The sequence below is a fragment of the Uloborus diversus genome, chromosome 3 (assembly GCF_026930045.1).
Source record: "Uloborus diversus isolate 005 chromosome 3, Udiv.v.3.1, whole genome shotgun sequence".
Taxonomy (NCBI): domain Eukaryota; kingdom Metazoa; phylum Arthropoda; class Arachnida; order Araneae; family Uloboridae; genus Uloborus; species Uloborus diversus.
The window spans coordinates 169,058,802-169,333,186 of record NC_072733.1 but is presented as its reverse complement, the minus strand read 5'-3'; the positions used below and the strand labels follow the sequence as shown (position 1 = coordinate 169,333,186).

At 33.6% G+C, this 274,385-nt stretch overlaps 1 protein-coding gene across 1 annotated transcript; it reads right to left on the bottom strand.

The window, feature by feature from the left end:
* Positions 1-80,418: 80,418 nt before the first annotated feature.
* Positions 80,419-256,003, bottom strand: LOC129219046 (uncharacterized). Its single transcript, XM_054853366.1, has 18 exons — positions 255,939-256,003; positions 233,891-240,633; positions 224,992-225,109; positions 210,241-210,368; positions 202,904-202,962; positions 198,883-199,383; positions 191,187-191,339; positions 185,024-185,201; positions 177,699-177,804; positions 174,291-174,450; positions 147,114-147,227; positions 123,226-123,345; positions 117,508-117,848; positions 112,562-112,700; positions 103,644-103,733; positions 91,230-91,425; positions 82,250-82,331; positions 80,419-82,156 (listed from the first exon to the last, which is right to left on the bottom strand). Exons 1-18 carry the CDS (start codon positions 256,001-256,003, stop codon positions 80,419-80,421), a joined length of 11,031 nt encoding a protein of 3,676 aa, XP_054709341.1.
* Positions 256,004-274,385: the final 18,382 nt, after the last annotated feature.

Genomic DNA, 274,385 nt, shown 5'->3' with positions numbered 1-274,385 from the left:
CATATCATTTCGGATTCACGTAAGATCACGGAAGTTGAAGTTACTCTTCGGCGACTGGAAATGCCCTGCCGTCGGTTCCCATAGCTTATTTTTGGTTACTGAAAGAATCTTACGAAAATATGAAGATATTGCTTCATGAAATAGACTACTCACATCATAATTGGAGCATATGTACAGTTTTTAAAGTAATTGCCATTCTCTGTGGTCTGCAACTCGGTTAGACAAAATACTGTTATTTTCTGTGCAAGTGGGACAGCAGGGCGAAATATGAGCATTACATCAAAAAGAAATGACCAGAGCGCAAATAATATATTGCACGCGAAAACAAAAATCCCTCCAATTGATTTAAAAAGAAAAAAAAAATTCTCCCATCTTCACTCATGAAGTTGGGATTAATGAAGAATTTTGTTAAAGTAATGTATAAAAAGGGTGAAGATTTTAATATTCCTAGAAACAATTCCCATCACTCACTTAAGCATGAATTAAGGAGGTTGTTTTCATTGACCCTCAAATAAGAAAGCTTACGAAGGACCAAAATTTTGAAGCTAGTTTAAGTGAAGTAGGAAAAATAGCAAGGTTTGATTTTTAAAAATGTTGTGACACAATTCTTAGAAAATAGTAGAAGTCCTAAATATGAAAAAGAAATTAAAGACTTGTTAATAAATTACAAAAAATTAGGATATGCAATGTTATTGAATTTTTTTTTTGGGGGGGGGGGAGCATCTCACTTAAATTTTTACCGGGAGCTGTGAGCGACGAGCATGGAATAGCGCTTTCACCAGGATATTTATGCAATTGCAGCGCGATATCAAGGATATTTCAATCCTATTATGCTCAGGATTACTGTTGGAATCTTATAAGAGAAGTTTCTTTTTGGTCCTTTAAGGGGGAAAGAATCTGCAAGTAAGGTATTTACAGCTATATAAAGTATGAAATTTAAGAATTTTTTACAGGTATCATTATTTTTTCTTAAACAATCTCTTGTTCTTCTACAACTTTTTAAACAATGTATTTTTTTGTGTTTTATATCAGTTTTAAGCTTTGTAATTACTTATATATAATGAGCAATGACAAAAATACTGTACATGTGTTGAATAAATGTCATTAAACTGAGATTTTAAAGATTCTGTATTTTTCAAAAATCTGTGGGTGATGGAATATTTTTATTGCCATATTTTTTTTCAACACCCTTTAAAATATAAAAGTCACCACTTACTTATTGAGGAACAGAAACCTTGTTTACCGGTGTTATTTGAAAAATACTCATCAATTAGTTTTTTGAATGAGTTTCGATTAAACTTAACAAACGCATAGTTAAAAAAATTAACTTTAAAAAAATCAAGCATTTAATATGTTAAAAATAATGCACTTAATATAATTTTATCCTCAGTCGATCATTATCAACCACATATTTATAACTTTTGCGTTGGATGATAATGACATGGAAAGTAATGACATTTTAGTGTACGTCACTTAAAAAGACATAAAATAAAGCTACCTTTGTTAAAATTTTACATTATTTGAACAATGTTTCACTTAATATAAGCGTAAAAAGAATAAACCGACAGAATAATGTTAAGAGTAACTCATTAGCAATAAGGATGGTAATAAAAATGTAAATTTTTTTTCTATTTACTTTGATATTAAATACGTCTAATCAAGAAACAGAAATCTCTATACACTAAATTCAAAGTTATGATATCGATTAATAAAACTCGTATTTATACATCCGATGCACCAAGTGGTTATGAAAGCCCGTAAAAAATGGTGCATGATAATGAGGCAAAATGCTGGGGACAAGTTTTACCTATGCAAGAAACATATTTATGTATGCAATCAAGCAAAGAAGAAACTTGATTTAAAATTAGGACACTCAAGACATTTTCAATATCTGTTTTAAAGATACACTTTATTTTATATTTTTTTTTCTTTTTTTTTTTGTCTTGGCATACCATTCAAAACAGAAATTTTGATTACGGACAGTGGATGGTAATGACATTTTAGTATTAGATGAAAATGTGTGAAAATGGGCTCTCTCTCCCCTCTCTAGTGGCTGAAGGGGGCACTGGAAAATGGCGGTAAGGACTGAATATGGTGCCATTTACTAATATAAGATAGCAGAGAGCAGTTGGAAACATTCTTTCAAACAGTGTGAATGCAGCTTGAGTTATTGAGCAAATTGGTGACTTTTAGACTGCAAACTTTTTAGAGGTATGTGAAATCGTTTTCTTCTAATGTTCTTACGTTTAGTTAAAAACAATTTCACAGTGACATCCGGAAACGGAAATCTTAAGCTAATTTTTGAAGCACATATTTAGTCAAACACGCTTTTACGTTACATGTGAGGGTGGCCATCTTTCTTAGGCTTAGTTAGTGTAAATATGGGCTCGCATTTAAAGAGTGCCCATAACTGTATCACATCTTTTTTTTTAAAACAACAAACATTATTTCTCAAGAGATACAACTTGCATCTTTCGAGATGGAAAGTTCCATGAAGTCACCCGGGAAGAGGTGTGAGAGAAATGTGTGCCCTACATTCGGCACAATCTAATTCTGCCAAATGTGGGCACACTTAGATTGTGTGGGGCTGAGAGCGCCAGTTATGTTTGCAATTTCTGTAAATATTTTATTTTCATGTAATAAATAAGTTATCTACCATTTTGTATACTGTTATCCTTAAACTACTTTTTGTGACTTTTTTGAAGGGTACTCATATTTACACTTATTTTTTTCTGGTGCAGTTTTAAAGCTTTTTGTAAATCACCTTTTTAAAAATAAATCTTTGGTATTAATTGTTGTTCTGCCTTTTCGCATACAAGACACTTTCCGTAGTTGTTAATGAAAAACAAAAATTTAGAAATTTTCGAATTAAAAGTAACTTTAAATCAAAAACTGTTAAATGCCTCGTTTTTTATTCTTTAGAAGGTAACAAATAAATAATAATAATAAAGGAAACAGAAAATTCTTCTCTAAGGTTGCTATGAGCCTGGAACAAGAAAGTGTAAGTGCATCTTTCTAGAGAATTGAATATATAATTATAAATATGTATATATCAGTGGCGTCACTACGGGGATGAAGAGGGGGCAGTTCGCATCGGGTTTTACCCGTGACGGGGGTGACACCCAAAGTAGCATTGCAAGTTTTTGAAAAATTAAATACTCATTTAGAAAATGTCTCCCAATATTTTAATTATATTTACTTTATCAAACGCGTTTGCATCATCACGGGGTGGGGTTGGGGGGATTGCTTTCGTTAACATTTTCCAGACTAGAGATAGTCTAGAATGCCTTTTAAAAAATATAAATTCGGAAAATTTGAGAAATTTCCGGGTTACTTCCCCCGAATCTCTACGCTTTTTACTAACATACGTGAATTTGCGTTTTCAATATTTAAATTTCAAAAATAAACATGGGAGCTCTCCCGAACCTCACCCTCCCTTAACTTGATCAAAGCTCATCTAAAAATGCATTTTTAAGACTACATATTTGAACATTTTCGTTAAGGGGGGCGGCACATAAGGTAGTAAATATTATACTCAGATTAGGTTCATATTGTCAATACTTAGACCTTGTAGTGACTACCTCTTAAACCAAAAAACTGAGCCCCATTATTTTCCCCCGTATTTGAGATACGTCTGAAATAATTAAGGGCCTTTCTACCTCATACACTCTCTTACGTTCTTGACCTCGCGACTGTCCTGCACACTGCACATATGCATCTAAAGCAACTTGTATGAAAAAATAAAAAACGTTCATAGTTTTTATTTTTCTTTTGTACATTAACCAACAAAAATTTTGTCAGAAACAACTACATGTTTGTGTTATAACAATTTAAAACATTTTATGTTTTCGTGTTTACTTAATTTTTTTTTTTTTTTTTTTGTAGGGGGAAGGGAGGTGTGACAACACAAATTACCACACCCGGTGTCACCCATGCTAGGTACGCCACTGTATGTATATATATATATATATATATATATATATATATATATATATATATATATATATATATATATATATATATATATATATATACACATACATACAGGGTGTTCCGTTTTAACCTGCAAGATTTTCGCAACCGGTCCTAGATGCATACTTCCAATTGTAAAAATGCTCAAAATCAGACGCAGAGTTAAGATACTGAAAATTTGAAGTAAAAATAAAAATGAGTAAAAAAATACAAAATTAAACTTTTAATACTGAACCCAAGTCCCCTAACTTATGCTTAGGGAAATAATCACTGTTGAAAAACAATTCCAGCACAAAAAGTTAGTATGACCAATATTCACCGAGATACGAAACGCGGCGTTTTTGTGACTTACACCACTTTACTCTTCACACCAATAACACCTTTGGGGGGCGGAGTATAGCAGTTAACAAGTGTTTAAAATTATGTGTGTGCATAGAGCGTGGTTTTTCAAATTGTTCGACGTTTTGCAGGTTTTTTTTTTTTTTTTTTTTTTTTTTTTTTTTTTTTTTTTTTTTTTTTTTTTTTTTTTTTGCGCATCACGGCATAACATTTGCGTGAATTTTTGAATAGCTATAAAAATCATAAATACCTTTTTTTTTTACTTTGACAACCTGTCATTCTTCTGAAAGGGCTTTAAGTTTCAATCGTACCTAATCGTATGGTCCCTTAAAACTTTGAAGTGGAATATCTCCTTGAGTTTTGGTCGCACAAATGTCAAGTTTTTTGTGTCAGTAATCGTTTTCACTGAAGATTATTTCTCTAAATATAAGTTAGGAAACCTAGGGCTCGTATAAAAAGTTTAATTTTGTATTTTTTTACTCATTTTTATTTTCACATAAAATTTTCAATATCTTAACTCTGCGTCTGATTTTGAACATTTTTGCAATTGGAAGTATGCAACTAGGACTAACGGTGGCGAAAATAGAGGTCTTGCAGGTTAAAACGGAACACCCTGTATATCAGTGGCGTACCTAGCCAACACCACCGAGATTCCCTCATGGCCAAATAGCGGGAGGAATGAGTCATCCCAAATCGGCCTGTGTGGCTGGGTCTAAGGATGCAAATACAGAAGATTTCACAAAATTTTCTTTTTTAATCCATATCTGAAAAGTAATTTTTTTAAAGCAAAATGCTTACTTTAATACCCGTGATGCGCATTTCTTTTCGGCGACAAACAAAAATTCTATTGAAACTATTACATGAATATGAATACATTCATTAAAAATGAAATGTAAACATTTCTGTTTTTTCTCAGCTTTCAGTATGCTTTAATCTACAACAACAATACTACTGCGTGAAATATATTAATAGTCGTGTATCCTGTGCATAAAAAAGCAAAATCCATGTCACGGAACACATTTCTTCCCTTTTAACATATCAAAATAGAACTAAAATAAAATCCATTTGAATTTTCAGATTCCCTATTCAAATAATTTATTACAAGAAAAATAAAAGCGCACAATTTTAACTTACTTAGAAAAATGATCATGAATGCATACTAGAATTTTTATAAAAGCCAAAAATTTTCAAAATACTATAACAATTTATATGAAAAATTATTATATAAGCTTTGTGCTACAATATGATTAAAGTGAAAAACAACGTAAATAAAGCACAAATATTGGAGCTGATACAGCATATAGCCATTTCAAGGCTGAAATGGAGCCTCTTCATCAGTGCAAAAAGCTCACCAACACAACCAAAAGTTGCGAGAGAACTGACAAGAACCAAGTGGACACCGGTATTTATACCAAAGAGGGCCAACCAATAAGGATACAGGAACAAGACATCAAACAACCAATCAGCGAACAGCATGTACACTCCGGGCTCAAAGCAGGGGGAGAGACAAACAATCAGAAGCCAGGAGACAAAAAGAGTGCGAGACACCGAAGAAACAGGAAAGGCAATTATAGAAATTGCTTCCAAATATCATGAAAAAATGGAGTGCTGGAAAAATCATTGACAAGAGAATGAGAATTTTTCCAAATATACTAAGTTGCCCAGAAATCAAGGTCATAAACCGAAGAACATTTACAAATAATCTTTGCAGATGAAAAATCAAAACAGTGACCAGAAGTCCAACAATGCTGAGCGATGGAAGAACGAGCAAGTTCTTTATGTTTAACATAGTTTTCGTGCTCTTTCAGACGGTGCTTGAGAGCACGTTTAGTCTGTCCAACATAACCAAGTCCACACTTGCAGGAGATGCTATAAATACCCCAGTTGCTATGGCAATCAATGGGGTCCTTTAAGTTTGTAAATTTTATCTTATTAACTGGAGAAAAAGCTGTATCAAAACCAAATTTCTTCAAAATCTTTGCAACTTGATGACTAACTTTCGAATAATAAGGCAAAACAATCGTATACGAAGCATTGGAAGCAGAAACCTTTTCAGAATGAGAGGGCTTAATTAACTTATTGTAAATTGAATCAATGATGCTAGGAGAATAACCACGATCGAAAGCCACTGCTGTAAGTAAAGAAAGCTCAGCATTTAAAGAATTGGAGGAAGAACAAATGTTCAAGGCACGAAACACAAAAGGCTTGAATGAGGCCAACTTTTGGTTTGGAGGATGAGAAGAACATTTGTGAGGAGGTAGTGTAACAGCAAAAGGCTTACGAAACACCGAAGTCATAAATTCATCATTACTTTTAGTAATAAAGACGTCCAAAAATGAAAGAGAACTATCAGTTTCCATTTCAATAGTGAATTGGATGCAAGGATCGATAGAATTTAGAGTAGAAAGTAAAAGTTCATTATCAACCTGGTTTTGGCCAAGCAAAACAAAGCAATCGTCAACGTAACGAACATAGAACGGAAATGTTATGGTTTCAAAAAGTTTAGTCTCAAAATAGTGCATATAAATGTCACTTAAAATAGGACTCAAAGGATTACCCATTGCTAAACCTCCAGACATGCGAAAGTAAGTACCATTGAACCCAAAAGTATTCTGCTCAAGTGAAACACGAGTAAGTGAAACAAGTTCATCAATCTCAAAACTAGAAAAATGATGCTCTTGGAGTCTCAGTTTAAGACAATCCAATGCCCCAATAACCGGTACATTAGTGAAAAGTGATTTCACGTCAAAAGAAGCCATCGTTAAACCATGAGACTTAAAATAACGTATTTTCTGAACAAAATGAACTGAATTTCTGACAGTAAAAGAGTTGCTAACCAAAAGAGAAGAGAAGATAGAAACTAAATACTTAGCTAGTTTATATGAAGCAGTACCAATGTTTGAAACAATAGGCCTAAGAGGAATGTCGGGTTTATGAACCTTTGGTAGACCATAAAACCTGGCACAGTGTGCAACAGAAGGAGTTAAAGACCTTTTTGAAGACTCACTGATGACAGGAGAATACTTCACAACATTTTTTAATAAGGTTAAACTCATTAATACTAGGGTCTTTGTGAACTGTCATATAAGGACCAACCTCAATTAGCTCATTACATTTATCTAAATATGAACTTTTGTCAAGAATAACAATTTGGCCACCTTTGTCAGCCTTAGTAACAACTAGATCAGGATCAGAACACAAACCTTTAATGGAAGAATTAGCATGCTTGCTAAAAGTATTTGAAGTCAATTTGGAATAAAATTCCACAGTACTGGCAATGATATGCCTAATAGAGTCCTTTTGAGAAGCAGTGAGAGCACTAAATCTAAAGGTTTTCTCAATTGGAGCAACCAACTTAGGAAAGAAAGGTTTTGAACCAGAAGCAAAATTGTTATTGAGTTTGAGAGCATTAAGCTGATCTGAAGTCAAAATACTTGGGTGCACTTATTACCAGTAAGAATGAGTTTAATGTTGAAATCGGAAATCGAATTTTGATGGCAAATAGATGCTACTTTGGCTTAAAGAGCCAATTAAAATCTAAGCTCCTTTCCATTAATACAAAAATAAACCTATACAAAACCCTCATAAGACCGATCATTTTATACGGTAGTGAGACATGGGCAATTAATAAAACAGAGGAAAATAGACTTTTTGAAAGAAAGATCCTTCGGGCAATTTTTGGAGCAGTAAAAGAAAATGACACTTGGAGAAGTTTATATAACTTTGAAGTATACCGTAAATACCGACAACCCAACATCTTAAGAGTAATTAAAGCCAATAGAATCAGGTGGCTGGGGCATGTATTTAGGCGTGCAGATCTGGACCCGGTTAAAAAGCTAACTTTTTCAAGGATTGAGGGTACAAGGAGAAGGGGAAGACCAGCAACAAGGTGGCAGGATAGTGTTGAGAAGGACCTTAAAATTTTGGGAGTGAACAGGTGGAGAAACCTGGCAACGTGTCGTACCGCCTGGAGGAAGTAGACGGAGAAAGCCTTGGCCTGCACCAGGCTGTTGTGCTGATGAAGAAGAAGAAGAATTAAGCCCTCTCATTCTGAAAAGGTTTCTGCTTCCAATGCTTCGTATACTATTGTTTTGCCTTATTATCCGAAAGTTAGTCATCAAGTTGCAAAGATTTTGAAGAAATTTGGTTTTGATACAGCTTTTTCTCCAGTTAATAAGATAAAATTTACAAACTTAAAGGACCTCATTGATTGCCATAGCAACTGGGGTATTTATAGCATCTCCTGCAAGTGTGGACTTGGTTATGTTGGACAGACTAAACGTGCTCTCAAGCACCGTCTGAAAGAGCACGAAAACTATGTTAAACATAAAGAACTTGCTCGTTCTTCCATCGCTCAGCATTGTTGGACTTCTGGTCACTGTTTTGATTTTTCATCTGCAAAGATTATTTGTAAATGTTCTTCGGTTTATGACCTCGATTTCTGGGCAGCTTACTATATTTGGAAAAATTCTCATTCTCTTGTCAATGATTTTTCCAGCACTCCATTTTTTCATGATATTTGGAAGCAATTTCTATAATTGCCTTTCCTGTTTCTTCGGTGTCTCGCACTCTTTTTGTCTCCTGGCTTCTGATTGGTTGTCTCTCCCCCTGCTTTGAGCCCGGAGTGTACATGCTGCTCGCTGATTGGTTGTTTGATGTCTTGTTCCTGTATCCTTATTGTTTGACCCTCTTTGGTATAAATACCGGTGTCCACTTGGTTCTTGTCAGTTCTCTTGCAACTTTTGGTTGTGTTGGTGAGCTTTTTGCACTGATGAAGAGGCTCCATTGCAGCCTTGAAATGGCTATATGTTGTATCTACTCTAATGTTTGTGCTTTATTTACGTTGTTTTTCACTTTAATCACTATAACAATTTATATTTTATAAAAATTTGCCTTCGTATACCAACAAAACATTTTTTGGGGAAGTTTCTGTACATACACTCCTGTTTGTGAAAGTTGCAACACCACGAACGACTTCCGCGAGTGAGCTGAAGATTGCAGGAAATGTAAAGTAGGGCATGATATTGAAATTATTAGAATTGCAGACATGCGTATGCTGAGCAGTGCCCTCTGAACGGCGGATCGAACCGAATATAAATAGACGGCTGTAGCGAGGCGTGTATGATTATCGGTGGTTATATGCTAGAGTAAACGTTAACTGAATCTTTGCTATGCCTCTTCGATGAAAGAAAGCGGAATTTGAGCAAATTTTGGAGTTTGAACGGGGCAGAATTGTTGGCCTTCGTAAAGCTGGATTGTCTTATCGTGCAGTAGCCGCTCGTATGCAGCGTAATAGCAGCACAATGATGCGTGTTTGGAAGCAGTGGACGGACGAGGGTCGGACAGCTCGGAAATCCGGGAATGGACCCCGAAATGTGACGTCAGCTCGCGATGACAGACACCTGGTGCGTATGGCGCTGACGGACCGCACAGCATCTTCTAGACAATTGGCAGCACAGCGGTCAACAGTTACAGGTGTTTCATTGTGTGCTTCATCAATTCGGAGACGTGGGCTGCGCGTAAGGATTTCTTTATACAGGATTCCTCTCACGCAAGACTATCGCCGCCTGCGGCTACAATGGGCCAATGTGCATAGGAGCTGGCGTGCTGATTGGCAGCAAGTCGTCTTTTTTGACGAATCCCGCTTCAATTTGTGGCACCATGATGGCCGAATTCATGTCAGGCGCTATACCGGTGAACGCCACGTTACGGAGTACATTATTGAACGCCACAGTAGACGAACACCCGGAGTTATGATCTGAGGTGCCATAGCACATCACGGACGATCACAATTGCTACGAATTGTGGGCAATTTGAACAGTACCCGATACAGAAACGAAGTTTTACAGCCCTAAGCTATTCCTTTCCTGCAAGGATTGCCAGGGGCTGTATTCCAGCAGGATAATGCCAGTCCACATGTCGCCAGGACTGTCAAATCCTGCCTTGATTCGCAGCAGGTACAGCTTCTTCCTTGGCCTGCATATTCCCCGGATATGTCACCGATTGAACATGTGTGGGATTTCATTGGGCGGCGTCTTGCTCGTGATCCTCGTCCTGTTCCTTCGACAGACGAACTTTGGTTGGGCATATGGCATACAAACAATATGGAATACTCTTCCGAGGGCAGATATTCAAACTTTGTTTCACTCCATGCCGAGTCGTGTAGCAGCTCTTATTGCGGCGCGTGGTGGCCACACAAAATACTAATTTCTATCTCTTTTTATTGTTTGTTTGGTTTGAAAATGTAATCATTAAATTGTACCATTACCACTCAACTGCGTTTTAAATTTCATTCAACTATGATGCTTCCTTCATGGTGTTGCAATTTTCACAAACAGGAGTGTACATTTTATAGAAATTTGCTTTTCGTACATCTCTGCAACTGAATTTATAATATTACAGCATAAAGGAACATTTGATTTAACTTGCATTTTAATAAGATTTTTAATAAGATTGATGGACAAAGACAGCAATAGAAAAATCTAGAGACTTCTAGAGTTGATACTTAAATGAATCTAAATAGTGAATTCAAGTAACATTTTCTCCCACATTGTAGCAACATTTTATATATGAATGAAAAAGCAAAATTTTAAGTATAACTTACACTAAATGCAAATACAGTAGACCCTTGTTTTACGCGGGTTTATTTTACGCGGTTTCGATTATACGCGGTTTAAGATTTGACAACTTTATTTTATTTTACGCGGATGAGTTTCGGTTTTACGGGGATGCGACAAGGCAAACAGATAAATTTCCCTCTTTCAAAATCCAAAATCCTAAAGATTACACGTAATAAACTGCATTTTGGGGTGCTAATAATCGAGCTGGGGCCACTGGAGACATTATGCGATTGGTTTCAGAGCTCTTTCCAGAAGTAAAGTTATTAGACTCACACAGTTCAGAACTCACTGGAAGAAGAGCTTTTAGGAGTGACGAAGGAGGACAAAAGCAATGAGGATACCGACATTGATGACACAGAACCAAAAACGTTAACATTGAAAATTTTGAGCCATTCCTTGACAATAGAAATGATCTTTCTTATTTTTTAGTGATGGAAGATTCTATGATGAAAAGAAAATTATATCAGGGAAGGTTCCCTCATGGAAATGATCATGGATGCCTTAATGCTCTGCAAAGAACTACAGAGAAAAATTCTTCACTGCCAAAAGACTTTACATAGACACTAAATTAATTGGTGTTTTCGTTATGCATGTTGCGCATAAAAATAGATATAAGTACACATTAAACTTATTACTCAATTAGTCATCAATAGAATGAAGTATTTTTTTTATCTGCGGAACCTAACCCCTATTTTAGCACTAATATTAAGTCTTAATTTAAGCGGTTTTAATTTACGCGGCATTTCCGAGGAACGTGACTCCCGCGTAAAACGAGGGTCTACTGTATATCAAAATTTTAAATGTAACTAAATATTACTAAATGCATGCAATACAAATTGAGAAGTGAACTTCTTTTTTGAGTATCTACAGTTGTTTTATATATTTACATTTTATAAAGTTTTGCCTTTAGTCACAGCATAATATCATTTGATATTGCATGCATTTTAACCAGACAGATAAACACACTAGTAGGAAAACCAAGACTTATAGAGTACTTAAATTAATCAAAAGGGTGAATTGAAGGGATATTTTCTCCTACATTCTCAGAGTATTAAGTGTGTGAATGAAAGCACAAACTTTTAGCTACAACGTTATGACACTAAATATACGTAGGCTGTTCAATAAGTAATAAGACTAATTTTACTGCCGCGAAACCACTGATCGGAATGTTAATTTCTGGTGCATGAAAAATGTATGTTGTTTGTATTAACAAAAGCTACCGATAGTAGGCGCTAGGGACAAACTTGTGCAAAACTATTTTGCAAATGAAATTCCCTTTTTGTTGCTTAGGAGTCTGAAAAGTGCGTGAAGGTTGTAGGTCTTTTTGTTCTCCTACGTTTAATATACCGTACTGTCGCGTAACGTCAGAGGCGTCAGATGGTCATGTGTTTAGTTGCGAAGGGAGACGGAATAGGTGGGGTCCGATTACTATCAGAATCCTCCTCCTGATTCTGGGCCCTAGGACATGTGCTTTACAGCCCTATTGTCCATGTCGCTGTCTTCTTGTCAATAGGGAAGTTTTCGATTTTTCAATTTTATTTTTATATGATAGAGTAACATGTATGAACATCATAGGTGAAAAAATTTTTGCGATACGATAAGTAGTTTTTTTTAAATTAATTTTTAAAGTTCAAGCTTTTGTGACGTCAAATGGCATAGGAAGTGACGTCATGCCCTCTTCCGATAGGGGAGAAGCCGAAGGTCACGCATTCGACTTCGAAGACGAAACGTAAAAGGCTTATCTCCTCGCATTTAACTGATCGCGTTTCTGGAACATTAACCTCTCATCCTCTCAGAAATATTCGAATAAAATGATTGATGTTACACGAGGAAGATTATTTAGATTGTGCTTTAACGAATCCGGTCTCCATAGTGTGTTCAAAAGGATTATTGAATTTCTAAAAAATAAAAATATCAGCGCGCTCACAATGTTCCTAGCGAAAACAAAGGATCTTCGGCGGACGTTTCAGAAGCGCGCACTTTTGCGCGTGGATTTTTAAAAATTCATTAAAAATCAACCACGGTGTTTTAAAATTCGGCGATGGTGAATTTTTTAGTTTTGAAGGTCAATTAACAATATCCAATAGCCACAATATGAACATTTAATAGGTTGCAAATTCCCTATTGTTTCAACAAGCGGAGCGGAAAGCTTTTATGAGCAATCTTTTGGCGTTGTTTTGGAAGGTTTTTATTTCTCTTTCCTACCGGTAAAAAAGAAAAAATGAAACGTGCACATTGACACCACCAACCACCATCCCTTCCCAGGTCCCTTCCATAAAATGATGTTTCCCCTTTGAGTTGAGTGTGTTCCCCGACAAATTTACCACACACACGAGCAGTGAATTTTCAAGCAATTAAGTGATTTTTGAAAGTCCGCTCTATCTGAATATCATTGGGGACTCACTGCAATTTAGCTCAAATATCGTTGCCATCTGCGCTATTAAGCAAAGTAAAAAATTAAAGAATATAAATATTTCACAGGAAAGGAATCTTTCTGAAGTAACTTTTATGCTTTTTAATAGTTATTCGTTTCTTCTTTCTTGTGTTGCATTCATAAGGTTAAATATTATTATAATTTGAAAAAAAAAAATCTTTTACACTGCTTGACAATTGCTAAGGAACAATTACGTTTTTTGGAATAGTTAAGAATAGATAATGATTAACGAAACAGAACGAAGTATATAGTTAGTAGGAAGGATGTACCTTTATTATAAGTACAAAATTATACAAATATTACTGCATTAATGAAATAAAAACTTAAAAATAAAAAATAATCCTACTTACATGTTTTTCAAACAACCACAAAAAATGATCTAGGTCAGAATGATAGAGACATGAGTACCTTAATATGATGTATGATTATTGTGCGTTCATGAGGAGAAGAGACTTCGGAACACCTTCCCGAAAGCAAAGCTAAGTTTAGCGCGGGGGTGATCGCTACCGCTTTCAATTGAGACAACCCTAAATTTGGCGGGCATTTAAATTTGCAAAAATGTCTTTGTGTTCTTTCCTTTCGTTTCTAGCTTCGCGTAATTGTCGTCTACGGGGAATCTATACTTTTTAAACTGAAAATTTCAGAACAAAAATATTGTATTTACAAAAAAAAGTAAGGTATTTTGTTTTCCGAATGAAACATTTCTATTAAGGATAGGCTTTCTGAACTTTGAACGATATCCTTTTAAACACTCGTCCTATATTCGAAATTGCAAGTGCGCTGATGAAAAAAAAAGGGGGGGGGGGGACAGGAAAACTTCATTGCCACACAGACTGTGGCATTGAAATGCTTAAGGGTTGCGTTCGTTTTGAAGACTTAATATCTCTCTCCATCTCCCTCTCCCTTTTCTTGAGGGGGGGGGGTGACTCAGTAGCTCTTACGGGTTGGGTCTTTTTGATGCATCTGTATGGATTGTACAAAATTTCAGATCATATAGAGCGGATATACAGTCAGTAGATCTACTTTAGCAGTTATTTTTGAAAAATGATGAAAACATTATTCGAAAAAAAGTTGCCCCCCCCCCTCTCCCCCCCCCCCAAAAAAAACAAAGGCGGGGACTGGGCAATTGTTCCAGAAAGGATTTACATGTGAGAAATAAAAGTAAATGAGAAAACAATAAAAAATCAATCTGAAATATTTAAAGCAATTGACTATTAAAATCAAGGCTATTTCTCTAGGTATTGCATGAATATTAATGTTTAGAAATATGTAATAATTTGCGATGTGTTATAAAAAGTGTCTTTGGTTTGAATACTGTTTTAAAATTATAGGTTCATCGGTTGGGCCGGCTTAAGAGATGACGACTACCCCCAGCGCGAATATTTTCAAGGGGGGGGGGAGGTAACCAACTTCGTTTCTGGGGGGGGGGAGAAACGAAGTTAGTTATAACACTTCAGTACACAGTAGCCTAACGTAAACACGGATTGTCCATAAAGGACGTTGCACTTCACCTTAGCCTCTCCCCTCGTCACATCTCACGCAATGTTCGATGAACATATTGCTATAACGAACGCTTTTATTTGGACCAAAATATGTGAAGTCATATTTCTTATAATCCCCTCCTTCCCCCTTGAGACTAACTGTCCGAAGTTCATGAACCCCGAACCCTCTCTCTCTACCCCTTTCAAGCTTGACATCATTTGTGAACGACTCCTTAGGTTTGCTCTAAGTCACCAAGATCGCAGTAACAATTGTTTTAAGGAAAAAGACCGGCTCCCCCCCCCCCCCTCCTTCCTGGATAGCTCTAGTCACAATTTGTTTATGATCATGTATGTTTTTAATAAAGAATCATATCGCACTCCGGCAAGGAAAGTGACACAATTCAAAATCTGGGAAAACCGTACCGGCTATTGATTTAAAATCTAAATTATGTGCTTTTTCTCGACCCAAAAACCACAAAGTTAGCTCACCTAAATGGTGCGGGGGGGGGGGGGGCGTAGAAACGATTTCATCAATAATGACACATCATTAAAATTTCATAATTTGGAAGAATATTTTTCGAGCTTAAAATATGCATTATGTATCTATACTTCAAAAACTAATTAATAAACATCACATAATAAGTTGACTGCGCATATTGTAATGTTTGAGACTAAATCACTTAAAATTACTATTGCGTCAAACCTTAATTTTCTCCATTGCTGTTTTTTTTTTCTTGTATTTGAGTCAGTTTCCTTGCCAGTGTGGGATATGTTGAACAACTGAATAGGTTGACTATAGCAACGTTTCTTGATAAAAATAACGCATTTTACATTCAGAGCCAAGGACGGATCCAGAAACTATTCAAGGAGGGGGCGATTGATTTCACACCCTTACCCTTTTATAAATTCGCAAACCTCCGCCCCCCCCCCCCTTTTCCAAACACCATGAAAGATCGTCTCATTTCAGTTATTCTGGGAAGGGGAGGGACTTCCTTTTCTACAAAATTGTGGAGGAGTGTACCAAACCCCATCCCTTACCTTAACGCCATCAAAGGTGTCCCATTAAAGTTCCTCTTTTTTGGGGGGGGAGGGGGGACTTCAATTTTCGAAACTTTCCTGAGAAGAGCCCTTGAACCCTATAACCCTAATTAATATCATCTAAAATCTTCTAAAATTGAATTTTTGGAACTTTGAAATACTTCCTATATACAAAGTTCAGATCTCTATCAGTAATGTGTTAAGAATAAGATATGTACTACACTTTCATTTTCCAGAGAGCAAGAGCTTCGTCAAACTATTGAAGATAGGCTAAAACAATTTTCAACTTCAGTATCAAAGACACGCCGTGGAAGAGTTCTGCATCTCGACTCAAGGAAGGGGCGGTCGCCCCATCGCCCCTCCCTTGTGTCCGTCCTTGTTTGGATCTGTATTAGAATACGGGCAACAAACTTTTGCCTACTTTATGATCCCCACACGTAACGCTGTTCCGCAAAAGTACTGGAAGAACTGAATTACTTTTAGAGTAATCGAAAAAACTTGAATAAAAAAAGCATGTATATTTTTTCGTATTTACAAAATTAAATAGGTTAAAACAGCAACATAAAACGTTGTTTCAGGCACTTATTCAATTATTCTGTAGATAACCATATTGGCATGTGAAAAGCTTTAATTTTTGTTTTGTTCCTTTTTTCATTTCTGAAGAATAAAAGCCATATTGGAAAAAAAAAATAGTACTAAAGTATTGAAATGTGTCACACAGAGTCAACTTACCTACTGAGGCTTCCAAAATTGTTCGTAGGCTTTAAATGTGTATGGTTAAAAATGAAGTGCCTAGGAATCGAAATAGTAGTTCAATACTTTTTCATACTGTTTCTACATGATTACATCAATTCAACATTTTTTTTTACAAAATATTGACTGTTTGAAATGGGCCAAAAATGAGGTGACACAGAAATATTTTCAGAAAAATTCGAAATTAAAGTTATCGTCTGTCGTTTTCTTTCTTTCTTTCTATTTTTTTTGGTTATTTTTTCAATGCGGTGATAGTTAAAAAATCTTTTGGCATTAATTTTTGCTTGTTCACGTTACAAATCTACGTATTATTTTAAAAATGACTCGTATTCGCAAAGTAACAACAAACACAATTCGAAAATGCATTAATTCTTCATTATATTCGAAGTAAAACAGTTCGAAATATTGCGAAAGTAGTTCATTTATCCCTAAGCACTGTGTAATATTTAATAAACGCTTTAAAGAAGAAAATCGGATCGAAAATAAGGTGAGAAATGGTTGACCAGCAAAGTTAACAATATGCGATTAGAGATTTATAATTAGAATACCTATGAAAAACCCACGTTTGAGAGCTGTGAAAGTTTCAGCAGAATAGAAGAAAAATTTTTCCTTCCAATTTCACCTGCAACTGTTCACCGTGTTTTCAGAAAATGTTTACTTAGCGTGAAAGACAGAAAGTTTAGGATTTTCTTCGAAAAATCAATGATAAATTAACCCAAAACGTATAGAAATACACTGCAAATCTTAAAATACTTTTAAGTCGAACCAATTGTCTTAGTAGCACACCTTTTTTTCGGGAAAGAAGGTGGGAGGTAATTTCTTAGAAAATTATAGAACACTGGTCTTCTTACAGCGCGATAACGATGGCCAATTGCAACCTTTCTCGGTGTTGGTCTGAAGCCTCATCCCCAAAAGACGCATATAGAATCTTCCGATACCACGTGTTGGGGGCGTGGCCAAGTCTCAACTAGTGAAAAACGGACAATACCAGGGACACTAATACACACTTTTTACATCTGTTTTCCATACTCCCCACTAATTATTGAGGAGTGCTTGGGGGATGTTTTCCCACTCCTCTCTCAAGGTGGATTTGAGTTCTTGTACTGTTTTGGGAGGGACGGTTCTTTACGCAACAAGTCTGCCAAGAGCCTCCCAGGCAAGTTCAATTGGATTTAAGACTGGAAAGTAAGCAGCAGAGCATTTTTTAAGGAATTTTTACTAGGCGACACAAGTTTATCATAAAGGATTAATAAATCTTCCCAATAATTTTTACTCTTTTCTTAACAAACTTGTGCATGTATCGTCGCTTTAAAGTATTATTTCTGTAAGTACTGTTGATTTTGAGGAGACTGAAGAGGACTTCTGGTTTAAGAGGAAGCCGATATGAACCTAACCGTAAGTGTGATATTAACTCTGAAGTAAAGGGGGTCCGAGGGTTTCTCCCCTGGAAAATTTTTGAATTTGTAGTCTTAAAAACGCATTTTAGAAGATCTTTGGTAATGTTAGGGGAGAATAGGTTCAGTGACGCTCACCTGTCTATTTTTCAAAACTGTAGCTCTAAGAATGCAGTTTTAGACGAACTTTTTGATGATGTTAGAGGGAGAAGAGATTTGAGGGCCCATATCCCAGGAAATTTTTCTGCTTTGTAATCTTAGAAATGCATTTTAATTATCTTTCGTAATATTATGCGCTCGAGTGCGATCCCCTCCCTTCGCCCATTTTTCGATATTGAAACCTTAAAAACGCAAACATTATGCCCAGTAATGATCAGAAGAGAGAGGTTCAAGGGTTTTCCTGCGGATTTTTTTTTGCAATTGTAGTGCTAAAAACGGAGTTTAATACGATCTTTTCGTGATGTGACGTGGAGGAGAGATTCAAGAACCCGCAACAAGAAATATTTCTAATTTGCAGTCTTAAAAAATGCATTCTAATTATCTTTGATAATGGTAGGGGAGAAGAGGTATGGAGCGCTCCCTCAGAAATAGTAGCTCTAAAAAGGCTGTTTTAGACGATTTTTGGTGATGTTAAGTAGAGGAGAGGTTAAAAGGCTCATCCCAGGAAATTTTTCTAATTTATAGACTTAAAAACGCATTCTAAGACTATTTTTGGTAAGGTTAGCGGTTGAAGAGAAGTTGAGGTTCACTCACAAAATTTGTTTCAAATTGCAAATGTAGGCAATCCATGATTCATGAGTAACTTTTAGAGGACCAGCAATTTTTCGAAATTGAAACTCCAAAAACGTAGTTCTAGAAGACTTTCAATGACGCTCGGGAGAGAGGAATTTTAACCCGGAAACATTTTAAAAAGCAAACGCTTAAAACAAAATTTAGATTAGGCCGATCTTGAATAATGTTGGCAAAAAGGAACCCTCCCTTAAAAATTTTTACAAGTTTTTTTTTTTTTTTTTTTTTTTTTTTTAAACACAGTTTGTAGATGATTTTTGGTAATATCAACAAGAAGAGTTGTTTGGAAGGTCCCACATTAAAAAGGGAATGAAAAATAATTATATAGAACAGCATATAAAGGCAGTTTTGTTATTATTTCTAAAACATATGATCAGGGCTGGGTTTTGACTTAACGGGGCCCTAAGCTACTTCAGGTATGGGGCCCCTTTTGTAATCTGGGACACTTTTCTGTCGGTGGCGAAAGAGGAAATGCTTAAATGTTTTTTTATTAATGATTATTATTATTATTTTATTTTTATTTATCTATATATTTTATTTTATTTTTTTGCTCTATATTTGTCTTTTTCCCTTTGACACATAAAGTTCTGCTCTTTTTTCTTCCCTTCTTTCCTTTTGGCTTTTTTAATGTGTGTTTGCCTGCCTTTTTGGACTTCCCTTAAGAAGGGAAATAGCATCGAGAGAATGATACAGGGCTCCCCAAATTAGGGGTTCCGGGGGCTCCCGGAGAAAATTTTGAAAAAAAAAAAAAAGTTAAATCCTGCATTTTGAAGCCATATAAAGGAAGATTGGAATAAAAAATATCCGGGTAAAAAATAGGCAAACAAAACTTTTTTAAACTTATGTACTCTTGCAAGTTAAGATAATACACAGTAAAATTTTTTTAGGTGTCGACGCATAGATGAAGCAGTCGACAGAGAGATAGAGCAAGGGAGGAGAAAGAATACTGCATTGTTACTTGCTCACATGGGCTTTCGCGATACAGTTAGTTTTTAATCACCTCTCCAACCCATCGACAAAGTGCTTTAAAAGAAATGGGGTACAGATTTAAAAAATACGTAGCAAGAGAGTAACATACTGCCCATTTCAACAATTCATAATTTATACGCTTAGAAAGAAATAAAATTGAAGCATACTTTAATGAACATACATTGAAGCACACACTGAATGTAACATATTTTGGCACTCCTCCTCCCTATCAACTCCAATTTGTTAGAAGTTTTAAAATTCAAGGCTTGCCGAGTGCAAGGTGGTCCGGTCGTGGCTTTCGAAAGGGTCACGGTCCGGTTCACGGGTAGGGCCTTTCCACAAGGGAACAAAATGAATCTTTCGGCAAGTATGAGTCGAAGACGAGGGGCTTCCTAAAGAATTACAAAGATTTGAAATCCCTTGACAAGATAAACAATTTAAAAGATCTATCCATATTTCTGCGGAGTTGAAGGTGGGAGGAGGTTCTAATGGAAGTAGCTGTGATGAAAGAGAAGAGGGAGGATGATAGTTTGGCAGGTACTTGGCGGGCAAACTAGATATCATAACTTTTTAAGGCTGAGAGTTTTTGGGTTTAGGATGCAGGTTTTCTTTTTTTGTGCAGAAAATTTAAAGGTTTTCTTGGCGGGAGAAATTTTTACAATAGGGTTGTTTTTGATGGGATATCACATCTTTTTGCATTGATATTATTACTTTGTCTGTATTTTTAGAATTGAGAACTGAAGAAAGAAAGAACTGAGAAGAACTGAATTAAGTCAGAAAATTTTCAATTGAAACATGCTGTTTTGTGTTTTTAGGGAACAATAATGGCTAGCCTAATTTTACGTCAAGTTATTTTCTGACTATTAAGATTCTATGTTCGTTTTGCGAGAATTGGGCGGTTTAAATTTTATTGCAATTCTTGTATCCTCTCTGTTGCAAAGAAAACTTCTTGGATAATAAAATACTATATTTTAAATTATATTGTTTTCGAGTATTTTACAACTTCGCAATAAATTGTATTACAGTTTCTTTATTTGACAGATTATTCAACATTTTTATGAAGGTTTCTTTAAATGTTTTACAGCTTGAGGGCTATTTTAATCTAGCTTTTCACTTTTTGTTTAATTACATTTTTTCTTAAATCGTGGATTAGTTTACCTTTTATGGGATAATTTTAATTGTTTGGTGATTTATCTTTTTCTTGATAGAAGTCTTAGTCTTGTTTAATACCTAGTTTTGTCTAAAAGTTCATTAAAAAAACGAAATAACGCTTGTTATCATCAAGCAAAAAAAAAAAAAAACTAAGCCATTAAATATTTTAAATTTGAATGTGTCAGAAGATCTATACAACTGTACTCGACGTCAAATCGCGGATATCCCAAATTTCCCATAGCGAATGCGCATGATGCGCACGGACTTAAGCTCATTAAACGTCTTGCTTAAATTAATTGCAAAAACTTTTTCAGCTAAAAATTACTGCAAAGCACGGATATCCACACACGTATTTCATATATTTTCAATTCATTATGTGTTCAGTAAGTTACCGCCCTGTAGCCAGGGCTAAGGCAGAAATACGTGAAATACACCGCCAGCTCAGTCATTTCCAGCCGCGGACTGCAGTTTCGTGTTTATTAGCACTCATCAGCCCGGCATAGGAAAGTGACTGAGCTGGAGATCGAAAACCTCTTAAGGAAGCCAAGAATGCCAAACAAATTGGTAGCTAATACAGAATTAGCACTGACCAAACGAGTGTATTAGCTACTAGTTTGTTTGGCATTCTTGGCTTCCTTAAGAGGTTTTCCATCTCCAGCTCAGTCACTTTCCTATGCCGGGCTGATGAGTGCTAATAAGCACGAAACTGCAGTCCTCGGCTGGAAATGACTGAGTTGGCGGTGTATTTCACGTATTTCTGCCTTAGCCCTGGCTATAGGGCGGTAACTTACTGAATATACCTGCCTTGCCTTCAAAATTCGAGTTGAACAGAACCATTGCTTCGGTCACTCGTCTGCACTGTTAAAACTACAGGATGCAATCGGCACCTTTCAGGGGAGAAACGCTTGTTCACCAGCGGCACCCAATACGGAGCCGAATTGGCACTAGTGATGTGCCGGATCGTTAAAAAAGTAGATCCGGGGATTCGGATCCGGATCATTAATGTCAAGATCCGCGGATACGGATACGGATCATTAATGTCAAGATCCGCGGATACGGATACGGATCTCAATTTTTTTTTACCCAAATCAACTACCCAAGTGTAAAAATTGCTAGGGAAGGTATTCCCGTCAGGGTAAGGGCACTGTTTCTTCAAAAAATGTCATTTACGGCGAAAATATAATCAAGACTATGATTTACTCTTTAAAGAAATCTCCGTTAAAACTGAAGGAGAGTTGGAAGGAATGGGTCAGCTTTGCATTAATGCTTACGTAGAATATGAAAAATTATTTTTAGCTTGCTCGTTAGATGTAGGATACAGGAGCAATAGTGTAAAGCTGCTTCTGGACATGCTAGAAATATTTTTTTGCATTTTATTTCAGCATAAATGCAGCGCTGACCCATTCCAACTAACTTACCCCAACCGACGAAATATCGGAACCGGGAACACCTTTACTATCACTAAATAGAGAATTTAGTATCACTTTTTTTTGTAGGATGCCGAGAAAAATCAATTGAATAACACAAATCACCAAATACTTAACAAAAACCAATATTAAATAAATAATTTAAAAAAAAACACGTCCCTGAGGACCGACCTCATACGGAGATGAATTTTGCGGATCAGAACACACATCGTTAACAAATATGAACTTACACTAGATAGAAATTTTAAATTATTGAGCTTTTTCGTCTTGTTTTCCGACTATGAAATCTCTACCAATCACGCGTATAAAGGCTTAGAATTGCATTCAGAATTTACTTAACAAGATTACAGCTCCTACTATATATCACTTGGAAGTTCCAAATAAATATAAAAAGCAGAAAACTTCGTTCTTTCAATTAGCTCCAACGGTTTATCTGTTTAGGAGCTACGATGCCACAAATAGGCACACAGATACACATTTTTAAAACTTATTATCCCTTCCTTTTTGCGACGGAGGGTACAAATTGGCCTCGGAAATGATACCTTATAATTTAAATAGAGAAGAAAACCTAATTGAAACGGAATTTAATAGTCTTTTATTCAAATATTTAATATATTTAAGAATTTTTAAAATAGAAAAGATCCGTTTAAGATCCGTCAAAAAAGTAACGGATACGGATACAGATCTTTATTTTCCCTCGGATATCTACGGATACGGATATCCGGAACATCACTAATTGGCACCTCTAAATAGGGTGAAAAACAGGCACATTTTAAAAAATAGGCAGCCGGGGTGAAAATGAAGGAACCTTCAGAGAGAGAAATGGCACCCTAACTGTAGATCCTCCTCCCCCTTCCCCGTATTGTGTCCGTTTTTGAATACAGTTGTGTATTTTTTTTTTAATAGTTTTCTTTTGATTCATGATATTCTACGTTTTGGACATTTTCACATTGAACTCAGTACTGGAAATGATTAAAACTTGTAATTACAGCATTTGATCATGTTTCAGAGTTTTCAACATAGTTAAGAAGTGCTCATTGCTTTAATTTATCTGATAGTGCTCTAACTCAGTGTTTCTAGTGTGGGTCTCTTTTGAATCACGGGCCGGTAAAAGCAAATGAAAAACTTTTCGGACCAATGAAATCTTAATCGTTTTCTTAAAAATTCATAAAATAAATAATAATAATAACTCGGGAGCCGTTAAAAACGTGTGAAAAAATTCGGCGTTCTGAGGAGTTTTTTTTTTACAAAAAGTAATGTTAAGAATTAATAAAACAATAAATATCTACCCATTTACTTGATATCAAAGATCTGTCACAAATCGTTATAATTTAAAGACGACTAATTATTTAAATAATGTGAGAAATTATACATTTACTAAAACATGATGCATTCCGAAAATGAAGCATAGCTGTACCTATGAATTATTTACATGAAGAGTCAAAAATATTCAGGGATATTACAGTTACGGAAAAATAAAATCGTTTCATAAACGTCAATCAAGAGTAACAAAATAAAATGCACGTGAAGTTTTTCGACAGTTAAAAAACCGAAAGAAATTTCTAACGCTATTGAGACATTAACCGCTAACAGGAAAAGATTCTAACACTTGAATGAAAAAGCAAAAAAAAAGAGCTAGACTGAGAGAGTTTTTTTTTTTCGCTAGCTTTCTGTTATAATCTATCAAGCACAAGAATCATTTTTACTAAGGTTTTCACTTGTTGGTTATTGATTCAAACACTTGAATGGAAAGGGGGGGGAAAAGAAAAGCCAGGCGGAGAAAGATTTTTTTTTGCTGTTTACGTTTTCGCATGCTAAGTCTGTTATATCCTAGGCACAAGAATCATTTTTGTTCTGTTCCTCACTTGTTGATTATTGATAATTTTAGCTGGTTATTTTGGTGATTAAATGCTGCTTATCGAGTACTCAAGAAAATAATAATAGATATTTTTGGTAGCGTTTTGAATAATGGAAATTTCACGACAGTAACAATAAACTGAACCTAAACGACAGTAATGGTAACTGAAAAGCAGTAAATGCACTTTTAAATACTTTTAACTATATTTGAAAGCCCTAAAAGCTACAAAGTGATCAAAAGCTGTACTTACTTGTTATTTCGGATAATTAATCCTACAAAAGTTGTGTTTTAATCCAATAGTGTACTTCATTCAATGTGAAAGACACATAGATGCAACCACCATTTGTCCGCCATATTGAAGTGGTTGAATGCATGTCTAAGACAAAAGCGCATGCGCAGCAAGTCTTTCTGTGATTGCATGTTCTTTTGGCTCCTCTGCTCTATTTCCTGGTCAGTATTGCACCTTATGGTACCATGCTTTCACCTTAGAGGGAATATATTCACTCGTCTGGAACCCCTGGTTATAACAGTGTGGTCAGTACTAATTCTGTATTAGCTACCAGTTTGTTTGGCATTCTTGGCTTCTTTAAGAGGTTTTCGATCTCCAGCTCAGTCACTTTCCAATGCCTGGCTGATGAGTGCTAATAAGCACGAAACTGCAGTCCTCGGCTGGAAATGACTGAGCTGGCGGTGTATTTCACGTATTTCTGCCTTAGCCCTGGCTATAGGGTGGTAATTTACTGAATATACCTGCCTTGCCTTCAAAATTCGAGTAGAACCGAACCATTGCTTCGGTCACTCGTCTGGTCAGTGCTAATTCTGTATTAGCTACCAGTTTGTTTGGCATTCTTGGCTTCCTTAAGAGGTTTTCCATCTCCAACTCAGTCACTTTTCTATGCCGGGCTGATGAGTGCTAATAAGCACGAAACTGCAGTCCTCGGCTGGAAATGACTGAGCTGGCGGTGTATTTCACGCATTATGTGTTGTTTGCGAAAAATCCATTAATTTAGAAAATAAGCAAACCAATAAAAAAAAGTGCTATTTTTCACTTTCAATTAAAAAGTTATTTGTGCCGTATTCATATGCGTACAGTTTCACATACAGTGGCTCCCAAAAGTGTTCGTACACCTACGACTTTAAATGAAATAGGTCCCTATGCATTGGTTAGAATTAATATTTCGGAATAGGTATTTAATTATAAGATCTATGATCAATGTTTAACAAAACTACATGAATTTTTTAAAAAATATATTACAACTTAATTTTTTTAAAAACAAAAACCAAAAAGTGCCGGAAATTTTATCTCACAAAAGACTTCGTACACATTGAAAAATGTCTATATATTATTGAATAATCTAAATTTTCATTAGGTTATGAATAAGTAGAATGTCATGCAGTATCAACAACATCTTTTCAACGTCTGGGAATTGATTTGATTCTTTTTTCTTTCTTTTTTTGCGTAATTTCTAAGTAAATGGTCAACCACACTTCGAGTCTTACTGTTTCTACCTCTATTTTCGTTTCAAAGCCGTTTTTTCGTAGTCTATAGCCTCCAGATATCTCCAAATATGTTGTATTAAGTACAAAGCTGGGAGTTTGAGGGGGGAGTTTTAGAAACTTTAGGGCAATTTCTGAGGACCTAGACGCAAACGTTGAACACCGTGTGCTTCTTATCGTTATCTTGATAAAAAGCAAAATTATTTCTGATAACCAAATTTTTGGCTAAGAGTTTAAAATTTGGTTTTTAAAATAATTAAAGGAACAGCATGATTCATTATTTCATCAAAAAATTCCAAACTACCAAGTCCTGATGCTGATATGCACCCTCACACAACAACACCTTCACCATCCTGATTAACTGATCCAACTACGTTCTTAAGATTAAATTCCTAATTTTTTCTTCTATTTACAATTGCACAACAATTTAACCAAAAATGTTGAATTCATATTTATCTCTAAGTAAGACCAAATTCCAAAACGTTTTGAGCTTATTTATCATTGATTTTGCGACGAAAAGCGTTAAGCTCTCTGTTTTTAGCGCGACCAAGAAAATTTCTGCGGGAAGAGATCCCATTTAATCCAGCTAACCAGAGAACTTGGCGAACAATTTTAGGTGAAAATTAAATGTAAAATGTTTCATTTAACTCTGTAGAAACTTTTACATCACTCAAATGTGTATTTTTTATATTTTTTTTTACTTTAAATCTCCGACCACGCTTTGTCAACTTTGCCGGTTGATCTTTTATTGTCTTGTTTTCGGTCCGATTCTTTTCTTTAAAGCATTTAATCAAGCACTTTACTATAGAATGGAATAAATTATCTAACTTAGAGACATTTCAAACCAATTTACCGCTACTGTGAGGAAAAAATTCAAATTTCGAATGGTGTTTGTTGTTTTTTACGAATACCAACCATTTCAAAGTAATAAGCACAATATTAAGGAATAAATAAACAAAAAAATAAAGCCAAATGACTTTTAAGGGTCAACAAAATGCAAAAATAATCAAAAAAATAACCTATGATGATTTTAATCATGAATTTATTCGAAAATATTTGAGTGTACGATGATTTTTATGGCGTGTTATTTCTCCGTCTTTTCGTTTTTCGACCCATTTCAAAAAGAAGATCCATCAGTATTTTGAAAAAACTACTGGGTTGTATTTAGAATGACATAGGAATGATGTGAAAAAATATTGGACTTCATATTCGAATTCAGTTTCGCGTTATTTTGGTTTTACTAAAAAATTTCAAAGTGTTCGTACACTTTGAAATTTTTACGAACACTTTACGAACACTTTTGGGAGCCACTGTATAGTTTGTCACGCAAAATATTCTAATGGTTGCAACTGTCGGATATGTTTTAGTCTTGATTGAATTTCATTTCCTAAGACAACTTTGGAATATCTGTTAGATCTGTTCTAACCTTGCAATTGCAGTCCGAGATAAACAAACCCTATGAGCTGAGAGTAAGTACATAATAATTTAGGTAAAATTAGTGATTTTCAAACTTTAATTACTCCGGCCCATGATATCCCTGGGGGTTGAATTTTTGTATATGTACTCAATGGCCCCCCAAGAATATGTATACAAAAAATCATTACCGTAGACCCCCGGGGGGGCTGTGATAGAACCCCGGGAAGGTACAATTTGGGGGGTAAAACGAGGGGGGAGGGGGTCAAATAGCACAAAAGGCACATCAGTAGGGCATAAAGAATGTGTGTGCGAAATTTCAGCTTGATTCCTTTTTTCGTCTGGGCGCCCTGTCAAAGAAAGCGAAAACTTTTTTGAACAGCGATTTTATAACTTAAATTCCTCCTCCCCCTGATGGTCCAGGGGATTGTATTTTGGTTTACGTCGTCAGGGGCCACCAGAGATTGAGTATACCAAAAATCAACTCCGGGGGTCTTTATGGGGCTGAGACACAGAGGGGTGAAAAACCTAGAAAACCTCAACTTGTTCTGTTGTGTAAACTTGTTCTTGGTCGCTTTTATTTTCTTTCGTCCCTGAAGTTCCAAAAACTCAATTTTAGACGATTTTAGATGATATTAAATAGGGTTATAGGGTTCAAGGGCTCTTCTCAGGAAAATTTTGAAAATTGAAGTCCGCGCCCCCCCCCCCCCCCCCAAAAAAAGAGAAACTATTCTGGGACACCTTTGATGGCGTTAAAGTCCCCCCCCCCCTCCCAAAATAACTGAAATGAGACGATCTTTCATGGTGTTTGGAAGGGAAGGGGGCGGAGGTTTGCGAATTTATAAAAAAGGGTAAGGGTGGGTAATCAATTGCCCTCTCCTTTAATAGTTTCTGGATCCGTCCTTGGCTCTGAATGTAAAATGCGTATTTTTTAGCAAGAAACGTTGCTGTAGTCAACCTATTCAGTTGTTCAACATATTGCACATTGGCAAGGAAACTGATTGAACCAAGAAAAAAAGAGGAATAGGGAAAATTTAGGTTTGACGCAATAGTAATTTTAAGCGATTTAGTGTCAAATATTACAATATGCGCAATCAACTTATTACATGATATTTATTAATTAGTTTTTGAAGTATAGGTACATAATGCATACTTTAAGTTTAAAAATTATTCTTCCAAATTATGAAATTTTAATGATGTGTCATTATTGATGACATCGTTTCTTCGCCCCCCCCCCCCCCCACACCATTTAGGTGAGCAAGCTTAGCGGTTTTTGTGTCGAGAAAGAGCATTCAATTTAAATTTTAAATCAATAGCCGGTATGGTTTTCCCAGATTTTGAATCGTGTCCAGTGGCGTATACATGTTTTTATTTTGGAAGGGGCTCATACAGCCAAGATTAGCTACTCCCCCCCCCCCCCCACTTTTTTTGTAATTTCAATTTTTTTGAAGGGGGGGGGCGGACCAACATTGCCCTGATCTTCTTTTTTTTGAGGTGAGGCAAGGACTTCATATACTCTCACCCATTGGCGCAACCAAAAAATAGTGTTAGGAGGGAACTCTTAAAAAATTCTCGCTTTCGGCGGGAGGGGTGGAGAGAGGTCCGGGGGTTCTCCCCCGGAAATGTTTTTAAAATTATAGTCCTAAGAAAAAAAATTTTAGACGGTTTCTGGTAATGATACGGGGAGGAAAAAATCGGGGGGAGAGCAGCCTTCTGCGGAAATTTTTAGATATTGAAATCTTTAAAACGCCATTATAGGCTATATTTTTTGACGTTAGTGTGATGAAAGGAATGGGGCTTTTTGAAGTTGCCCTCGATTGATTTCTTTTTTAAAAATAGAGCGAAATCCATCACCCCCCCCCCCCCCGCTCAACTTTTCGAAATTGAAGTTCTAAAAACGCAGTTTCGGAATACTTCATTGATGTTACGGACAGGGCGGTTCTGGGACTCTCCCCAAAACTATTTTGAAATTTAGGTCCTAAAAAACAAATTTTTATAGAGATATTCAGTCATACGAGATGGAATGATTTGAACGCTCTCCACCTTAAGGCTGTTGTCCCAAGAGATTGGCGCCAAGGGAAAATCAATCTACTCCCGTAATCAAAATCAACAGCAAATAGCCTCCCGATCTTTGTTGCATACGACATGATTTTCAGTCTAGAATAGATTGAGATAATATTGTAGAAAAATTTTGCGTTTTTATAATTTAAATTAATTTTAAATGAAAATCTCATTTGGCGACGGTTTCAGAATAGCAACCATACACGCACTAAAAACTGAGCAACTTTGCTTCCTACTACAAATCCTGTAATACTATTAGGAAAAAAAACAGTTATCGATGATTCATAAGACTTTGAGGGTCTTAATGATAATTTTTAAAGTTCATTTTAATCAATTTTTATATTTTAAAGTGTGGATGTTTTAAAAACTTGTTCAATCTACGGACATTTAGTTCCAACTTCCTCATGCAGATGTCGCTGAAGTAAGAAATCTGAAAAATACCACTGTCTGGCACTTTTCCTAATTAACTCAACCATAAATCACTTTAGCTTTCTCCCCTTTTTCCCAACGCGAGCCACTTGCGAGTTCCTCCTTTCTTCAAAGTCTGATAACGATGTTTCCCGAGGGCCCAGGGAATCGACCCCCCCATCGAGAAGTGGTTGAATGCGTTCCTTTTGCTAATTTCAGCTTTTCACTGAGGCATTTCGCAATTTTGTAATTTTGTCGGTCTGTATTTTGTTGTTGTGAATGCCATTCTCTAATAAAATGAAAAAAATAATAATAATAAAAGCGATTTTTTGGCTATTTTGAAACGAAAAACATTTATATATGTTTTTTTATTTTTATTTATGAGATAAATGAAAAATCATAGTGTATTCGACTATGTGTGAGCAAAAATTTTTAATTTACCTAAATCTGTCACGTTTGCTGTAATTGTATAGTTTGGTTTGAAGTTACCGGTTTATTAACGACACCTTCGGTTTAGTCACTTAATAAGGAGGATTTCTTCTCTGGAAAAAGCAGGCTCCATCAAATATCTGTTGTTCGATCGACACTCAGAATAATTTCTGAAATTTCAACTTTTCATCATAGTTTTCCTAAACATTCTTGACTTAATATCTCAATAAGAAATAGTATATGATTTACACAAACACAAACATCGTATATGGGCGATAAAAGAGAAAAACGAAAGGTGAAAAAATGTGCAGACCAAATCCCTTTCCTGTTTTGAAAGTTTTAGGGTTGTGACTATTTTTCAAGGAAATGAGTAATCTCCTTTCAATAATGGTTTGGAAAAGGATTTGATACTGTTAAATTTAATCTTGTCCCCCTTTTCTTTTTCTTTTTGATTTTTCCTCATGCAAATTGATCACTAACTTAATTTCTTCTAAATATTTAACATTTATGACTCCTTTTTGTTCAGTATTTCCGTAATAAGTACCTACTCAGCACATAACTGTAAATTTTAGTTTTTACATTTCAAATCCAGTGCAGATTTTCGTGGATGGTATTCTTATTCATTTACTATATCTACATGACAGTGGCGCCTACTCCCTGGAACCTGAGGGGGCCCGAGCCCCCCTCCCAATAAATTAAGAAAATTATTAGTTACATTATGTTTTCAAAACTCATAAATTTATCTTTTATTTTTCTTGTTTGAAGATAGTTTACCTTGTAAAATACAGTCAGTAATGAGTTAAAACAAATAATTATTACGGTTGTGTAAGCAGGTTAACTGAAAACGAGTGGTGTGAATAATAATAGTGTTACAGTTCTGCGAGCACTGTAAACATTTGTCCCAGTGCGCGAACTTACGGGTCAAGTCTGTTGCCGGTGGGCAGCGCTGCGGCACACTCACCTAAGTGTTGCTGATCTGGGAAACAATAGATGAGAGTTTGATATATTATATGGGAGGCGTGATAGTTTTGAACACTTTTGGGAATTGTGTTTAAAAGAAAACCTTCACAAAATGATGATCCTTCCCTTCCTCGGAATCGACGTATACCAAAGAAACATGAAAACAACGAAGGCAGCTCACCGCACACTTTCAAAATCCCAAAGGAATACAGTTGACTCCCGCTACTTACGCGATATGGCTATAACGTGATTTTTTCTCCTGTATTCAGACCTAACGCGAATTCCTCACCCGCAACACGAAAATTCTCGGAAGGGAATCGTGGTGTTTTCGTATCGGCTTTATTATTGGTTACTAAAGAAATGTTTTTTCCATGAATGGATCTTCATCCTTTCAGCATCGCTGAGAGTGGAATTTTTCTTTTCATTTTAAATGCGAGAGTTAATGAAATATAATGACACCTAAGAGCGCTGTTTCATCTAAAGTTTATGAAGATAAAAAGAGAAAGTTTCTGGCAATTAAAGAAAAGTTAGAGCTTCTTGAAAAGCTGAAGCTCAACTAAAAAATGCGTTGAAGGTAGCACGAGAATTAGGTATGAGTGAATCTTCCATACATACAATTACAAGTTAAGAAAAGGAAATCCGTAAAAATTCACCGAGTAGTGTCTTAGTAAAATGAAAAAAAATTATGAAAATGGAAACTGCTCGTGTATTGTGCACAAATGTCAATAATGGATCGACTGTATAGTACAACTAAAGATGCATTTGCTTTTCTTATTATATACTGTGCCTAACGTATACCGGTTTATTTTTTCTTTCTTTCCCATTGAGCATTGATTTTATACATCGTAGCAGTGTTTTATGTTGAATAAAACATTTTTTTTTTGTTTTAAATACAAGTAAACATTCAGTTCCTTATGTAAGAAACAGTAATGTACAGTTAGTTAAGAAATGATTTTTAACAGTTTAAGGGGGTGTTTACAAATGTCTAAAATAATTAGGTACGTTTATAAAAAAATTTACACATACCCTTTTCCACAACGCGAAATTTCAACTTACGCGAGGGGTCTTGGAATGCATCCCTCGCGTAAGTCGGAACTCGACTGTACTACAAGGCAATATATATTGAGGTTTGTAAAATGGTGCAATTTTGCATTATTGGGCGATTTACATCAACTGGACGCACACAGGTCATTGCAGTTGAACAAGAGTGCTTGCTTTTATTAAGCAGAGGTGAAAGAGAGGAGAACATTTTGAAAAATCAACTAAGTTTTTCAAAAATGATCTAGACATTGATTGACTGCGTTTACACTTAAATACGTTAGCCGATATCATTAATGAAAAAACAACTGGCCTTAAAAAGCATGCGTAAATTAAATTACCTTTTTGCAAAAATACTGTGTGTATTTGTGTTTATTTTTTCCTTTTTTCAAAGCCAAAAAATATGTGTCGGGCTTGTCGAGTTTTCGTGGTTCTAATGTTGATTATATGACTTTAAAATGCTTTAAATAAAACTTAAAAACTCACTATTTTTCATCTCAAATTTAGAAAATTTCCTGCGGCATGCCCCCCCCCCCTCTCCCGACATTTTTTAAGTCGGCGTCTCTGGGAGTGCCTTCAATGCAAGTCAAGCGCCCTACCTTTTCCATGTCCAGCTACGGCACTGCATGACTCCCCATAAAATAGAACAAAAAAATGTCTCTTACTAAGACAAGTGACATGATCTAGTTGAACCAGAAAAATTTGTATACCAACTTTTGGATTGTTTTACTATGAAAATGCCATGTCACATACTGTTTGTTTTTTTAAATTATACACATCAGAAAATATGTAAATTGGCATTTTCAAGGCACAAAAATCGACCTTTATTTGGGAGGGGGGCACCTCCGTGGAATTACATACCCCCTAAACCCCCGGTGATGATTGGCACAGCCCCCCCCCCCCCCAATAATTTTTGCAAGTCAGCGCCCATGCTACATGGGCATTGCGGAGTTAGGGGTGGGGCAAAGGGCTAAAACCTTCTATCTCCTCACACATACACCAGATCTGAACATACACCAGGTAATGTATAATAGTTTATAAATATGGTAGGGTGGGAGGAGGGGTTCTCCTATGTAGTCAAAACTTACAAAAGAGTAAACAGTCATCTGCAATGGTACGGAAAGGCTTGGAGGAAGTAAGGTGGAGGTATTTTTATCTGAAGTTATTACCTTCAAATTAAATCAATCAAATATAGATTACTTTGTTCCCAGGATGAGGGGGTTGTATCCCCACGCCCCTCCCGCCGCCATTTAAGAGGTCAGCCGCCGTTTAACTTACAAAAGATTAGACCGAAATTCCGGAGATTCTAATTACTGCAATACTTTTCGAATTTAAGTCGGTACTCAGAGAGAAATATATAAATATATATGCTATGTTTAGCGACATATTAATGTTGGAGGGATGGGGGTTAGAGGGATGTAGCTCCTTCTCCAACTTGATAAAATTTAAAACAGATTCAGTCGTGATTTGCAATGACACGGAAAGGATGAGTTTACACTTTTATCGCCTGACTTTTCATCTTAAAGCTCACACAGTCAAACTAGAAATGGGATTCCTTCGAACCATGCACTACGTAAGTTAGTTCTGTTTAGAACTACCTCTAAGGGATTGTACACAATGCAATGTGTAGTTTATGCAGTAAATATGCATTACACCTGTCAAGATAAATATATACATATCATACAAAGGGGAAAATGTTGCATTTAACCAGAAAATAAAACAAAATAATAAGACGGTTCATACTTCAATAAAAAGACGGTTCGTCGGATACAAAGTAAGTAGAAAAATATCATAATTATGAAATGGACTTACTTAATATTGACAATTGTTTCACATAAAATTTGAAGTGCTGAAAATGTTTCACTAAACTGGAATTGATAATTAAATGCTGCTCGAAATTCATTCACTTCAATATAAAAACGGTTCATTGGATATAAAATAAATATAAAATCAGAAACATAACTAACTTATTATTGACAATTTTTTACATGCAATTTGTTAAGTAATGATAATGAAAAATGTAGCGATCACTATAAATAAACATTCATACACGAAATAAACGGCTACATTTTGTTGATGAGTGCCTCAAAGGGATTGTACACAAGGGACTCTGCAGTTTATGCAGTCAATATGCATCACAACTTACAAGATGAATATATATATCATACAAAGCGGAAATATAAAATAAAATCAGAACAAATATAAAATCAGAAACATAATTAACTTAATATTTACATTTTTTTTACATTCAATTTGATGACTAATGATAATGAAAAATGTTACGGTGACCTAGATAAACATTCGTACACGAAATAAATACAGATACACTTTGCTGAGGAGCGCCTCAAAAGGATTGTATACGAAGAATTCTTCAGTTTATGCAATTCGTATGAAAACAAACACCTTTTGCGCATCGTTTTGCGCGCAATCTAAGAGTTCTACAGTTTTTTTCTGTTATTTAGCAGAGCACTATTAAACTGTAGGAAAAAACAGTATATTACTATAAAAACAACAACTATTTTTTTGCATTGTACATATCATACAAAGCGGGAAATGTTTCACTCAACTGGAATTGAAAATTAAATAATACTCGTAATCATTCATTCTCTTCAATAAAGAACGGTTCATCGAATATAAAGTAAACATAAAATCAGAAACATAACTTAATTTTGACATTTTTTTTACCTGCAATTTGATGACTACTGATAATGAAAAATGTTGCAGTGACTATAAATAGACATTCATACTCGAAATAAACGGCTACATTTTGTTGATGAGGGCCTGAGAGGGATTGTACGCGAGGAACTCTGCAGTTTATGCAGTCAATATCACAGGTCACAAGCTGAATATATACATATCATACAAGGAGGAAAATGTTTCACTCAACTGGAATTGATAATTAAATAATACTCGAAATGCATTCTCTTAGAAACGGTTCATCGGATATAAAGTAAATATAAAATCATCAGGTACTGAATTTTAGCGATAAAAGTTCCTAGATTTGCAAGATATGTAATTGGCAGAAATTGGGCACATCAGCTGCCCATTATTTTCCTAGAACGTTTCTGAACCGTTTTTACAGTGTATAGGTGTGCAATTGTGAAATTTACTAGTGTATTTTTTTTAAAAACCTTGATAATCTCGACTTTTTTTTTTTTTTTTTCAATCTTTCCAAGAGATTCGCAGTTGCACTCAGGGCCGCCGAGAGCTGAGGCGTGCCTCAAACCAATTTGGTCGCCGGGCCCGACTCCAGCCCTAAAACTGGCCAAATTTATACTACTCCGATTCCGAGCCGGGCCCCCTCAAGGGACGGATCCCTAGTTTCAGATTAGGCTGGCATGGCCTCTCGTCGTTAGACGTATAAGGGAAAATATTATAAAAAATGGGGAGATAAAGAGCAACTGAGATTTTTCTTGAATGCTAAGCATGTTAGTATGTTTCACATAAGAAAGCACCTTTATTTTCAGAAAAAGAAAAAAAAACTAACTTCTTTGTTGTTTCATTGTTTGCTCAAAAAAACATTTTGAATTTAGAAGAAAAAAAAGAAAAAAAAAACACGATTACATTCCGAATGAATTTTGTTACTTTTTGTAAAAAAGTTACGTTTACGTGCTCTTTTGATCAAAACTGTTTTGAAATCAAACCTAGCTTAATTATTTAATATCTATATCTCTGAATCTTTGATGATAACTGAACTTTAATGTCTTGTGTGTTAACCATTTTATCAGTTATCTTTATTTATAGCAGGATCTTTATTCTATTTTTTTTTTCATCTACGAATCAACGATTTGAATAATTTACTCTGCTATTACGTTCACTCTTGTGGTCTTACCACTCCTCACTGTTCAATGGTATTTCATTAGTAAATTGTAACTGGGATTACTTTGCAAAAGTTTCCGCTTTCGAAAACTGCCCATTTGAAAAAAAAAAGCATATCATGTTGAAAAAAATTTTAATGACTCTTTTTTGTTCTTTGGTTTTTAATTTAGCATGTTTCCTTTATTTAAAAGCAGTCAGCCTTTTTCGCTCGTCATTCATTTTTATTTGTCTCCGAGACTTAATATTAACAGAAAAAGTTTTTTTTAATATTAATAATGTAAAAAAAAATAAACGTCAATCACTCAAGAAACCAGGCCTGAATAAACTTAAGTATAGCACTAAAATTCTTAGTCAAACTCCAATCTCTTTGCGACTTCTGGATAAACGCAACGACACTTTCTGAAATTGACACCCTCTTTTCGTCTTCCCTTACTATTTTATGCTGATCAATTACCATGATTGAAAAACATTTGATTTTCATAGATGTGTGAAAGTAATCATCAAGGCCGTATCCAGAACTTTTTTTCGGGAGGGGCACGGATTAGCACATTGCCCAACACACACACACACACACCATATAGTATTATATATAGACACACCAAACGCATAAAAATGTTAACATAGAAGAATTTTGTCTCGATTTTTAACGATTCCACTGTTTGGACTGTTGTTATTTTGTTTTAATTTCTTATTATTTTTTTTATTCACCTTGTAGTGGTAAGGATAACACGAGGGTGTCCCTTTAAGTCGGAGGTAGAACATCCATAATTTCAGGGGGTCCGGGGGTTTCTCCCCCCGAGAAATTTTTGAAAAAAAAAATCTGTATTTTGAGGCCTTATATTAGGTAATTGAAACAACGAAAATATAAAAAAAAAATAGGCAAACAAAGTTTTTTAAAAGTTATACATTCTTTTTCCAATCAAGATCAAACAAAATAAAAATTGATTGCTCGACAAATCATGGAAATTAATGGACAGAGAGGAAAAACGAGAGAGGAGAAAAGAGAAGCACCCCGTCATCTGCTCATATCGACTTTTAGTGAAGTTTGTTTTTGATCACTCCCCCAACCTCCACTTTTTTTCATTAACTGCCCTACAGTATGAAAATTGTACAAAATAGTTTAAAAGAAATAGTGTAGACATGCAGAAAATAAGAACGGAAGGGTAATATTCTGGTCATTTGGACAATTCATACTTTATTTTCTTGATGAGATACAAAATTGAAGAACTTTTCAAGTAATTTCAAAAACTTAAATAATTTTCAAAGACTCTCGAACAGTTGAAATTATTTGAAGCTCTTATAACTTTGTAAGACACACCCGTTTTAAGTTAATAAATGCAACGAAATATTTCTCGAAACAAACTTTTTTTTTTCAATCACAAGTAGTGCAGAAAATGAAAAAGAGTATAGAGTAAGTGTTTTTTTTTTCCTTATATTTAAGGTATTAACAGTATGCCGTAGAAGTAAGAAAAAAAAATAAGAAAAAACAAGCAATAACAAAAGAACTTCCATGATACTGAATTCGGCATTAAATAAATGCAAGACATGAAACATATCAGTCACAAAAATGATCTTGAAAATTATGCTACAAAAACGCGAGAATCGTGATTTTTGCATTTTTTACGCAGGACGTATCAAGGAGCTGAATTTGGCACATCTTGATAACAAGATACTCGCCTAATTGGAAACTAGGGGTCCAGCCTTTGGGGAGTCCCCGGCTCGAAATCAGTACAGTGTAAGTTTTATAAGAGTTTTAGGGGGGGGGAGGGCAGGGTCGTGTACAGAGGGGAGAAGGGACACCTGTTAGTCCGGGCCCGAGCTTAAATGGGGCCCAATATCTTTAAACCTAGGGTTCAAAATATAGGTAAACAATATGGAGGGGGCCCAAAAAAGGTTTTTGTAACAGCCCCAAAATTTCTGTGCACGCCCCTGGAGGAGGAAGTGCACAGAAGTCAGTTCGGCAGACTTGAAAAGTCTGCCGAACCAGACTTTACCAAAACTGACAAAGGGCCTGCCTTGACCCTGGACTGCCCTGAATTGAATTGGGAAAGAGAGCAGGAAGTCCTAATTAAAGGTCTAAATTTCAAGTGTGCCTTGCGGCTAATGAGAAATAGAGTTGCTTTTTCTGTATTTCTTCAAAATGTTATAAATCTTGAATAGTAGCAAAATTAAGAATAAAAAAAACTTCGTTATTCTCCTTTTCTGACATTAGGAATTAAAAAAAAAACCTTCTTCTGTTTTACGGTACAAAACATTTTGGGTTTCGGGGGGGGGGGAGCCGGGCCCGTCAGGCCCCCCCTCTGGATACGGCCCTGGTAATCATTATTAGATGACAAGAAAAAATTGTAACTGTGAAAAATGAAAAAATGTTAATATTTTACTTTTAAGAATAAAATAAGAATTTAAAGAAATGTGTGGTTAAAGCAAAATTTGCCGCCAAGAAAATTTTGACTGTCAATCTTTCAGAAAAACTAATTCCCATAGTTGCATCACAAAAATCTCTCAGAAGCTAAGTTTTGACAATTTGCTCCTCAACTACATCCTGAGAAATATTGAGAGAGCAAACCGGTCTTCGTCTTTGCATTTGCCTGAAGGGAGAGGGGTTCGGTTCTCGTGACAGCTATCAACGCCTAATTACTCCCCTCTGTGTGAAGCTGTTTAGAGAGGGACCTTTATTCCTCCCCCCCCCCCTTTAAACCGAGTGAAATTCTGCGCCATCTACATTTGAAAGTTGGCAAATGAAGGTAGGAAAAACGAGCCTTAAATTTTTCGAAACTAGTTTTTCTCACTTTCAGATATCATACTGGAGCAGTCGGACCCTCCGTCCGAAATTTTTTCGTAATTGAAGTCTTAAAACCGCGACTGGGGACCATATTTGGTAACGTTATAGGGGGTTCGGCCATTTTTCGAAATTGAAGCTCCATAAAAGCTATCTTAAACGACTTTCGATGCTTTCAGAAGGCAAGGCGTTTGGCATTGTCCCCTGAAAAAATTTTGACACTAAAGCCCTGAAAACGAGGTTTGAGAAGTTCTTTAATGGTTTTAGTGGATGGAGGGGGCTCGCAAAGTTTAGCAATTTGAATACGTTCCTATTTTTAGACCGACTAGGAAGAAGTAAAAATAAATAAAAATGGGGCGAAGGGGAGGGGGGTGAAAGCAATATTAGGTTTCGGACGAAATAACCTGATAAATAGTCAGTAACTTTTAATTATTTAATTTTAAGGTTCTTTTCAAAAGCGATTCAAACTTTTTCCCCTAACATTAGACACATTTGAAAAGGAAGAATTCGAGAATCCTTCTCTGAAAGGTGAAACGCAATTTCAAGTCATCTTTGGAGACGTTTAGACGAAAGGAAAGGTTTTCAAAATTGAAATCTTAAAGGCACAATTTCAGATAATTTTTGTAGTAACGTAAGTGAAGGGGTGTTGGTTCGGGGACCCTCTTCCGGAAATGTTTTGAAATTGATGTCTGAAAAACGCCTAAATAAATGCGTCTTTAGGATGTCAATTTCTATCATTACTCCAACTGAACAACTGAAAACTATTTTAAATGCCTGGTAGGGGACGCGAGTTAAGGAGAGAAACAGTTCCTACAGACAGTTAAGGAGGGTACAGAGTTAAGGAGAGAGACCCTTCTTTTCAGACAGACTAGGAAGGGAAAAAAAGAGGGAGGGGCGAAAGAGAGGGGAACTGAATTTGCTATGCAATAAGCTGCATCTGTTTTAAAAAATTAAATTTAAATATTTCTTTTTGGAAGAACTGAGATCTTTTTCCCAACATAATTTGCTTTTCTTTTTGTTGAAATAACCTCGCTTTCCCAAGACAAGTTCTTTTCTTGAGTAAGGGGTACAGATCCCCTGACCCATTTTGAACACCATTGCCTAGTACCAACCCAGCTAACGCAAGGTTCCCAAATTTTAATGATTCGAACGGCACCCTTTGAAGAATTAGAATTTTCTCATAGCATCCTATAGTCCGGTTTTATGTATATATTATTGTTACTATGGGTTTTCGCGGCACCCCTCACCTCCCCCTGCAGTACCCAGTTCGGAAATCTCTGATCTAATTTTTTATAATTTTTACTCTCAATATCTTTTTTTTTTCCTTGTTGCTAAAAGTTTGGAAATTCTTTGTGAGCAACTAACACCAAAAATAACTAACTACCTTAAGCAAAAAAATTCCAGATTTTGAAGGGGGCCCATGCCCCCTCATCCCCTCCCTTATATACGCCCTTGATTGTGTCACTTTCCTTGCCGGGGTGCGATATGATTCTTTGTTAAAAACATACATGATCATAAAAAAATTGTGACTAGCGCTATCCAGGGGGAGGGGGGGGAGCCAGTCTTTTCCCTTAAAACAATTGTTAGTGCAATTTTGGTGACTTAGAGCAAACCTAAGGAGCCTTTCCCAAATGATGTCACGCTTGAAAGGGGTAGGGAGGGAGGGAGGGAGGGTTCGGGGTTCATGATATTCTGACAGTTAGTCTCAAGGGGGGAAGGAGGGGATTACAAGAAATGTGACTTCACATATTTTGGTCTAAATAAAACATTTCGTAAAACAATATGTTCATCGAACATTGCGTGAGATGTGACGAGGGGAGAGGGTAAGGTGAAGTGTAACATCCTTTATGGACGTTAAGCTACTGTGTACTGAAGTGTTATAACTGGACTTCGTTTCTGCCCGCCCCCCCCCCCCCTTCTGCGCTGGAAAATACTCGTCCTGGGGGTAGTCGTCAACTCTTAAGACGGCCCTACCGATGAACATATAATTTTAAAACAGTATTCTAACCAAAGTCACTTTTTATAACGCACTGAAAATTATTGCATATTTCTAAACATTAACATTCATGTAATACTTAGAGAAATAACCTTGATTTTAATAGTTAATTGCATTAATATATTTCAGATTGATTTTTTATTGTTTTCTCATTTACTTTTATTTCTCACATGTAAATCGTTTCTGGAACAATTGGCCAGTCCCCGCCTTTGGTTCAACCAGGGTTTTTTTTGGGGGGGGGGGGGGGGAAACTTTTGTTCGAATAATGTTTTCAGCATTTTTTAAAAATAACTGCTACTGTAGATCTACTAACTGTATATCCACTCTATATCATCTGAAATTTTGTACAATCCATACAGATGCATCAAAGACCCAACCCCAAAGAGCTGCTGAGTCACTTCCCCCCCCCCCCCCTCAAGAAAAGAGAGAGGGAGACGAAGAGAGATACTAAGTCTTCAAAAAGAACGCAACCCTTAAGCATTTCAATGCCAGTCTGTGTGGCAATGAAATTTTCCTGCCCCACCTCCCTTTTTTTTCATCAGCGCACTTGCAATTTTGAATGTAGGACGCTAGTGTTTAAAAGGATATCGTTCAAAATTCAGAAAGCCCATCCTCAACAGAAATGTTTCATTCGGAAAACAAAATACCTTCCTTTTTTTTTTGTAAATACAATATTTATAGTTCTGAAATTTTCAGTTTAAAAAGTATAGATTCCGCGTAGACGACAATTACGCGAAGCTAGAAACGAAAGGAAAGAACACAAAGACATTTTCGCAAATTTAAATGCCCGCCGAAGTTAGGGCTGTCTCAATTGAAAGCGGTAGCGATCACCCTCGCTCTAAAATTAGCTCTGCTTTCGGGAAGGCGTTCCGAAGTGTCTTCTCCTCATGAATGCACAATACAGCCGATGCACCGTGCTCGCATCCATGTGGGGGTATCAACTGCGATTTGACGTACGGACCAACCACCTCCCCTTCTCAGTCCGATCACCATACCCCTCGTAAAATCGTCTATCTGCTGGAAGTGCCTTCGTTGATGTCTTAGAGCAGGAATAAATGGAGGGAGCAAGTCCATTCATTGGCTTAGCAAAAGCTGATCCAAAGACCCCAAGTCACGTGACTCATACACGACGAATGGTTGCCGCGCTGCCTGAAACAAGCCAAAGAAACCTTATTTCTTCCAATGCTTTGCTTTAAAATCTGTCACGTGACTTGGGGTCTTGATTTCACGAATGAAAGTCTTCACTCCCTCCATTATATCTCTTCTCAATGGTTGACGTCGGCTTGGCATTATTTCGTGTTACACGTATCCTCCAAGACAAAAACAAAATTTCTTCAATAATTCTCCAGTCAGAAATAACGACACGAATGTTGCCCATTCTGCAAGTTCCTTCCTTTATATTTTACTTCACGTGCGTCGGAGAGCTGCGCATTTCACATCATTTACATACATAATGTACGTCTACTCTAAAATTTGCATAAATTTCTGACACTCCTTCTTGGTGTTGCATTTTCAATGTCTAGCAGTGTATTGATTCACAATAAGCTTCAAAACGTTTAACACAAAATTTACTCTACTCGGTAGAAAACAGATTTTTCTATCCGCATGCTAAACCGAAGATCGACTGATACTCATAAACTTGTGAGAATAACTCTTAGGGAGTAGTATCAACCTGGTATGACTGTTGGCTCTCCATTTATAACTCGTTTTGAAAAAAGGGCTCTGCGTAAACGTACCCAATGCGTAAATGTGCCCCGGTCTACGCTATATATCTGTGTGTGTATCTGTGTGTGCGTGTATGAGTAGACATTGTGTATGTATATTTTTCATAATAACTCAAGGAGCTTGAGTAATTTTATTCTTAAGGGTAAAACACAATAATTGTAAAAATGAAAAAAAAAAGTCACTACAATATTAAACATGCATTTCGACACTTTGAAAAGTCTTGCGTCTTAGAAGTGGCGAAAGCAGGATTTGATTTGCTGTTTCGAGGAACTGAGGTCATGAAAATCTTATATAGTCTCAGTTTGCCAACTTTCATTGAAGAAAATGAAGGTATATTCTTTTAACAAGGCCGTCGCGAGGTCAAAAACTTGCGAGGAGCGCGTAAGATAGTCATCGATGTTTTTCAAATTTATGTATAGCAAGAGAATGAGAAAGGGAGTCCAGAATTTTGCTTGCAGGGGTGTGGGTCATTACTGGCATATGAACAATCAAGTTAAGAAAATTGGGTTATAAAAGGAAGAAATAGAGTTAACAATAAGAACTTATAGTCGTAAATGTAACATACGCGAAGGTCCTAACTCGGAAAATGTTCGAAATTGAAGTTCTAAAATTGCAGTTTATACGAAATCAGGTGAGGTTAGGAGGAAAAGGAGAGGTTCAGAAATTTTTATGAACGTTTCAAACTCGAAGATTCTGCCTCTGAAATTTCTTGAAATTGAAGTCCTAAAGATGAAGTTTTATACAATTTTTCACTATACGGGAGGAGGAAGGAGAATTCTCTAATTTTTCAAAAATAAAAATGAAATGCCCTGAAAAAGCGTAGTCGTAGACCATCTTTGTTGAAGTAGAGAGAAGGAAAGGCGTTTGGCCCACCTTCCCCGGAAATTTTTTGAATTTTCGGTCCTAGAAACGCAATTACAGGCCATCTTCGCAAACATTAGGAAGAAGGTTTGGATTTGGAGACTCGCCTTCGGACTTCTTTTGGAATTGAAGATCCAAAACCGAAATTTTAGAAGAGTTTTAATGACATGGAGCGAGAAAGGATTCGGGGAACTCCCGCGGAAATATTTCGAAATTAAAGTCCAACAAACTGAATATAAGATTAATTTTGAAAAAAAAATGTTCAGAGACCCTCAAAGGGATTTTTTTTTTAATTTAAGGCTTTAAAGGGAAAATTTATCCAATGTTTAATGATGTGAAGGGGGACAGTAGGCACTCCCATGAAATTGTTTTCAAAATCAAAATCCTAAGAACCTATTTCTTGGATATTTTTGATGAAGTTAGGGGACGGGATGGGGTTTGGAGTTTTTCCCCGGAATATTTCCAAAATTAAGTCTTAAAAACGCAATTCTAGGAAATTTTTTAGGAAAAGGGTTGAGGTAAAGAAAATCTCTCGAAGAAACTATTTGGAATTGGAGTTCTAGTAAAATATTTTCAAATCATAAAAAAAAACGACTTCAAAAAACAAAGAGGAACTAAAAATTAAAAAATAATTGGTCAAACTTACAGAGGATTTCCAACCCAAACGTATAAATCAAATTTATTTTACCATTCCAGTACAAAAATCAACTAAACTAAACACCCAAATATAAAATAAACACAGATTTTAATTACTATACGATGAATTATTTTAATACCTAACTAATTATATACGATCTCTTAATTTTTAATAACCATTTGAAATCGGAGCATCCTATAAACTACTGCCTAACGTAACTGAGTAGGTTTAGTTTTAAAGACTTGCGCGTTTTGTTAAATTAGTGTTTAACTCAGGTTTTGGTGGGTTGTCAGTTACGCTAAGTAGTAGTTTGTAGGAGGCCCCGACTTCAAATGGTTATTAAAAATTAAGAGATCATATCTAATTAGTTAGGTATTAAAATAATTCATCGTATAGTAATTAAAATCAGTGTTTATTTTATATTTGGGTGTTCAGTTTAGTTGATTTTTGTACTGGAATGGTAAAATAAATTTGATTTATACGTTTGGGTAGGAAATCCTATGTAAGTATGACCAATTATTTTTTACCTTCTAGTTCCTATTTGTTTTTTGAAGTCGGTTCTTTTTTTATTCGAAATTAATTTACTTTTTGCTTTTTAGTGGTGTAAATGAAAAATACTTACGGAGGGTAGAGTATGTGGTACACTCCTTACGTACATCTCGAGTGAGAAAGCGTCGAGCACAGGAGTCTGAAAACAGCTTAGATGAGCAAAATAGAGAAAGAAATAGAGCACAGCGTCTCAGAGACTTCCGAAGACTGTGAAGAAAGGCGTTTCAAGTGCGCAATTATTTACAAAGAAAATTGTCTTCATCATCAGTTTGACTTTATTAAAGTATGCTTTCCGAAAAAAATTCACGAGTCACTAAAAAGCGACAGAAATCGCTTTAACTTTGAACATAGAATTTGAAAAGTTTTCTTGATTGTTTAAGAATCCCATCTTCAGATATGACCTGATGACCATGGGATCACCTGGGAAGTATATACCTTTTCAAATGAGAAAAAAAAATCCCAAATTCGTCTATGCGTGTTTGAGTTTACAGGGGACATATATAAAAAGATTCCGACGAGTTGAAAACGTCTTTTTTGAAGTCGGTTAAAAAAAGAAAAAATCTTGGAACATAAACTTGGAACTAAACTATAAAATATATAATCATAATAGATGGAACATAACATTTTATACGATTGGCACTAAAAACTGATCTTTGTTTCTCTCCAGGATTTATTTGTGCGCTAATATAGTTAGAACCATTTAAATGTCAATGGTTTTCCTAACTATTTTATATTTCACAATAATACGTGTCAAGTAACTCGTGAAAAAAGTCTTTATTCTCTTTACTTTTTATTTCTCTTTACCCGTCAAGATCAACTCTTACTCCCGTCATAGATCAACACCACACTAGAAACAGCGTATCTACTGTGATGTTGTATATTTGAAGATCAAAATACTACTAGAGCTATGATATTAAATGAATTTCCTGTTTGCTTCAGAGGAGTCTTTATTCAAAATTTGCGATATGACTACTAATGATTAATACAGGGGAAATATTTAAGTGAGGATTACTCCCCCAAAGCAAGAGCCCCCATAAAGAGGAAAAATACCCCTCATAACAACCCCCCCCCCACCAAGGGGCACCCCTGATTAATATTAATGTTTTATGGTACTTTCTTTAACGCTGAATAAAGAAAGTACCTTTGTTTTCTGGCAATTTTTTAACAATGGATTTTATATTTAATCGTTTAATATTGAACTTAAATGAAGTTTATTGTTTTTGCTCATAACTTTTTTCGAAAGAACAAATATGGTGAACAAAGATTGGGATCTCAATTAGATTACTCCTATCCATTAAACAAAAAAACCATAAAAATCGTTTCACTAAGTAAGACGCTATGAATTCACAAACAACAAAGCGCGAGTAAGAAATTTGAAGAGTTGCTTCGATTTCTCCAGGATCCCTCATACCCGGACTTGAAGACCATTAGACGACCGGGAGAAGTATAACGTCCTTAACAGAAAAAGAATTTTCCTAATCGGTCCAGGCGTCTTCTAATAATCGGGGAGCATAATACATAAAAAAAATTCCAACGAAGTCTGTTAATTAGTGTTGCCATAACTGTAAATTAAACTGACGGCGTCATGAAATATTATATCTAGAACACTTGTCAAACTTTAGAAATCGGACACAAGTTACGATAAATTTATTAAGGAATATAAATTTAATCGTAGGCGGGGGGGGGGGGGATTTTTGTCTTTAATTCCCCTTGAATTGAACACTAAATATATTTCAAAACTGAAATATGAAAAAATAATAATAATAATAATAAAATGACTAAATGAAGTTATTTATTAACATTTTTTTATATTAAATGAATTAATTCAACTATTTTCGAAGCAAAATACATTTAATTTACTGATTTGCTACATGAGTAATAAATACATTAGAAAGACTATAATTAAAATTAACAGGCAGCCCCGTGAAAGTCAAACACCGCGATGCGTGAGAATTAAACATCGTTCAAACAAGATTCCTCCGTCAAACAAATGCACCGGTCACGTCAAAACCACGTGACCTGTGACGTGCGCGCAAGTGACGAAAGCTGGTCTACGTAGTCACAACGCGTATGAAATTTCAAGTTTCTTAGGTTTCTCCGCGACCCCTCATCAGATCCAGACAAAATTTACATGGGACCATCTAGAAAGTATACCCTTTCAAACAAAAAAAGAATTTTTCAAATCGGTCCGGTATTCTTGGAGAAATATGAAAACATACATAAAAAGCCGCAATACGAAATCATAACCTCCTTTCTTGAAGTCGGTTAAAAACGAAATTTTAGACTAATTTAGATGATGTAAGAGGAAGAAAAATTCGGTACTCTTTCGCGGAAGTTTTGCAGCTCTAGTACGGGGGGGGGGGGGGGTGATACAGCCTCACAGTTCCTCTCCTAGATTCGCCACTGCGCTCAAGTATTGATGCTACTCCAAAATGATGCTATTTTTTTCTATGTATTTTAATTTTTAAACTATGCAATGATATATTTTTTAACCGTTTAACCGCCGAACTATTGACGGATGATCAAATTTGAGTAATTTTTTGAAATTATGTCTATTTATGTCTAGTAAATACAGAAATAAAATAAAATTTCCAGAAAAAAAATTTTTACTATGATTTTCAGTGTGTTCCATTTTTGGAACATTGGCGTTTTGCATGAAGTTTTTTTTTCTTCAGAAAATTTTTTTAAACTAAGAGGTTTTGAATGCGGTTTTTATCTTAGCATACTTTATTGCGGAAAAAATAATATTTTAAATTGCATTTGTGTACATATCAGAATTCAGAAAATCCAATACTGAAATATCTAATGCCCATCATATGAAAGGAAGCGTTGCTGGTGAAGTCGTTTGTCGCAATGGAAACATTTCTTAGTCGTATTTTTTTTGCACACCGCGCAACGTCCTTGGGATGCAGATACAATATAATGTCCGTCAGACATTCTTGACCGTTTATGTAAATGACAACGAGGCCCTGGAGGACTTTCCACTCGTACTTTTCTTCTTAGGAGGTGAGTTGTTATTTCTCTTCGGAACTCTAAATGCTTCATCTTGACTTCGTGTAAATCACAATGAAGTAACCAACTAGCTACAACTGAAATATTCAGCGCATTACTAAAAAGATTCCACCACCATTTTTTACTCCTCAAATGAGGTCTGTAGCTCCCTAAAAGTTTATCCAAGACGTCCACACCCCCCATTCCTTCATTGTATCTCTTGATAAGATGAGGTTGTGGCACATCTATCTTGCATTTCTGCGCATTTGAGTAACATTTTACAGATGCAAGTGTCTCATGTGTATAACAATTAGATGCTACTGTAACCACTGCATTATCTTTCCAGCTGCACATGTACACTGATCCATCAGATCGATAGTCAAAATTTCTGCGATCTTCTTTAGAAAGGGCTTTTTTGGATTTCCGTGGACAATGGCCAGTTCGGTTTTCACGAATTGTTCCTGTTGCTCGTACACTTTTTTTTGATAGCTGAGAAATTAAGTCATATGATGTAAAAAAGTTATCAAAGTATACTTCATGCTTAGACGTGTCAGTCAAAACTGATAATAGATCATTTACAACTCTGGATCCTAATTGCAGATCAGGGGATCCTTCTTTTTTGCCTGAATAAATCTCCATGGAATATGGGTATCCACTTCAAGAGCACAGCATCCAAATTTTGAAGCCGAATCTTATTGGTTTTCATCTAATAAACATTTTACATGAATGCCGACCGTAGTAGGGAACCATAGATTCATCTATGCTTAATTTTTCATGAAATACACCAAATTGTTGAGGGTTTTTACACAATTCTTCGTAAAAAAGGAAAACTTTTCTTAGTTTGTCATTTTGTTTTAATTCATGGTTGTCCATCAAATGAAAGTTGTTTTTTATTTTTCGAAAACGATTTTGAGGCATAACTGTTAGTACAATTGGCACAGATGTATCTTCTGCACTGCTCCAATACATATCTTCAGAAGGAACAGAATGGTACCCACTCAATAGCAACAAACCAAAAAATTGTAGGATTTCATCTCTGTCAACATCTATTCTTCCTCAGTGATATTGCCTAGTTCATCAGGGGGTAATTGGCATATATCTACATCTGACAAATCCGAATCTGACAATGTCTCTAAATAAGCCACAGCTTGTTCTACAGTAAGAAATCTTGTAGACATTTTTTAACATTTATGAACAGTTGGTATACGTCAAACAGAATTTTGTTTCGCCCGAAAACAAAGCTAGCGAATTATTGAACTGCATTTAAAATATGAAGAATAAAACTCTCACTAATATTATTTTTTATTATTACGTGACAATGCAGCTGTCCGAGCAGGTGTGGATTCGGAGCCATATAGTCCGTCAAACAGAAGACTGTTATTATTTTCTTTGCTAACGAAACATCATATCCTTTCAAAATATAAACTTACTTGGTTTTGCCAACATCTACATCAGAGTACATTCAAAATGAGAAAAAAAAAAAGAAACATATATTACGAAAAATGAAATTTCCCCTTGGAAGTCGAACGATTTACTTCTTGGAAATTTGACTCCCTAAAAGCGCCAATGTTCCAAAATTGGAACATGCTATTTTGAAGGGGTACACCTTTCGGAAATATCATTGTACATTTCTTCAAGCATTTTAAAATCATACATTGAAGTATTTTTCACAACTATAATAAATATCATCACATTTTCTGAAAAAAACAATTTTTGGTAAATTTTATAAGAAAAAGTTGCAAAAAGCTAAAAAAACACTCATCTTTGAAAAATCGCAATAAATAATTGAAAACATATAAACAATCAAGCAGGAAATCAAAAAATACTTTGAAATAAGACTAAACTGAGTTAAAAAAAACTTGTTTATTTTAACGTCATTTCTTGGGAAAATTTTCACTTAAATATGATGTTCCATTTTTGGAACATTGGCGGGTAAACGGTTAATTTAGGGATAATGTCGCGACCCCCTAAGAAATGCTTCGCGACCCCCTTTGGGGTCGAGACTCAGAGGTTGGGAATCCCTGCTTTAGGCCAGTCCGCTCCTGGACACAGCGACCATTTTGGCGTGTTGAGTAAAAGTTCCTTTTCTAACGTTACTTCTTTTAAAGAAAATGTTTAAATTTCGTGCCTTAACTTTTTTCGACAAAAAGAGTCTTATTGCTTCTAATTTTGACTTTAGTTTGGAATTCCCGAAAACAGGTTTTGCAATTTCAGTCGGTCGTTGCGTTTAAAACATAAGTTCTAATACTCAACTTGTCACTACCAAATGATCATTTACCGTTTTTCTTATCAAATCATTAGAAAGACTATAATTAAAATTAAATGTTATATAAATTAACAACATCTTATGTTGTTGATAAAACAAATGATTTGATTTTAATTGGTATTCATTCGGCAATAATTAAAGATTCCAAATGTAAGGAATTAAAATGAAATACAGTGGTGGTCAAAATTATAAGGACAAAAAAAGAAAAAAATCCCCAGATCTTGCCTGAATTTGATTAGAAAGTTATGAAAATTTGATGACTAGAAAGTAATGCTAAAAGACACATTTTTTAGTACTTTTATTGGAAATACATAGAAATTTCGTATTCATATAATGAAGTTTGAATTTATACATCCCTGTTATTTGGACAAAATTGTAAGTACATTTAGATTTGTGTGTTCTAAAAAGGAAAATTTGCTTATTTTTTGTTCTTCACACTGCAAAATGCTCAGTAACAGTAAACGATTGGGGGCGTCACATTTTATTTTTACAGTCATGCCGTTAGTAGGGCTCGACCGATGGCATTTTTTGGCCGATGGGCCGATTGTTCAAAAATGGCCGATTGTTTTTCTCCAAATGGCCGATTGCCGATGGCCGATGTCGATGGCCGATGGCAAAAAAAAAAATATATATATATATAATAATAATCAAACGAAAATAAATTGCTAAGATTGTCAGGGATTTGAAGGATTCTTCCCCTCCCTTTCTAAATCTTGCTGCCATTTTCCTGATGTTAAAAAAGGAAGTATTTGTTTTATTAGGAGGTTTTCAAGAAACTCTCTTAGAATCAAGTGTTAACTTTTTCTAAAAACGAAATTTAGGAGAACTTCATTGCTTTCTTCCTCCTCGAGTTAACCTCTACAGTAGAAAAAACATTGGATCCATGATTTTCCTCAGCCATCCTCTCACTGAGAAACAAGGAATTGTACTGCTATGCTATCAAGAAAAGCTCTTGTTTGGTATCTAAGTAATTTTATTCTGGCAGTGATACGAGAGACTTACATTTCTAAGAGATTTTCTTTTTGCTTGCAAGTATAGATTAAAAATATACTATCCTTTTTGGGAAAATACGTTTGTTTTTCCAAAATATTGAGGGTAAATTTGCCGCCCCTAAAAAAATGCCGCCCGGGGCGAACCACCCCCCTCCGCCCCACCCTAGCTACGCCACTGGTCTCACGCAGGGTTCGTACGCTATTTCAAAACTCCTCCAATACTACTTCATTTAGGAAATGTCTTTGAAGGGCCCTTCAAACTCCATTTTGGTTTTAACTCCTTCAAAACTTCTTCTTTTTTAGTTCAAGACTTCATAATCTTCCTCTATGACAGTAACTTATAATATTTTGATCGACAACTAACTTTGTCACAAGGGCGATTTTAATATAGTAATTTCGTGCATTTATTTTTTCCATAAAGATGTGATTTACAAATTGATCATTGTTAAGTCATAAAAGTTGAACGTGAAAATTTTATTAAAAGACTAAAACATTTCTTAAGTGAAGTAAAACATGCTTAAATGGTGCTAGGCTATTTTTTCAAGTTTTATGGTTATTGTGTTTTCTTCCACCACGCTCTCAGCAGCAAAAGTCAGGTTGTGTAATTATGATTTAGATATTTAAAACTACATAAGTAGATGTACTACATTAAGTGATTGTGTTGAAAAAAACAATTGTTTAGTAAATCGAAGTTATGATATAGTAAAAATGGTCATCCACAAGTGATGTCATGCCTTGAGGAGGAGACGGGCTCATGAAATTGTGACAGGGGGAAGAGAAAGGTTGACAGAAAGTGACACAAACATTTATTGTAACAATATGTTTATAAAAAACATGACATGGGACAAGAGGAGGAGTTAGGTGAAGTGTGACAAGGGGGAAGGGAGTCAAATATGTTGGAAAAAAAATGCGACATCATTTAATGACAGCCCATTAGTACTCTTTAAAAACCTCATTTTACTCTTTCAAAACGCCTTCATTTTATTTTTGAAAGTGAGTACCAACCCTGTCATGTATCCCCCCCCCCCCCTCTCTATCACCTCAACTATATTTGGTCAATACAAGTATAGTGCAATGGAAAACCGGGATTTGAAACTGGAGCAGGCTTTTAAGTGAAAGTAAAGCAAGTTCGTACGCAAAATGTATATATATTACTACTATACATATAACTGGATTTTGAGCGTGTCATTATTAGAACTCATGAAATCAAAGAAGCAAAGAACTAATATACATGAATTTGAGGAAATCTATGATCCAAGTGAGATTGGCATGTAAGACTAGCTACGTTGGTGGGAGGGCTGCCATTGTTAGTGAATAATAAATTTCTGAATGTTAGGTTGTATTTAACGCAGTGCATCAGAATACTTTCAATATCTTCTTCGATGCTTTGACTTTGTATGTGGTGCTAATGCTGAAAATTCAGATTAACTCATATGTGGATGAAAACTACACCAACAACCTGAATAAGGCAATACTGTCGAAAATATTCACATGTGACTACAAAATTGAGCAAATTATAGTTAGTTTACTTTTTCATTTTATTTTTTCTAAACATGCACGCCTCCCAGGACACTTTTCTTCGCCCACTAGGGAGGTGTGCACCTTCCCCGCCTCAGTTTGAGAACCCTTGATTTAGAACGAGCAGAAAAACCCTTTTAAAACATTCACCCCAGCAGTTTGTTTTGACGTGAAGTGGCGGATTTAAAAGATCGCAAATGTGGAAATAGCGCGAGAGGCCCCATGACCATAAGGGGCTCCGTAGGAGTTACAAAAATGCGTATGGTTGAATCCATTTCAATTCAACAAGGTGCATAACTTTATGGTCTCGGATTTTTTTGAATTCAAAATATGTAAAAATTCAAAAAAAAAATAAGAAATGTGTGTTTTTTTTTTTTTTTTTTTTTTTTTTTTTTTTTTTTTTTTTTTTTTTTTTTTTTCCCCGAAAAATTTCGGGGCCGAAATGCAGGCCGCCAAAGCTGGCGTTCCTGTCATGATTTCTCACTTGGTATTATCGTCAAAATCTTTAAAGTACATTATCTCAGGAACGGTAAAACATATTTTGTTGCGGTTTGTTTAACTTGAAAGGATATTTTTTCTTGTTTAAAAAAAAAAAAAATATTTTTTAAAAATTTTCCTTGAAAATGGCAATTTAAATTTTTTATTTTTTTTTACAGTTTATTAGTATTACTGAGCACTACGTTCCCTGAAAAGGAGAGCTTTTACTTTTTGTTTAAGATATTTTAGAGACATTTGAAGAAATGGGGGCTTTTAAGGAACTCTTTACGTAATGACAGACCTGAAAATTAAAAAAAAAAATCGCAACAAGTGGCCAGAAAACACTTTTAAGTTAAGTTATATAGCGAAATTATCATTTTTAGTCTCCACGTTATCCAGGAGTTTTATTTTTTATGAAAACAATAACGCAGTTTCCATCCGATTCGCTGCATTTCCCCACGCAACCTTTCAGCGTAGCAAAAAGAATCGTTAAGCGCGCAATGCCATCTTGTTTTCACTAAATTGAATATCCTGAATCAAATGGTGACTTGTTGAAAATTTCGCTATAGACTGAATTAAAAGTGTTTTCTGGCCACTTGCTGCGAAAAAAAAATTGAATTTTCAAGTTTGCCTTTACGTAAAAATTCATTAAAAACCCTCATTTTTTCAAATGCCTCTAAAATCTGTTACACGAAAAAGTAGAAGCTCTCCTTTTCAGGGAACGTAGTGCTCAGTGGTACTAATAAATAGTAAAAAAATGAAAATGTTCGAAATTAGCATTTTCGAGATAAGTTAAAATAAATAAATAAATAAATAAACTTTTTTTTAAAAAGACTGTGGGATTTTTTTTTTTTTTTTTTTCAAAATTTAATATATTTTTTTAAACAAAAAAATCTATTAAATAAAACGAACAGCAACAAAATATGTTATCTTTCCCGAGATAATGTACTTTAAAAAATTTTAAGAAAGTCCCAAGTGAGAAATCATGACAGGGCCGCCATCTTTGGCGGCCTGTATCTCGGCCCAGGAATTTTTTTGGGCAAAACGAAAAAAAAAAAAAAAAAATCTTAATTTTTTTTAAAATTAATTTTAACATACGTTAAACTCAAAAAAATCCGAGACCATCAAGTTACTCGCCTTGTTGGATTAACATGGATTCTACCTTATGATAAATATTTTACAAGTTCCGTGATAGAGAAAGAGGGCCCCAAAATGTATTTCAACGGGTCCCCAACTTTTAACTGCGCCGAAGCGATACAAAAAACTGCATTACTGTGATTCATATTACAAATATCGAAAAAATAAAAATTACTGTCGGTTAAATGGGAATCTAACAAAATGTCACAAAAACCGGTTTCGCCATCTCATATTTGTTTCCAAGTTAGTCTCCAATTCGGCAATATATCACCAAATGATCACAAAATGAGACGCTATGTTAGTTTTGCATTGAAATAAGTAATTGATAGCCACAAAAATGAGTAAATAGGCCTTTTAAAACACCCGATTGAAAACAAAAAGGGAAGTTCACAACTGGAACGTAGGCAGATAACACATACGAAATTTTTACCTTCTACAGCTTACCATTTTTGAGGTACGACTTATGAGAGATACATACGCACATCCAGCCGCAAAAAACAACGCAATAATTAACTTGTATGTACCTGAATGTAGTATTAAAAATTCTTTCAAAGGGGCTAAAATAGAAATTCATACTGAAATTCAAGTAACGAATTTTATATGAAAGCCATAACTCCCTTTACTTTGTATTAAAAAGTAAAACAGCAAAGGTTTTTTTCTTTTTCGAAAACATCGGCCAATTCCATCGGCTTTTCGATGTTTTTTAAGGCCGATGTTTCCTCCAAGTTAGCATCGGCCGCCGATGCCGATGACTAAATTATTGAACCATCGGCGCCGACGTATCGGCCAGGCCGATGCATCGGTCGAGTCCTAGCCGTTAGGTACTAAACTTAAAGAATTTGAGAAAACGAAAGTGGTTGCTTGAAAAACTTCACGACTTACTGTACGTTAAATAGAAACAAATCTGAATGGATAAAGATCTGTCATTCAGAGCTTTCTCAAAAATCCCGGCAAATAAGGAACTCAAAAACGAACTGGTAGGAAATCTTCTGTTTCTGTACGTGTGAAACACGTGATAATGAGAGAGAGACGAGCTTGCTCCAAAAAAGACATCAAGACATATTAGATGGATATTCAAATTACAATGCAGTTCCCGAACTGTTCAACATGTTTTACAAAAAAAGAAAAAAAAGAAAGAAAAAGTTTCATGATGTGAAACTAATGTCACGACCAACTCTAAAAAAAATTCATAAGAGATCAAGGATTGAGTGTTGCCGAAAATGCGCTGTTATGGGTAAAAAGTGGGACAATGTAATCTTTTATTCCGTGAAATTGCTGTACTGGTCCAACAAAAGGCTCAATCTAAGTTTAATGGCAACTTTGAGGCATTCTGACTCCCGAAGTATGAAAAAATGGCATTCAATGTCGAAACAAGCAAGAACTTATTTTCTCCATCGAAAAAGCCAGGATAAAATGTTTTAAGAACGTTTTTCAACTTCCATGACATCAAGACTGATAAAAGTGATTGAAAAAAAGGGTGGGGGAGGGGGATTGTTGATTACTAGGGTTTTTCAGGGCAAAATGCTCGTTGTCCTTATAATTTTATCCAGTTTTAACGATGACATTTTTTATTAATCACAGTAAAACATTTATATTTTGTATTTTCTAATATTCTGCTTTCCACAACTATTTCTAGCATAAAAATTCACTTTGTGCATAAATTTCACTGAATTATTCCAGAAACATCTTTTTTTTTTCTTCTGTGCAATCTTCTGCTGTCCTTATAAGTCTGACCACCACTGTATTTCGATAAATTACGTTAGCTCAAACTATTTACAACAAGTAACAAGGTAGGTGCCGTTTGATATCATCGTCTTATTGAGTAAAACACTTGTCACTTTCACAAATAACATTATAACTCAATTCAAATTCCGTTATCGTGCGTTGTCAGCCATTTTATATATATATATATATATATATATATATATATATATATTAGGACTCGACCGATGCATCGGCGCCGACGGTTCAACAATTTAGCCATCGGCATCGGCGGCCGATGCTAACTTGCAGGAAACATCGAAAAGCCGATGGAATTGGCCGATGTTTTCGAAAAAAAAAAGACCTTTGCTGTTTTACTTTTTAATGCAAAGTAAAGGGAATTATTGTTTTTATATAAAATTGTTTACTAAACTTCAGTATAAATTTCTATTTTAGTCAGCCCTAAAAGAGTTTTTAATACTGCATTCAGGTACCAAACAAGTTAATTATTGCGTTGTTTCTTGCGGCTGGATGTACGTATGTATCTCTCATAAGTCATAACTCAAAAATGGTACGCTGTAAAAGGTTAAAATTTCGCATGTGGGGTGTGCGTATGTTCCAGTTATGCACTTCCCTTTTTGTTTTCGATCGGGTGTTCTAGAAAGCCTATTTACTCATTTTTTGTATGGCTATTAATTACTTATTTCAATACAAAACTAATATAGCGTCTCAGACTAACGATTATTTGGTTATACACTCTATAACAAAAAAATCGACGCACCAAGAAAGAGTGATCCGGTTGAGACGAATATTGGTGGATAGGAAGACAATGCACAGAATAAGAAATGTTTAAATTCTTAGAACAATTAAATAATTTATGTCAGAGTTACAGTAACAAGTTCAATAAGGTATTGACCCACCTCTAGCCTAGATACAAGCTGAAGCACGACGTGAGAAACACCGATAAAGCTCTCGGAGGTTGTCCTGCGGTATTTCTGGCCAAATTCGCTCCAATTGTCGGACGAGGTTATCAACATTCCTTGCCAGATGCAATCGCCATCCCATCATATTCCAGACATGCTCGATGGGAGAAAGATCTGACGATCTGGCAGGCCACGGAAGAGTTTGACAAGCTTGCAGACAGTTCATAGCAACACATGCCGTATGTTATCTGGCATTGTCCTGCTTAAAACCAGTCGAGGGTACTGCAAAAGGAACGGCAACAAAACAGGTCTTAGAATGTCGTCGACGTACCACTATGCAGTAAGTGTACCTCTAATTATTACCAAAGGGATCCAGCTATCAAAGGAAATGGCACCCCAGACCATAATGCCTCGTTGAGGGCCAGTGCGGCGTGCAAAAGTGAAACCAGGATCCCTCCTCTGCCCTAAGTGTCTCCAAACACGTCTTCGATGTTCGTCATGACACAGTTGGAAGCGGGATTCGTCGCTAAAGACTATATTGTGCGTTCATGAGGAGAAGAGACTTCGGAACACCTTCCCGAAAGCAAAGCTAAGTTTAGCGCGGGGGTGATCGCTACCGCTTTCAATTGAGACAACCCTAAATTTGGCGGGCATTTAAATTTGCAAAAATGTCTTTGTGTTCTTTCCTTTCGTTTCTAGCTTCGCGTAATTGTCGTCTACGGGGAATCTATACTTTTTAAACTGAAAATTTCAGAACAAAAATATTGTATTTACAAAAAAAAGTAAGGTATTTTGTTTTCCGAATGAAACATTTCTATTAAGGATAGGCTTTCTGAACTTTGAACGACATCCTTTTAAACACTCGTCCTATATTCGAAATTGCAAGTGCGCTGATGAAAAAAAAAGGGGGGGGGGGACAGGAAAACTTCATTGCCACACAGACTGTGGCATTGAAATGCTTAAGGGTTGCGTTCGTTTTGAAGACTTAATATCTCTCTCCATCTCCCTCTCCCTTTTCTTGAGGGGGGGGGTGACTCAGTAGCTCTTACGGGTTGGGTCTTTTTGATGCATCTGTATGGATTGTACAAAATTTCAGATCATATAGAGCGGATATACAGTCAGTAGATCTACTTTAGCAGTTATTTTTGAAAAATGATGAAAACATTATTCGAAAAAAAGTTGCCCCCCCCCTCTCCCCCCCCCCCCAAAAAAAACAAAGGCGGGGACTGGGCAATTGTTCCAGAAAGGATTTACATGTGAGAAATAAAAGTAAATGAGAAAACAATAAAAAATCAATCTGAAATATTTAAAGCAATTGACTATTAAAATCAAGGCTATTTCTCTAGGTATTGCATGAATATTAATGTTTAGAAATATGTAATAATTTGCGATGTGTTATAAAAAGTGTCTTTGGTTTGAATACTGTTTTAAAATTATAGGTTCATCGGTTGGGCCGGCTTAAGAGATGACGACACCCCCAGCGCGAATATTTTCAAGGGGGGGGGGGAGGTAACCAACTTCGTTTCTGGGGGGGGGGAGAAACGAAGTTAGTTATAACACTTCAGTACACAGTAGCCTAACGTAAACACGGATTGTCCATAAAGGACGTTGCACTTCACCTTAGCCTCTCCCCTCGTCACATCTCACGCAATGTTCGATGAACATATTGCTATAACGAACGCTTTTATTTGGACCAAAATATGTGAAGTCATATTTCTTATAATCCCCTCCTTCCCCCTTGAGACTAACTGTCCGAAGTTCATGAACCCCGAACCCTCTCTCTCTACCCCTTTCAAGATTGACATCATTTGTGAACGACTCCTTAGGTTTGCTCTAAGTCACCAAGATCGCAGTAACAATTGTTTTAAGGAAAAAGACCGGCTCCCCCCCCCCCTCCTTCCTGGATAGCTCTAGTCACAATTTGTTTATGATCATGTATGTTTTTAATAAAAAATCATATCGCACTCCGGCAAGGAAAGTGACACAATTCAAAATCTGGGAAAACCGTACCGGCTATTGATTTAAAATCTAAATTATGTGCTTTTTCTCGACCCAAAAACCACAAAGTTAGCTCACCTAAATGGTGCGGGGGGGGGGCGTAGAAACGATTTCATCAATAATGACACATCATTAAAATTTCATAATTTGGAAGAATATTTTTCGAGCTTAAAATATGCATTATGTATCTATACTTCAAAAACTAATTAATAAACATCACATAATAAGTTGACTGCGCATATTGTAATGTTTGAGACTAAATCACTTAAAATTACTATTGCGTCAAACCTTAATTTTCTCCATTGCTGTTTTTTTTTCTTGTATTTGAGTCAGTTTCCTTGCCAGTGTGGGATATGTTGAACAACTGAATAGGTTGACTATAGCAACGTTTCTTGATAAAAAATAACGCATTTTACATTCAGAGCCAAGGACGGATCCAGAAACTATTCAAGGAGGGGGCGATTGATTTCACACCCTTACCCTTTTATAAATTCGCAAACCTCCGCCCCCCCCCCTTTTCCAAACACCATGAAAGATCGTCTCATTTCAGTTATTCTGGGAAGGGGAGGGACTTCCTTTTCTACAAAATTGTGGAGGAGTGTACCAAACCCCATCCCTTACCTTAACGCCATCAAAGGTGTCCCATTAAAGTTCCTCTTTTTTGGGGGGGAGGGGGGACTTCAATTTTCGAAACTTTCCTGAGAAGAGCCCTTGAACCCTATAACCCTAATTAATATCATCTAAAATCTTCTAAAATTGAATTTTTGGAACTTTGAAATACTTCCTATATACAAAGTTCAGATCTCTATCAGTAATGTGTTAAGAATAAGATATGTACTACACTTTCATTTTCCAGAGAGCAAGAGCTTCGTCAAACTATTGAAGATAGGCTAAAACAATTTTCAACTTCAGTATCAAAGACACGCCGTGGAAGAGTTCTGCATCTCGACTCAAGGAAGGGGCGGTCGCCCCATCGCCCCTCCCTTGTGTCCGTCCTTGTTTGGATCTGTATTAGAATACGGGCAACAAACTTTTGCCTACTTTATGATCCCCACACGTAACGCTGTTCCGCAAAAGTACTGGAAGAACTGAATTACTTTTAGAGTAATCGAAAAAACTTGAATAAAAAAAGCATGTATATTTTTTCGTATTTACAAAATTAAATAGGTTAAAACAGCAACATAAAACGTTGTTTCAGGCACTTATTCAATTATTCTGTAGATAACCATATTGGCATGTGAAAGCTTTAATTTTTGTTTTGTTCCTTTTTTCATTTCTGAAGAATAAAAGCCATATTGGAAAAAAAAAATAGTACTAAAGTATTGAAATGTGTCACACAGAGTCAACTTACCTACTGAGGCTTCCAAAATTGTTCGTAGGCTTTAAATGTGTATGGTTAAAAATGAAGTGCCTAGGAATCGAAATAGTAGTTCAATACTTTTTCATACTGTTTCTACATGATTACATCAATTCAACATTTTTTTTTACAAAATATTGACTGTTTGAAATGGGCCAAAAATGAGGTGACACAGAAATATTTTCAGAAAAATTCGAAATTAAAGTTATCGTCTGTCGTTTTCTTTCTTTCTTTCTATTTTTTTTTTGGTTATTTTTTCAATGCGGTGATAGTTAAAAAATCTTTTGGCATTAATTTTTGCTTGTTCACTTTACAAATCTACGTATTATTTTAAAAATGACTCGTATTCGCAAAGTAACAACAAACACAATTCGAAAATGCATTAATTCTTCATTATATTCGAAGTAAAACAGTTCGAAATATTGCGAAAGTAGTTCATTTATCCCTAAGCACTGTGTAATATTTAATAAACGCTTTAAAGAAGAAAATCGGATCGAAAATAAGGTGAGAAATGGTTGACCAGCAAAGTTAACAATATGCGATTAGAGATTTATAATTAGAATACCTATGAAAAACCCACGTTTGAGAGCTGTGAAAGTTTCAGCAGAATAGAAGAAAAAATTTTCCTTCCAATTTCACCTGCAACTGTTCACCGTGTTTTCAGAAAATGTTTACTTAGCGTGAAAGACAGAAAGTTTAGGATTTTCTTCGAAAAATCAATGATAAATTAACCCAAAACGTATAGAAATACACTGCAAATCTTAAAATACTTTTAAGTCGAACCAATTGTCTTAGTAGCACACCTTTTTTTCGGGAAAGAAGGTGGGAGGTAATTTCTTAGAAAATTATAGAACACTGGTCTTCTTACAGCGCGATAACGATGGCCAATTGCAACCTTTCTCGGTGTTGGTCTGAAGCCTCATCCCCAAAAGACGCATATAGAATCTTCCGATACCACGTGTTGGGGGCGTGGCCAAGTCTCAACTAGTGAAAAACGGACAATACATTCCCAGTCGGCACTATTCTAACCTGATCGAGCCATGCACCACTGTAATCTGGCTTGGCAGTGTGTAGGCGTCAGTGGCAGGTGGCGTAACGGTCGGCGCGAGCGTAGATTTCGTTGTCCCAACCGTCTGTAAATGGTCATGATAGACACTGGTGTTTGGGTTGAATGTCTCGTGGTTCATACAGATGAAGAAAGCGCTGTCATCATGATCTGTTGTGACCGTAGGTCGACCGCTAACATCCTGACGCTGAACTCTGCTATTTTCCATCCATCCTTGCCAACAACTTTGAATCGCCGCAACGCTTCGACTCAAATGACGAGCGATTCTCCGATCTGACCAACCGTCCTCTTTCAGTCCAATGATATGACCTCGTTTAATCTCTGACAGTTGCTCGTAATGAGCACAAACCATGTGGCGAGGCATTTTTAAGTTGTTGAAAGGTAATCTGAATCGCAATCAAACCGAAAGTTTTAACAACTGTTGAAGAACTGCTGTTTATATACATCTGCTGGATGCGCAGTTTCGATGCGGTGAAGATCAAACTATTCATTCATTGGACACCAAATTGTAATCATTTGCACATCTGGTCAAAACAATCATGCTTACAAAATTTCAAAGCAATCGGATGATTGCTTCTTGATGCGTCGATTTGATTGTTATGTATTGACGAATTGGAGAACATGGAAACAAACATGAGATGGCGAAACCGGTTTTCCTGTCGTTTTGTTAGATTTCCGTTGAACCGACGGTAATTTTTAGAACACTTGCGTACCCCTCCCCCCCGACTCCAACCCTCCCCCACCCTGTATTTCTGAAATTAAACTCTAGTTGCACTTTCGAGTTGTTTAACACCATTCATAAAATTAGAGATTTTTTTTTTCAAACTTAATCTATTAGGAAGAATTTAGAGCATTAATGTCAGAAATTGATTAAAGACGTTTTGAATGGTGACATAATTCGGAAATCAAAGGGACTTATGAATTTTTTCTTCGGAAGTGCTGAAGTCGACTCAGAAACTCTTCCGAGGCGTTGGTGGTTGCGGTTCTGTACTAAACAAATGAGGCCGGGGGGAGTTGGGAACGAAGTTTAAATTGTGAGTTACTCCAAAATCAGCTGGTGACCCCCCCCCCCCCGCCCCTCCCTCGTCGTTTCAAGCATTTCTTAAATTTTTAGCGATTATTTATTTTGCTCAAGAAATTTCATTTTGCGTATTTCTCATTCTTGTTTCATCTTTATTTCGTAATAAGCCATTTTATTTTGCATCATTTATAACGATCGATTTTTTTCTTTTGTAAGTAACTATTTTCAAGTATTTTTATAAAATCAATGAACCAGTTTCGTTTTCATCATATTTTTAATAATATGTTATAGAAAAGTTTCAAGGATTTTCTATTAAGCAATTTTTTAAATTTCAGCAAATTATTGTTAAATTGAAAAAAATAATTTGAACTGGTTTGTAGAGCTTCATAAAAGATTTTAAACAATCAAATTGTTCAATATTATGTGTGCAAACATCAGATCAAGTAGTATATGTATTCATTATTATTAACTTGGAGTAAATATCGAGTTTGTTTATTCCAGCTGCGTTTTAAGAACATCACTCTTTATGGCTATTTCTTTTTTCAGAAAAAATTACGTCACTGTTATAGCTTTTGTGAAAAATGCAAATTTTTCTATTCATAAACTTTAAATAATTATAAAATTATTCCTATTATGATTTAATATTGTAATTTATCTGTTACCTTTTTTGTATAATTTCATGACTAAAAAATGTCTACGTGCAATCTTTCCACTTTAATTGCGTAATTTGTTGATAGTTTCATATTTTCATTCTTAATTTTTTTTTGAATGATTAAACAACATAATTTAAAGTTTTTTAACTATGTATAGTGTACATAATCCATACATTTTTAAATTATTGCTGAAATCTTAGTCATATGTTCAATTAAAAAAACAAATCAGTTGGTTATTAAACAGTGTCATTGTTTTTCTTCCTTTTTTTTTATTTTTTTTACTGTTGTTCTTTCTATATCATCATACAACAGTCAAAAAAGAGAAGCATAACTACATCCTATATAGATTGTACGTAGTACGATCACAAATTTCGGGGACAAGCTGTATAAAACTTTACCCAGAATAGTTCACATTACCCAAGCACATCCACCTTCAAAGGGTCACCTTGAGGGACTATGTACTTCTGCCCGTGTTCATATAACTTTTGGAAACACTCCTGTAAGCCTTTTTCGCAACCTACTATGATGCAGCTTTATCTTCTCCTAACGGAAGAAAGCGGCGTCCATGCAAATATTTTTTTTTTTTGCTGGGAACAGGTAAGAGTCACACGGAGCTAAGTCCGATGAAACGTTATGTTATTTGTTTGTCATATCAGAGCATTGATCAATCAAACCGTGCATCCTCAACATGAAAGTCGCCTTCTTCCCCGCGATGAAGTTAAAGCATCAGCGCAAAAGGCCTTACAGGAGGTTGCGAAAAATGGCTGCCAGGAGTGCTTCTAAAAGCTATACGAACGTTGGCAGAAATGCATAGTCGTTCAAGGTGATTATTTTGTAGAGAGATTTGCTTCGGTAATGTGAACTATTCAGGGTAAGGTTTTATACAGCTTGTCCTCGAACTTTTAGATCATACTACGTACGTATGAGTTTTCAACTTACTATTTCATAACGTTTCTGAATGACGCAAGTTTACGCGTATGAAGACATTACAAGAGAACTTGCGATAATTAACTGAGGAGGTGTTCAAAATAGATATTTTGGTCATCTATTTGTTCTTTGGTACATATGCGTGTACAGATGTGCCGAAAAAACTTGTGAAGTTTAAATTGGGTGATCGTAAAATAGAAATTACGTCGAAATTTGATTTTTTTTTCTTTTTTTGATTCCAAGCCCTTTTCGTAGAAAGGAAGTAAAGTGAAATGAATAAATAATCCTTTAAATCCCTGACAATCAATTTATTTCCGTTAGATTTTTTTTTTTTTTTTTTTGCCATCGGCCAACGGCATCGGCAATCGGCCATCGATATATATATATATATATATATATATATATATATATATATATATATATATATATATATATATATATATATCAATGATAGAGGATTTCAATAGAACTAAATAAATAGGAATATATGACGTATCATTTGAGTTGTTTTACTCAATAAGGCGATTATATCAAACAGCACCTACCATGTTTCTTACCTTTTAGTGCTTTTTGCCGTAATCGGCTTTCAGTTTTTTTAACTTCTTTTTTTTTTTTTTTTTTTTTTTTTTTTTTTTTTTTCAGAAATTAAGCCTTGCACATTGCACATAAAGTCTAACAGAATATTTTTGGCTCTTCATATGAATAATTGATAAGAATCTCTATGCTTTATTTTCGGCACCCGGGTCATGTTTTAGTAAATGTATTATTTCTAACATTATTTAAATCATTATTCGTCTTTAAATTATAACTTATTTGTGACAGCTATTTGATACCAAGTGAAGGGTAGATATTTATTGTTTTATTAATTTTTAACGTTACTTTGTAAAAGAAAAAAAAACTCATCAGAACGCCGAATTTTTTCACAAGTTTTTAACGGCCCCCGAGTTATTATTATTATTTATTTTATGATTTTTTAAGAAAACGATTAAGATTTCACTGGTCCGCAAAGTTTTTCATTTGCTTTTACCAGCCCGTGGGTCAAAAGAGGTTGAGAAACACTGAGTTAGAGCACGATCAGATGAATTAAATCAATGGCACTAGCGCACTTCTTAACTATGTTGAAAACTCCTGAAACATGATCAAATGCTGTAATTACAAGTTTTAATCATTTCCAGTACTGAGTTCAATGTAAAAAATGTCCAAAACGTAGAACATCATAAATCAAAAGAAAACTATTAAAAAAAAAAAAAAAAATACACAACTGTATTCAAAAACGCACACAATACGGGGGAGGAGGATCTACAGTAAGGGTTCCTTTTTTTTCACTCCGGCTGCCTATTTTTTAAAAGGCTGTCCCGAGTGACACCCAAAGTGGATTTCAGAGTTTAAAAAAACGCCTTAAAATCCGAAAATTTCAACCAATATATCATAAGCTATATTTAATCTATCAAATTTCAACTAAAATAGAGCGCAGCATTTCGTAAAGAGAATAGTTATATATGCCTCCAAGGCAAATTGTGCATAAATTGTAGTGCATAATTGTAACAATATTTGTATTTGTAAAATGCATTCGTACTAAATTAGTGTCTTTTAGTTTAAAATTTTGTTACACCATACAAGCAACAAAAAGAAGTTCTTTTAAATTGTACGAACTTCATCTTTCTTTACATACACGTAAAAGTTTTTTTTTAACCTGAGGAGGGGCGGGGTTATGAAACCAGGTGACACCCGCGCAAGGAATACCAGTTATTGTATATATAATTTAAAATGGTCTTAATAAATCTTTCTTTTAAATTTTGGGACCACTATTTCAAATTTCCAGGTAATTGAGATTTCAAACTTCAGGTGTTTGCTTTGTATTTTGAGCGGGGGAAGTGGTAGCTTGAGCTAAATTCGGCTCTGCTTTCAGTGTGATAATTTTTTTTTTTTTTTTTGCTTGCAACTTTAGCCTAAACATAAAAATTCGTTTCACAAAGCGCTGATCTGCCATATTGGGACCCTTTCTTCTGAAGATCCTAGATCCTAAGGATTTGGCTCACGGAAGCTGAATTTTCAAAGACATCTCTTCCCTCTATAAAATGTCACCCAAAAAAGGGATGGTCGATCGTCACTTGACAGGGAGTGACTCACCTGTTTTTCCTCCACACATAAACGCGTCCAGTTGTCTGATGTATGCTAAAGATTGATTCATCAGATCAGTTTAGTTGCAACTGTTGAAAAGTTTAGTTTTTATATGTTTTACACTATTGGACTGAAAGCTTACTGAAAAGCTTAATGTAATGTCACAAATGGTTTAAGAATTGCAACACCTTCATAAATAATCGAAGCATAAATTTCCTTTTGGAGAGGTTTCGCTGAAATGGGATCCTGGAGATGAAATTTATTCCTGACGTTTTTCTGTGATGAAGATTGCTTGCGCTTTCAGAGCACAATATAGACCAAACCAACTCTCTTTTATTCCTCTTAAAAAGCTTTCTTTTCCGTCTACCGTTGTGCTTTGCAGACGACATATTACTGCACTCTTTACATGCCCCAAATGATTGATTTTTTCTGTCACTAATAAACCAACGCACCGAATTTTGACAATCATGTCTTTTTCGAATTCTGACAGCTCAGTCGTAAGACGAGTTTTTTCAGAAAGTGGGGTGGACAAAAACAACACATTTAACTGATGTTGAACTACTAAAAGCCTTACCTTTCATAATCAAGAAGGTGGCAGACTAGAATACAAAGTGACATGAACGTTTTGTTTCTTAGAAATAGACCATGCTTTTTCCATGAGTTTTGCATGATTTTGTCACCCATTTATATGTGTGAACCTTTAACATTGGTTTCGGCATTTGAAATGTGGTGACTTTGGCAGAAAAACAATGCTGCGTTCGTGGTGGGACCAGAAGAGCCTGGCCTGTTATGAGTTGTTAAAACCTACCAACAGAGATAAACCAATTTGAACAGTTCACTGCTTGAAAAAAGGCTAGAATGCCAAAAGAGGCAGCAAAGTATTTTCAATGGCATGCAGTGAAATGGGTTCGCACCATGTGGAAAGCACTCAGCTAAAATGATCTACTCCAAGGATCGGCACAATCTACTTTCCAAGCTTGGCAAACACCAAGATAAACTTGAGGGGAGGAAGGAGGGTGATGCATAAACGATAGACTTAGCCAGTTTTATTGCATAGGGTCTGGTGGGTTAAAGTGGTCATAAAATCGTAGGTTTTCAACTTATATATATAGGGAATAATAATTACAATAAATTCTTTGAACACTTAAACTTTTTTTGTTTTTATTTTACATTGCATTATTAAAGAACACGGTACATTGAGTTTTAGGAAAATAAATATTGATTTAAGTAGCGTTATAACACTTTATTTTGCCTTTGTATTTATGACCACTTTACCCCATGGGGTGGGGGAAAGTGGTCATAGCATGGGGTAAAGTAGCATAGTAAAAAATAGATGCAAAACTATTATAAACAACCCTAATATTTGTATATTTCGGTTATTTTTATAGTTACAAGTATATGCGCAAGCATGTGTGTGTATACACGAGTATATACGTGTCGTGTAAACATTAGTAAACACGTTCATACATGAGTAGATACTTGTATGCATCAGAAACATGCATGCACGTGCCTACTCAAGTATATGCGTGTATACACGAGTATATAAGCATGTATACGTGATTACTTACAGGAGTGTATACGTGTCTACACGAGTATATAAGTGTCACATTTATGTACGGGTATATACGCGTGTAAACGAACATCATATGAGTGTATGCATTTGTATCTCGAGTATGTACGTGCATACATGAGTATATACGTGTACAGTAGACGCATACACGCATATATAAGTGTATATACACACATATACGAGTATACACGAGTTAATTCGTGGATACATCCAGTGCGTGTTTGTACGTGTCTACTCACATTATGAAGCACGAGTATACGCATGTATACGTGCAAACACGATTATATACCTGTATAGACGTATATACGTACATTTACGTGTATACACCAGTACATGTATATATACACGAGTATACAAGTTTATACACATGTGTGCCAACAGAGTGAATCCAAGCTCTTGGGCAAAAATCTAAGGGGTGTGAGAGGGGATGATAAAAAGCAAAGAATTATAAGCAATTAACATTCGCTGACGCGCTACATGCACACAAAGCCAGAACATGATGAATACAAAACAAATCACAAATTTGTTACACAAAGATGATTTTACCCAAGATTTTAGTTTTTAAGAAATAGTTAGAGCAGTTGTTAAAAGTTACAGCCTGTAGTAGCTCTAATACAAGCATCGCAACAAAGGCGCAGTGGCTGATGAAAGTTTTTCAAAAGTCTCGTTATTGCAACAGAGCGTGCTTTGTGATTGCGACGCACATGTAACACAGCTGCAGGCCGCAAATTTCATCAAACGCTTTAAATTTTTCTTGAGACCTAAAATTTTGTGTAAAATTGTCTTTGTGTAGCAAATTTTTGACCTGTTTTGCATCCCTCAGTTTCTGGCTTTGCGTGCATGTAGCGCGTCAGTATTGTGTTTGTGACCATATGTTCCTTTTGTGATTCTTACTTCTTATCCTCCCCTCTAACACCTTTTAATAATTTGCCCAAAAGTTTAAACTCACCCTGTATACTATGCTTGTATGTAAGTGTCTACTCGAGTACGTACGCGTATATACGTGTCTACCTGAGTATATAAGTGTTTATATATATATATATATATATATATATATATATATATATACAGGGTGGTCCCGAATTCATGGTACAAACTTTAATGGTAAGTACAGGACATTGTAACAAGGATTTATTGTATAGGAATGTATAGTCGCAAGTGACGTGGTTAGGCGTAAACAGGGGAAATAACGGCCGAAAGGAAAAACAAAGATTTTATTGAAATCGTTGTTGACAAGTGTCATGTTTACAGTAAGTGTTCAAAATTGCGTCTACCATTAGCGATACATGCTTGGCAGCGTCGGTGCAGCGATTGGAGTACACGTTCAAAGATGCCTGGTATTTCACGCACACCTGCAGCAGCTACAGATATGCGAGCGACGAGATCATCATTGAGTCAACTGTGGAGTCTCATAAACAAGACTCTTTAGATGTCTCCATAAAAAGTAATCGAGGCTCGGGAGATCGGGGTGGCCAAGGGACTGGTCCACCACACCCAATCCATCTAGCACCAAACGTGGCATTCAGGTAATTCCGTACATCAATGCTGAAGTGTGCTGGCGCTCCATCGTGCTGAAACCACATGCGGTTACGAATGGCGATCGGAACATCATGCAGCAGTTGTGGTAACACTTCTTGCAGAAAAATAAGATAGCTTCCGCCACTGAGTCGCGTGGGTAATGGGCCAATCAGCAAGTCGTTCACAATACCAGCCCACACATTAATACTGAAACGTTGTTGAAACGCATGTGGACGCGTTGCATGTGGATTATCGGTTGCCCACACATGGGAATTGTGCGCATTAAAGACACCCTTGCGTGAAAATGTCGCTTCATCTGTAAATAGCACATGACCTACGAAATCCGGCTGCAACGCACATTGCTGCAACACCCACTGGCAGAAATTCACGCGAAGAGGATAATCTGCCGGATTCAATGCTTGTACTTTCTGAAAATGGAAGGGGTGTAAGCGATTTTCCTTTAACACTTTGCATATAGTCTGATGACTCACACCTACGTCACGCGCAACACAGATCTACTGCCCTCTACCGGCAGTGATACCAACCGATCACTCCATTTCTTTCCTTTTATTTCCCCTGTTTACGCCTTACCGCGTCACTTGCGACTATACATTCCTATACAATAAATCCTTGTTACAATGTCCTGTACCTACCATTAAAGTTTGTACCATGAATTCGTGTAATAGTCGAATGTCTATCTATATTGATTAAATACATGCAGATACCCATGCACGTATTTATTGGTGCATTTATGTGAATATGTCTATATACGTACCTACACGAGTATATTTAACCCCATTTACTGTAAAAAACTATACATATTAAGTGAAATTAATATTTAATTTATATCTGCCTTATACTTAATGATTAAGTGACATTAGAAGAGCAATATTTGTTTTAAGCCTAATATTATGACCACTTTATCCCATCTTACTTAAATTGTTCTAAAAAATCATTTAAAATAGATTCAGCGAACTGCTAATGAGTGAGAGTTCTTGAGACATGCAGGAAGCTTCCTATTCAGTCAATCTGTTCATAATTCCAAAAAACAAAATTTCCCAAGGAAGTTAAAAGAGGTGTTTAGATTTAAAAACTTTTGATATTCACACAAAATATTTTTTTTTACCAAATAAAATTTTGCCAGTTGTAAAATTTTGTGCTCAAAATGTAGTTTCTAATTGCCCTCTTCTATAATAAAATTTCTACATTCATTCGAACAATTATTTCCAAGCTATAGCTATTTATTTGACGAATGACCACTTTACCCCATTAAGCACTTTCCCCCACCAGACCCTACACCTTTTTCCCTTCAAATTTTTAAATTTGGCATTAGGTATGCAAGTTTTTTTTATTTTTTAATACATTCTTTTAGCTTCTTTCTTTGGAACTTCAGAGTGTATAGATTTTAAGCACTAAGTTTTATACAATCCAATACCAGTTATCATAGTTAAGCAATTATACATCATGTTCGCACAGAGCAGATTTGTGTACCTTTTCTTATGCCATTTATAATATACAAATGGTTCTCTGCTTAACGACACTATATTTAACGACTTTTCCTTGTTCCGGATGCTCCACTGAAGTTTTAGAAGCATTTTATTTCAGGGCCCATTCTACTTAAGGACTATTTTTTGTGGTCCCTTGAAAGTCGTTAAGTAGAGTATCAACTGTACTTACTTTTTTTCTTTTGTATATTTCATGACCAATTGTAATGTACTCTCTTTTTTTTTTTTTTCCAAAAGTCTGATATTTTTTAGCCATGTCGAATTCTAATAAAGGATACATTTTTGCATCACAATACAGTGTCTCCCAAAAGTGTTCGTACACCTTGAAATTTTGTAGTAAAAACAAAATAACGCAAAACTGAATTTGAATATGAAGTTCAATTTTTTTTCGCACCATTCCTATGCCATTCTGAATAAAACCCAGTAGTTTTTTTTTTTTTTTCAAAATATTGCCAGATTTTATTTTTGAAATTTGTCAAAAAATGAAGAGTTTGAGAAATAATGCGGCACAAAAGCCATCGTACACTCAAATTTTTTCGAATAAATTCATGATTAAAACAATCATGTGTCATTTTTTTTATTATTTTTGCATTATGTTGACCCTTTAAAGTCATTTGGCTTTAATTTTTTGTTTATTTATTCCTTAATATTGTGCTTATTACTTTAAAATGACTGGTATTTGAAAAACATCACAAACACCATTCGAAATTTGAATTGTTTCCTCACAGTAGCGGTAAATTGGTTTGAAATGTCTCGAAATTAGGTAATTTATGCCATTCTATAGTGAAGTGCTTGATAGACAAGAATTGGATCGAAAACACGGTAAGAAAAGGTCAACTCGCAAAGTTAACAATGCGTGATCGGAGGTTAACAGTTAAAAAAATTATGAAAAATACACATTTGAGTGCTGAAAAAATTTCTGCAGAATTGAACGAAACATTTTACGTTTAATTTTCACCTAAAATTGTTCGCCAAGTTCTCTGATTAGCTGGATTAAATGGGACCTCTTCCTGCAGAAATTTTTTTGTTCGTGCGAATAACAGTAAGCTTACGCTTTCTTTCGCAAAATCAATGATAAATAAGCTCAAAACGTTTTGGAACAACGTCTTACTTATACATGAAAATAAATTCAACATTTTGGGTTAAATTGTTGTATAATTGTAAATAGAAGAAAAAATTAGGAACTTAATCTGAAGAACTTAGTTGGATCAGTTAATCAGGACGGTGAAGGTGTTTTAGTGTGAGGGTGCATTACAGCATCAGGACTTGAAAATTTGGAATTTTTTGATTAAATGATGAATCATGCTGTTCATTTAAATATTTTAAAAAACAATTTTAAACTATTAGCCCAAAATTTGGTAATCGGAAACAACTTTGTTTTTTATCGAGATAACGATAAGAAGCAAACGTTTGCGTTTGGTTCCTTAAAAATTGTCCTTAAGCTTAGAAATACCCCCTCAATCTCCAGATTTAAACTTAATGTAACATATTTAGAGATACCAGGGGGCTAGATTACGAAAATGCGGCTTTGAAACGAAAATCGAGTTAGAAACAGTAAGACTCGAAGTGTGGTTGAACACTTACTCAGAAATTACGCAAAAAAAGGAAAGAAAAAACAATGAAATCTATTCCCAGACGTTTAAAAGCTCTTGTTGATACTGCATGATGTTCTACTAAATAATAACTTTGTAAAAAGTTAGATTATTTTCTAATTTTTTGACATTTTTTCAAAGTGTAGGAAGACTTTTGTGAGATAAAATTTCCGGCAATTTTTGGTTTCTGATTTTTTAAAAATTATGTTTTAATGTTTTATTAAAAATTTTCATGTAGTTTTGTTAAATATAGATCATAGATCTTATAATAAAATACCTATTCCGAAATATTAATTCTAACCAATAGATAATGGCCTATTTCATTGAAAGTCGTAGGTGTACGAATACTTTTGGGAGCCACTGTATATACAAATTTGAGAATGAAAAGATTCATTACCTTTTTTGATACATTTGCAATGTAAACTAGTTCATTGTTTTAAGTTATTGTGTCAAGTATAAGTATGCAGTCAAATGATTTCCTTTATTATGGGTGATTTTCAAAACAATTGACAGTTTCAGGGGTGCCCACGTAGGGGGAAGGGGTGTCATGGCGCAGATTGCAGCATTGAAATTTTTAGGCGGTAGGGAAGTTTTCAGGGGTGTTTTTCTTGTGGGGAGTTAAGTCTTCGCAATATTTAGGGGGTGCAATTGCTGTTGGGGAGTAGGGAACCCATGGGTGTCCTGACTTTATCCGTTTCAATTTTATATTGATAAAATTATTTTTTGGCAATGCAAAAGCATGCAGTTAGGCATTGTTTTACACTTAATTCATTGTACTCAGTGCTTTTTTTCATGATCGTAGATTAATAAGCCTTTTCTATTACTTTAGTTAGCTAGTAACCGAAATTTCCTTGTCCAGACTAGAAAATTCTTATTTTTTTAAATCTTTTTCATACGCTTTCAAGCAGCTTTTTTTACTTTTTGTGCATTGAAGAAGGAAGTAATATTTGTAGTTACACACACAGCTGAAATATATTTCCCTGAAATGCTCATCTAACAGTTTAAAATTTCAATGTAAATTGTGCCCTTCAGTGCAGTTTATGAGTGTTATCGCAGGGAATTATAATGTTTTATGTGCAAAATATTTCTTTATCTTAGTTAGCAATAGTGTTAAGGAAGTCATATTTTTTCCTTCTTAGAATGTGTAAGCCTAAAAATGGATATATTTATTCCTTACGTGTTGTATATTGAAAAGTACAATTCAGTGTGAAGAGTATTTTGATCATCTTTCATGAGTGTTACCCATTTATTTTGTAGTATTTTTTTTAAGTATAGAAATACAGTAGACCCTCATATTGCGCGGGGGTTACATTCCACGGAAATCGAAACCTCGTAAATTGAGATTTTTGTAAATGTCTGAAGAGCATTAACGCATCCATGATCACTTGCATCATTTCCATGATAGAATGAATCTTCCTTCACTAACAGATCAGAAAGATTATTTCTATTGCCTAGGAATGGCTGAAAATTTTCAATGTGAATGTTTTTGGTTGTGCGTCACCGCCGTCGGTATCCTCGTTGCTTTTGTCCTCCTTTGTCATTCCTAAAAGTTCTTCTTCTAGTGAGTTCTGAACTGTGTGAGTTTAATAACTTTACTTCTGGAAAAAGCTCTGGAACCAATCGCATAAAATGTCTCAAGTAGCTCAAGCTCGATTATTAGCACGCCAAAATGCAGTTGCTTACGCGTAATCTGCAATCTTTAGGAGTTTGGATTTTGAAAGAGTTTTGAGAGAATTTTATGTGTTTGTATTGCGGCATCGGCGTGAAACCGAAACTCATCAGCGTAAAATAAAATAAAGGTGTCAAATCTTAAACCGCATAAAATAAACCTGTGTAAAACGAGGGTCTGCTGCATACAATTAGGCAGGAATGTATTTTTTTTTAAATTATTATTAAGGAAACAGGAGACCCAATTAAATACTCAAAAACACCGTTAGAATTTATTCCAGCGAAGAATTCTATAAATCTCATGAATGTTACGCTCACGAGTGTTACTTGGAACAGGTAACATTTATGAGAAGGGAGTAACAGTCATGATAAAAGAGACCCAAATAATGAGTAGATCCAGTTATCTAGATATTGTGTATTACCTTTAACTCATACCTTTACCAAAGAGATGTATTTTTTTACACATTTATATGTTATAAATTCACTTTCATTAAAAATTGAAGAGTGACACAAAGCTAATGTTTGCAAAAATTAAATTTTTGCACGTTGTTTAGGGAAGACTCTCAAGATATGGTATTCAAATAACTACATATTTTAGAAGAATTACTGCCAAAACTCTAAAATAAATAATTTAATGAGTCCATCTCTTATGAGTGTTTTTATAGCTAAAATTTAGCATTTGTATTAACTTTTCCTGAATAAAATGGATTTAATATTGAAATGTTTTAGCTATTCATAGTAATTGCAATGATAACATTTAATGTTTAATTTAATATGTTTTTATCGTAAACTTTACCCTTTATTATGGAAACAAAGTAACTCATGAGAAAAACATTGTTACAATCTGAGTAAAAACTTTAAGTCCAGTGCACTTTTTTGAGAAATTGGACACACCTTCATCTTAGGATCAAAAAGTCATATGAGTGATAATTATTAACCTTCAATACAAATAAAAAAGACAAAAAAAATTTATTGTAAGTGTTTCATTATAAGAAAATATTACTGATCAATATTTGAACCTGAGTAAAATCTTTAAGGCGAACATAGAAAAAAAGCATATGAGGACAAAAATTCAAATGTTTATAAGCTTGTGTGGGAGCCATTCCTTCAAATATTCTTGTTTTCATGAATGAAACTAGTTTTTGACAAAATTCCGGATGTATTTTTTACCATTCATCTTTGATGGTAGATTTCAGCTCTATTGATGAAATAAAATGTCTCTCCTTCGCATCAACTCTTCTTGCTACGTCACCCAATAAGTTCTCTATTAGGTTAAGATCTGGAGATTTAGTTGGTCATTTTAAAGTTTCAACATTGTTTACTTGGAGCCTATTTTTTTGCTGCTACTCGGCTGGATGGATGCATTGTTTTGCTGATATTTTCAATTTTCTCCAGCAATAAATTCAGCATTTGGTAAAAGATGACTTGGAAGGACATTTTGATATGCTTGTGAGTTCATTTTACCTGAAACAAATGCAACTGAGCACACACCATTGTAAGCAAAGCACTCTCAAATTCTGACAGAGCCTCCATCTAACTGGCGCATGTAGAATATTTCTTTTTCTTTTCGTAAATCATGCCAATAGTACGTCTGTCCATTTGGTCCATCCAAACTCCACTTCTTTTTGTTAGAAAAAATTATTTGTGTTCATTGGTTATCCCAGGTCATGATTTCCTAGCTAAAGTTGAAACGCTCTATATTGTGCATTTTCAATAAATGAGGTTTAAGCAATTTTGCAGCATTAATAAAATTTCCACACATTCTAATTGTGTTATATATCGTTTTTTACAAACATTTAAACCTATTGTCTGAATAAGTTTCCTAGTTGAGTAATTTCCAAACTCTTTGTCCATGACGCAAGGACAAAGCTCTAAGTTTTCTCGGGTTTTACTTTTAGCCCTAATTGTGTTTAAATCAAACAAAAATGTTGACTTCAGTCTTCGATCTTCCTATTTTTTCGCAATAAAACTACTAATCCTTGTTGAAGAAAAAGCTTCAATCTGCCCTCTTTCTTGAACAGTTAACTTTTTACCTTAAGATATTGTCACAAGTAGGACAAAAACTTAGAAGAAATTAATCACAAAACTGCAAGTTATTACAGTATAAGTTCTTGCAGTTTTTAAAAATACTAGTGGCATTAAAGTTTTTACTCAAGCTGAAGTGCTAACTTTGAAGAAACCACTGCTTTTCTGGTTACAAATCTGGTTCTGCATTACAAATCCTGTCTGTTGCATTATTTCTTACCAATGAACATTAATAATACAATAATATTAAAATCCCTTTAATTTCATTTTCCTTTATTCAAAGAAAATTATCCTGGCTGTACAAATACTTAAAGTTTCTTAAATAAATAAATATTTATACCATTTTGACTTAAAACTGAGTATTTAAGATAGTTTAATCAAGATTTGTTGAATTATTTCTCTTTAGAAAATAAATTACAGAATTTTTTATTAAGGTGACACTTATGAAAAAACGTGAATAACCCGACATTCTTTGGAATTTCTAAAATCTAAGCAAATTAACTTACAAATAATCACTTCGTTAGAAAGCTGTAAACTGTAAGGAATTTATACCTAGGAAAGTTTTAATTTTTATAACAATAAAAATTTTCAAATTGTGTCAAACCTAATGTATCAATGCATTTGAAAATCATCCTTATACAAAATGAGTTGATATTTTTTCAGTTTTCCTTTTATCTAAATCTGCTTTTTGGGTGACAAATACTCAATATTTTCCTTTTTGTTGCGGTTCTTGAAACCATTTAGTATTGTAAATGTTTATGCATTATAAAATGTCTTACATCTTAGCATTAAATAAATATTCAAAAAATATTTATAACTATTTATTAATCATAGAACATAACAGCTGCTGTTTATAACATATGACTGAATGAACAAAAACTTAAAAATGAAATAAATCAATTACAATAAATTGACAGTAATATTATGACTTTGTATGCATCCCTCACAAACAATACTATTATATATTTTTTTTCAATTTATTTACTTTCTTTTCAGTATCACGTTTAAGGGGTCACAGTACCAAAAAAATGATCAAACAATAAAAAAAAAATTTTTGTTGCTTATTTCAAAACTAAAAACCGTTCCAAAAACAGGGAAAAAGTTTCGTTGCTTTAGCTCAAATATTTAAAAAGTTATGAGGGGTTTTAGCGCATGCTCGCTATGTGTTCTTATGCAAAAGAAAAACTTTAAATTGCTTTTTCTTGATGATTGCTTTTTTGTGTTTTCATGTCATTAGAATCGCAAAGGACTTTTTTCTATGAAAGTTATAGCTTTAAAGTAATACTTCTTGCAATTAGCATAAAATATTTAAAAAAATGTGCATTGGATAAGCATTTTATAAATTACTCAAATGTTTAGAGCACATTATACCTTTAAAAACCAAATTTTTTGAAAACATTACGTTTTTTTACATAATTAATTACAGAAAATTTTCTTATTAACACAAAAGCAAATGAATGCACAGATTTTTAGAGATGATGATTGTGATTGTTTAACAAATTTTTTTTTAATTAGTACAAAAACAAAAAAGCTTTAGGGATTTTAAAAAAAATGAAAATTTCCTCAGTTTTGTAATAAAGTATGCAATGTTTATAAATTTTGAAAATTAATTATGGATTACAAAATAAGTAAGCATGTTATGGTTTCAAAGAAAAATGTCTAAAATGTAATGTGACCCTTTAATTATCTGAAGACAATCAGAAATGCAACTTGCTATTCTTTATCCCTGTACGTAACAACTTCTCAGGAATTTATACTGTACATAATCAAAAAAGACGTCCTGGTTTCAAAGATCAACAATGAAGTTTCAAACTTTCACTTTTAAAAACAAATTGCTTCTGGGATCTAATGCTACATTACCATGGTCTAAATAACATGAGCCATTTTTACAGAAAGTACAAAATATGCAATAACAAAGCTCAATTTAGTAAATCTATGATTTAAAATGCTAAAAAATATATACATATTCTTTATAATTTTAAGCATAGTCAAAACAAAATAAACTGCTCTGATATAAGGAGTGAATTCCTCAATACAATACTTGTATTTGACAGCGATGCTACTGTGACCAATTTAGAACCTGAGCCGTTGGCATCCTAGATGAGGTTAATACTTTATTTTTTGCTTAAAATTTGGTCCCTAAGAAACGTGATCGACATGAACATTGTGAGCATAATTTTGAATTCTGTAAAGCTGCAATTTTTCATAGCAAAAATGTTAACTAAAAAATTTGGAATGAGGATATGCACACATATCACATTTAACAAACTTGAAATAAAAATGTAAAAATATAATGAGAAAAATAAAAAATATCAACTGATTTTTACAGTAGAACTTCATGACATATAAATTCCCAAGTACATGCAGGTAGGCATGCTTGCATTCATCCTTAAGAACTATAAAACAAGTATTCAAAGTCAACTCGACTTAAATGACTTATGTTTTCCATGTTTTTGCAGAAAATTCAACTGCAACATAGTAATAAAGATGACTTTTAGAAATTTCTAAAAAATGTACATTAAAATGAGGCAATAAAAAGATATATTTTATGATAAGTACCCATATGAAGTGTTTTAAGCAATCCAGCAGGAAATTACTAAAAGCAGTAACATTTATATTAAATCACAACTTCAAAATTTTAGCGTTCAATGAATTAGGAAGGGTCATATTTTTAAAGCAGCAAATCAGTTTTCAAAAATTACTAGCAAGATGGAAATTAATACACTTGGTTGTTTAATAGTGTTAACCAGATAATCATCTCAAATTAAAGATAAATTTTTTGTGGTTCCAGATTCTCCACTATGCTTTTTCCAAACATTCTGTTAAAGGACAATTTTTTTTGTGGTCCTTAGAAAGCCATTAAATAAAAAACCAACTGTATTTGGATAACCTGATGATTAAATGAACAGTTCCTATTAAAATACAAAAAAATTCAGATTGTTTTTTTTTTCATCGATGAACTGGCTAGAAAACATCTTCTTAGTCCATTGCTTAGATGTTTTCATTTATACTAGGTTGCTTCTCCATATTTTATTTACCCCCCTCGACGCAAAAACACTTCAAGCAATATAAAAGAATTCCCAGTTTTTTTGTCTTTTTTTTTCTAATTTTATAATTACACATTAATAAAAATGTTTTATCTCACATGTACAGAATGCTATAGTTCTAAATAATGTTATAAATTTCTGAGAATGAAAGAATGTATAAGGTTCTGTCCATATATAAATGATGTCAAACTTTTTTTCAACATTTTGACCCCATCACCTCTTTGTCACACATCCCACTATTTTCATAAACATATTCTTATAAAACATACATGATGTCACACTTTTTGTTACCTCTCCCTTCCCCTTGTCACAGTTTTGCAAACACCCTCCCACTAAAAGCATGACATTATTTGTAGACAGACCCCTAAATGTTCATTTATTGGTCAGACTAACCTCTAAGCACATTTTCAGCTTTCTCCGATAAAAATCGACTTGGTCGTTTCTGTGTTGTTATAAACAGGAATATTTAAAATTAATTGCTGTATTTTAAAGTCATTAGTATTATCTATCCACAAAGTATATCAGCATAGGTACAGTAGGGATCAAAACTAAGGAAACTTTTAGGAAAAAATACATTTTTCAGATTTGAGAGTTGATATTATTTATTACAGTTGAAGCAATACAAAATTATGTATTACCTCAAGGATACCTTAACCAACAATGTAATCAATCTATGCTTAACTTTTTGAAGGGAGTGTGTATGTGTGGGTATACATATATATATACACAGTACATCCTTTTTTATCCGGACAAACTGGAACCAAAGCCGATCAGGATGCTTGAAAATCTGGATAGTATAAACAGAAACAAAGCAAATCTTTCAGTAAGCAGTTACATAGACGTGTTTAAAAGACATTTAAAAAAATCAAAATAATTTTTCAAATTTCTTAAAGAATTGGTTCACTACATTCTGGTTCAAACAGGTGTTTGCTATCATAATTTAAAATGTTCTATATGAGCACAATTTTTTAAAGCTATAAGTTTGATAAGCAAGGTTCAACTGTATATATATATATATATATATATATATATATATATATATATATATATATATATATATATATATATATATATATATTATTTAGGGTATGTAAGGGTAGAAGGTTACTTATTTATATTGTATGTAAAGTAATTTAGGTAGAGTAATCCGACCAGTGCATGAACACAAATTATTGAATGAATAGCTAGTGATTTCTTTTTTCTTTCTAAAAATGAAGCTTAAAAATGTTTTTCATTGCTGCATTGGCAACAGTAACTTCATTCAATGCAATTGGAAAAATGAAACAACTAAAAATTTTGTGTTAGCCCACTGCATTGATATGTTCATTTATTAGGTTTCTACCCCACTTTTCATTTCAGACACCTAAAACCTGAAGCAGAATTGCAAGATTTCTCCTGGTTCTCTGAAAAAAAAAATTAAACATATCAATAAAAAATATTTTATGACATGAACCAAATATTGTAGTTTTTTTTGAATACTATGAATTTCCAAAAATGAATTTATGCTTAAGTGTTCATTTACTGGTTAGTCTACTCTAACTTAAAAAAAAAAATCTTTAATAGCTTCACCCCTATAATTCTTTTCAAATTCAAAACTACAAAAGGTAATAACTAAGAAATTTCTTACTCCATCTATCACAATGTGAAAAGCACAAAATGATAATTTTGAAATAGCATCTTCAATAACACCAACTATCATCATAGAAAAAATGCTTCCCTCGCAAGAAGTAACCACTATTTCAAAAATTAAAAATATTTCTCCAGAAATATCACAGTTATTTTTCTTTTAATTTACATACATATTTACTTAACCATGAAAATAATTTGATTCTTTTAGAAAGACATGTAAAAGAAATTTAAAGCAAAGGGAATAAGTTTAGTTTACTTGTAATTTAACTTCCATGGACATTATTCATTTGGGTACTTACAAAAACACATACATTTTTTTCATTTCATAAAGTTTTTATGATAAGGAAACGCATGTCTTCCTTGCTTTTGACTTTCCCATCTATTTCCACGAGATGGGTATTTCTGCCAATTGCCTCTATTCATTCTTGGAGGCTGCATATTCCAATTGTTATCACTAAAGGTTTGAGCATTATATGAATGTTCATCAGCATGTTGCTCAGATCTTTCAGAATTACAAGATTGCAAACTGGTATTAGAATAACCACTTTCAAATCGATGCTCCCAGTCATAATTCACTTGGTCATGCCAATTTACATCTTGATTTAGTGGTCCAGAAACCTGCCAAGATGACCATGATTCTTCAATGAAATGACTTTGGGATTGTTCAGGTAGAGGACTTACGAGCATAGGAGGTATCAGTGGTGGTGGTGGTGGAGGTGGTCGTGGGAAAGATGTACAGATTGGAGGGGGAAAGTTTTTAAAATTCGGTGGTGGAGTTTGAACATTAAATCCTTGTGGTATGTATGTTTGGTATGATGATGGCAGCGGTGGAGGTACCTCTGGGAGCATTGGAGATAACGGAAACTTTTTTAATTCAGTTTCTAGAGTCAAATCAAGCATGTTGTAGTTTGATTGCACAGAATTATTAGATATTTGTGTTTGTGTAAAGTCTTCCATATAAGCATTATCATTCAATGATGAACTTTTAGTTTCAAGGCCTGGAGGTGGTGGCTCTTGATTATTCCAGGTATTTGCAAAATAGTCATCCTCTGAAAAAAATGAATTAACGTCCTCTAAATCTTGCGATGACACTTCTTTTTGAGAAAAAATGAGTGTTGAATCATTTGTTTCTGACAATTGTTTCTGAGCACACTCTAGCAAGTCAGATGCTGACATGTGGCTAAGGGACACATTATTCGACTCAGAAGAAAAACTCCCATCATCAAAATAAGTTCTCAGCTTTATTCGAGGATCAGAACTTTTATCAATAGCTGCTACTTCATCATCATCAGCTGGAGGTGTGGCTCCTTGTGAGTTACACTTTTCTTCAAAATCAGATTTTTCTTGGTGGGTTTTGTCTGGAGTTTGTTTTGAAGAAGATTCTGAGCTGGTATCAAGCACATTATTAAGTCTTCCACTGAATAAGTCATTAATTTGTAGATCGTCCTTTATTTCTTTGGTTTCTGCATTACTAGGCTTAAGAGCATCACTTATGAGTTCTGGGAAATCAGCAGACATGTTTAAGAAACTAGTCATCTCTGACTGAGTTACAGAACTTATATCTAAAGTCTCTGCAGATGGAGAGAGGCCTTCAGTATCGGATTTGTGACTTGCCAATTTTTGATAAGATTTTATGTTTTCAATAATTTCAATACAGTCTCGTTTAAGTGAGTTGATTTTTTCTAAATCTTCTGAGTTGTCTGAATTAACTAAACTATCAAGATTTGTATCCGCTTCTCTTTTTTCAGGAACTAAGTTCAAAATGTCTTGACCTGGGTCATATGGTTTCTCGTCATCTAATAGTTTTGAAACAAATTGTTTCAGAGGGGGTGTGTATGACGGCTCACATGTAGAAGCACTTATATTACTGCTGCTCATTTGACTATCAAAAGGACATTCATCTTCAACAGTTACATGGGAGGAAGACACATTCCCATAAGCAGGAGAATCTTTTTTTGTATAAACCTCATTGGAACTTGGTAATGGTGGCGTATATGATCTATTTACTGGAGGTGGTGTATAGCAATCAACTTGCTTCCTATAATCTGATTTTGAGCTAAAATGAAAAAATAAAAGCATTAAAACAAAAAATTTATTTATAGGCAACTTTTTGAAATGAATTAATTTTATAAAGCAGCTCACTACTTACACTTTTGAAGTTGAAATGCTTTGCTTCACTTTGTGTTTTACAATGACTCCCAATAATAGATTGGGTTTATTTGAAGGCAAACCTAAAAATAAATAAATAACTCAATTGTTGTTTTAACCATGTAACTTAATTTATATGTTTGATACACATGCTCACATAAATAACATAGTCAAATCACATCTATATAGTCAGCTGTAAATATGTTGAATACTTAAATCACACATGTAGCACAGATAGCACAAAGAACGACGGTAAGTGTACAGATGAAGAACTGTACGTAAAGAAGGACTGCAAGTAAGCCCTATTTGTTCGTGAAGACATACGGAAATACTGACTACAATGTAAAGACCATGCCACAGATGACAAATGAAAATTTTTAGAATGCTTTGAAGACGAGAAAGTTTTATGAACGGCTTCATGCTCTTTTGACCGCTCGTGCATTTATTTCTATCAAAGCTACATATTCAGACCCCTAAGTGGTTTTTTGAGGAGAAAAAGTAGGAAATAAGGAATCAAAAATTAAAAAAGTAGGAAAAAAAATCACTTAAAAAAGTAGGAAAAAAATCACTTAAAAAAGTAGGAAAAAAATCACTTAAAAAAGTAGGAAAAAATAGGAAGAGATAGGACTGCACACACGTCAAGAGGACTGACAATCATTAGTATGAAAAATAAACTGGTGGAAACAAAGATATTAATTACAAAAATATGAAAATAAAATACAAACAAACACCTTTCAACAATACAGTAATAAAAAAAAAACTCCTATTTTGGTGCAATAAAACCATTTCTGTTAAAGATTTGTTTTGTCAAAGACGAAAACATTCGAGAGCATCTATTTATCATTTGAAAATACTCTAACACTTTCAGCTCATGTTGTCATAAACTATAATACAAAAGCAAAGCAAATATTAAATTAGTTTTCGTTGAAAATAATCAGCAGCTGACATGCATTCTTGTATAAACAGAGACAGATGTTTAAATTTGAAAAAAAAAAGGAAAAAGACTGAAAATGCAGAACTAAAATAAATTTGTTCTCAAATATGGGACATAAAATTTATAATAAAATAATTAAACTAAATAAATAACAAAATAAGTAAACTAAAGAGTTTGTACAGTCGAATCCCGACTTACACGAGGGATGTGTTCCAAGATCTCTCGCGTAAGTCGAAATTTCACGTTGTATAAGTTGCGCAAGTGTAAAATTTTTTTTAACATACCTAGTTTTTTTGGACACTTGTTAACACCACCTCAAACTGTTTTAAACCATACCTTAACTACACATTATCGTTTCTTACATAAAGAACTGAATTTTTATTTGTACTTTTAAAAAAGCTGTTTTAATCAACATAAAATACTGTCAAGGTGCACGAAATCAGTGATCAACGTGACATAAAATAAACCAGTACGGTACGTACTGTATGTATTGTAATAATAAAATGATGTACTATAATAATACTGTGCAGTAGATCCAGTAATGATACTTGTAACTTTAAAAAATGAAGATGTTGATGATTTATACTCCGTGATAAAATCATTATTCTAATACATTTTTAAATTCAGTTGATTCGCTAGCTCTTTTATAACGCTTCCACCCCTCGTCTTGGTTTCTTTCATTCTCAATACAAGAGGAGCTTCCATTTTCATAATTTTTGCATTTTGCTTAGACACTACTAGGCGAACCAGGGGGTGTGCACAGAAATTTTGGGGCCCAATCACAAATGATTTTTACTGCCCCCCTTCATATTGTTTGTTTACCCTTACATCTCTACACATATTTCCCCTCATTTTAAAAATCTCGGACCAACTTTAGGCTTGGACCCAGGCCAACAGGTGTCCTCCAACACTGTGCACGCCCCTGCGGCGAACTTTCACGGATTTTCTTTTTTTGACTTTTAATTGTACGTATAGGAGATTCACTCGCACCTAATTGTTGTGCTACCTTCGCTCCACTTCCTACTTGTTCAAACACATCGAGAAACTTTAGCATTTCTTTAATTGTCAGAAACTTTCTCTTTTCATAAACTTTAGATGGAACTGTGCTCTTAGATGTCATTATATTTCATCAACTTTCGTATTTAGAATGGAAAAAAAAATATGGTAAATGAGGAGTAGTAAGTTGTACACACAAACACAGCTATGTTCAGACTAGTACGGTGTGGGAACTTCTGCTGCCAGTGATGCTAAAGGGATGAAGGTCCATTAATATTCTAGTAGCCAATAACAAAGCTGACACTTTCACACCCTTCTGAAAATTTTCGTGTTGCGGGGGAGGAATTCCCGTTAGGTCAAATATTATTTACTGGTGAAATAATCGCGTTATAGACATTTCATGTAAGTCGAATCGCGTTGTAGCGGGAGTCGACTGTACTATGTTCTGTATTTTTAGCATTCAACATACATTTTTGTTTAAGGCACGTCATTTATGGAGTCAGTGGGGTCAATTTCTCCCCTCCCTGGCTTTGGAAAATTAATGCTTAACTATACAAGTTTGGGCACTTTTTGTTCTCAAATAAAATTTGCATTTAGTATACATCCTTCGCTAGCCACCTCTGGGGGCGGGGAGGGGGGGTGGAATCAATGTGACGGCCAGTTTTAATTTTAATCAAGCAATAAAAACGAATATTGTTTTAATGGTTTGGTGATTTTTACCTCCCTCTTGTTCAAAAATTTTTATCACCAAAAAAAAAAGGAAACATCCATGCATGGTAACCGTAACATTTTTATCAAAGACAAAGATCAGTTTCTAATGTTTCTCTGTGCATAAAAGGGAAGGAATGTAGTTTCTCTCAATTCTCACCATACAACAAAAATATTCATTCGGAAATTGTTCACGAAATTGAGAGTGGGGGAGGGGGAGCACCTGGCACCAAATGCCTGCATATATCTCTTTCTTCCCCCTCCCTTTGATCAGAAGCACTAAGTACAATAACTTACAGTAGATGCGCCGCATCGGTATAATTGCCGCACCCCGAAAAGAGTAAGAGTCTTTGAAAAATTTTTTTCATGTTCAGAAATGCCGCATTGAAATAAACACAGCACATAAGAATGATGAGCAACTCCTCAATATTGATGATACATCAAAGTAGAAAATACCCATTAAAAAGAAAAAAAATACATATTCGCTTGTGGTTCTATCCTTCAACTTTTAAAAAGTGAAGAAATAAAAACGGAATATCCCATTTAAATTGTTTTCCGACTTTTCTCCAAAAATTGGGAATGTTTTGCCCATCCAGGTTTTGCCGCTTTTTTTTTTTTTTTGCAAATCACTCTTTGCACGGAAAGAAAATGAAATTTAATAAATTTTATAATCATGTTTATGATTTAGAATGAACAATAATCACATTTATGCACGAAAAAAGTTAGTTTCCGCGATTATTTTTGAAGTGGTCCGTTTTTGCGAATTTTTCTTGTGTCGATTTTATTTTGCACTAACATTAATAAAATATGTACAGTGTACAAGTTTTTTATTTTTTGCTTCCTTATGTTCCTTTTTTGCCTGTCTGTTTAAATAGAGCTCCATCACACTCGTAAATTGATTTTGGTCACTAGAGGGCGCCTGTGATGCAGGGAGTGTTATTTGCTGCTAATTTGATAGGTGTTTTCTTACTATAATTTTTCATTATTACTGTCTAGTTTTAGGTTTTTTTACTTCACTTTATCATGTAATTTAGTTTTATTGTGTTTTGGGGGCTCATTTTTGCTGTTATTGTATTCTTGAAGTGTTTTTGCATTTTTTGGAGCTAAGACTAACATGTGGTGATCTCCTGGTTTTTGATCTTGTGTGCTTTATTGGGTGTAGCAACTCTGTTTATTTACTGTTGTTTTAGTATTTATTCTGTGTTTTTTTGCATTTTTTTCTGTTTTGCCTTTTGGAACATATTCACTGAGTAGAAATGGGTGTTATATGCATTATGAAAGAGGTAAAGAGTGGGAAGGGGGACAGGTGGATCTCTTGTGATTTATGTCATATGTTCTGCCTGTATAAGGGGGAAAATGAGTCTGTTTTTGAGGAGGATTATATTTGCACTAAATGTGCTGAACTCTCAGACTTAAGACGCTAGTTTTGGAAGCCCAGTTAGCATTAGGGTGTAGGCCAGTTGTAGAGGGTATAAATGTTCCAGAGATTCAGGGGGAAGTTTCAAATGAGGAGTTAGATTGGGAAACTAAGGGTGTAATTTTGGGGGACTCTATGGTAAGGGAGGTGGGTAACACAGTTGGGAGAGTAAAGCGTAAGGTGGCTAGGTGTTGTTTACCAGGGGCTCGGGTAAAAGACGTTAATATGGTTGCTGAAAAGAAGGGAGTATTGAATAAGGAGGACATGGTTACTTTGTGGGTGGGAACAAATGATGTAGGCCACAGTAAAAATGAGGAGTTTTCTAGGGAATGGGAATCCCTGTTGGATAAAGCAACCAGCTTTTCGACGAATGTCCAAGTGGTTAGTTTGCTTCCCAGGTATGGAGTGCATAGGAGCTGGCTAAATCAACGTGCGAGGTGTATGAACTTGCTACTGAAGTCAATTTGCGAAAAGCGCAGTATCAGGTTCATTGATGTATGGAGTCAATGTAAACGGGATTGGATTGCTAGGGATGGCCTGCATCTGAGCTCTACAGGGGTCAAAATGGTTAGTGGATTAATTTTAAGGGCTTCGGAGTCAAAAAACTAAGTTGGAATGGGGGGCATGGTTCAAGCATCAGGTATCGAGAGAATGAAATTTTTTTGGGTATTGCTAGAAATGGAAATAAAGTGACGAACAAGAGTAGTAATGTTAACAATTGTAATTTAGGAAATTTCAGGGTGTTAAATAAAAGCAACTTAGGCATGCTTAAAGTTTTCTATACCAATGCTCGCAGTATTAGGAACAAGATGGATGAATTGAAAAGCGTAGTTATGGATGAGAAGTTGGATGTTATTGGAATTACAGAGACATGGGCTACCGAATCTGATGCAGAGTTATTACATATTGCTGGGTATAATTTGTTCAGACAGGATAGAGTAGGTAAAAGAGGTGGTGGGGTTTTATTTTATGTTAGAGACAATTTTATTTGCAATGAATTGGTCATAAATGATAAGCCTACTGATATTGATATGGTTTGGCTGGAGTTGATGAGCAGTAAGGGCAAAAAGCTACGCTTTAGAAACATTTATAGGCCACCTAATTCAAACCAGGGACAAGATGAACAGATGTACCGTATTATTAGTGACATATCCAGTAAGGGATCCGTTATCATAATGGGGGATTTCAATTTTCCGGGGGTCAATTAATTAGTCCCCAATGAAGATCAATGGCCCTCTTAAAGCTATCCACTCCCTTGCTCATTACCGCCTCTTCCGGTAAGCTATTCCAAGTGCCCACGACCCTGCTAAAGTAGTAGTTTTTCCTGATTTTCAAGTTATATTGGATTGGATAATTGGAATAATTTTATGATTGGAATAATTGGGATGGAATAATTTTTACCCTGGTAATGGCAAAGAAGAGGAATTTTTAAAAGTAATTGGTGACTGTTTCTTAGATCAAGTTGTAACTCAGGGAACTCGAGAGGAGGCGATTTTGGATCTAGTTTTTTGTGACATAGGTAGTTTTGTCCAGGGGTTGAGTGTAGGGGAGCATATTGGAGATAGTGATCATAACAGCATTAGGTTCCGGGTTAAATTTGAAGTGTGCCAAGATGATAATTTTAGGTTTGTGCCCAATTTCAGAAACACTGATTTTGTTGCACTTAGGCAGAGCTTGAAAGAGGTTTTTTCGTCAGGGTTGGAAAATAGGGACGTAGATCAGCAGTGGATGGAATTTAAGGATAAACTTGCTAAAACCGTTGGGGACTATGTTCCATTTAGGAGAAAAGGTGTTAGTACCAAAATTTGGCCCATGTGGTTCTCCAGGGAGACTATAGAAGCTCTTAATTATAAGCAAGCCACTTTTCGTAAGTTTAAAGAAACTGGTCAGAGTGCGGAGAGGCTCCAGTATGGTAAGGCAAGGCGAAATTTTAAGTATTTGGTACGGATTCAGAAAAGGGAATTGGAGCAAAGGCTGGCAGATGACATTGATGGGAACCCTAAGAGGTTTTTTGCTTACGCTAATTCTGGGAAAGCTAAAACAGTCAAATTGGGCCTTTGGTTGATGAGTATGGAAATTTAATCCAAAACGATAGGGATATTGCAAATGTTCTAAATAACTTTTTTTCCAGTGTGTTTAACGATAACTATATCTCAACAGTTGACACTAACAAGACACAAGCTATTATACAGCTTGAGGATTTTGTATTTTCCAGGGAGGAGGTTTTATTTCATTTGAAAAAGATTAAAGCAACTAAAGCTCCGGGACCAGATAATATTTATCTAAAAATTTTAGTTGAATGTGCAGAGGAATTAGTGGATGTTATTTTGAATATTTTCCATGCTTCTTATAACTCGGGGACGGTGCCAGAGGACTGGAAGCTGGCTAACATAACGCCACTCTTCAAGAAGGGGTATAAAGGTATTGCTGGGAATTATGGACCTGTAAGTTTGACTTCAGTGATTTGTAAGATTTTCGAAACTTTGATCAAAATTAAGATCATGATGTTCTTAGAGACTAATAGTCTGTTGACTAGTTTGCAGTATGGTTTCAGGAAAGGTAAATCCTGTACTACTAATTTATTGCATTTCTACGACAAGGTTACCTCAGCTTTAGATAACAAAAAATGTGTGGATGTTGTTTATATTGATTTTCAAAAAGCTTTTGACAACGTACCGCATGTTGCTCTTCTCAGCAAGTTAGCTGACATTGGAATAGGAGGAAAAACTTTACTTTGGGTTAGAAATTGGCTTACTGGTAGGAAGCAAAGAGTAGTTGTGAGAGGAAATCATTCTAATTGGAGCGATGTTTTAAGTGGGGTTCCTCAGGGATCAGTTTTAGGGCCTCTTTTGTTTATTATATTTATGAATGACATCAATGAAAATATTTCTGGAAGTATGAATTGTTTTGCTGACGATGTAAAAGTTATGGGGATTGTCGAAAATGAAGAACAAGTAAAACAGCTGTAAGAGGATTTAGATCATATTACTAAGTGGGCAGATAAATGGGGTATGGCAGTTAATGTAGGGAAATGTTAAGTGCTACACTTCGATCATGGAAATAAGCGAATGAGATATCGTTTACAGGGTTCAGTCATAAATCAGGCAGAAAATGTTATGGATCTGGGTGTCTTTATAAATCAGGACTTCAAGTTTAGTCAACAGTGCAGTATTGCTAGTAACAAAGCCAACAAAATGCTTGGGTTCATCAATAGATCTATTTCAAACAAATCTAAGAAAGTTCTTCTGCCTTTATATAGGAGTTTAGTAAGACCTCATTTGGAGTATGCTGTTCAGTTTTGGTCGCCTTATCTGAAGAAAGATATTTTTGTATTGGAAAGGGTTCAAAGAAGGGTAACTAAATTAGTAAGGGGACTCTCAGATTTAGATTATGATACCAGACTTAATAGGCTTAACATGTATAGCCTGGAGCAAAGGAGAGTCAGAGGGGACATGATTCAGTTATTTAAATTTATCAAAATGAAAGATGTAAATGGATTAAATTTTTGCGGGAAAAGCAGGACAAGGGGTCATTGTTTTAAGCTATTTAAATCTCAGGCTAACTTGGAAATCAGGAAAAACTACTATTTTAGCAGGGTCGTGGGCACTTGGAATAGCTTACCGGAAGAGGCGGTAATGAGCAAGGGAGTGGATAGCTTTAAGAGGGCCATTGATCTTCATTGGGGACTAATTAATTGACTAGGACCAGCCTAGCTGGGCCCAGAGCCTGTTGCTGGTAGTCACATTTGTATTTGTATTTGTAATCATACAAACAATTTGCAAATGAGGAAATTCGGCTTTTCCCGAACTTTTTGAACAGTCGGCCGTTTGCTTTAACTAAAGCTTGTAATTGATGGGTAAATAATATATAATTGTATCAGAATGTGCCAGTATTTTTTTTTTTTTTAGTTTTGTTAAAACAGAAGACTGAAGTCGGGGCGATAAAAAGAAAAGTCAATCGTAAATGCCGCAACGGCAAAAAAGGTACTAAGAAAAATTAACTTTTAAACTCGCAAACGCCGCAGGGTTCTTGTTCTTTTCAGAAATTAATGTAGTCAGTCAATGAAAAGCTCAGGAGCTACTTGCTTCTTTTGCTTTTCAAAATCGAAACATGCAGAAAATTATCGGTGCAGCATTGTAAAAATAAGAATCAATGCACAATTAAAAGTTCTATACTAAAGAAAGAAAAAGTAGGAAAAAAAAGGGAAAAAGTAGGAAAATAAGGAGTGAGATTTGAAAAGTAGGAAAAAGTAGGAAAAATAGGAACTCTTCGGGGTCTGCATATTGTAGTTAAAAGGGGTCAAAGAAAAATTAATGAACTTAAAGAGAAGAAAATTAAAGAATTAAGGAAGGCCACCCCTCTTGCCCTCTTGGCAAGAGCCACTCTTGCCAACCCTAGGTACAATACTTAATTATGCTACTGTTAAGCCAGCATTTATTATAGTGCGTATGAGTCTGTAATTATGAAGAAAAATAATACAAGAATGGATGTAAATGTGTAACTCCAAGTACCACAAACTACACATTTGTAACAAAAATTACAGCATTTGTAAAGAACATTACACTCAAATATAAATTAGAAGGCACAAAACAAACTCAATCAAGTTAATAAAAAGAAACATTTGTTTAGGCTTCCAAAGACTACATTATAGCTTTATTACTCTATCAGTTTTTGTTCTTCAGTAAACAAGGCAGGGCTGCATTATTATGATTACCATTGCTGATGTGCTTATTTAAAATTCAGCTACCACTGAGAAGATAATTTCAGCTTCAATGACAGGTTTACCACCTGCAGCTGTTATGGCTATTCCATACTGATAATTCTAAACAAGGGTGAAACTGCAGCCCTTGGAGTGATTTGTTTGCAACTCTACATAAGCTTTGGACAAGAAACATTAATTTAGATCTAATTAATAGAATTACTTACCTGGCCCATCAAATGGCAACAAAACATTTGGTACAGGACGAGTGGCAGCTAAAGGTAAAATGTAGAAGTCTTTTATTCTCTTAGAATAACTACTGGAAACCCCAAAACGCTTTCTTGAGCTTAAGTACTTATAAAATGAATCATATGTTGCAAATTCTTCTTCATTAGCAGGCTTGAATCTAATAACTACAAGTTCCTGCCAGGGGGAAAAATATACATATATATAAAAACAGTATAACCACAATTTATGAGACTGATGGATCATAAAATCAACAGCTTTTTAAAATCAATTATGGGAAAAGAGAATCATTACAATATCAAAACATGTTAAAAACATCCTTCGATAAAAACATTATTGCCATTTATAAAATCAAGCTTTCAGAGAGCAAAAATATTTATATCATGTTAAAAATTGCAACAGGCATAAATTCCAAAGTTCTTTGTTGCACCAAGAAATGGAGGAGCTGATCTCAGAAGATAAGGGAATCCAGTGCCAAATTTGCCCATTTCAATAGATGTCGGAAAAGCACTTGATGTCATATGATGCATTTTACAGCAAACAAGAGGTAGCATTGAAACTAGGGATGTGTCATTTATGAACGGGTCCAAAGGATCAATTCCTAAAAATGAATAGTGCACTACGATTTCCTAAAAAATAAATGGTTTTTCTTTTAAAGATAATATTTATTTTATTTAGTTCTCTGTCTCATTTAATTTCTTAATATAATCTAATAATAAGATAGAAAATGAAATTTCATATACATGTTTAGAATCTATTATGTGCAACGTTTACGTGTGTAGGAAAAAAGTTTGTTTTTACAATCGCAATTTCATAAAAGGGTCATTTTTGTAAATATGATTTCAATCAGTTCCAATTTCTTTATATTTTAGTTAAAAGAATTAGGCTAAAGTGGGGCAATAAAAAAAAGTTGATTGTAAAGCACTGCATCGGCAGAAAGGCAGCACCTCCGAACATTTAACTAACACCTAAACGCTTCCGAGTTTCCTCTGTCAATTACTGTTTCTAAATGATTATGATATGGATATTATCTGTAATGATTGAAATGTTTCTTGATATTACAAAATTGTTTTTAAAAAAATGAAAACCGTAAATTTTGGAAACATAGCACAAGGCTGTAGTTTGTAGAAACTAAGATTTTTTCATAGCAGGTGGAAGCTCTCTGTATATACAGTGAAGCACCGTTTTCTTTCCTTTTTTTTCACCATTTCTCTTTTATACATTTTTATCAATTACAGTGGAAAATGTTTAACACGAAGTTGAAAGGACGGGAAATTTCTTTCATTTTAAACGAACTTCGTGTTAAAAGATTTATATTTAAGTGGGCGATCCGGAACGCTATTCCAGTTTGCGTAAACCGATTTTTCATGTTAAGCGTTTTCGTGTTAAACGTATTTCACTGTATACGTTTTTTAAATTGGTCCCTGTAGAGTCTAATACGCATTAACCTATACTTACTATACGTTTTTTTCATTTGTACGCTTTTTTCATAAAGTCCCTTCAAAAACATATAAACGGTGCTTCAGTGTATATGCAGTCAAATCCCGTTACATTGAACACCAATACAACGAAATTTCTTTTTCAACCAAATACATTTCCAGTCCCCATTTAATTGCCATTACATTATATGAATTCCATTACAAAGAAATTCCCAATGATAAAAATCTGCAGTCAATTGAAGTTCGTTGTAATGGGATTTCACTGTAAAATTATTGTCAGTCATGCTTTGTCAAATAAAGGGAAAAAAAATACTCTGCTGATAAGAATAAAACCTTCCGAAATGTAATATTTCCAAAGAAAATTGCAAATAATTTTGCTAAGAAAGATTTTGAATGGACTAAAAATGAATTAAACAAGAACAATTTTCAAGTTACTCTTAGATATAGCACAGATATCACCAATCTCGTCTACAATAATATAGAGGACCCTCGTCTGTCTTACAGTGAAGTACAGTAATCATTAGCACTTTAAAAATAAAGGTAAATAAAAGTTTTGTAGTTTGGAGAAAAAAATGATCCCAAACACAAAATTCAAAATACTCTTCCCAAACACTTTATAGTTGCAACTAACAATCAAGAACAATGCTTTTCTGCACATCATAGAATAAATGAGTTTTGGTGGGATAAACACTTTACAACAGAGTATGTTTACATGTAAATAAATAAATCACAGAACGATTCATTAATGGAATTTTAAAGTTTTTTCTGCTTCTTGTGCTTTTAATACCTCAAAATGAAATGGTTCTAGGCTTTAGGATATTAATAGGTATCGCCCCATGTACACTGCTGTTATGGAAACTGATATTTTTGGCTGACATTGTGCAAAGGTGTATCTCAGATTTAATTTTTCTACTCACACTTGGAAGTTATACGGCATTGCAATAATAGAAACTAGTAGTGCAAAATATCGACTATAACAAAAAAATCGACGCACCAAGAAGGAGTGGTCTGATTGAGACAAAAATTAGTGGATAGAAAGACAATGCACAGAATAGTAAATAATTAAATTCTCAGAACACTTGAATGTTTTATGCCGGAGTAACACTAACAAGTTCAATAAGGTGTTGACCTGCCTCTAACCTGGATACAAGCTGAATCAAGGCGTGGAGAAGACCGATAAAGCGTCCGAAGGGTGTCCTGTGGTATTTCCTGCCAAATTTGCTCCAATTGTCAAATGAGGTTATCAACATTCCTTGCCAGATGCAATGGCCATCCCATCATTTCCCAGAAATGCGCAATGGGAGGAAGTTCTGGCTATCTGGCAGGCCACGGAAGAGTTTGACAAGCTTGCAGACAGTTCATGGCAACACCTGCTATATGTTATCTGGCATTGTCCTGCTGAAAACCAACCTATGGTACTGCAAAAGGAATGGCAGCAAAACAGGTCTTAAGATGTCGTCAACATACCGCTGTGCAGTAAGTGTACCTCTAATAACGACCAAAGGGGTCCAGCTATCAAAGGAAATGGCACCTCAGACCATAATGCCTTGTTAAGGGCCAGTGTGGCGCGCAAAAGTGAAACCAGGATCCCCCCCTGCCCTGGGTGTCACCAAACGCATCTTCGATGATCGTCAGGACACAGTTGGAAGCGGGGTTTGTTGCTAAAGACTATACGTCCCCAGTCGGCATCATTTCAATTTGATTGAGCCATGCACCATTGTAATCTGGCTCGGCAGTGTGTAGGAGTCAGTGGCAGGTGGAGTAACAGTCGGGGCGAGCGTAGATTTCGCTGACCCAACCGTCTGTTAATGGTCATTATGGACACTGGGGATTGGGTTGAACGTCTGATGCTTCATAGAAATGAAGAAAGCGCTGTGACAGCTGATGGGACAATCACTCTGTCATCATGATCTGTTGTGACCCTTGGTTGATCTCCACCATCCTGACACTGAACTCAGCCATTTTCCACCCATCCTTGAAAGCATCTTCGAATCGCCACATCGCTTTGACTCAAATGACAAACGATTCTCCGATTCGATGAATCGGCCTTTTCAATCCAATGATACAATCTCTTTTAAACTGTGACAGTTGCTTGAAATGAGCACGAAGCATGCAGCAAGGCATTTTTAAGTTGTTGAAAGGTAATCTGAATCGCAATCAAACCGAAAGTTTTAAAACCTGTTGAAGAACTGCTCTTTATATACATCTGCTGAACATGCAGTTTCGATGCGCTGGAGGTCAAACTATTCATTCATTGGACGCCAAATTTTAATCATTAGTATATCTGGTAAAAACACTCATGCATACAAAATTTCAAAGCAATCAGATGATTGCTTCTTGGTGCGTCAATTTTTTTTGGTGTAGAGTGTACGTCATAATGCCCAAAATAGGTCCAGGGGAACTTTTTACACTCGAGAAAATCTTGGCAATGATAAAAAATAAATAAATAAACCCCCTCCCCCCTTAGGAATAAAAAGCAGTTTGGGCATGCTGTAAGTTTCCTATACAAAAAATGCTAGCAGTATAAGGAACAAGATGAAAGAATTGAAAAGCATAGTTATAGATGAGAAGTTGGATGTTATTGCAACTACAGAGGCACGGGCAACAATTTTTGATGCAGATTTATTACGTATTGCTGAGTGTAATTTGGTGGTGGGGTTTTATTTTATGTTAGAGACAATCTCATTTGCAAAGAATTGGTCATAAATGATAAACCTACTGATATTAATATGGTTTGGTTGGAGTTAATGAGCAATAAGGGCAAAAAATTGCGCTTTGGAAACATTTATAGGTCACCTAACCCAAACCAGGGACAAGATGAAGTAATTAGTGACTGTTTTGTAGCTCAAGTTGTAACTTTGGGAATTTGAGAGGATGCCGTTTTGGATCTAGTTTTCTGCGACGTAGGAAGTTCTGTTCACGGGTTGTGTGTATGGGATCATATTGGAGATAGTGATCATAACAGTATTAGGTTCAGGATTAAATTTAAAGTATATAAAGATGTTTGTGCAAAACTTCAGAAACATCGATTTTGCTGCACGTAGGCAGAGCTTGAAAGAGGTATTTTCTTCAGGATTGGAAAATAGCGACATAGATCTGCAGTAGACAGAATTTAAAGAAAAAAAACTAGCAAAACTGGTTGGGGATTATGTTTCATTTAGGTAAAAAGGTGTTAGACTAAAATTTGGCCCAAGTGGTTTTCCAGAGAGATTCAAGAAGCTCTGAATCATAAGCACTTCGCTTTTTTCATCAGTTTAAATAAACTGGTCTAAGTGTGGATAAGCTCCAGTATTGTAAGGCAAGGCGAAATTTTAAGTATTTATACAAATAAATACAAATACAAAAGTGACGACCAGCAACAGGTTCTGGGCCCAGTTAGACTGGTCCTAGTCAATTTACAATCCCCAGTGAAGATCAATGGCCCTCTTAAAACTATCTACTCTCTTGCTCATTACCACTTCTTCCGGTAAACTGTTCCAAGGTTCCACTACCCTGCTAAAATAATAATTTTTCCTAACATCAATATTAGCCTGAGATTTAAATAGCTTAAAACAATGACCCCCTTGTCCTGTTTTCAGTGCTAAACTTCAGCCCCATAACATCTTTCATTTTACTAAATTTAAACAACTGAATCATGTCCCCTCGGTCTCTTCTTTGCTCAAGACTGTACATTTTTAGCCTTCTAAGCCTGGAATCATAGTCTAAGTGAGAAAGTCCATTTATTAGCCTTGTAGCTCGCCTTTGAACCCTTTCCAATACATTAATGTCTTTCTTAAGATAAGGAGACCAAAACTGAACAGCATACTCCAAATGAGGTCTTACCAAACTTCTATATAAGGGCAGAAGAACTTCTTTAGATTTGTTTGAAATAGATCTATTGATAAACCCAAGCATCTTATTGGCCTTGTTACTAGCAATGCTGCACTGTTGGCTAAACTTTAAATCCTGACTTATTAAGACCCCCAGATCAGTAACTTTGTCTGCCTGACTAATGACTGAACCTTGCAAATAATAACTTCTACACTTAATTCCATGCCCTAAATGTAGCACTTGACATTTCCCAACATTAACAGCCATACCCCATTTATCGGCCCACTCCGTAATATGATCTAGATCCTCTTGCAGTTGTTTTGCTTGTTCTTCATTTTCTACAGTCCCCATAACTTTGACATCATCAGCAAAACAATTCATGTTCCCAGAAACATTTTTGTGAATATCGTTCATAAAAACAATGAACAAAACAGGCCCTAACACTGATCCTTGAGGAACCCCGCTTAAAACCTCACTCCAATTAGAATAATTTCCCCTTACAACTACCCTTTGTTTCCTTCCGGTCAGCCAGTTTTTTACCCAAATGAAAGTTTTCCCTCCTATTCCTATATCAGCTAATTTGCTAAGTAGAGCAACATGCGGTACCTTATCGAAAGCTTTTTGAAAATCAATGTAAACAACATCTACAGGCTTCTTATTGTTCAAAGCCATGGTAACTTGGTCATAGAAATGTAATAAATTAGTTGCACAAGATTTACCTTTCCTGAAACCGTACTGAAAACTAGTCAATAGATTATTAGTCTCTAGAAAATTTACTATCTTAATTTTTATCAATGTTTCAAAAATTTTGCAAACCACCGAAGTTAGACTCACAGGTCTATCATTTCCCGCACTCCCTTTAGACCCTTTCTTGAAGAGCTGTGTAATGTTAGCCAGCTTCCAGTCCTCTGGCACTGTCCCCGAGTCATAAGAAACATTAAAAATATTTACGATTACATCTGCTAATTCCTCTGCACATTCAACTAAAATTTTTGGATAAATATTATCAGGTCCCGGTGCCTTAGTCTCTTTAATTTTTTTCAAATGAAATAAAACGTCATCCCTGGAAAATACGATATGGATTCAGAAAAGGGAACTAGCCCAAAGGTTAGCAGATATAACTGATGGGACTCCTAAAAGATTTTTTGCTTACGCTAATTCTGGGAAAGCTCTAAATAGTCATATTGGGGCCACTGGTTGATGACCATAGAAATTTAATTCAAAATGATAGGGATATTGCAAATGTTCTTTTCCATTTCAGTGTGTTTAATAATAACTGTATCTCAACAGTAGACACTAGCGAGACTAGTGATGTGGATCGGGTAAATACCCAGCGGGTAGGTAAATATTTTTTGGGTATTTACCCGGGTATTTACCCAAGGCCTGGGTAAATACGCAAAAACTGGGTATTTTACAAAAAAAAAAAAATGCAAAAAGTGAATGAGATTTGCTTTTTTTTTTAAATCTAAATATGAAATAATTGGTAAAACTGATACATACATATGTATTACATAGTTTATAATATTTTTTATTAAAAGACTTGATGAAATTATGAAAGAAACACATCGTGAAATGAAGAATCTTTCTTTTCAATGTCATAACTGGAGAAGTATAAGCAATTCAATGATGAACTTCAGAATTTCAAAATCACAATCTAGGTTAGTTATATCCAAAATGAAAAAAAAAGGAAGCGTGAGGGATGTTTGAAAGAATAAACTGAGAAGTTATCAAGACACTGTGATGTTATTTATTTATTTTTTTGCTGTTTAAGTGATAATGTGGCAAATATAGAAACGGTTTTCACATTAATAAGCAGAAGAAAAAAATTGTTTTCTGTTGCCTTGCTCATTTGCATTTGCTCCCCGGTACTTCATGATGAATATTTTTTCAAACCATTTTTAATACACACAATTAGTGGTGTAGGGTGGGAAGGTAAATATTTTTTTGGGTATTCATCCGAAGGCAGGGTAATTGCGCATTTTGCAAAAACATTTTGGGTAGTATCAAAAGGTGATGATTTTATTTTTAAAACATAAACTGAAAAATGAAAGATTAAAAATATAAAAATTTATGTATTATAATTTTTTTTAGTCAAAGGCTTAATGAAATATTACCAAAAAAAAAAAAAAACTGTCAGAATTTAGAATGAACTATTTTAAAACTTAAATGGAATGTTTGCTTTTTTTTGTAACATGTTAAGCTTTTTTTTTTTGTAGAATGGCTTTTTATATCTGAAATTTGGCTATCAACATTGAGTAGGCATATCCATTTAATGTGAATATCATATTCGATTGCTAAGTTGTTTCACACAATAATTCTTTAAATATGAGATCAAAATACAATTTTTGGACAAAAATTTATTGTTTTGTATATGGTTGGTTATATATATAGTAGAATACATACAGAAAAGTATTTTAGTTGAATATAAATTTTTGAAATAAATACCCGGGTAAATACCCATTTTGGGTATTTACCCAGGTATATACCCTGGGTATTTACCCCTAAAAATAAATACCCGGTTATTTTACATCACTAAGCGAGACACAAGTTATTATTATACAGTTTGAGGATTTTGTGTATTCCAGGGAGGACATTCTATTTCATTTGAAAAAAAAATAAAGCAACTACAGCTCCAGGACCAAATAATATTCATCCAAAAATTTTAGCAAAATGAGCAGAGGAATTAGTGGATGTTGTTTTAAATATTTTTTCAAAGCTTCTTATAGCACGGAGACAGTGCCAGAGGACTGAAAACTGGCTAACATTATGCCGCTCTTGAAGAAATTGGTTTAAAGGTAATGCAGGAAATCATAGATCAGTAAGTCTGACTTCAGTGGTTTGGAAGATTTTACAGACTTTGATCAACTTACGATTATTAATTTCTTACACTTATAGTCTGTTGACTAGTTTGCAGTATGGTTTCAGGAAAGGTAATTCGTGTGCTACTAATTTATTGCATTTCTATGACAAGGTTACTTAGGCTTTAGATAACAAAAAGTGTGTGGATGTTTATATTGATTTTCAAAATGCTTTTGATAAGGTACAACATGTTGATCTTCTCAGCAAACTAGCTGATATAGAGAATAGGAGGAAAACTTTACTTTGGGTTAGGAATTGGCATACTGGAAGGAAACAAAGAGTGGTTGTGAGGGGAAATCATTCTAAATGGAGTGATGTTTTAAGCAGGGTTCCTCAGGGATCAGTTTTAGGGCCCCTTTTTTTTATTGTTATGAATGACATCAATGAAAATATTTCTGGAAACGTGACTTGTTTTGCTGATAATGTAAAAGTTATGGGGATTGTAGAAAATGAAGAACAAGTAAAACAGTGTCAAGAGGGTTTAGATCATATTACTAAGTGGGCGGATAAGTGGGATATGACAGTTAATGTACGGAAATGTCAAGTGCTACACTTAGGTCATGGAAATAAGCAGACAAGTAATCGTTTACAGGGTTCAGTCATCAGTCAGGCATAAAATATTATTGATCTGGGTATCGTAATAAATCTGAATTTCAAGTTCAGTCAACAGTGCAGCATTGCAAGTAACAAAGACAACAGAATGATTGGGCTTATCAATAGATCTATTTCAAATAAATCTAAGATGAGGTAAATAAATATCTTTGTGCTGAAAAGTAAAGCAAGAAATAACATCAAAAAATACAAATTGCAGATTACTGCAGACACGTGTTTCGGTGTTACAAAGAACGCCTTTCTCAATACAAAAGAAATGAGCTTATGGATGAAAAGACATCCCACAAAAAGTCAAGAGCCAGATAAGCAAATAGCTTAAAGGATAAAAATATCAGATAAACCAAACACCAATGAGAAAATTAAACCAATAAAGAACCAATAGGAATGTAAACAAAGGGCAAAAGCTCTCTTACAGGTATGATAAAACCTAAAGACAAAATTAAATTGGATAAAGATTAAGCCAGAAAGCTGAAATAAAAAGAAAATGTCAATAACCATGAACCGCAAGACGAGAAAAACAGATTGGAAAAAAAACATCAGGAAATGAAAAAAAAAAAAAAAAATGGAAAAGGAAAAGGAAAAAATAAAGATTAATAGAAGAAAAGGGGGAAATCTTATGACAAAAAATTTAAAAATAAACCAAGCAAGATAGATAAAAATGAATGGAAAAATAAAAAATAAAAATAAAAATGTATGCAAAATAGAAAAAAGGGATGGGGAAAGGACAAGGTTAAAGATATCGAAGCCAGATGTTGGAAAAATATGGAACTGCTTTAAGATCATTAATTAAGTTAGAACTGTTCCTCAAAATATAGAAAGTTTCCCAAAAGTCAAGATCTGATTAACTGAGACATTTTTGGATAACTTAATAAGAGTTAAAATCAAAAGAGTGACTCAAATCCCTACAATGTTGGGTAATACTAGACATATTTAATTATTGTTTTTTCACATAACTTTGACGCCCTTTCAAGTAAATATTTAAAGCATGCCGAGTCTGTCAAATACAGGCAAGTTTGCAACTACAATTAATTTTATAAATTCCACAACAATTAAGAGGAGGTGAATAGGATCTTTAAGAGAAGAGAATAAAGTTTATTAATAAGAAAGAACACTACCTGGAATTGGAAATATTTTAGAACCTTAGCAACCTGATAGCTTACAGATGGAAAGAGAATGACATCACAACCAAATTCTTTCTGATAAAAGTTCAGTTAAGAACATTAGTTTGGGATTTATTTGAAAGTTTTTTATAAATCGAATCTATCAAAGTTGGCAGATAGTCTCTATTAATTGCTACAGTTTTAAGAAAATTAAGTTCCGCATTAAGAAGTTCTGGTGAGGAGCAAATATTAATAGCATGATAAACGAAAGTATCGAAAGCAGAATACTTTTTATTAGGAAGATAAGACGATTGTCAAAGAGGAGGTAAAGAAACAGCAAAAGGTGTCCAATCATTGGTAGTTTCAAAACGAATTTTGTAACGAGAAACAAGTACATCAAGAAACGAAATGCAATTATCCCGTTCTTTCTCACAAGAAAATTGAATATGAGGATCGATGGAGTTTAAAACAGATAAAACCTAATTCTCAAACTGATTCTGGTTCATTAGAACAAAACAGTCATCAACATACCGAACGTAAAATTGAAACTGCAGTTTTTGGAACAGCTTAACCTCAAAATAATGCATGTAAATATCACTATGAATGGGGTTAAGTGGGTTTCCCATAGCCAGACAATATAAAATAACATCAAATTTCCCATTAAAAATAAAAGAACATTGCTTAAGACAGGTACAAGTAAGGAAAATTAAATCCTCAGTTTCCATGAAGGTAAAATGAAATTCAGAAAGTCTTTTTCAAAGGCATAACAATGAACCCTTGATGGGAACATTTGTAAATAAAGAGTTAACATCAAAAGAAACCATAAAAGAATTATTTGGAGCAAAGTAATGAATTTTTTTAAAACAAAATCAACAGAATTTTTAATAGTAAATGAACTGCGACTCCTAAGAGGAGATAACACAGAGTTTATTTTGCAAGTTTATACGAAGCCGTACCAATATTGGAAACAATCAGCCTGAAAGGAACACCAGCTTTATGCACCTTGGGTAAAGAATGAAATCTAGCACAATTAGCAATAGGTGGAATAACAGAGCATTTAACATTTGAAGGAATAGACTGAACAGACTTGACAGCAGATGAAACAGTTTTTAACTCTTTATCACTAGAATCTTTAGAAATTTTAACAAATTATCAGAAGAAATCAAATCATTAGTTTTATCAACATAGGATGATTTGTGAAGAACAACAATTTGGCTATCCTTGTCAGTTTTTGGTAATAACCAGATCAGAATTAGAAACTTAATCTTTAACAGAATGTCCAACAGTATTAGCAAAAACAGGTTAAGAAATTGTTGAGTTTAAGTCAATATTAGAAACTATTAGATGCTGAACTGAATCTTTTTGAAAGGAAGACAAAGCACTAAATTTAAGATTTCTCAACAGAAGCAATAAGCTTTGAAAAAGAAGGTTTAACACTCACAGCAAAAATATCATTACATTTTAGAGCCTCAATTTGAGAATTGCTTAATGGAACACTAGAAAGATTAACAACAACATTCTTAACGAGTAAATCAACCGGAGGCACCACTACAGAGTTTAGCTAATTTTTTTTTCAAAACATTTTGATGTTTATCAGAGGAACTAAGGATTCTGGACCAAGAATTTCTCCCAATAATATCAAAGTCGGAAATAGAATTTGAAACTGAAAGATGTAAATCATAAAGTTCACGTTTAATAAACGATTAAAAACTTCCTAGATTTCTGGATCAAAGTTCTAAGTAAAGCCAATTTTGACCGAAAGATTACTTTGTCAATTTTGACAGAATGTGGTAAATTACATTTTAAAGAGATAAAATTTGGAATAATTTTCTTGCTCCTACACATTTGGAGAAATTTTAAATGGTTAAAAAAACGAAACTTCTTACGAAGATTGCAAAACCTATTGGTTTGAGACATAGTAAAAAACAAAACAAAACCAAAACAAATGAGAATAAACAATGTCAAACAATAGCAGAGTGAATAAGAAACATAAAGAGAAAAGTCACAATTAAAATACAACAACACAACCAAAATTCAAAAAACGAAAATGAAAACAAAATAATGCAAATGTAAGCCCCGTTTAAGCCATAAATAATGGGTAAGCCATAAAAAAATTTTTTTTGGCTTAAACGGCCTTTATGTTAGCATTATTTTGTTTTCTTTATTTAGTTATTACATTTGTTTTAGAATATGTCAGCATTCATTTCTTATATATAGTTAAAACAGTTCCAAATTTTAAAAAAATGCCAGGTTTTCAAATTGTTTGGCTTGGGAAATTCTTTTACTTATAGGCAATATTTTCCCAGTTTTCTGGACACCAGATAAAAGGTTATGTTTTATAGTTATGATAAACATTGACACAACTTTAAACAGCTGAATTGGCTTGTCTAGATTTATCAGTCTTGAAACAGAACGAATGTTTCTGAGGAAATGCATAATTCAAGATTTTATTTTTTAAACTTTTTTTTGCTCGAAGCATACAAGAAAAACTATAACTTTCATGCTTTCATGGTGAAAAGATTGAGATACATAGTATAAGTGTAGAATATTTAAAATATTGTTAACAAAACATTACCTTATTTCCAGCCTGCTTTATCTTACTCAGATATTCCCATACTTGATCTGGACTTATTCTACCACATACCTCAATGATGTCTGGAATATCCTAGTAAAATTAAAAACATTAGATAGTAAATGATTTCCAACTACAGTCAACTCTCAATAAGTCGAAGTCCTAAGGGACAAGCTAAAACCTTTGACTAATAGACCAGTAAATTTAGGATTTTTTGCACCACAAATTTATTATTAAGAAATATCTTTAGAATTAGTTCCTGTTAGTATGTAGAGTAATTCATAAAACGTCCCCTAAGTTTCTATGTGAGCTTCCATCCAAAATGGCGGTTTAAAGATGGCCGCCTAGTTCTTTTTGCCTTCCTTATAACTCGCTCAAAAATGAAGATTTTTTAGTTCTAAAAAACCTGTATGCTCTAAAAGGAATACTGTTTTGATATGTACCCTAAAATAACCAATGAAAAAGTTAAAACAATTGTTTTGACACCAAAAGCTAAAATTTTTATTTTCTACGTAATATACAGCAAACCAAATAAGCTACTTAAATAAAGAATTTTTTATGGAATACTTTTTAAAATATTAACTGCAAAATGATCGATACATTCCATTTATTGAACCTAGTAGCTATTATTCCATTTCTGAAAGAAATCTTGCTATTTCTAGCTTTGAAATGAGAATATAAGAGAAAAAAAGTGTCCTTATAAAGAATTTTCAAAAAAAAAAAAAAAAAAAAATTGCAGAATATCATTCATTCAGTACTATAAAAACTGACATATAAAATATTATTGAAAAACACATACAATATTTAAAGAGAAGAGTGTAATGTCAGTACAAATCTAGAAAAAAAAAGCAACATCACTCAACATCATCATCATCTTCGAAACTGCACAGGAACTGAATTTTTACATGTTTCACCTAAACAATGCATGCAAAATTTAGGACATTAAAGTTCTTCCATTGACATCTGAGATCAATCTCACATAATTACTGCTATTTTGTAGTGACTACAAAACATCAATTTCAGAATATTTTCGGAAGCTTCTGGAAGGTGACGAAAGTGTTGCCCACAGTCCCACCTGTTTTCATAACATATTCCCATTTAATTGGATTCATGTTTTTAGTCAGCCACTGTTGTACTTGAGGAGAAACAACCAGTTAATGCTGTGAAGCTGCTGCACTTGTGGGTGGAAGAGTCGCCAGGTTTTAAAGTTTGAAGAACAAATTTTGGTTACATAACTATTATTGTGGTTGTATCATAAGGCATCTAGAGAATTAGGTGTTCCCCCACCAAAATGATCTTTCAAGAACACTTCTGCAATCTGAGTGTTTCTGGATCAAGCTGGAAACTAATGAACTGTGAGATCAGAGGAGCAATTTGAGATTTTCTAGTAGCAACTAGAAAGCTCTAGTTTTCCCCTTTCTGAATATTGCTGACGTGGAGTCTGTGGCTACGTGGAGAAAAAGAAGGGGATCCTTCAAGGGACCCTTTGCTTCTTGTACTTACAATACATTGCAACATTTTTATTTGCATTAAATTGGATTGGGGGTAAAAAATACAATGATGTTCCAGGCATACCTCTTTCAATTAGAGTTGAGAGCAGATCTGCATCAGTACCTATTGCTACGACTGGCCTGGAGCTGTTCTGACACCTTTTTATTGCAATCAAGCAACTTAATTCATTAGCGCCCCTATCCATTTGTATAACAGTCATTCCTAGTAGTCGAAAGCATTTCATTATAATTTGAATTAATCTTGATTTGTTCCTACAATTCCGCAAAAAGCTAGTCTATATAGTCTTTTTCGTTGCCACTACATTTTTTTCAAAAAGCAGTTGTCTCAGACATTTTCAGCATCAAACTTCTTTGTTTCTTCACAATGTTAGAGGACAATGCACCAGTGTATCTGTTAAAAACCACTGCTTCAAGTAAAGAGAAGTTTTTTCTGAGGGCACCTCAATTATTTGAGGCATATGTCTTTTTATTATATGTCTGACTCGTCCCATGCCAATGCATGCATAAGAAATCCTTCATCTTTAATGGACGAATAGATTGGTAGTGCTTAACACAATGCTATACTGATTCAATAATAACTGCTACACTTGATTTTTTATCCTTTCTCAGAGAGACCTGACCAAGAAGAGGAGGTAATTGAGGGGCTAATACATATTTGAGATGATCTCCTACATTATCGTTTGATTAGAGAACAGCAGCAATCCTGGCAAAAAGCTGTGGAAAACTGAACAGAACTCTTATTTCTTAATTATAACCCCTTTCTTCTGAAGTTTAACTCCCCCAAAATAACTTCCTAAAATTGAAGGCAGAAATTTTTCACTGAAATTTTTTTCTACTGTCACAGAAAATAATGAAAAACCAAAATTATTCTTGAGTAACTATTTTCTATCTAAAATGCACAAAAAAAAATACTATTTTGAGATAACAATGATCTTTTTGTAAAAAAAAAGTTTGAACCATTTTTGACAATTTTCTATTGTTACTGTGCGTGTTTTGTGTGTTTTTTTTTTTTTTTTTTTACATTTTCACTTGATATCAAAAAGGGAATTTGGAACCATTTTACGATTTATGGTAGTTTCAAACAGCTAAACAGATCAGAATTGAATTTTCACGGCAAAAGTTTTGCATTTCAGACAAAAACACAATTTGCAGATTATGTATGTTTACAGCTTTTGGGCGCTTTCCCACTTAACGACACGACAACGACTGAGTCGGACGGTAAATAATGCAACGACAAGTACATTATCATGTTGTCTTTTGCACTGTTTTTCCACTACACCGATGTTGTTTCTTCAAACCGGTTATTTCCCGGCGCACTTCATTTCGAGACAGCTGAGAGCTCGCACGTGTACCATAATGGCTACGCAATTTAACTATTACTATGCTTCACCTCCGCAGGAAAAGAAAACTAATAAAGAGACGATACTGGGTGCATGATATTTTAAAGCCAGGTTTATTGAAGGCGATTTAATGCACATTTCGGGACCGATGTGTTAGTTTGAAAACAGAATCAGAATAGTTTTGTTTCATTAATTTTTTTCAGAAGCTAAAAATAAATAAATACATTTTAAAAATCTCATGCAATTTAATATAGTGAAGGTGTATTTTTCCCCCTTAAATATTTGCTTAGGGGAGGCAAAAAAAAGTCACAGGGCAGGGGGTGCTTACCCTGGTTCACCCCTCGCTGCTGCCCTAAGTTTTGCTGTGAGATTCTTTATACGCAATTTATCACTTTGACGGAAAAGAATGCACAAAAATTTTTCAAGTTCTAAGACAGTAATTTTAGACACTTTTTTTTTTTTTTGAGGGGGGGGGGGGAGAGTGATGTCAGAAAAAAGTAAAACAGAGTTCAAGAAACCGGGAGATCTTCTCCTGAAAGTTTTTCGAATTTCAAATTAAAAAAAAATCAGTTTTAGTAAGGATATGAGGATAGGGGGGGAGGGGGCTTTGAGGTTCTATAAACCGCGCACGGTCTCCAGAAAAAGTAACAAAACTGAGGTCTTCAACCACAAATTTGAGCAAGTTTTTGCAAAAAAAAAAAAAAGAGACGGGGGGGGGGGGGGGGCGGGCGGCCGAATTAGTGACGATTCAGAATTGGTAACTGCTATCAGAAGTCTCTCTATCATTGAAGAGGAAACTAAAATTCTATTTAAAGAACATTTAGTTTCACAAAATACATAACTGTAAATAGAGCCTCCCGACTATGATGAAAACTGTTACTGAGGACTAGTGATGCAAGAAGAAAAACTTTTGAAGGGAAATATTGTTAAATTGTTTAGGGGATAGATTTTAGTATGTAATGTTTCTTTTCTCTCTTTTGCTTTCAGGGTATACATTTAAAAATGAGCATTACAAAAGTTAAATTCAAAAAACTAAAATAAAATTAAACTAACGAAAAATGCTACAAAAGCTATTGTTTTTGGGAGTCATAATTTTTTGCGAGAAGGAAAATATTCGTGATTTTGCAAGCTTAAAGTTTCGCGAATTTTCTATGAACAGTATAAACTCTTACAATATAAATAAAATTGAAAAAAAAATGCGAGGCTTCAATTCTCACTATTACGACGGGAGCAAGAAAATAAGTGCTTTTACAACATTTTAAGGTAGCATTTTTTCCCTGGAATGCAACAGATCAGGAAAATGAAAATTTTGAATGAATAGTTCGTCAAAAGTACTGTTCTCAGTCTTCTAGTCTTTGTTTTTATTAATATATATCTTTTTATTTTTTTCCAAAGTTAATACGGTACGCTCCAATATATGCATTAAAAAGTATGGGGAATTCGTCATCCAGAAATCCAAACAATTCTTCCCACGGATTTTGCCTGTAGTTTTAAAAAAAATACATAATGCTTGTTCCACAAACAAGGACGTTTTATGAATTCACACAGGACACAAACATCAAACTTGCGCGCCAACTCTCCTTCAAAAAAAAGTGAACGGACAAGTGGTTACCGGGCCGATGCAAAAGAAACGACGGTGCGTTCTGACACAAATTGTTCGACAAACGATATCGGCTTAACGGAGACGACACAATCGGCATCGAATCGGTAGGTGGAAAAGCGCGTAACATATGTTAGTGCATTTTGCTTGCGCCGATATCGGATAACGACAATCGTTCACGATTTATCGTTGCCGTATTGGTAAGTGGGTAAGCGCCCTTTTATGGGGAAATGTCAATAAAACACAAGCACCAATTCAAACATACATAGCGTTTTTTAGAACTAAAAAAAACAACAACAATTGACTAATTTATGAGGGAAAATATTTTTTAAAAATATTACAAAAAATTATTTATATTAGTAGCTAACGTGTTCTGCTGCATATTACGTCGAACAAAGAAACTTCAGTTTTTCAGTTTTTAGTATCAAAACAAATGTTTGAAATTTTTATTGGTCATTTTAGGTTATGTATCGAAGGAATATTACTTCTACAGGTTTTTTCAGAACTGAAAAATCTTAATTTTTGGAGTAGATATAAGAGAGGCATAATGTACCATCTTTGATCCACCATTTTGGATAGAAGCTCACGTGGGAACTTAGGGGACTTTTCAGGAGGTATTCCATACATGTTCAGGAACTAATTCTGAAAAATTCAGCTAATTATAAATTTGTGGTGCATCAACCCTATTTTCGGCTTAAATTTACTGGGCTATAATTGGCAACTCGAGTTATCAGAAATTCTTTTCCGAGCCTTCGCATGAATAATTTTTATTTTCGTTCTCAGGAATAGTGCATAACAGATGAACTATAAAAGTCATAGTTTGAATAAAATTAACTATTTGTTACAATTTTTTATTTCCCCCCCCCAGTCCACATCAACAAATATTTCAAAATAATCACATTAGTCACTTAGCTTTGTTATCATTTGCTCTTCATGAAACCACAGCATTTCAAGCAGTTTTTTTTATTAACTACTGTTTCTGTTAGCACGATTATTTGAGTCATCCTGAAAATAAAGACAACTTTTTCCAATTTCAGAAAACATCTTGTCTCTGAGATATTAGGCAGATATTAAATTACGGCAAAAAAAAAAAAAAAAAAAAAAAAAAAAAAAAAAAAAAAAAAAAAAAACAATACTTTCCACGCAATCTTACAATGCTGTGCACAGGAAAGAGCAATAAAGGGAAAAAAATATCCTCGCACAAGCTGATAAGCAAAGCTATGTGTTAAAAAGGAATTTTTTTTTTAACTTTAAGGGCATTTTTATGCAGAAAATGAAACTGAAACTTTCATAAAACTTTGACTAAAAGGGAGAACATTTCAGGTATAGAGACAACTTTGTATTGAAAACAGTAAATTTTAGGGTCAAACAAACACGTAGAGATATCAGGTTTGAAATATTGACAGTTGACCATATTTGGTGTCTTAAACCCATTTTTCAATTTAAACTTACAAGGGGAGATCAGGTACAAAGTTTAAGAACTAAAATGGATTCATTTGCTTTGGGCAACAAAAAATGGGAAAAAAAGCCACAATTGATTCCTAAACTACTTCTTTATAAAAGAAAAGAAAAGAACTATTGTATCACTAATAAACAACAAATCATTATTTAATAGCAATCTTTCAATTCATAGTACATAAATAGGATTCTAGAAATATTTGAGAAATAGTTCAAAGTTTCAATATTGAAATTTCAAACAACGGTAACAATATGATTGGAGCACTTTTGCTTAAGCTACCCTATACTATCGTATTGTAATATTTTTAGCTACATTTTTTTTATATAACCAATGTGGAAACTTGATGAGGGTAAATTACTCATTTTTGGGCACCTTTCACCCCTTGGCAGCCCTGGTTGAGAACCAGAAAAGGGTAGACAACCTTATTTTAACGTTTTCTTTATAGCTTTTACTCTTCATTTATGACAATTTTTGGAAACTCGATTTGGGCACCTTTTAGCCCCTGGCAACCCTGATTAGTTCACACACAACAGGTAGGAAACCTTACTGTAACGTTTTCTTTACAGCTTTTACTCTTCATTTTTGATAATTTTTGGAAACTTGATGAGGGTAAATTACTCATTTTTGAGCACTTTTTAGCCTCTGGCAAACCTGTTTAGGGACCGGAAAGGGGTAGGCAACCTTACGTTAGCATTTTTATTACAGTTTTTACTCTTCATTTATGGCAACAATTTCTGGAAACTCGATGAAGGGCAAATTATATCCGTCATTGAAAACCTTTTATATCCTGGCAACTCTGCTTAGGAGCCGGAAAAAGGTAGGCAACCAAAAAAAAAAAAATCAATATTTTTTTGTTAAATGTTTTCAATCTTCTTTTAGTCTCTTAGCAACAAAAGTAGTCCAATATTAGTGTTGTCTTTCTTTTTTGAGTTTGCGTCTGTTCATCCCTTATCTTCTCCAAATCTTAGTCACTTTCTTCCAATTTCTAGCATCCAGCTTCTAGCATTGTTTGAGCAAACCTTAATACTTTCTGATGCTTTGCTTTCATTGCATTCTTAATTTTGTCATTAGCATTAGATACCAAAGATTTATAAGCTTTAACTTCTTCCTTAGCCTCTGTTTCTCTCCTTACTAATTTTTTCAACTTTATTGGTTCTTTGGCATCTAGAGATTTCTTCTCAAATAACATCTTTTTTGATTTAATCTCTTTGTTTCCTTGTTTCCCTTCTCCCTCTTTTTTCTTCTGTTCAGTTTCGATTCTATTTTCTTCCTCTAGTGATAACAAATATGACTTATGGGCTTCTCATCCCTTTTTAAAGAAGTCTCGACTTGAAGTGATTGGCACTTTATAACATTGATAGTTATATTGTTTTTCCTTAGTTACTGGCATTGAGCTAAATCAACCCAAAAGTATTTGTTTATTTGAGTAACTAAATGCCACTAGTTATGGAAGAAAAAGCAAGAAAGGGTTAAACATCAGTATGCTTCTTCATAAAATGGAAAACATAAAAATATTTTAAAGACATTTAGTTACGGAATAAAACACACGCCAGTAACTACAGTCCACCTTTGACAAGTTGAGCTATGGCTTTGAGCAGGTCCATTTTTTTCAAGGGAGAGCAATCAGTAAGAAGAGGAATGTTAGGCACAGAGTTGGGCCACCATTGCAACGCTTTTATTGGTGAGAAAATCCTGTATTGCTTGCTACTTCTAACCTGAATTATATTATTCGCCAAATGGACAATAACACTGCAAACTAAATTTTCAAGTTCTAAAGCTGTTTTTCTTCACCCCTATTTCAACAAATAGAATCGTTTCATTGGTCCGGCAGCGGAGCTCAACTTGCTAGAGGTGGACAGTAAGGGTTAAGACCATCTTTGGTAAACTGTATGCCGTTTATGGAAGCTTCAAACAGAAAGCCCCTGTTATTAGTAGGATAGTTTAATGCTTGTGAGAATCCACATTCTATTGCATTACCATAAGGTAAAAAAAGAACAGCCTTGATAAGTCTTATCATTTTGGATATTTAGGCTTATCAACAGTATCTTTTAAAGTGAAGATCTTTTTTCCAATAATGATCAATTCTCTTTTGCCCTTAATTACTTTCAGAGAAAAACAATTTCATCTTGAATTTCTTCACATTGAATTACTCTCTATTCATCTACAATTAATTTAATCTTGCATGGTGGAGTTTGCGATACAGCATTAGCTAGCAGCTTCAAAAAATTGACAGTTCATGATTCAACCTTGTTATTATAACTCAGATAGTTGCTTTCTTTCAATATAGCATTGTCCAAAGGAAACTTTCTACAATGCCTCTATAAAAATGTATACTCTTAGAAAATGGACAAATTTTCATTTTCTGAATGCAAATTTCTTGAAATCACATCAAACTGATGTCTTCTGAAAGAAATTCAAGTTAATTTCTGAGGGAAAATCAAGCTAAAACATCGGAAAAGTAAGATTTATCTGCTTGATAAGTAGGATTTTGCCTGCTTAAGTAGGAAAAAATAGAACAAAAATGAGATAAATGAACCGAAATTAACAATATGCAATAAAGTATTTTTAAGATGAAGTTTGCATCAAATTGTCTCATTAAGAGAAGTTAGTAAACCATTTTGCTTTTTGTCATATTGAAAGGGACCAAGATTGTAAGGCTTTGTTCATAAAATTTCAAGGTTTTGCTCTTAACCTTCATATATGTTTATTTTTCGTTTAGTTATTTGCTGTAAAAAACTCATTCAAATGAATTTCATGTTCTGAGCATACTTAAAGTACTAAAAGATTCTGTCGATTAATTGTTAAAATGCCACCAATTATAAATATTCAGCAATGTGACTAAAAATGAATTACAGCTAATTAAACAGTACATCCATTGTTTCAGACACAATAAACTTTGAAGAGTTTAGGTATATCCTTTTTTTTCCTATTGAAAAGTGAACCTTTAAAATTAGGTATAAAATTTAACTGCCTAAGTTATTCCAAAATACTAAGACAAAAACAAACACTACCTCTTGAAGATGAACAGTGTTGCCTGAAACTTTGTAAGCAGTAGTAAGAAACTTAGCAACATCTAGCATGCGAATAAAACCTTTCCAAACAGAAGAAACAACTTTTGTCTTTTTAGTCATGCTGTGAGTTTGTTGAGATCTACACAAATAAATAAATAATTTTATAAATAATTTATTTTAAACAATAATTAAACATTTTAATTTAAGTAAACAATTATATATTATATATATTATATATATATAGTCTGAGTAACAACTTTAAGTCCAGGGCACTTTTTTGAGAAATTGGACACACCTTAATCTTACGATCAAAAAGTTATATGAGTGATAATTATTAACCTTCAATACAAGTAAAAAAGATGAAAAAATAATTGCAAGTGTTTCATTATCATAAAATATTACAGATCAATATTTGAACCTGAGTAAAATCTTTAAGGCAAACATAGAAAAAAGCATATGAGGACAAAAATTCAAATATTTATAAGCTTGTGGGGGAGCCATTCCTTCAAATTACTTCAAATATTATTGTTTTCATGAATAAAACTAGTTTTTGACAAAATTCGGGATGTATTTTTTACGATTTATCCTCGATGATAGATTTCAGCTCTATTGATGAAGTAAAATGTCTCGCCTTTGCATAAACTCTTCTTGCTAAGTCACCCAATAAGTTCTCTATTGGGTTAAGATCTGGAGACTTAGTTGATCATTTCAAAGTTTCAACATTGTTTCCTTAGAGCCTATTTTTTGCACTGTTACTCGAAAGGATAGATGCATTGTTTTGATGATATTTTCAATTTTCTCCAACAATAAATTCAGCATTTGGTAAAAGATGATTTGCGAGGACATTTTGATATGCTTGTGAGATCATTTTACCTGAAGCAAACGCAACTGAGCACACACCATTGCAAGCAAAGCACTCTCAAGTTCTGACACAGCCTCCATCTAATTGGCGCTTGTAGAATATTTCTTTCTCTTTTCTTAAATCATGCCAATAGTACTTCCGTCTGTTTGGTCCATCCAAACTCCACTTCTTTTCGTTAGAAAAAATTATTTGTATTCATTGGTTATCCCAGGACATGATTTCCTAGCTAAATTTGAAATGCTCTATATTGTGCATTTTCAATAAATGAGGTTTAAGCAATTTTGCAGCATTAATAAAATTTCCACACCTTCTAATTGTGTTACATATCGTTTTTGACAAACATTTAAACCTATCATCTGAATAAGTTTCCTGGCTGACTACTTTTCAGATAATGTAATAATTTCCAAACTCTTCTTCCATGACGCGACGACAAAGCTTTAAGTTTTCCCATGTTTTCTTTTTACCCTAAATGTGTTTAAATCAAACAAAAATGTTGATTTCAGTTTTCGATCTTCTTATTTTTTCGCAATAGTATGCCTACTTATCCTTATTGAAGAAAAAGCTTTAATATGCCCTCTTTCTTGAACAATTAACTTTTTACCTTACGATATCGTCACAAGTAGGACAAAAACTTTGAATAAATTAATCACAAAACTGCAAGTTAAAGGGTTTCCACAATCTTGTTAACTGAGGTGACATTTATTACAGTATAAGTACTTGCAGTTTTTTAAAAATACTAGTGGTCTTAAAAGTTTTCAAGCTAAAATGCTAACTTTGATTAAACCACTGCTTTTCTGGTTATTGCATGCTTCACAAATTCTGTCTGTTGCATTATTTCTTACCAATGAAATTTAATAATTAATAATACAATAATATTAAAATCCCTTTAAATTCAATTTCCTTTTTTGAAAGAAAATTATACTGGCCTTAAAGTTCTTACTCAGGCTGTATATATATATATATATATATATATATATATATATATATATATATATATATATATATATATATATATATATATATATTATATATATATATGTGCCCAAGCAGCTGTAATGTATTCAATTATCTTCATTTTATTACTTACGCTTTATAATATTTGTCTGTAGTATATCAGTGCTTTCTTAGTAGAGCATGTTAATTCTAGTAACTGCCATGTTAAATAAAACATTTTTTATAAGCAGTAAAAAAAAATTTTGAAAAAAAATAGAACCGACTTCAAAATTGCTCTAAAAAGTGAAAAATAATTTTATTCTTTAAACACCATCGATAATGCTTTTAAACATAATTTTTGAAGTTGGCGCAAAAACAAAACGTAAAATCCAGTGTAACCATGCTTCGTTCATATTTTTTTTCAGAAAAGCATCCAAAGTTACGAACGAAACATTTATATCGCTATTCAAATATGCTGTCATCAATGCATAATGTATGTGATAGTGAAGAAACTGGTCCTGGTTAAATTTATAGTTGTATTTGAGTTATGGCTGTGAATGATTTTATCTATCGTTTTTGCGCCTTCAAAAATTATGTTTAAAAGCATTATCGATGGTGTTTAAAGAATAAAATTATTTTTCACTTTTTAGAGCAATTTTGAAGTCGGTTCCATTTTTTTTCAAAATTTTTTTTATTTCATTCTTTTTAGTGTAAATGTAGGTATTTCAGAAATAATAAGAAGTTACCATCACGAAACTTCACATTTTTTTCTTAAAAATGCTCCATACTAAAAAAAAAACTATTGACACGCGTTAAACTTTAAGCGATTGGCACTAAAAACTTATCTTTGTTCCTCTCTGGAAATCATGAGTAGTTAATTTAATTATAACCATTTAAGTATTACGTTTTTCCTAACTAATTTACATTCCACAGCATCTAAGTTGTTCATGATGCAATCCTGTATTTTCTTACTTAGCCCCGATCATCTGTTATCGGCATAGATGATAACGACAAAAATACTACAGAGTAGTTGAGTCAAACCTAATGGTAGCATTGTGAAGGCTAAGCAGATCCTAATCACTGCATCACCTCGCTTCCAGGTTAGGTTTACCCCTACTATGGAGCAATAGCGCTGAAGAAAGGAAGATTTTGATAATTCACATAGGGTTACTATAAATCAGCAGGGTTACTAAAATAAAAATTTTTACGCCAAAAATGAGACGACAGCGCCTGATTCCCCATTATCGAAATGTCCCTTGAAGAAATTTGATGCTTGCTTCAAAGAAGCCTTCATTCAAAATTATCATTACAATTACTATTAATGTTACTGTTATATGGCACCAAACTTTTATAACAATGAGTTTCCTATTGTCGCGTAGATGAAGATAGCGAAGACAATGTGAAAGCAAAATGAAGCGAATACTCGTTAGTCTCAACTCGAGATCTTTATTCAGAACCACGAATGAACGTTACATCTCCTTATATACAACTTGAGAAAGTGCTGGAACTTTCCAGACTTGGAAAGATACAGAAATTAATAGAAGATTCGAGAAAATACTGGAAACAGTAGAAACGAAATTTTAGTAAAATTCACTTTGTCCTAGTCGGGATTTGAACCCGGGTCACTCGTGTGGGAGGCGAGAAGTCTACCACTGAGCCACCGTTGTCTACGGATGAAAAGTGCGAACTTCGCTACAAAAACATTTGATAGGGAAATTGCATAAAATTTACTGTTTTTTGCCCATAACTTTTTTTCTAAAGAACAAATATGGTCAAACAAAGTAATGGGACCTAAGTTGAGCCATCCCCTATCCATTAAAAAAAGAATTATCAAAATCGGTTCACTAGGTGAGACGCTATGAGTGGACAAACAAAAAAAAAAAACATACATACGGTATGAATTGATAACCGCCTCCTTTTTGAAGTCGGTTAAAAACTAATATGCAATTCGTATCAATTACAAAATACATTAGAAATGCAAGTTAGCAACAACAGGGTTTGTACACACTTCTTTAAAACAGAATCAAGGACCTTATAAGGACTACCCCCACCCCCCGAAAGAAAAACAAGGACCTCTAAACAGAATTAATAACAAGTTGGCACACATATTTTTAAATAAAATGTCTTTTTTTTAATTCAATCTAGTAGAGGAATGTACAATAAAGAACATAAAAGATACATTAAAAATATAAAATCAAAAATTCCCAAAAATGTGATGAAAGAAAATGATGGAAAGAAAATATAAAACTAGCAACAAAGAATTCAATCCAAAACTTTTTTTTTCAGTAAGTGATTTCCTTAATTCATTTGATTAAATAAACAAGTTAATGTTCTTTGATTTTTCGGCCTCATCTGCCAAATAATTTGCTTTTATATTTGTTTGTTTCCATTATGTCCTTTTGGAAAAACATTTTCTTCTAAAAAAAAAAAAAACTTCTTTCTTGAATGTTTTTTATTTCACTTGTTTTGTTGCATTCTTCTTATTTGATTTTTCATTTTCCAAAAACTGGGAGTACTATTTCTAATGGATGAAGCAGCTGACCTCATTTTTTGGTAATGTGAATGTCATTAATTGACCCAGAGAGCTTAATAAATACATTAACTACATGCTGGGAAATATAAAATAATTTGTTTCTCTTTTTGTTTCTACAAAAGAAAATAATTGAAACAAATAGAAAAGCAATCATTCAATCATATGAATTAAGGATGTTAGTGACACCATTCCAAACAACACTGCTCCCCTATTTTTTGTTGATTGTTACTTCTATTTAAAAACAAAAGTATAAAAATTATTAGTAATAGACTTTTTTCACATTATTACATTTTATATTTTCCAATCAACTGAAATTTTGATCAGCTCGACTGTCCAGAAAATTCAAGTACAAAGAATTTGGCATTTCTTGTAAACTTGCATATTGCCACTGTTCACATGTGATTTACATGTGTGTATAGGAACACAATTTCTAATAGATTTTTTTTTATAGAAAGACTATCTTTAGAATTATTTTGTTCAATCATTTTCAAAGAATTAAAATAAAGATTTCTTTCCCATAAATCACATCAATTTTAATATTCTAAAAAATAAGGTGATGCAATTATTAATTTTAAACTTTCAATCGAATTGAAGTGAAGAATATTTAGAAATAATTACTCTATCGTAAGTGTTGATATAGGTCCTTGATCTTTAGAATCCTCCTTACACTTCAACACACTAGACTTTGGCACTGCTATTTTTGAAGAAGTCTTTACTGAAGATTTTGAAGAAGTAGCAGGGGGAGTTGAATCTAAGGTTATTGTATGTGCAACACGCACTGTTTTAGAAGTCCCTTTATTGAGTGCAGGTGGCTGTTCAATACCTAAGCAAATTCTACAATTTTGACAGAATAGATGGCTTCTATGATCTTGGGTAGTATCCTTTGCTTTTGGCTTTTCCAGAGATTCATTTTTCAGACTTTCATCTCGACAGATTTTTTCTTCCATTTTTGGGATGCCCTAGTTACAATAAATAAATAAAGAATGGATTGAAAAAACATTTCCAAAATTAAAGTGTACTCCAAATGAAAAATCATAAGCATATGCAAATAACATGGAAATTTAATATGCAAAACTTTTTTTAAACTTAAACAGCTATTAAGAGTTGAGATTTCAACAAAACTTAAAAATACAATTGCCTACGAAAAGATATTAGATTTTTTTTATTAAACAGTTGAAATAGAACAAAAATTAAGACATATTCCTTGCTTTGCTGTGCTGCATATTAAAAAAAAACTTCATGATCTTTTAGTTAGTTTTCACTGATCTTATCTTTGCAACAAAGCAAGAAAAATATTCGAGCACAAACACACCCCATTAAATGAGATGAATCAGAATATTGAAAGCTTTCTGAGGGGAATATGACAAGTATTATAAACTAAATAAGTAAAGATATCAAATACGTCAAGGAAAAAAGAAGAATACAATTTCAGCGAATATTATTCTTCTTCTATAAAGCAAGCAAGAAGGAGAAACATGATTTTATTAATATTTTCTCTCAATTATTCCAAAATTTATGTAAAAAAACAAAAACAAAAAAAATCTTAATTACTAAAGTTGAAAATAAAACAATGCACATATGATGGCGGAGTGATTAAAAACCAGCATCAATGGCTTGCAATTTCAAAGGATAAAAATATACCTAGGCAGAGAAGTATAGTTAGGAATTATTAATACATACTTTTTTATTATTGTTATTACTAAAGTGAAACGTCTCTGAGCGGCCATCCTTCCGTTCTGTGAAAATGTTACTACACAGAGGGGGCGGCTGCTCTTTAAGGGTTTTGATTATTGAACTCTAAGTACACTATAATATATTTCAACACTTTTTAATGTTAAGAAAAAAAAAACAAAATAAAATGTTTTATCCCATGATTTCTCCTTTTCAAGAAAAAATTATTCACATTGTGTTTGTTTAAAATTTTACTGAAACTACTTTTTCTTTTCAAACTTATTTTCAACTGTTGTTAAAGCAAATCCCAAATTGATTTATCACCTAAGGCATAAATTAGTGATGATATCAGAAATCTTCTCCAAAATTTGTTATGTTGAAAACTTAACGTTTATTTATCACAACTAATGGTAAAAACTTCATCATCGAAATTCAAAATACTACTTAAAAGCCACACACACACACATATATATATATTACTATCATCAATTCATCAATCAATGAGTAAAAAATTATCAAAATTTAAATTTCTCCCGAAAGCAAAAGATTATTGTTTTCCTTCTAGGGAAAAAATATCAGTCCTCATAGAGTACTAAAGCAGCCAACTACGTACCTGCCAACATCTATTGGAATTAGCAAACCAGCTAATTCTGCATTAGCTACCAGTTTGTTTGGCTCTCTTGGCTCTGTTAAGAGGTTTTTCGCTGCCAGCTCATGTGATTCCTATTCCGGGCTGATGAGTGCTAAAAAGCACAAAACTGTAGTCCTCAGATGGAATAACTAAGCTGGGGGTATATTTTAAGTATTTCTGCCTTAGCCCTGGCTTTAGGACGGTAACTTACTGCAATATACCATGCTTTACCATCAATCTTCGAGTTGAACCGCACCATTGCTGTGGTCGCTCATCTGGTTTGCTAATTCTGCATTAGCTACCAGTTTGTTTGGCTCTCTTGGCTCCCTTAAGAGGTTTTTTGCCGCAAGCTCATGTGATTCCTATTCCCGGCTGATGAGTGCTAAAAAGCACGAAACTGCAGTCCTCAGATGGAATAACTGAGCTGGCGGTGTATTTTAGGTATTTTAAGTAGTTGGAGAACTTACTATGTAAAATAATTTTATAGATTTTCGTAACAGTATCACTTACATTCACGAAGAAAAAAGCATTTATTTTCAGAATATCAATTTTGTTTGTATGTTTTTAGCTCATAACCAGGGATGTGCCGACCAAAACTTGCTTTTGAAGCAATCTTGGGAGCAGGAAAACGGTGAGTTTGGAGCAGCAAAATGGTGAATTTGGAGCAGTGTGGGGCAGTAAAATTGCAAATTCGGAGCAGCCTGGAGCAGTAAAATTGCAAATTTGGAGTAGTGTGCAGCAGTAAAAGTTTAAATTTTACATCAATTTAGAGCAACTATGTATATTTCACACACAGAAACACTTGTGATATGATAAAATAATAAAAAAGAAAATTAAGGATACAAAAACGCCATAACTACAACTACAAATTGAAGCTCTCTTATTTTTTTTTTTTTTGTCTAATATTTTTCACAAAAGACAAGTTCTGTCCTGCTCTACTTTTCTTACACTTTTTCTGATTTAAATTTAGTGCACACATTTACTTTGCTTAATACATTACTGCTTTAGTGCATGTTTAAGTTAGAGTGCTTTGATACCTATTTTTAAAATTTATTTGCTTTTATGTAACATATTCAAAAAAGCTTAACAAAAACACACACACACAAAATCTACTAGCTCTTTAAAAATCACTTGTAACTTGTTAAGGTAAAGTTTTTGAATCCAACCATTCTTTTGTTTTTCTTTCTTTCTTTCTTTCATATGTTTAAGTTATTCACTTATATTTGACCTTATTATTTTTTTTTCTTGGCATATATGTTTATATACTGAACTACTTGATTAACAAATCTGAAGATCAAGCAAAGGCAACATTAAAATCTTTTATTTTTAACTGTTTAATATTTAAACACAAAATTAATAATGGAATTGCAATGACAAAAAAAAAATGATTTTGAGAAAAGATGTCACAGAACAGGAATTTTTTTTAAACAAACGTGAAAAAAATAGGAAAAATGTGAAAAAGGAAAAATATATAAATGAAAAAATAAAAATTTTAAGACAGACTAAGAATGTGGAAAAATGCCTGAACCTGAGAAACTTGAAATGTCTGCACATTCATTACCAGAGCATTAGAATTCCCAGATTTTTGCTATCTTAAGTATCTCCAACCAAAACTGGAGATCAAATTTCTGTCCTAAAATCTTAAGAAACCCAAGATTAAAAACTGGTGAACAATATTAATTTTTACAAATGGCATCCGCTTAAATCCATTTGGATGCAACTGGGTTGACATTTTCGAATGGGCATGGCAAGAAGACGAATTTACAAGTCCTCATATACTGAAAACAAAAGATAACAAAGGTTGAAAATAATGATTAATGCAACATTTTTCTAGTCAAAGGAACAAAATCACATAAAAAATTAAAACAATTGAGTTTTTCAAAAGCGGATGCAATCGGATTTTGAAATGCGCAAAAATCGGACTAAGCCAAAAAAATCGTAAAAACAATCTCCAAATGTATAAACTTGATGATATTCTGCCAAAACTGCCAAATATGCTAAGGAACTGTAACATTAAATGCAAAACTGCAGTTTTGGCGCAGGATCGGCGATTGGCGAAGCTGGCACATCCCTGCTCATAACACGCAAAATTTTCTGTCAAACTTGACCTAACTTTTAGAAAACTTGACAGCATACAAGATAAAATTTATTTACTAAAATTTGAACTTAAAATATTGGATATTTGATGAAATATGAGTATTTGAGGCAATGAACAGTTGTCACTCTATTCTGGGTAAAAGATTCCCAGTGTTTTTCCTGATAAGAGTATGCAGCATTACAAATGAGCAAACAAGGATATTTATACGAAAAAAAAAAATCTTGATAGTTTTACCAGAAAAGTTAATTAATTCATTAATAAAAAGGGGAAGCAAAGAATTCCTTAAAACTGAAATTATAGCATGGTGACTGTAAATTTAACTTTCTCTTAAAAAAAAAAAAAAAAAAAAAAAAACCTTCATGAACCGTTCATAATTTGAATCTTAAAAGAAAAAAATGCTTAAGTTAGCAGAACAATATTGAAGACAGGAGTCTGTCAAGGACTTTTCACAGGATCTCTTCTTTTTTTTTTTTTTTCAAAAAGCAAATTCCTGCAAAAAGTCAAATAATTCTTGGAAAATTGAAATAATTTGAAATTTCAAAATTTATACATAGATTAATGGATTTGGGAAGGGCTGTCATTTCGATTTTTTCCCAAGTTAGGGGGCAAAAAGAGTATACTCGCTGCAAATTTATTTGAAAAAAACAAAAACAAAAACCTTGCCTAGTTATGAGTAAAAACATTTTTTAAACCTTCATCCAGAGGTAACAGTTTCCTCAATGTTATGGACTCATCAGCATGGAATAAATTTACTTTATCTACCAGTTTGTTGGCACTCTCAGCTTCAATCAGATGATATCCGATTCCAGCTTGGTTATTCCCTTTTCCAGACTGATGAGTTTATCACAAGGAGGAAACTGCAGACTCTGGATGGGATAACCAGGCTGTAGGTATATTGCATGTATTTATGCAGACATTCGGACATTATTTTGCAAAATAAGCAGACAAAAAATTACAGACTTCTGAACAGAAATAGCATTTTTTAAAAGTTTCAGATTTGCTTTTTCAACAAATACCTGTTTTGGTACATCGAAATTGCTTGAAGGGTCTGATTTGGTTATCAAAATTTTGTGAAGGGTCTGTTGTGGTTGATTGAATATTTGTGAAGGGTCCATTAACGAATCGAAATTCCCTCTGGCCAGACCTCATCAATGACTGATCTCATGCTCTGTAAATTGAACTGGCATAAAATTTAAGGTGCATTTCAAAGTAAACATTAATTTTTTTTTTGATAAACGTTTTAATCTTTATTTTTTTTTAAAAATGTCAAGAACAAATTTTTTTCATTCTATTTATTTAATTTTTAAGTTCTATTTCTTTTTATTTATTTATATAATATCAGGTAATTTATATATATGGTCATTTTTATTATTATTATTATTATTATTTTTTTTTTTTTTTTTTTTTTTTGCAACTTCCATTTCTAAAAGTAATATTCTCACACTTTCCAGATTTTAAAGAATTTTTTAAAATTTTCCAGGATTTTCCTCACTACTTTTTTACTTTAAGTTTTTGAATTCTCTATATTTTCCTTATTTTCTTCAGGTGTTCCTGTGATCTGGCAACTCTGATAAAGATTTTACTGCCCATGTATGAACAATAGCAAGTTATAACCTCCATAATTTTGCAGGCAGATGTATGATTGATAGGGAAAAATAAGGGAACAAACCAAAAAATATAAGTCAAATTAGGGTTTTTTCAGGTTTATAAGAAAGACAGGATCGCTCTGAGGCCTGAAAAACAACAACAAAGAGGAAACCTTTACAAAACAAACATAGAAAGTAGGAATTCTTGGCAAAAGCCACAAAAACTCATCCCTGTCAGATAAATATAATACTGAATGAATGTGCATCTAACAGATATTTAATTAAATTGTATTAAAATAATAATACAATTGAGGAAGAAATGCTTATATAAAAAGCAGCAAGAAACTTACTTCATCAATACTAATTAAATCATCTTCAATCTCTACTTCTCCCTTATGTGTTTTCTTCAAAACAGAGCTACTTCCAAATTTTTGCTGCTCCAAATTCACTCTTTTAATTATATCTAAACACTAAAAGACAAAATACAGTCAATTAGAGATAACTCGAATCTAAAGGGACCAACGAAAAACTTTGACCTATCGGAAGTTTGGCTTATCTCTAGTTTCGGGTTTCGATATTTTAATATTAAAAACCATTGAATATTTTAATTAATATGTACATATCACAGAAAAAACTACAGAACTTAAAAGTTTTTAAGCAGAATATGCACAGTTTAATCAAAAATATTGAGGATAAAAATCAAAAGCATAGTTTTGATTTTGATACTGCTGGAACCACTTGAATGGAGCTGATTCTACTTCAGTGCACATCTTCATTCGTTTCAAATTCGGATTCATGGATTTTATCACTCTAGAAGTTTCTCTTTTTCTTTTAATATCATTGAGAGAGTTTATTTGCTTAGACACCTTTAATAGTAAAGAAAGCTCACTCTGTGTCTCAGGAACTTACAGCAAATGATCGAACTAAAGAATGAAGTGAAATGCATCTTAACCTAGGTCAGCCTTTAAATAAAGGTACAATAAGTTCACTAGATAACTTGAAAGCAAATTTGTAGTCCAGCAACGTGACAAAGTGTAAACAGTACCATAGGCGTCCATATGAGGGGGAGGGCAATTTGAGGCTCAAGCCCCTCCCCTCTTAGAAATTAGAACTTTATTGCCTTTAGTACTTTTTTCTTTGCAAAAATGTAAAAACATTTCTTCTGCAGTCATTAATGAATAAGTTATTAAAAAAATGTAAAATTTCAATAACTCTAATCTGTACAGAAATCAGTTTCTAAGGTTAAAATATCTTTCTAAACCGTGAGGAAAATATCTGAGCCCTCCTCTAAATTTTGCATATGGGTGCCCATGAACAGTACAGTACAGTACAACAAAAGAAAACAAGCTAACTCATTTCCGCATGTGTTACTCCTTTATCGCACATTGGCTCAACAGGTGCTCTTCTTGCTTTAGATGTTTATTGCACAGGAACAGCAAATGAAGGTGAATTAGTTCTTCTCTCATAGTCACTTGTTTCTTAGATTTTCTTTCTTTTGAAATAAATTTCGAGTCATCTTTGAAAAAACTTCGAGTTGAAGGAAGTTAACTTCGAGATATTCTGAATAATTAGCATAGAATTAAAGACAAATGAGTCGGGACTTGGTAAAAACTTCAAGTTATAGTAATATTCGAGCTATTGGACTTTGAGTTATCGCGAAACGACTGTATTTAGTAATTAAAATGATCATAAGCTTATTAAAAATCATTAAGGTATTTGGAGTAAGGAATATGGCACAAAAAAGATTAATTTTCAAATCTTTTAAGGCTGTTCCAGTAGAAAACCATGCTAAACATGACTCTCTGGAAACAGCAACAAAAAAAATCTAATCGCCAGATCGCAATGAAACTTTTTACTATATCAGATGAATGTGTAAAGAACAACGTGCATCAAGTAAATTGGTGCGGAGTTATCTACATTTATCACAAAATGATATTAAGAAGTACTTTTTGTCAAATATGAAATATTTCTCTTACACACATTCATGAAAAATCAGCTAAACACAGAGATTCGAGATTTTTTTCCCTGAACCATAGAAACAATGTAGACGCATTGCAATTGAAATATTTTGTAAATATCATTAAAAAAATTTTTAATGCTCACATGTTCTGAAACTTACTCAATTCTGTCCACTAATCTTTTAGTTGCTTAAAGTGCTAATAGATGGCGTCAAAAACTCGAATAAGTTAGGATACATGAAATTAAGGTCTATTTTAATAATAGCTCGGCTTTTTTTCTCATTTTTGTGCTAATAAATGATTTCATATGAACTATAAACTTTCTGTAACAAGTTTCATTCCTTCGTAGTCATCATAAAGCAGTCTAGATTTTTTTTTCTCTAAAACCAATTGTTCGTGATCACGTGGGGATCCCGCCGGACAAATATCGCTATCCATCAGTTTTGCAGATGGAACTAGATTTTTGCGAAAAATTGAGACTTTCCATGCGTGTGCCTGAAGTGATGGCCAGTGGTATCGGATGTCAGTGCTTGTAGCTTGTACTCGAGGCGGCAGTGAGTGTAGTCGAGGAAAGAGAAAGGGGGGAGGGAGGACGTCCCCGTGGTGTATTTTTCGTGTTGTTAGAAATGGGTATGTGAACAAGGAGGGTTGGCCAACAAGTGCTCGCTGAGGAGTGAACCTTTCCTAATCCGGAATGAATATCTTTCTAAATTGACGCAACAAAGATCAATTAAATTTCGCGATATTTTATTTCAACAACGATTTTAACTATTTTTCAAGAAGTAATTAATATTTTCTAATATTAACAAAGGACAAAGATTATCTGAAAATAGTTCTAATTTAATAAAAAAACCTTGCTCAATCCATTTGCGCAAGTGTGACATTTTTGTGCATATATTTGCCCTTTATATCAAAGAGCCCTTTATATCAAAGAGCAAATGTATTATATATGATAATTTGATATGAAATTTCTAAAAAAAAATTTGAACTTGAAAAATAAAGATTTTTCACATATTGTGTGTGTACCCGCAATACGCTCAAATCATTACCTTTTAGACACAAAACTTTTTTTAGAAAGTAGGTACTTCGTATATTATAGGGTCTGGTGGGGGAAAGTGGTCAATGGGGTAAAGTGGTCATACGTCAAATAAATGGCTATAGCTTGGAAATAAATAAGATAAATAAATACCTTTGTGCTGAATAGTAAAGTCAGACCAAACAACGTAAGTAGAAGCACAAATTTGTAAATTACAGCAGACACGTGTTTCGGCGTTACAGGGAACGCCTTTTTCAATGCAAAAATAATGAGCTTATGGATGAAAAGACATAAGGCAGTTAGACACTACATTTTAAATACAAAAGTTTATAACTGGCAAAATTTTATTCAGTAAAAAAAAATATTTTGCGTGAATATGAAAAGTTTTAAAATCTAAACACCTATTTTAACATCCTTGGAAAATTTTGTTTGTTAGAATTAGGAACAGATTGACTGTACAGGAAGCTTCCTACATGTCTCAAGAACTCTTACTCATTAGCAGTTAGTTGAATCTATTTTAGATAATTTTTTAGAACAATTTAAGTAAGATGGGGTAAAGTGGTCATAATATTAGGCTTAACGAATATTGTTCTTCTAATGTCACTTAATCTTTAGGTATAAGGCAGATACAAATAAAATATAAATTTTACTTAATATGTATTGTTTTTACAGTAAACAGGGTTAAATATAAGAGTATATGCGTATATATATGCATATATACTCGTGAAGACATTTACATAGACGTATTCACATAAATGCGCCAATAAATACGTATATGGGTATCTGCAAGTATTTTTTATCCATACAGCCATACATTCTACTATACACGTATATGCTCGCTTATACTCTTATATATAAGAACACTTATATACTCAGGTAGACATGTATATATGCGTACGAACTCGAGTAGACACTTACATACAAACATATGATATAAAAGTATACAGGGTGAGTTTACATTCTTGAGGAAATTATTAAAAGGTGTTTAAGGAGAGGATAAGAAGCAAGAATCAATAAGGAACATATGGTCACAAACACAATGCTGACGCGCTACATGCACGCAAAGTGAGAAATTGATGGATGCTAAAAAAATCAAATTTATATATATATATATATATATATATATATATATATATATATATATATATATATTACACAAATACAATTTTATACAACATGAAAGTTTTAAAACGATTTATGAAATTTGTGACCTTTAGCTGTAATACATGCGTCGCATTCACAGATCGATCTCTGTTGCAATAACGAAACTTTTGAAAAACTTTCATCAGCCGCTGCGCCTTTATTGCGATGCATGTATTTGTTGGCCTTTTAAAGGTAGACCAACGGATGTGGAATGGTAAGTTCGGGAGAAATGAAGCAATGGAAACTGAATTTCAATTTAAATAACATTTTATTCAAAAACATGTGTAAAATGTAAATAGGCAAAAACAATCAAACATTTATAAAAAGCATATCCCCTATTAACAATTCACATATAATAATACCCCCCAACAAACAAATATCACAGAGAAATATCACAAAATTCAATTACTTAAAAATTATCAACAGTTCTAAAACGTTCCTAATATTTTTAAACATTTACCCTACGCCACGCCACAACGATGCTAGCTGTCCAGAAAGACTATTTTAAATAATCATACCACTGGGAGTCCATACTTTAAACTTGGCACACATAACAACGAAGGCAACATCCATCTGTCAGATGTTCAGACGAGTTGAAAACGTCCACTCGTGGACAGCAGACCAGAATCCATGGTTAATCAATCCCAGGCACAACCATGCCACAGAAGAGGCAGCACAGGAAATTATTTGCCTAGCTTCAAGCAAAACAGGAACCTTCCACTAGCAGAGGCTACCTCACCATATAGTGGATTCAATCCAGTTCGACCAGCTCCGTAATCGAGTATATGCCAGACGAACCTTCCGGCCCTGTTAGGCCTAATACTTAAAAAAACATCAACTCTTCAAATTTATATTCCTTAAAAAAAACACCTTCGTTACTTGTAGGGCACTGTTTTAGAACATCCTGCACTGTTAGCAGGCTACTGAATCTTGTTACAACATATCTGAAAACCTCCACGTCCTCTGCGTGGATAAATCAATCTATTCGAGCACACATGCTCAAATCAAAACACACCGTCTGCTGAACGGAAGCAAATCATAAGAGATCGATTGATTGATTGACTTTCTATTTAAACCTTCTCTGGTACCCCGACGCAATGACATGACGTCATCAAAATTTACATCTGTTGCATCTGAAAGCATCTCACAGTTAATCCTTTAACTGTTGCTATTTCTTAAATTTACTTTCTTGACTGCTACCAGCAGAAAGATCCTCAACTCATGAGGCCTGACGCCACGTCCGCCGATGGGCGAAACACGTGATTGACTTGTCGGGTGTTTAGTCACTTGAGGATTTTTCACGCTCTGGATTTTACGTACGGGGGGTAATTATATCTTTTAAAACTGGGAATCAATTTCTCAGACTAGCTTGAATTTACTGGTGAGTTTTAAACAATTAAAAATACATTCTATCTTTTTACAAAATTGCTCCAAGAACCTAAAATATACGGTTATGCTAACAGTATTAGAGCTACTACAGACCGTAACTTTCAACAACTGTTCTAAATATTTCTTAAAAACTAAAATGTTAGATAAAATCATCTTTGTGCAACAAATTTGTGCCCTGCTTTGCATCCATCAGTTTCTGGCTTTGTGTACATGTAGCGCGTCAGTGATTATAACTTCCTTATGATTCCTTGCTTCTTTTCCTCCCCTCTCACACCCCTTTGATTTTTGCTCATGAGCTGAGATTCACTCTGTAAGCCGACATGTATATAATCGTATATTCTCGTGTATACATACATGTACTGGTGTATATGCATAAATGTAAGTATACATGTCTATACAGGTATATAATCGTGTTCACACGTATACATGCGTATATACTCATGCTTCCATATTATATATACATGAGTAGACACGTACAAAGATGCACTGGATGTATCCATGAATTAACTCGTGTATACTCGTATATGTATGTATGTACACTTATATATGCGTATATACGTCTACTATACACATATATACTCAAGTATGCACGTATTTTCTCGAGATACAAGTGCATACGCGCATATGATATTCGTTTATAAGCATATATACTCTTATATACATGTAACACGTACATATAGGTAACACATATATACATGTGACACGTATGTACTCATGTAGACACGTATACACTCCTGTAGGTAATCACGTATACATGCTTATATACTCATATATATACTCGTATATACTTGAGTAGGCACGTGCATGCATGTATCTGATGTATACATGTATCTACTCCTATAGGAACGTGTTTACTCGTGTATAACACGACACGTATATATTCGTGTATACAAGCATGTACTCGTAAATATACTTGTAACTATAAAAACAACTGAAATATACAAGTATTAGAGTTCTTTATAATGGTTTTGCATCTATTTTTAACTATGACCACTTTACCCCATGCTATGACCACTTTCCCCCACCCCATGGGGTAAAGTGGTCATAAAAACATAGGGAACAGAAAGCTTTATAAAACTACTAAAATCAATATTTTTCTTCCTAAAATTCAATGTACCGTGTTCTTTAGTAATGCAATGTAAAATAACAATAAAAAAAGTTTAAGTGTTTAAAGAATTTGTTGCATTTATTATCCACCTAAGTTGAAAACCTACGATTTTATGACCACTTTACCCCACCAGACCCTATAACGTTTAAAGGTTTTTATATTTGAATGTATCGAAATTTAAAGGCAAAGCTTAAAATTCTGGGAATTAATTCCAAATATAAGCGTAAAAATGTCAAATTTGTGCAAATGGATTAAGTAACTCTACATTTCAATTTTATACTTTAAAGTTTTAGACTTGGAAAAGTAACAGATTAAACATTAGATTCATAAGTGTTTATTTAAATAGCATAAGAAGTATTATAGTGTGATCTGCGAGCTACTGACCATCAGCCAGTATCTGGAACTAACTTGTAACGAAGGTTTTGATTGGACATTATGAAGGTTACGTACGATATACTTACAGAGACATCAAGAAATTTTCAAGGAAGTCACTTTTCTTACTTGGTGCAAATTGTTATCAGATAAAATGCTGAATCGCATTTTTCTTTTCTAGGTTAAATTTAATTTTACAGGTTCATTTACTGAGATATGCTGATCATCCCTGCATATTCTAAGTGAAGAAAAAAAAATGCATTTAATAACTATCCATTTATGCTGTTATTAAAGGTTGGTCAATTACATGCATTGATCTAAAATGCTCTCAACGCCAGTAATTGACAAAAACGATCTAGTAATGAACATATGGTTAAATGTTAGTTTTAAAGCTTTTTTCTTTATACCAAAGTAATTACAAACATTTTCATACTGAAGATATATGTGTGTATAGTACAACTTTTATTCAGAAAAAAAAATTAACCATTAATTGACTAGTTTGGTTAATTACTAATGCTCTATATCAGTGGTTCACAACCTGTGGGTTGCGACCTCCAAGGTAGTCGCGAAGAATTTGTTATAAGGGAACACATTCAAAAACATATCATTGCACAGTTTAAAAACTAAAATATGTAGAGAAAAATTGCATCATTTTAGAGATGCATCAATACTTGAGCCAAGTGGTGAATTTAAGAGAAGGGCGACTATATGGGGTTGCTGTAACCACCCGCCCCATCATAACAGGGTACCTGATCCCTCAGCATTATTACATTTTGGTTTACGGACTTGCATTACAAATTGCCGCGAAAGAATCTCGAAAAAAACCTCCCTATAACATCATCTAAAATTGTCTGAAAGTTCGTTTGAAACTTCAATATCAAGTATTTTTTGTGGGAGATTCTTTTAACCTCAACCCTCATCCTGAAAGATGTCTTGTAATTGTGTTTTCAGGACTTAATTTTCAAATATTCCGAGAAGTGCCTAGAACCTTATCCCATTCCCTAAAAACAGCAAAGAAATGCATTTTTAAGTTTTCAGTTTCAAAAATATTTCACAAGAGTGGCTTTTGATCCTTTCGCATAATTAAAGACCGTATAAACATTCATTTTCAAACATAAATTTAAAAAAAATTCCGAGTGAGGGTCTCCGATTGTTTTGCTTTGCCATCAAAGATAATCTGCTATTCTATTTTCGAAACTTAAATTTCCAAAAATTTCCTTCATAGTACCCCCAATCATTCCCCCTCCCCATCCCCAAATCACTAAAACTTGTTTAAAATTTGTTTTTAGAACTTCAATGCCGGGAAAATTCCGGGGGAGAGGCTACCTATCCAAACATTTGCCTAATATTTACGAAGATGGTTTAGCATTTTTAGAACCTCAAATTCAAAAACTCACCAGGGAAACGTTATCCGAACCCAGGGGCACACCCAGAGTTATTTTCTGGAAGGGGATAGAAGTTACGCGATAAATTTCGATAAGTGAATAGAAGGGTAAGATCATTTAAGTTTCAAAAGCCCCCCCCCCCCCCTTCCAAAAAAAATACAATATATTACCTGCACTTCATCGTTAACATTTAAAATATGAAAAACAAAACAGAAAAAAACGATATGATTCTTTTTTTCCCTCAATGCACCGGTGGGAATCGAACCCACGATCTCCGGCAAAAGGAAGCGAAGTTTCTACCACAGAGCCACGAGGGCACTGAAAAAGGCCCAATGAGTGAAACATCATTGCTTATTTTGGTCACGTTGCTCAATGTCTTACGTGAGACCTACATTCTTTGCGATTGGTAAATAGCAAAGTAACGTGATTCTTTGCTACGTTCGAAATTCATTCGTTCGAATTATTTACAAGCACAAATATAGGGATTATTTGTATTAATTATTTTTACTGTGTTTATTGATATATGTTTAGACGATAAATCTAAATAGATCTAAGTTTAGTGTTATTTTTATTTCTTTGCTTTTTTTATTGACAGTTTCTTTCAGATTGAAGAGTTACAAGTTATTATCATAATTTTTAACTTTCAACGCTTTTCTACGGTGATTTTGAATGATTCTAAGCATATTTAAACTAGATGCTATTTTCTTTGAAACAGTAGTCATTATGTCAGGATTTCTTAAAATTACTTTATGGAATATGCTTGGAACCTAGACAAAACTACGTGTGCACATTTTAATTAACGAAACAGAATCTTTCTTCTTATTTCGGAGTGGGAATGGAAATTTATATTGGCCCTAAGAGCTTTTTAATAAATTTTATAGCCCGAGCAGAGCTGTGCGGGTACAGCTAAAGCAATAAATGAGCACTCAACACACTATTCTTCATGTTGCGTCGTAAAATGTATAGAGAATCAAAAGTGATAACATTTGACTGTCATATTATTTACATCTCTTTTCGTAGGAAATTTTTCAGTTAATGAAATAACCTTAATAAGGCAACCAGATACAGATAAGACATAATAGATGAAAATAGTAATCCCTAATCCTGCCCCCATTTTCTTTTCTAAAAGAAAAAAAAAAATAAGTAGGAGTTCGGGTTTAAATCGAAGGTTTATACATGCACCCGATTTTGTGACCATTTTATGTAGGCCATAGAATTGTACGCAATGGGGGCGGTATTTCTCCAGAACATATTAAATACAAAATAAAATACATACTAAATTTCATTTGCTATCTTAATTATCTTTCTGAATGTAACGTGAATAAATATGAATAATACGGAAAGTTTCTTTACTGAAGATCTGCAATGCAACATGAGATGCTTCCAAGATTAAACTTTTTTCAACAACCTGATTTTTTTTTTTTCGGATACTGGTCGCATAGGAGTGTAATTTTTACATCGAAAAATTAGAGAAAAAGCTTAGGCCCGTTATTTCAAAATTTTCCAGGGGAGGGGGAAGGGAGTGTAGTGTTTTTGTTCACCACATTTTATAGGGAACAACCAACAAAATACGAACAAAAAGACTTTTTTTTTATATTTCTAAAATCTATGGGGTCTCAATTGCCACCCCCCTCCCCTTCCCCCTTCTTTCCCAAATGACGGACCTGAAATAAACTCTGAAACAAAATCCAGGAAGGATAGATCGTTTTACTGATTTTTAAAATATTTTTGGGTGAATACCCCCTTGGATCTCCCTTTTTGCACACATATTTTCTTGCTTTTCAAGTTTTTTCACCTCTCCAGCTCTTCAGAAGAATGCTTGTAGTCATAGTTAATATAATATTCCATTCTTCTCCAAATAAAAATGATGACAATCAAATGACTACTCATCATCGAAGGGGGGGGGGAGGAGTTCACTAATCTTGTTAAAACAAAAGAAAACGAGCATCACATGACTTCCTTTTACACCAATTTAATGTCATTTTCTCATTATTGGCAGTTTTAATGTGATTCAATAGTTTACTCTCCAAATATCAGCAACAGTGGCCAAATTGAAACCAGATTAAAAAAAATAAATAAATAAATTAAATTAAATAAAATCGCCAAATTTGTCGCCATATTGGCGACAAAACTCGGTGACCAAAAGACAGACGATATATCGCCAAGTGTCCGCAAAACTGTAACACCACTTGAGTTTACATCAAAATTAACAATGATTTCCCCCCAAAAAAGGGCAAAAGCCCCCCTTTGGAGCATCCGAATGCAACCAAAAAGGGAGGTGCACAACTAGACCCCACTAGGAGTCTAAGTACCAAATTTCAACTTTCTACGACATTCCGTTCTTGAGTTATGCGACATACATACACACATATACACATACGCACATACATACGTACATACAGACGTCACGAGAAAACTCGTTGTAATTAACTCGGGGATCGTTAAAATGGATATTTCAGGTGTCTGTACGTTCCTAGACATATATCCACGTGTGGTCGGGTAGAAAAAACTCAACATTCATTCGGGGGTGAGCAAAATGGAAATTAAAGCCGATTTTTGAGTGAAATTTTTTTCGCGAATACAATACTTCCTTTTTTGTAAATGGAAGTAAAAAAAAAACAGTATTTAGTTAAAATTTCATCACGTTTGGAATGCAGAGAAGTGCTTGAACTAAATCCAATAAGTTACTTTGCTAACTTGGTTGTCTTCTGCTCAAGTCATTGTGGCAAAACAAGACGCATGTTTTATTCTGATCAATGTTCTGAATACAACCAACTTAAACTATAATACTCGAAAATATACTGTCATGAATTGTATGATAAATTTAGTTTTTTCGGAATCAAAATTGAACACATATCTCTTATACACATTTGGCTCCCGCTCCAAGGCGATTCAACTTATGCTAAATGCCTATAACGCGAGTTTTTCTCGAGTAACGAATGCTAGAGCTAATGCGAATTCCTCACCCACAACACGAAAACTTTTGGAAAGGAATCGTGGCGCAAAGTGACGACTTCGCTATTTACTACTAAATATTAGTTTCGTGAATATGCTTTCATCCTTTTAGCATCACTGACTGCTCTAGTTCCCACCCAGCACTAGTCAAAACATTGCTCTGTTAGTGTGTATAAATCACAACGCCACAATTTTCTTTCAGTATTTTAAATTCTAAATATGAATGGTGATGAAATATTCTGCACCAAAGCACGTTGTTTCATGCTAAGTTTTTGAATATGGAAGGAAAAAGTGAAAGTTTGTGACAAGATAACGAATTCTTGAACGCTTGAAACACTAAAAAATGGATCGAAGGCAGTGGCGAATTTACTAGGAAGGGGGGGGGGGGGGGGGTTTACCGCTCCCTCCATAACCGTCATTTTCTAAAACCAATAATATAGAATTGAAGGAATTACTAGCTTTCACTTTTTATTTCAATTAAGTACATTCCACAAATTTGCTTTAAATTAAGTTTAGACAGTATAGTCGAGGACGGACAGCATTACCCACTTTTTAATTTGAACCGAAGCTCCCCCTTCCCCTTTTTTTGAACTTTAATAATTTTTACATTTCTGTATGTATCTTCAAACCTTTTTCTTCCATGGACTATACTACATATACTGGTATGATGATACATTTTGCTATTACTTAGAACAGTGGTTTCTAACTCTCGGGGTTTTCAACCGCCACCCCCTTGAAAAGAATGTAAATCCGTCCCTTGATCGAAGGTATCACAACAATACTGGTAGTATATACTGTATAGTACTATTAGAGTGTAGTGCTTTATTATTACTGCATACTGTATGTACCGTACTGGTTTTTTTCATGTCTCTCCCATTGATAATTGATTTTGTGCATCGTAACAGTATTTGTTGAATACTGCTGTTTTTTTTTTTTTCAAGTACGGTAAAAATTCAGTCGTTTATGTAAGAAACAATAATATATTGTAAAGAAATGGTCTGAAACAGTTTGAGGGGTGTTTAAAAATGTCTAAAATAATTGAGTATGTTAATAAAAAAATCGTATATTGTCCGTTGACTCTTCCTTCATCACGTGGTATCCGATGATTCTATTTCGCTGTTTTCGACAGAAGGTGTATTCGGATCATAGCATTTTGTTGTAAACGTAGCAGTTTTTAAAATGTAAGGACAACTAAAATGACAACAGACAAGTGATGTAAAGGACACTAAGACATTTTTACACATTAAAATGCACGCCCAAGTTAAGGCTGTCTGGTTGTCTCATTTAGAAGCACAAGGATTGCTTACCGATCACCCCCTCGTAAAATGGAACTCTGCGTTCGAAGAGGCGGGGTTAAGTGCCTTCTCCTCAAAAACAAACAATACATACCCTTTTCCACAAAGCGAAATTTCAACTTATCTACGAGGGGTCTTGGAACGCTTCCCTCGAGTAAGTCAAGACTCGACTGCATATCTGAACACGTCAAATTTTACGGGAATTTTATCTAATTAAAATGCAATATGCACCCGTCAAATAAAAATATTCAGTGAATGCGTGACTGATACGTGCATAAAAGTATGTTTAAAAAATAATTCCAAAGAAAATAAACAGTATGAAGAACATTGAGCAAACAGCGTTGTGACCTGTTGAGAAAAAAAATGGTAACACATTAATAAATTCTCGTAAAACAAGCATCCTATGAACTCCGCTCACCCCCCCCCCCCTTAAAAAGTTCTGGTAGTTTTCGGGATTTGTGGTATTACTTCCATTTACTCACATGTGTTGGCAACGATATGGTTGATAGCAAATATCGAGCGCAATATTTAATTCGCTTCTGAATTATCACAAGCAAGAAACGCAGTAGACAGAAGCGTAAGCATTCAGTGCGCCAGAGGATTACGCGTCAAAGTTCATCACATGTGACGTCACGCCTTGATTGAAAAACTGGACATTTTAAAGAATTAATTTAAAATTAAACGTTTTTGAACATTAAAGATTTTCCTCTCCCAACTTTTTTTTTTGTTTTCGCTCATTCTATCAACTTTAGTGACTAAATGTAGTACATTGTACTCCCGATTATCCATGTCGGATTATCCGGTTTGCAGATTATCCGTGAAGCCAAAAATTCAAATTAAAAAATTTTAAATTAATTAAAGCTAAAAATTATGCCAAATTTTAATACATATTTCAAAACTAGTACTCATGTATTACTTTTTGTATTATTAGAGTATCGTAATTAAACCCGAAGTATTTTATGTACTACCGTGTACTTTACTTATACCCTCCAAATACTTTTCTGCGTTGCTTGGTCATATTCGGATTATCCGTGTTTTTCGATTATTCGTGTACACACGTGCATTAATTAGCACGGATAATAGGGAGAACACTGTGCTTTTGATTGATGGAAAAGACCCCATTACTAGTTCGCCGCTTTCTGATTTTGAAGTTATTTCATTCACTGAAAACTAACCCTATCAAAAACATTTGCACCAATGTGATAGTAGACAGTCGACTATCATTATTTTGATGCTTTGTACATTTAACTGCCCAATATAAAAAGCATTCTCTGTTGACTACTCATTTCATTATGCTTTGTTTTATTTTGAAAAGTTGACACGTAATGTTTTCAGTAGTACCAAGACTTAGCTCGATAAACCTAGGTAAAATTCAAGGGATCAAAAAATGTAAAATTTTAGCAGTTTGAATTTTGCAACTAAGCATTCATTTGTCACGTCGGCGAGAGCTATGACCCAGCACACATGACACTTTTCCTAATCGATTCCCAGCACGCCCTCCCCCCCCCAGTCAGGGCCGGATTTAGGGGAGGGCAGGCGGGGCTATTGCCCCGGGGCCTCCACAACAAAGGGGCCCCCACAGTGAAATTTTTTCAAAATATTCTAACTTTTACGGGTCGAAAATATCGGATATATACATATATATCAAAATATTCGGATATATATCAAAGTATCGGATACGTTCGAAAATATGATGATCTTTTCGCACCCTGATTAGGCGCCTCCACACTTCCAAATCCGACCCTGCCCAAAGTTTCCAGCTAGGCAGACCAGGGCTCTCGTCGGCCCTGCACGTTACCAAGAGAGAAAAGTCTCTCAGTTTCTGAAGTCCAATATCGTCATAAATTGTGACCTGCCCATCACTACCCTTGCAATAAAGAAAAACTCTATCATCGATAGGCAACCGAAACGAAATACTGATCCACTTTCCAAGTTAGGTGAAAACTAAGACCGATCTCGGGGGGGGGGGGGGGGGGGGGGAGCTGGTCCTCCCCTCTTTGCACGACCGGGCCCTGTTAAATGCAGTAAAAAACTATGTTTTCTTCTTCAAAATTTTAAAAGATTTGTACCAAGCAAGAGCGCCTATATAGGGGGGCAAGAGGGGGGGCTCAATCCCCCCTTGGAAATTAGAACTTCGTTGCTTTTAGTACTTTTTTCTTTGCAAAAATACAAAAATATTTCTTCTACAGCCATTACTGAATAAATATTTAAAAATGTCAAATTTTAATGACTCTAATCTGTCCTGAAATCTGCTTCCATGAGGAAAATATCCATGGTTAAAATTTCTGAGCACCCCCCCCCCTTACCATTTTGCATATGGGCCCCCATGGCACCAAGTTTTCTCTGTAAATCCATGGTAATTTTAAGTGGACCTTTGTCAAGAACAAAAGGTAAAATTCCTCATAAAGATTGAAAAAAATGTGACCCTTCAAAGACAATTTTCTTTGAAACTGTCCAAGTCTGATTTAACAAACTTTCCAGTCTTTTCTATTACTATTTAGCAATTTCTATTAATGCAGCATAAAGGAAACAAAGCTTCTAAAGATTCATATTTCAAAAAGAAAAAAAACATTAGATTGACAACTTTTATTAGTAGATTTAATAGCCAAAAAGAAGACATTTCTAAATTATGTTGCGATAAATTTACCGAAGTTTCCGCGGTTAAAAAGGCGAACCCTTGGTATGACAAAATCATTTCTGATCAAAACTTCAAATCGAAGCAAAAATGCTCTCATCTCATTTCTCTGCAGCGGTTTTGTTTGCTTTCCCGATTCGCGCTGTCAATGCCTGAAGGCACTTGAGGGGTGTGTTTCGAACAATGAAAGACATTCCTCACTGACTCCTCTGAAGAACAAAATCTCCCCTTCCGATTCCGGTTCAGAGGTCCCCTTTTCTGGATGTCGTGTAAATCCTGTCAGTTGTAAATCTAGTTTGCGGCTAAAACCTACAACGAGCATGATGCTTTCGTCACAACCAGGGTGCAACATTTTGCGCCATCTAGTGGGTAAAGGGAGTTTTTTTTCCTAAACAGGGACACTCTTAATATATATAATATAGAGAAACAAGACATGAAGTATATTCATAACCTCAGAAATTTCTTGATTTTTTCAGTAGTAAATAATAGTTTCTAAAAATTATTCCTATACAAGAAAAAAGTTTTAATTTTACCCGAAGGCATTGATGTTAAGATACTATGTGTTTTTAAAAAATAAAAATACCTTTCAAACAACTTTAATTTTTTTTATAGAAAAAAACCCCTTACAATTAACCATAAAAAATCTATTTCACTCATACTCAGCAATAGAAGTTTTTCCCACTACAACCTTTTAAGATAACTTTAAACCAAGGGGGTCAACTTTTCAGAGTTTTGTAGTTTTTAGAATATTTATCTATAAAAGGAACTGCATAAAGATTAGCGCTACACTTTGATGGTAAGATTGTATTGTCTGTTTCCTATTTCTTACTTTACAAAATAAAACACTACATAGATAAATGTATAACCCAATAATTCAGAAGCTATTGTTCGAAAGCTACACTTGAATGTTGGTTTGAAGTTGTTGAAATCTCATATCTTATGCTGTAATATTTTATGCTATATCTTATGTGTCAACCCTTTAAAGAAAAAAACCCGGGAGATTCTACTACAGGTGATTCACAAGCGACATATTTCACTTCAATATTATACTATGCTTTAAAATACCATGATTATTAAATTTAAAATGAAATAGGGATTTTTTTTTTTTTTGAAGATGTGAGATAATTGTAGCAGAAAGTAAAATACAAAATACTGTAAATGAAAATTCGAATAATTACAGTGCTTTCACTTAAAATTTAGTACACACATTCCTTAATCTCCACTAAAAAAGTAACTACAAAAATTTAATAACTAAAATCAAGTGTAAAAACATAAATAAATTAGTGAAAATAAGTAGATATAAGATAGTTTGTATGTTAAAATAACTACTTTTAAAATAATTAAAATATTTTCAAGATGCAAAGGGAATTAAATCTGCTGCAATTTCCCCAAAGCAAGTGCTTCATTGGATGTAGACATGTGGCAAGCTTCCAAAAATAATTTTCTTCTATATGATTTATAAATTGAAACAATTCTTAAAAGTTCTTGAACAAGTCAATTACACTGAACTAAGCGCTAATTAAAAACAAAAAATATTCATCCATAAAAGACAATTTTTTTTGGAAATAATAGAGCTTTTCAAACAAAAAAAGAAAAACAAATCACAGTTTTGCAGCACACAAATAAAAACGGGGGAAATGGAGTACTTAGCATGGCTCTTTTGGCATCTTATATATTATTTCTCTAGCCTGTTTACAAATAGAAACGTGATGACCAACAAATTAGTCTAGGCCCAGCCTAGCTGGGTCAAGTCAATTTATTAATCCTCAATGAAGATCAATGGCTCTTAAAGCTATCCACTCCCTTGCTCGTTACTGCCTCTCCTGGTAAGCTGTTCCAAGTGCACACAATCGTACTAAATTAGTAATTTTTCCTAATTTCTAGGTTAGCCTGAGATTTGAATAGCTTAAAACAATGACCCCTTGTCCTCTTTTCTGTTGGAAAATTTAACCCAATAGGGTAATGGCACTAGTAACTGACATGCTTAAGACATCGCTCTCAGGTTAACTTTTAACATATTTAGACTTTTTAAACTATTTTTCTTTCATGCAACTATATCTCATCTAGTGCTTGACTGCTTCTAGATCCTCTGAATTAGTTAATTCCATTTTTATTTGCTCAATTTTGAAAAAAGGTCTGGCCCCAGTAACAGACAACGAAACATCTGATGATACTTAGTAACACAATAAAAGGAAAGGATGAGTAATAGACAAAATTCCCTTTTTCTCTTCAAAATGTGCAGAAGTTCTTTATTTTCAGAACTAAAGCCTTGTTAAATTCAAATGAACATGAAAAACCGGCTGACCTCGTTTGGCTGTTCACAACCTTTCACCACTCGCTTGCAAATATCAACTGGCTCATAAAATTCACTCTGATAACACTAGATGGTTGCACCGTACTCATGGGCCATGGCAACATCAGTTTAACCCGTCTAAAATTCTTATTATTTAAATCCAAACTAATGATTTACTGGACCCTAGTCTGTTACTGGTGCCGTTACCCAACATCGTTCATTTTTAATAACTTAAAACAACTGAATCATGTCCTCTCTGACTCTCCTTTGCTTCATTCTATTCTTATTAAGCCTTTAAGTCTGGCATCACAATCTAAATCTGAAAGTCCCTTTACTAGTATAGTAGCTCTTCTTTGAACCCTTTCCAAAAAAAAAAAAAAAAAAATAGAATCCAATAAAGCTTTTCTGTCTCTATGTGAGATGTTTCTCATTCCTTAATCAAATTTCCTAATTTATCGCTTATTTTAAAGCTTATTGTGCCAGCTAATGATGAAAAATAGACCCATGGTCTAAAAATATTTCTTTTTCTTTTTGTTAAAAAAGGGATTTTTTTTTTATTAACCCATTCCCAACCCCGGTCGATATAGGATCGCCCGTGCAGTTTATGTTAAAACTGCCAGGGCCGATGCAGGCTCGTCGCAAAAAATGGTTCCTAACTGGCTTCGACCATCCTATATCGTTATGGCGTTTCTAGCAGTTTTTGCTTCGGCCGAATATATGTTGGCGATCCTTCCAGGGGCAGAACCCTGCTATTGTGCTTCTCTGTTGGGTTCTGGTACTTTTAGGAGAGTGGTACTCAAGCTCTTTTCCTTAACTTAAATTATAATTTTTTTGATTTGTGGCACCCTTTGATGAATTTTTTAGTGAAACGGTTTTGAATATTTTCAATTTCACAAACAAAAATTATGATGACCGCATTGACTACCAGTTGACTACGTAACAGTTGACCATGTAAAACATAAAATATTACAAGAGCAGAAATGAAATGATAACACCTTGAATTCTTTTGTTCAATTTACGCTTTACTCAAACAAAACGAAGCATTCCTTTTCTCTCTTTCTTTTTCAGATTTTATTTATTGTTTTAAAATAACTCTGATGTTTAAATTGCACCTTCTTTTATGATATTTTAAAAATTGAAATAAAATATTTGGTTTCTTTTCAATAATCAAATTGCCTTAATTAGTAAATAATCCTATGAAATTAACTAAAAAATTTATCAAAGTATGTTTAAAAAAAAGAAGAAAAATCCGACTAGATTTCAAGCAAGATTCCCTTTTTTTTCTTCTGAAGTGTGTATCACATGTTCTGTGTAGATATAACACAGACATATAACAGTAGTAAAGCTTGCTTAGAAATTCCTTTCTGATTTAAACTGTTTTGTTGTAAGAAAACGATGTGGAAGGGTTGACCACTAGACACCATGGCTTTCTGACCATTCTTTGAATGGAACTAACTTGCTCAGATGAAAACGAAAAGCGCTCCATAAGGAATCAACCTCTCAGGTCATCTCTGTTATTCCTCTCTCCGCTAGGGGCTTTTAGTTACCTGCACACAAATATCCTTTAAGGAAATAGGAGATTAGTTGCAAGTTTTAATCTTTAGTAATCATTTATCTTTAAAACTTCCCATGCTTGAACAACTGATATCTGGGCACTCAGTAAGGATTTAAAGTCATAGGAGTTACAACAAAAGAACCAACCAGCAAAGGGATGTTTCTGCATTTATCGGTCATTTTTAAGTGTCACAATGTATCAAAAGATACCGAAGAATACTTTTCACCCTCTTAGAAAATCATTCACACCTAAAGCGTTTTTGTCCATTCAATTCCCTTGCTCACAGGTTGAACCTCTCAGTCAGTTGTTTGAAGAATGCTTTGTTGAGGTCTTTTGAAAGATAGATCATATTACATTTAACAGTTTTGATTTATTAGGTTTACAGAAAAAAAGATGTACTAAGATAGAAGCAAATAGAAAAATAAATCAACAAAATAATTAGTGTTATAAAAATTATTGCTTTATGCCCTATCATCTGTTGTTTATTATTTTGATGGTTTTGCACTGTGTAAACTTAATGAATATTTCAGTACATATTAGCAAAATTGTATTTTATTGCACTATTTATTCCAGTGCATAAAAAATGATAAAGCAAAGCGATTTTCGAATATAAGCTCAACAACAAAAACATGGAAATCCCAATAGCAAAATGGGGAGAAAAGTGCTATTACAATGCAGCAAAAAGCAACCCCCTTCATTATCTGCGACAAGCGCATTAAGGTTTTTTGGGCTGATCATGGAATGGGTTAAACTACACATTACTTTAATAAATAACTTTCTAAAATGAAGACACTTTTGCTCATTAGAAAAAACACAATTGCAATGCACGGAAGAATACCCACTCAAAACACAAGTTTAAAATGTCCCCTTCCTGATAAACACCAAGTCAATCAGTCATAAGACACCGGGAAATAGTAAGAACAAACTAAGTAGATATATTCACTATGTTGACACATTTGCAAACTTTTCTGCACATCTAAAAAACTAAGCATCCAAGCACATTATAGCAACAAAGTCAATCCAAGATGACATCACTCCACAGTAGACGGGAGCACATATTTTAGGAAGACAGGAGACAGGACCAACCAAGTAGTCCAGGCTAGTGTCCATTGAAATGTCACGATATCTCTTTTTTGCATATATATACAAGATTTTTTGGTGATTTCTATAAGAATTTGACTTGCTGATTTTGAATCTGTTGAATGCAGGGTGTCTTAAAGTGCTTTTACATTTTTTCCAGCTAAGCCTGATTGTGGTGATTTCTTTGTTTTGAGTAGTGTGTTCAGTCGAGTAGCAATTCAGTTTATTTTATTTACTGCTTAATAGCTGTCAGAGGCATGGAGCTATTATCGAGGGGAGAAGGCATCGTACGGAGGGACAACCTGCCAAACGGCAACCCTACAGAGGCTTGTTTGTGCTTATGAGGCTGACTTGACAGGCACGTCTGCTGACTGTTATGATACTCTTTCGCAGATCTTCTGGAAGATTAAATTAATTCATCATTTAAATGGCAATTTGCTGTGTTGTAGGTTGTCACATATTTTTTTGATATTTTGTTCATATTTTGCTGGCTGGTTTTTTAAATTGTTTGATTCAAGATGCAAGTGGAAATTTAAGACAAACAGATATTTTATATAATGATGGGTTTTTTTCTGCATCAATTAATAACTTTGATATTCTTTTTTTTTTAAAATTAAAGTGTCATATTTTTGGGGTCTTATCTGCAGGTAAGATATTATTTATCTTAACAATTCTGACATCTGGTACTGATTAATTCAACTGAAAATTTGATGTGTGATCATTAAATTGAAATATTTTACAGCATTTAGCATTATCTGAAGCTTGCTGGTGTTAAAATCAGATCATAGTTAATACCTTTTTTGAACCTTTAATAGCAAATTCTATTGAAAATTCTGTCCTAAATGCACTGTAGCAACAATGTGTATTTATTTAATTTTGTCACTATTTTGCATTATAATGTTAATTCTTGAAGAGTACCCAAAAAAATTTTCTTTGCATCAAGTAGTTTTCATGTATTATTAATGCAGAAATCTACATTCTGAATGTTTTTGCCATCAAATCATGAATGTAATTTTGAATAATAGACTTAAAAGATCAAAGGCTCTCTGCGGGTGATAATTGCTGAAAAATTAGCAAAAAAAAAAAAAAAAAAACAAATTTAATCTTTAAATTTTTGTTACGCTTTTGACCAGTATAGTTTTTATCATTCACTATTGATGTATGTACATATTATAGTCTATTGTTCAAATGTATAAATATATTTTATTGATAATTATTTCTTGAAATGTATTTATTTTTGAATTAAAAAATTTTTTTAATGCATTTTTATTGCAAAGCAGAAAAAAAAAATTGTATTGAAACATTTTTTAAAATTTTGTATCCACGCAGGCCACGTTATGTCACAGTTTTCTGAGACTTGGGGTTGCAATGGGTGAAAACTCAATGCAAATTATACCAAAAAACAGCAACCCCCCCCCCCTCTTACATTGAATTCCATAACATTGCAAAAGTTGGGGGGGGGGGCATCCGCCCTAATTGACGGGCCTATATTCAAGATTCTTTTATCACAAAGAAACAATGTTATACTGACCATAATTTTCACACACCCCCACACATAAAAAGTTTAATGATATTTAGTTGATGCTGACACATTTTTTATTTTAGCTATAAAGTAAGCTATATACAAAGCATTATATGAAACTGTTGTTAAAAGATTTAAAAAATAAAACTAGTAAAAAGTCACAAAATCACAATTGAAAGTCGCAATTGATGGGGAGCTCTCAGATCAAGCAAATATGCTCTATGAAAATACTCAATTTTAATAATTAAATAGCCTCCAATGTTGGTCATTTTTAAATGTCTTTTGGATAGTATGGTAAAATGATTTTCCACATTAGTTGAAAGATTAAAAGAAATTTAGAAGAGATACAAGCTGGGAAAGTTTGACAAATTCTCGTAGAAAAGCATTGAGCACTCGATTTGCCTGTGCCGATGAGAAAGAGCGAGGCATGGCAGGAAAAGGCAACCCGGATTCATTTGATCTTCGCCGCTGCATCATCTCCCCTCGATACTAGCTCCATGTGTCGTAGGCTGCAGTGCTCTTTGTTATTTACTTTCAATGTTTTTTTTCCTTTTTTTCTTGTTCTAATCATTTAGTATAAATGAAAAAAATATTAGTCCAAATTGAAGTAACACTTTTCACCCAGTTAAGCTATCAACATCATGTACCTTATTTATCTATGATATGTGTTTTTTTTTTTTCTTTTTTTTTTCAGACAATGCCATAACTCCCTCAGTACTTGAATTTGAAAAAACATTATTTTGAAGATTTTTTCACCATTTTTTGCAAAAAACCAACAAAAAACTCAAATTGTAATGGTTTTTTCAAAAAAGTCAGTTTATTCTGTTTTTTATTAAGTATTTCTTAAATGAGGAGCACCCTGCAATTGTGGCTGTGTGGCTCAGGTGGCACATTGTGCTAGAAACAAACATTGTGAGTTAATCCCACTGTGAGTTAGACTGACTTTTTCCCCTTGGGTTGATTTTAATTCAAATTTTCAAAAATATATGATCTTAACTCACTGCAGGATTCTGAATCATAGTAATACTGTTGCAGTAAAATCAGATATGAAAATGTTTATATTAGTATGGTAATTCGCAATATCAAAAATAAAAATTTATAAAGGTTTTTTTTGTGCTTCCTTTATGCTTCATAAAACTACAAAAGTAAAGCATTGTTTGTTTTATTTTATTTTTCACCACCATCGTTGAAAAATAAACAAACAATTTGCACTGCACCATTTTTTCAAAAATTTAACATAAAAAATCAGCTTTTTGAATCACTGTTGTGAGGTGCAAATGTTTCACACAGGTCAGCTAGTATATACCAATTATTTTTTATATACCTATTCTAAGCAGGGAAAAAACTGGAAGGGGCCGGTGGCAGGATCTGGGAAAGGGTGTTAAAACAAATGTGTGGGCCAGGTCTTAAAGGATAGTGATCTTGCAACGTAGATTTGAATTTCATCAATAGCAATAACTTGAAGTATTTTTTATTGTTCAAAGGGATTTGGCAATATCAAAGATAAAAATACTTTTACCCATGTACATTTCCATGAACTCAGAGTAAAACTTTTAATCAAGTCGGTCAACACCATAGAAAGTCATTTGATTACAAATTTAAAGAAATCAAAAATTGTCCTTACAATATGTAGGAGTTTTTAAAGTAGTTCAAGTTAAAGGTAAAGCTAAATGCATTTCTTATCAGAAAATGAGAACGTACAGGGGACACTCCTGAGTAGTTCTTTCAAGGGCCTTTTGAACTAAACCAGTTTGGTGGGTGAACTGTATAATTGTGAAACTTTTTTTTCCCCGTGCATCAGTAAAGATGTTTGATCCTTCCAGTCTTCCTCATCTTTTTTCCCACTTGTAACTTGATTGTACCTTACCCAACTGTTTTGGGAGCACAAGGTACAAGCAAGATGTATGACCAAGGTACACAATTTTGTGAATTTCAAAATATTTTTCAAAAAACACCAAAACGTTGTTAACAAAACAGAAAATCCGATAGCATATAGTGAAAGGCACATTTCAAAGTATCGAAATAATCTAGCCGAGCATAAAAAAAAAAACCCTCACTAAAAAAACAGGTGATTGGGTGAGAAAAATCTACTTTCTAGCACTCGTTTCTTATATTACAACACAAAACTGAAATGACGACCGAAGGAACGACCAAAACACAAGAGCGGTGTTGGCACAATAAGCATATTAATTTCCCACGTTCACACGAATTTCCCTTTCCAAATAACAGAGATAGTATGGGGTGCCCAAGGTACATGACCTTCCCCTACTACAATAAAAAGAAATCAATCAGCAGACAAATATGTTTCTCCCTTGATAGTTTACATACAATTTTTGTTTAGAAATTATAATTTTAAGTTTTATTCTAGAATAAAACTTGATTGAAAAATAGGCAGCACTTTTTTTCCCTTTTTTTTCTGCACTAGAGAATTGGTAGCTATATTTCTGTTTTTCAAAAAAAAGCCAGGATGATTTATCACAAAGAATCTAAAAGATAACGTATCAGGACTTACATGCTGAGCTTCTTTTTCCCTCCACTGAGCCAATTCTTCAGAAGCTAGCTGTGCAGCAGACATTCTTACTAGATCTTCTGGAGGAATTTCTTCTAAAACTCTACGAAACAGGCCCTTTGGAGAAAATTTTTTGAAAAATGTAATAAATGTCTTTAAAGTTTTCTACAGCAATGCTTCTATCAGTTTATACTAATCACACAAAATCACCTTGGTAAAATACTCATAGATTAGTTTAAAATACAGAGCTGTCACTCACTCTGTTTGAATCAGATATTTTTAAGTAGATAAAATAGTGTCTTGCATCACTTAGAAAGCATATAAGATTTTTTTAAAGCAATTTTGACACAGAAAAAAAAATTGATCTTACTCTTTGAGCGAAATTTTCAGTATATTTATTATTATTATTTTTTTTAATGTGAAGAATATCTCTGGTGCCGCTTATATGCAAAATGCAATGTTCTAAAAATTTTTCAATTAATATGAATTTTACTTGTTTAATTGCTTACTTAAACATGAACATAATTTTAGATATGACACTTACAATAGTTACACCAATACTGCAGGTTTAAAAAAAAAAAAAAGTGATAAAAACCATGGGAAAAAACCAAAACAAGATAAGTTATAACAATTCAAATATTTTAAAGGAAAAAATCCCCTAAATCTCCTTCAATGCAACAAGTTTTTAACTTTTTGGATCGCATTCACCCATTGGATTGCATTCACTCATTTTTTTTTAAAAGCATTTCACCTAAATGGGTTTTACAGTTGTGGTAAGACACATAATAGATTATAATAATAGCAAAAAAATATTTCAACATGTCAGTAGCGCATGAAATTACGACAGCTGCAATATCGATAAAATATGATATTTTCTATATTTTGGCCTAATGTAACTGAAGGTGCATTAAACTTGCCACAGTCATTTATACATTTTTTAAAAGTGCTTATACTTGCCTTTCAAATGACACTACTTTTGCTATGACAACTGAAAAGTGAAAGCTGCTTTTAGATTTCAAAAACTGCTAAAAAAAATGTTGAAAATGCCACTTTTTGTGACCTGCATTGACCTTGGGGCAACTAATTGCCACAAAATTATCATCCTTATATAAAGCTTGACACTCCTATATTCCATATATGAAAGAAATTCGGAGGCAAACTGTTTCGGGAATGAGTTGTGGGTCATAAAAATTTCCATGTCTCAAAAATTCGCTTAATTCTTAATACCGCACATGAGCCATTAGGGTCATAAGGAACCCGTAGAAACTAAACAACTCAGTCAGGGACAGTTGATAATTTTTTTGAGGAAAATCTCAGACGACATGAATCACCTAATAATGATAGGCCTGAGTTTTTCAGAATCTTGCTCCTAATTGCTTATTGTTCTCGCTTGATCGTTTTAAGCATCAGTCCTTTGCGATTTGATTTTCTCCCTTGCCTCTCTCTGCAGCACCACCATTGATCGGTTCCCTGGTGCTGCTCCTCCAGCGAGCTGCTGGGCGGTTGCATTCATATCCTATACACACAAGCCAACACCACATAGGCCTACATACACACAAGCCCGCCCATACTCACACACCTGCATATGCATGCACCCACGTCTTCACAAACAAATTCATGATTGCAAAAAGCATAATTTGAATTCTAGATGTCAAACATTCAAATTTTCTTTTTTTTTTTCAAAAGAAAAATCATGCAAAGTCTAGATTCTTTTATAACTCACATGGTTCGGCAATAGTGTAACTCAATGCTGTTTATCATATATTCACCAATGAAAAGTGTGCATCTCTATAATATAAGAAGCCACAATCTGTATAGAATCTAGTAAAGAAAAACAGCTTCATGCTAATCTGTTCAGTGCCAGTAGTGTGAATGAGCTCACTACAACCATGGCAATGCACCATGGGTTTCCCCAAAAGTATCACTGATATGTGACATTCTTCATTTTGATGGCTATGAATTTCTGATGTGAAGGACAGTGATCATTTTTTTTTCGGGACTCATTCCATTTAAAGACACAACTCTGCAATTCACATTTTTTCAGAGAAGATGAAAATGTGCTACGGGTGTGATAAGACTGGTGTCATATATGCCTCAAATAGGCTTATATACCTCACTGATAATCAAAAACAAAGTATCATTTGTTTAAAGTGCAAATCATTGATTTATGAAATGCAAAGGAATGTTTCCTAGTGTTAGTTTTGTGGCACCGCATAATACTTGCCAGCAGGTGCAAAATCCTTTCCTAAATTTTGAAATAAATTGAGCGCTATAATTTTTAATTTAAGCTTTTAAGCTAATTAATGAGACTTATCCCAGAATCCTGTTGTGATCAATATAATTATTTTCTTAATCATGTTAGAGATATATCACGAAAACAAGAGGTATCACGTATTTGATTCTTTTACCCTACAGTCGATGCTCGTTATAACATCAAAACAGCATTTGTTGCTAAACCATAAATATGCAAGAAGTTTCAATAGTCTTAAGTCATAAATGAAAATACTGAAATAATTTTAATAAAGTTCTGCTTTGTTTTAGAAAATAATTCAGAATAATAAACAGTATCAGATTTTTCTTCAAAATTTATGTATAACAATACAATGCAAAAATTACCCATTTTAAACACACTCAATTATGTATCACAGAATTAAAATTAATGCCAGTAAGCCTTTTTTTTTTCAAATAAAATTGAAATTCATCAGCATTAAAACTAAAATGAGTTTATGTAAAACATTGATAAGAGCTGTTGTCCTGAATAGGGGTGAATGCTGGGCTCTCAGCAGGGCAGAAGACCTTTTATTGATTTTGAGAGAAAAATTTTAAGAAAATTTTTGAACCTATAAAAAAAAGACAACTGTTGGAGAATAGCTTATAATCAATATATACAGGGTGTCCACCCTGAAAGTGGACCAATAGCTAATTCCTAAACCGTTAAAGATACGCGTATAGTTCTATTTTGAAAAAACCTTTAAATTGCGCAAGGACTCGAAATTCATGAAGAGTTTGTCAAAAATTCAAATTTTGAAAAAGTTACAAAATTTGACTTTTTATACAGTCCCCCAGTCCTAGCAATGATATTTAGTAAAACATTCCGGACACTGACATTTACAACTAAAAAACATCGCACTTCTATGACCAAAATTGACTGAGTTACGAAGTTTTGAAAAATCAAGATTTTCGGAGATTTTATGAAGTCAGCGAGTGAGCTCTTAAGGGCATGTATGCGAATTGAGAAAGTGTGTTAATAGGTTTAAATTTATTTTGGTTCTTGTCATCAGGGGGCAATATTAACGGTTGAAAGGATTAAGCAAGTGCTATTTATAAGCTCAAAGTCTTTATTTTTAAAAGGCACGTGGGGGGGGAGGTATTAAGTGGTTTGTCGGTTTGTTTTAAATCATTTGCGGCTTTATTTTATTCATATTTTTTTCATGGCTTAACTCAAGCAGGCTTTACATAAAAAAAAAAAGAAAGAAAAAGACTTCTGTGTGTAAAATTATGTTTTTCAGAAAAAAAAAAAAACTCCTAATATAGATAAACTTAAACAGCATACAAATTTCTTCAGACAAGTTTCAAGGTTATTAGTTCTCATCATTTAAGATTGATCATAAATAAAAAATACATGACGGTATACACTATAAATAATCTTTATGATAAGTGTACTGGTGGATATCGGCCATAAAATCTATCTTTATTACTGCATCCAAATCACAACTTCTTTTTTACGGATACATGTCATATTACCTATTTTAGAAAATTAAGTCAAAATTTTATGACGGGTGCCGATTTCTTAGCCATTTCTATTTTATTCCATTTGGAGAAACATGAAACCCAACGAATAGGCTTTCGCAATTCGTGAATGCGAAAAACAGAATTTAAATTCAAGATAATTTAAATCAAATTGTGTTAATCATCTTGAATTCAAATTATGTTCCTCGCAACCATGAATTGAGATAGGACCCTACTTGTTCAGTTTCTTGTTTCTACAAATGGAATGGAAATGAGAAAAAAATTCGTGCCCATCAATTAATTTATGAAACACGGTAAGCAGTTTTTCAATGAAGAATAATGAAAATAAGACTAGCGAGAATATTTAAGTTTAAGAGCACCTTAAGTCTAGCCTTGTTTCAAAAAAAGAATTTATGCTGTAACGAAAGATTCAAGCTACCCTTATATCATGTGCACAGCTTTTTTTTTCTTGGCCGGAAACTTCCGTTACAACCATTAAATGAAATGTGTAAAAAGAAAAAAAAAAACATTTTTTTGCATTACAAAATTATCATCTGCCCTCTGAAATACCATAAAAGAAGTTCTAAATAATTCAAACTTTTATGGTTGGTAAGGTTCACTGGTTTAATTTATAGTGGACTGTATTTTTAAAAAGGTAAATTGATCAAACATAAGTAGAACACTTTTATTATGTAACTAAACATAATGTATAAACAAATCTCGGTGCACCTGCACCTGAGTCTTCAGGTAACGACTGCCGAAGCGGAATGTGCGAGCCTTTTAAGAACTGCGATGGCGCCACATGTGCATTACTTCTAGAGTTGAGATGTAACAATGGTTTTCCCTTTCTTTTAAATAAAACTTTTTTTTTGCTTCAGCAGAACACAGTAACTTTAAATGCAGCAATAACCTTTTGCACAAATTTGAGTTTCAACACCTTTTTTAAAATCAAATTCTCATATAGAAATTAGATATTATTGAAACAAAATGACAAACAAAGATTTTTAAAAAAACCTTTTAATCATAAATATATCTTTGAACTTATAAATAGGCCTTGAAAAGTCTTTTCAATAATTGATAATGCTTACTAATAAAAAAAATAATAATTTATAATGACATGAATCAAAATTAATTTAAACCTATTAACACACTTTGTCAATTCGCATACGTGCCCTTAAGAGCTCACACGATGACGTTATAATAACTTCAAAAATAGTGATTTTTCAAAACTTCATAACTCCACCAATTTTGGTCATAGAAGAGTGATTTTTTAGCTGTAAATTTTAGTGTGTCGGGAATGTTTTACTAAATATCATTGCTAGGACTGGGGGACTGTATAAAAAGTTAAATTTTGCAACTTTTTCAAATTTTGAATTTTTGATAAAAATTTCATGAATTTTGAGTTTTTGAGAAATTTAAAGATTTTTTCAAAATGGAACTATAAGCTTATCTTTAACGGTTTAGGAATTAGCTATTGGTCCACTTTAAGGGTGGACACTCTGCATAAAAAAAGTATGATGAACCTATCATCTTAAATTATAAAGGCATTGGATGGCCGGGCGATGCATTTCAATATACAAATAGAAGAGTCTTTATTCAAAATTTGCGATATGACTACTTATGATTAATATAGAGGAAATATTTAGGGGGGTATTTCCCCTCAAAGCAAGAGCCCCTAAAAAGGAAAAATACCCCTCAAAATGCCCCCCCCCCACCCTTTTGGGGCTTCCCTGATTAATATTAATGTTTTATGGTACTTTCTTTAACACTAAGTAAAGAAAGTACCTTTGTTTTATGGTACTTTCTTTAACAATGGATTTTATATTTAATCCTTGAATATTGAAATTAAATGCAATTTATTGTTTCTTGCCCATAAAACTTTTTCTAAAGAACAAATATGGTGAAGTAAAGGTTTGGGACCTAAGTTAGATCACTCCTATCCATTAAACAAAAAAACCATAGAAATTGTTTCACTAAGTGAAATGCTGAATTTACAAACAACAAAGCGCAAGTATGAAATTTGAAGAGTTACCATGATTTGTCCAAAATTCCTCATAACCGGGAGGCGTATAGGGGTAAGTGGTATACCTCGGAAATCTGTGTACCTTAGACCAAGGCTGATTATAGCTCTGCTTATTAAAATATTTGAAAAGCAACATGTGTAGTTAAAAGTATTTGCCACTAGACATCTCAGTGCATACCTTTCTGTTTTGTTGAAAGCTCATCTGATTAAAGTATTATTAAAAAAAGAAATATACCATTCAAAAGTAAGTTTTTAAAGATACTTTTATGAATTTTTTACTAAAAATTCATGTTCTCCAGTTTGTTGGAATAGTTGGACGAGCATTCCCACTGTACTTCACATTATCAAATATAATGAATGGCTTTAAGGTCACTGGCTTACATACACTGAATGAAAATATTTCTCAAAATTTTGATTTCCTCCTATCAAATGTCACTGATCTCTTAATGCAAAAGTAACAAGAAAATAACACACAAATTGATTTTACTGGTGTGTCAACATCTGAAGCTGGTATTTCTTTGCCAAGCCTTGTCACTCCTGAAGAAATAATGCTATATCCAAAGGCACTACCGAGAAAACAATTTCATAGGGGGAGACCTAAAAGAAAGTCTTGTATTTTGACTGACGCACCCGAGAAAGAGCGTCTTGAAATAGAAAATTCTAAAATGGCAATGAAAAAAGTAAAGCAAACTAAGACAGTAAAACCCCCTACCAAGCCAGCTAAAATAAAACTTTATTATTCCTTAGAGTCTGAACTTGAGAATATTGAAGACTTATATGAGGATACTGATATTTTAGATCATCATTTTAATGAGCAAGAAGATACAGATAATGTCAATATTCAGATTGGCATTTTTGTAATGGTGAAATTTGATGGCAAGAAAACTATCAAATTTTTTCTTGCAGAGATTATTTCTATTGCTGATGATGGACATGAAGTTAAATATCTGAAAAAAGATCCAAGCTGTCAGAAGTTCACCAGAGAAGATCCTAAATTTTATGAAGTTGACAAAAAGGATATCATATTCAAGTTACCACACGCAATACTAACTGGTGGATCTGAAAGGTAGTTCGAGAAGTTAACATTTGGAATTGACTTATCCGATTACAATCTTAGTTAGAAATAAGTGTAGCTTAAAAAAATAATTTTTAGTATGATTTTCAGAAGCTAGAGCGCCTGGTCATTTTATTTAAAAAGTGAACTGTAATAAGATAATAAGATCTAAATTTTTATTTTTCTTTGAAATAAATAAAAAATGTATTTCTAAAATTATGTGTGGTTTACCGATTGATAAAAAGTGATGTTCTTACTGAAAATCATGTTTTCTTTGTCTGTTAATCATTGATCCAAGGTAAACAATCCTAAGACCCAAGATACACCACCGGTGGTGTGCCTCGCGGTACTAATTGCATTTTTTTTGTTTTTTCTTAAAAATGTAATAGGGAAGTTTTAGATTTTTCAATTTTATTTTTATATGATAGAGTAACATGTATGAACATCATAGGTGAAAAAAATTTTGCGATACAATAAGTAGTTTTTTTTAAATTAGTTCAAGCGCTTGTGACGTCAAATGGCATAGGAAGTGACATCATGTACTCTTCCGATAGAGGAGAAGCTGCAGGTCACGCATTCGACTTCGAAGACGAAACGTGAAAGGCTTATCTCCTCGCATTTAACTCCTCGCGTTTCTGGAACATTAAACCTCTCATCCTCTCGGAAACATCCGAATATCATGATTGATGTTACATGAGGAAGATTATTTAGATTGTGCTTTAACGAATCCGGTCTCCATAGTGTGTTCAAAAGGATTATTGAATTTCTAAAAAATATAAATATCAGCGCGCTCAAAATGTCGCTAGCGAAAACAAGGGATCTTCGGCGGAAGGCTGTCCATTCGAGCCGTGTGACATAGGCTCGTGACGTTTCAGAAGAGCGCACTTTTGCGAGTGGATTTTTAAAAATTCATTAAAAATAAACCACGGTGTTTTAAAATTCGGCGATGGTGAATTTTTTAGTTTTGAGGGTCAATTAACAATATCCAATAGCCAAAATATGAACATTTAATAGGTTGCAACTTCCCTATTGAAATAAATTAAATAAATTTTTAAGATAATTATATGTTGTGTAAAAAATCATAAAGTTTTAATTAAAGGTATTTGCATTTAGATTTGGCAAAAAATTATGAAATTAAAAATTGGAAAGTGAAAATAGGTCTGAGGTAGCCCACCTTCCCTTACCATTTCAAAGAGAAAAACAATTTTCCTAATTGGTCCAGGCGTCTTCTAGTAATCGGGGAGCATAGCACATAAAAAAACGTTCCAACGAAGTCTGTTAATTAGTATTGCCACAGCTGTAAATTAAACTGATGGCATCATGAAATATTAAATCTAGAATACTTGTCAAACTTCAGAAATGGGACACCAGTTACAATACACTTAATAAGGAATATAAATTTAACCGTCGGAGGGAGGGGGAGGGATTTTTGTCTTCAATTCCCCTTCAATAAAACTCTAAATACATTTCAAAACTGAAATATTAAAAAAAAACTTTAACTACTAAATGAAGTTATTTATTAGCAAAAAATATTTTATATTAATTAATCCAACTATTTTCGTAGCAAAATACATTTAATTTCCTGATTTGCTACATGAGTAATAAACACATTAGTAAGACTATAATTAAAATTAACAGGCAGTTCCGTGAAAATAAAACATCCTGATGCGCGAGAATTAAATATTGTTCAAGACAAGATTCCACCCGTCAAAAAAATACACCGTTCACGCCAAAACCATGTGACCTGTGAGTGACGTATCATGCAGCTGACGAAAGCTGGTCTATGTAACCACAACGTTAGATTTCTCCTAGACCCCTCATCAGATCCAGACAAATTAACATGGGACCATCTGGAGAGTATACCCTTCCAAACAAAAAAATAATTTTTCAAATCGGTCCAGTATTCTTGGATTAATACGAAACACACATATAAAAAGCAGCAATACGAAATCGTAATCCCCTTTTTTGAAGTCGGTTAAAAAGCACTTACCATCTTTTGCTTTGCCTCTACTCAAATACCCAAATCAAATATAGCTAGTGCTGCAAAATGCTCGCTGAGAAAAAAAAAACATTCTTCGTCTGCAACCACAATTGATATTTCTGGATTTTCATGTTTGTATGCTACAAGATGAGACACTGAAGAAATTTTAAATCATCCATCACAGCATGCACATGAAGGGGTGCTGTAAACCTAACTCTCCTCTTTCTTTCACAAAACAGGTGCTACTTATACCTTACTTTTCTCTTGGAGCAAAATCCAGAGATACAAAGTATCTTTGTCATCCACCTGACATGATAAATTGCTCTTGGAGCCCGATTGTGTTTACAATTAAAAGGTGTTACATTCGTAAACACTACAAGCTCTTGCATTCCCCTGTAATCTTCTCTTGCATTAACAGTTGTTTAAAAAACTTAAATAGATCCACATGTCATTGTCTCATGCATTGCATGAATACAATAGAAAGCACAATTTCTGGAATACAGTATCAAGAAGCAAAATACTAAAATTGTTTTCCAAGATTTTGTTCTCATGTCAAACAAATTTGAATACCAATATTCAAGAATTACATTGCCATTTGCCATAGCAATTCTCGTCTTTTGACTGCAGTTTTAAAGCACTAAACCATTGTTAATCAATAATTGGTCCTGATATTATTACTGGTAGCTGATTCTCCTTTGTTTTTGATGATATGTTTTCCTTTAGTTTTCCATCCAACTGCACTATTAAGGTATCAAGATGGTTCCAGCAATAAATTGAAAGAACTTTTAATGCTAACGGCCAGTTGTAAGTAAGTAGCTTTAAATATTATTTGATGAACTGAAATATTGCAAACATCACAAAAACGAATAGTGTAAAAAAATGAGATGTAAGAAAAAAACTAATTAAAAATGAATTTTTTTTTTACCCCCTATACACCCTATTATGTATATATATATATATTAGGGTGTGTCTTATTTTTAAAGGTGTTATTTTTTCAAGAAGTACCCTCTCATTTTGTTTCTTTGGAAGAAAAAAAAATTCAAATATCTTAAAAATAAAAATTGAATAATACTTCTAGTTTGCTACCATTTTTTTTTGCAATTATTATTACAATATTTATTTATTATACTTCACTTTTTTATCATTAATTTCAATTAGTGATAAATTAAATTGTTATTGACTATGTAATTATTTTATATTTTATTAAATCATGTTAATTAACTGTAGCTACAATCAACTCTCAACCTCTTAACTAACTGCTAGTTCAACCTAAAGAAACACAAGTTGTTAGTTAACAATTCAGAAAGAAAAGTAAAAGCGTTCTATTTCAGTAACCAAAAACAAATTTATTGAAAACTCATTAGATTATTTGCTTGACATTGCTCTTGCTGGTGAAACTTTACACAAGATTTCAATTCCAGACCAGAGACTATTTCTGAATGAACGAAAACTAGGATGACAAGGCAAAACCAGTAACTAATAAATCTGAATTTAAAAAGGCAACAGAACTTGAGCAAAAAGAAGAAATTTTGAAAGAAAATCATGAAGAATATGAATCAACTTTTGTGAAAGTGTAGTTGCTTTAACCTCTGTTGAAACTGAATGTACTTTGACTGATTCTGAAGAACAAGACTTTGCATTAAAGTTTATCTAGATTTGGTCTCATGTAGCTGAAAAGCATTTTCACTTGCAAGAATGAAAATGTCAAAATTTCAACTGTTGCTTCAAGTAACTTTATCTGACGTCTACTTGTCAGAAGAGAATGTTGCTTTCATTTGCTTTGAAGACATTTCTAAAGAGACAAACTCCTAATTGGTTTCTTTCTTAGAGAAACTTAAAAAAAAAAAAAAAAAAAAAAAAAACCCTCCTCCAATGAAACATTGTACAGCAGATGTTGTAGAACTAAAACCAAAGGGACAAAATTAGATGCTTTTATTACTAATGTTCAGATTTTTCTCCATAAGAGTCTTTCCATAAGTCTTAGAAGAGATATTATCAAATAGTTTGAACAAAGAGTAGCAATTAGAAAAAGGCTTGCATGTTAATTAATGGAGAAAAATTACAATATTGCTGAATGTGAAAGATTGAAATTGTAAACATATGATATGAATGGTGTAATAAGATTTTTGCATGCTTTTTGTTTGACATTATTATGTAACATAGCAACCTTGAAATGCTTATTATTTTTTGCATGTATAAGAAATAAGTATTTAGGTTGTGTTTTTATCCTAACAGACCCAATTTTATGTTGATTTCAAATATTGCAATAAAAAATTGGGAATTTATTTTACTCTTTTTTCTACCACAATGAACATAATTTTAATCACTGATAGGAACATCTAAACTTTGATCAAATTCTACAAAACTTTTGTGTGTGTGTTTTTTCATCAAAAGGAAGCAATAATAAGGGTGTTCCACAAGAAATTCAAACATTTTTTTAAAAAAAGTGCATTATAAGAAGCACCTTAATATAGATATACAGTATAACCTCGATTTAACTATTGTCAAGGGAAAGGAAAGAGTTGTCTCTAAATCCAAGATATCATTAAATTGAGGAGCATAGACACTTAATACAATCAAATCCTGACCAGTGAACTGTATAATTAAAACAAAGTTACCTGTATGTATATATAGTACACTATAGGACCAAAAGTATTGGGACACTTTCAAAAATTCACATTTTTAAAGATTTCTCAAGAAATAAGAAACCAATTGCTTTGAAACTTTTGTCACATAAAAAGCATGCTCCAGCTGTCACTTTGCAATAAAAATTATATCACCCTTGCGTTTTGGGGGTCAGTAACAAATTGAGGAAAACAAAAATGTGTTTTGGTCATCATTCATCCTAAATAGCTGAGAATAAGCGGTAAATTTCAGAAATTAGTAGCTTACTATCTACAACCATTCTTCATACTTTTGAGAAGGTGTCACTGATATTCATGAAAATATAAGCATTTCTTTCAAAACTACAAATTTTATTGAAAGGTTTTTGACTCATAACACACACAGATTTTCATCAAAGTTTTAAAAACTTTCAGAAAATTTGACTGTATACAAGAAAAATATAATACTAAGATTTGAAATTAAAATGATGAAAATTTGATAAAATATGGACATTTAAAGCAATTAATTTTTCACTGCACATTAGGGTGGGCCGAAATAAGCCGAAATTTTTTTTTTTTCGAAATCAATTTTTGGATAGCGCGCAAAAGTTGCGTAGTGAGCTAGTTAGCACTCACAAAAAATTTCTTTGATATTAAAAAATATCTAGCCAACGCTATTTGACACTGAAAAACCGAAAAAAAAGTAAAAAATGAATTTTTGTCGATATTTTTTTAAAAAAACTAAATTCCAAATATTTTGCTAGAATGCATCGAAAATGTCATATAATGAGCCAGTTCGAGCCCATAAAATGTTTCATTGATTTTAATGAGCATTTAACTGCTCCTTTCTGCAATCCAAAATTGGAGAAAAATGAAAAAATATTGAATTTCTTTAAAAAGCAATGTGAAAATTATTTTTCAAAATTAAATCATAGACTAATTAAATAGCACTATTAATCATAGTAATTATTATCACGCAATAGTATCATACATTTTCTAGAATTACATATAAAGATAATAAAGTTTTGAAAAAGAAATCTTCAAATTTGATTTATAGTACCTCAGGCATAATGAATATTATTTTTTGGAATAATATTGTCCCTTGTTATCAAATGATGGAAAATCTTTCCTAGCTTGAAGTTTGGCACGAATGTATCCATCTCGTGCAGTTTCTCCACGAACTTTTATTGCAACTTTGGTTATTAGTTTCACACAACGTTTCACAGCTTGCATGTGACAGGGAAATTTCTCGAAAGTGAACTCTGTAGGCTGTACTTCGCACATTTCTTTCAATTGCTGGTCTATTAGGTGCATCTTTCAATAGTTGATCTTTTAGATGCATTGTAAGAGGTAGCTCTGTAACAACAGTTTGCTCAATCAACTAAATCAACATAATCAACGGCTTCAAAATTGAGTTTAGGATGCTTAAAAAATCGTACACCATCCGAGCTCTTCGTCTTCTTATTTCTAGAGTTCAGAATGCGCCTAACTGCTAATTCCCGAATGTATTTTCTTGAGTCAAACAACATTGTCAACAGTAGCTGTTCAGGATGAGCGAAGTATGCATTATTTGAGAGAACTTTGAAAAATATCTCCTTAACGTTGCCTTGCAAGAGAAATCATTTTCCAAAAATGTTGGGCACCATACTGGCAGTTCGGTTTCATTTTTATTTCAAACCACATTGGAGCATAAACTAACATTACATACTTTACAAGCATTGTAAGATTTTCTGATGGAGTTGGTGTACCTATATACAAGCGTATCAAACGGTTTGCAGTTGTCAGCCATCGCCCATGACGGAGTTTGCCTGAGCTACTCTCAGCCATGTTAAAAGGACAACTACCATATTTTACGGTAAGACAGATTCTATACAAATATTGTTGTTCAGTACTTAAACGTTTTCTATCTTCCATGTCCAAAAACAGAAGATTGCAGTCAATTTTATCAAATTTGACCACCGGATTTTTTTTACACTCTCTAAGAAGTTGTCCGATAGCTCCAGAATATGAATGTGGCCCCTTTGTGCAACCGTCGAGTTCCAGAATAAGATGCCTCAGTGGTAACTTATTAGTATACAGCAGACATATGTTCCACTGTAAAGGTCTTTGGAGATATGTCTCAAGTAAACGAATTACTCCACCTTTCCATCCCGTATTTACATTTGTTCCATCGCATCCAATAACCGTTAAGTTAAGCAAGCTCATATTATACTTTTTTGCAAAGCCTGTAATACCTTGTGATTTTTTTTTTTTTTTTTTTTGCACTTTCAACAACTGTTAGTGATAAATGACCGATGTACTTGCTACCTGGCTCTTCTATCAGTGCTACATGGTGCTTCAGATGATAATTTTTGATGGCTAGATGTCTTTTGAGGGGTGTCATCCCTGCGGCCGTCAAAATACAAACTCTTTATAGCTGCCCCTTTAACTGCTCTTTAATCCCTTTCTCTTAGCTTGCTCCTTTTTTTATCGACTTCTCTCCTTATACTTTTGTTTTGTTTAGGAGAAACTAAGTCAAAATCAGCGAGAACTGCTGTAGCAATTTTAGCCCCTGCTTTATTTGAAGCGCCAGTTAGATCTGCTGCTAAAGCTGTATGAGGCATAGAAAGTCTCATTTGACTTGTTGTTGATGGCGCATCAGTTCGCTTACTTTTTCTTGAAAGCGGATAATTCAATTTAAAATCGTCATCTGTATTTTCTGTGCTTTCTCCTGATTCAAGCTCTGTTTCAGGTTCATTCAATGTAATATGACTTTCCTTAACCCTGAATCCACTTGTGCTGGTAACTGATATGTCTTTCTCATCCAAAGCAACACTTGTTTCAATTTTTTGGCATCCTTTTTCTCTTTTTCGTAGTTTCTGATTTGTTACCCTATCCATTTTTACAAATATTCCTAAACTAGTGGTACCCGCACGTCTTTGCCCATCGTAGGAAATTAAAAGGTCATTTGGTTCACCTGTATATTTACAAATAACGGATGATAAATTTCTCGCGAATTGGCTATATCGCTCGTTCTCCCATGTTACGGTTCCACGTCATGATAATTTTGTAATTTACTCGTCCATCTTATGATAATTTTGCTCCGGAAAATGTTCTTAAAAATGAAATAGAAAAAGAACAAAATCGAATTTTCGAAAAATCGCTTCGAGATGCACACCCTCATGCTACAAACTAACTTAGTGCCAAATTTTATGAAAATCGGCCGAACGGTCTAGTCGCTTTGCGTGTCACAGACATCCAGACATAAATCTGGACAGACAAACTTTCAGCTTTATTATTAGTAAAGATATTCTACGAAATGTATAAAAGTTTGAGGATTTCAACTAATTCACTGACACACACACTTCTAATGTTTGCTGAAACTAGCTTCAATTTTTTATTTCCTTTTTTATCCTTTTTCTGCAAAAAAGGGGTTGAAAAGTGCATTTTTGGCCTTTTTTTTCAGTTTTTCAAGGTCAAATAGCGCGGGCTAAATATTAAACAAATTTAGCGAAATTTTTTATGGTTAATAACGGGCCCATATAGCAACTTTTCCGCACTATCCAAAAACAGATTTCCAAAAAAAGTTTTTTCGGCCCACCCTACTGCACATGCACAAAATATAGCAATTTAAAACTTTCATAATCTAAAACCCAACTAATTTCTTTAACTCATTAAAAAAATCCAGTTCAATATCTTAAAAATTCAGAAATTTATCAGCGATCTATTGAGCCGAATTTTAATAATTCTTAGATAGGCAACGAACTGTGAGGGGTTGTTAGCAAGTTTGTAACATTTGCTTACAATTGTTCAGTGTGATTCATGATAGAAACAGCTTATTTGCAAACGATCCCTCGTGATTCGCAGCCTATCTAAGAGTTAGTCCATTAGTTTGCTGATAAGTTTCTTAATTTTTGAGATACTGAATTGGAAATTTTTTATGAGTTGAGAAATCTAGTTTGGTATTAGATGATGATAGCTATAAATTGTTATCTTTCGCGCATGCGTAGTGACAAATTAAATGCTTTAATTGTCCATATTTTATCACATTTTCAGCATTTTAATTTCAAATTTTAGTATTATGCTGTCAAGTTTTATGAAAGTTTCGTAAGCTTTGATGAAAAACTTTGTGCGTTATGAGCCAAAAACTTTCAAATAAAATTTGTAGTTTTGCAAGAAATACTTATATTTTCTTGAACATCAGTGATGCCTTCTCAAAAGTATGAACAATGATTATACACAGTAAGCTAACTAATTTCTGATATTTACAGATTATTCTCAGCTATTTATGACCAAAAAATATATTTGTTTTCCTCAATTTATTACTGACCCCCAAAACTAAGGGGGAAGATAATATTTATTGGAAAATGACAGCTGGAGCATACCTGTTATGTGACAAAAGTTACAAAGCAATTGGTCTTTTATTTCTTGAGAAATACTTTAGAATGTGAATTTTTGAAAGTGTACCAAAACTTTTAATCATATAAGTGTATATAAAGTGCATGCTAGAGAAACAGTAAAAGTGCAAAAGGAACAAATAAATAACAGCAATACAAAGGTAAATAGAAAACTAAGATTAAAATAACAAAGTCAGTACTCATCAGCAGTTGAAACTCCATCTTATGGTTGAAAACCAGAAAAAAAATAAAACTCCAGACTAAAAGAGAATTGTATAAGTCCCAAACATCTGCCAAACAAAATAGCATTGGGCTAAACGCAACAACAGCTATGGAGTAAACGAATAAAAGGGAGCTTATACTTAAAGCTATAGCTGGGGGTTTTGTCTCTGTAATTAGAAGCCAAAAAGTTCTCGGTGATAACACTCCACTGTACCATCCAAGGCATACAATATTAATATAAATATCTTACCTGAAATTCTGACAAAATTAGCCATACATATATTAGGACTCGACCGATGCATCGGCGCCGATGGTTCAACAATTTAGCCATCGGCATCGGCGGCCGATGCTAACTTGCGGGAAACATCGGCCCATCGGCCTTAAAATACATCGAAAAGCCGATGGAATTGGCCGATGTTTTTGAAAAAAAAAAGGACCTTTGCTGTTTTACTTTTTAATACAAAGTAAAGAGAGTTATTGTTTTCATATAAAATTGTTTACTTAAATTTCAGTATGAATTTCTATTTTAGTCACCCCTGAAAGAGTTTTTAATACTGCATTCAGATTACCAAACAAGTTAATTATTGCGTTGTTTCTTGCAGCTGGATGTACGTATATATCTCTCATAAGTCATAACTCTAAGATGGTAAGCTGTAGAAGGTAAAGTTTTCGCATGTGGGGTGTGCGTACGTTCCAGTTGTGCACTTCCTTTTTTGTTTTCGATCGGGTGTTCTGCAAAGCCGGTTTACTTACTTTTTATAGCTATTAATTACTTATTTCAATGCAAAACTAATCTAGCCTCTCAGACTGACAATCATTTGGTGATATATTGCCGAATTGGAGATTATGGAAACAAATATGAGATGGTGAAACCGGTTTTTGTGTCATTTTGGTAGATTCCTGTTGAACCGATGGTAAATTTTTAATTTTTCAATACTTGTAATATGAATCACAGTAATGCAGTCTTTTCTGTATCGCTTCAGCAAAGTTACAAGTTTGGGGCCCGTCGAAATACGTTTTGGGGCCCTATTTCTCTATCACGGAAGTTGTAAAACATTTATCATAAGCATTTTTGTAACTCTTACGGTGCCCCTATAATTATGGGGCCTCCCGTGCAATTGCAACATTTGCTATATTTTAAATCCGCCACTGCACGTCAAAACAAACTCCGGTGCAAGTTTTAAAAGTTTTTTTCTGCTCCATGTTTATGATTATTTTAAACTCTATTTTTCACGACTATTTTTTGAATTTCCGAGAACACTTGCGTGCCCCTCCTCCCACTCCCTCAATTTCTGAAATTAAACTCTAGTACTAACTAATACTTCTGAGCTCTTTAAAGTAACACCATTCATAAAATTAGAGATTTTTTTTTCAAACTTCATTTATTGTTCAGAAATAATCTAGAGCATTAATGTAAGAAATTGATTAAAGACGTTTTGAATGGTGACATAATTCGAAAATCAAAGGGTCTTTTGAATTTTTTCTTCGGAAGTGCTGAAGTAGATTCAGAAACTCTTCCGATGCGTTGGTGGTAGGGGTTCTGTACTAAAAAAATGAGGCCGAAGTTGGGGCCGAAGTGTGAGTTACTCCAAAATCAGAGGGTGACTCCTCCTCCCTTAACCCTCCCACGTCGTTTCGAGCATTTCTTAAATATTTATAGCGATTATTTATTTTGGTCAAGAAATGTCATTTTGCGTATTTGTCATACTCGTTTCACCTATATTTCGTAATGCGCCATCTTTTTTGCATCATTAATAGTGATCGATGTTTTTTCTGTTGTAAGTACATATTTTTTTGTATTTATATAAAATCAATGAATAAGTTATTTTCGTTTTTATAGAAACATTTCAAGGATTTTCTATTATGGAATTTTTTAAATTTCAGAAAGTTATTCTTAAATTCAAAAATTTAATTTGAACTTGTTTGTAAAGCTTCATAAAAGATTAAGCAATCAAATTGTTCAATATTATGTGTGCAAACATCAGATCAAGTAGTATATTTATTCAGTTATTAACTTGGTGTAAATATTGAGTTTGTTTATTATAGCTGCGTTTTAAAAACCTCGCTCTTTTTATGACTATTTCTTTTTTCAGCAAAATGTATGTCACTGTAATAGCTTTTATGAAAAATGCAAACTTTTCTTTTCATAAATTTTAAATAGGTACAAAAATATTCCTATTATGATTTAATATTGTAATTTACCTGTTACCTTTTTTGGTTAATTTGATGACTAAAAAATGTCTACGTGCAATCTTTTCACTTTAATTGCGTAATTTGTTGACGGTTTCATAGTTTTATTCTTTTTTTTTTTTAATGATTAAACAACATAATTTAATGTTTTAAACTAATTTTAGTGTACCTAAATCCATACATTACTACAATATTACTGAAATCTTAGTTATATGTTCAATTAAAAGTAAAGAAAAAAGAAAAAAAAAACAAATCAATTGGTTATTAAACAGTATTTTTGTTTTTCTTCCTTTTTTTTTCTTTTTTTTTTAGCTGTTGTTCTTGCTCTTTCATCATACAGCAGTCAAAAAAGGAGAAGCATAACTACACCCTATACATATTGTACGTAGTACGATCCAAAAGTTCGGGGACAAGCTGCATAGAACCTTACCCAGAATAGTTCACATTACCGAAGCACATCCAACTTCAAAAGATCACTTTGAGGGACTATGTACTTCGTCCAGTGTTCATATAACTTTTGGAAACACTCCTGGAAGCCCTTTTTCGCTACCTTCTGTGATGCAGCTTTATCTTCTCCTGACGGAAGAAAACGGCGTCCTTGCAAATGTTTTTTTGCTGGGAACAGGTAGAAGTCACACGGAGCTAAGTCGGACGAAACGTTGTTTTATTTGTTTGTCATATCAGAGTATTGACCAATCGAACCGTGCATCCTCAACATGAAAGTCGCCTTCTTCCCCACGATGAAGTTAAAAGCAGCAACGCAAGAGGCCTTACAGGAGGTTGCGTAAAATATCTTCCAGGAGTGCTTCGAAAAGCTATACGAACGTTGGCAGAAGTGCATAGTCGTCCAAGGTGACTATTTTGTAGATAGATGTGCTTCGTAATGTGAACTACTCAGGGTAAGTTTGTATACAATTTGTCCTGAACTTTCAGATCATACTACGTAAGTATGTGTTTTCAACTTACTATTTCATAACGTTTTTGAGTGACGCAAGTTTACGCGCATGAAGACATCACAAGAGAATTTGCGATAATTAACTGAGGAGGCGTTCAAAATGGATATATCTATATGTTCTTAAATACATATGCATGTACAAATGTGCCGGAAAAACTTGTGAGCTTTGAACTGGGTGATCGTAAAATAGAAGTTTAGGTCAAAATCTGATTTTTTTTTCTTGTGATTATACGATTCCTTATTCGTAGAAAGAAAGTAAAATGAAATGAATCAGCGATCCTTTAAATCCCTGATAATCTTATCCATTTATTTCTGTTTGATTTTTTTTTTTGCCATCGGCCGACGGCATCGGCCATCGGCAATCGGCCATTTGGAGGAAAACAATCGGCCATCGGCTGTCTTTGAACAATCGGCCAACAATCGGCATCGGCCCATCGGCCAAAAAATGCCATCGGTCGAGCCCTAACATATATTAGATTTTGTTGCTTTCCTACGATTGGACTGTTACATTGTGGTTTCGAATTTGTTTTATTTTAGGCAGAATTTAAGGTAAGATTTTTATATTGATATTGCATTTGCTGGATGGTACAGAGGAGTGTTATTATTGAATCTCTTGGCTCCTAATAACAGAGACGAAACCTCCAGCTATAGCGCTTATACAATTCTCTTTCAGCATATAGTTTTTTTTTTTTTTTTCTGGTTTTCAACAATAAGGAATTTCTACTGCTGATGAGTATTGACTACATCATTTTAATTTTAGTTTTCTATTTATCTTCGTATTGCTGTTTCTAATTTGTTCCTTTTGCACTTTTATTGTTTCTCTAGCAAACTATTTACTCGGCTTATTAGTTTGGCTGTGTGCTTGCTAATTTATTTGTGTTTATATAATATATATATATATATATATATATATATATATATATATATATATATATACAGGGTGTTTCAAAATGAATAGCGGGGTTTTAACATGTTATAATATTTATTCCACCAAACTTAGAGACACAAGTGATATATCTAATGAAAGAGAAACTCAAACAGTTTTGCATAATAGCCTACAAGTGTTCAATGTGAGCACCATTCGTCACTCGGCCAACGTCAATGATAGCATAAAATATTATTTTATTTTATTCTCGGTCCACAGCCGATAATTTAAAGAAAATATTTTTAAAGTTAATTGTTACCTACTTTAAGCCCAGTCTGTTAAAAGTAGAATTCAACTAGTTGGTGCTAACACTTCAATCAACAATTCCCCCACGCCATAATTAATGGCGACTGTTTACTAAAACCATTGAAGATTGCATGTCTCGATGTGTCGATTCAGAAAAAGTTGAGTTGTCACCTGATTGATTCGAATTAATTCCACTTGTTGACCGCACGTGCTATGGAGAGGAGTACGAATATTCGCGGCAGTGGAATAAACAAATGAGTGATGGTTGAAGTAGAAGTTAGTGTGGTGACGTCATCGAGGCATGGAATCTCATTGGCTGATGAAACATATATATTGAGGCGAGTGGCGGCACTCTTTCTCTCTTCACTTTTCAACGATCCCCAGTTTTGTTTTGATCATGAAGCCTAGTTCGGCTCACGTGTGGGGGAGTTTTTCCCTGCAGTGCTAGCGGGGTTTTTTAGTGGTGTGTAAATGGTGATGAATATTCACCTTGCTTTTCAAGTATTGAAATTTTCCAAGTCCTGGAATTAGAATGAGTCCAGGTGAAGAAACACTTGTGTTGTGTCCGGCCAATTGATATTGCCGGGGAAGTGAGTTCTGAGAATTCTACCGAATATGTTCGCCGAATCTTCGAACTGTCTAACGTTGCCTACCTGCTAAGGGCGTTCCTAAAGTGTGATCCGGGAGACTTTTTGTGTTTCTGGATATGGATCCTTCGAACTGGCCAGTGACTACATCGACAGATTGGTGACATTTTTCTTTTACTTATTGGAACCACTTTTGTTGTGATATTTTGGGGGTGTTCTTTTATGGGGATATTGTATTACAGTTCTAGTCATATTTAATAAATGTATTTTTCTGAAATATGTTTTTTGCTTGTCTCCAACTTGACATTACACGGCCAGTTAATGTTGGCTTAGTTTAAATCTCTTAAACTTTGGATTTTTAAACTTAACTTTAATTATGCCAACAAAGTGGTAGCAGAGCTCGGTCGAATGTCTTTTTAGTTGGAGACAAATGTGCAAAAGTTTTTAGAAATATGGAACGGGACTATCGAAACATTAAGAAACTTAACTCCTGCAATTGGGCAACATGGTCGAAAAATATGAAAATGGTACTGATAGAAAGAGATTTATGGGAATTAACCCAAACAAAATTAGAAGAAGGTATTTCGACAGAAATAAAGAAATGGAGGGGCCAAGCAGTGACGATTATTTACCTCAACATAGAGGATGAGTTAAAACAACTGATTGATGATTTAGACGATCCATATGCTGCATGGACGTCATTGAAGTTGAATTTTGAACCTCCGTCTTTAGCCCCTGTTGCCGGATTGTGGGAGGAGTTTTTTTCTAGTAGAATTAATGGAAAAGAAACTATTGGAATGATCACGGCTCGATTGAAGTGTTTGCTCCGACAGTTGGAGGAGAATGGCTATAAAATGGATGAGAAATTAAAAGGATTTCAACTAATACTTAGTTTGGATCAAAATTTCAGGGGGATAGTACAAAATATTTATAGATGGGATGAAAATAAATTTAATTTTTCAAATGTTTTGGATGAACTTTTGGCAGAAGAGGGAAGATTAAAATTTTTAGGAAATGAAAAATTTGGAAATAGTAGTTCAGGTGTTAATGCTTTTTCTGTTCAAAATAAACCCCAGACTGGGCGGAAAGTTGAAAATGTTAATAAATTTGAAACAAGAGTTTGCTTCACATGTGGCAAAAGGGGGCATATTTTGGCTCAGTGTTGGAGCAGAAAACCAAACGCTCAAAATAAAGGTAATCGTAATTTTTCCAAACAAAGTAATACCCCTAAGGCTGGAATGTTTTGCATTATCAGTAAAGTATCAGGAGTACAGGCCAATAACACAAATTTGAAGGAAGAAATACCAGTATTTTTACTAGATACAGGTGCCACGGCACATTTCTGTAAAGATAGGAACCTATTTTGTGAATTGAAGCCTGTTAAAAATACAAAAATGGAGGTAGCTGTGGGCAATGTAAATAGTCAAGTCGAGGGGGTAGGGAAAATTGTTTTCGAAATTAAGACAGATGGTAAGCTAGTAACCATCACATTGAATGAGGTCTATTATGCTCCAACACTTAGACGAAATTTGCTTTCCGGATCCAGTATAGACAGTCTTGGTTTTTCTTTAAGGTGGTATCCTGGTAAAATATGTATTTTTAACAATGATGGTATCAAACTTTTCTCTGCATTTTTAATTGATAAATTGTATTTTGTAAAACCCACCTCATTTTTAAATAATGAAAGTAGTGACTCACCACCAAATGTAAATGTAACCAAGGTCAAAGGATTAGACCTAGAGTTGTGGCATGAACGGTTTTGCCATATTAATTATGATAGTATTCTGGAAACTGAAAAGAAGAACTGTGTCAAAGGGCTTAATATAAAAGGTAAAAACCGGCCAGACTGTGAGCCTTGTATTATTGCGAAAAAAAGAAGAGGTTCATTTAAGTCCACCCCATGGATAAGGTCTAGAAGACAACTTTAGCTTCTTTTCATGGATCTAGCAGGGCCATTTCCGGTGGAGTCACTAGGGGGGAAAAGATATATTTTCACGATAACTGATAATTTTTCAAGGAAGTCCACTATTTACTTTCTAAAGTCAAAAGATGAAGCTTTTACATATTTTCTTTGATACCAGAGGCATGTAGAGAGAGCCCTCAACAAGAAAATTTTGGCCATAAGGTCTGATAATGGGGGGGAATTTACAAATTCTAATTTTGAGACCCATCTAATTAAAGAAGGCATCAGTATAGAGAGAACCAACCCTTATACTCCCGAACAAAACGGAGTAGTAGAAAGGTACAATTTGACCTTGATGAATGGGGTTAGGGCGATGCTGAAGGACTCTGGACTAAAGAAGAATTTTGGGCGGAAGCCGCCTTATGCCTTAACTATGTCAGGAATAGAACAGTTCTAAAGGAAAGGGGGAAAACCCCATTTGAACTGTTCTGGGGAAATAAGCCATCAGTAAGGCATTTCCGGAGGTTTGGATGTACTGCCTACAGAGGCATGCCAAAACAAAATTTAAAGAAATTTGACTCAAGAAGTAGGAAGGGCATAATGGTGGGCTATGCAACTCAAGCAAAAGGGTACAGAATTTGGGACCCAGAGCTAAAGAAAATTTTTGAAACTATCAATGTGGACTTCAGGGAAAATTTAATTTGGGGGAAATCAAACTTGAATGGGAATGTAGACAATGAGGATGATTATTCTTTTATTAAACCTATGAGTGAAGTTATCTTAGATAAAGAAACAGATGAAATAAAGGCTCCCACCCCTTGTGAGGAAATTGAATGGGAAAGGGATGCAGTGAAAAGAAAGAAAGGGGACCGTACTGATATCTACTATTATGAAAAGGGAAATAAAACAAGGTTAAGGTCGCCCAATGATGTAGAGAAATATTGTAAGGAGAATAACATTGTTTACAATCCTGAACTATTTGATTTCAAGAGTAAAAATGTACCTTATAACCCTTTGTTTGATATTTTTAATTCCCCTAAGGAACCCGAGCCAGAGGCAAATTTGTCAGAAGTGCAAATTCCCTAAAACTATAATGAATGCTTAAAAACCCCAGAAGTAAAACATTGGCAAGAAGCCATGTCGGAAGAAATGAAAGTGATTCAAGAAAGGGGGGTGTGGCAGTTAGTTCCCCAGCCAGTTGGTAAACCAGTACTTGGTAATAAGTGGGTCTATGACTTGAAGAGGAATGCTAAAGGGGAAATTGCCAGGTTTAAAAGCAGAATGGTTGTGATGGGAAATAGACAAGTGGCAGGTGAATCCTATTCTCAGGTTTTCTCCCCAGTTATCAATTTCTCCCTGATTATATAGAATGTTTTTTTCAATTCTGGTGATATTTCTAGGTTGGAATCATTTCCAATTAGACGTAAAAAACGCATATCTTTATGCTGATTTGCATGAAGAAATTTATATGCGACAACCACAGGGTTTTGTAATCCCGGGAAAAGAAGACTGGGTATGTCGTCTAAAGAAATCGCTATATGGTCTCCATCAATCGGGGAGAAATTGGTACCTGGAAATTGATAGGGTTCTCCAAGGTCTAAATTTTGTGAAATTTAAATGTAGTAACTGTGTTTATACAAGAAACAGAAATGTATTTTTATTGATGTATGTAGACGATATAATAATTTTTGGAAAAAGTGAAATTATAATTCAGGAAACAATTCAGGATATATCTAAACATTATGATATTAAAGAATTAGGGAGAACTAAAAAATTATTGGGGGTAGAATTTGAAGAAATAAATGGGGGGATTTTTATACACCAAAATTCTTATATTAAGACAGTTTGAAAATTTTAAAAAGTATCAATACCCATTCTCGACCCTCCCAATAGCGAAAGGTACAATTTTGTCTTTAAGTGAGTGTCCAAAAACGGACCAAGAAATAAAAGAAATGGAGAAAGTACCTTATCGCAATTTATTGGGATGTTTGTCCTATATAGCTGGAAAAACTTGACCGGATATCGCCTATACAGTTAATCTATTATCTCAATTTCAAGCAAATCCGGGTAAAAAACATTGGCAGTGTTTATTAAGACTTTTAGGTTTTTTAAAATATACAAATTATTATAAATTAAGTCTATCTGCAATAAATGAAATTAAAATCAATGGCTTTTCTGACTCAGACTATGCTGCTAATAGGGACGCTAGGATTTTGATGGGGGGAATTATTATTTACATTGACAGTATACCTGTTATCTGGCGAACATTTAAACAAAAGTGTGTTTCATTGTTCACCATGGAAGCTGAGTATATCTCTTTAACAGAAGCAGCAAAAGAAGTGGTGTGGTTAAAAAGAATTTTAGAAGAAACATCACATTTTGAAATAGCTGGATATAAATTTAATGGGTCTGTGATTAATTGTGACAATATAGCTGCAATAGAATTTTCAAATTCCCCTATAGAAAATTCCAGAACAAAGCATATTGATGTCAGGTATCATTTTTTGAGAAATTTAGTAGAGGAGAATACATTTGAATTAAAATATGTGAAAAGCGCAGAAAATCCTGCGGATACGTTTACCAAGCCTCTGACTCAGGGTACATTGAGAAAAATGTGCAAACTCATTTTTGGTAATTATGAAAATGTAAAAGTTTAATATTCAAATGTGTAAATTTTTCAATGTTTCTCAAAAGTGTTTAAAATTTTTTAAAAATTGCTGTTTGAAATATGTCAGTTTTCATGTCGTTTTGAAGTGTATCGTGCTGTGTGACCGAGAAGGGGGGAATTTGTTAGCATAAAATATTATTTTATTTTATTCTCGGTCCACAGCCGATAATTTAAAGAAAATATTTTTAAAGTTAATTTTTACCTACTTTAAGCCCAGTCTGGTAAAAGTAGAATTCAACTAGTTGGTGCTAACACTTCAATCAACAATTCCCCCACGCCATAATTAATGGCGACTGTTTACTAAAACCATTGAAGATTGCATGTCTCGATGTGTCGATTCAGAAAAAGTTGAGTTGTCACCTGATTGATTCGAATTAATTCCACTTGTTGACCGCACGTGCTATGGAGAGGAGTACGAATATTCGCGGCAGTGGAATAAACAAATGAGTGTTGGTTGAAGTAGAAGTTAGTGTGGTGACGTCATCGAGGCATGGAATCTCATTGGCTGATGAAACATATATATTGAGGCGAGTGGCAGCACTCTTTCTCTCTTCACTTTTCAATGATCCCCAGTTTTGTTTCGATCATGAAGCCTAGTTCGGCTCACGTGTGGGGGGGGGGGTTCCCTGCAGTGCTAGCGGGGTTTTTTAGTGGTGTGTAAATGGTGATGAATATTCACCTTGCTTTTCAAGTATTGAAATTTTCCAAGTCCTGGAATTAGAATGAGTCTAGGTGAAGAAACACTTGTGTTGTGTCCGGCCAATTGATATTGCCGGGGAAGTGAGTTCTGAGAATTCTACCGAATATGTTCGCCGAATCTTCGAACTGTCTAACGTTGCCTACCTGCTAAGGGCGTTCCTAAAGTGTGATCCGGGAGACTTTTGGTGACATTTTTCTTTTACTTATTGGAACCACTTTTGTTGTGATATTTTGGGGGTGTTCTTTTATGGGGATATTGTATTACAGTTCTAGTCATATTTAATAAATGTATTTTTCTGAAACATGTTTTTTGCTTGTCTCCAACTTGACATTACACGGCCAGTTAATGTTAGCTTAGTTTAAATCTCTTAAACTTTGGATTTTTAAACTTAACTTTAATTATGCCAACAGTCAAGAGGATATGCGAGTTCTTCCCAAACTTTGATGAGTGTCTCATTAGTAATTGCTGCAACAGCTGTTTCAATCCTGTTCTTTAATTCGGGAAGGTCGGCTGGCACTGGAGGCCATGGGAAAGAAGCCCTGTCATTAGGCCCCTTACGGCCAATCCAGCAGTTAGGTACATTTAGGTTAAGTCAATCACATACCTCATTATGCCAGTGAGACGGCGCACCATCTTGCTGAAAGATGAAGTTTTTTGGTTCATCTTGTGTCAGTTGAGAGAAGAGCCATAGCTGTAAAGTATCCAGATAAGAAGACGGATTGCAGCAGAAACATTCCACGCGCATGCGCACTGATGCGAACAAACAAAACTGTTTGAGTTTCTCTTTCATTTGATATATCACTTGTTGCTGTAAGTTTGGTGCAATAAATATTATAACATGTTAAAACTCCACTATTTATTTTGAAACACCCTATATATATATATATATATATATATATATATATATATATAAAGAAAACAGAGGAGTGAATTAAATCTGTTTGAAAATGAGTGTCTCACCAAACATAATTAGTCTTTCAACACAAAAAACATGAAGAATAGTTACTTATTTACATACGTGATTCTTCAGATCCCCAATGTTATAAAGCAAACTTCTGTATTTAGTACAATATTTGGACTGATCCTCTTTTAATATTGCATAGAGCTCACTTTCTATTTTCATAGCTCTTTTATGAACAAAATCTTCTGATCTTTTAAAATCATCTGACTTTTCGCACCTAAACACAGGATTAAAACATATTAAACAATGAAAATGATTGAATAAGCAGTAGTTTCATCATAAACATAAAACTAACTTTAGTATATAGTATTATATTCTGAGTATAAAATGCAAAGTTTAGCAGTCAATAATTTTGTTAGCAGATGCAGCTACAGATTTATAAAAATGATGACTATTCAAAGGAAATGCAGTACAGATTTCAGTGAAACACATGCAGTGTTTCCAACATCAAAGTCACGGAGCAATATTATATTATTTATATTTATGCTATGGCAAAATGATACACAATTTATTAGGAAGAAAACTTAATTCGACTGGAAACTGAGGATCTAAAATGGAAAACAAATAAGAAACATACAGATAAATAGAAATACAGTTGGTTTTATGTTTGAGGCATTTTTTTTTTTATTTATTTATGAGTAAAATAATTGGAACTTAGCTGGGCCATTGTTTATGGTTACTTCTAATAGATAACACTTTCATGTTAGAATGGAAAAAAAAAGAAAACAAAAGATTTCAAAATTGAAAAATATTTATGCTCAAAAGTTATGTTTTCTGGAGAATGACCCATATACAATCCTTTTTCTACCTAGTGTCCTTCCTCTGTTCCTTTTTTTCTATCAGATTGGATGCCGTCGTGATAGAAAGAAGGGGGAACACGCGCAGAGCGATTTGCACAAGAGCTCCTCGGTACAAGTGCATCATGAAGCTTTTTTTGAGTGTTCCAAACTAAATGGCAGACACAAGTCAATGAATGTACTGTACAGAGTTAAAAACACGTTTGTTTGAAAAAATGTTTGAAAACACTCTTTTTAATTTTGTAGAAAAATTGTATTGTTTATGAAAATACATTGTGATTAAATGTAAAATCAAGGAACAAATTTCATATTAAAAAATTAATAATAGTAAAAAACATAATGCATCTATTGAATTGTCTGTAAACCTGGAACTCATTTTAGTGCATAACTTTCCTGCAGTTGAAAATACTCTTTCTACTGAATTCACATAGATGAGTGGTACTGTTAACAATGTGGGATACACCTCCTCTAATTGTCTGAAAGTCTTTCATCTTCAAAGAATTTGGTCTCTTGAGTGTTATTTATGGAAAATTCTTTGTGTGTGCTTTTTTTTTTTTTTTTTGTATTGTGCAATACAATTATTGCACCTTATTATTATGTATGAACAATAATTGTGCATTATTACAATAAACTTGACTAAATTTAATACTATTAGTTTTTCTTATTTGTTTTTGCGTTCTTTTCGAAAGTCTGGACAATTACAATTAATGTAAATATCTGAAATGAAGTTTCGAATGATTATGATTTACCTCTAAGCACTATAATTTCGAAATATTATCTTTCCAAATATAAACCAAGACATGACAACAGACCAATACCAATGGCAACAAACTGTTATTTGTTTTACTAGCAAAAAAAGGTTTTTCTGAAAAAATTCAGTACAATTAAGACAAATACTTAAAGAAAATATCATAAAGTATTACTGCAATTGATGGTGGGAATAAATTATTTGTAGAAGAAATACATTCAAAACTATACTCTAAACTAACTTTCACAAAAGGGAAAATGAGTGATCAGAGAAATAGAAAAAAAAACACAGTGCACATAAACACACAATATTGCAATTCACTTCCCAATCTAGTAATGAAAATCTCATTTCTCAATAGTTCCGCTACTTTTGTTTAATAATATTCTAATAGTTCATGATTTTGAAGCCAAATTATTCCATCAATAGAATTTTGGTTCTGGATCATGGAAAAAGAACTGTAGGTACAATTAAAATAGGAGTAGCTATTAAATAAGTTTAATTGAAAATTTTTTAATTAAAATTATTTATTATTTTCAGCTAATACTGAAAATACCAGTTTTTTACCTCAGCAAATACCATACTGGTGTTACAATCCCTAACTTTCATAGAGAAAAATGACGTCATGTATCGCTTGGCATTCTTGTGTGCAGCGAAATTTAATGATGATGCATTGCAGAACAGACATGTGCATTACTAATTCATTCATGGTGTACTGAAGCAGCCAAAATCTCCAAAATGTGTGCAAACATAAAAACCCTTTTTCAGATGCCCCCCACCAACATATTGGCAAAACAGGACCTCAGATTTGTTAATACCAGCAGAGTAAGAGTCAATTTCGGGTTTATGTTTGACCTACCTTCGTATTTTGGAAATAAATGACATTTCAAACATTTGAGTTACAATTTAAATTTAGAAGTCCTATAATACTCAAGAGTGATCGTAATTTCATAAAAAATCACCTGAAGTGAAAATGGGGAGGGGGGGGGGGATTGTTAAGCGAAGAAGTGGGCATCGGCTAAGAAGAAGGCATAAACCCTTATAACTGATTTACTGTTTTGATTAAAAAGACTTAAGTCCTGGATAAAATGGCTGCTACTAATTTTAGCAAGGTGGTTTAAGAATCACTGGGTACAAACTGAAAATTTGAATATTTTGAACCATGCACCATTACATACACTCAGATTGCAGTAAAAAATTCTCTGAAGTTGGCAGTTTTTCACACACACGTGATTTTTACCACATGCAAATGCCATGTGCCTTTAATAGAAATTTCAGAATGTAAACAGCAAGTAAACAAGACTAGTTTAAAAAATTTTTATACATCTCAGTGGAACTTTCTTTTTTTTCTGCAAGAATGATAGTGAAACACTGAAAATTTTAATATTTTTAGGACACAGTTTAAAATATTATAAATTTTAGAACAGTTTTTATTAAAGTAGGAACTTGAGAAACTATAGAACAACTTTTAGCCCAGGAGGTTTTGCTCTATCCTCCATCTATATTATTGTCCAATTTGATGAAGCAGCACAAAAGAACAGAAATGTTCACTTTTATCACCTAAAGTTGCATTTCAATACACTAAAAATTTCTTCGCAAATGTTCTTGCAGTGCGATGAAAACATTAAATTAAAAAACAAATATTGATAATAAAATATCAAACTTGCAAACATGTTCTAGACATAAATAGCATATGAACAAAATTGAGGAGCAGATTAGTTTGGAGACTAGTGATCTAAACATCAAAAAAATATTAAACTTGAAATTGCTGAAATTTGGAAGATTTTGGAATTTGAACTGTACTGTTAAATAGAAACTTTAAAATCTGAGCCTCAAGTCTTTTTTTTTCTTTCACCCTTATCTTATGAGATAAACATGTTCTACTGCAAGTTTCTTTAAAAAACATACAAGAATATCACTGACCTATCTACTAATGTGTTCTTCAATGACCTTCGTACACTGGATCTAATTCTAGGTTCTACTAGTTTAGGACAGGATTTCTTACTTTCAACTGATTCAGCATCTTTTTCTGAAATTAAAACACAAGGAACTTGTTGAATTAATTACGGGTATAATATAAAAGATTTTATGAATTTTTTTTTCTCTTATTGAATTGAAACAAATGTTATGTAAGAATCAAAAACTAACCAATTATATTTCTAAAAAAATGAAATCAATTTTAATTTATAGAACTATGTTTCGAGTTTGAAAATTGAATATTTTAATCTAACCACTACACCAATTGGACATGCCTTCAATCTTTTTTTTGTAGAAGCATGTATTTTTTAAATGAAAAATTATCATATAAGCTTTGTGCTACAATATGATTAAGGTGAAAAAACAACGTAAATAAAGCACAAATATTCGAGAAAATGCAGCATATAGCTATTTCAAGGCTACAATGGAGCCTCTTCATCAGTGCAAAAAGCTCACCAACACAACCAGAAGTTGCGAGAGAACTGACAAAAAACCAGGTGGACACCGGTATTTATACCAAAGAGAGCCAACCAATAAGAATACAGGAACATGACAACAAACAACCAATCAGCGAACAGCATGTACGCTCCGGGCTCAAAGCAAGGCAAGAGACAACCAATCAGAAGCCAGGAGACAAAAAGAGTGCGAGACACCAAAGAAACAGGAAAGGCAATATAGAAATTGCTTCCAAATATCATGAAAAAATGGAGTGCTGAAAAAATCATTGACAAGAGAATGAGAATTTTTCCAAATATGGTAAGTTTCCCAGAAATCGAGGACATAAACCGAAGAACATTTACAAATAATCTTTGCAGATGAAAAATCAAAACAGTGACCAGAAGTCCAGCAATGCTGAGCAATGGAAGAACGAGCAAGTTCTTTATGCTTAACATAGTTTTCGTGCTCTTTCAGACGGTGCTTGAGAGCACGTTTAGTCTGTCCAACGTAGCCAAGTCCACACTTGCAGGAGATACTATAAATGCCCCAGTTGCTATGGCAATCAATGGAGTCCTTTAAGTTTGTAAATTTTATCTTATTAACTGGAGAAAAAGCTGTATCGAAACCAAATTTCTTCAAAATCTTTGCAACTTGATGACTAACTTTTGGATAATAAGGCAAAACAATAGTATACGAAGCACTAGAAGCAGAAACCTTTTCAGAATGAGAGGGCTTAATTAACTTATTATAAATTGAATCAATGATGCTAGGAGAATAACCACGATCGAAAGCCACTGCTTTAAGATAAGAAAGCTCAGCATTTAAAGAATTGGAGGAAGAACAGATGTTCAAAGCACGGAACACAAAAGCCTTGAATGAGGCCAACTTTTGGTTTGGACGATGAGAAGAACATTTGTGAGGAGGTAGTGTAACAGCAAAAGGCTTACGAAACACCGAAGTCATAAATTCATCATTACTTTTTGTAATAAAGACGTCTAAAAATGAAAGAGAACTATCAGTTTCCATTTCAATAGTGAATTGGATGCAAGGATCGATAGAATTTAAAGTAGAAAGTAAAAATTCATTATCAACATGGTTTTGGTCAAGCAAAACAAAGCAATCGTCAACGTACCGAACATAGAACGGAAACGTTATGGTTTCAAAAGTTTAGTCTCAAAATAGTGCATATACTATATATAGCCATATAGCGCATATAGCCATATTTGTGCTTTATTTACGTTTTTCACCTTAATCATATGTATTTTTTAGTAGGGATGAACCGGATAGTGATTTTTCCGGATATCCTGTGCCTCTTCGCTGAATTCAGATATCTGGCTTTTCAGTTGTTTTAATTACATTGCATGTTCACTTATTTTTATGTAATGCTATTTCAAAATAATAAACCAAACTTGTTTCACAACTCATTTTTTAAACACATATTAAATACATTTTAAAATAATTTTCAAAACCTCAATATTTTAATGTATAGTGTATTTGAGTAGTGCTGCATATAAAATGAAAGACTAAATTATTGCACTTTCTTTTTTTTTTTTTTTTCTCTAGATTTTTTTTTTTTTTTTTTTTTTTTGTTGGAGACAAACTTCAAACAAAAATATGTTTGTATATGCTCTCAGTTTGAACGTATTAATTATTGTTAGCAAACATTTTGGAGCTTTTCTGTCTCAGAGACCAATTAAATAATATTTTATGTTATACAATATTTTACTAATATTTTATCCATGTTCAGTTGGTTTCACAAAAAAAAAAGGAAACCTCTCAAACTTAGTTAAATTGTTTCTTTAAAAAAATAAATCATTATTATTAAAAAGTTTTAAAAATCACATTTATCTTTGTAATGAGTTGTAATTGTAATTAGATTTACATGACATAGAAAAAAAAAACCTACACTATAAAATACTACATTTTCTTGTTTCTAGTTTTGTAATGACATAAAACAAAATTTGCTTTTAAATTCGTTTGTATTTTAAGAATAATACACATGTAAAATATTTCTAAGGTACAAGTTGAAATAGAAAATATTAAAACAGGTCATGCTCACTTTTTTAAAAACAAATAAGTAAACTTATACGTTGATAATCATCTTAAAATTTTACTTTAATTCCAAAAAATAAAGGTACACATTCTTAAAAGATGCAAATTAATAGCTTAAATATTGATTCCAAAGAATTCAGGCACATAGTCTCAAAAGAAAAATTAACATCTTAGATAATATTAACACTTATGCTAAATACATTTACTTTTTTTAAACAAATTAATAAATTCATACTTAAATAATAAACTTAAAATTGTACTCAAATTCCAAAAAACTCAGGGACACAGTCTTAAACAAACAATTTAACACCTTAAATATAAATTCCAAAAAATGCAGTACATAATCTTGAAAGATGCAAATTAACATCAAAGAAACATGTTTAATTTTTTGAAACAAATTATAATTAATACTTAAATAAACAACTTAAAATTTTACTTTCATTTCAAAAAATTCAGGTACACAGTCTTAAAAGATGCAAATTAATATCTTAACTATATTAAGAGTTTTAAAACAAATAAAGAAACTTAAACCCAAATAATCCACTTAAAAGTTTACTTTAACATCAAAAAGTATAGGTACATGGCCTTGAAAGATGCAAATTGACATCTTCACAATACATTATTAAGAGTTATGCTAAATACTTACACTTTTTAAAACAAATTAATAAACTCTTACTTAAATATTCAATTTAAAACTTTACTTTTATTCCAAAATAAAGGCAGTCTTAAAAGACACAAATAAATATCTCAAATACATTATTAATAATTATTCTTAGCTAGAGAACTAGAGATGTGAATGGTTGGGGAAAGTTGGGGAGGGGGGTTGACTTTCTTTTATTTTCTTTTTTCAGTTTTTTTCTCCAAAAGGGTTTTGTTTCCACAGTGCTTAGAAAGTTATACAGTGAAACCTCAATAAGTAGTCGACCGGTTAAGTGGTCACTCCGTTTAAGTGATCGTATTTCTTTGGTCCCGAAAAGGTCTCATTCACAGTAATGTAAAATGATCCTCCTTTACTGGTCACCAAATTTAATTTTACCCGCTTAATTAGTCACTCAAAAGTTGTTTTCTAAAATTCCTTTTCCTTATCGGAACTTAGAAAACAGTGTCGGACTTAGTTGAAAGGCTTAGTTGATAGTCATTTTTCCCTGAAATCTCGATCCTCCGTTCTGGTCGTTCAAAGCATACTTCTTGCTGTGACTCTGCCGAGTGCCAAGAGTATGAATCAAACTCCTTTCAGCAAGACATACAAAATCTAATACCTGGGAAAGTTTGTCAGTATTTAACATCCGTTCAAGGAACTGCAAACACAGAATTTAAAGCTTGATGTATGTTAGAAGAGATCATTCTTTTCCGTAAGCAACAACTTCATGAGTAGACATTGAAGGAATGTATTAATGTACCATTAAGTTTTTGTAATTTAGTAATGTATAAGTAAGATAAAATAAAACAAAGTAACTAGCATTAGCATTTTTCCAACTTTTTAATATTTCCACTAATTTATAGACATTGATTACATAAGCTATTGTTTTTCTCACAGAATTCTACTGCTATTCATGAATATGTGTAAGGCTTTTTTTTTTCTTCCTTAATTCCCACTCCACATAAGTAGTCACTCTGCATAAGTGGTCAAAAATTATTGGTCCCTTGAGTGACGACTTAACGAGGTTTTACTGTATTTACAATCTAATGCTGCTTTTCTTCAAATGTTGTTTTCTGTCGGTTTCTTACATGAAATCACTAACTTTGGTAAATGCAAGAAGCTATAAGTTTTTAATGTCTCCGTACACCAAGTATTATTTACTACTTTCACACTAATACTGAATTAATGTTTTATGCATAACATAATTAAATTAATAATGTAAATTACAGGAAATGACTTAGTATAATATAGTCTATTTAACATGAATGTATACAGGTTCTCACTTTTGTATATAAATGAATGTTATACAGAAGGGGGGGGGGGGAGAGAAACAATTTTCTTTTCAAAAGTTTCAATTTACTTATTTAAAAAAATCTTGCAAATTACTGTTGAAAAGATCAATTTAAGAATTACTAAAACCATATCTTATCCCAAACTAATGGCTGAGTGATGATTTGACTCATTTGGATAACCTTTTGTGTTTAGAACAAGGAAAGATCTTGCTATTTATGAAGCAAAAAGGATAATATTTTTAACAGCAAATGTTGAATGTATATTAGGGTGGGTCAAAAAAAATTTTTTTTTTTCAAAATGTTAAGGGGCAGAGGACTAAAAAGGTGCTAAATGGTTTCAAACTAATATGAGTGAGATTTTATTCCATTCTGCTAAGTCTTTTTGCCTCCAGATTGAGTTTGAAGTTTGGATTTCCTTACCCAAATAGGATGCGTTCCAATCAGATTGCAATAATAATAAATGTTACTTTGTTTACAGAAACAAGTGATCAAACTTTCAATTTGTACCTGGTTTAAATTCACACTTGCCATTTTAAGTGTTAGAATGGGCTGAAACGTATGAATTTGGTCAAATGCTCCCTGCCTGCTGTGCACCATAAATAAGTGAGAGATGGTAAAAAACTACCTCTTGAAATGCAGCAGCAGTCTTTTGAAATCCTATCCGAAAATAACTAAGAAAATAATCAGAATCATTTTACCAAGCTAGTAAATTGCTATTTGACACTTCATCTTGCAAATGCAAAAATATTAACGACTGCATTTTTTCGAGAGAGAAAAAAACATGAGAGGGGGAGAAAAATTGCAGCTTCAGTCTCAAGAAGAAAGTGAAGACAGTTTTAGTATTCTTACTTCATAGCATCTATTCTATCAAGTTCGAACAGTGAGGATGAATTCAAGGGATCTTTACAAGCTTCAAACTACAAATGCAAATATCAATTAATTTACTACTACAAGCAATAAGGTAGACTTTAATTTGTTTTCATGGACATATGATAGATACAAAGTATCAGACAGGACTGGAGTAGCTATTACTTCAGCAGTACTTTATCCCACCACTTCAGAAATTATTGAGAAAAACATGCTCCCTCGGAAGCACAAAGTAGCATGAAAATCTGCCCTGGATAGAGCCGAAGTCTAAGAAATGTCTCGTGTTCTATGGCTAACTCGTGCTAATCGAATTCTAAGTTTGTGTGTTTCAGTGGAATCTCCTTCTGAAAATTTAATAATTCTTGCTATATAAGTTGTCAAAGTTTATGCTCCAATCTGGTTAGCTATCAAAAGTTAACCTATATGTACAGATCGGCTTGGCAGTTGTTCAAAGTCACTGCAACAAGATATTTATCCACTGAGTTAAAGTGCAACATAGATCCAGTAATCCAAAGAAACTGTTTTCGTATGTCCTAAAAATTAATTTATTGCAATGCTGACAGGGTTGGAACAGCACATCCACAAATTGGCAATCGGTTGGATTTTAGAAGAGTGTAGTGTTCAGCAAAATAGATTCCCAAAAGACATTTTTCACATTCTTGTTGTTAAGTTGGATGCATAATCTTATATTGATCTCAATGAGTGGAAAACTGTGTCTGATCCACCAATACTGAAATCAATCTCTGAAGAAGATATTCAAATGTTTGTTTCAGCCAAAAAAAGAACTGTTTTTATACCTACCATGCCATACACACAGGCTATTGAAAGGCAGGGGTGCCCACCAGGGAATTCATGGCGCAGACTGCAGCATTAAAATTAAGAGGGTTCATTTTTACAGATTTTTGACTTTTCTGGGGCGGGGGGGGGGGGGGGCTCTTGTTCTGGGGAGGGCACTTCCCAGCATTTGGGGTGGGGGTTCCATCACCCTTTAGGAATGGGCACACCCCTGTGGTAGGGCAGTTAAAATTGACATAAGTTTCAACTACATTGTGCAAAAAGAGAAGCTTTAATAAAGAGACAACTGGAGTCCCGGAAACTTATGCCAGAACTAGATAGTAAGGATTTTCAAGCTATTTTAAGATGAATATTTTTAGTTTTGAAGATTAATGATTATCATAAATCTTTTTGCAAATAAATGATTAATACTTGGACAACCTTAAAATGTTATATATATTTGTAATTTTCTTTTTTCAGTTTTTTAATGAAAATAGATTTTTTTCCCTTAAATACAGGTTTTTCAAATTCAATCTGGATGCAGAAAATGAACTCTTACTTGAATGAAATTTTATATATAACCTTAAAACGTCATTTGGCACCTTTTGTCTTACCCTGCCCAATGGAAATCAAAAACTTTTTTTTAACCATAAGACGATGACCCACCCTAATGTATATATGTGTCAGAAAGTAAATAAATGAAAAATATGGATTACATGTCTCTTAGAATGCAGTCAAAACCCCTTAAAAACTAACTCGATTTAGGCGGAACAACATCCTAAAGAGTTAAATTTAAAATATATCTTCCTGAGAAATATGTTGTGGTGGTATGACTCTTTGCAGTTTTTGGTAACAAATAAGAGTAGATATAAAAAATATAGGAGTTAAAGTTAAAATATAGGAAAAATAGGATATTATCTGCCAAACAGATAATGCGGGAAATCTAGAAGACTGTGAGGCCTGGTTAGCAGGTTTTATTAACTGAGCAGGACTGACAACATATTTCAGTTTGTTTCCAAGGGAAAAAAGGGATCAGAAAAAAAAAGGACCAAGAAAGAGATTTGTACTTGAAAACTTTAAGGTTAAATTCTGACACTTGATGCTTGTTTGATACTGAGCAAAATCAGAAAAAAAAATCTTATTAATGAATAATATGTAATCCAGTAAATGAAAAAAAAAACAAAAGCAAAGTCTAGTATTAAACATACTTGAAACAGCAGACTCTTTTCTCACATTAATTGAGTAGTTTTTACATGCTATTGCATAATTCTTATGTGATTTCAACCATTTTGCAGCTTCCCTAACAGAGGGGGCCTTTTCTCCGGCAACGACGTGACCTTTCGAGCGTTCGTATAAAATCAACTTGTGATTGTCCAGTTCCAACCCCTAAAAAATTATAGAACGGGTTAACATTACTGATAATTCATTCATTAAAACTTAAAATATAACACATTTTCCATAAGAAACCCTTTACAATTAAATTTTAGAAATGAGAATCATCATAGTAATTATGCAAGAATACAGTACAGTGAAACCTGTGTAAGTTGACCACTTGCGGTGCAATACTTTGGTGGTCAACTTAGACAGGTGGTCAACTTATAAAGGGTGTAATGATGATGATGATGATTATTATTTTTTTTTTTTGTAAGTCTTGCACCATGCATTCATTTTTTGCCTAATTGACACTTACTCTTTCTGTTCAACTCACTTTCATTGTTTAGCATTACTTTGAATCAATAATATAAAATGTTATTTGAATAATTTTAGAGATTATTTTCCCAGAATGATGTATCGTATGTTATGAAAATTTAAAATTTCAGTAAATTGATCAAAAAAAAAAGTCTTATTTTTTATGAAAAGTTAATCATTTTATATTAATAGTTCCTAAAAAATTATAGTTAATCAAAAAATAAAATTTTTTTCGTTTAACAACAAAAGAAAAACAAGTTTGGAGAATAAAAGTGTTCTTAGTAGTTTTCCCATGTGGTTAAACTCAAAAGGAGGTTTAGTTATGCTGCTGTTTCATTAGTTGGTAAAATGCTGGTCTGGCATCAAAAAATATTCTTGAAAAGCTATAAAAAAAATAATAAAAATAATAATTTGTTGAATAAAATTTTTAAAAATAAACCAAGTGGTCAACTTACAAAGGGTTTTTTACAATACTCCAAACCAAACTTGGGGTTCATTAGTGGTCAAGATAGACAGGTGGTCAAGATAGAGAGGTGGTCAAGTTACAGAGGTTTGCTTTCATTATATAAGATAGGACTAATTCCGTTCCTGACAAAAGCGGTCAACATAGACGGGTGGTCAACTTACAAAGGTGGTCAACTTTACAGGTTTTACTGTATAATATGCATTGTAAAAATCTCTGAAATTTCACAAAATAAAAAGAAGACTTCAAACAATTTTCAAAATACAAGAAAAAATAGTTGTTTCCAATAAATTTTCAATTAGCATGCCACTAAAATATTTTTTCACATCTCATAGTGAATTTTATGGTTTGATTGCCAGTTAAAAATAATAAACTTTAAAGCAAACCCCAAATATATACATATATTTTTTTTTGGCAAGAATTTTACACTAAATGTGTTAGATTGTAGTTGTAAAAAGGTTAAGTTGAGACAGTTTGATTTCATTTCTTTCGTATAAAACTTCATTCGTCTAAGTGATGAATTGAACAAATTTCCTAGTTTGGCAAAAAAAAGCTAGAGTCAGCAAAAAAGATCTGCATAATACAGTACAAATCTTAATATAACTGCACGTATATAAATTTTATTAGGTTTTTAGAAATTTAAATAGATTAAGCACATCTCATTATCATCATAAAAAGCTTTAAATAGGAAAAAATTTTAATTCTTTCAGCAATTAACAAGTTTAAAATTGAGAACAAAAAGGTACTTGTGAAAATAAAAGGAAGAATTTATTTTTACATAAAACGTTCACCAAGGCTATACTCACGTTTGAAAATACAGTAGAACCTATCAATAAGAGACACTGGAATCAGAAAATTTGTCCCTGAAATAAAGGTGTCTCTTCTTCGGAGATGTTTTAGTTTATGCATGCAATGTGTTAACTCAATATAATTTTTTTTATGAACTTAGACTATTAACAGCAAAGATTAAATACTATGCATTTTTTCTTACACAACTAAATAAATTTATACTTTATAATTTTTTCAGTTATTATTTTATTTATTATAATTGAGTCAAAATTTTGGTAAGTCCAAAATTTTGCAGCATAAAGCAATTATTTTGAAGTAATTCATTGCATGAATTTGCTTCATGTCACTTAATTTACAATGCAAGATCAGGGTTGCCACTCAATTTTGGAAAAAAAATTCCCTGTTTTCCCTGTATGAAAATAAAACATTACAAACGAGCGAGCACTGATTATTTGGAAAAGAACATTAATATCTTGATAATTTCACCACAGGGTAAAAAAATGAAACACAAATTTCTAAATAAATAAGGGAAAATAAATACGAATTCATAATAACTGAAATAATAGCATGGTGATTGAATATATGAACTTTTTATTCAAAAAAAAAAAATTCTCTTAGCCATGGATCTAAAAGTGTATAAGTGACCCAGAACAATGATTATTGACGACTAATTTCATACACTCTAAATTATCATGAAATTCAAGATTCTATTTTTATGATAAATATTTTAATAAATACTTTTAAAAAAAAAACTTTCAAGCAAAATTACCATTTTTTATTTTACTTTATTTCTGAACTTTATTAATATTCTCATTATAATTATTACTATTTATTTAATTTTTGGTAGTTTATATATTTGGGAATTGATTTTTGTAACTTTAATTTAAGAAGGAAAAAAAATTCCCTGTATTTTCCAGGTTTTTGAGGAAATTTTCGAAATTCCCTGGATTTTCCCTGTTTTTTTTTTTTTTTTTTTTTTTTTTTTTTGATTTTTGAATTCCCTGTGGTTTCCCTGTTTCTTCAGGTTTCCCTGTGGCGTGGCAACCCTGAAGATATTGTGAATTACAATTAGTGTTCACATTTCAATTATTATATAAAAAGCTAGTCAGTTTGTGCCCTCTCCTTTGGCCCTGAGCCTACTTAAATAAATATCAGGGTGGGAAAATAAGGCATGTAACTTTCAACAAGACTTTTACAATATATACCTGTTTCTTTAACATATGTGAATGTTAAACTCTCTTAAATTAATTTTTAGAGAAAAAGTGAAACTTGAGTTCCAGTAAATTCACTCTTTCTTATGCACTTGTACTTATTTCTTTTCTCTGTGACTGTCCCTTAATTAGAGGCAAATACATGGAGGTCCCTATTCAAAGGGACTGGGACCAGAAAAAATGTCCCTTAAGGGAGGTTCTACTGTATCGTGATATTCTCAAAAATATCTGATATTTTGATATATATCAGATTTTTCAATCAGCACAAGCTAAAATCGTTTCAAAGCAGCTGTATCCTCAAATCACTGTTGTTTGATTTCTTACATTAGTAGGGGAATGTGGTACAAAGTGAAATGCTGAAATATTAACTTCATTTTAATACCATCTATCTGGTAATATTTTAACTATGTAGTAACACATGTAGTCTATTCCAGTTAAAAAAAAAGTTACCTCTGAAAATCAAAGAATATGATAATAAAAGCAATTTTAGAAAACTGAAACTCATTATATTTTTTTGTAAGTCAAAAATTATTTTCTGATCAGTTTTAATTTTTACCTGGACACTTTTTATCTATATTAAAACCATGACATTACTGATATACAATATATCATATAAAAGAAGAACACTTACTTTAGGTTATTTTTAAGAATAAATGAGCATTAATATAATTAATAGATGTAATTTATGTATAGCAAATATTGCAGTTAGAAAAAAATCAAAATATCATGGCATTTTGAAAATAAATATTGGATTTCTATCAGTAAAAAAATTAACAAATAAATAAGAAATAAACTTCGGAAAGGAAGGCCTTCAAGAAGTTCTGGCAAAAAGACTTAGGGAAAAAGTTTTTTTGTCTGAGAGAATAAAAAGATTTTTTTTTTAAATGAGTTCAAATAATAGGCTCACTTTAATCATGTCTCAGAGATGAATAATTTTTAAATATATAACTGAATAACTACTTGTAGGAATAAAACTGAGAGCAAGCTAAGAAATGTAAATTAACATGAGTCATAGAGAGTGAAGTATGTGCTGTGACACACTTTTTAAGAACTAAGAGAAAAAACAGATAAAAACCTTAGCAAAATATAAGTATGGGATGAAAATGTTGAAACATCTGCTCTCTCTCTCTCTCTCTCTCTCTCTCTCTCTATATATATATATATATATATATATATATATATATATATATATATATATATATATATATATACAATATATCTTCTATACATATAATAAAATAAGATGTTTGTGTGTGTGTGTGTGGCGCGCATCCCGGGAAAACGGTAAGGCCTAGAAAGATGAAATTTGGTATACAGGTGTAGTTTCTGCTGAAGTTGTGCACCTCGGGCTTCGATTTTTGATATTTTAATAAGAAAAAAGTTATTTTATGTTTTATTTGATTTTTAGCACTTTTTAGTACTTTTAACCTCACAGACACCGAATCAATCGCGCCAGACAAATATTTTTTGTACTATAGGGTCCGAAATTTAATTTTAAATATGATGAACAAAAAAGTTTTGAAAATAGAGCAATTTTTGTATTTTTTATAAATTTTTGAAGAAACCTTTATTTTGCATTTTTTTCTGGGTTTTATATTTTTCTAATATCATCCTGCGAGAAGTATCAAAGCCTCATTTCTAAAATTTAAGTTGGTAATAGTAAAAACATTTTGCCCTCTTCAGAAGAAAAAAGTTCTTAAAAATACGCAATAGTTTTTTTTACATTTTTTTTAATGCTGAACACATCATGTGTTTCCACGCATCAGTCGAAAAAAGCGTTCTTCAATCTTCTATGGCTCTGACGTCACTACTTGGATTTCGATTCGATATTTACGACGGAATCTTAATCACAAACAATGTTAATCTTTTTTTTTTTTTACTATATAGCTTACTTCTAATTTTATGACGTGATGACCACGTGTTTTCCGGCAGCGCTTGCTTTTTTTCTTTCCTTTTTTTTGTTTTATTTAGAGATTGCATTTATTTCTTTTTTCATTCCCCCCCCCCCAAGCTGGACGTTTTGTTGTTTCTATATTACATTACATTTCATAGTTGTGTGCATTTAAGTCACTAAAAACAGCGAGTTTTTTTTTCTTTGTCACTTACTTTACTTTGTTACTTTTGGCACACTACGGGGAATTTTGCAGATAACTTTTTTTCTTTTGCTCTACTTAAATAAAAAAGCGGTTTTTTGAGTGATCTTTGTTTTTATTAGGAAATGAGCTGGGAGGTTAAAATAAATAGAGATGGATAAGAAATTTTAGAGATATATCGTAAAGGTAGATAGCCGCCGAAGGCGTCAATCTTGGCGTAAAAATGTGAATGGCACAAAAAAAAAAGATAGAGATGGATGGATTAATACTGCTGCCAAATTTATTTAAACAGCTGCCGAAGGCGGCAAACTTGAAGTGAAAAGTTAAATGACAAGTTAGCCAAACAGCCGCCGTAAGTGGCTGCTTGCATAGAAAGGTGAATGGTGTAAGAAGGCGAACCAGCTGGTCGCCGCAGGCGGCTAGTATATATATATATATATAAAAGGTTAAAATAAATCCACATTCTAAATAATTCCACTTACACTCACTTTCATGGACTAGATAAACAATGTTACGACACACAAAAGTGTGAACATACCATGCTCCCACAGCATGAGGACCAATGGTCAAAACAGATTTTTTTTTTCAGGACAGGCATAAGAGAATTTGATCCCTTATTTTAGGACTTAGTTTTCATTAGAAAGTACATTAGACTCTCATTTAACTGAAGTTGAAAAACATTTTTGACTATAAACTTTTATATAGGAACTATTATTTGTAAAAATATCATATTTTAAATACATTCAACATTATGCAACTGATATGGAATCATCATTTTTTAGGTAGTTACTTCTGGAATTCTCAAACAATGTAACAATAATAAGTAATGCAGTTAAAAATGGCGCATTTATATGTCCACTAAAAATAACTCAGCAATTTTGAAGTTACAATGTCACATAGTCATTTTTCATTTAACATAGTTATCTCTGATTTAGTATCTGAAGCAAAAATGAATCTTTACAACTTTGGAAAAAATGAGCTTTTACAATAGATTTTAGTAAAAACATGAGCCTAACAAAATACCACATAACTGGCTCTAAAATTAGCAGTAAGTACTACATCTATACAGCAGAATAGTGCACTCAGGAATATTTAGCATGAAACAAATATTATTTAAAAGACTTACTTTCAGTCCTTTAGTTGTTCGCAAAGCCTCTATTACATATGCAACATGATTTTCAATGCATTCATCACAGCAATAGCAAGAATGTCGAAGAGCAGGATTAGAACAAGCCATGCACCTCTTGGAAGGTTTTATGGCAGCTTTATTTTTGGATGCCTGAACAGAAAATACATAATATATTTTTCAAAGTACACTTGTTTAAGATTGCCAAAAAACTACCTAAGAAAAATGATAAAGAAAAGCAGTAAGCTCAAAACTTGAAAACGTGAAATGCACGGGACCATGATAATATTTCATATTAACCGGATTTGATCTTATCTTATTTTGGATTATCGACGTCATAAGATTAAAATACAAGCATACATCACATAAAATTAGAAATCTGTGTCTTGATCTTAAATCTAACCTTCCGCGACTGTGTTAGATTTAGAGAATTTTTTTTTTATTTGCTACATATGAAAAAAATATAAGTGCAAAATATGAAGTCAATTATCAGAAGAAATTCATCAGTTCACTGAAAACAGCTAACTAAAAGTTTTCCCTTAACACCTAAGCCAAACCTTGTATGTAAAGTAAATCTCGCTTCACCAAAAAAATCCTAGTTTGGCAATACTTAATGTGGTTCGGTGCCTCATAAATAGCTTCATACAGAAACGGCTTAATGCAGAAAGTTTCCATTTTCATTTATTTTTAGAAAAAAAATCCTGTTAAATGGAAAGTGTTGGCCAATATTCCCCATGAGAGGAATCAAGAACTCTTTTTTTTTTTAAACATTTGCAAAGCATTGAATTTCTAGAGAAGATGTTTTTAAAAGTCTGAATTGAAAGACAGGGTTCCAAATTATTTTACTATGAAGAATTTTTATTTTTACATCATTTATGTATTATTTTATATGGTCAGCATGTTTTTAGGTCATATATTATGTTTTTAACTAAGCAACAAGAAAGCATAAAGAACAAAAAAAAAATTGATATAAATGTTACATAGCTCTTAGATGTTTTTAAAATGTACTTTGAATCAAGTGCTACTAAGTGAAATATTACAATGCTTAGTGCTTCAAAGTGTGAAAGAGATTAATCAGAAGTGGTATGCAAAGATTACAAAACTTGACGAAAATGGAAACAAAGCCAGCGATTTAGTAGTTTACGTAATGAATGATTGTCCTAAAAACATTTATGGAATTTTCTTTGCAAATTCCCAAATTTAAGTTTTAGCCACAATAAGAAGAATTTTTATTTATTAGCGGTTTAATAAAACTTAGTAAACATTGAGAACGAAAAAATCTATTTTGGTAAAAGATAGATTGGCATTTTTCAAAAAGTAGATGATCCACAAAAAAGAAAAAAAAAAGATTTTCCTAAAATAAATTGAATTTTTTTGCAAAAAAAAAAAAAAAAAATCAGAGTATGCGAATAAAATTGGATAAGTTACAAGATAAACAAAGATAACTTGGCTGCTATGACAATTCAGCAAATCATTTTTCACCCAAAAACAAAAGTAGAGAAAATATTTCCCATCATTTAAGCTACTCCCTAACTACTGTTTAAGGGTGGATGGGTCCATAAAAAAAATTATTAAATAAAAACAAAAAACACTCAACTGCATAAAAACCAAAAAAACTAAAAAGAAAAATGATAAGCCCAGTAATTTAGAATGTTATTAAGTACTACTGAATAACTACACCATTGAAGTAGTTTTATAACCGTACACAGATAAGACAAATCATAAATTCAAAAGCAGAATAGAAGGATCAACAGTCAGGGCCCACTCCTTTCTGATTCAAGGAATCCCGTAAAATTTGAATGGGCCCCGACTGTTGATCCTTCTATTATGCTTTTGAGAGAGTTTATGATTTATTTGTCTTATCTGTGTACGGTTATAAAACTATTTCAACGGTGTAGTTATTCAGTAGTACTTAATAACATTCTAAATTACTGGGCTTATACATTTTCCTTTTTAGTTGTTACAAAGTCGGGTTTTTTATTTTTATTTAATATTTTTTTAATTTTACACTTTTTAGTTAATTTTCATTGACTTAGTTATTATGATTATGAGACGGTATATTTTGTAATCTTGTCATTTCATTGAGAGAGGTTGCTCGTATTGCGAGATTTATTAATTAACTTGTGGTGATCTAAACTATTGATAATTAATCCCTCTAGGGACACAACTCAGCTTAAAGCTACATGTGCTTCACCTTTGGCAAAAATGCGCGAACTTCGGTCAAACACAGCACAGCTATATACACAGCCTGATGACACGAAATCGGAAATGTCGTCAGTCATATCTTTTCTTTCTTTTGGGGCTTAATTGCACAGGGATATTTTGATGCGGACTACAATCTGTGTGATTTGCCTCCCTTACGCATGATATATATTTTCTTTACACATATAAACAACACATGAAAGAATTTGCATCACAAAGAAGGGAAAGTACAACCTGAGCGGGGGTGGGAGTCGAACCCACCACCTCAAGTGTGCCAATGTCAAGCAGTCACTCAGACCGCTCGGCCACAGAGGCCCCCGTCAGTCAAATCTTTCTCGTAAAACTAAAAAAGCCGTCAAGAAAGTACGTCGTCAGTCAAATCTTTTCTTTCTTTTGGTGCTGAATTGCACAGGTATATTTTGATGAGGACTACAATCTGTGTTTCTTGCCTCCCTTTTGCATGATATATATTTTTATTACATATATAAACAACACATGAAAGAATTTACATTACAAAGGGAAAGTACAATCGGAGGGAGGGTGGGAGTCGAACTCACAGCCTCAAGTGTGCCAATGTCAAACAGTCACTCCGACCGATTGGTTACTAGGCCCCGTCAGTCAAATCTTTCTCTAGGACTCGACCGATGCATCGGCGCCGATGGTTCAACAATTTAGCCATCGGCATCGGCGGCCGATGCTAAATTGCAGGAAACATCGGCCCATCGGCCTTAAATACATCGAAAAGCCGATGGAATTGGCCGATGTTTTTGAAAAAAAAAGGACCTTTGATGATTATTGATTACCTTTTAATACAAAGTAAAGGTTGTTTTCATATAAAATTGTTTACTAAATTTCAGTATGAATTTCTATTTTAGTCACCCCTGAAAGAGTTTTTAATACTGCATTCAGGTACCAAACAAGTTAATTATTGCATTGTTTCTTGCTGCTGGATGCAGGTATCTCTCATAAGTCATAACTCCAAAATGGTAAACTGTAGAAGGATAAGTTTTCGCATGTGGGGTGTGCGTACGTTCCAGTTGTGCACTTCCCTTTTTGTTTTCGATCAGGCGTTCTGAAAAGCCTGTTTACTCATGTTTTGTGGCTATTAGTTACATATTTCAACGCAAAACTAATATAGCATCTCAGACTGATGATCATTTGGTGATATATTGCCGAATGGGAGACCATGGAAACAAATATGAGATGGCGAAACCGGTTTTTGTGTCATTTTGTTAGATTCCCGTTGAACCGAAGGTAATTTTTAATTTTTCGATATTTGTAATATGAATCACAGTAATGCAGTCTTTTCTGTATCGCTTCGGCGGAGTTACAAGTTTGAGACCCGTCGAAATACATTTTGGGGCCCTATTTCTCTATCACAGAAATTGTAAAACATTTATCATTTGCATTTTTGTAACTCCTACGGTGCCCCTATGGTTATGGGGCCTCTCGTGCAATTGCAACATTTGCTACATTTTAAATCCGCCACTGGGTGCAAGTTTTGAAAGGGTTTATTCTCAATGTTTATGATTATCTTGAATTCTATTTTTTATGACTATTTTTTGAATTTCCGAGAACACTTGTGTGCCCCCCCTCCCACTTCCTCAATTTCTGAAATTAAACTCTAGTTGTACTTCCAAGTTGTTTAAAACTAACACCATTCATAAAATTAGAGATTTTTTTTTCAAACTTTATCTATTGTTTAGAAAGAATTTAGAGCATTAATGTAAGAAATTGATTAAAGACGTTTTGAATGGTGATAGAAGTCGGAAATCGAATTGACTTTTGAATTTTTTCTTCGGAAGTGCTGAAATAGATTCAGAAACTCTTCCAAAGCGTTGATTTTAGCGGTTCTGTACTAAAAAAATGAGGCCGAGGTTGGGGCCGAAGTGTGAGTCACTGCAAAATCAGAGGGTGACCCCCCCCCCCCTTCCCATTTTGTAATGCGGCATCTCTTTTGTATCATTAATAGCAATCGATTTTTTTTTCTGTTGTAAGTAACTATTTTTATGTATTTATATAAAATCAATGAATAAGTTATTTTCGTTTTTTATAGAAAAGTTTGAAGGATTTTCTATTATGCAAATTTTTGAATTTCGGAAAATTATTGTTAAATTGAAAAATTTAATTTGAACTTGTTTGTAGTGCTTCATAAGAGATTAAACAATCAAATTGTTCAATATTACGTGTGCAAACATCAGATCGAGTAGTATATGTATTCAGTTATTAACTTGGTCTAAATATTGAGTTTGTTTATTGTGGCTGCGTTTTAAAAACCTTGCTCTTTTCATGGCTATTTCTTTTTTTTTTCGCAAAATTTATGTCACTGTTTATAGCTTTTATGAAAAATGCAAACTTTTCAGTTCATAAATTTTAAATAAGTATAAAAATATAACTATTATGATCTAATATTGTAATTTATCTGTTACCTTTTTTGTTTAATTTGATGACTAAAAAATGTCTATGTGCAGTCTTTCCACTTTAATTGCGTTTGTTGACGGTTTCATAGTTTTATTCTTAAATTTTTTTTTGAATCTTTTAACAACATAATTTAATGTTTTTTTTTTAAGTATGTTTAGTGTACCTAAATCCATACATCATTACAATATTACTGAAATCTTAGTTACATGTTCAATTAAAAAAACAGTCTCTTTGTTTCCCCCCCCCCTTTTTTCTTTCTTTTTTTTCTTTTTTTTTTTTTTTGACTGTTGCTCTTTCTCTTTCATCATACAGCAGTCAAAAAAGGAGAAGCATAACTACACCCTATACAGATTGTACGTAGTACAATCCAAAAGTTCGGCAACAAGCTGTATAAAACCTTACCTAGAATAGTTCATATTATAGAAGCACATCCACCTTCAAAAGGTTACCTTGAGGGACTATGTACTTCTGCCAGTCTTCATATAACTTTTGGAAACTCTCCTGGAAGCCATTTTTCGCTACCTTCTATGATGCAGCTTTATCTTCTCCTGACGGAAGAAAGCGGCCCTCCATGCAAATGTTTTTTTGCTGAGAACAGGTAAAAGTCACACGGAGCTAAGTCCCACGAAACGTAATGTTAATTGTTTGTCATATCAGAGTACTGACCAATCGAACCGTGCATCCTCAGCATGAAAGTCGCCTTCTTCCCCACGTTGAAGTTAAAGCAGCAGCGCAAGAGGCCTTACAGGAGGTTGCGAAAAATGTCTTCCAGGAGTATTTCTAAAAACTATACGAACGTTGGCAGAAGTGCATAGTCGTCCAAGGTGACTCTTTTGTAGATAGATGTGCTTCGGTAATGTGAACTATTCAGGGTAAGGTTTTGTACAACTTGTCCTTTAAATTTTAGATCATACTACGTACGCATGAGTTTTCAACTTACTATTTCATAACATTTTTGAGTGACGCAAGTTTACGCGCATGAAGACATCACAAGAGAATTTGCGATAATTAACTGAGGAGACGTTCAAAATGGATATGTCGGTCATCTATATGTTCTTAAATACACATGCATGTACAAATGTGCCGGAAAACTAGTGAACTTTAAACTGGGTGATCCTAAAATGGAAGTTTAGGTCGAAATCTGATTTTTTTTTTTTTTTTTTTTGTGATTATACGATTTCTTATTCGTAGAAAGAAAGTAAAATGAAATGAATCAGCGATCCTTTAAATCCCTGATAATCTTATCAATTTATTTCTGTTTTATTTATTTTTTTTTTTTTGCCATCGGCCGACGGCATCGGCCATCGGCAATCGGCCATTCTGAGGGAAATAATCGCCCATCGGCCGTCTTTGAACAATCGGCCAATAATCGGCATCGGCCCATCGGCCAAAAAATGCCATCGGTCGAACCCTATCTTTCTCGCAAAACTAAAAAAGCCTGTCAAGAAAGTACACACCGCGAAACTCAGTCCCTTGAATCAAGGCAAAAACAAATGCAACATGTTAGAGATGAAAATCGAATTAGTAGACTTTCTTCCTTTTGGTGCTTATTGCACGGGTTTATTTTGATGAGGACTACAATCTGAGGGTCTTGCCCTTCTACTGGCACCCTCAGATTTCCATCTGCTAACAAACGTAAATGAATGTTTCTGGAAAGGGCTTGAGAGGGCTGGAGATGAATATTTTCACATCCCTCTAGGCTCTTACTTTCGGGAAAGAATACTAATGTTGGAGAAACGCTGAACTAAGTTTGTTGAAGACGAGGGAAATTATGTAGAAAAATAAAATCAATTTTAAATGGATACCTGACCTTATAAAATACACAGACACACACAATGTATGAGTGTTTCATGCATTTACACTAATATATATTTTTTTCCAGACATTATAATGAAATAAATGTTTACCGTATTTTTGGGAATAAGCACCGGGGCGCATACAAGAAAAAGTTAAAAAATTGCTGGTACGGCGCATATAATGGGTGCGGCGGATACAGGCTTTTTTTTTATTTTCCAGTCAAAATTAAAGTTCTAAGTTTTAAAGAAAAGTTGAAAATGCTGCTAATAAATGGCACCAGATCGTTTCCTTTCATTTTGCAAAATCCTTCGACCTTGGGTGACAAGTAAAACAAAGAAGAGGGAGGAAAGGCGAATCAGCGACTGCATGCGTTTCACTGAGGAGAGAAACGCTGATCCAAGTGAGCGAGCGAGCCTTATCGCATCGCGTGGGAATGAAGAGGTAAGGAAATCCTTCGACCTTGGGCGACAAGTAAAGCAAAGAGGGGGAAGGAAGGTGAGTCAGCGATTGTACGTGTTTCACTGAGGAGAGAAACACTTATCTGCGTGGGCGAACAGGCCTTATCACATTGGAGCGAAGGGGTCAGGGAGAGGAGGCAGCAAAAGTAGGGAGAGGGATGGATGTCCAGTTTTGTAAAGGAAATTTACCACCCCCCTCACAAAAATGGGTTGCTCGGTCAAGCAACCAAATTTAAGCTTGTCTTCTAGCTCTAATTTTATTATTCATTCACATTGTCGCGTTGCATCTTTCTCTGTCGTTTGTTCCTTCTTGGCTTATCTTTTTTTACCGAATTTTTTCACAGAGTTGCTTTTCAAATGGCTCCTATGCGATTGAAAAGTTACACTGCAGCCTTTAAGTTTAAAGTAATAAAGGCAGAAGCAATTGGAAATTGTCTTTCTGCCAGAGAGTTTGGTATTGACAAGAGATGCGTTTGGTTGGAAATCGGATAAATTAACCATCGAAAGTGATGGTTAATCGAGGGATGCCGAAGGCAAAAAGTGAAAAATTTGGGATGTTTAAAAATATTTCATTGTTGTTAATTAAAAATGCTAATGAGAAATAAAAAATTATTTTTTATTTACATTTAATCCAGCTTTCTTTACTACTGATTGTGCTGTAAAGTTGTTTGATGTTGGGTGCACGCTTATAGAAAGTGCGGCACTTACACCGGGAGTGGCACATACATTGAAAATTTTTATCTCTTAGAATATATTATGATGCGCCACTTACACCGGGTACGGCGCTTATTCCCAAAAACAGGGTAATTGCTTTTTACCTTATCGACCATCTTGGAAGCGGAACTTGCTTCATTCAGACTAGCAGTTTTTACATCCTTTTCTACCATTGCAGCAGAAGTTGATGGTTGGTTTTCCGACGTTGATGGTTGGTTTTTTGACGTTGATGGTTGGCTTTTTGACGTTGATGGTTGGCTTTTTGACGTTGATGGTTGGCTTTTTGACGTGGATTGTTGGCTTTTCGACATAGATGGTTGGCTTTTCAAACTGGTTTTCAGCTCACACTTATTTGAGTTTATTCTATTAACATCAGATGAAGTTTTTACAAGGTTTTTACAGTCATTACTATATGCCTGTATTTCCGCTTCATTGGTAGATTTCTCCACAACAGAATAGGTAGAGTCAGTATTTTTTCCAGGAATACCTTGTGGAATGGAATGACCCATCAGAGAAACAGTTTGTGACTTCAAATGTGGAGTTGGAAAAGGAACTGAATCAAGAATACACTCTTCAATACTTTCAATAGGTTGGTTGTCTTCGTTCTAGAACAGAGGGGAGGGGGGAAAGAAATACGACCATGAAGCACACAGAACTTAAAAAAATATCCAAGAATTTTAAGCACAATACAGTAGAACTTCAATTTAACAATACCGAATTTAACGATTTCCGCAATTTAAGGACACATTTTACTGGTCCGAATTTACTTACCACTTAGCCACTTAATCCACTTAGTTTATGTGACTTAAAATGGTACATTTGTTTTTATTTTATGACTTGCTTATTGTTATCAAAATCATTATTAATGTGGCCATGAAAAAGGAAAAATTCTGAAGCACTGTACCATGGAAAACTTGCCTCTAGGATAGGCAAGTAAAATACAAAAGATAACAACAAGAAAAATTGAGTTCACAGCTCACGCAAATTATAGCATTTTAATGGTAAAAATCCTTTTTCACGTTTCTGATTTGTTCTGGTTAAGGTTTTTCAACATAGCAATTCCAAATATTATTGTCTGAGTATTGTAAAAAAAAAAAATGTACAATGGATTGATTTTTGAAGATATTGAATTTTTACGTAGAATAATGTGCTAGCTCGGGACTTTTTTTTCTTCTTTTTTGCTGTTAAACTTGAATTTTACTTATCTAACCCAGAAACAAGTTTTCTGTGGCATAGCGCTTTGGGAAAAAAAAAATATTTTTTAGACACACCCTAATCATTATATCCCAAATGATCATATTAAGTGAAGACTACTGTGCAGTATTTTAAATTTAAAGGCTAACTTGCGAGCAACACATCTGAAGATGAACTGGCTGATACAGTCATTAAGGTTACCTCACAATGTTAGTAGCTCTTCACTAAAATGATATATCTTTCACTAAAACATCAGGAAGAAAGTAAGTAGTTGGATTAAAAAAAATAGGAAGGACCTGCCTCAAGAACTTAGTTATTTAATCAAAAAAAGCAGTTTGTTGTTTCTAGTACAATATTTAGTAGGGGGGAGCAAAAAAAAAGGTTTTTTAGTTTCCAGTACACCTTAGTGTAAAAAGGATGTGTAGCAGTAAATAAACTTCAAGAAAAAAAATTGAGGAAAATCAAATAATGTCTTCAGATTTCTCATGGGCTCGAAAATTCTCCGTTTTGGGCAAAATTATGACTTTTCGCTACTGCTTTTTTCTCCCCCCCCCCCCCCACCCCACTTGCCAAAATTTCTTAGTGTTGAAAATTTGTGCTTTGATAGGTTAAGAGTGAAAAAAAAAAACATTGAATGCAATTAAGTCAAATCTTCTGGCTCTTCCTCCCCAAAATTCATCAAATCGCTTGACCAAAGTTTGGGGTATAGTTTTTTAAAAATGGTTAGATCAAGTTTTTACTGCTATGGGAGGTTCATTTCGGGTAATTGAAACTATTTGCAAAATGAAAGAAGATTCCGAGTTTATTAGTTCGACCGAAATCGCTTGATACAAGTTTGTTCAAAACTTTACACAAATCCCACTTGTTATTATTATTTGTTTTTTTTTTTTTTTTCATGTGCTCTAGCATCCAAAAATTGTACATTGTTAGGCAGGAGGGAAAAATTGAGGACTCTTTATTAACAATAGCTAATCACTTTTTGTGTGTTGGTTCTAGAAAGTCTGAAGAGTCATTAAAAATTCTAGTCACCTATATTGTAAAGGATTTTGTAGTTCACTATACAGGGTTCAAACTCAAATTTGAAAATTAAAAGTAAGGAATTTTTGAGGAGTTTTGAAGGAGTTTATTTCAATTTTTAATGATCTTGGTTTTCAGTTGAAAGATTTATTTTTTGAAGACATATTTCAGAAAAATTATCTGTACAATTTTGCTTTCATAACATATATTGAATTCAAACATACCAAATTTATTCAGTAATTTTTTTATAAATGTCTTTGTGACAAAATGTATTACTACAACATCATTCAGAGCAAAAATTAAAACAAACAGAACTGGAAGTTATGAATTATAAAAGTATCTACAAGATTTTTACAGCATTCTTTGCCTAAACCACTTTTAATTGTTTATATATATATATATATATATATATATATATATATATATATATATATATATATATATATATATATATATAGTTCTTTCTTTTTTTTTGACATTAATGTCATTTTATTATGCTTAGCTTATCAGATTTTATTAACATGATTTTCCAGTAGAAATAGATGAACGATTTTCATTCTTCTTTATGGGATTATTTTCACACCTTTTTAAAAAAGTGGCAAGAAATTGTGTACACTGCTTATATTTACATGCAAAAGTAAAACTTATAAAGGAAAAAATAAACCCAAAAATACAGTAATTTTGCAATTTATATGAATTTCAATTTTTGTATAATTTTATAATTTGGAATAAGTTGCTTTTGAGTTGAAAAATTTTGCATTTTTAAACTACACACAGGTAAGACAACACCTTCCGAAAGGAGTTAAGGAAATGTTTCTTGATTAATTTTATCCCCTAATCTACAAAAACAAGTAGCATCTTCCCACTAGCACATATCTTTCCCCAAACCATTACAGATTGGGGTCGCTGATGCTGTTCAACAATTCAAGAAGGTCTTGGAGATGAGGGTGTGTACAAAAACCTCATAAAACTTTGGAATCTCTAAAGAAATCTTTATGCAAGGAATGGGATAAAATTAAATGAGTTGCAACCCATAGCCAAAAGTTTTGTGACATGTTTAAAGCTGTGTTCAGGCTAAAGGCAGCCACTTTGAAAAATTGTAAATATATTAGACGAAATAATGCATTCATATTTATTTTGAAGTTTGGTAGCTGTATTTTCATTAGCAATAAAATTATAATATATTATGTGTGTCAAGTTTATTTCTCATCATCCTGTAAAGGGGCAGAAAAGAATAGTAGGAAAATTCATAAATTTTCCTCAATACAGGTAATATAGGTTTCACAAGGAACCATGAGATATTAATTGATTTTTTTTCTATATTTGAATGTGGTTCAATTACCATTACCCAACTGTTTCATACTAAAGCATAGAAAGAATAAATAAATAAAAGAAAACAGGAAAGCAAAGAAAGATTAGAGGTGAAAAGTCATGAATTTAGTTGAAAACTGATAATTTGGGAGATTATAAGGCATTGATTCAGCTGAAAAAATGAGGAAAATGAAATATATTTCAATGAAAGATATTTGATTTTCCTCAAACATTTTGCACAATGTTTACTTACCTTTACACAACTTTCAAATGCTACGCCATATTGAAAATCAAAATGTTTTTTTTTTTTTTTTTTTTAAAGGAAATATAAGATCAGTAGCAAAAGTTTGTAAATTTTGATCAAAATGGAAAAGTTGGGGGTCTGTGACAATTGGTAGAAATTATTTGATTTGTCTTAAATTTTTTGCACAAGGTTTACTTATCATGACACAGCTTTGCCACACTATGGCATATCAAAACCCGGAAAAAAATGTTTTATTGCTCCACCTTAACATTTAGTAACACAGAAACAAAGTTCATTTTCTTCATTTTCCACCTACATTTGACTTTTACCACAAATAAGATAGAATTTAATAGTTTTACCTTGTTTTCTAAAATGACTGGTTCACTTTCATTGCAGTTCATTTCTTCCAAATCAGCCACTGCAAAATTAAAAAGTGTCAAAAATTAAATAAAATAAATAAATAATGATTAAAAAAACATCCAACATCCAGCCCTTGGCAGTAATTTGAATCCTGACCAGTTATTACCAATAAATTAGGTTTTTTGCAAACATAAATTGCGATAGGACACTACTCATTAGGTTTCTTGCTTCTACAATTGGCTCCTATCACAATCAAACATAATAAAATTCAAGGTGTTAAAATTCAAGGTTTCAAAATTCAAATTAATGCCACATGCCGCATGCCACAATGCCGCAGGCTGGATACCAGATCTTGCAAGCGGAATGCTGGATAGTGTGAGTTGGATGTTGTTTTCGTCTAAAGAGGAATGTAAAGTCAAGGATTTTGTTGAATTATAGCCCATCAAATTTCATGCCGGAGTTTTGAAGTTGTTGTAGTTTTTTTTAAATTGATTGAACATGTTTGATAAATATTATTCGAACATCACATGGCACAAAACTTTGGGCAAGGCTGTCCAACTGGCGGCCCACAGGTCGCATGCAGCCCATCAACACATATTGCGCAGCCCGCGAACTTCTTATTCAGCATATATCTTTTTCCGACATTTTATGGTATCAAGAAGCATCTGAGACTACCATTTTTGGTCAAGCCAGGGTACCCAAAATTTCCTTTTGATTGCTCTTTTGCTCCTTTCATTGTATTGGGAGAAAAAGGTACAAGATATCTACAAGTCAAGGTCAAGCAGTCCTACCATACATGCTGATGTTCAAACGAATTCCTAGAAATAGTATTGCCTTGCATTGGCCAGGGGAGACAGGGGTGGGAGAGAAAAACATTTCAGGGAAGTAAAACTTGCCTGAAATTGGTTAAAAATAAAGACCCCTCTCACTGATTCCACGGACTTTGTTGATTTCAAAAAAGAAATTGAGAGCTTGCTCTCATCAACTCTTTGCTCTTTTCCATTCATGATATCGACACTGACATTCCTGCTCTTGTAAAGAAGGCGGATTGGCCTTCAGTTTTCCCATTAAAATGTAACCAAATTGCTTTATAATCCTTCTGTTTCATTGTTTTATGATAAATAGTTTAACTATTAATTGTTACTGTATGAGAAGTAAGAGGTTATTGCTCAACTTTTTCAAACTGCGGCCTGCCAGGGCATCAATCACCGGAATTCAGGCCCATGGGCTCTTTGCAGTTGGACAGCCCTGACGGGGAGGATAGGGGAAGGTTGCCATCAATCAAACGGTTCCATGACTAGACAACGAAGATATTTCCCGGACCAGAGTTCGTGCAGATGCGTAATCAGTTTTAGTACCCCCTTTTGTCTGAAAACATCAACTGCAGAGTCGTCAAGCAGCTAAAATTACTTCATCATATTGTTAATCGGTCAGATACAATATCTACCATTATCTTACTAATTATTGAGATTTTCATTAAGTTATAACATGCTCTGAATATTACTGATAAATTAAACGTGAACATTGATTTAAAAGAGTGCCCTTTCAAACACAATTCCCCATACTTCATGTTTCATCATGATTTGTCACAGCAGTAACACCTAAAAGAATAATCATAATGAAGCAGTTGCATATATTAAAAAAATATGGTCAGTCGACAAGTGAGAGCATGGTAACGTGCTACAGTAGCTTACAGAAATGGTGGCATGGACATTTAATGAAGTCTGCTGACAATATATAGCTCGGAAAGCAACTTTAAACATTCGCATGGAAAATAAAAACTGGTTTGTTGTTACCTTAGTCACTTATTAGAAATTTAGAAAATAAGCCCTTCGAAATAGGAGTATAATTTGTTGAACTTATTCTTATAGCTTAATTGAAAACCTGAAGTTTAAGGAACTAAAACAGGTTGAAAGCAAGCCCAACTGAAAATTTTGGAATGATCTGTCTGGGGGGAAAAGAATTACAGATACATTTTAACAGTCAAAAACATTTTATTAAACAGTTAACAGGGAAAAAAACAACAGCAATTGTATGTATCACAATACATATTCCCAAAACAATTATGACTAGGAAAAAAAAACAAAATATTCATAAAAAAAATTCAGAACAAGTTTAGTTTAAAGTTCTAAATATTTTCAAAATGACTATCTATCTAGTTCCATTTTGAGTTCCTGCCAAAATACGAAAAAGTTCTGGTAAAACAACATTATAAGAAAGTCATACCACAGGATAATTCACTCTTAAAAGATAGCACACACAACACATGAAGGCACCTATCGGCACATTAGATATCCAGAAGAGTTGATACTACCCCTTCCCGCGGGGATGGTAGTCATGCCTTATTCTCAATAGGCCAGTCAATTTTTAGACACTAAGGTTCATTCCATCCGTTGAAGAACCCTACTAAACGAACATCCAGCCCGGCCAGACTCCCGGACGCCATCAGGGGTATGTTTCAGGTGGTATCCTCCATTTTGGACCTACATCAGATTTGACTAACGGGTCATTCGATGCGAAATGAGCAAATCAGCTGTGGTTGACATGTCAGATTTCAATGAAAATTTTTATTTAGGTAAACCATGCATATCTATGAGGGAATGTAAAATATGGAAGTTGAAAAACTGTTTGTTGCTTTGTTATTGAAATTAGAAGTTGATGCTTATGCTAAGCCTAAATTTTCACAGTTCATTGCAGACAGTTTGTGACTCAATGACTCCATAAGTTATAAATGTACACTTAAAAAATAAATATTTCCACATTCTATAAACAAATCTCTATTGGGAAAGAGCAAAGTAATATTTGTTCGGATCTTTTTTTTTGAATCTGAGATATTGACAAAGATTGAAATTTTGCCAACTTACTTCAGATTTCAAATCACTCTTCTAGCTCTTTTAATGAAAAAATAACAGTAAAAATGATTCAGATTGAAAAACTATCTATAACTAACTATCTGCTCTAATATAGTAATTGTTTATGAATTTCTTGATGACGAAATCGTACTTTAAAAAATCAAAAATTTCCGAAAATTTCATTTTTTCCTCGATTTCAGATGTTTTTTTTTTTTTTTTCTGAAGATGAGGGAATGCTCTAAATTAACTCAATTTTTTTAACGTAACATATTGAAGTGTCTTTTAGATGTTACAAAATTTTAATCATTGGTATCAGCGTATTTTTGTTACTAGAGTAACTTGAACTAAGGTAAAATTTCATTAGTTACTTCTTTTTATTGCAAGTTTAGCAATACTAACCATTTCTTTCATGTTTCATTTTATCAAAAGCATGTTTATGAAGTACTTGCTGAAATGTTTCCTTAATTATTTTGTTGAATTTTCCTCTCTATTCGTGATATAGAAAAAAAAAAGCTCTTAAAGAACATACTGAGTTTAAAGGTATCGACAGAGGAGTAATATACTGAGATATTATTCCTATAATTAACGTGAAATTCGAGTTGAATTTCCTTTCTAAAAAAATCGAAAACTGTTATGTGGTTTATTCAGTAAGTTACCGCCCTATAGCCAGGGCTAAGGCAGAAATACATGAAATACACCGCCAGCTCAGTCAATTCCAGTCGAGGATTGCAGTTTCATGCTTATTATCACTCATCAGCCCGGCATAGGCGTGACTGAGCTGGAGGTGGAAAACCTCTTAAGGAAACCAACAGAGCTCTCTTTAGGACTCCCATCCAACTGGTTGAACAATGTCTAGTGGTAGGTATGGAGATCCTGGAGTGTAGTGTTTATTAATAATAAGGTAGCAGTTGAAAATTATCAAAAGTCATTAAATTTACATTGACCATCTTCTTAAAAAAAATGAAAAGTAGAAATCTCGAAGATGAGAAATTTTGCTATATTTTTAACGCATGTCCGCTAATGGGGATCAGAGAGATTTTTGTTGAATTCTTGCCATTTCGGTACTTGGAGATTCATAATAATTGTACTTACTTGTTTTTTATGTAAGACAGGGTTCATACTCATTTTTAAAAGTAAAAATTAAGGACTTTTTAAGGACTCAAAAAAAAGGACTTAGCGGGGAAATGATTAGATAGCTTTATGTATACCACTTAAAAGTTTTCCTGCGGGGGGGGGGGGCAAAGTACATTATACATATTATATATATATATATATATATATATGCACAAATGCATCACTGTTTCCAAAAAGCAGGGAGAGGCGTAATCGACTGGGATGTCTTATTATCAGTGAATAAAATTTTGAAATTTCACATCATAGGGATGAGAGTGATCAAAGAGCAAAAAGGAGGACCCTTCCCCCCACAAAAAAAGTGTTCTTAAAATCAAGCAGAAAAGCGATGAGATCAAAATAGCCCTTTGAGTCCATGACATTCCAAAATTCAACAAAAAATGGCAAATTAACCAGTTTCAAACATAATACAAAAGTTTTTCCCTATTACAGTGACCTCTCACTTATACGCGACCAAAGGGGACAACGAAATTTTCGCGCACAAGTGAGATTCGCCCATAAGTGAAAACCCCCAAAAATAAGCTTAAATACAGTAAGTTATCAACAGTTATAGTAATACTAATAGTACACTACTGATACTAATGAATAAATAAGCACATAATTTCCATTTATGCATTGTAATTCAATAAAAATGTAAAATTTGAAGATGCACGTTTTGTCATTTTTTATACACTGTACAGTATGTAAGCGAATTCCACAAAACCTAAAAACTGTCGCGTGATCAGTATCATAGTCTGTGAGGATACAAAAGGTCCTCGATAGGCTATGTCAATGCTTTCTCCCCTCTCGATGTCAATCACAAGACTAACTGCGACCCCAATCGCACACTTGTGCGAAAAAAATGCGTTCTTGGAAACATTTTGAACATTAGAATAAAGGTGTGTGAAAGCATTCCAAGAGACATCAAGAAGGGTACAAATCTTCCGATGAGCAAAGCGTGAATTGGCGATTTAACTAAAACTTGAAATTTTTTTATCGCGCATAAGTGAAAGGTGCATTTTAGGTTTCGCGTATAAATGAACAAGGGTTAACATTGTTTTCCTATATCGCTAGCTGGGCCCGTGAGAAAAACGCGCATAAGTGAAAAACACGTATAACAGAGGTCGCGTATAAGCGAGAGATCACTGTAATTGAAATGATTGGGTAGTAATTAATACAATAGATGGCACATATTGTTCTTAAAACATAGCATTTAATTCTCAAATTTCAATCATAAAAAAGATTAGGAAAATGGGGATAGCTGTAGAAAATGAGTTGTATATTAAAGCATTATTTTTTAGCATACATGATTGGAGTGAGAGGCAAATTGAAGGAAAAAAAACTAAAATCTCTTTTCTTCAAGATATTTAAACTAGTGTTTTGTTATGATTGCTTTTGATCTGTCATTGTTACTAAAATCCTATTTTGAACAAATTTGCTATATCGTACTATTTCTCGCAAGTTTATTTCATTATAAAGTTAAATTTTGAAAGAGAAAGCAATTTCTAACTCCTGAGTCCTTGAATAAAGGGGTTGATGGAGCCATAGTTCTGGTCTGTATCACTCACTAATATCAATGTTTTTCATATATATATATATATATATATATTTGGGGGGGGGGGGAATATTTCTTTTGCGAAAAAACATTTGAAAATAAATATATATAATTTATTATCCTTTTTCCTTGCATTGGAACTCATAATTTTTTACAGGCTGTAAAGCCTAACCAAAACCATTAGAGATTCACCATAAATATATTGAAAGCTTTTTTAAATACATAAAAATAGTAACCATGACAAGTTTAAATACAATCAGAGACTGTGGGAGTAGGACCACATTTTTTCGATAGTCTTTTGCATTTTTTCTAAAATAAATTTAAGAAATAAAAATATTATCGAAATAATGAAAAAAATAAACAGATATAAAGTAGCATATAGTAAAGAAACCTTCAACATTTAAAAAGATTGAAATATTTGCAGGATGCAAAAAGATTGCAATCTCAAACAAGCCAAGCAATTTTCGGCGAAGCACGTGTTTAACGTGGTTGGCATGTCTGCAAAACATACGTTTTCGGCAGATATCGCGGAGGATAAAGATTTGAAGGGGTAAAAAAGAAAAAAAAGAAGCAAAGGGGAATCAAACTTGATACAGTGTTTAAAATATTAAGGAAATTTTCAGAAAATTAAGGACTTTTAAGGGTTTTTTAGGGACCTTAATTTTGCTTGATGAAATTAAGGGTTTCTTAAGGGTTTTTTAAGGAAGTACGAACCCTGTAAGAAGAACTTTCATATCTTGAATTGAATAAAAAATAAGCAACATCCCAATACTTCAATATTAAAGGTCACGTTCGTACACCAAGTCAAAAATGTAAACATGCTAGATGGTTCTTATTTCGCAAGGAAGCGGAAATGGTCGGGTGTTTTCACTGTACAAAATGTTACCATATAGAAAACTATGAGTTATTTTCAAGAATTATGCCGAATATCTCAACTAGCAAATGTAAATGAGGAAAATAGTCATCAGAGTGCTATTTAAGTGCAAGGCTCTATGTCTAAAGCTCTATGTCTTGCATGGTCTTGTTTTTTCCATCAACCTTGCCTTGTGGATTGGGCCTTGATGAGTGGTTCATCGTCCATGGTATATGGTGACGGAGGTCTACGTCTGAAAGAATGTGATGATATCTAGTAGTTGATTTTTCAAGTTGAGCAGGCCAGCCCCTGTCTTGTTCAGGAGTGCTTTAGGGAGTTTGATTCCAAGTGCTTCCTATGTATTATTTCAAGAAAATAGATTTCAACAGTGGACTACCATATCCTCTAATGTTTCCAGATGGTACAAACTTTTTGATTTTGAACTTTTCAAGTTATTGTAATGTTTTCTTGTTGCTGGACTCTCTAGGACTCTACATGAGATATTTAGAAATTTTAATTTAACTAACCTTTAGTAAAATTAGAACTTGATAAATGTTAATGAGTTTCTTAAATATGCTTCTTCCAAATGCTATGCTGTGATCCAAAACACATTTGTGAGTTGATTAATCTGAACTTTAGTTAGTTTTTTTCCTAACAGAGTGAGATTTTAGAAAAATTGTGAGAATCCTGCAATCTCATACCCAAGGGCGAATTTTGCTGCATCTAATTGGCATTCAAATTTAAATCATTCTCATACCTATTACTAGACTATATTCTTGCGGAGTTTGGTGATTGTGGTTTGATTTCTTTGGGTGATTTTTTTTTTCATGTGGCTCCTGAAGTTGCCAATAACTATCCAGTTTCCCTGATTTATTTATTTTTTAAATATATCAAAAGCACACGTTCTAGATTAATAGCAAACACAAACAAGTTTCAAATAAGCTGACACAACAATTTATCACTTACTTCTCTGACTGCAAACTGGACATCTCCATTCCTTTTTCTCTTTTTCAAGACGCAGTCCAAGACTTCGATTAATACCTACACAAGATCCATGATACCATTCTTTGCAACTGTCACATTGTATCATGAATCTACCAATTTAAAAAAAAAAGCAAATTTCACTCACAGAGGAAAAAGCGAAAGCATTTAAAGGATGCTAAAATAAACACATTGAATACATTAATACGACGGCAAATCAAAAAGTCTTTGCGCCTATTTTTTTCTAGCCAAATTAGTTCTGTGAATACAAAGCAATCATATACAATCCCAGGAGTGACTATTTCTTGAACCGTATCAGCCGTTTGCTCTGATGAGCGGAGCTGCTATTAGTCATTTAAGATGACGGTTGTTCTTTAGATGTCCACAGCTTATTAGCAGCAAAGTGTTATTAGTTTTGCATGGAGCAAGGAACAAACGCCCATAGCATTTCACAGGGAAATGCACCTGCAGTTTAGACCTTGCCCCTAGCGATTTTTACGATTTCGGTCCACTGAAGAAGTTTCTGGCAGGACAGAACCCAAGAACGCTGTCCGATTGTGATTCCTGATACCCTTTATCATTATTTTCTCATTACTTACTTGACACTTAGCACTGAAGCATTTAATATTTATTGAATGAGATAAGTTTAAGTGAAGTTTCTGTACTTACTGTGCAGATTTGTTTACCATCTCTAGTTTGATACAACACTCATCAAAACTAGTAATGCAATAGAAGCTTGCACTAGTTACCATTTGGGGGTGCTCTGTTAGCATTTTCCTTATTGAATGAATAGGGGGTGTTTCTGCTGACCAATCAGGATTGAACACATGCACTGAATCATGTATTTAAGATTGCAGTCTGCCTGTTTGATGCATCTTGTCTTTTGGATCTTTAAGTTTATATCAGCCATGTTGTATTAGTTTGAGCTGCTGGATAATTGAGGTAACAGTTCCATAAGGATGTTTTTTGTATAAATTTCAACTTTGTCAAGATAGTTTTCATAGCTCGTAAAAGATTGTTGATAGTTTATGTTGCACAGGATCTGGATATAGTATGAGAGGTTTAGGTGAGATAAATGGGTTTTTTCTTTTTTTATCTAAGAAAAAAAAATGCTGATGTTGTAACAATGTTTTTGTGACATTTGTTTATGTATGTAGCTTTATAGGAATAGGTTTTAGGAAATTAAAATGTGAAAATTTGTAAAAATTTATTTTAAAAAAATCTAAGTTTAAAGATTGTGTTAGGAAATTAAGAGTTTTTTTGAACAGTTTAGATAAAAGTAGAATTGAATAATTAAAAAAAAAAACATTTATCTCACCTAACCTTCTCATACTACACTGGTGTGCAAAAATTAAGGACGAAGTCGAAAAATTAGCATATCAGCTGAATGAAGAGGCAGAGCGGACAGAAAGACCAATCAGGAGATTAAGTAAGGTGATGTACGGTAGCACATGCGCAGATATGCAGGCAGACGAAATGGGGGAGTGTCTGAGTAGTATAAAGCATGTTGTCTGGGTAAGATCAGTATTTCTGGCAAAGAGATTGCACGCCGTATAGCAGTTAAAATCACAACGAGTTGCTGCCTCAGCGAGAAATGGCGAGTAATCAATCTGTTAGACGATATCTGGATGCTTTTACCCGAGGTCGAATCATTGGGAAGTTGGAGGAAGGCCGCAGTGTGACAAATGTGGCTGCAGAGTTCAGAATTGTGCTCACAGCATCGTTTCACGACTTTGGAGACAATTTCAAACTACAGGAACAGCTATCCGGGGGTTCAGTAGTGGTCGTCCACGAGGAACCACACCCGCAGATGACCGGTATATTGTCTCACAGGCCAGAAGAAACAGGCGGCAGACAGCGGGAGAAATCGCTAGACACACGACACAGGCGACTGGACGACCGATATCGCGTTATACCGTGGCCAGAAGACTGCACGGTGGTGGTCTGTTTGCACGACGCCCTATACGGTGTGTACCTCTAACGCCTGCCCATCGGAGAAAGCGTTCTCTGGCGCCGGGAACACCGGAATTGGAGAGACAATGAATGGGGACGAGTACTCTTTACAGATGAGAGCAGGTTGTCTGAGTAGCGATTCTCATCGCATACTCATCTGGAGAGAGCGGGGAAGCCGCAATCATCCCTCGAACATCATTGAAAGGGACAGGTATGGAGGTCCTGGTGTTCTCGTTTGGAGAGGCATCATGCTTGGTAGTCGTACAGACCTTCACATCTTCGACGCAGGTTCAGTCAATGGGACCCGTTATTGTAACGAGATTCTTCTTCCATATGTGCGTCTTTTTAGAGGCGCTATGGGTCCGCAGTTCCTTTTCATGCACGACAATGCACCATGTCATCGCACAGTAGCTGCCAAACAGCTCTTAAAGAGTGAGGATATTGAACATATGGATTGGCCGGCACGATCTCCGGATCTCAATCCCACCGAGCATGTAAGGGATTTTCTAGGCAGAAGCTTGGCAGCTCGTACCTTACCACCAGTAACGATTCCGGAGCTTCGATTGGCGCTGCAAGACGAATGGGCAGCAATGCCTCAACAACTCATTGACACCCTCATTCTCAGCATGGGCAGACGCTGTGAAACCTGTTTAGCAGTCGGGGGAGATCATATCCGCTACTAAAGACCGGATGTTTCTTGCTGGACACCCATCACAGGGATGTTTCGGCCTTTAGTCGCATTGCGCTCCATGCTACTTTTTCAATAAAGCTTCTTTTTATCCCTCTGATTTCTCTTTTAGTAAGTGTTGCTTACATTACACATGTCCTTACGTATTGGGGATCTTACGGTATTAAATGTGTTGATTTGGAAAGCTTTTGTACAAAGTTATATTGAAAAAACCGTCTCGTCCTTAATTTTTGCACACCAGTGTATATCAAGATCCAGTGCAACATAAACTACCAACTCATTCAATAAATATTAAATGCTTCAGCACAAAGTATCAAGAAAGTAATGAGAAAATAATAATGAAGGGTATCAATTCCAGAGGCAGCCGGAAGAATTCTGCGACAGGGGGATCTCTAATTTAGTGCTGCGATGGGACAAATGTCTAAACTGATGTGGTGACTGTGTGGAGAAATAATTTAAGGTATGTAGTACGCTATGTATATTTGCAAATACCTGTGTGTATCTGCTTTTGGCGAATGAAAAATAAGCGCAATTTGATTTGCAATTGTACATCAAACATTTGAATGTATATGTGAACAAATACTATTTTTAAAACTTTATAAACTGCATAAACAATTGGTTTTTAAATATTTTAAATAAAGAATGCAGATTATGATCTTTCAAAAAAAATTTTATTATAAGAAGTTTCACAAGTTTGGAGAAAATTTTAAAAGAACATGCACCAAAATTGGGGGGAGGGGGGGGGGGCAGATGCTTTTTTAGCAAAAAAACTATTTGTTTAAACAAATCAAAATTTTGTTTTAATGTTCCTCATAAATGTCTGAACAAAATTTAAAAAAAAAAAAACTTAATTTGAATTCTGAAATTTTGAATTTAAATTATGTTTTTTGCAATCACGAGCTGCGACAGGACCCTACTCGTCCGAGTTGTTTCTAGAAACGGCTCTTGTCCCCCCAAGCCTGCCCCTTCTCTTGGGCGGTTACGTGACGTGGTGTAGTTGTGTATGTGTAAGCTTGTGTGTGTGCGTAGACCTAAGTGAATGCACGTTGGCGTGTGTGTAGTTTATGTGTGTAAGGGCGCTTGTGTGAGTGTGTATGTGTATAAGCGTGCGTGTGTGTAGAACATGGGCGCCACCGATTAGGAGAAGCAGATTCCGTTGGACAGTGCACAGGCACGGGACTGGAGGAGCTGCGCCTGTGGAGGACAGTGGGGTTGAAAAAGGAACCATAACGCCAAGGACGGTCAAATGAGAACCATTAGCAATCGTGATTGCTCAATAAGTTTGAAAAGAAAAAGAAGCTATTGGCCCCAATAATTAGAAATTTTATTGCTGGGATGGTAAGAGGAAGGAAAATTCTAAAACATTCCATATAACATGTATTTTTCATTTTTACCGTTAAAAAAAATCTGTTTAAAAAAATGTTTTGCGGTAAAATATTATTAAGAACAATGAAAACATTTGGAAAACTGTTAGTTATTATTTGTACAGTAAAAAATAAAAAAGAAAGAAACTGTTGGAAAATGGCCGATTTCCCAACCATGGTTAAACAAAGTTATTTTTGGTTAGCCCAACAAACTTCAGAAATAGTTGGCCCTTCTAAAACATTCTCGGTTGGCCTAACGATGCCCAAAAACTGTAAGGCCATCTCTGGTTCATCGTTGCGTTGCCAACACACCATTCTCCACCGGTTCCTACCATTAACCATCCATCTCTCAACTGTGTGTGCCACACGGGTTATTATTATTAATTAAAGAGAATAACAGGTAAAAGAAAGAAGGAAAAACATCTTTCTACACTAAACTCCCAATGGATTTTATCCATGGAATAGGGTGGCACAGGAAAGGCAAATAAGCAAATTTCACAGCTAGGCAAAAAATAATACTAGTGTATGATACAATTGCTTAAAAAATCGATAACAGTGAGACATACATTTAAATTCCATATAAAAACAACAGCAGTGTGTATAAAAGTTAAAAAAGAAGTCCCTATAGCAGATTACATGCATATGCAGCGAAATGAGCAAACAGTTCAGCTAAATTAGATCAAGTTCAGTTACACTAAAAACGTACGGCTGAGAGTTTTTTTTTTTTTTTCAAAACTGTGTGTGTGGGGGGGGGGGGGTAGTTGCTCGTATCAAGCCATGATCAAAGGGAGGGTTTTAGGGATTTGATCCCTCCTATTAGGGGGACAATAATAAAAAATATTTTAAAAGGGGCATTTAACTTAAATTTAATGTTAATATTTGTATATAGTGCTCTTCGTTCAATTATTTTATATGAAGTTTTGCTGTAATTTACAATTATCTACGTTTTACAGACTGAAATTATATTTTAAAAAACCAGAGGTGGAAAGTAGAACTACTGAATGGTCAGAAAATACTAACCACTGCAGAAATATTGCTTTATATAAATAGATTTTAAATCCAGCATTACTCAATAAAAATATTGTTGCTGCTATGAAGTTAAGCTAATGACTGTACGCATAGCAATAACGGGTCATTCTACAAAAAATGAGCTTTCTTTGGTCCAGGGTGGTTAGTTTCAAAAATATTTATTTTTAAGCACTTTTTGAGATTGAGAAAAGTATAACAAGTTTTGAAGATGATCAATACAAATTAATGATGTTATAAAAAATTTTAAATGTTTTTTTCACTGAACGGAGGGATACTTGTATGCCTCTGTTACATGTCCCAAAACATTTCTTATACCATGTACTTTTTCATTTATTTACTCAATACAAAAAACTATATCAGATTTAATAATGAAATTTAAATTATTTGATTTTTTTTAATAGGTTAAAAGAATTATGTTGTAAAATAAAAAAAATACATAGCATTTGTTGGGAACAGAAGTGAAGAGAGTGCCCAGTGAATGATAATTGTGATGCACAAGAAATCGTCAGAACACTGTAAAATTAAATTGAAATTAGTTTGGAGTTTGAAAAAGGTGCTGTACTGAATAGATATTTTTGGCTCTGTAGTTTTCTTGAAGTTTTAGCGAAATAAATGTCTTTTTATGAAGAAAAGATGATCTTATTGGATTCTAGCACCCCGCATTGATTAATGCAGTCCGGATAAAGTAATTCATCGTTGGAATTTGAGTCTGTATTCAACATAATTTGGCGTCCGTGACAGGACGGGTACTTATATAAGAAACATATAAGAAGATGGATTTAACTACCTTGAAAGCTCAGAGAAAAGGGCTTTTACCCTCAGTATGAAAAAAATTAATGATATTTTGAAGGAAATTTCTGATTTGAATGAACTTTTAATTTTAAGAAATCAGAGTTGTGACAAATTCAAGCGGCTAGATGATTGTCAGAATATAATATCTGAGCTGTTGTTGAAAGATGAAAATGACGAGGAGGCATATTATGAAGATTGTGAAAAAGCAGAAAATTATCGAGACAAGTTTATTCAAATTTGCTCTCTGCTTGATTTAAAATTTGAAAATGTTCAGCGTAATAACCAAATTAGTAAGCGCAAATTTAAGCTGCTGACGATAGAACTTAAAAAGTTTAACAGCGAAGCAAGAGAATTTTTAAATTTTTGGAGTCAATTCAAGAAATTCCATGATGACAAGGGCATTGATAATGAAGATAAAATGCAATATTTAATTCAATGGATGGAACCTGGTTTGAAGGCAGAAAGATTAGTGCTGAGTTTCCCTGCTACCGGAGAAAATTATAGTAAAGCAATACAGTAGTAAAAAGAAAGATTTGGCAGTGGTGATCTGCTGGTGCAAGTGTATGTTCCAGATTTATTGAGAGTAGTTATCAAAAATGCTGCCGCAGGACGGGGGAAAGCTGATCTTCCACCCCTCTATGACGAATTGGAAGGAAAACTTCGTTCGTTACAAACTCTTGGACGGACCAAAGAAAAGTATGGAGATTTCATGACATCTTTGGTTGAGAGCTGTCTGCCGGGAGAAGTTTTAGAAACGTGGGAAAGAAGCCAAAATCATGATTTAATCGAAGATAAGAACTGTCGCAGTTTAGAGCAGTTAATGAACTTTGAAGAAGTCAATGGAGAAGAAATGGTTCGTCTAGCAAGAACTGGTTTCGGCGCGAATTCAAATTTGCGCAAATGAGAGCCCACAACTGAGAAGGAAAGCGACCTGATGACAGCTGCAGCGTTAGTAAGTACTGAGAAAGAAGGTTAGTGATTTCAAAGTTGTATTTTTTGTAGAAAAGATCATCCAAGTAAAAAATGTTTTATTGCAGAAAAAATGACTGTAAATGAGAAACAAAAAATATTAATAAAAAAGGGGTTTGTTTTATATGTTTTAATTCAAATCATATTAGTAAATATTGTAATGTAAAAAGAGAGTTAAAATGTAGTGGTTGTAGAGAACCTCATTTTTATGTAATGTGTCCAAAGCTAGAAGGCAAAAGTTGTGAATCTAACGATGTAGTAGTTTCTAAGTATGAAAATTCTCTCTCTAACTTTGATAAAACTCAAACTGTATTTTTGCAAACTCTGTGTGTCCGGATTAAATGTAATAATCGAGAAAAAATAATTCAGGCTTTGGCAGATTCTGGTAGTCAAAGTAGTTATGTAAGGCAGAAAGTTTTATCTGAGCTGAAGGCAACTTCACTTCGTGAAGAAACAGTGATTCACTCGTTATTTGGGGAGAAGGAAACAAACCCAAAACGGCATAAAATATTCACTGTTGAAGTGAGGGGTTTGAAAGGATCTTTTGCTTATAGTTTTGAAGCTCTTTCTGAAAAGAAAATTTGTAGTTTTATCCCAAAAGTTAGCAATCGTTATATTTTGAGTGAATGAAAGAAAAAGAATATTGAAGTTTCTGATTCCATTTGTAAAATGAAAGAAATGGATCTTTCAATAGGGGCAGATGTTTTAGGAAAATTGCTGACGGGACATTCAGTAGATTTAGATTCCGGCCTTACTGCTGTAGAAATGAAGCTTGGGAGTAGTATTCCCGCTAGGCCGTTTTTGAAGGGCGCAGCGCCCTGCCCTTTTCCACATCAGCAGAATGCGTCCTGCCCTTTTTTTAGATCGCAAAATGCGCCCTGCCCCTTAAGAAAAAAGGAAATTGCACCTTGTGTTTCTAAAAAAGATGCCTCAAACATTGTTTGTACTCGCACAATATTGGGGCAATTTTACTTGTCCAGCAATCGTCCGCAAAAACGCCCATTTCTTATCATAATTCCCAGAATTTCACCTTGAAAATGGCCCCTAAATAAAAGGGGAAGCAAACACTATGGCAAAGATGCGAAGGGGATGAGATTCTAGGAATTCTAACAGGCTTATCAGCAGGAAACAAAGGCATGTTCTTCCTTCTACTGAAGGTGGGTTTTTGACAGGGGGTGGGAAGGGGTATGGTTCTTTGGGAAGGAAGAGATCATTGTTTCATTCATCCCCATCCTTGATCTTCTGAGAATCAACAATGAGAGAGGGAATAGGACATTTTCCTAGCATTTCAGCCCTTTGTGTCCGTTTTTCGTTCGCACGTGGAAGTTAGGCTTAGCAATTTTAGCGCATTGCTAGTGATTGTGTAGCATTCTTTTCATATCTGTTTCTGGAAAGTTAACTTTCTGATTGTTTCCTAAGTAGAAAATAGTACAAAGCATACAGAGCTAAAATGCAAGGGTATTTTTTGCCCCTTGGGTTTTTAACCCCCTTCCCCAGTTCAAAAAAAAAAAAGCGCTTGAAATGGAAACATATCGCTTTCCCAAGGAAATTTTCTGCGGCAAAATAATCAATTTTTTCGTTCCTTTGTGATAAATATTTTTATTATTTTTGAATATATATATATATATATAATTCATATAACAGATTATTTTAAAAACTTATTGACATAATTTTCACAAAAATTGTCTGAGATAAAAATTTTGGATTGGCCAGAGCTGCTTATTTTTGTTTTGCACCTTGCTACGACTGCATTTTTGAAGCACTACACACAGTTTTAATTTAATTATTTTGTTTGACGTGTAATATATTTAAAAAGGAGAATTAACATTCATCATTGTTTTGATGTCTACTAAAATATGTAATGGCACAATGCACATTACTAGGCATTTTTTTTTTTAGGTTGGAAGGGGAGATCAATAATAATTAAATGCTGTTCTTCTTAAATTGAAATTCATAGGGTTTTGAAATGCCTATAACTTATAGGACAGGTAGTCAAATTTAAGGCTTGAAAAGTGTTGAAAAACACACAAACCAAGTTTCAGCATCATCTAAATGTTCCTATGGAGTGTGGAAAACATTTGTTTGGGAGAGGGGCCTAATCCTTTTCTAAAAACAAATACATTTTTCGTATGAAATAAAGATATTTAATACTGAAGTCAGTGATGGCCGCAATCGAGGGGGGGGGGTCATAGTGCAGACTACACTGTTTAAATTTTTGCAAGGTGTTTCAAGATGTTATTTCACCTCTTTATTTTTTTGGAGAAGGGGGGACTCAGTACTTTTTGAGGGGTGCATCATCGGTCTTGGCTAGGGGGACACCGCACAGAAAAAGTGCCTTTTTTATAACAAATAGTGCCCCTTTCAAAGACCAGCACCCTCCCCTTTTTTTTTCTAGAGTGAAAACTACTTGGGAGGACTGTTATGGGTAAACAGAACACTAATGAGAAAGATGATGTTTTCAAAACATTATCAATGCATGCTAAAAATATTCCTTTGAATGAATTGTAGGAACTTTAAAGTATAGGAATAACAGATCCCACTTGCGATGTTAGTAAGAAAGCATGCATAGAAGAACATTTATCTGTATTTGAGGATAAATTGAAAATTCTTCCTTGCGGAATATATGAAGTAAAGCTTCCTTGGAAGTATGATTTTTTGAATTATGATTTTTTACCAGATAATAAGGATTTAGCCTGGAAAAGGCATGAAAAAATGATTCGTAAGTCAAAATGTAAGAATTTTCTTGAGGATTACCAAAATGTATTCAAAGAATGGGAAAACTTGAATATTATTGAGCGCGTACCACATTGGGAGTTAGAGAGTAAGTGCCACTATCTACCACATACGTCTGTTATAAAAATAGTAAGACCACAAAAGTTCGGCCTGTTTTTGATGCTTCTGCGTCCCAGAGAGGTAAGCCTTCTTTGAATGAATGCTTGTTTAAAGCAATGAACCTTATTGAATTAATACCAGATATTGATAGATTGAGACTGCATCCTATAGGGTTGAGTGTAGGCATTGAAAAGGCATATAGCCCTCCTGAATATGAGATTGCGCAGAAGTTGGAATGTTCTTTCTTTGTGAACAATTGTGTAACAGGGGTTCATAATACTGAAGAAGAAGCGAAGTTCATCGAACAATCGCAACTTATTATGTCAAAGGGATGTTTTTAACTTGCAAGGGTTTGAAAGCAATGCAGCTTGTGAAAGTGTTACTAAGCATTCAGGGGAAATGTCTGTTTTAGAAATTTTATGGAATTTGGTTAATGACATTAGATATAGAAGCATTGACTTGTGAAACAAAAATTATAAAGCGTTTAATTTTATTTAAAGTGCAAAAGATTTTTGATCCCATCGGCTTATTAAGCCCTGCTACATTGCTTCCTAAAATGATACTGCAAGAGGCTTGGAAGTTAAAACATTCCTGGGACTTAGAACTACCCCCTGATATTATAAATAAATTTTTGAAATGTTTCAAGGAAATTGCATTGTCAAATAACGTAACTTTGACATGCTACATAACAACCAATTCTACAACAGAACTGTATGTATTTGTGGATGCTTCTAAAGGAGCTTATGTGGCGTGCGTCTACGTTCGATCAGTAGTGGAAAATGAAGTTAAAATATATCTTGTTAGGGCTAAATGTAGAATAGATCCACTAAAATCACTGAGTATTCCTCAGTTAGAGGTTATCGCTTGCTGCATAGGTGCTAGACTTTTGCAAGAAAAATGGAAATTGACTCAGCCTGAGTTGTGGAAACATATTTTTGAAACAATGAATATAGCTGATGAATTGACGCAAGAATGCAGCCCTAGACAATTCTTTGACTTCAAGTGGTGGGAAGGACCGAGCAGGCTGAAGTTGGCGCCAAAAAACTGGCTATTAAGTGAAGTAGATTGGGGACCAAAAGAAGTAGATGCGGAAAGAAAAATATTAAAAATTACCACTATTGATCTGAATCAGGACGCACCGCTTTTGCCTCCAAAGTTGGTTCGTGTTGATAAAGACTTACTAAAACGAACTCTTGAAAAGTCAGTATTGAATTATGATGAGCTGAATGCATTGATATGTGATTGTGAATTAGTCTTTAATTCAAGGCCTGTAACATATGTGTCGGAAAACCCTCAGGAGTTGATTCCTCTCACACCTGCAATGTTCCTTATTGAAAAACGTAGTTTTGATGTTACAGATATTGATCATGTGGATTGGCAAAGTCTAAGAAAGAGAATAAGGTATAAGCTGTTCAATGATTTAAGACAGCATTTCAGAAAAGAATATTTAGGCCAATTAATTCAAAAACACAATGAGAAGCCAACCCGAGAACCAAGAGTTGGCGAAATTGTTTTAATGGGCGACGATAATAAAAAACGTGTGTTTTGGCCTTTGGCGAGAATTGTTGAATTGATTCCTGGGTGAGATAAATGGGTTCAGGCTGTAAGGCTCAAAACTAAAAATGGGATTTTTGTTCGTCCAGTGCAACGTGTTAACCCATTGGAGATACACACTGATGATGAGGCGGCTGCAATTGCCGACAAAGGCATGTGTGAGATGGAGTCAAATCCTAAGGAATTTGTTCAGAAGACTTCTGTTGTTAAAAAGAGTTATCCTGATATTGTTTTGGGAAAATATACCAGATGTGGAAGGTGTGTGAAAGACTGGGGTCTTTCACACACCTTCACACACAAAAAGACTGGGTCTTTTGAATAATGAGTGTTACCTGTTTGAGACTCCTCTCAGAGTCTCAAAAGGGGGAGGTATGTTGGGAACAGAAGTGAAGAAAGTGCCCAGTGAATGATAATTGTGATGCACAAGAAATCGTCAGAACACTGTAAAATTAAATTGAAATTAGGTTGGAGTTCGAAAAAGGAGCTGTACTGCATAGATATTTTTGGCTCTGTAGTTTTCTTGTAGTTTTAGCGAAATAAATGACTTTTTATGAAGAAAAGGTGATCTTATTGGATTCTAGCACCCCGCATTGATTAATGCAGTCCTGATAAAGTAATTCATCATTGGAATTTGAGTCTGCATTAAACAGCATTCATAATCTTTTGAATCACTGTCACAGTATTTCTTGTATCCTCAGTTCAGGATTTAATTAAGTAATAGAATTTCCTATAGACAGCAGTACTGGCAGCTCATTACACAGGTTTAGAATCACAAGTTAGCCCTTTTCAACTCTGGGTCTTCTTCGTGAAACTAAAGAACTTAGTGTGAAAGAATTTCAGCATTATTCTCTTTGAAGTCAAATAGGTCCTTAACTTTGTGTATCCTCCATTCTTGAGTTAAAAAGGAAAGAATTGTTTGTGTACAAAAAATTTTTATAGTTAAAATTGAATCACTTTTTTAAAGTAAATTCTAAATAACATGTTGCTTTAACCCTAAATCAACACAATGATCAAAATCCGTTTTAAGAAAGATGTGTACATTTTAATCAGTTTCGCAAATCGTGTTCCTCATAAAAGATACAATGTTTATTTAAATGAAAAGTTTTAAAATAACGTTTAAAATATATATTTACTCTATCCATTACCCTCCGTTCACATCCAAAATTTTAACTACAAAAGAAAGTTACAAAATAACCAATAAAGAATATGACTAACTATGTGAGAGTAAAAAGGTGCCTAAAAGGAACAATATAAAGTAACTTTTAAAAAAATTGAAGATTTTTTTTTCATGAATTCCAACATCAAAAACCTACGTTTTTGTATAATGACCCTAACATGCTATGTATAGTAGACATGTAAGTGTATTTGGTCAGATAATTTGGATCTTCAATAACTCCCTTGTTTATTAAACATTATTTTGTAATATTAAATTTGATATACATTATTATATGCCTGGAAAAATATTCATGCAAATTTTAATACCTTTTGCAATATGTGGTTTAGTGGAGAGATAAACCTGATTGATTTATAAAAAAAAAAGCTGTAAAATGAATGAACACTGTAGCCACTAGTGCAGCCAGAATTTACTTGACTAAAGAAAAGAAGAGAGGAAGGGGTCATAAAAATCCTTATTTGTACATAAAATTTCCTCCTAGGATAGGGAAGATGGTTCAAAAACCAAGGGTGCTGTGTGTTTGATCCCTAAAACAACCTATCATTTCACTTCTGATTGTAGTTACTAAGCAGCAATAAATTATTCGGTACATGAGGTATTTTCATGGTAATGCAAGTGAAGACTCATATACCTGACTCATATGCAAGCGTAAAGAGTGAAGATATAAAAATCAGGTTTAAACCAATTTAGGTTTTTGTGACCTTGGAAGGTTTAATGTCATTGGGAGGAAGTGGGAAGCAAAAAAATTGGAATGTCTGAAAATAGATAGGTTAACTTGTTATGTTAAACTGGGTGCGTTTTTCCACATTCAGTAAATCATTGCCACAAAAAAAGGTGAGAAAGACCTTGAATAAACGATAAAACGGATAATTGGGAGCCGACTGTATTCAGTGGGACTGTTTTTTTTAATTATTATTATCATTAATGAGATGGAATGATAAATAAAGAATACTAAAACTTATTGATATGGTAGTTCCCTTCCATATTTTTAAAAATTTTACTACCGTTTAAGTGCTCTCCAGTATTTTTTCGAAGTTTGACAAGATTAAAGAGGATACTAATTCAGTATTTCATGGCACTTTCATGTGTACAAATACTGATTTTCCTAACCTTAGCTGCACATCTCTTCCACCAACCATAGGTTGCAAACTAAAACAAGTACTTTTAAGTGACCTCTTTAGAAACAAAACTAATTTTCTGAATGAAATAAAACTTCTTAGCTGATATAAGAACAATATCAAAATTACACCTTTAAATTGTTTTGAAGGCATTATGTTTTAAAAGTAAATTCCAATCAAGAGAAAATTATCTGTTTTTTTTTTAATTTTAAAATTTATTTAAAATTCAAGCACATCTCTCCTCCCCAGTATCCCAATATGCAGCTATACAAATATAGAAAAAACAAATTGGAGAATTGAATGGTAACAAAATTTCTACAACGTAAATTTCCAAATATATCCAGGTAAAAAAAAAAAAGATTGATAATACTAGTATACTGGTAACTTGCAATAAAAGACCACCAAGTTGATTGAGTTATGTACACATGTCAAGCAATATCAAAATAATGATTGGAGAAGTCTTATTTGCAGTGTTACTCCTCGTATCTTCAATTTTTATTTTTAAGTCTGAATTATTTTTTTACCTTGTTTAATATGAAACAAATTTGAAAAACAGGATTAATCAGTTGTGAACTAGAACATAGTGGATGCTCAAATGCAGCACTGAATGATACAAATATTGAAGTTAATTCTCTCCATTCCTTCTCCCCCACCCAAAAAAAAAAGATGGGGGGGAGGGGTTGGGAAATAATTAGGTGAGTGAATACAGCAGAATTTAATGTAAAAAAAAAAAAAAAAAAAAAAACAGAAAATAAAAATTAAATTGTAGGGGAAAAGTGTTTAAAAAAAAAGGAAACCAAAGGTAAGACTCAGAAAAAAAATTAAATACAAATCCATGAACTCTAACTAATTTCTGCATCTCATACCACTTTTCATGAGCAGTAGATTTTTTTTTTTTTTTCAATAATATTGGTAGCCAATCAATATTACTTTCAATAAAACACTAACATTAACTTTTTAATGCATCACTTTTTAAAACGTCTCATAATTTTCAGACATACATCCATTATTATTCTTTTTTAAGAGTTATGTTATCCTTAAAGCAACACAGCAAGTTTCCTTAAAGACAATTGTATACATTTGAGTTTCAAGCTTCTATTTGCCTACATTATCTTATTCTGTAAGAATTTTCGGCTTTTGCCGGACGTCATAAACTCACATCTTCTTGCATTGAAATAACAGTTCCTTGTGTTTATTTGAATTTCAAAATATAAGAAATAAAGCATTATTCTATAAATTATCGGAACAAGAACTGATAAATACCTGTTATTGTGTGGCTTACGACAAATGCACCATAACTTATCTGGATCTTCCTCTTCCGAATCAGAATTTCTTCTTTTTCGCTTTTTATTGCCATCACCTTTGGGTGAATTCTCAGACTCTAGGAAATAGCAATATAAAAATATACATAAGAAATAAAAGGAAAAACCTTGCAAAAGACAACAGTGAAAATTTCTTTGACAAGATTGAAATATTTTCTCTAGAAAAACTAGAAAAAATGCTTGCTTAAAAAATAAATGTTGGGAAAAAGGGAAAATTTGTAAGTTGAATCTAGAGTCTGGTTTCATTTTCTAAGAGACCAAAACAAAAGAAATGTCTTTTTTTTTTAGGAAAGCTTCCTGCTCTTTTCCATTTATAGAGATTTCTGTATGTATCATATACTAGCAACAAGGGGCTAGGTGCACAGTTATCTTTTTATGCCATTCACCTTTTAACATCAAGATTGGGCACTTCGAGGATCATTTGAATAAAGTTAGGGATATACTATTATCTGTGTAAATATTAATTTTAATAAACATTTCTTTATCTATTCCTGTATCTGTCATTCAAGGTATATCTAGGTCTCTGTTTATTCATCTCAACTTTTTTTAACCTTACCTAAAATCCTATTCCACAAGCACAAGCTGCAGGCTCTACGTATTTATGTAACAAAAAGAAGCGTAAGAGAAAAGTGCTCTCTCTGTGTTCCTCATAGTATGTAAGAAACAAGCATTTGCATATGAAAAAAAATCCCAGTGTTTATTGAATTAAAATGTGCACAAATATTTAACCTAAAGTAATAAAATAAATAAAGCAAAAAATATGGAACAGTTGGAAAAATTTTTTTAAAAATGAAATCTGTAAATGTGTATAAAAAATTGAGGTTGCTGTTTTAAGAGAAAAAGCAAGTAACTCCTGTTAGATCCCATGGGAGTGATGTTTCAGCAATGCACAGAGTTTGGGTCTTGTTCTGCATTTTAAAAAATTGTTAGAAAAATTTATTGGATATTTTTGGAGACTTCTTTTTTCTGAAGAGGGTGAGCTGTATCCGCTGTTATATACAGTAATCTCTGGAAGAAACTCCATGCCGTTTATGTGTTTAAAAGTTAAATTTTCAATAGTGCAGCCTTTTTGCTGATGGCTCATTTAGGATCGACTTTTCTTTTTATCAACCCGATTTTAGCCTAATTGCTTTAATGAAACAATAAAGAAATAGATACTTACACATTCCAATACAGTTATATGTTATCTATTTGTTAATTAAAAGCTTTAATTACAGTAAACTGTGGACTTTGAAAAGTGCGGGAAAAGCTGAATATCCTATTCACAAATGTTTTGTACAGTTGATTACAAGTTGAATGGAGTTCGTTTTTTTTTAAAGGGAATGTAAAAGCTTAAAACAACTGTAAGGGAGCAAAACTAAAAAACCTGTATACATTTATTAATTTTAATACAGAATAAAAGCGACAAATAACAGACATTCGCAATAAAGAAACAAAAAAATTTTTCATCGCGAAAACAAACATTTTTCGTACAGAAACATGATTATTGTCCATTTTAGATGCTGATCAGTTTCTATGTAACTTTGACCAGTTACATAGAAAAGATTTAAAAACATGGCAGGAAGAGAAGCTGGAGAAAACGAACCTAATGAAAGGAGACTGCAGACAATATTGTTGACATTCATGACATTATTGAAGAAGATCAACTAATGCAGGCTATTACTGTAACTTTTTGGATTAAGCACATGCGACCTATCGCAACACACAACCTTAAGTATAAGTAATGTGATTCTCTATAAAAATGAAAAGCTGCACCTGGCTACTTTAAAGCAAGGTTGGTTTTTAAAAAAAAACGTTTTTTTTCTTTTACATCCAAAAAAATGGATTTTTTGGTTTAAACTGGGTTTATTTGGTTTAAACACTATTTGTCAGAAAAACAATTTTATTTTTGGAAAATCATCAAAGATTTTATCAATTAAGTGTTAAGGATGTTTAATATTCATATTTGTACCTAATTTCTTCATAATTAATTAAATAATTAAGAGTAAGATCTTGTAATTTCATTTCCTCATAGGTAGAGATTTCTATAGGAGAATATTGTTCGAAAATCTTTAACTATTATAAAAAATACAATTACCTCAATGGGCCTTGGTATAAATAATCAAAGAAATAATTTACTGTGATAGTTCAGACATTATTAATTACAAATAAACAAGAGTAAATTCCTGTACATTGATTTATCTATGATAAACAAGAAAATTAACCCAGGAAGTCCTAGCGGTACCATTTGGTACCAGCAATTGGAATTTCAAAAATACGTTTTTTTTTTGGTGGTAAAACGTGAGGTTATGATTATTAGTTAATAAATAGCGCCACTGACAGCCAGACAGAATAGTAAAACATGCGTGCATGCTTTTAGTCCAGAAGTCAAGTGGAAAAATATCTCATCGAAAAAAATAAGTACATTTTATAGATATTTAAAAATTTTAAGTAAATTGATGAAATGTGTATTTTTATTTACATTTGTATGCATTTTCTGTAGACCTCATTTAGAAATAAAATCTGTCTTATTTTGTACCAAACTCTTTGTTCTCAAATTTGGCGGGACCATATGGTACCACTAGGCTTTCATGTTAGCTTTTCCCGACTTATGTAGAGACTGTAGATTTGTTCATTTTACTCTTGTTTTTGTGACTTATAAAATAAGTAGGTTTTTTTTTTTATTTTGGATAATTAGGCATGTTTGTTTATTACATTTAAAATTTAATTGACATTTTTATTTTATTTTAATTTTTAGAATAATAATTATAGTCATTATTATTAGATTATGTATTAAATTTATGTTCATTATTTTATACACACACACATATATGGTGAATTCCAGCAGTAACGGAAGGACAGTTTTCCAAAAAAAATTGATGCATTTCTGTCTGTGAGCTTATCAAAATACACATTTTTCAAAAACTGATGCATAGACTTTTATACACATCACGGTAAGTTGCTAAAAAAAACCCAAGCCAAGAATTTTTTGTTTGCAACTTTTTGTTTAAATCAAATTTAAAAACCGGTAACGAAGTTACCATTATACAACATACAATTTTTTTATCAAAGAAAAAATAATTAATTAAAAGCCTCAGTATTAAAATACTCTTTTAACATATTTTAACAATGAAGAGTCATAAAAATCAATGTTAATTGATTCTTCCACCATTCATATATGAGACTTTTTTTATTATATTCGGATTAAAAAAAAGGTTCTTTCAGGGCTGCGCCGTCCATATGTGCAAGGACGTGCAGCGCACAACGGCGTCAGAGTCAAAAAGGCGCCAAGCTCTACTGATCAAAAATGTTCCATATAGGGGAAAAAATCTCCAAACAAAATGTTGGATATATTTAGATCTGATTGAGTTAGTAGCCTACAGCTAAGCTGAGAATTAGGCAACTCATTACCAACTGAATTTTGAGGAAGTGGTCTGCCCGAAGAAAATAAAACATGAATCATTTTAACATTGGAAAACATTTATTTAAACATGCATTAGTAAAAATAGTTACAACACAATAGTTTAGTCCTCAAAAATGTTAGGTATGCTAAGTCAAAAAAAGGCTTACAGTAAGTCCAAGTTGAATCAAGATGAACACGCAGGATGTAAAAGTTCTATCGGCTTATTACCGTGAATTCCGCATAGGCAGAAGGACAACACCGCAATTCGTCATAATCGCTCGGTAATCAGTTCATGCCTCGGACACCAATTCACCACATCCAGGTAAGCCATGTAGACGGACTCGCTCCTTCCCTTAGCACTGAAGACTAAACAACTGGCTTAACTTGAACAATAATAACTTTTCATTGTGATGAACATCACCACAGCACGCGCTTCCAAAGTGGGGGCATCAACAAGGAAGCAATCCAAATACCCGACCTCACCAGAGAGGCCGGCAGCCAAAACGTTATCAAAACATATGGACGAACACAAACACCAAACAGCACAAGCGAGAGGATGAGTGAGAGAGTGAGCTACGATCGGCCCGCATATTTATTGCCAGATCCGACCGTGCTCGTAGTAATGTGACGTTACCTCATTTGCAACTTGCAAGAGCAGCCCAACTCTGGAAACACACAGCTTGCAGGTTGCTCAATCCTTATCTTATTCGATATTCAGCACCTAACACCTCAACAGGTTATCTTACGTAATTAACATGTGCGCTGTCGGAAGTTTGCCGACTTCTGCCGAATCGCGGCAACCAATCATAGCGTGCCACTAATTTTCCCAATCACTTCCGATTCAAACTTAAACATTTGAGTGTCGGTGGCAGGTGGATGGGATTCCCCGTGCAAGGTTTTTCCGGAATGGCAAAAGGTAAGTTACAAATCTTTTTTTTTTCTTTAACAATATTAATGAAATCCTTCAAGAAACAAAAATAAAGGCATTTAGCCCAACACAAAAAAATAAAATTGAACTTTTCATTAAATAATAAATGGTGGGTGAAATTATACTGCTCATTGAAACAAGCAATCTGTCTCGCTGCTTATCTTAAAGGAAAACTTATTGCCTTGTTGTGTCAAAACATGCTAGTCCAAGGCGCAAGCTTTTACACTGAAAACACTTGATGCTAACTAATGCATAAATTAGCATTTTTCTTCCTAATGTGCAGTCGTGAATGCTTTTTTGGGTGAGCATATGAGCCGGAGCGGCGCAACAAATTTTCTGTTCCTCATTTTGGTTACTGAACTTGAAATAACTTTGAGCTATGAAATAAAAATGTACACTGTATTTCAAAGTTTAATATTTGCCATTTTCCAATTTTCAGACATTCGCAAAACCAGAAGCAAATTTTTCATTCGTTTATTATGTCTTAAATCTATTCTTCAAATTAGATTTTTTTTTCTTAAATAAAAAATGTAGAGAGTACCACCAGCATCTTGAGCTACATATTTGGTATGTACTAATAGTTTTTTTTTTTATTTTAACGGTTTAAGATGTATTTTAAGTCCGCACTGTCAATAAAGGGTAGAAATGCGTTTTGCGCCGAAACCGAAGGTGATACTCGAAAATGATTTAAATGCATATTACAACTTTTCAAGTGTAGTATTAGTCAATTAATGTAGATTTTAACTTCCTGTATTTTCATGTAAAATGTTTTATGATATTTTTAATGAAAATGTAGATACATTTCATTTTTGGTGTTAAGATCTTCACACTTCAGCTTATAAAATGTCGGGGGGAAATTTTAGATCTTCTAAAAATAATTTTTTGGATTAAAAATTTCCATGTTGCAGATTATTTGTCAGCTAATTACTATCCAACCACATTTCTCTTTCTTTTATTCCCCCCCCCCCTTTTTTTTACCCTTTTTGTTCCATATCGAGACGAAAATATTTTCAAAATGCCAAGACTTGGAAGCCTCCCCCAAAAAATCATTGCAGATCATCCTCAATTTGAAGAGATCCACCAAACATTTGTGTTTGAACAACATTGTCTAGATTAGTCTTAGATTGTGTTTTTGGAGCTTCTATTTCTGCCGAGACCGTAACGTTACTAGAAAATGGTCAACAACTGCATTTTTAAGTCTTTAATTTCAAAAAATATTCGTGTAGGGGTGTCCCAAAACCTGCTATATCACTTAAGAAAGACGAAAAATGAGCTTTTAAAATAACAACTTCGAAAAAATTAAGACGGAGAACCTCTGATCTTTCCTTCTTAATACCATTATGAACATCTAAAATCTTCATTTTGAGGACTTTAAATTTCGAAACATTGAGGGGACACTTAATCGAACAGAAACTCCCTAAGTGATTCCCTTCGGCAGCAAGAATAGTCTATAATCGTGTTTTTAAGACATCAATGTCGAAAAATATTGGAGAGATTTCCGTAACTTTTTCTCCCTCTTACAGCTCCAAAGATCGAATAAAATTTCTTGTTTTGACTGATGAAGAATTGAAGCTAAGCTTATATGGAAACAAAAAATAAGTGTCGTCCCCCTCCCCTAAAACTAATTTCCAGTTGCGTCACTGTTTCGTAGCTCTTGGCCAATAGTGTCAATAAGTTTATTTAGTACTAGCGGTTCCCGCACGACGTTGCCCGTAGTAGAAAATTAAAAGGTCATTTGATTAGCTTTAGGGATTGCAATACCAGACCAAAAATTCAATACCAGTTTTCGGTATTTTTGAAACGTGATACCGGAATTAATAGCGGTATTTGAAATTTCTCAAATATTGCTTAAAAACGTATTGTTTCGCTGTCACATTTCGTAATTTTGTAAAAAAATTGTATTATTTTGAAAACGTATTGCGAACAAATATAAAATGAAGGAACAAATGTCATAATAAAAAATCAATGTAAGTAAAATACATAATGCATCTATAGAATTGTCTCTAAGCCTGGAACTCATTTTAGTGCTCAACTTTCCTACAGTTGAAACTACTCTTTCTGAATTCACACAGGTCAGTGGTACTGTTAACAATGCGTGATACACCTCCTCTAATTTAATTGCCTGAAACTATTAAATCTTTAAAAAAAATTCAGCCTGTTGCATGTCATTTTTGGAAAAACCCTTGTGTGTGTGTGTTTCTTTCGTATTGTATGTATTTCTATTATTTTTTTAATTTAAAGCTAGTGGAAATTTCTTTCCTGAGAGAAGATAACTTTCCAATATTAACATAATTTTCTCTTGAGCAGGAGGGGTTTGTTTACTTTTTATTTACGTTTTTTTCTCTGATTCGTTTTAGCTTTCTTTTCAAAATTCTTTGCAATTATAATTATATAAATATCTGAAAATATCTTTGAATTCGTGGAACATATTATGCAAAAAAAAAAAACATGGGGGTTGGGGGGGGGGGTAATATACATCTGTATAAATTTTGCTTTCAATGCTATTTAAAAATATATATAAACCTATGTTTCAATAAATATATTTAAGTGTAATTTTTAACAAGCACAAATTTTTTACATTTTTTTTTTTTTTAAAGTAAATTAAATGCCTAATGTATTTTTTCCCCCATTGTATTTGTCTACAAAATCTCACTCCAGGTGTTAACCATATTTTCCCCGAACACCACTGCATGAAGGCGCTCAAAAGACAGTTGCATGACGGCGCCGATCAGGCTTGGCGTGGCCCTGGGTTCTTTGAAAAGTGAAAATTTTGCTTTTTTTTTTAAAATAAAAGCACTAAGTTACATGGATATTTTCTGTTTGCATAATTTTGTATTTTCTTGCTGACTACATCATCTATTGAGGATGCAAAAAGTGTGCAGGTATAAGCACAATTTTATGCCTATGCAAAAAGTGTGCAGGTATAAGCACAATTTTAAGCCAACTCTAAGTGTTCTTAGACTTCTTTAGTTATTTTTTTTTCTCTTGGCATTTACATATTCTACCGTTAAAATTTTTATACACTATGCATCGCTTCAATGGTACATTATCTATCTCAATAAATCTTAAGTAATCAAGCAAATTAGGTAGTAAATGAAATTTTGGTTGAAATATGCAATTTGGGCTATTTTGAAATGTAAAAGACTAAAAAATAATGATAATTGAATAAATAAAAAAAGAGCTATTTGAATTTTTTCTCCATCTAATTTTTAAAAGAATCTTAGTTGGTCTGCCTTGTATATTTATGTAAATAGGGTAGCTGGAACCTATACCTATTATGTACCTATAGGAAAGCATTGATTTAAAAAAACAAAAGAAAACCTATTCAGCAAACTTGCATTACCTTAAAAAATAAGTTTCTAAATTTATTAAATTTGTAATTTATCTATAAAGCTTCAATTAAATTTCATTCTTTGCAATAATATGTGAAATTTAAGAAAACATTTGGCGGAACACAAAGAAGTATTTAAAAAAAAAAAAAATTAAAAAAAAAAAACTTTTTTTTTTTACCACTTGGTTTAAACCAATCGTGCTTATAAAATGTTGTCCTTATAGAGCCACATGTACCTCAAAAAAATTTATCAAAATCAAAAAATATTTAGGTGTCCAGCAGCAGGCCTAAAATTTAATTTTTTTCAAAAAATTGATCTTTTTTCTATATATATTTTTTTTAAAAATTAAGGTACATTTTAGGAAGTTATCAAGCTGAAAAACATAAACAGTAGGGTCGACAATTATACTAATTATGCATTTAAGAGCAATTTTTGCTCTGTACATGTGCCTCCCACATGGTACTCAAACTATGAATTTTTTCAATTGAGTTAAATTTTTCATTTTAAATATATTCTTTTTTTATTATTCATTTGCAAATGTTGATTTGAAAATGTGTTTGCTAATAATTTTTGAACTTGACATTTTATTTAAATGTATACAGGGTGTTTCTGAACTCTTGAGGAAAACTTTAAGGGATGGTAGTACATATCAGGACAAACAATGTAATGGCAAAAATAAGGGTCGAAACGTCTTCCGAAAAAGATAGGCGGCATTAAAGGTAAGGGTCCAAAATTTCAAATGATCATAAAAAACGGAAAAATTGGTCGTTTGCAGTTAGTCTAACTTATTTTTTTCTCCTCCTGAACATTTTTGGAAAATGGATATCTTAGCTTTTGATAAATTAATCCTCATATAAGACCATCATGTACCTTAATGCCAAAATGTAATATTAGAATCTATAAATGTAATTCAAATAGATTTGGGCCAAAGCGTTAAATCCAGGTAATCCCACTTATGACTGAGGGAATAACTTTTGATGACCACAATAAAATCGAAGATAGAGAAAAAATAAAAAGTGTTTCAAACATTTTATAAATGGTTGTTGTAAGAGGTAGGAGTATCAAGAGAAATAGAAGTGTTTGAGCGCAGCTATTACATGAATCTGGATAGACTGCCCCAGAATACAAAGCTCTTGAACATGCAAAGAGCTTACTAATAAAATTATTTGTCTAAAAATATTTTTAAAAATGTAATTACCTTTCTTTGTAAGCACCTTCTTCTCAGTATTTTCAGATGCACAGAAACTCTGATTTTTTTTTTTAAGTAGACGTATTGACTTTCTTCCTTGTGACTGATTTTCTTCAATGGTGGAAGGTGCTGATGAAAAAGCTTCAATATTACTCTCCATATTCAGGTCACTGAACTTTAAATTAGACTTAGAAATATCAAAAGCAGAATTAGGGCTTTCCATGATGCTTTCAGTTGCATTTTCAGTTTCATCTTCAGAAAGCAACAGTATTTGATTTTTTAAAGCTGATGGAGAATCAGTAATAGGACTTACACAATTTTTTTCTTTTCCAAGATATTTTTCGTCCTCTTTTGCAAGTATGTAGCAGGCTTTTAAAGAAGAATGCTCATGACACACATGATCAGACTTCCCATCTACATGAATTTGATCTATACGGGGGGTTTTGTTAGAATTTTCCGAGTCCACATTATCCTTAAATGTTTTTGATTCATTGTTTACATATTTCTTCAAATTGCTAAATGAAATTAAATCAGGTAAAGAATTCTGATTTTTTGTAAACTTCCTCTTTTCTGATGATGAAGTAGGAACGTTGACAATTAAATCAGTTTTTGGCTTTTTTTCTTTATTTCGAGAACTGTCAACCTTCACCATAATATCAGGCTGACTAAATAATGCAGGTTCAGCTTCAAGCAAGGCAAAACGCTGACTATCTTTACCATGCTTTTTGCGTTTAACAGGAACTTTGCATACAGCAGCAGATGCTTTATTTTCTTGAAAAGTATCAGTTGAACTGAAAGATGTTTTCAGCTTTTTCTTACAGATGTTTATTATATCCATTTTATCTTTTCCATCAGATAATGAAATAGCTCTCTTCTTACCTATGGGAGAACTTCCCTCAGAATGAGCAACATTTTTGACACTGTTCTTACTTTCATCAACACTTAAAGTTCTTTTTTTTGAAGTAGTAGCTTTTCTCTCCACAAAGCTATGGATATTTTTATTGCCCTTTTTAGATTTTTTGATTCTCTGTTCTGTATTTTTTTTTCTTTCTCCTATTTCAGAGTTAATTATTTGTGTGATTTCCCTTGATTTGCTTACAAGACTTTTAGTTTGATCAGGTGTGTGACCATCAATGAAAGTATTTTGCCGTTTTGTATGTAGATTCCTAGATTTACTAGGTGATTCTTCTAGATTTTCCTCAGAGAGCAGATTATTAGATTTATTGGGCGATTCTTCAAGATGCTTTATAATGTTTTCAGGCTCTTCATTTGCATCAGGAATAGTCTCACATGATTCTTCTATGGTTACGTTGCATTGATGAATAATGTCATCCCCACCTTTTAGAACAGTTTCAGTGCTGTGTAAGTCAGTTTCTACAGTGTTCAAAAATTTTGTTCTGAAACTGGTTTTCTTTGAACATTTGTTCTTTTTATCCCTTTTCACAACTTTTGTCTCTGATTTTCTTACACGTAAACATCTTTGATTTTCACTTATGGAGCTGATTGAGCTCTTGTTTTCTTCATTATTGTTTTGAGACACTTCATCTATAACCTCTGCAAGATGCTCAGCAGCACACGGATAAGCAGCAATATCTTTATTAGTCAGTTTTTTTATCTGGATACATGCTTGTTTCATGTTCTTACAGTTAATTAATAATGAGTCTTGATTATGAACTGTTTTCACATGTTCAACATCAAGCACTTTCTGCTGTTCCTCTGTCGTTCCACTTATTTTACAACCCATATTTTTCCACATGCAATGTTGTGCACTTTCTTTACTAGGCTCTTGGATAGAAGATTCCAAGGCAATTTCTTTAAGATTACTCACACAAACATTCGTTTTTACATTCTTCATCTCCTTACTGTTGTTTACCTCAAGATTGACTTTGTTTGTTACATAAGAGATTATGTAGTTACAAGTACTTTCAATGCAATCATCATTTAGATTTTTGTCTATAGATTTTGAATCTGCATTCACATTACCATTATACTCACTCTTTCTTTCTTGTTCAATTATTTCCTGTTCTACCGTTGCTTGTATTTCTTCTACCATTTCTTTTATTGTCTGAACGTCTTTAAAGTTATTTTCTTTACTATGGAGAACATTTTCAGTTAACCTTTCATTCAAACTACAATCTTCTTTAGATACATCATTGCTTACTTGGACAATCATACCCACTATGTTTTCTTTCTCAGAACTAAGCCTTTTCTTATTTGAAAAATTTTGCTGCTCATCAATGATAATATTTTCCAAGCTTTTCATATTCAGAGTATGACTTTCTGTGGGCTCTTCATTGTTAAGCTTCATGTCAGAAAGGTCAAGTTCTTTTCTTCCCTTCACATCTTGTGAAGCAATAAAATCTGCTATTATATCGGTATTACTGGTTTCAGTCTCATCAGAAGATTTAGAGTGACAAACATTTAGGTGAATTTGGTTTCTGGGATCAGTTTTACTGTATTGTGTAATTCTTCCAAGATTATGTGAAGCATTGAGTTCATTGTCCACACTTTTATTAATTATGCAATGGATTTCACTATTAGAATCAGGTTCATCGGCATCATCCAAAGTGATACACACTGTACCAAGTTTTTCCAGAACATTTATTTTATCTGAAGATTTTTCACTTTTTCTGTTTACTTCATTAGACTCTATAAATGTCATTTTGCTGTTCTCTACAAGAGAATATTCATCCACTTTAAAATCTGCAGTGTTATGCATTACATGATTATCAAATTCAGTATGAGCATTGTTAATTTTATTTTTCTCTTTGGTTTGAGTACCATGAAAGAACTCTTCATCATAACAAGGAACCTTTTTATTAGGGATTTGAACTCCCTCGGAAGAATTATACTTATAATTTTCCATATCTCTAAGCTTTTCTTTATCAAGGTTGCAAATGTTTGTTACTGCTTTATTAACGTCAGCTAAACTTTCGCTATTATCATTAAATTCACCATTTTCTGGATCATCATCTAAAGTTATGCATTCGATTTCTTTTGTTTGAAGTGACATAATCCTCTCAGTCGAAGAAGACAGATGTTTTTCAGTGGTAATTTGTTGGACTTGTGCAAGTTTTTCTTCATTACTTTTGCTTTCTCCATCATTAGAGGAGCACAGATTAGTGATGCCAAATAAGACCTGTTGATCATTTTCATGTTTTCCTTCATTATTTGAAACATTTTTTTCTGGTTCATGCTGAACAGATACAGTCTCTCTTACAATATTTTCGTTCCAGAACTTTAATTCATCCGAAAAATTGTTACCATAGTTAACTTTCAAACTTTCTGGCATTTCATTCAGTTGCAGTTCATCCCCCATTTTGCTTGTGCAAACGTTATTCAGAAATTTATGAGTTTCCATACTATCAAAACAAGGTTTGTCATTAGTACAAGACTCCTTGTTATTTTGAAGCTCATCATATATGCATTCAATTTCACTATCAGAGGATATTTCAACAGCAGAAGATGTTGCATCAGAATTTTTCTCCTCACTTTCTTCAAGCTCCTGATGTTTGAAAATTGACAATTTTTTGACATCTGAACAAACATTGAAGGATTTACTGCTCTCTTGTTTTTCATACTCCATTGTGTCACTCGATGATTTCTCTTTTAGTTTTATCAAACCATCCTGTTTATCTGAAAGAGCTTTCTGCTCGGGTTCTTCTCCCAAACTTTTTGACGTTGGATTTGGACTGGAAAGATTGGGCTTATTGCTTTCTTCAACTTCCAACATAGTGCACTCAATATCTGAACTTTCATCATTCCCCTTTTTTTCGCATACTTTAAGAATTGCTGTGTTTAAATCTGATGTTTCATGGATATGATTTTTCTTGTCTTTTACAAATTCAAAATTAACAGAGTTTGTGGAAGAAATATCATTACTGGTTTCTTTGTTCATTTGTTTTTCATTTTTGTTACAGTCAACATTATTCATGTTATCAGTCTGAGAAATTGTATTAATCTCCTGCTCTTTTTCATCAGAATCTATTTCTAAATCTTTTTCTTTTACTATAGCTGTGTTTAAATCTGATGTTTCATGGATATGATTTTTCTTGTCTGTTACAAATTCAAAATTAACCAAGTTTGTAGAAGTAATATCATTACTGGTTTCTTTGTTTATTTGTTGTTCATTTTTGTTACAGTCAACATTATTCATGTTATCAGTCTGTGAAATTGTATTAATCTCCTGCTCTTTTTCATCAGATTCTATTTCTAAATCTTTTTCTTTTACTATAGCTGTGTTTAAATCTGATGTTTCATGGATATGATTTTTCTTGTCTTTTACAAATTCAAAATTAACCAAGTTTGTAGAAGAAATATCATTACTGATTTCTTTGTTCAATTGTTTTTCATTTCTGTTACAGTCAACATTATTCATGTTATCAGTCTGCGAAATTGTATTAATCTCCTGCTCTTTCTCATCAGATTCTATTTCTAAATCTTTTTCTTTTACTAGAGCTGTGTTTAAATCTGATGGTTCATGGATATGATTTTTCTTGTCTTTTACAAATTCAAAATTAACTGAGTTTGTAGAAGTAATATCATTACTGGTTTCTTTGTTCATTTGTTTTTCATTTTTCTTACAGTCAACATTATTCATGTTATCAGTCTGTGAAATTGTATTAATCTCCTGCTCTTTTTCATCAGATTCTATTTCTAAATCTTTTTCTTTTACTATAGCTGTGTTTAAATCTGATGTTTCATGGATATGATTTTTCTTGTCTTTTACAAATTCAAAATTAACAGAGTTTGTAGAAGAAATATCATTACTGGTTTCTTTGTTCAATTGTTTTCTATTTCTGTTACAGTCAACATTATTCATGTTATCAGTCTGTGAAATTGTATTAATCTCCTGCTCTTTTTCATCAGATTCTATTTCTAAATCTTTTTCTTTTACTATAGCTGTGTTTAAATCTGATGTTTCATGGATATGATTTTTCTTGTCTTTTACAAATTCAAAATTAACCGAGTTTGTAGAAGTAATATCATTACTGGTTTCTTTGTTCATTTGTTTTTCATTTCTGTTACAGTCAACATTATTCATGTTATCAGTCTGTGAAATTGTATTAATCTCCTGCCTTTTTTCATCAGATTCTATTTCTGTTATTATAGCTTTGTCAGCAGCAAAAGTTGTGTCTAGTTTTTTACCACTTATGTACTGAGAAAGCAAAAAGTTCATCAACTTAGTGATGTCTGTATCTATTTTTTCATCTTCGCAGAACACTTTTTTACGACTGTCAGTACCAGCAGGACAATTTTTTGTAGCATGAAAAAGCAAAGAGCTCATCAACGTAGTGACTTCTGCATCTATGTCATTTCGTTTGCTGAATACATTTTTACGATTGTCAGTACCAGCAGAACATGACTCAGAAGTGTTTTTTGCACTCTCATTGCAGATTTCAGTTAGGTTAGAAAATATTTTCTGATTTAGGTTCTTTAGTTTCATGATTTGAATTCCTTTTCCCAAGCAAGCTACTTCTTCACAACCAGAAAATTTTCGAAAATGCTCCTTATCTGTTTTAACACTTCCTTGTTCCTGGTTCGGTAGCTCAAGTACAAACCTTTCAATACATGGCTTCCCATCCTCAGAAACTGTTATTTTAAAACCAGGAATGATTTTACTTTTACTTTTTATTACCATCTTCTTGAAATGTTTTCTTTCTTCACTATTTTCCTTACAAACAGATTTCATTGCTTCTCTCCTAGGGGTAGTTTCTAACTGATATGAACCAGTTCTAATAACTTTGACTTCTTTTTCATTTTGCTTTAGTGTCACATTTTTGATTGATGATTCAACTTCATTAATAAAGTAATCAACTTTTTTTTTAATTCTGATCCCTACTTCATCTTTTTTATTTTCACTTTTATCAGACCTGCCCAGTTCTTCTGTTTCTTTATCTTCTCTATTAATATGGACATTTTCTGCTCCTGGAACAACAGGGCAACTGCAAGAAGAAATAGTAGTGTAAGAAGGAAGACTTTTGGTTTTGGTTTTATCACACACCACTCTTTCAATACCTTGATTAGATACTTTAAATGAAATAACATCAGTTTTGAAGATGTTCCCCCCACATTTACAGAGCTCACTAGATCTGGCTGTTGAATGAACTTGGTCAACTTGTGGGTTATTGCTGGTATCTTTCAAACCAATCTCATTGTGGTTAACAATGAAGCCTTGACCAGGTTTGTCAGGATCACAAGCTTTAGTAGATATCTTATTGCTTTTAGTAGTACTTTTCAAAACACCAAAAATGTTCTCATTTTGAGAGTCATTTAGAGCTTGATCAGATCCTTGCTCAATAATATTTGCTGGCACTTTATTGTTCTCTTCAGAAGCAATCTGTATGACCTCATTCATAACATTATTATCAGTTTCACTAACTTTCAAAACAGATTTCTCTAATTCAACAACCTTTGGAGATGCCTTTATAGTCTTTATATTGATAAGATGCCTCATATTAATGCTTGGCTTAGTCCCAACTGGACTATGTTTTGAATACCCAATAATTTTTTCAGTAATTAAATCGTTGCTATCTTCAGCTATATTGTTAAAAATATTTAAAGGTGTTTCTTCATCTTGATTCTTTTCTATATTTGGATGATCAACAATAGTTGTAACAAATAGATCACTTTTATTTTTTGCATTTTGCAAAATATTCTCACTTGCAATATTCAAAGCTTTGTCAGATTCTTCTGGCTGATCAGCAACAACAGGGAGTTCCTTGTCGATTAAATGTTCATCAACTTTCAATCTGAAAAAATGAAAATAAATAAGGATAGTTAATCATTGGATATTCATTAAGTATAAAGAAACAAAAAATCTTCCCTATTTAGAACAACTTCACAAAATATACAAATGAAAATAAAAAAGAACATAAAGAATAGAAAGGAGTAGTTGAAGAAGGAAGAATTGGAAATACAGTAAACCCTCGTTTATCGCGGTTAATTCGTTCCAGACTTGACCGCGATATCTGAATTTCCGCGAAGTAGGATTCTGTATATATTTTTCTAATTACAGCGCATAAAACTTACTTACGGCAATTTAAATAGGCTTTTATCATAGTTAGAGACCCCTACACATGAAACAGCACCCTTAGCCACCATTACATTTCTATTACTTAATATATTTCACAAAATATGAGAAAACTAGATATGTTAGAAATGATACATATCACATTGTTAATTATTGGGAAATAAACTACACACACACAGTTCTTATACACTACTACTAATCTATGGAAAAACCTCAACTTGTTCGATGAAGAATCAATTGCCCGTTAGTGACCGTAGGTGCCCCCGTCTTCCTCTACATTTACGTGTACAACTTAAAAAGCTAGTACATTGCTGAACACCATTTACAGATATATTTATCCCCTAGTAATAATACAGTGATTTATGCTTTCCAGTTAGTGCTTAGTGGTTAAAATGGGATTCCCTACACTTTTTTCGGCGATTTTATACCTCCACTCCCTCAACTAGTACAACTAGCTCCTCAGACCTTACTTAAAAGCTTACCTTACTTAAAAGACATATACTTTGTTATTTTTTTGTAGAAAAAAGTTTACACGAGCACATAAAAAAAACTATTTACTATATTTGAAAAAAAAACTAGAAAAACCGCGATGTAGTGAAGCCGCGAAAGTTGAAGAGCGAAGTAGCGAGGGACGACTGTACTCTAGGATCCACCAATTATCTATAATTTGGTTTTAGCTCTAAAATCTCCCATTCCATAATTAGGACCTACACAATGCAAAATAATACAATGCTGAAAGAGCAAATACTTTATAGAGCAGGCTCAGTGTGGAGTTGAGTATGCAAAATATGAGGACTCCATTCTTTAAATTATTTTGAACTCAGAAAATCTTGTAGATCACGATTCTGGATGTTGCCAGGAGGCTTGTTGGTCCATTTATTTTTTATACCCCGCTCCCTTAGGTACTAAGTAAATGAATTTAGCTAACTCATCTGGGCCATTTTAATGACTCCTTGTCTCACTGTTCCGTTGTTTCTTAAAAATTAAGACATTTAAAGCTAGGTAATTTAAAATAAAACAAAAAAATTAAAAATTAATAGATCATTTTTGTTGAAAAAAATTATTTAATTCCAAAAATCAAATTTTTGCACAGGTCTTCAAAAGCAGAATATAAAAATCTATCTTTTTTATTTTGACAATCATTATTGACGCATTTGCTAAATACTTGTCTCAAAGAAATAAGAGAGAATACAGTTGATAAAGATCATACAGGCCTAATTGAAAAATATAATCAATGTAAAAGAATAATTACAGATATTTTGATGAGTTTTTTCAATTTTTTACACGCCAAAATCACTGAAAATGAAATATTTAAATATTTGAACAACTATTGTGAAATGCTTGAAATTTTGTTAGGTTCAGTTATGGCTGATAGGAGTAATAATTTTGAACTGCATTTGCTAATAACTAGACAAATGTTACCTTACTTTTTTTCCATGAATCTCATAAATTACTTTCATGGGGTGACTCTTTATTTACAAGATATAAAACTACCTTTAGAAGTTGTAAATGATATGAAGAGAGGAATGCTGTCTGTCAAACGAATGGAAGGTAGATTTAATGCAGTAAATCCCGATTTAGCATTAGAGCAGTCTCAGAATCGATCTTCAGTAGTGACTGGAGGTTTGATTGGTATTACAAAAAATGAAGACGCGATGCAGATATGGCTACTTCTTTATCCCTTTAAAAAACAGCATACACAAGGCTTTTTTCTTCATATATCGGAATACAAGCAGATTCTACAAGTGACATTAATTACCATAATGAATGGATGCAATCCAGGATCAATAGAGACGAAACAGATATCTAAAGAATCGCCAAATATTTTATTGCTTTCAATCCCTATAATAATAGCAAAAATTGCGCGCTCCAAAATATTTACACCGGTGAACTTCCTGATGAATCTTCTTCTCAATGTTTGCTAAATATTGTAGAAAATGGAGAGATTACATTAAGTATGTACGAAAAAGAGCAATTTGTTCTAAAAAGTAAAAAGTTATCCGACCCTATTAAAAAAATTAAATTTGACAACTTTGTGACTACATATAAAAAAGGAAGAAAAACTACTGTGTAATAAAAAGTTACAAGATGCAACAGATATGTCGTATGATTTCTTTTCCAGCACTGAAAATAAGTTACAGCTTGTTCAATTTCTCTGTATTGCTGCTACGAAATATGCACAAAAAAAATCAAGATTGCAAGTTATATATTTGTGGAGGATTTGATGATCCATCAAAATGCTTAAAATTACATGGCTCTTTATTTTTTGAAGTACCTGAATTAAATTAAAACCACTTAGAAGCGGATTCTAGAATGTTTTATCATATATTTTACGCTGCAAAAACCATAGCTACCCATATAATAATAATTAGCGCTGATACAAATGTCATCATCATGGGAATTTATTTTTGGAATAAGCTAACATGTCTTGGTTGTTTAGGTCTATGGTCTAACGGTTCATTTCAGGATGTCATTTAGCAGCTCAATCACTAGGCGAAAACATTTACATACCTGCCAACATCCAAAGAAAAAAATCCAGTAGATTTTTTCAATGTAGCACAATATCGCTTTTTTCCATGTTATTGAGGGGAAAATGGGGATTTTTTATTATCTCTAAGGAACTACTTTGATATACTCCCCCCAAATCGGAAATTTGGCCACTTTTTTTTTTCACTTATGGTACAAAATACAAGAAAATACTAAATTTGGCAACAGCAAAAACCTAAAAGCTGAAAAAACCTAAATGGGCAACACAAAAATAAGAAACAGCAACCCTAAAAAGTCCGTAGGGAGTGCCAGATTTTGCGCGTAATTTTTTTTGGGGGGGGGGAGGGGGGAAGGGTATATCAAAGTTATACCATCTCTTAAAGTACAATCATATGCAAGTTCCTTGAGTCATATACAGAGTTTAATTAATGAAATTATTAAATGGAAGAATAAAAGTTAAAGTAATACTTTTTTCAATGAAAAGTTATTTAGGGAAAAAAAGAATTTCAATTATCTGTAAAAATTCAATCATAGACAGGTTTTTTTCAGGTCTTCAACAAGATTTAATCTACTTTTTTCGGCCGCAAAGTGCCCGATAATAGCGGTCGTTTTGTGTACAGGAAGAAATGTTGTAATTAAGCAACATAGGCTTAGCGATGAGTGCGCGAAGCGAGATTGCAAATGTAAACAAGAACTGATGTTGCCAGATTCCAATGTGCTAAAGTTTGAAATTGAGTGGGAAACTTTCAAACCATGGAGTAAAAGCGCTAAAATGATGTAAAAATTTATTTTAAAGGGGTTTGGTGTTTTCATTTTCAAGAAAATCCCTAAATGGAAGGATTTTTTTTAGAGATTAATAAAAACCGGGAGATTTTCAATAAAAATCGGGAGACCGGGAGAAATGTCAAAAATCCGGGAGTCTCCCGGAAAATCCAGTAGAGTTGGCAGGTATGCATTTATCATATTCTGCCAGCATTAAGCTAAGTAGCTGTGATTCGACCAGCAGATTAGGTTCAAAAAAACAAGGTTTAAAAGATGCATTGTTGGATTTTGTACAAAAAGCTCTACGAAATTTTTATATTAAAATATTACTTGAATAGGAAAAAAATCAACATAATTACTTATTATTTTCAAGCTTCAAATTTTTAACTCAAAACTTTCAGTTTACTGATGAAGTGGACAAAGTGACATTTTTTCCGGGAGGGTTTTTTCCAGGTTTTTTCCGGCTGTTTTTTCCAGGGCGGACAAAATAGGACAACCCTGTAGCAAAGCCTCCAAAGCAATGATGATCAAATACAATTGTGTAGCGTTTTCAGATGAATCGCGTTTTATGCTCCATCGGACAGATGGACGTTGGCGTATAAGGCGTGAAACCTTTGAAAGGAACCACCCTGCAACCATTGTCGGAACGGTCCAAGCTGGAGGCGGGAGCATTATGGTCCGGGGAATGTTTTCCTGGCATTCTCTGGGTTCACTGATCATTGTGGAAGGCACGATGGATCAATAAAAGTACGCATCTGTCCTTGCGGACCATGTCCACCCCTACATGCGCATTGTTTTTCCTCAGGATGATGGCATCTTCCAGCAGGACAATGCAAGGTGCCATACAGCTGCCAGTGTACGTGCATGGTTAGAAGAGCACCAGGATGAGTTTACCGTCCTCCCCTGGCCAGCAAACTCACCTGACTTAAACCCAATCGAGCATCTGTGGGATCATCTCGATCGAGTTGTTCGCGCCATGGATCCTCAACCGCGTAATCTAGCGCAGCTAGCCACAGCATTAGAGTTGGCATGGCTCAACATCCCAGAGAACACCTTGAGGGACCTAAGTGACTCTCTTTCTGCACGTCTCGCAGCAGTCCGCTCTGCGAAAGGTGGTTATTCTGGCTTTTGACAGATGGTCACATTAATGTAACTGGACTGTGTATATTATCTCCAAATTGGCCGAATCATCAGCAAAATTTAGTCCCAGAATAAGGAATCTTTCGCGAGGTCACAGTAACCTCCCTTAGGAGCGCAATGACTGCAAAACTGACTGTCATCCTTATTTCTTCATAAGCTTGATAGTTTAAATTTCGAAAGCACTATTTTTTGCATTTATAGAGTCAAAGAAATTTTGCTTCCATTTGTCTGTGGAGAGGGGGGAGGAGGGCGGCAGATTTTAAATCTGCCTAGGAGCACGTCAAGTTTAAATTTGGCTCTAAGCATAGCATGTATGGCATACCACCATCAGGGCAGATGTTGGTATGATAGTTTTAATAAAATATTAGAAGAAGCAAGCTTAAAAAAACTTAAGTCAGATCCATCCGTATGTATACTAAACGATTGAATAATGAATACATCACTTTTTGCTATTGCTGCCCTCATACCACAATCACCAAGTCTCTCCACGTAATACAAGCTTGCCCCAGTTGCCACTTGGTGGCATTTTTCGTTTTTGCCTTTGTTTCCTCATTGGTTAATTTCTGGGGCGTTTTTGCTGAGTAGCAATGATCACCACTTTTAACCAATCAGGTTTTCACTAAAGGTCAAGATTCACGGTTGCCACTCGCCACGTGGCGACCTAGTTTGAACAAGTGGCGACCTAAAAAAACGTCCTCAGTCGCCATCCCCCCCCCTATTGTTCCTAGAAAAAAAAATCTTGGGATGAACAGGAATTATGCACAAACTCAAGAGGGTGGAAGAAACTAAATTGCTTGGAAGCATACGCCTGAGGATAAACACTTCAAGGAAGATTGTATTTTAACCAGAACTGCAATATAGTTACATCTGAAACATAGACGCCATACTTGGCCACTCACAAGATGGAAGTTTGCAAAGTACCTTAGTACTGTCTGATCATTGATTACATGGAAAGGCTGGTTTAATAGGCGATTATATGTCTGGTTTATAGGCGGAAATGGACGTATCTATTAGTTTATAGGGGTGTTAGTTGGTTTGTTACAGATGAGCACTTTTGCCTATCTATTATTTAGCCTTTGTTCTGTAAAAATGAAAATTTGATCTCGGCAACATTTTTTTAATCTAAAGTATATTCAATCTATATTCTCACGGCAAAAATTAATTGATTTATTTATTCACAACAATTTGAGCTTACCATTTTGCTTTTACGCTCCTGAACGAAATGAAAATATTTTCTTTTCTTTTTGTTGTTTCCATGGTAACTATTTTTGTTTTCCCTTACTTTATTTTAGAGAATGCAATAAATGAATAATGCACTAGTGACACTATAAAACACGTGCATCAAATCCCATCATTATTTTCCCTTCTCTCCTGCTAGATTGATTCAGATGGAATAGTCTTTACTTGGCAGATTGCCAAATTACATACAATCTGCAGTCAAGCAGTATTTAAGTGCTTAAGTTTGCAAAAACAAAGCAGAATTTGATGTTTATTCAAATGCAAACTAATGAAAATAACGCAAAATGTTCTGTAAAGCATTTTATTTATTTATTTTTATTATTTAAAACTGTTTTCTTGAGAAATGAAAAATTTTGTATTTAAAATTTAATCTTATCCTTATTGCATTGGACGCTAATGTGCTAAAAGCTTTAACAGTTCAATTAAATTGATGTTTAATGAGGATTTTACATTTATCTTTTTTTTTTTTTTTTGTTACACGTTCAAAAACTTAAATCTTAATTTTTAGCACCGTCGCCATATTTGGTCACTTCCAAGATGGAAGTAGACAAGACTCTTTAAGTGCCTAAGTTTTCAAAAATAGAATTGAATGTCTATTGCAATACAATGCAAATAATTGAACATTCTGCAAAATGTGCCGCACCCCCCCCCCCCCCCCCCCCGTTTTCCTCGAAAAATTTTGGGTTTTTTCGACAAAATATCGGAAACTGTGGAAAAAATGCATTTGAAATAAAAATTCAAGCTAAATGAAGTTATTATAAACTGTTTCTACACGTATTTGTCAAATTTCCAATAATTTTCTTGATATATGTTATCGAAAAATCGATGATTTTCGGAAAAATTCTCTCTTTTTGTCAAACATTTGCTCCTACGTCCTCCCAGGATCAGTATTCATGAAAATGGTCAATGAAAAAGTTGTAGAGCTTTAAATTTTCTTCAATTTGATATGCTACTTTGTTATATTTCATTCAACCAATGAAAAATTACAGAATTTCAAACACACACTTTCATGGCAAAAAATGGAACACTTGCCATTCACAAATTTCAAACTGACTTGAAAGGATCACGCACTTCCTTTTTTTAATGAATTCAACAAGCCAGATGGACAATAAAGAAGTATTTGTGGATTACTACAACTCAAATGATGTTTAAGGGTAGGGGGATGGCAGAGCCGGATTACCAAATAGGCAATGTAGGCCGTAAAGTACGACAAAACAACGTTAGAAGAAGCACAAATTTGCAAAAACAGCAGACACGTGTTTCAGCGTTACAGGGAACGCCTTTTTCAATGCAAAAAATAATGAGCTTATGGATGAAAAGACATCCAACAAAAGCCAAGAGCAGATAAGCATGCAGCTTAAAAGATAAAAACAGCGGATTAGCCAAACACCAATGACAAAGTTATAAACAGATCAGGAACCAATAGGAATGCAAGCAAAGGCCAAGAGCTTTCTCTTAGGTACGAACACAGAAAGAAAGAATTCAATTGGACAAAGATTAAGCCGAAGCTTAAACAAAAAGAAAAGAAATTGTCAGTAACCGTGAACCGCAGAAAGGAAAAGCTGAATGGAAAACCATGAAATAAAATAAACAGAAACAAAAAATATTCGAAAAAAGGAAAAATAAAGATAAATAGAAGAAAATTGGGGGGGGGGGGGTCAATCAAGACAAAAAGGTAAAAATAAACAAAGGAAGATAGATAAAAATGAGTGGGGAAAAAGGGGGGGATGGGGAAAGGACAGTATTAAAGATGTGGGAGCCAAATGTTGGAAAAATATGGAACTGCACTAAGATCGTTAACTAAGTTAGAACTGTTCTTCAAAATATGAAAGGATTCCCATAAGTCAAGACCTGATGAATTGGGGCATTTTTGGATAATCTGATAAGAGTTAAAATCAAAAGAGTGATTTGAATCCCAACAATGTTGAGCAATACTAGACTTATTTAATTGTTGTTTTTTCACATAATTTTGATGCGCTTTCAAGCGAATTTTTAAAGCACGCCGAGTCTGTCCAATATAGGCAAGTTTACAACTACAATTAATTCTATAAATTCCACAACAATTAAGAGGGTGAATAGGATCTTTAAGAGAAGAGAAAGAAAGTTTATTAATAGGAGAGAACACCACCTGGAATTGGAAACGTTTTAGAATCTTAGCAACCTGATAGCTTACAGATGGAAAGAATGTCAAAACAACCAAATTCTTTCTGATGAAGGTTCGGTTAAGAACATTAGTTTGGGATTTATTTGAAAGTTTTTTATAAATGGAATCAATCAAAGTTGGCGGATAGTCTCTATCAATTGCCACAGCTTTAAGATAATTAAGTTCCACTTTAAGAAGTTCCGACGAAGAACAAATGTTAATTGCGCGATAAACAAAAGAATTGAAAGCAGAATATTTTTTATTTGGAGGATGAGACGATAGTCTATGAGGAGGTAAAGAAACAGCAAAAGGTTTGTGATAAACAGTAGTTTCAAAACCAATTTCAGTACGAGAAACAAGTACATCAAGAAATGAAATGCAATTATTCCGTTCTTTCTCACAAGAAAACTGAATATGAGGATCAATGGAGATAAAACCTCATCACTCTCAAACTGATTCTGGTTCATTAGAACAAAACAATCATCAACATACCGAACATAAAATTGAAACCGCAGTTTCTGGAACAACTTAACCTCAAAATAATGCATGTAAATATCACTAAGAATGGGGCTAAGTGGGTTTCCCCATAGCCAGACCATCTATCATAATATAAAATTTCCCATTAAAAACAAAAGAACATTGCTTAAGACAAGTACGGGTAAGGAAAATTAAATCCTCAATTTCCGTATTGGTGAAATGAAATTCAGAAAGTCTTCTAAGAAGGCATAACAGTGAACCCTCGACGGGAACATTCGTAAATAAAGAGTTAACATCAAAAGAAGCCATAAAAGAATTATTTGGAACGAAAATATGAATTTTTTTAACAAACTCAACAGAATTTTTAATAGTAAATAAATTGTGACTCCTAAGAGGAGAAAACACAGAGACTAAATATTTTGCAAGTTTGTTCGAAGCCGTACCAATATTGGAAACAATCGGCCTGAAAGGAATACCAGCTTTATGCACCTTAGGTAAAGCATAAAATCTAGCACAATTAGCAATAGATGGAACAACAGATGTTTAACATCTGAAGGAATAGACTTAACAGACTTGACAGCAGATGAAATAGTTTTTAACTCTTTATCACTAGGATCTTTAGAAATTTCAGCATATGGCCCAGAAGAAATTAAATCATTAGTTTTATCAACAAAAGATGATTTGTCAAGAACAACAATTTGCCTACCCTTGTCAGCTTTGGTAACAACCAGATCAGAATTCGAAACTAAATCTTTAACAGAACGGCTAACAATATTAGCAAATACAGGTTTAGAAATTTTCGAGTTAAAGTCAATATTAGAAGTTATAAGATGTCGAATCGAATCTTTTTGAGAGGAAGTTAAGGCACTAAATTTAAAAGCTTTCTCAACAGGAGCAATAAGCTTTGAAAAGAACACTCACAGCAAAATTATCATTACATTTTAGAGCCTCAATTTGAGAATTGCATAATGGAACGCTAGAAAGATGTTTTTGTAAATTTGTGCTTCTTCTAACGTTGTTTTGTCTTACTTTACTGTTCAGCACAAAGGTATTTATTTATTTTATTTTATCTTAATGTAGGCCGTAGCCTAGAAATCTAATAAAGGGGTCGAGGTCCTGAGGGCCCCAGAGAAATATCAAAATTGCAAATACAAGAAAAAAAAAGTTATATTTTCTTCAAAAAAAAAGGGGGAGGGAGGTGCTCCTTCCTTGTTTGTATTCAATAAAAATTTATGTGCTTGCGCGTTGGGTGTGAAAAATTTAGACGCTACAGACCCCCCCGCCCGTTTTCTGATCTTGCGATGGCTCTAGGGGTCCCCATCACTACTAATGCCTAAGGACTTCCGACTCCTTAATTCGGCCCCTGGGGGGGGGAGGCGTCGAATTGTGACTTTGTGAAAAGGGGGAGGGAAAGAGTAAGAAATGTGACATCAATCATTTTTAAATATGAATATCTTTATAAAAATTAGTTTATGAAAATTACTTTGTGACAAATGGAGAGGGGGTCAAAATGTTAAGAAAAAGTGTAACATCATTTATGAACATCCCCTTACCAAGAAAACCGGACGAAGATTTGCAGAACTACATTTATGCAGTATGAACTAGCTCCAAACCCATTGCATTATTTAACGAAAGTGAACTGAGGAAGTGCAGAAAGCCAGCAATTTCTCAGTAAGAAATTATTAATAAGTAAATATACTGAAAGGGGGGAGTTAAAGGTGGGAAGGGGGAGCCAAATTTTGTGCTTTTTGATTATATCTCGGAAACCAAAGGAAAAATGTGTTCGGAATAAAAGTAAAAGTTAACTAAATTTATTGTAAAATTGTTCTACATATATGTTACATACATGTCACATTTTCAGCGTTATTTTAGATACACATTTAGTTGCAACTGCAATTGCAACAAAGCAAGCTTGCGACAGAGTAGTCTAATGATGGTTTTCTACAAGTGACCTCCTGGTCACTTGTAGAAAAGCAATCTGTCTAAATCATCTTCCAACATCCGATTTCGAGAGTTTCAGCACAAGTCCTCCTTTCCCAAATCCCCAATCCAGTACTTCACCCTTAAGTTGCTAGCTAAAGGTTATCTTGGTGGTACGGCAGAGTTAGAGATCAGTCTTGATGTTTGCAGCTACTTTGATAAATGATTTATAACAGAACTCATTGAGGGACTGTTCTCTGGCTAGAGCACCATACCATGAGAGATACTCCAGTAGCATCAATGGATTTAGGGGAAGAAGAACTGTTGATATATACCTTAGATACATGTTGTATGATTTTAGATTTCCGGCAGAATGTTGTGATCAGTTGAGGATTTGGCTATCAAGAGGACAACCAGGAGGACTTCCTCTCAAATAATAGCTACAGAAGAATTTTGCCATCTGATGATAGCCGTCTTCACAATATCAACGTCAACATCACCTAAAGCTTGGAACGTATTTGTCTCGCTTTTCATCAGCTTCATCATTAGCGGATTTGTCAGCTGACTTTTATTATGAAGGTTGGACAGAAACCTTCTTGTTTGACCGTCGTTTCAATTTTCTAACTGATGTTGACATCCATATGGTTTATACAAGCGTCTCTTTTTGCCTAACAGTTTTGTACACTAGGTTTCCTCAATAACAACAAATTCAAGTTTAATTAAATCAATGTCGTTATCAATTTCCTTAAACAGTACATATAGTGCTGACTTTCTGCACATCTTGAGTTCGCCAATTCATACTGTATATATGTTTTTTGCAAATCTTCGTCTGATTCCTTGGTAAAGGGCTGTCCATAAATAATGTCACCTTTTTCTCAACATTTTTAACCCTCTCCCCCCCCTCCCCTTTTCCTTTGTCACAACATTCGTTTTACAAGCTACTTTTCATAAACATATTCCTATTAAAAAATGCTTGATGTCACACTTCTTACTCTTGCCTTCCCCCTTGTCACAAAGTCGCAATTTCACGACCCCCCCCCCCACACACACACCTTAAACATTATTTGTGTTATAGTAATCCAGAAATACTTCTTTATTGTCCATCAGGACTGTTAAATTCATTGAAGAAAGAGGAAGTGCGCAATCCTTTCGAGTCGGTTCGAAATTTGTGAATAGCAAGTGTTCCATTTTTTGCAATGAAAGTGCGTGTTTGAAATTCTGTAACTTTTGATTGGTTGAATAAAATATAGCAAATTAGCATATCAAATTGAAGGAAATTTAAAGCTCTACAACTTTTTCACTGACCATTTTCATGAATACTGATCCTGGGAGGACCTAGGAGCAAATGTTTGACAAAGAGAGAGAATTTTTCCGAAAATCATCGATTTTTCATAACATATATCAAGAAAATTATTGGAAATTTGACAAATACGTGTAGAAACAGTTTATAATAACTTCATTTAGCTTGAATTTTTATTTCAAATGCATTTTTTCCACAGTTTCCGATATTTTCTCGAAAAACCCAAAATTTTCTTCCGCCCTCCCTCCCACTTTTAGCTCACCCCCAGGGTCAGGGACTTTTAGCATGTTTACTTATTAACTACCCCTAACAATATTCTGAAGTCAAAAATTATGGCATATTCCATGCACGCTACAATATGTTCATTGACTGGACTAAACAACTTTTTCATTATCTGAAATAGACAATGACCTTAAGTTCAATAATACAAAAGGAAAACTTGGGGCATGCACAGATGCCAGTTGGAGTAGTACGAAACCTGATGCAAAACCTTATATTCAATATGTGTTGAAGTTCGGAAGATTACTTGTCAGCTGGAAAAGTAGAAAGCAAAAACTTGTAGCCTTATCAACAATGAAAGACGAATTAATTGCAGCTTGTGGTAGTGCTTCTGCTGTAAGAAGAACAAGTAGTTAAGGGAAAAAGATCTAATTGCCAAATCCTATCAATATTCAAACAGATAGTAGAGCAGTAATGAATTTAATCAACAACCGAAAAATATGTGGTTGTATAAGTAAGACACATTAATAGAAAATTCTACTTTGTAAAAGATGATAAAGAATGCGGGGACATAAAATTCACCCATCAAAATTCTAAGGAGTTAGAAGCAAATATAAGGATTAAGTATTTAACTAGTGACATTTTAAGCAAACATGCAATTAAACTTGAACTGACAATGAACATTGATGGAAACTGTTTAAAATATAGGAGAGAATTGTTGGATATTTATTATAATTTATTTATTTGTACAACTTAACTCCCTCTTGATATTATAACAGTTAATTTAACTGAGTGTTATTCAAGGAGATGATGTTTAGAAGATGAGTCTTGCTCTGCGAGACAATTTTTCTTTATTTTCTTTTCTTGTTCAATGGGGTAGGGTTTTTAACGTCCAAAAATTCACTTTTTTTACGAATTAAAATAAAAATGGTTTGATTTAATGTATTAAAACCTTTTTGTGCACTATTATGTATCATTTTAAGAATATTCTATAAATTTTTGAACAACAAATATCCACAGACAAGCCAATAACAGAACTTTTTACAGAGCCCGGTAGCAGAAACTGCGAGACGTGCGTTGCAGATTTTTCAGCGGCCTGCAGATAATTTTACCAAAGAATAAAAAGAAAGAAAGAAAAAATAAATAAATAAAAGGAAAAAAAGAAATACAACTTGGCAAAGATCATTTGGAGATCGTTTTTTTCACCGGAAAGGCGATGGATGTTTCAGCATTTAAGCTAGAAACATAGTCGCCATATTTGGTCATTCACAAGATCAAAATAGATAAGATGCTTAAGTGCCTAAATTTTTAAAAACAAAGCAGAATTGGATGTTTGAACTGCAAACTGATGAAAATAGCTTAAAATGTGCAGCAATCTTTTTGTTAACCATTTTCTTGAGAAATAAAAAATTTTATATTTAAAATTTCACTTTATCCTCATTGCTTTGGACGCAAAAGCGCTAAAAACTTTTCAACTGAAGTGTAGTCTTATGAGGATTTTTATTTTTAAATTATTTTTTCCCAACAAATTCAGAAATTTCTAATCTTAATTTTTGGCGTAGTCGCCATGTTTGGTCATTCCCAAGATGTTGGTATGTTTTCATAAACGGAATTGGATATTTATTGCAATGCAAACTGATGAAAATTATGCAAAATGTGCCATATTTTCGGATAATTATTAATAATTCTCTTGAAAAATGCAAAATTTTATCTTTAGAATATCATCTTATCTTCATTGCTTTAGAGGCTAATGTGCTAAAACTATTTCAATCTAAATTTTTGTTTTTTAAGGATTTTGAATTAATTACTACTTTTATGTAACAAATTCAAAAATATATTTACAATCATGAATTTTTTGCATAGACGCAACGTTTGGTCATTTGTAAGATGGAAATAAACGAGACTATTACTTGATAAACAAACTCATTCATCTAAAAAGCAGTTTCCTGCCAACTTCTTATTTACTAATTTATTTATTCATTCATTTTTTGAAAAAAACTCAAAAACCTGTTTTAACTTAAATTTGCTATATTTTAATAAATATGTATTGATTAATTCTGCCGTGTGCAGGTAAAGTGCAGTAACTGCAAATTTTTCTTTTTTTTTGCATTTTTGTCATCTATTGTACGTTATCTTTATTGTACAAGCTCACTTATTTGGCTTCCGCTGGGGAAAAAAAACATCTAATTCCAACATTTTCCTATTGTTAGTATTGCATCATTCACATATTTCTTCAAATATCTCGAAAACTCATTTCTGAAGATAGTGCCGTTTACCTGCACACGGCAGAATTGTTTTTCATAGTGCATACAGTTCTGTTTATTTTTATGAAAGTAGTGAAAATTCTGTTACCATCACGAATCTGGCAACACTGGAAAGAACAACAACAGCGAACAGCGGTAAAATCGGCGCAAACTAACGCAGGTTTAAGGGTGAGAAATTAAATTTAATGAAAAATCTTGTTTCATGGTGCAATTTGAGAGCTCTACTAGCTTTTTTTAATGAATTTTAACATTGCCGCTCGATTGGGCGAACATGAAAAGCACTAAGAAAGAAGGGCGGGGGGAAAAAAATTTCAGATACGCCGCCCTGGCAGATACGCCACAGATGTTAAATTTCAACTTTAAAATACGTATAAGCAGCGGCTTATCTACCCAAAATTATGGTACAGCCCCTGTAGCAGCTACAATCTCCTCAGTCTCTTCTTTTTTTCGTATTTATTTACATTATACTTAACTAACCTCAAGCAAGCAGCACTGACATTCTGAGCGTCCACAGTTGTCAGAACTACCTCATTCTTTGGCAGCTGTTGCAGCTACAGTTTAAAGGAGCAGAGACTCCATACTTGATAACTTTGAGAATTTTTCTCGAAACAACTTGAAATATTAGGAATATACAGTGGGTGCTGTTTAATTGAATCAGTGGTTAATTGAATCAACCACTTTAATGAATCTAATTGTCAAAAGTAGAACAAAATCCGGCTTTATTGAATTAGCCGCTTTATTGAATCAGCCGCTTTGTCGAATCAAAGACGTATAGAACAAACGTGATTCAAATAAGCGGCGACTACTGTATTTTTGAAATATTTAACTACAAGACGAAACAAAAAAGAAAGAATCACTTTTTTGAAACTGCAAAGCCCCGTCCCAGCCCCCTTTTTTAGAGGAAATGCATTTTCTGACTGAAACTAAATGCTTCATTAATAAAGAAATGTTCTATTCTGACATTAATGCGTAATTTTGAATTTTTTTTACGAAATATTTTTTCTAATTTGTAATTTGGGGCATAAACAAATATTTAACTGGGTTGTTCTAAAGAAATATGCAAACATACATACCTTTCCTCCCTAGGATGAAATGAAGCATAACTATGCTCTTCTTTAATAAGATCTGCTACGTCCATGATATAAGTTTATCTAGAAAACACAACATTTATATAACCTTTACACTAAAATATATTTTAATACAATCAAATATCTCAAATAGCACACTATTTTAATCTACTCATTATTATTATTAACAGCGTTAGAAATCAGTAAAAATTCCTACTGGTCCATTGGAACAGTCAACATAAATGTGTACTGGTTCGCAGACAACATCTTTAATCCACGCTTTTAATTTAACACTAAATATGTTTGTACCTAAAATTATTTACACTTTATGATTAAATTTATTAAGTTATTTTAAATATAATTATTTAATTTTTTGCCAATTGATTAAACATTGTGTAAAAGATTAAATTATAAACATGATTTTTTATTCAGTGGGATGTAGGAAGTATCTTTTAAATAAGTTTAATCATTTTGAATCAGTTTATATTTGATAAATGGAATTAAAACTGAGAAATTTTCTTCATTTTTTACGTCTCACACCATGGAATTGCCAATTTACCGGTAGGACATAACCCCCACTTAGACTAAATATTGTAAACCTTTATAGCAATTGAAAAATCTTAGCTATGATTAATATTCTTTTTCAGATGATATTTTTTATTCTTAAAAACTTTCATATCCCATTTAATTCTTCAACCAATATATTATTTAGTTTACAACTTAACAAGGAGTTTATACGTGTGCTTATAGTATTTTTTTTTTTTTTTTTTTGCATTTTGGATGCAGAATCGTCAATTTATCTTTTACTTTAGTAAATATTTATCCATCTGGACATTGATACACCTTGAGAGTAAACTAGTTCCGAATAAAAATCCAAGTAGCAAATGATTCGAAATACCAAATGCTGCTGTACATGTATGTGAAATCGAAATAATGAAATCATAGTCTTCTCCAGAAAGAGCTCAAAGTTCAACTAATAGACTACTTTCTCTATAAAACTATCCTCCCCACACACCCATGCATCCCACGCGGAACGCTCACTCCCCCCCCCCCCCTCCGCATTAGAGAAAAGATGCCAGAGAAAAAAGTTCTCCCTCACCTGCTTCCCCCCTTTTCATCTCTCCCTTCTCACAAGAAGGGGGAAAAAGCATTTGGTTTTTATTATACTATATTTTTTATCTGCTCCGTTTGTATCCCCCCCCCCCTTATTTATGGCGTTGTTGAATATTTTGCCCGTCGAACCTGCAAACTCCTTTTTTTTCCCCTAGCTCTCTCTCTTTTTTTTCTTTTGGTGTGTGTTTGACTTGTGTGTGTTTGCTCGCTTGAGCAAAAAAGTGAAAATGCCTATCTTCATTTTCGCAAGTCTTTTCGCATTCTGCGAAAAATGCGACCATAGCGGAAACCCTGATAACAGAACACTTTAAACATATATTTTTACATACCTGTCATTTCAAGGAATAAACATTAAAATACATGAAAAATTCTTAGTTACATCATATATTTTTTAATCCAGGAAGAGGGGGGGGCAATTGAATCTTCTGATTGCCCAAATGACGAGCCTGTACACTTAGGGTGGTCACAAAAAATCGATTTTCGAATTTCTTCCGCGGCACCCCCCTAAAATGTGCCAATGGGCTAGAAAACATATAATTTGCGAAGTTTCAGCTCAATCCGATAATATTAACAAGTGCCACAAAGAGGCTAAAGTTACGAAAAACTGATTTTTAGCAAAAAATCGTAGTTTTTCTTCTTTAAAACCAAAACTTTTCATCCAAGAAACTTCGTTCTGGTCTCATTTTATTGGAAATTTTATTCTCATGATGAGTTATCTTATCCATTTTTTAAACAAAATTTATAGAATGGTAATGGGCATTTTTCAAGTCAGGTCGCGGAAGATACCATCAAAAAGGAATTTTCATGCAAAGATCTAAAAGAATTACAATATTCAATTACATTTATTTGCTCTTTGTTGATTTTAATTTATCCATTAAAAAGGCTTCATTTGGAGTTACTTTAAAAATTAAATGCAACAAATTGTTGATTTAAAATAAAATAACTAAGCAGTTCAGAAGAGAAAGCAAGAGTTAAAATTACAAAAAAAGAAAAGAAAAAACCTAATGAATTTTATTGCTTACACTGTTAAATTATAAGTCATCATTTAATCTTTTCATTGAGAAGTTAAAGTGGTAATGGCTTCAATATGACATATTTGATGAATGTGGAAAAATGTGCCAGCATTCGGACATAACTTGTAATAGAAACTGTCGTTAGTTAGAAATTAATGTTTTACAGATGTTTCAGCTGTGCCATTGACAACCCTTAAACTGTTTACTATCTTTTTAGCTTTAATATAATATTGATTTTCACACTATTCATCAAGATAAGTATTTAAAAACTTTGTATCGATTTTGAATCTCTAAAAAATTGTATCTCTTAACCCTAGCGTCAATGACCAAACTTTTTCCTTACTTTCAATAACCGGGTACCCGGGTACCCATTTTGAATTTCGAAGATTTAGAGTAGAAAAAAAAATTTTTTTTCTGACACCTCTTCTATTTAATTGAAACGTTTTCTTCCACCTTCATCTGGGGAAGTTTGTGTAGTGTTCCCGCTAGGCCGTTTTTGAAGGGCGCAGCGCCCTGCCCTTTCCCATATCAGCAGAATACGCCCCGCCCTTTAAGAAAAAAGGAAATTGCATCCTGTGTTTTTAAAAAGATGCCTCAAGCATCGTTTGTATTTGAACGATATCGTCCGATTTTACTTGTCCAGCGATCGTCCGCAAAAAACGCCCATTTCTTATCATAATTCCCAGAATTTCACCTTGAAAATGGCCCCTAAATAAAAGGGGAAGCAAACCCCCATTGGCAAAGATGCGAAGGGGATGAGATTCTAGGAATTCTAACAGGCTTATCAGCAGGAAACAAAGGCATGTTCTTCCTTCTACTGAAGGTGGGTTTTTGACAGGGGGTGGGAAGGGGTATGGTTCTTTGGGAAAGAAGAGATCATTGCTTCATTCATCCCCATCCTTGATCTTCTGAGAATCAACAATGAGAGAGGGAATAGGACATTTTCCTAGCATTTCAGCCCTTTGTGTCCGTTTTCCGTTTGCACGTGGAAATTAGGCTTAGCAATTTTAGAGCATTGCTAGTGATTGTGTAGCAATCTTTTTACATCTGTTTCTGGAAAGTTAGCTTTCTGATTGTTTCCTAAGTAGAAAATAGTACTAAGATTACAGAGTTAAAATACAAGGGTATTTTTTTGCCCCTTGGATTTTTAACCCCCTTCCCCAGTTAAAAAAAAAAAAAAAAAGCGTTTGAAATGGAAACATATCGCTTTTCCAAGGAAATTTTCTGCTGCAAAATAATCATTTTTTTCGTTTCTTTGTGCTAAGTATTTTTATTATCTTTGAATATATATATATATAAATCGTATAACAGATTATTTTTAAAACTTATTGACATAATTTTCACAAAAATTGTCTGAGATAAAAATTTTGGATTGGCCCGAGTTGCTTATTTTTGTTTTGCATCTTGCTACGACTACATTTTTGAAGCACTACATACAGTATTTAAATTTAATTACTCTGTTTGAAGTGTAATATATATTTAAAAGAAGAATTAACATTCATCATGATTTTGATGTCTACTAAAATATGTAATGGCACAATGCACGCTACTAGGCAGCTTTTTTAGGTTAGAAGGGGCGATCAGTAATTAAATAATGTTCTTCTTAAATTGAAATTCATAGGGTTTTGAAATGCCAAGAATTTATAGGATAGGTAGTCAAATTTAAGGTTTGAAAAGTGTTGAAAAACTCACAAAGCCAAGTTTCAGCATTACCTAAATGTTCCTATGGAGTGTGGAAAACATATGTTTGGGGGGGGGGAGCTCATCCTTTTCTAAAGACAAATACATTTTCCATATGAAATAATGATATTCAATACTGAAGTCAGTGATTGCAGCGATCGGGGGGGGGGGGAGAGAAGGCTCATTGTGTAACTGTTTGAATTTTTGCAAGGTGTTTCAAGATGTTATTTCCCCTCTTTATTTTTTTGGAGAAGGGGTTGCTTTTTGAGGGGTGCATCATTGGTCTTGGCTGGGGGGACACCACGCTGAAAAAGTGCCTTTTTTATAACAAATAGTGCCCCTTTCAAAGACCAGCACCCTGCCCTTTTTTTTTTCTAGAGTCAACACTAAGTTTGTGTATCCTGGTTTTACCAAAAAAGAAAATGGTTTATTGTTTTCCAGCGTTTTATGTTTACGTTTCATGCTAAACTGTCTGTTCGAAACAAATGTATTTCTCCAGTTTTTTCGTAATACTGGATGTATTAGATTTTACACTTTGGTATTTTATAGTGAATTCGTAGTTTTAAATTTATTTATACCAGTGATGTTCAACTTATGACCCGCAGACCACATGAGGCCCGCGAAGCTCATACCATATACACATAGGTCTGTTGTACCAAAAAATATTATCTGTAATTTATCCTCACTATCATTTGCTCAACCTTTGCTGTCATGCCGTCTGACATTCGTAGGTATACTCAAAAAAAAAAAAAAAAGGACAGATAATATATTCCAACTGAAATATTATTGTCTACATACTAAGAGAAACGAAGTTCCTATATCTTTATCACTGATGATGTAACAATATGTTCGTACATCAACAAAAAGAGAAAAGGCCGTAATATTGTTTTCCACTTCACGTAATAACAAAAGAAGTTCTGGAGCAACCAAAAGTCACAACTATTTCGTTTTATAACAAAATGTAGTGTTGACACGACTGATCAAATTTTGATAATTTCGAAGCATTTGATCGAATGGTGAAAACCAACGGGTGTAGTGCCATGTGAAATACAATTATGAGTATACTTAATTTAATTTAAAATCTTAATTATATCTGTAAATGTTATTTGAATAAATGTCAATTATATTATCACTTCAGATAGGGTTACCAACTTCAAAATTATTGCCACTCACAACGACTTGATTAGAAAATATTCTCATTGTTTTACCAGCTTGTCAATACAGTCGACTCCCGCTACAATGCGATCCGACCTACGCGAAATGGCTATAACGCGATTTTTTCCCTGATAAAGAATTTTATTCCTAACTCGAATTCTTCACCCGCAACATGAAAATTCTCCGAAGGGAATGGCGGTTTTTTCGTGAATGGACCTTCATCCCTTTGGCATCACTGAGAGTGGAAGTTCCCACACTGTACTAGTCCAAACATCCTTATACAAATAACTACTCCTCATTTTCCATTTATTTTTTTCACTCTATACGGGAAAGTTGATGAAATATATTGACACCTAAGAGCGCTGTTTCATTTAAAGTTTGTGAAGATAGAAGGAAAAAGAGAAAGTTTCAACAACTATAGTGCATTTTTCTTACTACATAATGTACGTATTTTAGTGGTTTATTTTACGTCTTCCTTTCTCATTGATCACTGATTTTGTGCATCGTAGCAGTTTTTTATGTTAAATAAAAGTTTTTTTTTAAAAATACAATAAATAAAAATTCAATTTTTTATTTAATAAATAGTAATGTATAGTTAAGAAATGGTTTTTAACAGTTTGAGGTGGTGTTTACAAGTGTCTTTAATCGTATGGGTATGTTTATAGAAGTTTTACACATACCCTTTTCCACAACACGAAATTTCAACTTACGCGAAAGGTCTTGGAACGTATCCCTCGCGTAAGTCGGGACTCGACTGTATTTACGTTTTTACAGGTGCGGTGCGATGTTGAACTTATTTTGGGAGAAAATTATATTGGTTTGAGTTTTCGATACTAACAAGGATGATTAATTTTAAATAAACTCTTTTAGTTACCTTTTTTCTTCTTTAGATGTCTACATTTTGAAAAATGCAATCTTCTAACATCCAATGTGAGAATCCTATTTTGTTCTCTTTTCAAGCTAACTTCGCTTTATTAGGATGCAAATAAATGAAAAGTTGCAACGCTCATTTCAAGTTTTGAAAGCAAAATTCCATTTTATTTTATGAGTTAAAAAATTAAAATGCTGAATCGATGGTTCAATTTTTTTTTTGCTTCAACTGTGTCCACAGATATTAATGATATGTTTATTACAGGACTCAAAAATGCAATTTTAAAGTAATTTTATCAAAAATATTTCTTTTACAAATGGTTTTTATACTTTTGATGCCTTCACTTTGAGAATTGCGATCTCTTTGCATCCGCTATGGGAATCAGATTTTTCAAATTGATGTTTAGTACGCTTTGTTAATTGATAAAGAAATAAAACCTCTTTTTATTTTCATTAAAATCACGGAATTTATTAGTTTTAAAAGAAATTCTGTGCTTTTTAAGATTGTCTTGAGAAAAAAAGTAAAATGCTGAACCCTTGTCTGAATTTTATTTATTTATTACTTTTTTGTTACAATTATTTTAAATACTGTACAGAAATATTTCTAGTATAATTTAACATAAAGTAGAATTGTAGATAAATATTGATGCTTGAGAGTATGCCCCCCCCCCCCCCACCGCAAAATACTAAAAAACACCCTAGAATGATATTCTCAACATAGAAGAGGAAAACACTCAACTTTAAGTTTAAACAATGCAGTTTGTGCCATCTCTAAATTCTGAAATTTGACTTTTGACAAAATTAATTCATTTTTCACAAAATGATTAGATTTTTCACAAAAAACGGACCTTGTGAAAAATCCTGGACAGACCCCTGCAAGTGAATATTTGTTATTAAAATCTAGGCGTCGGACGTAAAAAAAAAATTACGTCCGACACTGTTACATTCCTTTAAACAGCATATGTTTTCAACTGTGTTTCTCCTATTTTTGCCTTTAATTTCAAAGTTAAAGCAAAACATACATAAAAAACAACTTGGTGAATTTACTGTACATACAAATAGGGTTGAATGGGGTAAGTAAATATTAAATGACTGCGTCTATGTAAAGTTGGCAGAGGAAGAATCATTATCAACATTAGTCCTAGATAAATCTTAATGGTTTTCTTTGACATAAGTTTCCCAAATAGCTAATCACCAACATTAGCAGTATTTGTAGCTAAACTATAAATTCCTACGAAATCATCATAGTCGTTTTGTATTTTACTAATACAAATACTTCAACAGAGTTGCTTTTGATTTTCAAATCATCACTATTATGGGGTAACCACCTTAGAGCAGGAATTAAAATGGAGGGAGCAAGTCCAATCATTGGCTTAGCAAAAGCTATCCCAAATACCTCAAGTCACGTGACTCAACAACGATGAATGGTTGGCATGTTTTACGCGAAACAAACCTGGTTTCATCCAATGCTTTGCTTTTAAAAATATCACGTGACTTGGGGGTCTTGGTTTCATGAATGATAGTCTTCACTCCTTCCATTTTATCTCTTCTCAATGATAACCACTTACTCATTAGTATGGGGACCTCTTATAGCAAAATTTCACAGGGTAATTGGGACCTCTCCTCTAAAACAGTTATTAATAATATTTCTAGAGACGTACCGAGTAGCACTTTGGCCGAGTACCGAGTACTCGGCCTTTCATTACTCGGCCGAGTACCAAGTTACCAAGTACCAATTATGTTTTAAGAAGAACCGCTGACACACATATGAATTTTGAACCTATTGGAATAGTTGTATAGACCTCCTTGTCCATATAATAGTTTTTAAAACTAAATTCCTGCTGAAATTTAATTACGCATTTAAAAAATTTTGTTTACGTCAAAAATTTTACAAAAAAATTACTTTTAAAATTAAAAATAAATAAATAAAAGGTATGATTAATCAAGTTGGAATTAAAACAAATTATACCAATCTATTATAGTTCTAGTCCGCCAAACATAAATAATTTTTAAAAGCAAATAAAACAAATATGCAGGAACACTGCAGACACGTGTTTCTGCGTTACAAGGAACGTCTTTTTCAGCGCATAAAATGTGAGCTAAAGAATATAAAGACATTCGACAGAAGAATCCGACTTTTGTCGGATGCCTTTAAATCCACAAGCTCACATTTTGTGCATTGAAAAAGGAAATCCTTGTAATGCCAAAACACGTGTCTGCATTGTGCTTTTAACAATGTTTTATTTCCATTTATTTTTTAAGCACAGGTATTTTTATATTTCCAGGCCGAGGACTGCTGATGGCCTTTGAAAAAAGTGAGAAAGATGACAAATTTGAAAACAAAGGTGACTAAAAGGTGACAAAAAAGTAACTAAAAGGTGACCAAAGCAACTTGTTAAGAACTCAAAAAACAGAAAAGGATTATCCCTTTTTACTGACTTTTACCAAAATAGCCCTATATGCTTTTTGTAAAGATTTCTACAGTTTCACTTTCAATATATGTTTTAATTTTTTCCATTTTCTTAGTTTCTTCTTCATAATCCTTTCTTTTTTGCTCTTCTTTTGGCTTCTGTTTCAATTCCAAATCCTTTTTCCTTTTACATTCATCCATGTATGTTGTGTAATTTACGTGTGCTTGTTGAGCACATTTAATTATTTCTGGACCAATTGGTAAAGAAAGCAAATGAGGATATTCTTTTACAGCGTCTTTAACTACAAGTATGCTGTTTAAAAATCTTTCAGTCCTTGCTGTCTTATTTTCATCAAAAAGGTGCTTTGAAATAGAAAATAGTCTTTCAATGTCAGCATTACCATGTGATAATGCAAGTGAAGCTTTTATCACCTTAGAAACATTAGATCATTGGAAGTTGAGTCCTTTTTTGAAATGTGCTGCTGCCAGTAGATATCAATGATTTTGTTTTCGGATGCTTCATCATCTTTTTCCAGCTGCAAAAGTTTCCATTCATCTTGCAACTTATCGAGTGGAACATTAAAAGGCATGATTTTGGCAACCTTTAACAAATCCTTACAGCTTCTAGATTTACTTCTCTCTTTTGGATCCAAAAATTTAAAACTTTTCAGTAACCCGTTTGATATGCAACTTTTTTCTATTACATACTAGCATGCAGTCACACAATGCTTTTTAACAGCTCTTAAAAACATAACCTTTTCATTTTCTTTCAGTTTTGACAGTTCATCTGTCACCTCTCCACTAACAACGAGATCTTCAAGAGGTAGTCTGTTACCAATTGCAAACAGTTCATCCGTGTCTACGTTTAAAAAATCAACTTACTTTATGACAGAGGCTTTTATAACCCAAGCCATAAAAGTCTGAACAATGGTCTCTATTTTTTGGTACAATTATGTATCATAGGTTCTTGGCATTGAAAGCGTTTCGTGAACTGCATAAACAAATCAGCAGATGAAAAGATAAAATGCAGCTCAGCTTTTATAGAAGGTCTTTTAAAAATATTTGCAACAGCTTTATATGACCTGCATTGCATAGTTGAATTCTTTTTTAAAGGCACATGTTTAAAAAAATAATACTGAAGAGCATCCCACTGTTCCAGTAGTCTGTTTGCTGCAGGTCCAAGGGTAAGCCAATGGGTAGTTGTGTGTTTCAGGAACTTGTGATGAGGTGCATTTAGTTGAGCTTGCACTTCTTCGAAGTAATCCTAACGGGAAGGCCAACCATCAAAATAGCTATAAGTACTAAGAAGAAGTTTAGATGCTTCTTCACCTAAAGATTGCAATGCTTGACAATTTTATCAATTTATTTCTGTTAGATTTTTTTTTTTTTTGCCATCGGCCAACAGCATCGGCCATCGGCCATTTGGAGGAAAACAATCGGCCAGCAATCGGCATCGGCCCATCGGCCAAAAAATGCCATCGGTCGAGCCCTACCGAGTAGTTACCGAGTACTCGGTACGTCCTTAAATATTTCATTCAAAAATTCTGGTCGCAGTATGCACTTAAAGTTAAACATTTTGCATGAAAGTTTTATGATCATAAAAAAATAATAAAAGCTAACCAGGAAACATTTTTTGGAAAAATGTTGCTTAAACTAGGTAAAAAATATTTTTCAGATTTTTTTTTTTTAACTAAGTTATCTGACCTAGAAAAAAATTCCACGAAACCCAAAAAAATGCAAAACCAATCACAGTCATGAACCATGACATGATCAATGTAAAAAATCATAAAAGACCTTATGCTTTTTTCAGTTTTAGGGGGGTGACCGGGTGACATACTTCCCCCAACCAACCCTACTTCTGAATTTACTTGGTAAATTTTGCTTCAGTATATTTAACCTGTAACTTGCATATTTATAACTACAAATCATTGCTCTGTATTTACATTTAAGAGCAATAGTTTACATCCAACATGAACAAATTATGTTCGACACTAAGCTAATAATGTTTTAAAAATAATTTTTTTTCTTTCTAATATCATTTGAAAACTGAAATATGCTTCAATCATAAGTATACTTAAGAATTAAGCTGTTTTTAAAATGAAAATGTAAGTAAATTCACAGATTTTAATAATTTTTAAGTGAACCATCAATTTTACTATTTGTGTGTGTGGTGACGATCAGTCAGTCTCAAAATATCTATGTGGGGTATAACACGCACACATCACGTGTACTGCACATGTACACCACGCACTGTCCACGTGGACATCAGCCAATAGAAAGTGTCCAAAGTTTGTCTTTTCCAAGGGTAAGGATCCCAACATCCAGTTCAGTCTCCGACTCCAGATCAGAAGGTTGCACGCCAACCTCTGTGCTTTTTCTGTTATGTGTATCTTAATTTTAAACCTTAATGTTGTAAAAATAAATAGTTTGTTTATGTTAAATAACCTGTAATAACTTTAACCAAGAGTCACAACATGTGTTTACTTTCAACACCAATTCTTTCAATTTTTTTAATCTATATTTTAGGAATCTATTTTGAAAAACTAACATGATTTTTCATTCAGTGGGATGAAGTAAGTATCTTGTAAATAAATTTAATCATTTTGGATCAGTTTATATTTGGGAAATGGAATTAAAACCGAGAAATTTCTCTTCATTTTTTACGTCCGACACCAAGGAATTGCCCTTATCATCATTCGACGAAATTTGGATTTCTATTTGGCAAAATTTAGAGTTCTGTTCTCCCTTTGGCAAAAGATCCCACCCGGGGTTAGTACTTGTCAACTTTGCCTAGGATGGCAAAACTACAAGAGCCGGCCCTGGTCTATCATTTTCGCTTTAATTCTGCATGCCTGGTTTATAGCATCGACTTCATAATTATCTCCCTTGTCTAATAAATATTTAAAGCTGAAAGAGCGATTGCATGCCAAAATGAGACAACTACCCTCCCAAACTATTCATGTGCAATGTCTGTTTATTTTTTCAATTGATTAAATTACTGATAAAAATGTTGTTAAAAACCCTTCACCAGTTCTTCTTTTCTGAAATCATTTGAGTTCTTCCATAATGAAATTTTCACTTTCCAGCCTTTAGCAGTTTTAACTTTTTCGCTATTCAAAACGTGTTTCAGGATCACATATATTTTTTTCCACCTATACAACTGTGATTTTCATTACCATATTTTCATAGAAAAAGAAAGAAGATAGAAATGTAAACATGTTGGCGGCCCTCATGAAGGTATGTTATTTAGCTATTCATTTTTTATTTGACTGAAGTTTGTCATATGTTTTTAATATACACTGAATATTTTTTTTTTTTTTTAAATTTTTGAAACTTACGTTTCAGCAGTCTTTAATTAGGTAAATCATAATCCAGAACCTTGGATGTTTAATATCTAATGTACAAAGATTGCATTTTCTTTCAAAATTTCATTAAAAAAAACTTTTTGACACCTTTACTCTATTTGTACACTTATTATTTCTATTTTATACTTTAAGACCGAGAAGGTTCTCTTTCTGATTTATTTTCTCATGATTAAGGTAAAATTGGCAGCCGGCATAGGTAACGACACTGTATAAAGGCCTTATTTTTTTTATCTACAATACTTTACTATTTCCGTTAGTCAAATAACTTATCTAGAAAAGACATTGTACTTAGAAAAGATATTGTACTTTGGATCCAAAATTTAGGTTTTCAACACTTGACAAGTGATGCAGTTTGGCATTTTTCAGAAAGAAAATATGTATTGTCGTTAAACACAACAAAAGTTCACAAAACATCTTTATTCACTTTAGCTATATTGAGGGTTAACTTAGAGACAATCTCCATAATTCAAAATTTTTTCGTATTTATCTTTCATTTTTATACATGAATCAATTGACCAATTATTACTCCAGTAAATTTATCATTGAATCTGCCTATGCAATAGCAGTTCAACAGTAACCTGTTCGAACAAGGCTTTCCCTTTTTTTAAAAAATGCCAAGATGTAGTTGCAGGTTTTCAAATCAAAACTTGTTCATTACAATTTGTTTATATATTATTACCTCCGTACTCTTTACACAAGAAAAATGCTTCTTCTTTTTTTTTTTTAAATAAAGCATCTTAGTTAATTGCCTTGTTTCTTACAGGTACTAGATACTTTGGGCTGAGATTCACATTCTTGAGACTTGAAAGTTGTATTGGGTAATATTTGATCTGGTTAGGGAATGTATCATGATTATCATGTCATCCCTATCCCCTCTCCCGCTTTGGTTCACGTGATATTCGCACTCTCGAGACTGCATTGCAGTTTCAATATGCTTGAAGCCGGAGATCTCAGCGGAAAATCTTCCAAATTTAAATGCAAAAACTTTATTTTACAGCATCCTTGCTTATGCTGGGGGAAGGAATGAGGTTAGAACACATGCCCCCTATTATTTTTATGTTTGTTACAACTTTGGATGTAATATAAATTTGTGCACAAACCAAATAAATTGTAACAAACACAGATTCCCCCCCCCCCCCATTTGGATCTGTGCTTGCTCTGCACAAAGTAAAGTTTATCTCTACTATCTGGGTTCCAGGTCACCTGGGCATTCCTGTCAACGAACAAGCATATTACCTCGCCAAAGAAGGTCCCTTTTTAGGCAACTCCACCAACCACAGCGCCTCTGAAGATACGATCACACCGAACAAAAACAAATTCAAATTGAAGATCAACAGCAACTGGATTAACAGCAAGTACTTCACAGCCACATGCCTTATCTCTGCTCCATCATCAATTACATCAATTAAACACCAAATCAGAAAATGGAAGTACTCCTCACCAGACTCCGTACTAAAACTTTTCTTGTCAACAAAAATCTCCACCGTTTCAAATGAAGCAATACCCTGCTTTGCCCTTTTTGAAATCAAATCAAGTCTATTGACCATTTTCAGCTTCATTGCCCACATGTAACTAATATCTCCCCCCTCCCTCCGTCAGGTCCTATTTTCTCGTCTTCAATGCTCCCCTTGACTTTGTTATCTCATGTCAGTACAAATTATCATGGATGCCCAAATGACGGTGGACAAGAGGGAGCTCAAGCCCCCCCCTCCTTAAAAACTAGAACTTTCTAGCTTTTAGTACTTTTTCTTCGCAAAAATGTTAAAAAAAAAAAAAAGCTTTTCCAGTCATTACTGAATAAGTTATTAACATCATCAAATTTTAATAACTCTAATCTGTACTAAAATCGGTTTCTATAGGGAAAATATCTGTGCGCTCCCCCCCCCCCTCCCCTCAAAATTTTGCATTTAAGTGGCCATGCAAATTATTTTTTCATTCCTGTGATCTGAACGCTTCTGAGTGCGGGGGGGGGGGATCTTCTTGTTTCTTTTGGTCCTAAGTTCTTCAATCCCAACATTCTTTTTGTCGAGATATAAGGTCTCCTCTTGCAGAAACGGCAAAAATCACCAAAGATCCCTCATCCAATCAATCAAATCGCTCTTTAGACTTTAATTCTTATCAAATTATTCAAACATGACTCAATTCATCCAATCTTGATTTTTTGGAAAATCTTACTTTATTTTTAGGAATAGTTCAAACTTGGTTAATGATCTTTAAGCTATTCTGTATTGTTCAGCTGTTTGGCATCTATTTTTATACAATACTAGCTGTACCCGACGCGCGTTGCTACGCCAACAAAAAAATACATCATTATACTGATTTTCATGACAATCGGTTGAACGGGGCAGAAGTTGCTACTCTGCAGTGCCACCTGGTGGCGAGTGGCTTCAATGAGCATATTATGCACCTTCTCCGTGGAAAAATACATATATATAGCAATTTTCATAATAATCGATCCAGGTATCAAATGAAGCTGTGACTATACTCAAATTTTGTACTCACGCAGTTTGCAAGATCAATCAATCGCTAAAAATATCAAATAGAAAAAGTTTTAAATCCCCCCGTTGCATGAAAAGCCATAAAACAATAAAGAAAGAATTTATTTGTTCAAACTCAAGAAAAATGGCAACAGCTAACTTCTTATCAATGAGATCTTTCACGCGAATTAATTTCTGCAGCCGATAATTTTATTCGTATTTATCCAATGGATTGTGACTTAAATTGGAATAAAAAAGGAACTATCGATCAGATTTTTTTGAACTGGTCTATAAACATTCCCAGTACCAAAAATAACAAACGGTGAAAGTTTCAGTCAAATCTGCCGGGTAGTTTTTGAGTTCATGGATGACATACAGACAAACATTCATTTTATATATTTAGATTGCCCTAAGGTTTTTTTTTTTTGAGCAATCACATTGCTTATTGTTCTTATTTGACTGCTTGGATGTCCTATGATTTTATTTTCCCACCACCTCCCTCTGCAGCACCACTGTCGACCGGCCCCTCCAGCAATATACAGTCTCCAGGTTGCGTCCCTATCCTACACACTCGCACATACATACACAACTATACACACACACTCATGATTGCACACAGACAGAAACACGCACACTTGCGATTGCGAAAAGCATAATTCCAGATGTCAAAATTCAAATTAATTTTTATTTTTTTAATCAAGTTTGAATTATTTATTTCTGTTTTTTTTCTGCTTTTATAATGCAGCTGCAAGTCTTATTTTTCTTCTTTCCTCTTTTTTCCAATTTTCTGCTTTTTTCATTTAACAAAGTTTTCCCTTCATTCTGCCTTTTTTTTTTGCCTTTTCTTAGCGGTTCAGTTATTGAAACTGTCTTATCAGTTTTAGATTTATCAGCTCAACCTTTCAACAATTTAATTACTTCTTGTGCAGGTTTTGTACCTGTTAGAAAGCTTATTGAACATTGTTTGCACTCCTACTGGTTCTGTATTTGTTTGGAATTCTCCCATTGGGGTTCAGGTAATCTGTTATTTTTGGAACTGATGTGATATACCCCACCTTTGGCGACTTTTTCCTGTTGGTGCCAAGAAAGCGTCGCCAAGAAAACGAGGTATGACAACATATTAGACCTCAAGATTTAGACATTTTTCAAGTGGCCAATGGCCACTAGACTCAAAAAACTTAGTGGCCACCAGTTTTACCGGGTTTCGAAAACAGCGCTTTGGTACGAGAATGGGGGGGGGGATATCAATTTGTATTTTTTGAAACAAATATTATGAAAGTGATGCTTATAAGATATAGTTTACAGAAATATATATTTTTTGTACTATTTTTAATGATGTATAGGATTTTTAATGAAATACAGGATTTATGAGACAACACCGAACATTGATTATGGCAAAGGAATGGTAAAATGGGGGGGAGGGGGCTTTGTGCAGTTAAAAACAAGTTGCCTTTTCAAGTTTTAAATTAATTAATTTATCTTCCTATTTTGACGATTTTCAGAATAAAGGCTGTTTGAGTTAATTGGGAATCAAATAGGATCGGAACGACCTTTGAGGGTTTATGTAAAAAAACATACATTTTGGTGTTTTTTTTTAAAGAACCAAAATTTGCATAATATTTTCATACTTTCAGAACAAGATTTAAAGCAAAACATAAAACTGTTTTAGAAAAAGAAATTTGAAAAAAGTACAGGGTTCATACACTTTCGGTTAAAAAAAATTCCCTGACTTTTCCAGGTTTTCCAGCTATTTTTTAGAAAATTCCAGGTTACTCACTTCATTCAAAATTAAGCTTAAGTAACAATATTTTCAAAATAGTCAAAATCGTTCAAAGTAGCAATGCGTAAAGCTAAAACTTCTCCACTTGTAAAATAATAAAAAAAAACCTGGATTAAAAAAAAAATTCTATCACAAGGGTTTTTTTTTAACATTTTGTTTAAAATTGTTTTTATTTGTTTACTGTTTGTTAAAAACAAAGTACTTTCAACTTATTTTAACGTTTCTTTGATGCCACATATCATGCATATTAGCGTTTTGCTGTAATCGGCACCAATCTTTCTCCGTTTTTGGTTTACGATTCTTCTTTTTACTTTCTTTTTAGTATGTAACACAAAACATATTGAGCAAAGTACAAAGCTATTTCTCAGTATAAATATGACTAACTTGTTGCATCGATGGGCGTACCATAAAACGCATTCTAACAAAAGTCAACATCCGTCGATCATTAGGCCAATGCCAATAATCAGTTTTGTTGTTTTTTCCTTTTGCATATAAAGGATGCTTGCATTAAAATTAAAAAATTTCTTTTTTGCACATTTACTTTCAATAGACTTTCAAAAGACATTGAAATAAACATCTAATTATGTTTTTGTAAGTTTTTGTCTATTTCCATCTTGCAAACGACCAAATATGGCGACTAAGTAAAAAATTTAAGACTGAGTAGATTTTTAAATTTGTAGCATAAAAGTAGTTATAAATAATAATTTATCCTTAAAAAACTACAATTAATACAAAATAGTCAGTTTTTAGCTCATAAGAGTCTAAATCAATGAGAATTTTAAAAAATGTTCTGGAGATAAAATTTCGCATTTTTAAAGAAAATAATTACGAATTACACGGAAAAAAGGGCACATTTTGTGCTGTTATCAATACTTTGCTTGCAGTAAATATCCAATGCCATTTTCGGAAACTTAGGCACTTAAAAAGTCTTGTGTACTGCCATCTTGGGAATGCCCAAATATGGCGGCTACAACAAAAATTAAGAAATAATTTTTTGAATTTGTAGCTGAAAACAATTTAAAAATAATAAATCTTCATGAAACTACAATTCAGTTGAAAAGTTTTTAGCACATTTGCGTCCAAGGCAAGGAGGATAAGATTAAGTTTTAAGAACAAAATTTTTCATTTCTCAAGAAAATTACATATTTAAAATAAAATTAAAAAAAAAACAAGTTGCAGCACATTTTGCATTGTTTTCAATAGTTTGCAGTTAAAGAAAACATCCAACTTTGCTTTGTTTTTGGAAACTTAGGCATTTAAGCATCGTGTCTACTTTCATCTTATGAATGACCAAAAATGGGGACTACGTCCAATTCGTAGCTGAAAAGACTTTTCGATTAAAAAAAGATTTTCCCAATTGATCCTACCATTTGCAGGCTTGTGTTTTAGAAGGAGGAAAATGTTCTTCTCCAGTTAAATTTGTGCATAATTCCTGTTCACCCTAGGATTTTTTTCTTTGGAACTGTTTATTGGCAAATATGGCGTCCACAGAAGTTTTTTTGGTCGCCTTTTTTTATTTTATTGCAAGCGTCATTTTGCCTCAAAACTTTTACACTTTTTTTTTTCAGGAAACATTGATAAAAATGAAGATTAGAACTAAAAATACAAAATTCCCTGGGAAAAAATTGGAAAAAAAAATTTTGGGAGGCAAAATTTGAAATTTCCCTGACATTTTTAACTATGTCACGATGCAAAAAAAAAAAAGTTTAAATTTAATATTCCATTTGAGCAACTAAACTAAAAACGTGAAAAGGTAATTACTTTGAAGGCATAATCAAAATTAATCTGAAATATAATCTAAAATATTTAATGATTAATTCTTGAAGTCATGATTATAGTATGCTAATTACTTAAAAAACAAAGAGTCAAGACAAAGGAGCAAACGCTCTGATCTTGTGCAAATGGCTTCCTAATTCACTGTATTCTTGCTTACTTTACATGGCCTGAATCGCGTAAGAAGAACATTCAAGCAACGTAAAATAACCAACATACAGGAAGGCAGTGAGAAAGAACATGCAAGGTTTGTAAAATAAACAACATTCAGTCGGAGTACGGTCTCTGTCGGTGAATCCTTATTGTACTGATGCATCTGTGGAGTGGTGTGGAATTCTTTTCTTGTGATCAAAAGTAAAAATAACCCCCCCAAAAAGTTGGCGACTGTAGAAATTTTTTGAGGTCGCCAATTTTGAAAACTGAGTCGCCACGTGGCGAGTGGCGACCGTAAATCTTGACCTTTACAACATATGTCATACATCATTCTTAGCAATGCTTTTTTAGCGCCAACAGGAAAAAATCAGATAAAAAAAACATGATCAAAGCACTTCAGAACACAATATATATACAAACAACATAAAAGCACAACAAAAAACAACATAAAAGCACAACAAAAAACACCACGAATATACGCTTCAAAAATACCAGAAACTAGAGAGTTTTTGTACACAAAGAACAATTACCAGACAGTATTTAAAATGCTTAGATTGACAAATTACCATAACAGCTCAGTAATGAAATATGTACTAATAGAAATAAAAGCTATTTTCCAACTTGTATTTCATCGAACAATAACTTTTCTCATACTCTGTTAAAA

Excerpts from the sequence above, each read along its gene's own strand:
- LOC129219046 (XM_054853366.1), bottom strand. The coding sequence starts at position 256,003 with ATGGACGTAGCAGATCTTATTAAAGAAGAGCATAGTTATGCTTCATTT. Across the intron at positions 199,384-202,903 it reads CAGTCATTTTAGAAAACAAG|AACGAAGACAACCAACCTAT; the intron begins GTAAAACTATTA and ends CCTCTGTTCTAG. Across the intron at positions 147,228-174,290 it reads TTGGGGATCTGAAGAATCAC|GGCCTGTTTCGTAGAGTTTT; the intron begins GTATGTAAATAA and ends TTTTCTCCAAAG.